The following is a 288,358-nucleotide window of genomic DNA, read 5'->3' on the forward strand; positions in this document are numbered from 1 at the left end:
AGAAAAATGGCATTGAAATAACTAGAGGGGGGGGGGGCTGATTTAGCCTTCCACCATGAATCTGTAAGGGTCAAAATGATGTGTGAAATTTTATATCCCCTATTACTGGGCAGTTGAAGACTGGGGTGTTTGATATCCCTCTCTTAGAAATATCTTTTTGTTTCATGGAAAATTATTGAAAATACTAAAAATATGCAACTTTGGGTGTAAGTTTTTATATGTTTATTTACCATAAAATCATTTAAAAAAAAGATTTTTATACTTTTCTCTCAATTTTAAAGTTTGATTCTGTTCAATTAACTTTTTTGAAAGGGATTTATGCAATGATTATCATATAAAATAATATTAGGTAGATATTAATTTTATTTCAAAGAAAGAAAATTTGGAAAATAAGAACTTCGACCTTTTTCACTTCAGAGGACAGATGCAAACCTCCAGTTTACAGAATGTAGTTTAATTCTTGTTAGAGATAATAATTAGCCAAAAAGTTTAATTTGGTTAAAAAATGATTATCAAAATCTTAATTTTTGGGATGATGATCTCAAAGACGCTCTTATTGGAGGTGATGATGACCCGGATGGTATCAAAATACATGAACATTATGACTTAAATTGTAAAACTATGGCCAACATTTTTTATTTGTAGCATTTGTAGCCAGGAAGCCTCGAAAAAATGTAGCACCCCCAGTTGAGTTTGAGGAAGAATTCACTTTGGAAAAAATTATCTGGTCTTTCCCTCAAGAATAAAAGGATTATCAAATATATTGGTTGAAAAGTTTTGACACTAATAGTTTATTAATGATATGATATTAATGACTGAACACTAGTTTTTAATTCTATTGTCCTATCCTCTATATCCCTGGTATAATTATATAATATGATATTCATGACTGAACATAGTTCTGAATTATATTGTCCTATCCCCTATATCCCTGGTATAATTATATAATATGATATTCATGACTGAACACTAGTTCTGAATTCTATTGTCCTATCCCCTATATCCCTGGTATAATTGTATAATATGATATTCATGACTGAACATAGTTCTGAATTCTATTGTCATATACTCTATATCCCTGGTATAATTATATAATATGATATTCATGACTGAACATAGTTCTGAATTCTATTGTCCTATCCCCTATATCCCTGGTATAATTATATAATATGATATTCATGACTGAACACTAGTTCTGAATTCTATTGTCCTATCCCCTATATCCCTGGTATAATTGTATAATATGATATTCATGACTGAACATAGTTCTGAATTCTATTGTCATATACTCTATATCCCTGGTATAATTGTATAATATGATATTCATGACTGAACATAGTTCTGAATTCTATTCTCCTATACCCTATATCCCTGGTATAATTGTATAATATGATATTCATGACTGAACATAGTTCTGAATTATATTGTCCTATCCCCTATATCCCTGGTATAATTATATAATATGATATTCATGACTGAACACTAGTTCTGAATTCTATTGTCCTATCCCCTATATCCCTGGTATAATTGTATAATATGATATTCATGACTGAACATAGTTCTGAATTCTATTGTCCTATCCCCTATATCCCTGGTATAATTATATAATATGATATTCATGACTGAACATAGTTCTGAATTCTATTGTCCTATCCCCTATATCCCTGGTATAATTATATAATATGATATTCATGACTGAACACTAGTTCTGAATTCTATTGTCATATACTCTATATCCCTGGTATAATTATATAATATGATATTCATGACTGAACATAGTTCTGAATTCTATTGTCCTATCCCCTATATCCCTGGTATAATTGTATAATATGATATTCATGACTGAACATAGTTCTGAATTCTATTGTCCTATACCCTATATCCCTGGTATAATTGTGTAATATATATGATATTCATGACTGAACACTAGTTCTGAATTCTATTGTCCTATCCCCTATATCCCTGGTATAATTGTATAATATGATATTCATGACTGAACATAGTTCTGAATTCTATTGTCATATACTCTATATCCCTGGTATAATTGTATAATATGATATTCATGACTGAACATAGTTCTGAATTCTATTGTCCTATCCCCTATATCCCTAATATAATTGTATAATATGATATTCATGACTGAACATAGTTCTGAATTCTATTGTCCTATACCCTATATCCCTGGTATAATTGTATAATATGATATTCATGACTGAACATTGTTCTGAATTCTATTGTCCTATACCCTATATCCCTGGTATAATTATATAATATGAAATTCATGACTGAACACTAGTTCTGAATTCTATTGTCCTATACCCTATATCCCTGGTATAATTATATAATATGATATTCATGACTGAACATAGTTCTGAATTATATTGTCCTATCCCCTATATCCCTGGTATAAATATATAATATGATATTCATGACTGAACATAGTTCTGAATTCTATTGTCCTATACCCTATATCCCTGGTATAATTATATAATATGAAATTCATGACTGAACACTAGTTCTGAATTCTATTGTCCTATCCCCTATATCCCTGGTATAATTATATAATATGATATTCATGACTGAACACTAGTTCTGAATTCTATTGTCATATACTCTATATCCCTGGTATAATTATATAATATGATATTCATGACTGAACACTAGTTCTGAATTCTATTGTCATATACTCTATATCCCTGGTATAATTATATAATATGATATTCATGACTGAACACTAGTTCTGAATTCTATTGTCCTATCCCCTATATCCCTGGTATAAATATATAATATGATATTCATGACTGAACATAGTTCTGAATTCTATTGTCCTATCCCCTATATCCCTGGTATAATTGTATAATATGATATTCATGACTGAACATAGTTCTGAATTCTATTGTCATATACTCTATATCCCTGGTATAATTATATAATATGATATTCATGACTGAACATAGTTCTGAATTCTATTGTCCTATACCCTATGTCCCTGGTATAATTGTATAATATGATATTCATGACTGAACACTAGTTCTGAATTCTATTGTCCTATCCCCTATATCCCTGGTATAATTGTATAATATGATATTCATGACTGAACATAGTTCTGAATTCTATTGTCATATACTCTATATCCCTGGTATAATTGTATAATATGATATTCATGACTGAACATAGTTCTGAATTCTATTGTCCTATACCCTATGTCCCTGGTATAATTGTATAATATGATATTCATGACTGAACACTAGTTCTGAATTCTATTGTCATATACTCTATATCCCTGGTATAATTATATAATATGATATTCATGACTGAACATAGTTCTGAATTATATTGTCCTATCCCCTATATCCCTGGTATAATTGTATAATATGATATTCATGACTGAACACTAGTTCTGAATTCTATTGTCATATACTCTATATCCCTGGTATAATTATATAATATGATATTCATGACTGAACATAGTTCTGAATTCTATTGTCCTATCCCCTATATCCCTGGTATAATTATATAATATGATATTCATGACTGAACACTAGTTCTGAATTCTATTGTCCTATACCCTATATCCCTGGTATAATTATATAATATGATATTCATGACTGAACATAGTTCTGAATTATATTGTCCTATCCCCTATATCCCTGGTATAATTGTATAATATGATATTCATGACTGAACACTAGTTCTGAATTCTATTGTCATATACTCTATATCCCTGGTATAATTATATAATATGATATTCATGACTGAACATAGTTCTGAATTCTATTGTCCTATCCCCTATATCCCTGGTATAATTATATAATATGATATTCATGACTGAACACTAGTTCTGAATTCTATTGTCCTATCCCCTATATCCCTGGTATAATTGTATAATATGATATTCATGACTGAACATAGTTCTGAATTCTATTGTCATATACTCTATATCCCTGGTATAATTGTATAATATGATATTCATGACTGAACATAGTTCTGAATTCTATTGTCCTATACCCTATGTCCCTGGTATAATTGTATAATATGATATTCATGACTGAACACTAGTTCTGAATTCTATTGTCATATACTCTATATCCCTGGTATAATTATATAATATGATATTCATGACTGAACATAGTTCTGAATTCTATTGTCCTATCCCCTATATCCCTGGTATAATTGTATAATATGATATTCATGACTGAACATAGTTCTGAATTCTATTGTCCTATACCCTATATCCCTGGTATAATTGTGTAATATATATGATATTCATGACTGAACACTAGTTCTGAATTCTATTGTCCTATCCCCTATATCCCTGGTATAATTGTATAATATGATATTCATGACTGAACATAGTTCTGAATTCTATTGTCCTATCCCCTATATCCCTGGTATAATTGTATAATATGATATTCATGACTGAACATAGTTCTGAATTCTATTGTCCTATACCCTATGTCCCTGGTATAATTGTATAATATGATATTCATGACTGAACATAGTTCTGAATTCTATTGTCCTATCCCCTATATCCCTGGTATAATTGTATAATATGATATTCATGACTGAACATAGTTCTGAATTCTATTGTCCTATACCCTATATCCCTGGTATAATTATATAATATGATATTCATGACTGAACATAGTTCTGAATTCTATTGTCCCATCCCCTATATCCCTGGTATAATTATATAATATGATATTCATGACTGAACATAGTTCTGAATTCTATTGTCCTATCCCCTATATCCCTGGTATAATTATATAATATGATATTCATGACTGAACATAGTTCTGAATTCTATTGTCCTATACTCTATATCCCTGGTATAATTATATAATATGATATTCATGACTGAACACTAGTTCTGAATTCTATTGTCCTATACCCTATATCCCTGGTATAATTGTATAATATGATATTCATGACTGAACATAGTTCTGAATTCTATTGTCCTATCCCCTATATCCCTGGTATAATTGTATAATATGATATTCATGACTGAACACTAGTTCTGAATTCTATTGTCCTATACCCTATATCCCTGGTATAATTGTATAATATGATATTCATGACTGAACACTAGTTCTGAATTCTATTGTCCTATACCCTATATCCCGGGTATAATTGTATAATATGATATATTTATGACTAAACATAGTTCTGAATTCTATTGTCCTATACCCTATATCCCTGGTATAATTATATAATATGAAATTCATGACTGAACACTAGTTCTGAATTCTATTGTCCTATACTCTATATCCCTGGTATAATTATATAATATGATATTCATGACTGAACACTAGTTCTGAATTCTATTGTCCTATCCCCTATATCCCTGGTATAATTGTATAATATGATATTCATGACTGAACGGGGCTAAATTCTTTTGAAATGTTCATGTTCTATTCATCGATTATATTTTGACTAGAGAGCTAAAACATTAGAGTATTAATAGAGTAACATTTCCTTCCTCTTCCTATAGATTATCGTGTTTGTCTGTTCATTAATTTATCACTAACCACTGAACCGATTGAGTTCTATTCTAGGGAACTCATACTAAGGTTACTTGGTGGTTTTAGTCTATTTTATTTTAGATTTATGTCTTTTGATAGTTGAGACTACTTTAGATTGAATTTATTTTTCAGTGTCCAATCTTTTATACTAATAATTTTAATCTTCAGATGGGATAATCCTTTCTGTGATCATTGGAAAGAGCATTAATTTATCGTCTATTGTCGTATCCCTTAAGATCCCTAAAATTTAGTGATTTTTGCTTTAAGAATGTGGTCATAGTCATTTTTGCTTATATAAATATCTGGTCCTACGACAAACGCAGGAGTCCCAAACGTCGGAGTGGACGAACGTCGGAGTGGACACTAAACCTAATCTAACCTATTTTAGACCAACTTAAGGTTTTTTAAATGCCTAACCCCTACGGGGGTTTTATTTGTTCATTCATACTTTAAAGTTTAACCTAACCTAATCTGTATAGAAATACTTAATAAAATTAATATTTTAACACTCCTGCGTTTGTCCACCCCGACGTTTGGGACTCCTGCGTTTGTCATGGAACCAAATATCTCATAAAGAGAGAAGACAATCGGCTGTTTGTTACACTAGTAAAACCCGCGACCGTGGCTCAACACGTAGCGCATTTGCTCGTCGTCGGGAAGGTGATAGGTTCGAATCTCGGTCCGACACCGCGTCATAACCAAAGACGTTAAAAATGGTTCCCACTGCTACTATGTCAAATGCGCGACGTAAATAGTGAGAGTGGGGGGAATGCCTTGGCCCAAAACAGGCGCAACTCGTTACCATGCACAGTTGGGACTTCTCAGACAAAGGTCGTGCATCTCAGAGAGTTGGTTGTCTGATGGGTGAATGGACGCTTTACACCGCAATCATAAGTATTGTATGTATGTTCCAAGGTGCGTGGAGAGAGGTCTAGTACCCGAAGCGACACCTAGCCCCCTAGAGTCTTTAACTCTTTTGTTACACTAGTCCCCAAAGTTTTATAATAACGTATTCTTACTCGTTGGTTTAACAATTTTGGGGACTTTTTTTTTATGAATTTTGACATTTAGATTCGTTTAGTTGAGTGTTCAAACGTTTCAACCAAAGAGGCTAACCTAAATAAAGGGTAATTTTTGTGTATCATCATTGGGGATATACATGAATTTATCAGCTGTTGTCTTATTCCTTTAGATCCCTGTAAATATCTACTTACTAGAGTTGGCTCGATATAATTATCTCCCTATTGGCTAGTTTTCTATATGCATATCTATTTCTCAATAAATCTATTTTCCTCACCCGGCATTACTATCTAAAAGAAAGTAAATATTTAATAATCTAAATGATTTTAAAAAGATTTTTTAAATTATATTTTTTTCTTTACATTACCATCACCAAAGGGTTAATGATGATGATTACAATTTTAGTTTAATATTTGAACACACAAAGTGTCGCCACAATCGAATTCTTTTAAAACAGAGTTTTCTTAAATTTATTATATTATAAATTTATATTTTCTTTTTTATGATTAGAAATTAAATACATTGATATAAGGTAAATAGCAACATGAAATTAAAAAAAGGAATTTATTTTTAATAAAGTAAAATAATGGGTCTTATCGTTCTGAGCAATGAGAGTTTATTATGGATTATTGGAGCACTATGAGTTTTAAACAAATATTCCTTGGAAAACTTGAGCTCGTTTATAGACATTTATTTCCTATATAGATCTGACATAGATCTTGAAGCAATTAAGCAGGCCGTTTTGTACATGTTAAAAGTTGGAAGATTTCATTAAATAAAAGTTATCGCAAATATACTTAGTAAATAGTTCCATTGGGCCTTTTTAATTTTTGACGTAATCTTACTTAGTATTTTGTCTAATGTTAAAAAATGAGTATAGAGAGGAAAAGAGAGATGAATTGAATACCCTTTCCTACTTGCACAGACTAAATATTTAATACATAGTTCAAAGGAATATCCCCAATGATGATAAACAAAAGCATCCCTTTTGTAGATTAAAAACATTGATTGAAAAGTTTGCACACTGTTAGTTTGAACTAACAAATCAATATTTCATGAAAGTTTTCAAAAATTTTATTCTAATGGATGAAAAAGTGTGATTATAAAACTTGGGGTACCAGTATAATTTACAGTCCTGTGTTCCATCCTTCCAATAGGAGGCTTAGTACCCTGGCCCAAAAACGGGCTTCTTCACCATCCAGAGTTAGGACTTGCAGACAAAGAAAGTTAAATTAAAGTGGTCAAGTTACTGTTTTTGAAGAATGCCGGGAAGGGAGGGGACAATGAACTGTAAATATGATATAATTCCGTCGTTATTTTTTAACTTTAATATGTTATTTTAGGTTAGTTAAATGTTAATGATTGCCCCTCAGGGTTTGGAAATTGACCCCACAAGGGCTAGAAATAGGAGAAAGCAACTATGAAAATATGACGAATCCCGCCACTTCGTTTTCTTTCCATGATCCAAAACTTTCACTCATTCATTATCTAAAAACAATTGGGGACTTCTATTAAATCTTGATTGGATCATACTAACTAGCAGAGTTTAATCTTTATGAGCTCGTTGCCTTAATTTAGTCGGCCTGAGATTGTGATTTTTTCCAGAGAGAGTGGACAATTGGTTGTTTATTACACTAGTCCCCAAAGTTTTGTAATAACATTTTCTTATTTGTTAGCTAAACTACATTAGGGACTTTTAATGGATTTTCATTTGTAGCTTTATTAAGTTGGGTGTCCGAACGTTTCAACCATTTATTGTAATCTACAGAAAGAGTAACTTTGTGTATTAACATTGAGTATTAACATCCATTTATCAATATCTTATCCCTTTATAACCCTGGATTATTTTTCTGATATATTAAATGACAGATCTATGTCTATATATATGATGATGTTGATGTAACTGTTTAAGGAAATTTTTACCTTATGTAATGTAAGGTGTAATGTACTCAAAGAGGTTTTTTTTGCGAGGACAGACATTAGTAAAAACGAACAATAATAATAAAAGAGTAGCAGCCAGGGCTTGGCAGCTGTGCGTCAGCCATGACCTAGCCTCAAATTAAAACCCATTTGGATGCTTTATAAAAATTTAAGAAGATGGATAGCCATATTTGGGTCAGGTATAGACTTACAGCTGACTTTTTAAAATTGTAAGAGGTTGATTTCTCTGAGGCTTATATGTGGCTTTCGCGAGCCCTGACGAGCCCTGGTATCAGCACAATAAATATAGAACTGATAAGTTCTCCCTCTTACAAGCTTTACAGGGGTACTACGATGGTTTTAGGTATATATGAGATTGAAGTAGCAAAAAAATTTCTGTATAACTGTTGTTTTATTAGGTACTAGCAACTCCATCCCTAGCCTCTAGGGGCTTTTTTTGGTGGGGGGCAATATTTTTTTTTTATGTAAAGTTTTTTTTGGGGGGAGTTAAATTTTCAATGGGGGGGGGGGTAATCGCCTAATTACCCCCCCCTCTTGGACTTCTATGATTGTCCCTGCATTCATCTGTGTTTCATCCTTGTTTGTTAATTGTTTTCAAGAACCCTTGTCCCTCCACATGGCATATGCATGGAAATGCTCTTTAAACCTATTACATACACTCTAACATACATACATACATACATACATGATTGTTTTATAATGTTCATATGGGTTCATACATATTTGTCATATGACATTTACTCCCGAGCACAGCAGTAAGAATAATAATGCACATAAAACAAGGATGACAACATCCAATTTTGCGAATCAATGTACACCCCAACAAAATAACCCTTTATGAAAATTAACATAATTTGTCGAAAAGGTTAAGGCTTATTTGTAACAAGCAATCAAGATTTGATAAAGTCAACGTTTGATAGAACTTATTTTTTATACCGTTGGGACCATTAGAAAAAGCTGGAGGTTACATTGCACTGTAAATTATTCTAGTACCCAAAGTTTTAAACTAGATCAACAAACTTAAAATGAGGGAGGAGCTTGTGAAATGTACTTTCTCCGCCCACTTTTAAAAAAATTCTGCTGTATACCAGAAACTTTGACAGGAAAACTATTTTTTTTCTCTTTCCCAGTATACATAAAGATTTATGTACTCAAATTGTGTATTTTCATAAATTCTGAAGTTTATTAAAAAACACAGGTTTAATTATATTCCTTATTTCTAAGGGATCGTAAGGAAAAAGACAATGAATTGCAAATTAATATACGTCCCCAATAAAGATAACCAAAATTTACTTTTCTTTAGATTAAAATTATCAGGGATAAGGGATGGGAAACGTAGAAAAAATATCATTTCAGGCCTCTTTCAAGCCTAGGCCTAAAAAACAGTTATGGGATGGTGCATTAGTTTGCATCAACGACAATGCGTCCGCCATTGACTTCATTTAATTAGGAATTGGTAAAAGTTGCAATATCCCTTTCAAATCTAGGCCGGGACCTATTAAATGGCCAGGTTTCCTATCCCTTATCCCTGAAAATTATTCGTCAATGATTTTTTGAAATAAACCAACAAAGATTGGATTAAGGTACCAAAAGATTTTACGACAATGAATATGATAACGAGATAATAAAACTTTGGGTACCAATGTTATTTTACTGTCCAATGTCCCCTCCCTCCCTTATGCAAGAGGTGTCCCATGGTGTAGTGGTTAACGCACTGCGCTGTGGTTGAGAAATTCTGAGTTCAATTCTCCTCACAGACTTTGAACTTGAATGACAAATTAATTCGCAATTTGTCATAAATACTATCACGCAACCTTCTCTGTGATGCTTTCTCTCATCCATGCTCATCATTCCTATGAGAGTGCCATTCATTAGGGTGGCTTAAAATGTAACACCTGCCATACTCAATTAGGCCAGAGTGATGTAATAATTGAGTAGCTTCCATGAGAATTGCGGGTCAGCTTGAAATGTACCATTCAATACATACAGCTGTGCGCGAAGCTTACCAATCTAGCGATTGGCCAAAGGATTCTCACAACCAATCTCCGTGTGCATCTGAATCCTAACTTCAGAGAATCAGGGCTACTACAACAACTCCCTCCCTTGTGCATAGAATCAAAAAAACCCGCCTACTTTTTGTTTAAAACTGAATATGGCAAGATTTGAAGATAGATTTGATAATAAATAGTCTGGTACCCAAAGTTTTATAATCACGCTCATATTAGCATCTGTTTATTAAAAACTTTAAATACTTGTATTAAGTCTTGATAGGTCAGTTCATGAACCTAGTAATAGTGTCGGACAAATTATCTTAGTGACGTAATAAAAATCGAGGGATGAGAGGGGAGGTGGGAACATAAATTTTCAATTGAAAGTTTAAATCTACAGAAGAAGATAATTTTGTTTATCGTCATTGTGAATATACATTGATTTATTGTACATTGTCTTATCTCTTAAGATCCCTGTTATTATTGATGTTCTTCTTTATAATTGAACTAGCGGCTTCGCCCCTAGCCTCTAGGGGCTTTGCCCCAAGAGGTTTGATCAAACCAATTTTTCGTATTTTAGATTTAAAAGAAAAATTAAAAAAATTTTTTTTTGGGTGGGGGGGATTTTTTTTGGCGGGGTCGATCCCACTATTTTAATTTTAGTTTTAAGAAGAATTTTTTTTTTTTGGGGGGGGGGGTTGGGGGTGTCCCACCCCCCAGGAAAATAGTTACAAACCTTCCCGGGACCTATCAGAGGCTACCCTGTAAAGGAGAACCCGATCGGTTCAGCGGTTAGCGAGATCCTTCGCTACAAACAAACAAACAGACAGACACACAGACATCGTTTTATATACTTTGTATTATAGATTGCAGTTTACATAAGTTAAATCTGCTTTTAAAAGGGGCGGAGATTTTTCAAACTAGTAAATTCTTGTTTACATTTCTTCGAAGTGGGCGGAGCCTGTTGTTTCTTTCAGTATATAAAGTTGGATCAGAGGTAATAATTTCAGTTTATTTTCAACCCCATCAAAGACATCAAGCAACACATAATAACTTGCTATCAAGGTATCCAAAATGTTGGTATATTTTACAATTATCCTTTACTTTTATCTCCTATATTTTTGCTTTTCCCTGGGATAAGTCAATGGTGGATAAATTGATATACAACCCCGTTGATGATTAACAAAAGTATTCCTTCTATAATATTATTGCTTGAAAAGTTTGAACACTACGTTTTTGGATCCAACCAAAATTTAATGAGAGTGGGTAAAGTTTTTGCGCAAACTAAGGGCAAGCCCTCATTGGAACCCCAGAGGGGTCCTGCACGCCTGCAGGACCTCTAAGAGCCGACCAGTTATTGGCTAAGGAGGAACCAGAAAGAATGGGTCAAGTGTAACTGTCCAGCAGCTGCAGCCTACATTGATTTATTATTATAATTTTAATAAACATATTTGTTGCTAACTCGCTGTACCGGCACCAGCAGCGAGTTGGCGCCCCTTGCTTAAAATTTTTGTAATTAATAAGGTTATTATTAAGGCCATTAATGTAATGTATGTTGGTGCAAATGGTCATGTAGGCCTGCAAGCTGCCGTGCAAGAGGCGCGCAGTTGCACAGGATTAAATATCATATCATATAATAAGATAACATGTTTATAAACACTTTGGGTACCAGATTAATTTTTAAAACAATGTCCCCTCCCTACCTTTCTTCTAATAATATTATGCCTATAGGAATGAAAATCAAGTTGATACTTTTGTTGATTATCCTGCTGCTGCTGGCTGCCCCAGTGTTACCAGCCACTGCTGGCTGCCCCAGTGTTACCAGCCACTGCTGGCTGCCTTACTGTTACCAGCCACTGCTGGCTGCCCCAGTGTTACCAGCCACTGCTGGCTGCCTTACTGTTACCAGCCACTGCTGGCTGCCCCAGTGTTACCAGCCACTGCTGGCTGCCTTACTGTTACCAGCCACTGCTGGCTGCCCCAGTGTTACCAGCCACTGCTGGCTGCCTTACTGTTACCAGCCACTGCTGGCTGCCCCAGTGTTACCAGCCACTGCTGGCTGCCTTACTGTTACCAGCCACTGCTGGCTGCCCCAGTGTTACCAGCCACTGCTGGCTGCCCCAGTGTTACCAGCCACTGCTGGCTGCCTCACTGTTACCAGCCACTGCTGGCTGCTCCAGTGTTACCAGCCACTGCTAGACCAAAAGATCGTTCTGGATCATTTTTTTTGAAAGGCATTGCATAGGCCACCGAAGCGGGCTGGATAGCTGCAAGAACTCTGCAATCAACGAGAGCCAGTTAAGATGGGAAGCTGCCCCTCCCAACTTGAAAATTTTATATTATACATATTAAGATAATTTATTATAATATAATATATTTTTTCTTCTTTTATTTTATATTTATTGTTTTTTTTTGTGCGCACTAATAAATGTATTTTTTTTTAAATTTTTAAAATGTCTTCTTTTTCTTTACATAAAGTAATAGTAAATAAACATAAAGACATGCCGACGTATTTCATTTTCTATTGTCAGTCTATGTGTGCCAGGCACTGCAGAACCTATATGGTTTTCGGATCTGGGTTCTAGGTTCTGGGAAGGTTTATAGCTATTTTGGGGGAGGGTACCACCACCCTCCCACGATAAATACCACTTCTCGGGTGGTTTCATGCTATTTTACACCCCTTTCATCCTTAGATGCTAAGGTCGAAGCATAAAACACTGTCACAACTAAACACCATTTAGGACATAAACATTATAAAGGACATTAAACATATTAGGATCAAGTATAAAATATGAAGAAACAACTTTAACAACTTCATAATATGTTTAGAGAAACTTGAGATTGTAAATCATAATGGTACCTAAAGTTAACTATACTCTTTCAAACGTTGGCTTAAAAACTTTGGGTACTTTTAATATATCTGATTGGTTGACCTTAACTAACACTATCTAGAATAAAATTTCTTTATTACATCACAAAGAAGGTTCATAAAATTATCATCCATTATCTTATCCCTAATGATCCCTATGTCTATTTTTTTTTTAAAAATAATAATTATCTCTCGCATAGTACTATAAATAGCTTTCCAGTTTATTAGCTCTAAGATGCCGAAGACACGGGCTAAAAAACTGGTTTTCATCTTATGATTGTACATTTTCATATTCGTAGAAAACTGGATATAATTCGCTGCTAAACATAGTTTTTTCGTATGGATGAGAACTGGTTCTAACCCACCGGATATTAATCGGTTAAATAAGTAATTTTTATCGTAATTTTTTCATATTCTCCGTATGTAACAAAGTGTAAATGATTAAGACTAAATACACAGAGGCTTGGTTCTAACTACACGGAATAGTACTTTTGCAAACTTAGCAGAACTACAAAATTTACAAAGATTTAATGCAATTGACGTACAGAATTTATTTAGTTGGCTTAACAACTTTGATTTTTTATTGAATTTTGGTTGGTTGGTTCATTAAGATGAGTAATCGTAATTTACAGAAAGGGTAATTTTGTGTTTCATCATTTGGGATGTACATGAATTTATCAGCCATTGTCTTATCTCTTTAGATCCCTAATAAAAAATAGTTTAAAATGTTTAGGAAAATTCAATTGCATAGCAAAATATGTGTTTTTTTGTGGCACCCACCAAACATACATTCGCAAAGTTATCATGACGTATTCAGTTAATCTTTTAACCTTTGATAAATAAATATGATTGTTTAAGAAATAGGTGGATGTGTAGTAAAAGAAATGGCAACAGTTGGGGACATAAATAGTTTTTATTGCATCGTATTATAGGAAGCGTTAGCGATATCCCTGAGGGACCAAAGTCTTGGTCTAACAAAACTGGTATCGATTTTGTTATTCTAAAAATATTCACAGAAAACTGCGATAATGTGATAAGATACATGATTTTTCAGTATGGTTGAGAACCAGATCTTAATCGGTTTTGAAGCCATATAACTGGAAGGATTTAAATTATATTTAGCCTTTAATGGAAGGGGAGGGGGGTTCGGGCATTCAATACCTACCTCTGTTTGATTCTATCCCATTTTCTGTGTGTAAATGATTGATGGCTATAACTGATTGACTTTTCAAATATAGGCATGACACATAACATAATAAATACAAGTATAGGTATCCAAGTCAATGTAAGGTACAATCCTATAGGCCCTTATGCTCCACGTGTCTAGCAAACATCAAACGGCTTCTGAAAATGCAATTTTTAACCCTTACAGATCCCTCTAGTTTTTTCAATGTCATTTTTTTGTAGGTAAGATAGAGAGCTGTGACTTCATGACTTTTTAAGTTTAGTAATTATATGTTGGCAAGAGTTGATTTTATAAGGATATCTGGTCTTTTTAAAAGGTTTCACAGCTCATACTTACAACTCAATAAGTATTAGAACAAACGGTGTGGGGTTTTAACATTAACACATAAGATTTGCAACCAATATTCATAATTTTCAAAAGACCCTATTTTGATTAGTTGCATAAATAAATGTATTAATATTAAAATATAATCCAGATAACTACCTGGAATCCAGTGTTGGGGACCTTTTTCATCTGCTAGCAAATTGCTTTCTGCTTTTATGTTTAGCTGTGTTAATATTCAAAGACCCAATTGAAAGTAGGCACAAGGTCCACAAGGTGGGGACATACAGTTATTTATCAACATCCTTTTACTTTAATTTTGCTTGCACATTGTTGCTCCCAACTGTTCAATGGTGTAATAATAACTGTTACTTTAATATCAACTTTGAAGTTTTCATATCAGAAACACTGCAGGGAGGTACAGGAACAGTAAATCATCAGGGAGTAAGGGAGGGGACAATGGATTGTATATTCATTTTTTAGGAGTCTCAGACTTTGGGTACTGGCTTAAAGGGAAGTTGCAAGAATTTAGCAGTTTCTGACTGACTTTGGGTACTAGCGCACAAAATGCCGCTAACTCTTTTGTTAGTTTTGAATATTGCAGACAAGTATCAATAAACTTAATTTGTTATGATGCAAGCTTTCTAAGGGAGAAATTTGATAAACTGAATTTTAATTTCCAAAAGTGTACACAGTTTCCTCTCGGTGTTCCTCATCCTATCTCCATATTTACTAATAGCTAAAAAAAATCAAACTTCCAAAAAAATCAAAATTTGAATGTATAAACGATTTAGGTATACATTATACATTAAAATTTTTTTAAAGTTGAATTTTTTTTGGGAAGTTTGAGGCTTTGTTAGCTAGTAGTAAATATTAAGATAGGATGAGGAAACACCGAGGAAACTGTGTACACATTCGGAAATTAAAATTCAGTTTATCCTATATCTTCAAACGAGGTTATAAAGTAATGGGAAAATTAAGCAAACTTTAATTTTAGATTATTATAATACTAGAGGCTTCGCCCATAGCCTCCAAGGGCTTTGCCCATAGAGGTTTGATCAACCTATTTTTGTATTATTTCGCTTTTTTCTGGGAGGGGGGGGGGGGCTTAGTCGACCCCCGTTTTTAAATTTTAGTTTTAAAAAGAAGTGTTTTTTTGGGTGGGAGGGGGCCGGGGGGTGGGGTGTCCCACCCCCAAGAAAATAGTTTAAAACCATCACAGGACCAGTAAGTATATTTCCTGAAGAGTTGAGCTCAATCAGTTTAGTGGTTACTGACATCTTAAGCTTCAGACAGACAGACGGACAGGCAGACAAACATCGTACTATTATAGATAAGTGCAGTTTTTTTTTTCAGGGAGGGCAGGGGCAGTGGGCTGTTTATTATACTAGTCCCCAAAGTTTTATGATAACGTTTTCTTATTTGTTGGCTCAAAAACTTTTCATTTTTTTGATTAGTTAGTTCATAAAGTTGATTTACAGGAGGGGTAATTTTGTGTATCATCATTAGGGATGTACATCAATTTATCGGCCATTGTCTTATCCCTTTAGATCCCTGAGTTTTTCTATAATTAGGGTGATCAGTCCGTCGGTTTGGTATGTTAAAACTGTCACAGAGATTTAAAACTTTCAAGATGAGTTGGGTACGATAAATTCTTTAACCGTAACCAGATATTCTGATTTTAGAGCTTTTATGGATGTTTTCATAATCATCATATGGCGGCCCCCAACCAAAATAGAGCTTGATAAGACAATGGCTTATAACTTGATGTAGATTCTTTATGATGATACACAAAGTTAACCCTTCTGTAGATTAAAATTAGTGGTTAAACGTTTAAACACTCAACTATATAAACCAATTAATCAAAATTCAATAATAGTCCCCAAGGTTGTTAGACAAATAAGAAAACGTTATTATAACTTTGGGGACTTGTTCATTAAACTGTCCAAAATCCCCTTCCTCCCTGCCTAGTATCATTTATTTTTTTTTCAGAATGGCTGTTCTGTCCCTGGCAAAAGAAATGGCCTGTGGGTCCTTTCCGGCCATTATTCGCAACAATTTCGCACATTTTCTTTGTAGAATGCAAAATTATTTCTTTTGTTTTCATCTAAAATTGTTTAATATTGTTAAAATCCATGCAGTTTTTATACATTTAAGATCTGTCCGTTTGTCCACAACGTTCAGATCTCTGATTGTTAATTAGAGCATGTTAGAATTGTCTTACCCACTTCAAACTTGATATGTGATTCCTATAACAGTACGGCATAATTAGATATTATATAGTTTTACAAACTCCAGGCAATTTATGTTTGTCAATGTTCATTTGACAGTCTTATAGGTTGAGCTCCGTCTTCATGGATGTTGTCATACTTACTCAATATTGTTTTCTGTGTAAAGGGGCAGTTTTCTAATTCTTTGTACAAGAAAGGGATGGCGTACAATTTCCCATTTCATTGCAAAAAACGCGATATTAGGTTTTTTCAAGAATTTCATGCGTGGTAAAATTTTTCTAACATGGGAACCATTTTTTCGATTTAAATGATGAGCTATCACTCGATCATTTAATACCTTGGGAATTAAATATCCATTTATGCTAAATTTTGTTTGCTTATATAACGCATTTAATTAAAATAAACCCAAAATATGATTGTAAATGATAGCGTGTCTGCTTGCTGTCAGGGAGGTGTAGGGTTAGGTTCTGAACCATACCGTGTCATACTAGAGACGATAAAAATGGTACTTACTGCTGATATGTCTACTAGTGAGGGTAGAGGGGAATGCCTTTGTAACTATAAACAGTTAGGACTGTTATATAAAAGTCGTGCCATCAAAGTTGTTTTATTTGTTGTTTTATAACTATTTTTCTACAGGATTCTGCAGGTCTCAAAGAAATTTTGGACAACTGCTGTGGCAACAACTTTAACCAAATAATTCAATTAAAACGATCTTTCAGGGGTAATTAAGACATCTTCAAAAGGCTTGTAGGGGCTCCAATGCACAGAGATAGGGTTGAAAAATAGACTAAAACCATCCTAATTTAAAAATAAATAGCACGGTGTAAAAGTAATAAAATAAAAGGATCCCTGTCTGTGTCTCTAGAAAAAAATAATCTCCCTGAAGAAGGTGTATCAACTTTTTCACTTTTTATTTAAGATAGCTAGCCGGTTCTTTTAGTAAGTTGTAGATGTAAAATTTTTCATAGAATTCAGATATGCAATCGTTTTTTTTGTAGACCTCTTATTTTTTAAGTAATTTAAGTTTTTTTAAAAAATAATTAAATCGGTTTTAAGGTACTAAAACGCAACAAAATAAAAGAAGAAAATGGCCAGTATGAACAAAAATAGTAAGATCTTTAATTTGACACCTTACTTTTAAAATTATGTTGAGTAATTATTGAAAAAATCAATTTTTTAACCTCGGTTTAATCAAAACTTTGAAGTAAAATATGATCTTCCACAGGCATAAAAAATATGGGTTCATATATAACTTTAGAATCAGAAAATATTATGAATCCATTGTAAGCTAAATTGAAAAAGTTTTATAAAACTATAATAAAAAATATAAGTTTATTTTAAGAATCATAATTTTCGGCTTTAAAGGGTTGAACAACTTGAAAACTTGAAATAAACCTAAATAAATATACATACAATGTAACAGATATTTTTTAAACACAAGAAACAATAAAGCATTTTTAACTGCATTGTTTTGAAGTTTATAAACAGATTGAAGCATATTTGTTCATAATTTTTCGTTCTTTACATGTTATGTAAGTATCACTATTTTCATTGTAGTATCTATTGTATATATTCTATGAACATTATCCTTTTTTTTTGTCAATTCTATTGGTTGAGGTTTTGAGGTTAAGCTTCCCGATTAGTCAATTTTTGAGACTTGTGATTGGCTAGTTTAATAGTTACAATTAAGTGTTACCTTTAAAAAATAATACGTTAGGCCATTTTTATTATTTTTATTTTTTTACTTTTTTCAATTTTGCTTACAATGGATTCGTAATATTTTTCTGATTCTAAAGGTATATATGAACCCATAATTTTTATGCCTGTGGGAGATTATATTTTACTTCAAAGTTTTGATTAAACCGAGGTTAAAAAAATTGATTTCTTCAATAATTACTCAACAGAATTTTAAAAGTAAGGTGTCAAATTAAAGATCTTACTATTTTTGTTCATACTGGCCATTTTCTTCTTTTATTTTGTTGCATTTTAGTACCTTAAAACCGACTTAATTATTTTTTTAAAAAACTTAAATTACTTTAAAAATAAGAGGTCTACAAAAAAACCGATTGCATATCTGAATTCTATCAAAAATTTTACATCTACTACTTACTAAAAGAACCGGCAAGCTATCTTAAATAAAAAGTGAAAAAGTTGATACGCCTTCTTTAAAAAAAAGAAACTTTTTTGTTTTTAAAACTAAATTGAAAATGGAGGGTCGACCTACCCCCCTTCTAAAGGGCCCCTATGGGCGTAGACGCTTGTCATACATATAGGAAAGGTGATGTTTAGGGGAGGGAGAAGCCCTTGGCGGATTTAATTCGACTTGGATATTACTAAAAGGATGCAATCTCTAGGAGACAAAACAATAACATAGGAGAAAATTTACAAGAAAAAGAGAAAGAGAGTAAGAGGGAGAGAGAAAGAGAGAGAGAGAGAGAGAGAGAGATAAAGAAACAATTAAAGGAGAAAATAGGAGGAGACCTTTTTTTCTTTCTGGTCACTGAAGATAATTACTTAAATTGATTATTATGGCTTTTTACAATCGATTAGGGATGTGCTGAAATCATTAATTTAGGCAAGAATTGTACTTTAATTTCAAACTTGGCATGGTGATACCTGTAACTGTTGGGTATAATTTGGACATAAACTCTAAATTCAGTAACAGAAAAGCCGTATTTTAATTTTTTTTTACTTTGTATTACAATTGTTATAAAAATGCAGACAATAAGCAGTCGGACTGTTTTAAATAGCATACATAGTAGCTGTCCTATTAAAAAAGTATAAAATTTTTATGTCTGTTGCAAATGATCTCGCTAAATGCTGATCCGATATGGTTCTACTTTACAGTGTAGCTTTCCATAGGTCCTAGGAGGGTCTATGGCTATTTTGGAGGAGATTACCTGAACACCCTTCATTTTTTAGGGGCTTAGTCGTAGATATGCCATAACAAACCAAGAATATATGATATTAAGTAGTAAGTAAGTTGTTATGCCTTGCGGTAAAGATCTCGAAAATTGATGGTCTAAATTTTTTGTACTTTTTGGTGAAACTTTATAATTGTCTAACGTTGGTTTAAGGCTACTTTCCTGACTTCCTCAGCCCCTATCTAAAGGCTAGGGGCGAAGCAACTTGAAGTTAACATTCAAAATTTAAAATTTTTAAAAATCCGTCACAATTATTCTTATATTATGTACTTAAGAAAATTGCAAAAACATTTAGATTCTAAATCTCCTGTTGAAAATCAATAAAAACACAGGGACGATCTCGTTTATTTATGGATAGGACGATAAATTGATATACATAACCAATGATGACATACAAAATTACCCCTTTTGAAGATTAAAATATTTGCTGATAAATGGACACTTTTAATTAGTTTCAACCGACCAATCAATAATTAATAAAAGTAAACAAAGTTTAATTTACAGCCCATGGAACCAATCAATTTTTCCATATTGTAAGAAAGCACGGTTTTAGATGTTTTATAATAGCGGAGAAGCCGCTAGTGATATAATTATAATTAGAGCCTTTCTAAAAAAAACGCAAATGGCTGAGGTGACATAAAATAAATATGAAATTTAAATCACAAATCATTTACAGAATAAAGAGAAATATATCTTGTCTGGCGTAACAACAAACATAAACAATGGATGTTCATCCCCAATTGATAGTAAACAAATTTACCCCTTCTGTAGATAGAAAATATAAGTTGATGAATGGACACATCTATATTGTTTCACTAACCATGCAATCCAAGTACCCAAATTTTTGAACTAACAAAAAAAAGAACACAATTATAAAATTTTGAATACCAGTATAGTTTATATTCCAATGTCCCCTCTCTACCCAATTTAAAATTTTAGATATTGATACATTTTTAAAACAAACTAGATCTCGCTAAACGCTGAACCGATCGGGTTCTCCTTAACAGGGTAGCTTCTCATAGGTCCTGGGAAGATTTATAATTATATTGGGGGAGGGTACCACCACCCTCCCAAGAGAAATCGCCCCTAGAAAAAAATTATCCCCCCCCAATTTTTTTTTCATTTTAAAGAAAACTAAAATAATAAAAGTGGTTGTGAGGGGGGGGGGGCAGCCCCCCCTACAAATTAAAAAAAAAATTTTCTCTTAAATTTAGATTTTAAAAATGGGTTTTGGGATTTAACTCCCCCCTCAAGTGCCACTAGAGACCTCTGGGGCCGAAGCCGCTAGTATTTTAGTAGCGAAGCTACTCTATAATTTGAAATGTCCGTCTGTCCGTATGTCCGTATGTCTTAGTTTGGGGGAAACGTGATTTTCTCGGCTCCTATAAAAGATAAAAGGCTGAAATTTTTTGACAACATTCCCATTATAAAGGAGCACAATTAACTATAAAACATCAATGGCGATAGGACCACTTTGTAGCAGGTTTTAGGCTATTTTTGTATTTTTCACATTTTTCTCCATATCTTTGCTGTTTATGGTCCGATTTCCAATTTTTTTTTTCAGTTATAGTATCAAAATTAAATTTCTTGTCGTTTAAAAAAACAACTTTGACGGTTAGACTGCCTTTAAGCAGTTTTTAGGCTATTTTTGTATTTTTCACATTTTTCTCCTTTGGTGTTTATGGTCCGATTTTTAAAATTTTTGTAGTTAAAAATATTAAAATTAAATTTCCCGTTGTTTTAAGCATCCAGTATGTAATTTGCTTTGACCGTCAGTCTGTTAGTCATAGTACTGAAATATAAATATTAAGAAATTAAAAACAAATGTTGAAAAGGTTTCGTGATTTTTTTCCTAATATACATGCTTTTGACAACTAATCTTTAAATTCTTGTACATATTTTTTGTGCTTTGCTACTTATGGATGTTGTCATCCTTGTTAAAACTATATTTTGATCTCTGCTTAATTATTACTATTTAATTGATTTGTTATATCCTAGCTAGACACAAAAACTCATCAAATATTTGTTTTTTGAATGATTAATTGTGGATACCTTCATACCCATTCATAATAGGAATCTTTATTATAGTTATTTGATGACAAATTTTAATTAGGAGCCGAGTTTATTAATATTTATAATAAAATATGATATTTTTATAAGCGAAGCTTTTCTATAATTAGGGTCAGTCCGTCCGTTCGAAGCGGTTAGCTTTTTTCGTTAATTATGCATGCTATAATTGTCCAATCGATTTTAAACTTTGCATTGTGATTCCTGTAGTAGTTGGGTACGATTTAGAAAACGTCGCAACTCTATAATCGTTACCAGAATGTCCGTATGTCCATTTTAAGCATATCGATTTTTAACTTTAACAACAAATTTTTTTTTGTGATACAATTTTCCGATTGATCTGAGTTTTTAAATACTCATTCCTAAGACAATGTTATCAGCAAAGCATCTCTATAATATAGTCCTAAAAATGTAAGTATGTCCTTAAACATTATCTTCTATTTAAGCAGTTTTTAATTTTGTTTCGACTTTCATAAATTTATGTTTTGATTATTCTGTTCTGACATTCTGACAGTGTTAGTGTTCGTTTGTCCTACCGTTTCATTCGTTTTTATGGATGTTGTCACTCTTGTTGACAACATCCATATAAGCGAAGCTTAACAAATCAAATTAACATTGATAACTATAGAGTATTCGACATTAAATTACATGAATACAGAACATACTTACATTTCAAGACTTGATTAAAAAGAAAAGTTTACTCAATCATTCTTCTAGCAAATTAAAAAATTAAGTGAATTGGACAATTATATTAAATATAAAAAGATAAAGTCAAAAATTATTAAAAGGTTTAGACTTTCCAGTAATAGTTATTAAGCTGTACCTAATTTTTAAAGAAATCATCATGTCAAATTTGAAGTAGATAAAATATTTCTTGTATTCATTCGAATCCGGTGGATAGGAACCGGTTCTCATCCATACGAAAAAACTATGTCTAGCCTTCGGCACCACGGGGCTAAAAAACTAGTTTTAATCTTATAATTGTACATTCTATATCCGCGGAAAGCCGTTTATAATACGATACGAGAAATAACTATTCTAACATGTCTTTATTAACAGACTAATGTTTGGACATGAAATATCAATTTAAGAATATCTTCTTGTTTTTTTTTTGTAAATAATGTTTGTCATTCTTGGTTTCAGATTGGAATTACTTATAAAAATACTCGAACAATAAATAAATATTGTTAGATGAAAAGTTTAATCAAAATTCAATGAAAATAGTACCCAATGTTTTTTTTTATATAACGTGGTTATAAAACTTTGGGTACGATTTTAATCTACATTTGAATACGCCCCCCCCCCCTTTCCTAATCGAAGTATACTTTTTTTAAAATTAAAAAAAAATACAATCTAATAAACTAGATTATAATTGTAATGATTATGTTTAAATCCCGTTGATTGATGGACAATTATTAGATTTAAATACTTTTCATTTTAAATATATCTGAACTAGAGTTGGCTCGATATAACTATCTCGCTATTGGCTAGGTTTATTCAATATTTTATTTACTTTTTTTGGTTTTACAATATAAGATACGCTCTATATTACTATAAAATCCTTTTGTGGCATTCTTTTTCTAAAAAGCCACCTCATATTGGCATGGTTTAATAACCAATTTAAAATTTATTTAATAACCTTTACAAACTGAAATTTTAATTCATACACTTTATTTCGACCTCTTTAGATTTTTTTGAAAAAGACGACAATGAATATGTTTTTGAAAACATGTTGTGTTCATCGCAACATGTTGTAACATAAACAGGGGTGGTTTTTTTTATAAATAATGCTGCGTTTTATTTTTTTATTTTTCCTTTGTCATGAAATCTATGTTTTTTATATGTACAATACTTTTTTCAATCTTTTATACTTTGGCATTTAAACTAAGACTGTAAAACATTAGTTGTGGTTTCATGCTGATTTGGCTCTTTTGGTTAAGGCGTCAGGTTTCAGATGTCAAGTTTCAAGGTGAGTGGTTTGAGATTGACCACTGAAACAAATTTTTTTCAATTTTATATACTTAGGCATGTTAACTTAGGCTGTAAAACAACAACCTTTGTCTTATGCATATTTAGCTCTTTTGGTTAAGGCGTCAGGTTTCAGATGTCAAGTTTCAAGGTGGGTGGTTCAAGACTGACCAATGAAACAATATTTTTTTTTCATCTTACATACTTTGGCATAAAAACTAAGGCTGTAAAACCATATCTGATGTCTTATGCTTAATTAGCTCTTTTGGTTAAGGCGTCTGGTTTCAGATGTCAAGTTTCAAGGTGGGTGGTTGAAGACTGACCACTGAAACATTATTTTTTTTTAATCTTATATACTTTAGCATGTAAAATAAGGCTGTAAAACAATGATCATTGTCTCATGCTAAATTAGCTCTTTTGGTTAAGGCGTCTGGTTTGGAATGTCAAGTTTCAAGGTAGGGGGTTCAAGACTGACCACTGAAACAATATTTTTTTCAATTTTATATACTTAGGCATGTTAACTAAGGCTGTAAAACAACAACCTTTGTCTCATGTTGATTTAGCTCTTTTGGTTAAGGCGTCAGATTTCAGATGCCAAGTTTCAAGGTGGGTGGTTCAAGACTGACCAGTGAAACAATATTTTTTTTTCATCTTACATACTTTGGCATGAAAACTAAGGCTGTAAAACCATGTTTGATGTCTTATGCTTATTTAGCTCTTTTGGTTAAGGCCTCTGGTTTCAGATGTCAAGTTTCAAGGTGGGTGGTTCAAGACTGACCACTGAAACATTATTTTTTTTTAATCTTATATACTTTGGCATGTAAAATAAGGCTGTAAAACAATTATCATTGTCCCATGCTAAATTAGCTCTTTTGGTTAAGGCGTCTGGTTTGGAATGTCAAGTTTCAAGGTGGGTGGTTCAAGACTGACCACTGAAACAATATTTTTTTTCAATCTTATATACTTTGACATGTAAGCTAAGGCTGTAAAACAGTAACTGTTACCTTATGCTGTTTTAGCTCTTTTGGTTAAGGCATCAGGTTTTGGGATGTCAAGTTTCAAGGTGGGTGGTTCCTGACAAACCACTGAAACAATACTTTTTTCAATCTTATATACTTAAGCATTTAAAATAACACTGTAAAACAATAGTTGTGGTCTCATGCTGATTTGGCTCTTTTGGTTAAGGCGTCAGGTTTCAGATGTCAAGTTTCAAGTTGAGTGATTCGTGACTGACCACTGAAACAATATTTTTTTTCAATTTTACATACTTAGGCATGTTAACTAAGGCTGTAAAACAATAATTATTGTGTCATGCTGAATTAGCTCTTTTGGTTAAGGCGTCAGGTTTCAGATGTCAAGTTTCAAGGTGGGTGGTTCAAGACTGACCACTGAAACAATATTTGTTTCAATCTTATATACTTTGGCAAGCAATCACTGATAATTGGTCTCCTTCATAGCTCATTTATAGAATGTTGGTTACCTTATCCGTATGTTGCGGGTTCGAGGCTCTCCGAGAGGGGCGGGGTTTTTGTAGTTGTTAAAAATTGGAAGAATTTATATAACAAAAGTTGTCGCAAATATAGGTATTAAATTAAATAACTGATATTGTGGTTTTGTAGTAAAGTTTTTATATAAAATTTCGGGTATACTCCCTATCGTGGCAACGCCTCTTAAGGGACGTTTCGTCGTATTTTCACAGTAGCTTTTCTCCTACTTCTAGCCCCTTTGGGGCCCATTGCCTAACCCTGCGAGGCAGTCACCTAACCTAACCTACCCTAAAATAAACTATAAAGGCAACTGTGAAAACCCGACGAAACGCCCCTTAAGAGGCGTTTTCAGGAAAGTGACTATACTAAAAATTTCCTTAGGATTAATATTAAGTGTTGATGTTAGTTTGTCCTACAGTCTTATTTTTTTGAGCTTCGCTTTTATGGAAGTTGTCGTCCTTGTTTCTTAAAGCCCTTGGAAATTAACCCTAGAACATAAAATTACAAAAACTATTTTAAAACTAAATGACAGATATTTGTAAACAAGGTTTTTAATGGCAAAACACATTCTACAATTCTTCACTTCCCGTATTTTTATTATGAATATTGACGAAGCCCAATTTGTCCCACTTTTGAGCAAGACGGTTCTCCTTTCTCCCATCTCTGTCGAAGAGATTTTCTTCCCCCCCTTCCCTTTTTCTTTTCCCTTTATATGACGTCATATAGGAATCGTCTTGCTCAAAAGTGGGACAGATTGGGCTTCGTCTGAATATTAGTTATCAGTGGCGTTTACAGTGGGGTGTGAAACTATAAGGGATGAAAAAAAAATTAAAGTGGAGTGTTGACACCTCCCAATACCGCGTGCAAGTATCTAAAATAAAGTAGTAATGTTTTTTTTCTTAAGCTAAAGATCTCTAAAATGGCAGGTTTAAATTGGTTGTATTTTTCAAGGAAGGTTTATAAATGTCTCTGTGCAGTTTTAAGATTTTTCCTCACCAAAACCCAGCTTTCCCCCAAAGGCGAGGGGCGACGAATTATTATTATTATCAACAAGAAGCAATCTAATTAAGTTTCGCCGCCATGAATATTTGTAAACTAACTTGCAGCCTGTTGTAATAAATGTTATTCTTGAATTTTACTAGTAAACCTTTAACCTAACTTGGTAACAGGGAGGGAGGGGACATTGGACTGTAAATCACATTATTTTATAACCCTGTACTTCGTTGATTAAAATTTTTTGGTACTTTTATTTAATTCTGCCTCAGAAATAGTGTATAAACTTTTTAACCAACAATTTTAATTTGCATATTAAATATTTTGTTTAGCATCATTGGGGGTGAATTTATTGTGGATTGTCTTATCCCTTAAGATCCCTGATAAGTATTAAAACAATGTTTAAACATAACTTAAAACAATTAAAGAAGTTTAAATTTCATGTTAAATTAATAAAAACTAGCGGCTACGCCCCTAATGGCCACTAATTTTCGATTTTTTTTGTCATTTCTCTTGGGAGGGTGGTTATACCCTCCCCCAAAATAGTTAGAGACCTTCCCAGAACCCATGAGAATCTACCCTGTTAAGGAGAACCCGATCGGTTCAGCGGTTAGCGAGATCCTTCGGTACAGTCACACAGACAAACAAACATCCTGTTACTTTAGTATAAGGATAAAATAAAAGGAAGGAGGTCTGTTTGTGTGTGTGTGTTTGTGCTGAAAGGTTTCGGTAACCGCTGGACTGATAGGATCTCCTCAACAGTGAAGCTTATTATAGGCAGAATTGTATTATATAAAGGGTAGCTGAACCTACAAAAGATCAAAAGCCAACAAAAAAGAAAACTTTAATATAAAACTTTAGGGACTAGAGTTATATTCAGACTAATAAAGTTTTCCAGGATTCTAAAGGGATAAGACAATGGCCAATAATTTGATGTACATTTCCAATATTGATACACAAAATTACCCCTGTAGATAACACATAGTGATTGAAACGTTTGGACACCTAACTTAATAAACCAACCAATAAAAATTCAATTAAAGTCCCTAAAGTTGTTAAGCCAACGAATAGGAAAATGTAGTTATATTAAACTTTGGGGACTAGTGTAATAAACAGCCCATTGTCTTCTCTCTTTCTGTGTATGTAATCTGGTGGTGATGATCCCATATGATAATTATTACTACTTCATATTATCTTGTAAGATCTAAAGTTTTCCAGGGATCTAAAGGGATAAGATAATGGCCGATAATATGATGTACATTTCCAACAATGTTACACAAAATTACCCCTGTAGATAACACATAGTGATTGAAACGTTTGGACACCTAACTTAATAAACCAACCAATAAAAATTCAATTAAAGTCCCTAAAGTTGATAAGCAAACAAAAAAGAAAACTTTAATATAAAACTTTGGGGACTAGAGTGATATTCAGACCAATGTCCCCTCCCTCCAGAAAGTTTTCACTTGCGGCTAAAAATTATACTAACCAAACTTTAAATCTATATACTGTGCTCATTGAAGTGGATTTTTATTCTTAAAAACAAGGATGACAACATCCATAAAAGCGGGCCTCTGAAATTGAGAGACAGACGAACATTGATACTTGTAAAGAGTCAGAACTGAATAAACTAAGTAGTAATATTAATCAGTCTATACAAAATTGTAAGTAAATTTGTTGCAAAACTGATTAAATATATGATACTGTTTAAGAACATACTGACGTTTTTAGGACTTGATTATAGAAATGCTTCGATTACACATTGTACCTTGTTGTAATAGGAATCAAAAAATTCAAAAAATCAGATGAATATGATAATTTTAACATACAAAAATTTGCTGTTAAAAAATAAAAAAAACTGCTTTTTTCAAATGGTGGACCTACGGACTTTCTGGTAACGAGTTGCTGCTATTCCATGTCGTACCTAACTGTTATAGGAATCAACATGCAAAGTTTGAAATCGAATTTCTAGCATGTTTTAATTAACAAAAAAAAATCTAACTGTTATTGACGTACGGACGGACATAACTAATTATAGAAAAGCTTCGCTTTAAAAAAAGTATTATAAGTTTTGATTATTTTTTTGTTAGTAGCAAAGCTACTTTATAATAAATTTTCCCCGTTTGTCTGTCTATCAGTCCATAATGCTATGGGGGGAGGGGGTATACCTTACCTTTTTTACTCTTTTTTATGACCACGGAACATTTGCTTAACAGCTAACTCTGTCCACGCTTTTCTATAATTAGGGTCGGTCCATCCGCCCGTCTGTCCGTCCGTAACGGTTAGCTCTTTTCGTTAATTTGGACAGGTTAGAATTGTCCTGTCGTTTTCAAACTTTGCATGGTGATTCCTATAACAATAAGGCATAATTTAGAAAGCGTAACAACTCTATGATCGTTACCAGAAAGTCAATATGTCCATATAAAACATGTTTATTTCTTTACATTTTTTTACTACATTTTTTGTATGCTACTATTATTTCAAACTTTGCATAATGATTCCTATATCAGATAGGTAAAATTTAGAAAGCGTAGCAACTCTTTAATCGTTGTCAGAATTTCCGGACGTTCATTTATAACATGATGATTTTAAATTTTTTTTAAAAAGCAGGAAACAATTTGTAATGTCTTAATAACTATGAAACTTAAAATTTGTTTGCGAGTTAACCTTATATATAATCCTTACATTTATATTTACAAAACTTTAATTTGTATAAATTTACAAAGTCGCATATCGATATCCATTTAGGTATCTTTAGGTTGAATTAGAATAAAAACTTTTAAGATATAATTGCTTTTTAAAAGCGAAGCTTTTCTATAATTAGGGTCGGTCCGTCCGTCCTTCCGTACGTCCGTCTGTAACGGATAGCTTTTTTCGTTAATTTAGCCATGTTAGAATTGTCCTATCGATTTCAAATTTTGCATGGTGATTCCTTTAGTAATTAGGTACGATTTAGAAAGCGTAGCAACTCTATAATCATTACCATAATGTCCGTACGTCCATTTTAAACATGTTGATTTTTTTACTTTTTTAACAACAAATTTTTATGTAATCTAATCATCCGATTGATCTGATTTTTGGTAAATTGATTCCTGGGACAACAAAGTATAATGTTATTAGCGAAGCAACTCTATAATCAAGTCCTAAAAATGTAAGTATGTCCATAAACATAATCCTGTATAAAGCAGTTTTTCAACAAATTTACTTACAACTTTCCTTCGACTCTTATACATTTATATTCTGATTATTCAGTTCTGACACTAAATATGTGTTAATGTCCGTTTGTCCTACCGTTTCAGTGCTTCGCTTTTATGGATGTTGTCATCCTTGTTTCATAAAATTGATATAATATCAGATAATAATCTTACGATCTCACAAAATAATTAACCGATTGAGTTCTCCATTTTACATAGGTACAGGGCTAATATGAAGAATATTTTAATAACATTCTTTTAGAATGTTTTTAGGCTACTTTTCCCCCCTCCTCGAATACTATTTTTTTCACGTTTTACCTCCTGTAAATGATAATTTCCATGATATTAGTCCCACTCCTAGAGCCTATATAGATAAAGCTCTTATAAGTGTGTGGTGATATTTAACATAACCCTCTCCCCCCCTCCCCCTCCCTCCCTCAACTTGTATGTTCGTGTTTTCCCCTAGCAAGTTGGAGCGCCGTTTTTCCCCCAACCCCCGGCTTATGAAACCCCCCACCTACTTCCAAAAGTTGGTTCTGGAAAACTTTAATAAGCAAAGTTACAGAGGGCATAAGCCTGAGATAGCTTGTTATAGTTCTATTATATTTCATATCAAATTGACCTTAGAAATGGCGCGAAATGTGACGTATACACTACAGCACAGCATATTGTAGTATAGTTGGTATAGAACTTACGCTCAGTTACAATTTCGACGCCGCGTAGGAAGTCAGCGTAAATATCAGATTCAATATTTACATTTCCAGCGCGTACTTTAACATTTTCACAAAAAGTGCTCTAAAAACTGAAATAAAACTTTTGTGATTTTTTTGTGTGAAATAAAATTGAAGAAAAACCCAAAAGTGTATTAGTGTGTTAGCAGAATTTTCTTTCGGTAAGTTTAAATTCTTAAAAAATAACATGATTTAAAAAGTATCAATTGATTTTTAATTCATCTATAATATATGATTATAGGATAATTAAGTCTGAAAATTATTGTTTAACTTTAATGACATTGAAAAAAGTTTTAAAAACTAAAATTGAATTTAGAATTTTAAAAATTAAAGATAAAAAATTATTATTGAGTTTTATTATATTAATGAAGGATAATGTTTGTTTTTTAAAATGTTTGTTATCCAAGGACAAACAAACAAACACATGCAAATGGATAGACAGACAAACAAACGCCTACAGACTGATATATTTTTGTGAGAAAAATCAACCATTATCTCATGAGAAAATTTACATTTTTTAAGGAAATAAATGTCATTCAGAATTTATCAAAATATTTTACTAAATTATTTGATTACTTTTTAAAAAAACATGATCCTTTGACATTTGTTTCTTTTTGGTAAAAAAGAATTAAGCAATTAAACAAATACTTGAGAAAAAACGTCAATTTTATCCTATCAAATAAAGTAGTAAGGTTTTTTTTTTTAAAAAGTTCATCATTATACAATTATGTCCCGTGATGGTTTTAGGCTATTTTATGGAAAAGTCTTGGGATGGTTTTAGGCCATTTTACTGCCCCCTCTCCCCTAGATGTTAGTATAAGGAATAATATAAAAACTAAAATTAATATGTTTTTTTACTGACTTATATAATTGTCTTAAATTTAGCAGAAATGAACCATTAAAAAACAGAAATTATTGTATTTAGTTTGTTATGTTTTCTTTTAAAATTGGTTCTGTCTGCTTCAGACACTTATCAGAACATGTTAAGTGGCAGATATATGTATATACAGGGTGGGTGGGAATTTTTGCTGCAACTTTGAGTATACAAAATATAAGGGAGGAAAGGGAAAATGGGCTGTTTAATACACTAGTCCCCAAAGTTTTATAATAACGTTTTCTTATTAGCTAGTGTATCAATTTTGGGGACTTTTATTGAGTTTTCATTTTTTGGTTGGTTCATTAAGTTTCAATCACTTATTTAAATCTACAGAAGGCATAATTTTGGGTATCATCATTGGGGATTTACATCAATTTATTGGCAATTGTCTTATCCCTTTAGACCCCTGAAAAAATTTGCATCAATTGTCAAAAAGCTATATTTTGATCAAATAACATTTATTAAATAACATAATCATAATCTTAAAATTTGACTATAAAAATTAGGTAAAATAAGTATTATACGTAAAATTGAAAAATAAATCATGATAATTTTCATTATCTACAGTAGGGTTAATTTTGTTTATAATCATTGTATATCTATTTATCATCTTTTGTCTTATCCCATAAGGCCACGGATGATTTTTAAGTTTAAAAATATATTTCATTTAAAATATTAAAGTTTAAAAAAAACTGAAACATTTTTTGTGGGACACCCTGTATTATACATATATATACACACACATCCAAATAGTGAAATCTTATCTTCTTGGTCATTTGAGTGGCTGCTGGTTTAACTTTGGTCAGCTTGCGTCGCTCCAAGCTCAATATACTAATCAAGTTCACTTTCCCTAGCAGAAAAAAATCATCAAAAAAAAAACCCAGTCATATTGATTTAGAAATAAAAAGAAATATTAAATCATCATAAATATACTAAACATAACGTTTTTTATATTAATTCATAAAATACGAGTTGCTGGGCCCCTAGCATCTAGCGCTCTATATACAAATAGTAGGGAAAGCAGAAAAATAGCCAAAAACCATCCCATGACATAAATCTAAAATTAAATAGCCTAAAACCATCCTGGAGCCTTTTTTAAAATCACCAAAATGTAGTTTTAATGGAGTTTTTTAAACAAAAAATCTTACTTCTTTATATAATAAGATATTTAGCAAATGGTTTAATAAAAAATAAATATTAAAACGAATTATGACTTTTTACTAAAAATTATTAAACATTTATATTTTCATTTTTTTGTATAGGGAAAAATTTGAATAGTGTACTTTTTTAACCAGTCTATAGGGTCTATGCTTATAGACATATGCTATAATTTCCCTTGGTATTTTCTAGCATTATATTATTTATCACTTCTGTCCTATTTCGGAATAAAAAAAAGGTTTGAGCTTTTTCAATGGATGTAAAATATACGTAGATATTATGACAGGAGAAAAATGTTGTCAATTTTGGTTGCTTTTCCTATGTAATTTATTGATCAGTTCGTTCATCCAGTTGGATTGGAGGGGATGTGGCATTAAGGGGTGACTCGTTTTTTTAGCCCACTGCGAGTTTCACTTTATTAGAGAACATGAAAATCTGGTGTAAGATCCAAGTAACTATATATCCATTGCATTTATACATTGGAATAGATTTTTAACAAGGATGAAAATATTTATAAACATTACTCCTGGAATAAAAAAATGTACAAACGATCTGTCGTACAAATGTACAAATGTACAAATTCGTATTGTTATTTTTATACCTTATTATCTTGGGAATCATAAACAAAACAAAGATTTTTTTTGAAATATCTAAATATCACGGTTTAATATGACATAGTTTTAAACAAAAAGTACAATTCTATCATTTGTACGTACATATAAACATTGAAATAGAAAAGCTTTGCTTTAGAAGATATTTTTTCTTGATATCTTTTGAATTTTAATAATATACCTAATTTATATCAACTTATTCAAGGAGGAAGGGGGCATTGGGCTGTTTATTACACTAGTCCCCAAATTTTTATAATAACGATTTCTTTTTCGTTGGCTTAAAAACTTTAGGGACTTTTAATTGAGTGCATAAACGTTTAAACCAATAATTGTAATCTACAGCATGAGTAATTGCGTGTATCATCATTGGACATCTACTTTAATTTATCGGCCATAGTCTTATCCCTTTAATCCCTGCTAAAGGAACCTTGAATTTTTCAAACCTTTTCTATATTTCAAATTATTTCTCTTTTTATCATAAAATATCTTAGAAATATATCAAGTCAAAGTTAACTTGATATTTCAAATGGGTGGGATTGGCAGGAATCTATAGGGATAAGACAATGGCCGATATATTGATGTTTATCCCCAATGATTAAACAAAAAATCATAATTTTGCCGATAACAATTAGCAGTTGAAACGTTTGGACACTCAATTTAATGAACCAACCAATCAAATTTCAATAAAAGTTCAAATAAGAAAACGTTATCATAAACTTTGGGGACTAGTATAATAAATAGCCCAAAATACCCTTCCTCCCTGGGGATAGGTCATCTTTAAAAGATATTTTAATTGGACCCTTAAAGAAGCTATTCGTGGTTTTTTAGTATTAAGTAATGTATCTAATTGTACTTAAATTTTTGACTAGCTGCGCCCATAAAATCTTGGGAATCCTATTATATAAAGTAGTAAGCGTTTTTTGTTTGTCCCGAAGGATCTCGCTAACCGCTGAACCGATATTGTTCTCCTTTACAGTGAAGCTTCTTATAGGTCCTGGGAAGGTTTTAAACTATTTTTGAGGAGCGTGTCTTCTCCCCCTCCCCCCCCCCCAAAACAAAAAAAATTTGTTTACTCTTTTGAAAATAAAATTTAAAATGGGATGAAGTCCACTTTTCCCCCTCCTACCTTAAGTGCCCCTAGAGCTCTAAGGCGTAGCCGCTATTCTGTATTTAAAGAGGCTACCTATAGCCTTGACAATCCCAAATTTTATGTGTATAGAACTGTTATTGATATTTAAACTAATCTTAAAATCAATTGTATCAATTCGCAATTATAAATTTGCACTTAAAAGTACAGGATATAAAATAAAAATTTAAACAATTAAAATCTCAAACACACACTATAAAACTTTAATTTATGAAAAGTGGTTTACTAAAACTGCAGAGAATTTAAATCAGCAGAAGTATACATGGATAAGACAATGGTCGATAAATTGATGTACATACCCAATGATGACACACAAAATTACCCCTTCTGTAGATTAAAATTAGTGGTTGAAACTTTTGTACACTAAACTAAATAATCAAACCAATTAAAATTCAGTAAAAGTCCCTAAAGATGTTAAGTAATAATAAAACGTTGTTGTAAAACTTTGGGGACTAGTGTAATAAACAGCCCTTTGTCCCCTCTGTCTCTCTGAGCAGTATGTCTGAGCCTATTTTAATTTGTTGTATCAATATGTTTATTTAAGTAAATTTAAAAAGTTTATTCGTTTTCTATACTCAAAATTAGTTCTTTGTAGGTACTTGAAATTTTTTTTTAATTATAAAAAAATATTTTATTAGTTGTTTAAGGTCTTAGCTGGTTTATTATAAAGCTACATCTATCACATAGATTAATATTTTTAAAAATATCTAAAAAATAAAGAACGAAAATTGATTATTTTTCATGAATTAAACTCAAATATTCAAGTTACTAAATAAATTTTTGCTGTGTTCCTAGCATCTTGGGAAGGAGAATTAGCAAAATAACCTAAAACCACCCAAAGACTTAATTTTAGTCCCCAAAGTTTTATATTAACATTTCTTTTTCGTTTTCTTAATGACTTTGGGGACTTTTATTGAACTTTGATTGGTTGATACATTAAGTTGAGTGTCCAAACGTTTTAATTACTAGTTTTTATCTACAAAAGGGATAATTTTGTGTATCATCAATGAGGATGCACATCAATATATCAATAAATCATTGTCTTATCCCTTTAGTTCCCTGAGGGATTAAAAATTTTATTCCGATTAACCTTCCCTGCCTGAGTGATTAACACGGAAACACACAACTAGCCTATTGTTTTTTGAAATTTGTGTATGATCGGTTTTTTTTCTGTTTTATTTTACAATACACATTCATTTCAAACAGAGTAACATGTTACACTTTTTATTAGGGATCATAAGGGATAAGACAATGGCCGATAAATTGATTTACATCCCCAATGATGATGCACAAAATTACCCTTTCTGTAGTTTTAAATTGGTGGTTAAAATGTTTGAACTTAATAAACCAACCATTTAAAATTCAGAAAAAGTCCCTAAAGTTGTTAAGCCATCGAATATGAAAACGTTATTAAAAAACTTTGGGGTCTAGTGTATTAAACAGCCCATAGTCCTCTCTCTCTGAAGTAACATGTTAGATTCTAATAGTAGCGAGACAATTTTATTCTTTTTTTGTTATAAATATTGCATAAGATAGAAGCAGCTTATAGTGACTAATAAAATTGGCGTCATACAATACAAACGACCAATGATAGGCCAGTATACATTGTAATTGACCAATGGTAAACTTTGTATTGGCCCATCATTGGTCATTTTTATTGTATTAGGCACTATAAGCTGATTCCTTAAGATTCACCAAAAATGTCATTGTTAATGATTTGTTGACAAAACTTGTAAAAAATTTAATCTGTATTATCATATCAACAATCTACATTAAGCTAAAGCTAATTAACATACGTTATTACATATCAGAATTCGTTCATATCATCATAGAAATGCTTTACAAATTTATTATTAAAACACAATAAAAATGCTAATGAGAACTGGTTTTTAACAATACTGAAAAATATCGTATCGTATTTTGTACGAAAAATATAGTAATTATAGAATTAATCTCTGTTTTCTGGGTGTCAGCCTTCGGCCCCTCGGGGCCAATACAACAGGTTGTTTTTATAATATTATTTTACTATCCTCAGATGACTCTCTAATACTAATTAATAAAGCAAAGTATTAAACTATTAAAATAAACTCAAAAGATTTGTATTAAAACTTTTATTTAAGGATATTTTTTAAGAGTGTAATATATTGCACTACCTATCAAGAATGCATAAAAAGTTCATTTTTAAGTAAACGGTATTTTCAATCATATAAAAATTAATAAACAATTTAGATTGATATAATATCATTCGCTCTATATTCGAAGGCTTAGGGTTGGCATTAGAATGGCCTAAAACCATGTCCAGGCTCATTTATAAAAATTTAATGGCCTAAAATCATCCCGGGACCTATGAGAAGCTTCATTTAAAGGAGAACCATATCGGTTCACTGGTTAGTGAGATCCATCGCTACAGATACAAAAGCTTACTACTTTGCATGCTAGATATGTAAATTAAAAATATTATAATGTTTGAATTTGAAAGAAAGATTCTATCATGCCTTAAAAAGGCCAAGCCAAAGCATAAAAAATATTCGACTAAATTACATAATAAGTAAAAATGACTCTATGGTTGAATAAATATTAACAAAAAACAAACGTTTTGTACTAACAAGTATAATGCGTTCATAAGTTACAAAGATTAAAAAAAACAACAAATAAAACATTTTTAAAAGTAAAACTTTTCTATAATTAGGGTCGGTCCGTCCGTCCATCCGTACGTAACGGATTTTTTTTTCTCGTTAATCTCGTTAGAATTGTCCGATCAATTACAAACCAGAATGTCCGTACGTCCATCTAAACATGTTGATTTTTAACTTTTTTAACAACAAGTTTTTCATCCGATTGATCTAAATTTTGGAATACTGATTTTTATTACAATAAGGTACAAGATTACAAGCAAAGCATCTCTATAATCAAGTCCTAAAATGTCAGTATGTCCCTAAACAGAATTCTGTATTTCAAGAAGTTTTGCAACAAATATACGTATCATTTTGTCAAAACTTTTATGTGTTCGTCTGTCATACCGTTTCAGAGCTTTGCTTTTATGAATGTTGTCATCCTTGTTTATAGACATATTTATAATCTTAAATAACTTAATTGGTTGGTTTAAACTAGCAGTGTCTAATCTTTTAAACCAATAATTTTAATCTACATAAAAAGTATTTGTTTACAGTCAATACATCAATCTGTCTTTCAATGTCTTATCCCTTAAGGCCCATGGTAGTGATTGACACACAAAAATCACATATTAGCTGCGCTGATCTAATCATTTATGGCATTTATTGTATAATTGCGGTGATGTAAATTTTTGTTTGTTAAAAAATGATTTATCAGAGCAAAATTTTTATAGAATTTTTAACTTTTAGTAGCGAAGCTACTCTATGGCTATTGTATGTCCAATTCTACTTCAGTGCGTTGCTTTCCTTTTCTAGCAAATCAATCAATATTTAAAACTAGTTCCCAAAGTTTTAAAGAAAAACTTTGGGTACCAGTAAGATGGGCCCTCCCTACCTCCCTGCATTGCATCGTATAAACATTGCATAGTTCCCTATTGTATGAGACAAACATGCTGTATATGATCACTGATTATGTCTTATGATTCATTTTTAAAAGCATAGATTTTCTATAATTAGAGTTGGTACGTCCGTCCGGAACAAATAGCTTTTTTCGTTAATTTAGGCATGTTAGAATCGTCCTATCGATTTCAAACTTTGCATTATGATTTCTGATTTTCTAGGTACGATTTAGAAAGCGTAGCAACTCTATAATCATTATCAGAATGTTCGTACGTCCATTTTAAACATGATGATTTCTTAATTTTTTAACAACAATTTTTTGTATGGTAAAATCATCCGATTGATCTGATTTTTGGATTGCTGATTCCTATTGCAATAAGGTACAATATTTTGAGCGAAGCATTTCTATAATCAAGTCTTAAAAATATCAGTATGTCCTTACACAGAATTCTGCATCTAAGAAGTTTTGTGACAAATTTACGTATAATTTTTGTATATTCAGTTCTGACACTCTACAAGCGATAATGTTCGTCTGTCATACCGTTTCAGAGCTTCGCATTTAGGGATGTTGTCATCCTTGTTTTAGTAGCGACGCTACTCTTCTATTTGTGCAATAAACGATACAATGATTTAAATTCTCAATGATAAGAAACTAAATATCCCTTTTTCTGTAAATTCAAATTATTGGTTGAAAAGTTTGAACACTACTAGTTTGAACTTACTAATTATAATTCTATTAAAGTACCCAAAGTTTTGAAGCTAACGAAATCTCTAATAAAATCTTTATAAATTGATATAATCCCCCAATGATAATTAAGAAAATTAACCTGTATGTGATTTGGAATCATCCGACCAAAATTTAAAAAGGTACCCAAAGTTTTGGAGCCATAAAACTTTGGGTACCCTTTCTCCCTGTGGGTTACAAGTCTAAGCATTACCAATTGTGAGTATTTTATAATTCGCTGGACGTAACAGAAACAGCCACGACATCCTATTTTTACCCACCTGGACACTACACGACAAAATAACATTCACTAGGGGCTCATTTCACCTATTGGATAAAATTTGAATTTGATTAAATAATTGTATTATATTTCATTTACTTTTCGTGGTTTAAAACACGTGTGTCTACACTATTCAACCAATTATTTTAATCTACAGAAGGCTTAATTTTAAGAAGATGATTAAAGTCCCTCCACAGCTTATGACGTCATACGATAAAATAACCAATGAGAGGCCAGCATAAATTTTACCATTGGTCAATTACAGTGTATACCGGCCTCTTGCTACATTGGCTATTCTATCGTAAGACGTCTTAATCTGTGGAGGGACTTTAATCATTTTCGGTATTTCTTACAAAAATAGTATTTTAATAAGTTTTGATTTTAATATCTATGTATATGAGCAAGGACGTAATTATAAGGGTCAAAGCAAAATTTTAAGTAAATTTGTTGAAAAAAACTGCTTGATTCAGGATAATGTTTATGGACATACTTACATTTTTAGGACTTGATTATAGAGTTGCCTCGCTTATTACATTATACTTTGTTGTCCTAGGAATCAATATTCCAAAAATCAGATCAATCAGATGATTAGTTCACATAAAAATTTGTTGTTAAAAAAGTAAAAAAAATCAACATATTTAAAATGGACGTACGGACATTTTGGTAATGATTATAGAGATGCTACGCTTTTTCAATCGTACCTAACTTCTAAAGGAATCACCATGTAAAATTTGAAATCGAAAGGACAATTCTAACATGCCTAAATTAATAAAAAATAGCTATCCGTTACGGACGGACGTACGGATGGACCGACCCTAATTATAGAAAAGCTTCGCTTTTATTAAGATGCGTTAAACCCAATACAACTTTTTGTTGCTATTATAACAACATAAACTCATAAATATATTATTTGAATAGATAGTTAGACTCTAAATTATATTGGTATCCGTACATAAATTCATCGCCCATTGTCTTATCCCTTAAGATCTCTGATATTAGTCTATAAAAACTATTGAAATTGTTTGTCAATAGAACGTCTCCAAGTTTAACATGGAAAATTAAACTGTATGTATGAAAATGACTTCACGATTCATGTTAAATAACAACAGATAATACAAGATTATTTACTCACTCACCATTATACCATCAGGGATGTTAAGGGATAAGACAATGGAGGATACATTTATACAGATATATTTAACAATAATTATCATCCCTTTATGTAGATTATTGGTTGGAATGTTTGGACACTGATAGATTGAACAACACAATCAAGATTAAAAATTTAACTATTTGGGGTGGGTTTTTAAAACTTTGGGCACCAGTATAATTTACAGTCCAATGTCCCCTCCCTCCCTGGCTTTGTTTGATATTATGTCAAATGTCAGATGACAAATTCACTAGAAACATGTTTCTGTTTCTCAAATTGATATGAAAAAAAAAGGATGACAACATCCATAAATGTGTAGATTAATAAGTCAGAGGGTAAGAAAAATGAACAGAAATGTAAATAAATCTATCTATAACCTAATTATTAGGACATACATACATATTAAGACTTGATTGTAGAGATGCTTTGATCCTCATGCCTAATTTTCCTAGGAATCAATGTTCCTAAAAAAGTATGTTGAAAATGATCATATGACTTTCTGGTAATGATTTTATATTTTCGATACACTTTCTACATTGTACCTAATTTTTACAAACATCACCATGCTAAGTTTGAAATCCATTTGACAATTCTAACATCATTAACTCATTAAACTAGGATGTACGGATTGACCCTAGAAAAGCTTCGCTTTTAAAAACAAATATGTATAAACTTTTGGCCTCTTCAACATTTTTGATGGATTTATATAATTTATTTATGTGTATCAAACAAGGATGACATTATTTATAAAAGTGAAGCTTAACAAATCTAAATTCGAATCTTTTTAAATGGCTTCATTTATATTCATTAAATCGTATAATGTAAAGTTGTAAAGTTTTTTTTTGTTTGTCCATTAGGATCTTGAATATCACTGAACCAATTCACTTCTATGTATTTAAGGAAGCTTCTTACAGATCCCGGGATGGTTCTTGGCTATTTTACTAGTCTCCCCCTCCCTAGATTATAGGCACGAAGCTGCCAGTAATATAAAGAATATATTTTAACCAACAAAGTGCCAACTTGTTGCGACCTGTGACTGAGGTCCCCTTGTTGAATCAGGAAGACACGATTGTATAAATGCAAAAAGGTTGCAAATATTTTTGTTTTCCCCCCATACCAGAAAAAGTTCTCACAATTCAACAAAAGTTGCGCCATTTCTTACCCTCCAAAATAACTTGAAAAATAATACTTAGGGAATGGTACAGGATATTTGATAAAAATAAATCAAATAATGTTAATCCATTATGTAGATTCAAATTATTAGTGGAGTAGTTTAAACACTACTAGCTACAACCCTATGAAAATTCAGTATTACACCCCCAAAGTTTTTAAGCCAACGAATATTCAAACATGTTTAAGCACCTTTGATGAAATTCATAGTTTTAGTTGTTTCACATGGAACATTTTATGGCAAGTTATAACATGGTTTAGAGAGGACTCTGTGTGTCCAAAGTCAAAACGAAATACACAAGATACATTAGAATTAGAGGCGTTTCAAGGGATCTGAAGGGATAAGACAATGAATGATAAATTAATGTACATACCCAATGATGATAAACTAAATTACGCGTTCTTTAGATTGAAATTATTGATTGGAAGGTTTGCATCGAAATTAAATAAAAAACCCAAAGGTTTTGAGCAAACGGTATTATAAATTTGGGTTCTAGTGTAATTTACAGTTCAATGTCCCCTCCCTCCCTGGACTTTTCAAATCTATCTAACCGCACCGCAGAACGGTTTGATTTCTTCTTTTTAGGGAAGCTTAACATTACCACACAACTTTTAACCTATTTTACTGCCTTGCCAAGAAGCTAGTCAATTCTAACAATTTTATCACAAAAGTGGGCATTGCTGACTTATAATCAAAAATAAATTAAGCTTATTATCGTCGACATAAATTGGAAGATGAATAAAATCCCTCCACAGATTATGACGTGATACGTGTATACTGACCTCTCATTGGCTATTCTATCGTATGACGTCATAATCTGTGGAGGGACTTTAATCATCTTCCATAAATGGACCTCTATGGGTTTAATATGTCATTTATTGCTCCATATGTCCAAACCAATTTTGGCGAATGATCATACAATTTTTTAAATTATTTTACATAACAAGGATTAGAGTCAGATATCTATAATACAAAGTAGAATGATGTCTGTCTGTCCGTTCGTCCGTCCTTTAAGATCTCGGTAACCACTGAACCGATCGGATTCTACTCTTCAGGGTATATACCTGCTGGTCCTGTGGTGGTTTTAGGCTCTTTTTTAGGTTTTAGGTTTAGGGGTGGGACATCCACAACCTCCCAAAAAACAAAAAATCCCCCCCATTTTTAAAAAATGTGATGGTTGTTGCACAATATGTATTTTCTTTGTTTTAATTTACCTCTTGGGGCAAAGCCTCTAGAGGCTAGAGGCGAAGTAATAAAAAAATGTAAACTATTTCAAACATGTTTGCATATTAAGATCTTAAGGTGCAAGACAAAATGATAATAAACAAAATAACCTTTTCTGTTAATGGTGTAAAAGTTTGGAAACTAAAGGTTTATACAAGATTTGATTGAAGTCCCCAAAGTTTTTATATTTTCTATAATTAGGGTCGGTCCGTCCGTACGTCCGTAACGGATAGCTTTTTTCGTTAATTTAGGCATGTTAGAATTGTCCTATCGATTTCAAATTTTGCATGGTGATTCCTTTAATAGTTAGGTACGATTAAGAAAGCGTAGGAACTCTATAATCATCACCAAAATGTCCTTACATCCATTTTAAACATGTTGATTTTTTTTACTCTTTTAACAACAAATTTTTATGTGATCTAATCATCCGATTGATCTAATTTTTGGTATATTGATTCCTGGGACAACAAAGTATAATGTAATAAACGAAGCAACTCTATAATAAAGTCCTTAAAATGTAAGTATGTCCATAAACATTATCCTGAATCAAGCAGTTTTTCAACAAATTTACTTACAATTTTACTTTGACTCTTATACATTTATATTCTGATTATTCAGTTCTGACACTATACAAGTGTTAATGTCCGTTTGTCCTACCGTTTCAGTGCTTCGCTTTTATGGATGTTGTCATCCTTGTTTCAATCAATAATAATCTACTAGCAGCTGCGCCACAAGCAACTAGGAGATTTGTATTCTAAGGGCTTAGGCAAAGTTTAAATATGGCCTAAATCCATCTAAAGGTTGATACTTTTACTTTTCAGAAAACTTGTATCTATTAACATTAAATATTTGAAAGCACGAGTTGAAATATTTTTTTGTTGGTTATGTAAAATTTTGTTGCTTTTATTGTTTAATGCTTAAATAGTAACTAAATATGTATTTTTGGTGCTTGCTTACATGTGAAGACCGGAGCACCGAAAACCCCCCCCCCCCGCTTAGTTTTGACAAAAATCAAAAATAAGGGGGGGGGGGGGGTAGTTTTTTAACCCCCCGCTTAGTTTTGACAAAAATCAAAAATAAGGGGGGGGGAGTTTTTAACCCCCCCCTTAATTTTGAAGAAAATCAAAAATAAGGGGGGGGGGTAGTTTTTTTCACTGTACAACACGCCAGAAAGTTGAGTGAGGTAAATCAAGTAAATCCAGTATACCAGAGGGGAAACCTTATTACAGGGATATTCATGTTTTGGGGCATAATTTCCTTATTTATTGACTTTGGCCAGTAAAAGGTTTTAATTTTGCGCAAAATTTGCCTTGCTGAGCTTTTTTCCTCCTTGCCGTTTTCCAGACATTAAAAAACTACCCTCCCCCCCCTTATTTTTTTATTTTTGTCAAAACTAAGCGGGGGGGGGGGGGTTTCGGTGCTCCAGTCTACCACATGTAAGCAAGTACCGTATTTTTGTCTCAAGAGCAAATGACATTTTTTTAAGCAAAGCTTCTCAATGACAAGAGTAGGTTCGTGACAAAGACCAAATTAGGTCGAAAATGATTCATGTGACGTCATAAAAATAAGGGAGATAAGAGGAGAAATGGAAAAGAAAATCCCTTTAAAAAGAGATGGATAATCCCTCATTTTTATGACGTTACATGGATCATTTTTTATACAATTTTATCTTTGTCTAAGTTTGCTCAGTGTTTCTTCCGGTCAGATAAACTTTTAAAATTATTGGTTGAAAAGTTTCAAACCAACCAATCAGAATTTACCTAGCAGTACCCAAAGTTTTAGGTTTTTGTATATAAAACTTTTGGTACCAGTGTAATTTACAGTCCAATGTCACCTCCCTCCCTCCCTGCATTTAACCAATAAACTGAATTGGATAGATTTTAACTTTTTAAATTGTTTGGTTTAAAAATGTTGAAGAATAAATCCTTATACTAAAGTAACATTATGTTTGTTTGTGTGTCTGTGTATCTGTGTGTCTGTACCGAAGGATCTCGCTAACCGCTGAACCGATCGGGTTCTACTTAACAGGGTAGATTCTCAGGGTAGGTCTTGGGAAGGTTTATAACTGTTTTGGGGGAGGGTACCACCAACCTCCCAAGAGAAATCACAATAAAATCGAAAAAAATTGAAATATTCCTGCCGCATAGTGTCGCTAGCGTATGAATGTCTCTACGTAGCGTAGTTGCGCTGCGTAGATACATGAATTTAACAGCTGATTGACAATAGACAAATTATTTCTCAAATTAGGTATTTAGAATATAAAAAAAACATTTAAATGCCACTAGAGGTCTCTAGGGGCGTAGCCGCTAGTTGTATATATTTGACTTACTGGATTGTTAGAGCTGCGCTACTTAATGACATATCAATAAACTTGCTTGGTTTTAGAATATGCAAAACGTTGTGTCTTAATGTTTTAATAATGCATTAAAAAAGACATTTAAGTCATTTTAGGCACCCTTCCTGGTTTTCTATGGAATATTTTACATAATAGTGATAAAATGTTCAGATGTTTAAAAGCAAAGATTTTCTATACTTAGGATGTGTCATTCCGTAAGCACATAACGGAAAGCTCTTATTGATGTTAATTCAGGCATGTTAGAATTGTCCATTCGATTTTAAATGTTTCCTGTAACAGATAGGCACATTTAGAAAGCGTAGCAACTCAATAATCATTACCAAAAAGTCCGTATGTCTATTTTTTTTTACCTTTTTTTAATCATCAATCTACCTTATTTTTGGTGTAATGTTTCCTATTATGATTAGGTACAATGTTATAAGAGAAGATATCTCTATTTCTGGTTTACTTTAAGATTGATCAAAATTTCATATTAAGTTAAGGCTACCATATGCAGGAAGGGAGGGGACAATGGGCTATTTATTACACTAGTCTCCAAAGTTTTAGAATGACGTTTTCTTATTTGTTGGCCCAACAACTTTGGGGACTTTCGTTCTTTCGTTTGAAACGTTTCAACCACAAATTGCAATCTACAGAGGGGGTAATTAAGGGTTTCATCATTGGGGATGTACATCAATTTATCGGCCATTGTCTTATCCCTTTAGATCCCTGTCCCATATGTCATACTTGTTGAGGTCTATATTAGCAAAAACTGGTTTAAAGAATGTCGATCTTAAGAGTATAACACCATGATAATAGGCTTTAAAACACTGGTATCTTATTGTGATTTTATAATTATCAGCTTTTATAGAACCTATAATAGGAAGAATTGTTATGGTAACTCCATACAAAGTTAACTAAAAATAATTTTTTTTATTACCAATAGTTTTTAAAGTTGGGATAAAAGAAGATTTTGTTGTCTGTGCATTAAGATCTCGCAAGACACTCAACAGATTGGATTTTTAGAGAAGCTTAACATATCTCCTGAGATGGTTTTAGGCGATTTTTATTTTTTATTTTATCTATATTTAAGTGATGTAGAGACAAATCACTATTAAGGATAAAATAATGAACCAAATCCTATAACATTTCCTATCACTAATATATGTACATCCCTAATGTTAATACACGAAACTATCCCTTTTGTAGATTACAATTAGTGGTAGAGACGTTTAGATACCAACTAATCAAAATTCATGAAAAGTTCCCAAAGTTGGTAAGCCAACGATTAATAAAACAGTATTATAAAACTTTGGGGACTTGTGTTTTGGTCTAAAAAAAAGGTTATCCTAAAGCTACCGTTTTACATAAGCTTTAAAAAGATTTTTTCTATGACACATTTATGTAAGCAGATTTAATACTGTGTTTCTTTTAAATGTAGCTGTCTTGCGGCTGTCACAAACGGATAGCTGTTGAAAATTTTACAGACAGCTGCTAATCTATTACACGGCTAAATTTTGGAATCAGTCGATTTGAAAGCAGCTATTATCTTAGAACAGCTTCTCTTAAAGCAATAAAATTTGATAAAACAAGATTTGTATTATAAATGTTCATTTATTAGGTTGTAATTTAGCTGTTAAACTTTTTACTAACAATTTTTACATCATATGTTATAGTTTGAATGATATAAAATGTTCTAAGTGGATTTTTATTGGCTACTATTTTATTTTTTTAAAGATTTAGTCCATAAATATATTGTATTGAATGAGATATCTAACATTATCCAGAGAGGGAGGGGACTTTGGGATGTATATTACACAAGTCCCTGACATTTAACAACAGCGTTTTCTTATTCGTTGGCTTAACAACTTTGGGGACTTAAGTGAATTTTGAATGGTTGATTAATTAAGTTGAGCGTTTAAACGTTTCAACCACGAATTTTAATCTACAGAAGGGATCATTTTGTGTATCATCTTTGGGGATGTACATTAATTTATCGGCCATTGTCTTATCCCTTTAGATCAATGAAAATAGATTGACTATTGTAAATAAACATTCTTATTCACGATATAGTTGTGTGTCAGGGTATCTTAGAGTAAAATAAACCAGGTTAAAATTGTCCTATTACTTTAAAACTTAGCGTGAAGATTTCTGTAACCATAAGGTATTTGTAATCTTCTAATGTGTTTCTTAAATTTAAATATTGCTATCTATCTAAAATTGTTATATTTTGTGTATTAGATTTGATTTAATTTCAACATTTTTAGGTAAGTCAGATATCATTGAAAATAGCTTAAAACCACCACAGGTCCAGTAGGTATATTTCCTGAAGAGTAAAGCCTAATCGGTTGAGCGGTAACTTAGATCTTACGCTTCAGGCAGACAAACAGAAAGACGTCGTTTTACTTTGTATTATAGACTAGCAGTTATGCCCCTAGCATCTAGGAGCTCTATATTTTAAAATCATTACAATACCTCAATCTATAAAGAAAATACACCAAAACTATCATAGAACCTATGTGAAACTTACCTGAAATAGAGATCCCAATCGGTTCATTGGTTATCGGGATCTTAAGCTTCAAACAAAAACAAAAACATCCTACTTTATATAACCGAAAATGCCCTATGCTACCCCTGTGTATATTGAAAATAGATCTATAAATAGATTCTCAAGGTGCATGTTGTTTTTCAATGCTGTTCATCCACTTCCACATATATTATGATTTTTTTGTGCGTGCTTTAAAATCGCAAAAAGTATGTCTGTGCATCTGTGTGTTCCAAAGATCTCGCTAACCGATCAAACGATATTTTTATCCTTAACTGTGTAGCTTCTCTTAGGTCCTGAAAAGGTTTATAACTATTTCGGGGGAGGGTACCAGCGCCCTGCCAAGAGAAATCACAAAAAAAATCAAAAAAAATTTCGCATATAAACTTCAACGCATCATAAAGAGGTATCGTAGAGACTTGATCGCAAAATAAATAGGTATCGTATAGACTTGAACCCCAAAAAAACATTTAAAGTGCCACTATTGGCCTCTAGGGGCGTTTCCGCTAGTATATGATAAAACATTAAAAGTAATACATATGCAGAAGTGATTGGACACACTATTTTCTATACCTATATACCTATATGCATATTTATGTCTAGTTGGAGTTCTTCAGGATATTAGGGAGTTTCTATCACAAAATAAAGTTTTAAAACCAAAGCTTTTCTTTTATCAGGATAGCTCAATCGTCGGTCAGTAACGGATAGCTCTAATAGTCAATTTAGGCATGTTAGAATTGTCCTATCGATTTTTAACCTTTTTTAACAATTTTTTTTATGTTATATAATTATCCTATTTTTGAAATACTGATTCCCATAATAACAAGGTACACTGTTGTAAGCGAAGCATACTTTTGTAGTTCTAAATTAAAATCTATATATGGTTTTATAATATTCTATTCATACATTAAAATTCTTTTAATGGTTTTAGGCTATTTTTCTTCCCCCTTTATCGCTTCTAATGCTCTGAATTAAAAGCATATGGGGATAAATTTTCTTTTTCATAGAACAAAAAAAAAGATATTTTTTTGGGGGTTATATTGATTTTAAGTGGCCCATTCCCTTGCTTGCCTGAAAGGTGTAGCCAAAGTCGTGCGGCAAGTTCATTTCTATTTTGGATTACATTTCTTTTCGTGGTAAAAATGGTTACAGAGAACGAATAGGAAAGAGAGTAAAGGTTGTTTTTTTTGTTGCACACAAATTGGGATAAAGATTGTAATAATTGTCTTCAGTAAGATTAAGAAATCGGTCAATATCCGCTGGATTAGAACCGGTTCTAAGCCATACTAAAAAATCAGTGTATTGTATAGTTGTATTCACAATTTTCCACGAATAATAATCGTAATATAAGTTTTGTTGACCTGGGCCTTTTCATTTTACTACCCGCGGAAAGCTGTCTATAATACGATGCGATAAATAACTGTTATCGCATTGTAGCATTTTTCCGCGGATAATGATATGGAAAATGGTTCTACATAACGATACGATAAATCCAAACTGTTTCTAATTCAGTGGTATTAGTTTCTAGTTAGAATTATTATAACATGCTTAAAATCCGTTAATAAACAAGACAAATTTGTAGATACTCAGCTGGTATTGAGCCAAACACTCTCCTTTAAGCCCTTTTAGGATGATCCATCCCTGCGGGGCTTTCATAACTATAAACCTAAACCAACTTAAAATCAACAATTGAAAAAGAATTTAACTAATCTAATAGTAGTTTTAGAGGAACTACCCAATATTTTTAAAAGCGAAGCTTTTCTATAATTAGGGTCGGTCCGTCCGTACGTCCATCCGTCCGTCCGTCCGTCCGTCACTCCGTACGTCCGTCCGTCCGTCCGTCCGTAACGGATAGCTTTTTTCGTTAATTTAGGCATGTTAGAATTGTCCTATCGATTTCAAACTTTGCATGATGATTCCTGTAGTAGTTAGGTACGATTTAGAAAGCGTAGCAACTCTATAATCATTACCAGAATGTCCGTATGTCCATTTTAATCATGTTGATTTTTCTACTTTTTTAACAACAAATTTTTATGTGATCTAATTATCCGTTTGATCTGATTTTTGGTATATTGATTCCTAGGACAACAAAGAACAATAGTATAAGCAAAGCAACTCTATAATCAAGTCCTAAAAATGTAAGTATGTCCAAAACATTATCCTGTATCAAGCAGTTTTTCAACAAATTCACTTACAATTTTGATTAGACTCTTTCGATACTTTTATATTCTGATTATTCAGTTCAGACTCTATACAAGTGTTAATGTCCGTTTGTCCTACCGTTTCAGTGCTTCGCTTTTATGGATGTTGTCATCCTTGTTTTTTTTTGTATATTGTTCCCTGTTCATTTTCAAACATATGTATGTCAATAGATGGATGGATTTAGAATAACATGGCAAGATACACACAAAAATACTAGAATCTAGGGATAAGACAATGGCAAATATATCAATATACTTCCCCAATGATGATAATACACCCTTCTATATATTAAGATCGTTGGAACAGTTTGAACAACTTGTTTGGGAACTAACCAATCAAAAAATAATTAAAGTACCCAAAGTTTTTAAGCCAACAAACAAGATACAACTTTAAATGTAAATTATAGTACAATATCCTCTCCCTTCCCAATAAAACAAGAATGACAGCATCTCTAGATGCGGGGCTCAACAAATCTATGCCTACGGACAACAAAGATTATGGAGTAGCTACGTCAAACTAAATCTATCCTCCCTCAAAGAACATAGCCTAGAACCTTGGTGAGACCATATAGTATACTTTCTGAAAAGCAGAGCCCAATCTGCACAGTAGTTACCGAGATCTTAAACTTAGACATAATTCTACTTTGTCTTATAGACTTCTAGAGGCTCTGTTTTCAAAGATATGTAAATATTCATATTTTCAAATTCAACAATATCAATTAATTCACGGATTTAAAAAAATTTTATATTTGTATTTTCATTAAAAAAATGTTCCAAAAGTAAATTTGGCTGTAATTTATATAGGTACCCAAAGTTTTACTTTATCTCATTCATCGGTTTAACGACTTTGAGAACTTATATGAATTCACTATTACTTGTTTTATTAAAGTGGTATCTACATTTTCTACCATCAAAAGTAATCAACAAAAGGGAAGATTTTGTTAATCAGCATTGGGGTTGCACACCAATGTGTCGTCCATTGTCTTATCCCGTAAGATCTCGGCTACATCAAATATATCTCTAATTCCAACTGTATGAAGTGTGACTTGAAATTCTTTGTGAAAATTTTCGCGCAATTGATGCGTGGTTAAATTATACTTCTAGCTTTCATACAGAAAATTATGCTGAAAAATTATTTGAAACAGGGATCTAAAGGGATAAGACAATGGCCGATAATTTGATGTACATTTCCAATGATGATAAATAAAATTACCCCTTCTGTAGATTAAAAATTAGTGGTTGAAACGACTGAACACTCAGCTTTATGAATCAACCAATTAAAATTCACTAAAGTTCCCGAAGGTGTTAAGCTGACGAATAAGAAAACTTTATTATAAAACTTTGGGGACTAGTGTAATAAAATGTATATTATCCCCTCTCTTTTCTGTATCTAGGATTATGTCTGTCCGTCCGTCTGTCTGACAGTCACTTTTTTCATTGATTAATGGTTCTCTTCCTCAAAGGAACTGCAAATAGACCATGTTCTCATATTCGTTTTAACTTTCTTAATTAAAAAAAAAAATCTTTAATGGATGGTTCAAACCAGCTACGTATGTTTAATATAATAAACCAAAGATTTTAGTCTACAGAAGGGATAATTTTGTGTATCATCATTAGGGATGTACATTTTTCTGTAGAATATTTGTCTCTAAGTAATTTATTATCTTATTATCACTTTTTTTCTCTTATTTTATTTTTCCCCTTTGTTGCAAAATTGTAAATTTTATACTTAATTTTTTATTGTATAAAGCTCCTATTTAATCCACTAGCGCCTTCACTCCTAGCCTCTAGGGGCTTTGCCCCAAGAGGTAATTTTAAAAAAACTGAAATATTTCTTGTCCTGCCATTTATTTTAAAATAACTGCCTCCAAAAAAATGGTGGAGGATTTGTTTGTTTTTGGGGGAAGTTGTGGGTGTCCCACTTCCAAGAAAATAGCCTAAGACCACCACAGGAACAGTAGGTATATTCCCTAAAGAGTAGAATTCGATCGGTTGAGTGGTTACCGAGATCTTAAGGGACGGACGGACGGACGGAGAGACATCATTCTACTTTGTATTATAGATGATAATAGTCCTATATTTGTAATTAATCAAACTAAAGACGTTAGAAATTGTTTCTACTGCTGCTATGTCTGTCACATGGCGAAGGTGAATGCCATGGCCTCACCTAATAAATAGACTGATAGACAAAGGTTGTGTAATCAAAGGGCTGTCTTTTTAAAATGTTTCTTATTTATCGCCGGTTGTTAATAAGTTACACTTTAGCTCAATGTCGAGAGGAAATGTCATATTCAGCGATTTATTGACAAAACTGTTATTTTCATATTTTATTTTATTGCTGTACTACCTATGGCCATATCTATACTTGTTAATCAGCGAGGCAGGGGACATTTGGCTGTTTTTTAGTCCCCAAAGTTTTTAATAACGTTCTTTATTCGTTGGCTCAACAACTTTGATTTGGTTGATTTATCAAGTTGAGTGTTCAAACGTTTCATCCACTAATTGTAATCTGCAGAAGAGGTAATTTGTGTATTGTACTAGAAGATGTACATTAATTTATCGGCAATTGTCTTATCCCTTAGATTTCTGCTTGTTCATATAATTTATGATTATTAGAATTTAATGAACTCTCACTGAAATATGAATTTACATTTATTAATAAAATTTTGGCAAAAACCTAACTGTTAATTATTACTAAAGACCATAAAATTAATTTAAATTGTATTTAAATTTTGTTTGCATATTGATAAATATTTAAATCTTTTTTAAACAGCTTTTCGCTGATAATAAAATGAGTTGCTGTATGCCCGGGCTGACAAAAATGGTATTAAATTTAATGTTTTTTATTTTAATAATTGTGGAAAATTGTATGTAATACGATGCAATACATGATTTTTTAGTTTGGCTGAGAACCGGTTATAATCCAGCGGACATTTTTCGGTTTTGAAGCCATACTGGAAAAATATTTAAACTTTTATCAATTTATCCTCTATTTATTAGTAGAATTTTTTTTCACTAACCATAAACCGATTGAGTTCTCCATTTAAGTGAAGCTTGACATAGTTTCTGGGATGGCTTTAGGCTATTTATTTATAAGTTTAGGTCTTGGGGATTGGTTTTAGACTATCTTTTCTTTCGAATATAGATAATAAAACTTTGGATAGCACTAAAATTTAAAGTCCAAAGTGCCCCTTCCTTCCTGTCCATTACCCTGATTATTAAGATATATAAGTTGGAAGGACTTTTAATGTTAGAAGGAGATTTGAAATCTGCATCAAATTTTAAGGATTTCTTATAAAATTCGTTTTTTTTGTGTATAATTCTTTATCTAAAAGCGGAAATGCAATTTAAGTTAATTAATTTTGACCAATAGGATACGTGGATTAGAAACTACCTGCGCTCTATTTGGTTGAATGATGTACGACACTTAAGCTTCTCCAATCAGAGCGCAAATAGTTTTCCATCCACCAATCACAGATATCAAAATTAATTATCTTAAATTGTATTTCCGCTTTTAGATAAAGAATTATTATAAAAAATCCTTAAAATTTGATGCAGATTTCAAATCTCCCTCTAACATTTAAATTCTTTCCAACTTATATATCTTACTGATTATACACTTTTTTTTATTCTGCACCGCCCAATGCGCTAAAATTATCTCTCGTAATTGCCTAATTGCCGGCCTGATAAACTTTTATAGCTGTCTGCAGTTTTTTTTACTTCCCTTTAAAATTAGGTAAACAAGGATGACAACATCGATGAAAGCGAAGCTCAATAAAGGATAAAAACTATAGAATATCAACATCTCCTACTCCATGTTATCTTTGGATTCTTTCTAAAATTCTTAAATTTTAATTAGTTGGTTTACAAATAAATTTAATGTACAGTACGGGTTATTTTGTTTATCATTATTGGGGATGTATAATGATTTATCGTCCATTGTCTTATCCCTTAAATCTCTGATTCTGTCTAAATGATTGTCTAAAGTGCATATAAAGCCCACCCACTTTAATTTCAAACATTTAAGATTATTTTTTTAGATAACATAATTGTTATTTATCTTAATTTTATGTTTATTTAGTCTAATTGAATCAATTTTGTTTATTATAATTGGGGATGTACATCAATTTGTAGTGCATTGTCTTATCCCTTAAGATCTTATTGTCTTATTTCAACCTAAAAGAGCCATTCTATTTATAATTGGGAATGTAAAGGTTTTATATTTCATTGTCTTATCCCTTAAGATCCCTGCAAAAAATATTAAACAAAGATGACAACATCCATAACAGCAAAGCTCTGAAACAGTAAGACAAACGAACATTAACACTTGTAGAGTGTCAGAACTGAATAATCAGAATATAAATGTAAAAAAATCGAAACAAATTGTAAGTAAATTTGTTGAAAAACTGCTAAAATACAGAATGTTGTTTAAAGACATACTTACATTTGTAGGACTTATTTATAGAGATGTTTCGCTTATAACATTGTACTTTGTTGTTCTAGGGTCAGTAATCCAAAAATTCAGAAGAATCGGATGATTTTAACATACAAAAATTGTTGTTAAAAAAGTTAAAAATCATCATGTTTAAATTGGACGTACGTACATTCTGGTAACGATTATAGGATTGCTACGCTTTATAAATCGTACCTAGCTACTACAGAAATCACCCTGCAAATTTTGGAATCGATAGGATAATTCTAACCTGTTTAAAAGAGCTAACTGTCTGTGAGGTACGGACGTACGGACGGACCAACCCTTATTATAGAAAAGCTTCGCCTTAAAAAAAATATGCAGGAAAGGTTTGAAACAAAAGGAAACCCGCTTCACACCCTTTTTTGGTTTAACATACACGTTCAGGGATACAGAGATATGCCAATTGACGATAAATTAATCTTCTCCCAGAAGATTATTAAAGTCCCTCCACAGATTATGACGTCATACGATAGAATAGCCAATGAGAGGCCAGCATACACTGTAATTGACAAATGGTAATATTTATGCTGGCCTCTCATTAGTTTTTATATCGCATGACGACGTCATAATATGTGGAGGGACTTTAATCATCTTTTACTCCCAAATTATAAGGTGCCACGTTCTGCCTTTGATAGAACCCAACTTAGAAGGTTGATTTTAACGCACTTTCCCCTTCCTCCCTGAAACACGACCTTGAAGAATTACACCCAGGAATCTAAAGGGATAAGCCAACTTAATAAACCAACCAATCAAAATTTAATTTTAAAGTCCCTAACGTTGTTAAGCCAACAAATAAGAAACGGTTATTATAAAACTTTGGTGACTAGTGTAATGAACAGCCCATTGTCCCCTTCCTCACTGAGAATTACACCTTTTTTTGGTGCGCATGTCTAATTAGTGCTGCACTTTTTTGATTAGCGAAGCTTTTCTATAATTAGGGTTGTACGTCCGTCTGTAATGGATAGCTCTAATTTAGTTAATTAAGACATGTTAGAATTGTCCTATCAATTTCAAACTTTGCATGATTTTTCGCGTAATAGTTAGGTACGATTTTGAAATCGTAACAACACAGTAATTGCTATCAGAAAGTCCGTACGTAAATTTAAATCATGCTGATTTTAAGCTTCGCTACTTATGGTTGTTGTCATCCTTATTATTTTTATCATTATACGAATTAAACCGCGTTTAGCATAGTAGCATATTAATTATTTTAAATGCACATTATTTTTTTTTTATATAAAATAGGGCAGCTACTAATCTGCGTTTGTGCGTCAGTATAGTCAGTTTAAGAAGGGATGCTAGCTAAGGGATAAGACAATGGATGATAAATAGGCGTACATCTTCAATTCTAATGAACAAATTAACCCTTTTGAGCATAGCTATTTAGTACAAGTCAAGGAATAAGAGAACATATTCAAAAAACTTTGGGGACTAGCAGAGTTTACATCCCAATGTCCCCTCCCTTCCTTGTTGTATGATTTTTGTCATTAGTAGAAACGGTCTTTATGCACTGGCACAATAAAAATAGTCACAAACCATCCTAGGACCGGTAGATATTATCCCTAATCGCCTTGGCCATCTCTAAAATCCTTCAGCAAGTCTTAATATTTGAGGTTGGGTTACAAATGTATTTTTTTGTAGTGCCACTTCCCCTTCTACCTTTAAAAGATAGCATAAAACCTTCAAAAGACCACTGCAAAGCTTATATGGTCAACTATTTTAGCAGTTTCCGAGATCTTAAAGAGTGTTTCTTGCATTAAGCATTCAATGAGGAAGTGAAAAGCATTAAGTTGATTTAAATTTGATTTTTAAACGTCAAGTAAGATATGCATAATTAGTAATTAAAATCAAATTTTCTCATCATGTATGAGAGAGTTTTATATTTACTTTTTCCTTCTTTTCCATGCAGGTCATACAGATTTTTAAAAGCTTAGCTTTTCTTCATTTAGAACTATCCGTCCGTCCGTAACGGATAGCTATCATCGTTAACTAATGTTAAAACTGTCATATCGATCTCAAACTTAGTGATTTCTGTAATATTTATATTTACTTTTTCCCTTTTGAACTTTTCAAGACAGATCATACAGATATTTAATTTAAAAGTAAAGTTTTTCTCACTTAGCATACGTCCGTCTGTCCGTTATGGATTTATATTATTGTTAATTTAGTCATGTTAGAATTGTCCTATCGATCTCAAGTGATTTCTGTAACAATTTAGAAAGCGTAGCAACTCCATAATCATTACCTTGATGTAATTCTTTAATAATGACCAATGCAATTTCCCCTTCTGTAGATTAAACTTTTATGAAATCTTTTAAGGTTGATTTTAATCTAAAGAAGGTGTAATTTAGTTTATCATAATTGGAAGTTTACATCAATATTCATCCATTGCATTGTCTTATCCCTTAAGGTCACTGATGATTAAATATGCAGCTTGTTTTTGTCTGCCATCAATTCAAAATTTCCCTTATTAGAAAATTTTATGGGCAGCTGAATTTGAGTTGCCGATTGTGTACACAGTTTCCTCGGTGTTTCCTCATCCTATCTCAATATTTACAACCAGCTGGAAAAGCTTCAAAATTCAAAAAAATCTAAATTTGAATGTATAAAAGATTTATACATTATACACTCAAAATTTTAATTTTTCAAATTTTGATTTTTTTTTGAAGTTTTAAGCTTTTTTTTAGCTAGTAGTGAATATTGAGGATAATAGTGCTATGTACGCAATCGGAAACTCAAATTCAGTTGACCAATATGCAGCTTTTTATGTCTGCCAACAATATAAAATTTCCCTGTTTATAGAATTTTATGGATACATGCAGAGGGGTGATGGATATGTATATGGAAAAAAAAAAACAAATCTTCCTCCCTTAAAATTTAACCATCAGAAGTTTTACCAGAGCTGGATCTTTAAATTATTTTAGTGTTGAGCCAGATCGGGGTGAGCCGAATTTCAGCCAATCACAGCGCGGCATTTCATATAATGCTGTGCTCTCATTGGTGGAAAGTTGGCTCACCCCGATCTGGCTCACCACTAAAATGATTTAAAGATCCAGCTCAGGAATCTTACGGGATAAACATTGATGAACAACTCTAATTATGATAAAACTAATTTTCCCTCTCTATTTCTTAACATATTTTGAACCAACCAATCAAAGTTAATTAAAGAGCACTAATACTTAGGAGCCAACGAATAAGAAAAAGTGTTTATACAAATTTTGAGGACCAAATATCATTTTTTAGTCCATTGCCCCCCTTCTTCGCTAATAATTGATTAATACCAAAACTTATCTTAGCTCGCCAAGTATCAGAGGCATATGAACAGTGGGGTTCAAACTTTTCAACAAACAATTTAATCTACAGGAGGGGAAATTTTGTTTATCGTCAATGGATGCGTCAATTTATCAAATTATATTATTACTACAGCACTAGATGCTCTTTCTCTTATATACACTAGCGGCAACGCCCCTAGAGGCTTTTAGGGGCACTTGAGGAGGGGAGAGTCGAATTTAATAACCCAATTTATTATTTTAGATTTTAAAAGAAAAATTTTATTCTTAATTTTATTTTTAAAAATTTTAAATTTAGTTTTTATTGGGGAGGAGGGGTAATTTTTTTCTAGTGGCGATTTATTTATCTTAGGAGGGTGGTGGTACCCTCCCCTAAAATAGTTATAAACCTTCCCGGGACCTATAAGAAGCTACCCTGTTAAGGAGAACCCGATCGGTTCAGCGGTTAGCGAATTCATTCGGTACAAACAAACAGACAGACAGACAGACAGACAGACAGACACTCAGACAGACAAACATACAGACAGACAGAAACACAGACAGACAATCACACATCCTATTATTTTATGAAAAGGATTCGCTATTAAGTCCAATGTGATAATATTTTGAAATGACTGAACACTTTTAATGATTTTATCTCCTTAATTTACACCATATATTCGAAGGTTATAATGAAAATTTAAATAACCCTTTATCGTGATTTATTATATTTCGATGTCGTCAATATGAGGGAGGGGACATTGGACTAAAAATTACACTGGTACCCAAAGTTTAAAACTACCTTATCAAAAACTTTGGGTACAATTATTGATTTTACTTTAAAACTAAAGTTGTCCAATCTTTTGAACCAATCATTGTACGCTACGGAAGGAGTAATTTTGTTTATCATCATCGTCCATTGTCTTATCCCTTCAGATCCCTGATATTTTAATAACACTTTAATACTGATTTATTATTTTGTGTCTATAATTAATTAATCCCCAATTTTGTTCAACAATATCACCCCTTCTGTAGATCGAAAATTTTGGGGTAAAAATTTAAACTTTGATTTTTTTTCTCAATCAAGTACGTAAAGTTTCGAAACAAAAGCAATAACAGCATTTATAAAAAAAACTTTGGGTACCAGTTCAGTATAAACCCAATGTCTCCATGTGGAATATGTTTTTGCTCCTAGAGGCTTGTAGCAAAGCCAATAGTACCCTAAATAGTAATGGCTTCTAATAGGCAGGTTTATTTAATAATGCTTTTACATGCGCAGACTTTGTCAGAGAGAGAGAGAGAGATAGGGGACAAAGGGCTGTTTTTTACACAAGTCCCCAAAGTTTTATAATTACGTTTTCTTATTCATTGGCTTAACAACTTTGGGGACTTTTGCTTAATATTGGTTAGTTTATTAGGTTGAGTGTTCAAACGCTTCAACCACTAATTTTAATCTACAGAAGAGGTAAATTAGTGTGACATCATTGGTGTTGTACACTAATTTATCGGCCATTGTCTTGTCCCTTTAGGGGATAATACAATGGACGATAAATTGATGTATTGCCTCAATGATAATAAACAAAATTAATCCTTGTGTAGATTTCAATGATTGGTTGATAACTTTCGACTCTGCTATTTTAAACAAACCAATCAATAATTTACCGAGCTAATAAATCAATTTGGTGCCAGTATAATTAACAGTCCAATTTCCTTTCCCTCCCTGTAATATATAGATTAATTGCTATTCTAAAAAAATGTTTGTTGTTTTACAAGAACAATTATTGAGCAAGGCAATAAATCACAATACGGAAGAGCGGAAGGATAAAAGCCACACACACACATACACACATTCACACACACATACTTACATACACACATTTACACACACACACACACACATGACACACTAAATTAGGCCACGTTTTTTATATCCACCTAGCAAATTGGGTGCTAATATTTGGCAAGAAATTTGCAAGGAAGCAAAATGAAGTGCTTGCAATGTTAAAAGAATTATTTTGGTGCTAGAAAAAATTGTATTATAAAAAAAATAAAAATAAGGGTGTTTTATAAGTTACAATAAACAAAAAATTATGTAAAATCCCAAGTATGAAAAACAAAATTAACCCCTTCTGAAGGAGGATATCTATATCAAAATATCTTTCATTGTCTTATCCCTTAAAATCCCTGCTGGTTTATAAAAAGAATTGCTACTATTTTGGCAACATAACTCACATAAATGGATGTTGAATATACAGGGAAATAATTGTTTTCAAGTTAGGGTGCAATTTTCCCTCGCATTTATTGATCTGACCATTTATCTAGTTGGAAAAGAGGGGATGGGGTTAAGGGGAAGATGTTTTTTTTAACACGCTTCAGAGTAAACTTTATAAAAGAACATGAAAATCTGGTGTAAGATCCAAGAAGTAATAAATCCATTCTGACAACAAATCTCTGGTGTGCGTTAACATCCGCAAATGCTCATATTATTTCAGCTTCGCGAAAAAAGCAGGAAGGAAGGGTACATTGGGCTGTTTATTCCACTTGCCCCAAAGTTTTATAATACCTTTTTTTTATTCGCTGTCTTAACAACTTTGGAGATTTATTAGATTTTGATTCGTTGGTTTACTAGTTGAGTGTCCAAACGTTTCAACCACTAATTGTATTTAATAGAAGGGGTAATTTTGTGTATTATTATTGGGGATAAACATCAATTGGCCATTGTATTATTGCTTTAGATCCCTAGCAAAAAAGACACAATCCTTTTACAAAAGTTTGTTTGTTTGTACCGAAAGATCTTGCTAACCGCTCGACCAATATGTTTCTTCTTTACAGTTAAACATATTTTCCAGGCAAGGTTTTTTTTAACTAATTTGTCTTAGCAAAAACAATAGCAAATAAATAAGAAAATGATTTTAATTATAAAGGTTTAAATATGAGAGATTATTTGTGCTGTTTTAATAATATAAAATACCAGGGAACTAAAGGGATAAGACAATGGGTGATAAGATAATGATGTATAAATTTACCCCTTAAGTAGATTACAATTAGTGGTTGAAACTTTAGGACACTTAATTTAATAAAACAACCAATCGAAATTCATTAAAAGACCATTCAAAGTTGCTAGGCCGACGAATAAGAGAACGTTATTATAAGACTTTGTGGACTAGAGTAATAAACCGCCCATTGTCCCCTCTATCTCTGGATGTGATGCATTGCGTAAATGAACGAACACTCAATTGCTTCAAATGCACTTTTTATGTATTCCAAATACCCGAAATACCTTGGTAATTTGTTGTCGGTGGTTCTAGGCTACATTTGTCTTTACACTTTATACCCAGGGATGTAAAGGGATAAGACAATGGCCTATCGACTTCAAATTTTGCATGGTGACTCCTGTAGTAGTTAGGTACAATTTAGAAAGCCTAGCAACTCTATAACCGTTACCAAAATGTCCGTACGTCCATTTTCAACATGTTGATTTTTTCACTTTTTTAACAACAAATGTTATATGATCTAATTATCTTATTGATCTGATTTTTGGTATACTGATTTCTGGGACAACAATATTATAAGCGAAGCAACTCTACAATCAAGTCCTAAAAATGTAAGTATGTCCTTAAACATTATCCCGCATCAAGCAATTTTTCAACAAATTTACTTACAATTTTGCTTCGACTGTTATACATTTATATTCTGATTATTTAGTTCTGACATCATACAAGTGTTAATGCCCTTTTGTCCTACCGTTTCAGTGCTTCACTTTTATGGATGTTGTCATCCTTTTTTTATTTGATTTCTGGCTGCTTTGGTCGTATGATATCTTGTTTGTAAACAAATGTTTATTGGATAAAATATCAGGGATTAAAGGGATAAGACAATGTTCAATAAATTGATTTACATCCCCAATGATGATAAACAAAATTACCCCCGTCAGTAGGTTTGAACTCACCAATCAAGATTTAACAAAATGACACAAAATTTATTAAGCCAACGAATAAGATAAACCCTCGGTTACCAGTATAAATTACATTCCAATTTCCCCTCCCTCCTTGGTTATATATATTTGCTAAACAAATATAAAATTTTCTGCAATTTATTTGACATTTAATTTGCTGTTATAAAATATTTTTGTAACTTATTTCTGGGAAATTTTAGCAGAGGCCTCTAGGTGAACTTGTTTGTTGCAAACTTGCAGTTTTTAAAATTTTAAACCAATAATTTTAATATAAATAAGGAACAATTTTGTTTATCATCATTTGGATTTGCATAAATTTTATTATTTATTGTCTTATCTCTTATGATCCCTAAATCAACGTTCGCTTTGCTAAATATTTTATATTACAATATCAAATTTAAAATATCTTATTATTTTTTTGTAGGTAAGTTTAACTTTTTCTTTAGTTACTGATTAACAAAATGCAGCGCTGTGATTGGCTGAAAGTTTGGCGCGCCCCGATCCAAATCACCCCTAAAATGATTTAAAGATCAAGCTCAGAACAACAAATTCCCTAAGAAGAGAAGCTTTTCAAATATTTAAATTTTCTAGGATAAAATTTTTCAACAAGCAAGAAATTAAATAAATATAATGATGCTGTGAGTATTGGTGCAAAATATATGACGTAACAAAAAAAATTAGCCAATGAGAGTCAACTATAAATTTTACCATTGGTCAATAACGGCCTCTCATTGGCTAATTTTTTTTGTTACGTCATATTTTTTGTACCAATACTCACAGCATCAAATATAATCTATAATAAAAAGTAGATTGATGTTTGTCTGTCCGAATCGTCTGTCCGTCCGTCCATCCGTATGTCCGTCCGTACCTTAAGATCTCGGTAACCACTGAACCGATTGGATTCTACTCTTCAGGGTTTATACCTATTGTTCCTGTGGTGGTTGGACACCCCCCCCCCCATTTTTTTTGTTTATGGGGAAGTTAGTTCACATAAAACTACTAGCAGCACCAGTAGTACTTAATTTTTATTTTTAATTTTCTTTTGGGGCAAAGCCCCTAGAGGCTAGGGGCGAAGCCGTTAGTAATAATAAAAAACATTGAATAATTCTTAAAGAACATGCTACCCTTCTTATAATGATTATAGAGTTGCTTTGCTTTCGAGTTAATACCTTTTTGTAACAGGAATCTTGACTGAAATTTTGATAAAACCAGAAAGACATACGAACCTTAAATTTTTAAAATTGCATTTTATAATTGAGGGTGTGTTATAGAAGGTGGGAATTCACAATCGCCTAGTATTGCATCGATATAGTGTTTCATAGTCTCAAAAAGGGATAAGAAAATGGCAAATAGTTCCATGTACATCCCCTATGATGATACACAAAATTACCCCTCTGTAGATTACAATCAGTGGTTGAAACGTTTGGATACTCAATAAACGACGAAGCCCAAAATACATAACTTTTGCACCACGTCGTCTTCCTGTGACGTCATAAAATGAGGGAGATGAGAGGAGAAGTGGGAAAGAAAATCCCTAAAAAAGAGATGGAGAATATGACGTCACAGGAAGACGACGTGATGCAAAAGTTATGTATTTTGGGCTTTCTCTTAACAAACCAATAAAAGTTGGTTATCCAACAAATAAGAAAACCTTATTATAAAACTTTGGGGACTAGTGTAATAAACAGCCTAATGTAATCTACCTCCATTATTAAGGAATTTGTATCAGAGGGTGTAGACACCTGTCAAGGGGGTAGTTACACCCTGTTTCTACACACCACTGGATGTGAGGAGGTGATTGCACACCCCTTGCGCGAGTAGCAGGAAACACTGAATATATCATAAATTCTCACTATTGTTGACATTGAGTTTCCTTTCCCCAACCCACCCCCCCCCCTGGACCCGAATCGCATGCTGCTGAGGGTTCCTGGCTCCCCTCCCCCCCCCACTTTTTTAAAAAAATCATTGGGTATATTCAGGGAGGAAAGGAACATTGGACAAAAAGTTACATTAGTACTCAATGTTTTATAACCAAGTTATTATATTCGTTGGCTCTAAATCTTTGGGTACTTTTGATTGTTGGAACCATTAATCCTAGAAATACTTTTGTTTAACATCATTGGGCTTGTAAATCAATTTATCGTCCATTGTCTTATCCCTGTAGACTCCTGAGTATCTTATTGGTTACGGAAGTGTTGCTAGTTTATGTCATAAAATTTTATCATATTAAATTATGTTTTTTTTTCAAAATAAAAACTTTTATACAATTTGGTTCACCCCCCCCCCCCCCCGTCGTAATTTGACAGGGATCTAAAGGGATAATACAATGGCGGATAAATTATTTTTTATCCCCAATGATGATACACAAAATTACCCCTTTTGTATATTGCAATCGACCCTCAACCTAATGGGGAAACCAATCAAATTTCAATAAAAGTCCCCAAAGTTGTTTAAATTGTCCCATTCATCTTACATGAGGATGCCTGTAACAAGAAGGTACAATTTACAGTTATATGATCATCAAGTATTACGTCCATTTTTCTTTATAATTAAATTTTTAAATGGTAACACCTAGGCTTATTTAGGCATTATGTTCTTAACGAGTCATCTTTTTTATTAAATGCTTCCAAAATAGTGTTAAAGTAGTTGGCAAAAAGAGTAAAAATAGATATTTTCTGAAGTTGAAATAGATTACATTGAAGTATGTTTATTATACTTAACATCTAACAAATAAAAGCCTACATTCTTACAAGACCAAAAACATGGTATGTAAGCTATGATTTAAGGGTTTGAAGAAAATAATTACCACACAGAAGAACAAGGATGACAACATTCATAAAAGCAAAGCAAACATTAACAAATATATTTAATATTCGATATGAAACAAAAGTGTGAATAAATTACTGTGTAAACCTATTATAAAATTTCTTAAAGTTGACTAATATTTTTTTTAATTGATTATAGAGATGCTTCGCCGTTGACATTATACCTTATCGGTAATGTAAAATTTAATGAACTTATCTAATAGTTTTGGACGAACAGACCGACCATAAATGTATGATAGCCTCGCTGTTATTTACAAAGAGGGCTAAGCCTAGGCGTATAAGCTATGGTTGTGGGGTGTGTTTTTGAACAACATCTTAAATAACTTCCTTCCTACTTCCGTGGAGAGAGAGAGAGAGAGAGAGAGAGAGAGAGAGAGAGAGAGAGAGAGAGAGAGAGAGAGAGAGAGAGAGAGAGAGAGAGAGAGAGAGGAGAGAGAGAGAGAGAGAGAGAGAGAGAGAGAGAGAGAGAGAGAGAGAGAGAGAGAGAGAGAGAGAGAGAGAGAGAGAGAGAGAGAGAGAGAGAGAGAGAGAGAGAGAGAGAGGAGAGAGAGAGAGAGAGAGAGAGAGAGAGAGAGAGAGAGAGAGAGAGAGAGAGAGAGAGAGAGAGAGAGAGAGAGAGAGAGAGAAATAAATAGACGGACAAACAGACAGTGAGACGCTAATTGTCGTGTTTTTGTCAGAGTGCTTTTCAATGTTAAACTATTATCTAAGCCTTTTTCTAATAAATATAAAAAGTCTAGATCCCCAATCAGATAAATGAACCAATAATAACACAAACATTGTGTAGGTATAATTCCACCATTTTATTGGTTAAAAAATGTACATTACTGTACGAAAGTGCTGAATTTTTATTTAATTTCAATAATTTCTTATTCGTTGGCAACACAACTTTGGGGTCTTTATTGGATATGATTGGTTAGTTCATTAAATTGAGTGTTCAAACGTTTCAACCACTAATTTTAATCAACAGTAAGGGTAATTTTGTGTATCATCAATGGGGATATACATCAATTTATCGGCCATTGTCTTATCCCTTTAGATCTCTGATCATTATATCTGCTTTCTTATCTAGGGTAATACATCTATTTTCTAAATGTTACAGTTGAAGATGATTAAAATCCCTCAACAGATTATGACGTCATACGATAGAATAACCAATGAGAGGCCAGTATAAACTGTAATTGGCCAATGGTAAAATTTATGATGGCCTCTCATTGGCTTTTCTATCGTATGACGTCATAATCTGTGGAGGGACTTTAATCATCTTCGTTACAGTTAAATGCTCTGTAATTGTATTGCAGATGTTGTAATCATGTTAAAAGCGTCTCACATGTGATATAAAAGTAACATGATGTCTGTCTGTATCTTCTTTACATTACAGCTTTTCAAATGTCCTGGGATGGTTTTTAACTATTTTAGGAGAGGGTAGATCAACCCTCCCGAGATAAATTGCGATATAAAAAGCCACTATTCCAAATTAAAAGTGGGAATCATATCAGGGGGAGGTTTAAAGATATAAAACACTAGATACATCTCCAATGATGATAAACAATATAAATAGATGACAACTATTTGTTGAAACCTTTTGACACTACTTGTTTCAAATAGGTTTTACAAATCCATAGACGTCCAAGGGGGGGGGGGGGTAATGGGGCGATTACCCCCAAATTTTTTTTCATTTTACCCCCCCCCCCCATTTAAAATTTAGGAGGGGGTATTTACCCCCAAAAAATAAAAAATCTCTAACAAAAAAAAATTTTTAATAATAAATTTTTAATAAAATTTAAATTACCCCCCCCAAAAAATTTTACCCCGAGGGTAAATTTTTGGGGGGGTAAAAAAATTCGCGGCGTGCTTCGCGCGCCATTTTACCCCCCCCCCCCAAAAAAAAAAAAACCGAATTACCCCCCCTTAAAAAAATTTTACCCCCCCCAAAAAAAAGCTTGGACGCCCCTGTAACAAATCCCTGGCCTATTTTAATTAACCTTGAAAATAATGTTTTCTTCCTAAATATAAATGAATTTTCGGGTATAGTCCCATTTTGTCGTATTTTCTCAGTAGCTTTTGATAGGTTAAGTTAGGTTAGGTGATTGCTCCGCATGGTTAGGCAATTGGCCCCGCTGGGTTAGAGCCCCTCGCAGGTGTTAAAAATAGGAGAAAAGCTACTGTGAAAAATAGTAAGAAACGCCCACTTAAGAGCCGTTGTCACGAAAGGGACTATACCCGAATTTTCTTTAAAAAGTAAACATTATGGAGGTATCTATTTAAAAAAGTGAATTTTTGGCTGCAAAACAAAGATATAAATCATCACTGAATCATTAGAAAATAAGCTGCAACAATAGATTAAAAAATATGTGGATATGATGACAGGGAAATCTAATCTATAGTACAAAGTAGAACGAGGTTTGTTTGTCTGTTTGTTTGTCTGTCTGTCTGTTTGTTTGTAGCGAAGGATCTCGCTAACTGCTGAACCGATCGGGTTCTCCTTTTGAGGGTAGCTTCTCATAGGTCCCGGGAAGGTTAATAACTATTTTCTTGGGTGGTGGGACACCCCCAACTCCCCCAAAAAATGACAAATTGCCCCCCCCAAATTTTCTTTTTTAAATTTGTCTTTTAATCTAAAATACGAAAAATTGGTTTGATTAAATCTCTTGGGGCAAAGCCCCTAGAGGCTATATAGTCCCTATAAATTGTTCAATACATTTCTCAATAGTCAGGGCATATGATAGGGTAAAGTCATAAGGGGTGGTGGGGGTATTGTTATAATAGCCAGCTGTGAGAAAGATTTCATCCATTGCTGTAATATTCAATAGTCGGCAATTACGAGAGATATTTTCATTTAGGACCCATGAAATTTCTATTTTCTAATAAAGGGAGGGAGGAGATATATGAATGTAAATTATAATAGTACTCAAAGTTTTATACACACTTTCTCTAATTAGGATTTAATTGGGTAAGAAAATAGTTAATACATTGATGTAAATTCCAAATGATAATAAACAAAATTACCCCTTCTATAGATTGATATTGTGACTCATTTATTCTTTAAAAAAAAATCCTGCAAAATCACATAAAAAATCTACAAAAATTAAACAAAATCATAAAAGGGTTATGAACATAAGATTTTATTTAATTTTTGTAGATTTTTTATGTGATTTTGGGGAATTTTTCACGAAGACAATTTTGCCCCACTAAGCGATTTTTTTAAGAATCCACCTCAGTATAATCATAAGGGAAAAAATATAATTCATGCATTTTTTATGTTCTCGCTATTAGACAGTACACTTCATACCATTTTCTGTACAGACGGGTTCTTTAAATTTTGATGTCATGGTTTTACAGTAGTTTTGAAGTCTGTTTAGCCTTTTATTCTAAAGTGACATGCGTTAATTATGCACCTATAAACCTAGCTTTTTGACAAACAGGAGACTGAATTATATTATTCTACATATGAATTTATGTAGACATGTTGTTTCTTAACCAGCTCTATAATTTACTTGCTCGTTCGTTTGTCCGTCATTTATATGTCTAACTTCCTTCCGTGTTCAATTATCAAAGAAGGTGTTGTAGAAATTATCCCCTTCCCCCTTGCTTCTTTTTTTTAGAATACACCATTTTAGGTATTGGGTTAGTTAGAAAAGACAGAAAAATATACTAAAACCATCCAAATAACTTAAATAAGTAACTCAATAGGTTCAGTGGTTACCAAGATTTAAACTATTAAACAATCAAATAGCTTAAAACCGTATAATGACTTAAATCTGGAAATGAAGCAGCCTAAAACCATCATGGGACCTAAAATAGCGAACCCAAGCAATTCAAGAATTATTGATTTCTTAAGCTTCTGACAAAAAAAACTTACTACTTTATATATTGGGATAATTATATTAGAAATTTAGAATTCATAATTATTTTTGAATTATATAATCTTTGTTTAATAATTTAAAAGGTTTAAGGAAATACAGTTAGAATTTAAATATATAATTCTTTAATTGGGTATTAAAATTTAATTTTATTTCTTTAATTTAGTAGCTATATAGTATTAAATTTATTTGATTATTCCTTAATTAGACTTTTTAAGCTAATCATTTTGGTTTTATATTTGATTTTTCACATTTTTGATAAATTAATATACAATAAAATTTTCTGTACAAAAAAATAACGTTGTGGATTTTTACCAAAAAGCATAAAACTTTGGGTGTTAGTATAATCTATAGCCTGAGAAAAGCTTTGATTTTAATGATAAAATATGTTTTAATTAGATAAATGTCTAAGATGTGAGACGTACGAATATGAGATGTTTATCAATTTCCCCCCTCGGGGTTATTAATCAAATTATATGGTGAAATATCAACTCCGCATAATGGGAAAAGACAATGGCCAATAAATTAATTTATATCCCCACTGATGATGCACAAAATTCCCCTCTATAACTTACAATTAGTGGTTGAAACGTTTAGGCACTTAACGTAATGAACCAACCAATCAAAATTTGATAAAGGTCTCCAAAGTCAAGTATTTTTTATCTATTCTTGCTATTAATTGTTTACCGACAGCAGAATAAAAAAGATCGGCTAATAAACAATTGTTTAATTATGTTTATTTTCTAAAGGAATCTGGACCAAAAACAATCAGATTTGAATCTTGTATAACAGCTAAGTAATTGCAATATTTGTTCAGCAAAAATTAGTAAGAATGTACGACATCTCCTGACACTTACCATACGTCCTACTTAGCCATAGCAGAGATTTTAAGGGAAAAGACTATGGACGATAAATTGATGTAGTACCCATTGGTGATTGAATTAACCCTTCCTGTTAATTAAAACAAATGGTTAAATTGTTATTTTGAATTGAATTGAAGATTCAACCAATGAGATTGTTTGAGCAAATATGAGTTATAAATCTTTGGGTACAAGTATAAAATACAGTCCAATGTCCCCTCCCTTCCTAAAACATAGCTATAAAGTTAACCAAATTTATTTGCCCTAGTTTCAAATAAATCTCAATGCTGAAATTTCATTAAACCTCACCGCACACAAACTCAAATAGAGACATATTTTCTCATAACAAGGATGACAACATCCATAAAAGCGAAGCCCTGAAACGGTAGGACAAACGGACATTAACACTTGTTTAGTGTTAAAACTGAAAAATCAGAATATAAATGAAGCAAAATTGTGAGTAAATTTGTTGAAAAACTTCTTGATACAGGATAATGTTTATGGACATACTTACATTTTTAGGACTTAATTATAGAGTTGCTTCGCTTAAATATTGTTCTTTGTTGTCCCAGGAATCAGTATACCAAAAACCAAACGGATAATTAGGTCACATAAAAATTAGTTGTTAAAAATGTAAAAAAATCAACATGTTTAAAATGGACGCACGGACATTCTGGTAATGATTATAGAGTTGCTACGCTTTCTAAATCGTACCTAACTACTACAGGAATCACCATGCAAAATTTGACGGACTGACCCTAATTATAGAAAAGCTTCGCTTTTAATAAATACAAGAAGAACCAAAGACTTTTAATTATTGCAGTACCCAAAACTATTACACAAGTTCTCTCATTAGTTGGCTTAAAAACTTTGAGTACTTTCATTGAAAATAAATGGATTGGTTTAAATGTATCAACCAATTATTATCGTCGTGAGAAGTGAAAACTTTGTTGATCATAAATGGGAATGTACATCAATTTATCGTTAATTGTCTTATCGCTTAAGATCAGTGAATTATTAAATGAATAAAGTAAATTACGTTTATGATATCAATTGCTAATTGTCATAGAAATCACCACTTCAAATAGCAATAGGATTTAACCAGGTCTAAAATCGATAGGACTATTCTTACATAAATAATCTTTCTAATATTTATCCAGAATTAAAGGCACAATCAGACCTCTTTATCTAAGATTAAAGTTGCAAAAGTTAAAAGTTGTGTGTTTGAGTGAGAGCCCGGGGTTAAGGGAGGGGACAATGGACTGTAATTTACTCTGGTCCCAAAAGTTTTATAAAAACGTTATCTTAATCGTTGACTCAAAACATTTGGGTATGAACTTTGGTTTTTGTTTAAAACTACTAGTATCCAAACGTTTCAACCTATGATTTTAATGTACAGAAGGGGTAATTTTGTTTATCATCATTGGGGTTGTATATCAATTTACTCTCCATTGACCTATCCCTGTAGATCCCTGGGTTTATGATAAAGCACGTCCTAGATTGTCTAGCAGGGAACGTTTTAAACTAGAACCCAAATCTGTCCCACTTTGAGAAAGACGATTCCAGTGACGTCATATACGTTTCGGGAAAGAAAAAGGGAAGGGGGGAAGAAATCTCTTCAAAAGAGATGGGAGAAAAGGGAAGAGATTTTCTTCCCCCCTTCCCTAAACATATATGACGTCACTGGAATCGTCTTTCTCAAAGTGGGACAAATTGGGGTTCGTCAGTTTTTTTATTGCGTGGATCTTAGGGGATAAGAAAATTGATGCACAACCCCCAATGATTATATATAAATTACCTACCCTGTTATATAAAGCAGTAATCTTTTATTGTCTGTAGCGAAGGAACTCGCTAACCGCTCAATCTATATGGTTGTCCATTACATTGAAGATTCTTATAGGTTCTTGGAAGGTTTATAACTATTTAAGGGTGGGTATCTCCACCTTCCCAAGTAAAATCACCCCTAGCAAAAAAACTCCCCTTAGTTTTATTTACTTTTTTATTTTATTTGAAGCTCAGATCAAATTTAAGTGCGCCTAGAGATTTCTAGGGTAGAAGCCGCTAGTGTATATTAAATTCATAGGTTGAAAATCTTGTTCATTATTAATTTGTAACTAACCATTTAAGTTTCAAATGTAGTGCTCAAAAATGTTAGCCATCAAATAAATAAGATTTTAACTTTAATATATGATTTTAAATATAAAAAGTAAAAAAAATATATATAATTAAAAAGTCTAGACTATAAAAGTAATTTGTTTCAGAAGCATTTTAAATTACAAGCTATTTCATATTATTATAGGGTCAAATAATATTAACCTTATGTTTGGCGGGATAACTTGACAGACTAATATTTATCTATCTATCTATCTTTTTCTAATAAGTCATTCTTGTAGTACTTCCAGTAGTACTTCATATTTTAGTTTTTAAGAGAAAAAGTAAAATTTTTGGGGATATTTTTTTTGGTAGAGGATATTTCTCCTGGGTGGGAAGAGGTAATCTACTTGAAAATAGATATAAACCTTCACTCTCCTATAAGAATCTTAGGAGAACCATATCGGTATTGTTATCTTATACTACAAACAGACAGACAGACAAACATCCTGTAACTTTTTTCTTATCTAACTATATATCCTGCTCTCTTTCCTTGTGTGTTTTTCTAGCCTATAATTTAGTGAGCCTAGTTCCTAGTTGTTTTTGGGGAAAAATGTAATTAAATAAATTATAATTTGGAATCACTTCCCAGTTGCTATATAGTGCAAGCAAGCCGGGAGGGAGGGGACAATGGGCTGTTTATTACACTAGTCCCCATAGTCTTATAATAACGTTTTCTTATTCATTGGCTTAACAACTTTAATTGTAATGTTTTTGTAATGTTTTTGTAATGTTTAGAAGGGGTAATTTTGAGTGTCATTATTGAGGATATACATCGATTTATCGGCCATTGTCTTATCCCTTTAGAACCCTGGCAAGCAAGACTAGCGTAGTGTCTAACACACGTCTTGAATAATGACAATTGAGTTAAGAAATAATTATGATATTTTTTATCATTAGATTTTTAAAGTTACTTGTTGCTTCGCCTCTAGATTTTTTTGGGGAAGGAGATTTAGGAAATTTAATCTTCCCCGAAAATTTTATACTCATATCTTAATTTATATCTGTCTGAGATCAGTCAAAAAGAATTAACTCTAATCACAATATATTTTGTTCTTAATTATATGTGTTTGTTGGTTTAATACAACACACAGACAGACACACAGACAGACATTCTGACAGACAAACATACTCACACAGACAGACAAACATACTCACACAACACAGACAAACATACTCACACAACACAGACAAACATACTCACACAGACAGACAAACATACTCACACAGACAGACAAACATACTCACACAGACAGACAAACATACTCACACAGACAGACAAACATACTCACACAGACAGACAAACATACTCACACAGACAGACAAACATACTCACACAGACAGACAAACATACTCACACAGACAGACAAACATACTCACACAGACAGAAAAACATACTCACACAGACAGACAAACATACTCACACAGACAGACAAACATACTCACACAGACAGACAAACATACTCACACAGACAGACAAACATACTCACACAGACAGACAAACATACTCACACAGACAGACAAACATACTCACACAGACAGACAAACATACTCACACAGACAGACAAACATACTCACACAGACAGACAAACATACTCACACAGACAGACAAACATACTCACACAGACAGACAAACATACTCACACAGACAGACAAACATACTCACACAGACAGACAAACATACTCACACAGACAGACAAACATACTCACACAGACAGACAAACATACTCACACAGACAGACAAACATACTCACACAAACAGACAAACATACTCACACAGACAGACAAACATACTCACACAGACAGACAAACATACTCACACAGACAGACAAACATACTCACACAGACAGACAAACATACTCACACAGACAGACAAACATACTCACACAGACAGACAAACATACTCACACAAATACTAACAATCTCAAAATTTTCAGGAAATACAGACTATGAATATTTTGTTAACAATATATCTAGGATTTTAAATATACTTTTAAAGTACACTTCTTTATCATTTATAAAAGTTACTAGGGATAAGGTACTAGAATTGTACATACAAATAAATCTATCAACCCCCTTTCTTTATTTGACCTCTTCACAAAGCTTAGCTTTGATTATATCCAAAAACAAACCTTATCCCAATTTGACATTGTTCCAAATAAAGTATAACAAATTTAAAAGGTGGCTGCTATTGGAACTAGCTTAAAAGGGCCTCTAAATTATTTATTTAGAATTTGTTCATAAATAAATATTAACTTTCATATTTATTCAAGTTTATGTAATAATAACATTTCCTTCTTTGTAGTAATTCTAGAAAATTTCCCATAAATTGCAAAAATAAAATATCTATGGAAAATGTGGACTTGAAGAATAAGTTGCAGGTTAAGATTGAAATGATTAAAAGTTTGATTTAATTTTAGGTAAGTTTTAACAGTCAACTGAAACTGTTAACAAAACATTTTACTGAAAATTGATTCATTCAGAAGAAAAAGTGGTATGAGCTTGTTTTAACATAATATTTGGCCTTGTTATAAAAAGATTCATACATTAAAGCACAACTTTACAGTTTATTGTGTTTTAAATAAATTTTCAACAAAAAATTAAAACATAATTAACTTGTTTAATCTCCTTTGAAAATTCTTTACAAAATTATTTTTAATCTGCCGAGGATGTTATTTAAACTTTTTGCAAAAATCAATCAATTCAATGTTTCTTGCAAACATTGTAGAACCCGGTATTAGTGTCGGACTGATTATGACGTAACAAAAAAAAATAGCCAATGAGAGGCTACTATGAATTTTACCATTGGTCAATAATGTCCTCTCATTGGCTAATTTTTTTTGTTACGTCATAATCAGTCCGACACTAATACCGGGTTCAACATTGTAACTTGAATTTCCATCACAATTTATCCAGAATTAATTATTGTAACTGACAGAAAACTGATTTAATCCCTGAAGTCTTTTCAATCAGGGAAAAGAAAAAAAAATAATTATCTTATCTATTTTTTCAATAGAAAATAATATCTATTTTATACTTAGCATCAATAATGCACAAAATTGTTTACGTCTTTTCACATTAAAAATGCTATTAATATAAACCATGATTAATCTATATGTATGAATTAAAGCAAGTATTCTTTGGTAGATTTATTCCTATATAATCCAGGATTACAAAATTGACAAAAATTCTCGCTAAAGCCTTTACCATGTGCTACAGACCTGAGGCAAAATTTACTAAGATAAAATAATTATTTGTACAAGGCGTGGCGGCTTTAGCATTATTTAGTAAATATTTTTATAATAACTTCATAACATATTCATAGCTTTTAATTGTTTTTTTTTCTGTTTAACTAAGGTTATTAGTTTATTTTAATATTCATAGGTTTTTTAGTAAATATGCAGAAAAATAATTGTTTTAAAACTAACTTTAAAACACCTGTAGATTTAAAAAAAAAATTTGGTGGATTTATGTTTTGTGCCAACGAAAAATCTACTAAAAATCTGTGACTACAATTGCCTGAATAAAAAATTACAATGATTAATAGTTGGCTGGGTTAGATAGAGATCTTTTATGAATACATGTATTTTATCATTCAAAATATGTTCTATAAATCACATGTTCCCTTTCGCGCATTAAAGTAAGTAAAAGAAGAAGGGATTGATGAAGAATAGTGCTCTGTCTTGACTTGACAATCAGGGAGGGAGGGGACAATGGGGTGTTTATTAATCTAGTCCCTAAAGTTTTATGATTACGTTTTCTTATTCGTTGGCTTAACAACTTTGGGGACTTTAGTGAATTTGGATAGGTTGATTTATTAAGTTGAGTGTTCAAACGTTCGAACCACTAAATTTAATCAACAGAAGGGGTAATTTTGTGTAACATCATTGGGGATTTAACCCTTACAGATCGGGGGGGCTGTTATTACACTAGTCCCCAAAGTTGATTGGTTAGTTCATTAAGTTGAGTGTTCTAAAGTTTCGACTAGGGTTGGGCCGGATATCTGGCTAACATTCGATATCCTGCAAATTACCGGATATCCGGCCGGATAACCGGATATTCAGCATTAAAAATCAACCGGATATCCGGTATCCGGATAGTTTCAATATCCATCCGGATATTGAAAATTGCTCAACCATAGTTTCAACCTATATTAATTTGGAGATGTACAGCAATTTATCGGCCATTGTCATATCCATTTAGATTCTTGCATAAATATACATTTTCCTTTTTTTCTGGAAATAATCATTCTAGTTTTAAATGTATGAACATACATATGTATGTAGACACCTTAGAGCATAATAATTTCAGGCCATTTCATGTGAATTTTAACACAGCTTTTATACAATTTAACTCGAAGGAAATAATAATAAAGTTATTATGTTAGATAGTCAATAAGATATTCGACGTTTTTTTTCCCTAGCAAAGCTTTATGCTAAGAAATTCAACTATTTATGTAATAGCAGATATGCCCCTAGCATCTAGGGGCCTTGTAATCGTAAAACTAAAATAGCTTAAAACCATCACAAAACCTATGTAAAACCGTTCAGTAGTTATTAAGTTATTAAGATATTAAGTGCTTTCGATAACCAATTATAACTCTTATAATAAAGATTATAAAGAATAGTTTTGTCTAGCATCGTATTATAAACAGGCTTTCCGCGGATTTAAAAAGTATAACTAAAAGATTAGAACTTAAGTTTTTTTAGCCCCGAGATGCCGAAGGCACGTTCTTTAGTCTTAAGATTGTACATTTTTATATTCGTAGAAAACTGGATATAATACGATGATAGACATTATTTGTATGGATGAGAACCGGTTCTAATCCACTGGATATTAATCGGTTTCGAATGAATACAAGAAAAACTTGTACAGAGTTTTATTTTGATAATCTAATCATGGAATTAATTTCTTTTAAATCAATTATATTTTTAGTTTTAAATATATCATTAATCATTACCTTTCATGAGAAATGTTTACAATTGAACAAGGATGACAACATTTTTAGAACTTTTATTGATATTTCATTGGTTCGTTCATTAAGTGTCCCAACTTTTAAACCAATAATTGTAATCTTGAAATTGGGTAATTTTGTGTATCATCATTGGGGATGTGCATCATTTTATGGCCTATTGTCTTATCCCTTTGTCGTAATAAATAGTTTCTAAGTGTTACTATTAACATACAATTAATCTATAATACAAAGTAGAACGATGTCTGTCTGTTTGTCTGTCTGTCTGTTTGTTTGTAGCGAAGGATCTCGCTAACCGCTGAACCGATCGGGTTCTCCTTTAAAGGGTAGCTTCTCATAGGTCCCGGTAAGGTTTCTTTTAAAAACTAAAATTAAAATAGTGGGGTCGACTTACCCCCCCCCCATTTTTTAAAAATTTTCCTTTAAATCTAAAATACTAAAAATTGGTTTGATCAAACCTCTTGGGGCAAAGCCCCTAGAGGCTAGGGGCGAAGCCGCTAGTTAAACATATACAAACAATAACAAAAAACATTTACGTATAAAAAATGACGATTTTCAATAATATTATATTAACAGGATTTCCAATTATAGATTTCTAATACCTACTTACAATTCTGAAAAATGGTTTTATGTCATCAAAAATGTATTTAGGTCATACGTAAAGGATGTTTTTTTGTATCTTTATATTTTCAGTAGTTCAAATAAAAAAAAGTTTTTACCTGCAGCTATCTAAAGGGATAAGACAATGGCTGATAAATTGAGATACATTCCCAATAATGATACACAATATTTTCCTTATGTAGATTTAAATTAGCGGTTAAAACGTTTCAACACTCAACTTAATAAACCAACCAAATTAAATTCAGAAAAAAACTCCTTAAGTTCCAACGAATATGAAAACGATTTAGTAAATCTTTGGGGACTAGTGTAATAACCTGTATAAAAGATATGGAAAAGTGCACTTTTTGAAAAGAAAAAAAAATTAAATTTTCGAACTGTAACTTTTACACAATTAAAATAAGTGACAAAAAAAACTTTTTAAAAAGTTTGGGAGGGAGGATTCAAGACCCACTCCCCGGAATATAGTTAAATGAAATTTGGAGCAGTTTTTGTTTAGTTCTGCGGGAATTTGTATTTTAGTTGGTTGGTACACAAGCAAGCAGTATTCAAACTTTTCGACCATTCAATAAATTTATTTTACTGGGATATTGTCTTATCCCATAAGATGATTGCATAACAGAAGAAGATGATTAAAGTCCCTCCACAGATTATGACGTCATACGATAGAAACCAATGAGAGGCCAGCATAAATCTTACCATTGGTAAATTACAGTGTATACTGGCCTCTTATTGGATATTCTATCGTGTTACGGCATAATCTGTCGAGGGAATTTAATCATCTTCTAACAGAAATGGTATTGTATTTAATTTCAGTTATTCAAATGGATTCTATTAAAGATAAGATTTTAATTGAGCTTAGCATCACGCTCTGGCAAGTTATAACAAGGATGACAACATCCATAAGTAGCGAAGCTCAAAAATTATGAATGGAAATCGGGAGAAAATTTACTATAGAGCAGTGTCATACAATAAACATTAAACTTGGTAAAATATCACGAAAACTTAAAAATCAAGGAATCGATCTAGCACCGCCCTGGGGGCACTTTGATTTAGGGGGGGCAAAATTTTGAAAATCTTCAATATGCCCCCCCACCCCACCTAGAAAAAGTGTTTCACACGCCACTGTAATAATCATATAATTTTTAAGCTTTTCACAACATGGTTTCAAACCGATAGGACGACTCTAAATATCTAAATTTACAATAAAAGCTTTCCGTTACTGACGTACGGACGTCAACACAAAAAAAACTATAAAATCTTCGCTTTTAATAATCCTATTGTTTTGTAACTTTTCATATCGCCCATTAAACTTATAAAGGTTGAAATATGCAGTTATCATATTATCAAATAAGTTAAATATTATTCTCGTATTCATTTCAATCCGATGGATAAGAACCGGTTCTCGTCCATACGAAAAAAAACTATGTCTAGCATCGTATTATATCCAGCTTTCAACGAATATAAAAAATGTACAATCATAAGATTAAAGCCAGTTTTTTTTTAGCCCGTGCCTTCGCGGAAAGCTGTTTATAATACGATGCGAGAAATAACTATCAAAACTATGTATATCAGCTTTTTGAACTATTATGTACATGTTTTAGAATTACGTTCTCTTGTTCGTTGGCTTTAAAACTTTGAGTCCCTATAAGTGTCGAAACTTTTCAACCAACAGTTTTAATTTACAGAAGAAGGCAAAAGTATTAAGCAATATATACTAATAGAGTAACAATGATGACAACATCCATAAAAAGTGAAGTTCTTGGATGTTAAAATAAAATCAGATAAAAATTTCAGCCTTGTTTCTTGAATAGTAGCCGAGAAACTCACCATACCGTATCTATCGGACAGAATCATAGATGCACAGACGGACCGACATTTCGAATCATACCTTGCTATGTTGCTAAAATAACAGCACATATACGTTCTGTATATTCAAGGGATCTTAAGGAATAAGACAATAAACAATAAATTTTTGTGCAACCCCCAATTATGGTAAACAAAATTACCCTTATTTAGATTGAAATTATTATTATTTGAACCTTAACAACTTTGGGCACTTTTTTGTATTGTAATTGGTTGGTTCATTGAGTTAAGTGTCCAAACGTTTCAACCACTAATTATAATATACAGAAGGCGGAATTTTGTGTATCATGATTAAGGATTTAAATCAATTTTTCGACCATTGTCTTATCCCTTTATATACCTGTTTATAACCCCCTAATCATAGACTAGCATTCTGTTCTTGAATAAATCAAAACACAGAAAACTTTATTTAGAGTTCATGTTAGGCAATGTAGAATTAAAATGATAATAAGTTTTCTTGTAAAATCTTCAAACCACAAATTAGACCCATAGGAAGCTTTAATAAAAAGCAAAACTTGCATATTTTTGTTGAAATCTTACGAACCAAAATTTAAAGTTTTAGCAAGCGGATCCTATTATTTAAAGTAGTAAGGTTTTTTTGTTGTTGTTTGTCTGTTAAGATCTCGCGAACCACTGAACCGTTTGTGTTCTCTATTTCAGGATGTTTTTATCCAAAAATTTGTTCTTTTTATAATTTTTCTATGTATAATAAAGTCATGTAAAATATAACCATTCTGGTAACCAAAACTACATGTTACTTTGTCGTTTTCAAAACGTACAGTTGGAATAATTATGAGGTATACAGTGATAGGGCAATACACGATAAAATAATCTTGATTTTTTTTATTAAAAGCTGGCATGGGGGTAAGACAGTAAACTTTTTTTTATAAATACGTTATCTTATTCGATGGCTTAAAAACAATGTTGACATTTAATAAATATACTTTTACCCCAATAATTTAATCTACAGAAGGAATAATTTTGTATATTATCATTAGGAATATACATCAATTAACCGTCCATTGTCTTATCCCAGAATATCAAAAGGGGGAACGGAAAGAAAAAAGGGCTATAAATTAATTTTATCGCCATTATACCTTTCCCCCCTGAATAATTATAGTTTGTTGCTAAGAAAAAACATATTTTTGTCAACTGTTACTTTTAATGTAACACTTAAGGTTAACCCCGAAAATAACGTCACCACTTCGCCAATTGCATCAAAGTAACGCAGTAAATTGTACATTTAGCTGTAAATTACAGCGGTCCCCAAAGTTGTATAAACTTGTTCTCTAAATCGATGTTTTAAAACTTTGGGGACTTAAATCAGTAATTGTTGGGTTGTATAAACTGTTAGTGGCAAAAGTTTTCCAGCATTAATTTTAATTTTGAAGCAGTAATTTTGTTTATTAGCCATTGTCTTATCCCTTAAGGTCCGTGCTTTAATGAGACTTAACCAAATATAAGTACATTCTTGAAACAGCTGATAGTAATAAAATGACGTCATACAATACAAATGACCAATGATAGGACAGTACACATTTTACCATTGGTCAATTACCATGTATACTGGCCTATCATTGGTGATTTTTATCGTATGATTACGTAATTTTTATTAGGCACTATAAGCTACTTCAACATTCTTTAAAATGTGTTATTTTTGGGCTAGGCATACTCTTTAAAAAGCTTTAATTTTGAATAGAAAAAATCAACAAATCCTTATAACTGAAAATGGCTCAATTTTGGTTATTCAAATCAGGGCTTGTCTATCCTTTTGTAAATTTGTAAATATTGTATAATTTTAGTATGGCTTTATATAGATTAAGGCCTTTTTAGAGCAGATTTAAAGCACATACAAGGAAAATTTGGTTAAAAAATAACGAAATTTTTTTTACGCCAATGATGAGGAACTAAATCACATAACTTATTGAATAACAAGGATGACAACACCTATAAAAGCGAAGCACTGAAACGGCAGGACAAACGGACATTAACACTTGTATAGTGTCTGAACTGAATATAATAATCAAAATATATAAATATAAGAGTCAAAAGAAAATTGTAAGTAAATTTGTTGAAAAACTGCTTGATACAGGATAATGTTTATGGACATACTTACATTTTTAGGAATTGATTATAGAGTTGCTTCGCTTAAATATTGTTCTTTGATGTCCCAGGAATCAGTATACCAAAAATCAGACCAAACGGATAATTAGATCACATAAAAATTTGTTTTTAAAAAAGTAGAAAAATCAACATGTTTAAAATGGACGTACGGACATTCTGGTAATGATTATAGAGTTGCTACGCTTTCTAAATCGTTCCTAATTACTACAAGAATAGCCATGCAAGGTTTGAAATCGATTAGACAATTCTAATATGCCTAAATTAACGAATAAAAGCTATCTACCTCGGACGGACGTACGAACGGACCGACCCAAATTATAGAAAAGCTTCGCTTTTAAAAAGTTTGGACACTGGTATTTGGAAACAAGTTTTAAGAGAGTGTACAACTTTGGGTAACATAATAATTTACAGTCCAATATCCCCTCCCTCCCTAAATTGTCATAGGATTTTGAGAAAGTTTTTTATAGTGCCTATAAAAAAATGACGTCATTATATGATATAAATGACCAATGAAAGACCAATGACAAATTAGTACACATTTTAATTGGCCAATGGTATTGGCAAGTATGGTGTCATTTTTTTAGACACTATACAAAGCTTCTTTTTTGGGTGTTTTTCATTTGAAACGGACGTCTGAATATACCCTAATCTTATAGTAGCTTTGCTACTAAAAAAACCCGACACACCTACATACCTTTTTGATAGAAGATTTTAGTATTCTATTTGTATTTTGATTAGATTATATGGTACTTATAAAAGTCAGGGAGGGAGGGGACATTGGACTGTGAATTATATTGGTTACCAAAGTTTTATGAACTCGTCCTCTGCCCTTGGTTTAAAAACTTTGGGGACTTTTATTAAATCTTGATTGGTTGGTTCAAGCTTGCAGTGTCCAAACGTTTCAACCAATCATTTTACCCTACATAAAAATAATTTTGAGAGGATTTTAAGAGGATGTATGTATATCAATTTATCGTCCATTGTCTTATCTCCTAAAATGTTTATTACATGAATCAATATATTATCACTTGGAAGTTGAACCAGATTTTTCATGTACTCTGAGAAACTGATGCTCGCAGCTGGATAAAATAACCTTAATCAAACCCCCCCCCCTCCCCCCTAACCCTATCTACTCCTCTCCTACTGAATGAACGAACTGAATAATAAATGAGGTTCATATTAGCAAGCTAAGCTGAATTGACGACAAATTTTCCCTCGTGAATATCCACGTACATTGTACATCCATTATTACATGTTCAAATGTCGGTATTGTACTTTTAAAGATAAATTAAGACAAGTTTATAAACATCAAATTAAATGGCAATAATAAACTTCTTATAATAAATACAAAAAGACTAGATGATAACTTTTGAATTGAAGAATTGTAAGAAAGTTATGTTTAAACCTACACACTTTGGTAGCTATTTATAGTAAGTTATAAATTAGGGATATAAAAGAGATAAGACAATTGCCGATAAAGATGATACACAAAATTACCCCTTCTAAAATTACAATTAGCTGTTGAAACTTTTGTACACTCAACTCAATGAACTAACCAATCAAAATTCAATTAAAGTCCCCAAAGTTGTTAAGCTAACGAATAAGAAAACATTATTATAGAACTTTGGGAACTTAATTAATAAACAGCCCAATGTCCCGTTCCTTGCTGGTGTTATTAAGAAGATAAAAACCCTTTTCTCCTTCGTGTTAATGGCATTGATAATTTTATTATTAGCAGATTGCACATCCTTTTCAATATAGCGATGACTTGAAAGTTTGGCTTTTCGTCAGGAATAAATAAATTGATAAAAGTGTTTCCTGTTGGGGACCTTTTCTTTATCTAGCTAATTGCATTCAGCTCTTTTGTAGTGAGTTGGCTGTGTTAAAATCCCCAAGGCTATTGGTTGATTTTCAAAGGCATAGGGTCTGAGAACATTTAGTTAACCCCTTCCCCCTCTGTTGTTTTACTCTAATGTTCTTTGAAACGGCTGTATATTTTTTTTTTTTTTTTTTTGGGGGGGGGGGGGTAATTGTTATTCTCCCTTAGATATAAATTCTATTATTTTAAGCGAAGCATTTTTATAATCAAGACCTAAAAATGTAAGTATGTTCTTTAAGTTATTTACGCGATGTTGCAAATATTTATATAAATATTGTTTCTATACTTATAAACAAATATTCTTTTAAAATTCTTTCAATCTTCAAGTGTCACTGTTTGTTTGTTCTACCATTTCATTTTACATCTTCGCTATTATGGATGTTGTCATCCTTGTTTTAATTAAATTTGCCTGTCTTTTTATTTTGTATATTTTATTAGACAGTGAATGGCTCTTATTTATCATATGTCCGGTATCAAAATCCATTTAAACAACGACTGGATGAACCCCGCCCCCTTTTTTATACCTGCTTCTCTAAACCTTACGTTCCCATGATGATAAAAATTAACCAGTCAAAATTCAGTGAAAGTGCCCAAAGTTTTTAAGCTACTCAATTGCGTAGTTAATGAGCAAACTTTGGGTACGCAGGGTAATTTACAGCCCAATGTCACCTCCCTTCCTGTTAAAAGTACAAGTCAATTTTCATTCTATTTTTTTGGGAACCTTAATGGTGGTCGGAGGAAAAAAAATGCTCTTCAGTGTGCTTTGAAGATGTCTATATATGGTAATTGAAAAGATATATTGTTTATAAAAAACTTCTTTTGCATTTTTGTAAAGGCGGGGTGAGACATTGGCATGTAAATTTTAATGATACCCAATGTTTTAATCTTCATTGTTCCATTCCTCTATCTCTTGTTATTTTATACAAAGAACGTGTCCTAACTTTTGTGATTTTTTTTAAAAAGCTAGTTGGTGTTTTTAGTAAGTAGTAGATGTAAAATGATCCATAGAATTTAGATATGCAATCAGTTTTTTTTGTAGACCACTTATTTTTGAAGTATTTTAAGTTTTAAAAAAATATAAGTTGGTTTTAAGGTACTAAAACGCAACAAAAAAAGAAGCAAATTGCCATTATGAACAAAAATAGCAAGATTTTTAATTTGCCACCTTACTTTTTAAATTCTGTTGAGTAATTATTGAAAAAATCTATTTTGTTTAATCCCGGTGAATCAAAACCTTGAGAACTCGTCACGAATGGGTTAAACAAAAATCATAAAAGTTTTAGGACACGTTCTTTTAAAAATTTATATTTAGCAATATTAATATAAAAAAGAAAGAATTTAAAGAATCCTCGCATCAGTTAGGATCAGGAATCTTAAGGAATACGACAATTGAAGATTAATTGTTGTACATCCCCAATTACGATAAACAAAATTAATCCTTCCGTAGATTAAAATTATTAGTAGAAAAGCTTTGACACATTCTAGTTAGAACGACCAAGTAAAGATTTGAGAATAGTATCCAAAGTTTTTAACCAATTAAGAATATTTGTTTATTAAACTTTGGGGACCATTATGATATACATTAGAATAGGAATGAATGGGATATTAGACTATAAAATGTTCTGGTACCCAAAGTTTTATAATCACATTCTCACATTCATTGGCTTTAATATTTTGGGTACTTACATTAAGTATTAATTGGTTGGTGCCCAAACTTTTCCACATAAAAATAATTGTTGTAATAGTTGTGATTTTGGTTGGTCAATTTATCTTTTACTAGCAGCTACGCCCCTAGAGGCCTCTAGTGGCACTTTAAATGTTTTTTTTTTTTGGTTCAAGTATCTTTAATACCTATCTATCTCTACTATACCTTTTTAAGTTGCGTCAAAGTCCCTAGGCGAAATTGTTTCGATTTTTTGTGATTTCTCCTGGGAGAGTTGTGGTACCCTTCCCCAAAATAGTTATAAACCTTCCCGGGACCTATGAGAAGCTACCCTGTTAAAGAGAACCCGATCGGTACAGCGGTTAGAGAGATCCTTCGGTATAGACAAACACACATCCTGTTACTTTATTAGGACTAGATTTGCCCCAAAAGTTATAATTACATGTTTTATTACCTGGAGAGCCCCAACTCCACTACTATTTTGAATAAAAAAAAAATTGGCGGAGAGATTTTTTTCTTTTGGGGGGGGTTGGGGGTGTCCCACTCACCAAGAAAATAGCCTAAAACCACCACAGGACCGGTAGGTATATTCCCTAAAGAGTAGAATCCGATCGGTTCAGTGGTTGCCGAGATCTTAAGGGACAGACGGACAGACAGACGGACAGACATCAAGTTACTTTGTATTATAGATTGTTTAATCCATATATCCCTGTATTGGTTGTGTAAAATTTATTAATCTGGGGGGTCATTCATATTTTTGGAATCACATTCTTCAAGTGTGCCCTCCCTTCCGCATATGTTACTCATTATCAATACATTAGAACCGCATATTAAAACAACACGATATAAAACCAGGAAGGGATGGGATATTGAGCCTTTTATTGCATTAGTCCCCAAAGTTTTAAAATAACGTTTTCTTATTCGTTTCCTTAACAACGTTGGGGAATTTTATTAAATTTTGATTGGTTAGTTCATAAAGGAGAGTGTTCAAACGTTTCAACCACTAATTTTAATCTACAGAATTATTTTTTTTGTGTATTATCATTGGGGATGGAATTCAATTTATCAGCCATTGTTTTATCTCTTTAGATCCCTGATATAAAACAGTAACACTGTGCTGGTGGACAAAGCCTAAAGTGTCATGTGTGACGTCATAAAAATCAATCTCTTTTTTGGAGGTTTTATTTCCCACTTCCCCTCTCATCCTTCCTTTTTTTGACGTATTTTTTGACGTCTCACATGACACTTTAAGCTTTCTCTGCTGATGTTATGATCAGCGGATATGATCGCACACTCACATTCCTAAATCAAAGATAATGTCAAATTTTCTGCTTCTCTAGGTTTCAGTAAAAAAGGGAGTGAGTGAGGGCGCATTAATTACACTAGTACCCACAGTTTTGTAATCACGATATGTAATTCGTTGGCTTAAAAATCTTGGTTACTTTTATTAAGTTTTGTTGATTAAACGTTGTTTAAACGTTTCTCCCGCTATTTTTGATCTACAGAAGGGTTAATTTTGATATCTATTATTTGTAATGTTATTTAATTTAGCGTCCATTGTCTTATCCCTTTTGATTCCTGAGTAGAACAGTTCCTATTTACATCTTGGCTATGTAAGAAAGTTTGGGTATAGTCCCTTTCGTGGCAACGCACCATAAGGGGCGATTGTTCGTATTTATCACAGTATCTTTTCTCCTACTTCTAGCCCCTACGGCGCGTTGCCAATATTCTAACCCTGTGGGGCAATCTCCTAACCCAATATAACCTAATCTAACTTAAAACAACCTATAAAAAGCCATTTTAAAAATACGACGAATCGCCCCTTAAGGGGCGTTGCCACGAAAGGGTTTATTTCCGAAAATTTAATAGTTATTTATGGCATTGTATTATAGACAGCTTGTTAATATTTATAAGAATTTATAAGGTTAAACCAGTTTTGTTAACCCAAGGGGGCCGAACGCCCTTGCTAATATATTAATTGTATGATTTCTAATATGTCGAAGCCATACAAGAAATGTTTTTAGTGATTTTGACATATTTTTTCTAAGAATCGACTTATTTTGAATAATTGTTTGTAAATGTTTGGTAAAAAACCATGCTTTAAGCGCTATAACAGTTTGATTCCATGAATACTGGGTGAGATAGGACCTTAAAATATAGTTTAGCCAAATCTTATTTGTTTTTATTTGTAAATTACACTGGTACCCAAAGTTTTAATCACGTTATCTTTCTTCTATGGATCTAAAATTTTGGATACTTTGATGAATTTTGATTGGTTGGTTCCAGACTGTTAGTGCCTGTTACAGATGGATATAAAATAATCTTCCATTGTCTTATCCCTTTAGATCCCTGCATTTTATATACTTCAAAAGATTAATGAGGCATAAGAAACAAAGGATTTATAAATAATCATTTATTGTTTCTAAAGCAACACTCTTGTATCAGAAAATTAAATATGAATAAAATTTTGCTTATAAAAGAGCCTTGCTATAGATTCATAAGTAAATTATAAAATAGACAAACATAACACCATGTGTGGGACAAACGAACATTAATACTTGTAGAGTGACAGAACTGAAAAAAAAGCATAATATAAATGTAGTAGTCTAAACAAAATTGTAAGTAAATTTGTTGCAAAACTGTTTAAATACAGGTTACTGTTTAAAGATATGATTACATTTTCAGGACTTGATTATAGAGATGCTTAGCATTTAACATTCTACCGTGTAGTCCTAGGTATCAGCATTTCGAGAATTGTGTAGGGGAGTGCAATTCAGTAATTCGCACAACGATAGGGGGTGCCAATTTTAAGGCCAAGAATCGAACCTTAAACTTAGCCTAAAACGAGAGAATACGTTTAAAATGAAAAATTTTAAAAATAAGAATACCGCATAAATATATGTACATATAACCTAAAGCTAGGACAGCTTTTTTTTTATCAAAACCAAAGAAGCATTGTTAACTATTAAACAAAAAAAGGATAAATCATACATTTTGAATAAAGATATGTTTTCAGCAGATTAAATCTTTAATTTGTGTAAGAGGTTTTCTAAGCCATACTGAAAAATCATGTATGGATCGTATTTTAGACAATTGTCTATGAAAGTTAAAATGGAAATATTAATAAGTTGAATACTGTCTATAATACGATACGAAATTATTTATTTTAGTATGGCTTCGAAACCGATTAATATCCGCTGGAATTTAGCCATTTCTGGGCCATACTGAAAAATCATGTTTTTAATAATATTACAGACACTTTTCCTCAAATATTAAAATAATGTCATAAAATCAAAACCAGTTTTGTTAGCCCGTGCCTTCGGTCTATCGTGGCTAACAAAACTAGTTTTATTTTTATTATTTTCATTTTAATATCCGCGGAAAGCTGTCTATAATACGTTACGATAACTATTACAGCAAACTAAGAACTATACATTCAAATATAGTTTAAAACTTTATTATTAGTTTTAAAGGAACTCTAAACATGTAAATATTTTGAAATTATTTTTAAAATATCTATCTCTGATCTTATACAGTTATTCATATGAATCATTGAATTTCAAAAGAGAATTCAATAAAAGGAAAAAGTACAGTTTTGTCATTTTTTATTTCCTTTAGAATGTATAAAAAATTTTGTTAATATTTTTTAGACAAATTTTCATCATACAAGAATGATAACGAAAAATTATTTTACTATTTTACACATATGAATTTTTAAAAAAAATTACAATAAACAAAATATATATTATATACTTAATTTTTTTTATTGATATTCGGTTGATATTGAAGTATCAACTTAAAGTCAGCTTTACAAATTTAAAATTCATCTATCTTTTAAAATTCAAAGCAATCTTAAAGGTTCGAAATCATGCAAATTTTGAAAGATTTTTAAAATTTTATTCTATTTTTAGGTATGTACTATAAAAATATTCTAACGCGCGGCTTTTTATTAACTATAGAGAATCTTTCATGGATCTAAAGGAATAAGACAATGACCGATAAATAAACATCCCCATTGATGATACACAACCTTATCCCTTCTACAGACTAAAATTAGTTGTTGAAACGTTTGGACACTCAATTAAATGAACCAACAAAACAAAATTCAATAAAGACGCCAAGGTTGTTAAGCCAACTTATAAGAAAAATGTTATCATAAGACTTTGGGGACTAGTGTAATAATCAGCCCAATGTCCCCTCCCTTCCTGAGAATCTTCGCAAAAAATGATAAACATTTTTCTCGTATTCATTCGAATCCGGTGGATAGGAACCGGTTCTCATCCATACGAAAAAACTATGTCTAGCATCGTATTATATTCAGCTTTCTACGAATATAAAAATGTACAATCATAAGATTAAAACCAGTTTGTTTTGCCCCGAGGTGCCGAAGGCACGGGCACCTCGGGGCTAAAAAACTGGTTTTAATCTTATGATTGTACATTCTATATCGGCGGAGAGCCGTTTATAATACGATGAAAGAAATAACTATTAATAAAATGTTGAAATGATTCTTCAAAAAATAAATTAATCACTGGAGATAACTGAATTAAAGGCGTTACAACCGAAAAACAGAGACATAAATTGTTCAAATGAAAGAATATAATAAATAGCGATCTTGGAGAAAAAGACAATTAATCTATGTACACCTCCGTTTATGATAGCCAAAGATACCCCTTTGGTAGATTGAAATTATTGGTTCAAAAGTCTTGAAACAGTAACATATTACCAATATTTGATTAAAGTCCCCAAGGAATAAACTTTGGGCACCCTTCCAGGCAAATATTTGAGCCATAATTTTTTGTAAATTTGTATTGCTATGCTACCTATGGACATAATTCCCTTGTTTTATTACACTTCAAATATTTGGATTATTTAGTCTTAATTATTGTCTGTCATGTTCTTTTTTAAATCAGAATTTTTGTCGCATTATAGAAGCAGGAATCATAAGGGATAAGAAAATGGACGATATATTTATAAACATACAACCTAAATGATGAAAATCAAGATAACTTTACTTGTAAATTAAAATTGTTGGTTGGAACATTTGGACACTTCAAGTTAGAAACCAACAAATCAAAATTCAAAGAGAGCTCCCAAAATTTTTGGGCCAATGAACAAGAAAACGTTGTTTGAAAACTTTGGTTACCAGTTAAATTTACAGCCCAATATCCCCTCCCTCCATGTAAAGGAGGGAACTTAATTTGTCGTTATTAAGTAAAGTCACTCACATACAGAGTAAGTAGAACATTATTAGGGGCGAAGTTACTCTACAATCAAGTGTATGTATATCCTATATTTACAGAAAAGAAGGGCACATTGGACTGTAAATTTATACTGGTACCCAAACATATTCTTACACTCAATAGCTAAAAAATATTTGGTGCTTTAATTAAGAATTGATTGTTGGTGCAATTAAACAGTTTCCAAACTAATTTCCAACTAGCGGCTACGCCCCTAGAGGCCTCTAGTGGCACTTTAAATGTTTGGTTATTTTTGTTCAAGTCTCTATGATACATATCTATGTTGCGCTCAAGTCTACGAATATTTAATTTTTTCAATTTTTTTGTGATTCCTATTGGGAGGGTGGCTGTACCCTCCCACAAAATAGTCATAACATTCCCGGGACCTATGAGAAGCTACCCTGTTAAAGAGAACCCGATCGGTTCAGCGGTTAGCGAGATCCTTTGGTACAAACAAACACACATACACACAAACACACAAACACACAAACATCCTGTTACTTTAGTATAAGGATTCATTGTTGGTGCAATTAAACAGTTTCCAAACTAATTTCCAACTAGCGGCTACGCCCCTAGAGGCCTGTAGTGGTACTTTAAATGTTTGGTTATTTTTGTTCAAGTCTCTACGATACCCATCTATATGGCGCTCAAGTCTACGAATATTTAATTTTTTTTCTCGATTTTTTTGTAATTCCTCTTGGGAGGGTGGCGGTACCCTCCTCCAAAATAGTTATAAACCTTCCCGGGACCTATGAGAACCTACCCTGTTAAGGAGAACCCTACCGGTTCAGCGGTTAGCGAGATCCTTTGGTACAAACAGGCAGACAGACAAACACACATCCTGTTACTTTATTATAAGGATTGTCTTATATCATAAAATCTGTCTTTTACTGATAAATTATACCTATTTCTTTATGATTAGCTTCGTTACCTTTGGCTGTAATCATCCTTTTTCCTTTGATTAGACTTGATATTTGAATGAGATGAACATTACAAGCATACTTACACAAAATCATGCATCTTAACGCATAATAAATTGATGTACAGAAGCAATAATGATACACAAAATAATTTCTTTAGAATGATAAAATTGTAGGTTGAAAAGTATAGACATGGGAGAACGTTTTTTGTATAATCTTAGGTACCATTTTCAGTTCAATGTCCCCTCCCGCCCTGCACATACTCGTCCAATTCATTTCAACAACTTCAGAGCGCATTTCCTTAGATCTTAAAGAACACTCAATTTGAATATAAGTTTAGCTAACTTACTGACGGACGTACTGACAATGAACACACTTAGCTACTAAAAAGGGTTATCTTTTTTAGAGGTTTTATGGTTTTATGATGCTTTTAGTCAATTTAAAAAAGTTTATCTTTTTAAGAAAAGCGACTAAAATCTTTTTTTTAACCTTGAATTAGTTTTGAAAAACTAAAACCTTTTTTGATTTCTTATACTTATGAATAACTTAGTAGTAGGATGTGTGTTTGTCTGTCTATTGAAAATTAAGCTTATCTTGGCCTTTTTTTCTTATGATTTTTACTTATTTTTCAGAAGACCTGGTTTGTTTGTTTTTCAACAAAAATACATTAATTTTTATTTTTGTTTTCAAAAAGGAATCTTGTGTAATTATTTTTGCGCTACTATAGGACATATTTCTCCTTGTTAATAGGCGTGGTTTACAGGGATCTAAAGTGATAAGACAATGGCCAATAAATTTAAGTAAATCCCCAATGATTATACACATAAATTCCTATTTTGTAAATTACAATCAAAATTCAATTAAAGCCCCCAAAGTTGTTAATCCAACGAAGAAGAAAATGTTATTAAAAAATATTGGGGGCTAGTGTAGTAAACAGCCTAATGTCCCCTCCCTCCTTGGTTTGCTTCAACATCAAAGTATTTAATTCTCCTGTTAAAATTAAAATATTTTGTGTGAAACATGCCAACAATAAGTAAATCATCGAAGGAAGTTTTTAAAAATCCGCAAAAAAAGCTATATTACCGCTGTCTTAAAAATGTTCTGAGCCATACTAAAAAAAACGTTTGGTATTATAGACATTTACCTACGAAAAATAAAATAAAATAAAACGTACCACAAAATGTTACATTATTTTTATTTTCATAACTGCGAAAATTATTAGAACTAAACATTTTATTTTTTTATTAAATTTGTCCGTTTGGTAATCATTGTTTTTTGTGTTTCTCTATTTACTGACTTATTATTTGTCAGAACACCGAAATCAACCTTCAAGTTATGACAAATCTTACAACTACTGATAGATAAGTGTTCTTAAGATACAACAGAGTATTTGATTATAGCCTAAAACAATCCCGGAAGGTATGTAGAGCTCAAGACGATCTCAAACGATTCATTGGTTATGAAGATCTAAATGACCAACGAAAACCTTACTACTTTCTAAGAAGTTCAGAATAAATTTGGCTAAAATATTATTTAAACAGTTTTGTATACATTTAAAAAAGATCAAATTATAAAAGGTTTTTAACATTTAAGAGCTCAAGGACTTAAGTTTTAATTTTATTCTAAATTTTTAAGACAAAACTATGACAGCTTTTTTTCATAAATGACGTAATCTTTAATACAATATAAAGAACTATTTAGGAAAGGGACAATGGGCTGTTAATTATACTAGTCCCCAAAGTTTTTAATAACGTTTTGGCTTTAAAACTTGGGGGCTTTAATTAAGTTTTTATTGGTTGGTTTATTAAGTATAGTGTCTAAACATTTCAACAACTAATTTTGTGTATCTTTATTGGGGATGAATATCAATTTATCGGCCATTGTCTTATCCCTTTAAATCTCTGATTCAGTTATCAATGTTTCTAAATATGAATACATTTGTTTACAAAATTGAGTATCGTATTCTTCTACTGCTAAAATCAATGATGCTTTAATACTTCAAACTTTTATATCCTATTGTCTTATCTCCGCATAAAACCTCCTCGATGATTAGGTATGATTTGTAATTAAAATTAAAACAAAATCCGTCAATAGATGTACTACCATAGATAGCCAATCAGATTATCAGACATGATATTTATTCCAAATTAAAAAGGATTTTCCCTAATTTTTGGACGATAAAATTTACATAAGAATTATCCAAAAAAATCCAATTTAAAGCTAAATTAGTATATGTTAAATAAAAAATAATTGATTGATTTTATTAAGAAGCGTATATCATCTAAAAAAAAACAGAGAGAGAGTAGACAATGGACTGTTTATTACACTAGTCCCCAAAGTTTTATAACAACGATTGTTATCCGTTGGCTTAACAACTTTGGGGACTTTTAAAATAATTTTAATTGGTTGGTTTATTAAGGTGAGTGTTCAAACGTTCCAACCACTAATTGTTATTTACAGAATGGGTAATTTTAGGGATGTACATAAATCTATCGGCCATTGTCTTATCCCTTTAGATCCTTAAACCGATAATGTAGACGTACTAAGTAATTAGGCATCTAGATTTTATACATTTATTAGTTCTTCTTAAAGTTTCTGAAATTGACCTTGTACAGAGCTGGATCTTTAAATCATTTCAATGGTGCGCCAAATCGGGGTGCGCCGAATTTCAGCCAATCACAGCGCGGCATTTCGTAAAATGCTGTGCTCTCATTGGTGGAAAGTTGGCTCACCCCGATTTGGCGCACCATTGAAATGATTTAAAGATCCAGCTCAGGTGTACACTCAAGTTCGCAAATATTTCACTTCATCAAATCTTCCAGAGAGGGATGGGACATTTGGATGTTTATTACTCTAGTCCCCAAAGTTTTTTTTTACCGTTGACCTATTCGTTTGCTTAAAAACTTTTTAGGACTTTTATGAAATTGGTTAGTTTATTAAGTTGAAAATCCAAACGTTTTAAACACTAATTTTAATCTAAGGAAGGGGTAATTATGTGTATCATCATTGACCTTGTACAGGTGTGCACTCACGTCCGCAAATGAATAACTTTATCAGATCAACTAAAAATTGATTGCCTATTTCTTCCCTAATTTTTAAAGTTGTACAGTAGATAACTTAAATATTGCAAAAGCTATTTTCAGCTACTCCGGTCAAAGGGAAAAGCGATATAAAGTAAAAACTATTTATACATGCATTATACATTCAATATTCAATTTTTTCAAATTTATATTTTTTGTGGAAGTTTGGAGCTTTTTAAGCTAGTATTAATTATTGAGATAAGATGAGGGTGCTATGTACACAATCGGAAACTAGAATTCAGCTGACCCTTTATCAAATATTCAGAAACGCATATTAGTTATTACAAAAGATCAAACTACACCTTCCTTACTTAGTAGCATATACAGGGATCTAAAGGGATAAAACAATGGCCAAAAAATTAATGTACAATCCTAATGATGATACACAAAATTTCCCATTCTTTACATTTAGATTACATTTAGTGGTTGAAACATTTGGACAATTAACCTAATGAAATAACCAAAAAAATTCAATAAAAGTCACCAAAGTTGTTAGGCCAACGAATATTAAACGTTGTTAAAAAACTTTGGGGACTTTTAGGGATCTTAAGTGATAAGAAAATAGATGAACTGATGTACTTCCCCGTTTATGATAAACAAAAATTATTTTGGTTGATACTAAAAATGAAATTCTACTTATATAATATCCTAATAAAGTACACTAAATCACAAATATTTCAATATTTGTAATCAAATTTATTTTCAAGAACAACTATCTTTAATAATAGCCATATAAATGGCATCATGCTGGTTAGTTGGCGAACATTTTGGGATTATGAGCTATTTCATTCTCATTTTTATGTCCTTTAAAATCACAAATATAGAGATTATTTTTCAACCAATCAAAAAAAATAATATTATTAGATAGATTTTTTGTCAATTCACAGTTTTTATATATAATTTTGTATATCACTTTCTGAATCTTCCCATGACTAGTATAAAGCTTCCGTGAAAACCAAAACCAATTTTGTTTTGAAGGTTTAATAAATCTTAGAAACAGAAGTTAAGATAAACAAATATATTAGAAAAAAATCCTACTTTTTAAAAACAATTTAGCATATAAAGGCTTTGTATTTTATGGGGGAAGGAATAAAAGATTATAGCCTAAAACCATCCTAGGACCACTGAGAAGCTTACCTAAAATAGAAAACTCAATCGGTTCAGTAGTTAATAAGGTACAGTAATCAGTAAAAGGAAGTTAGTCTGTCTGTGTGTCTGTACCGAAGGATCTCGCTAACCGCTGATCCGATCGGGTTCTCCTTAACAGGGTAGCTTCTCATAAGTCCCGGGAAGGTTTATAACCCCCAACCCTCCCAAAAATGAAAAATACCCCCCCCCCCCCCCAAAAAAAAAGGAATTTCCACCCCCAAAATATTTTACACTTTTTTTTTTAATCGACTCCCTCCTCATCAAGTGCCCCTAGAGGCCTCTAGGGGCGTAGCCGCTAGTTTATAATATAGGACTTAAGCATTAAAAAATTGGCGTATTTTGTTTCTTTAGCTATATTATCTTTTTAATTCCTGACTTAAAATACTTTTATTTTAGTTTAATTGATTTCCTTATCGGTTTTAGTCACATATTGAAAGTTTATACGTTTGTGTTTGAAACTTGTATGAAAGTAACTAGATGTTTATATGTCTGTAGCTTAGCTTAGGATCTAGAATTTATGGGCTGATAAGATTCTCCTCTAGAGTGAAGCTTCTTATAGGTCAAGAAAAGATTTATAACATTTTTAGGGGAGTGTACCTCCACCCTTCCGAGATAAGCCGCCCCTTGAAACACGCTCCTATGATTTTCTCACTTTTTCATTTAACAACTATAATCAAAAGATAATTATTTTTTCCCTTTTCTCAAGTGCCCCTAGAGGCCTCTATTACCTCATACGGGCGGGGACGCTATCTATAATACTCTAACGTCAGGTCCAACAACCCAGGATAACTCCTTTCCTGTCCAGACACCAAAGGTAACACCCATTGGACAACCAAATCTTTGATCGCACGACCTTTGTCTGAGAAGTCCTAACTTTGCATGGTGCAAGTGTTCAACTAAACTTTATTGAACACACATATAATACAGAGATTTAAAGGGATAAGACAATGACCGATAAATTGATATACATCCCCCTTGATAATACACAAAATTACCCCTTCTGTAGATTAAAATTAGTGGCTGAAACGTTTGAACATCAAGTTTAAGAACCAACCAATCAAAATTCACTATCGTACTTGCCAAGCCAATCAAATAAAAAAGGTTATTATAAAACTTGGGGACTAGTGTAATAAACAGCCCAATGAAAAAAAGATTATAATTTGTATTGCAAAAACACTGTCATATAACATTTCAAATTTTTATTATATATTCTACAGTTGTTGCAAAAATGCAAAAAAACATGTTTAGATCAATGAAAGAATAGTTATTTCTTGCATCGTATTATAAACAGCTTTTCGCGGATATAGAATGTACAATTATAAGATTAAAACCAGTTTTTTGAGCCCCGAGTTTGCTATTTGTGATAAAATGTTTAACCATTTTTTATGTTTTAGGTATGTTTAATATTTTCCATGGTTTTCCTTGTTTTTGTTTATAAAACTTTGGGTACCACTGTAATTTAAATTGAGATGTCCCCTCCCTCCCAGAATAATGATCCCTACTTCTGGTTTGCAAGGCCGTGTATGCCATTATTATTGAGAAAATAGTTATTTCTCGCATCGTATTATAAACAGCTTTACGCGGATATAAAATGTACAATTATAAGATTAAAACCATTTTTAGCCCCGAGATGCCGAAGGTACGGGCTAAAAAACTGGTTTCAATCTTATAATTGTACACTTTTATATTCATAGAAAGCTGGATATAAAACGATGCTAAACATAGTTTATGATCGTATGGATGAGAACTGGTTCTAACCCACTGGATATTAATCGGTTTTGAATAAATATGAGAAAATAATTGGTCTAATTATTAAAAGTAAGGACTTTTATTTTCTTCAGAATATCTTTCTCTTCCACTTTACAGGGATCTAAAGAGATAAGACAACGGCCAGTAAATGTATGTAAATCCCCAATAATAATACACAAAATTAACTCTTCTGTAGATTACAATTGAAACGTTTAGAGACTCAACTAAATCAAAATTCAATAATAGTCCCCGAAGTTGTTAAGTAAGCAAATAATGAAACATTATATACAACATTGGGAACTAGTGTAATGAATAGCCCAATGTCCCCTCCCTTCCTGAATACTTGAGTGTTCCAATTGAATTTAATTGGCACATCAATCAGGCCGGCAATGGCACACACACACATACACATATGTACATACATACACATACACATACACAGACACTCACACACACACATACATACACACACACAAACAGACATTCATTTGTTAGTTAGTATGCAGACATAATACCCAGGTGTACTAAGGGATAAGACAATGGATGATAAATTGTTTTACTTACCAAATAATTTAAACAAATTTATACTCATTATAGATTAAAATTATTGATTAAAAAGATGGAATACTAATCACGTTTCAATAAAAGTCTCCAAAGTTTTTATTAAGGTACCAGGAGGGAGGGGACATTGGACTTAATTTTACATAAAGTTTTAAAACATATTCTCTCATTCGTTGACTAGCTCAAAAACATTAGGTATTTACTTAAAACTCTATACTTTATATTTTAGTTTGAAAAACAATTTTGAAAAGAAATAATGGGTAATTTTTTTAGGGGTGATTTCTTTTCGAAATCCTCTAAATAAGTTGTACACCTTCCCTGGACCTATAAGAAACTAACTGTAAAGGAAAACCATATTGGTCGAGCTGTTAACGAGATCTTTAAACACATTGTCACACTTATAAAAGGATATGAATTATATTTCAAATAAAAGTTTAGAATCAATAATTTACAATATATAAATACAGGGCTCAGCAGCCACTATATGAAGCAAGCAATGAAACAATGGCTGCCTCAACCCAGGATGAATGATTGAATTGTAATGAGTTAGTGTAGTGATTTTTAATTGAAAGATCAGGCGCAGGGTTAAATGTCTCATACCAGTGGGCAAGGAGTTTATACCTTAGGATTGAAACTAAGGATAATCCTTATATAAAAGTAACTGGATGTCTGTCTGTATTTACATGAAAGCTTATGTTAAAGCAAGGAAAAAAAGAGATCGCCTCCAAAAAAATACCACACCTTACTGTTTTTAAAAAATACAATCGAAACTGAAGGGTTACCCTACCCCCCTTACCTTAGGTGCTCCTAGAGTATCGTATTATAGGCAGTTTCCCCTGAAATAGGATTATTCTTTGTTTTATTGGCAATTTTCTTTCATTTTACTTTCCGCGGAAAACTGTCTCCAATACAATGCAATAGGTAACTATTCTTCTTTTACAATGTTTAAGAAATTATCCCGTGATGAAAACTGATTATGTTAAACCGAATATTATGCCATTCTGTGTAGGTGCACCTTCCCTACCGCTTGTGTATCACAATATTCTGTGTAGGTGCACCTTCATTACCGCTTGTGTATCACAATATTCTGTGTAGGTGCACCTTCACTACCGCTTGTGTATCACAATATTCTGTGTAGGTGCACCTTCACTACCGCTTGTGTATCACAATATTCTGTGTAGGTGCATCTTCACTACCGCTTGTGTATCACAATATTCTGTGTAGGTGCACCTTCCCTACCGCTTGTGTATCACAATATTCTGTGTAGGTGCACCTTCATTACCGCTTGTGTATCACAATATTCTGTGTAGGTGCATCTTCACTACCGCTTGTGTATCACAATATTCTGTGTAGGTGCATCTTCACTACCGCTTGTGTATCACAATATTCTGTGTAGGTGCACCTTCATTACCGCTTGTGTATCACAATATTCTGTGTAGGTGCATCTTCACTACCGCTTGTGTATCACAATATTCTGTGTAGGTGCATCTTCACTACCGCTTGTGTATCACAATATTCTGTGTAGGTGCACCTTCCCTACCGCTTGTGTATCACAATATTCTATGTAGGTGCATCTTCACTACCGCTTGTGTATCACAATATTCTGTGTAGGTGCACCTTCACTACCGCTTGTGTATCACAATATTCTGTGTAGGTGCATCTTCACTACCGCTTGTGTATCACAATATTCTGTGTAGGTGCACCTTCACTACCGCTTGTGTATCACAATATTCTGTGTAGGTGCATCTTCACTACCGCTTGTGTATCACAATATTCTGTGTAGGTGCATCTTCACTACCGCTTGTGTATCACAATATTCTGTGTAGGTGCACCTTCACTACCGCTTGTGTATCACAATATTCTGTGTAGGTGCACCTTCACTACCGCTTGTGTATCACAATATAAAACTGCATATTATCATTACAGCACAAACTGCTAGGGATCTAAAGGGATAAAACAATGGCCGATAAATCAAGGTGTACATCCTAATTGATGATAAAATTACCCTTTCTGTAGCGTAAGATTAGTGGTTGAAACGTTTGAACAGTCAACTTAATAAAACAAGGAATCGAAATTCACTGAAGTCCCCAAAGTTTTTAAGCCGACGAATAGGAAAACGTTGTAAAAAAAACTTTGGGGACTAGCGTAATAAACAGCTTATTGTTCTTTTCTCTCTGACAAACTGCCGATTCTCAACTTCCTTTTATCAATCCCCTTTTCTAAGGGACCAAGGGGTCTAAAGGGATAAATGGTCCATAAATTGTTGTACATACACAAAATTACAAATAGATTACAATTAGTTGTTAGTTGTTGAAACGTTTGGACACTCAACTTATTAAACCAACCAATAAAAATTTAATAAAAGCTCCTAAAGTTGTTAAGCCATTAAATAAGAATTCTTTATAATAAAACTTTGGGGACTAGTGTATAAACGGCCCAATATCCCCTCCCTCCCAGCTTTTGACTGATATGAAACACTGTGGTGATGTGATAATATGGGGAAATGAATACACACCACTCCTTCGTTTTCAAGGAAATAAATTTTGTATATAATACAGCCTAAGCTGATGATTTAATTGTTTGATTATAGAATAATCAGGGATCTTAAGGGACAAGACAATTGGCTTGTAAATTGATGTTCAGCCCCAATGATGATTAACAAAATTATCTTTTCGGCAAATTTGAATTATTGGTTGAAAAGTTGTAACACCCAAAGTTTTAAAGCTAACAAATATAATCAGAGATGGTGCTTATAAAACTTTGGGTACTAGTCTAAATTACAGTCCTTCTATGAATATATATAAATATAAATCGAAATTTAAGTTTTATTATATTAAAAAAATAAACCTTTTGACATGTAATTAAAAAAATATTTGTTTAAAAAGCTGCACTGGCTATAGTTTGATTTTTATAATACAAAAATATAATTTTCATATATTTTTGTCTGAATTTTAATTAATTTAAACTTTTAGAACAAAGCATTTGGCAAGAGTATAATAACTCTTTATTTCATTACTTAATTTTCGGTAGTTTCCATTAAATCGAAAAATGACAATTTATAGACTCCCCCCTCTTTCAAAGATTAAATTTGTAAAGATTAATTAAGCCTCATCTCAGGGATCTAAAGGGATAAGACAATGGCCAATAAATTGATGTTGTCAAGCTAACGAATAAAAAACGTTTCTATAAAAACTTTGGGGACTAGTGTTATAAACAGCCCAATGCCCCCTTACTACCTGCTGATGAGGGCCTCAAGCTAGTGTAGCCCTATCCATGCAGGACTCTCCTATTATTTACTATTTGCTTGGTATCCAGTTTCGATTTAAGGAAACCTGACTAATTATCCGTTAAAGCTAGAATTATCTAATCAAAATTAATATTAAAATTATAAAAAAAATATGCTTTATTTTAAGTTAAATTGACATTTTCATTAGTAAAGCTTCTTTATAACTAGCTTTTCTCCTTATCGATAAATAATTAAATACTAAATGTTTTGTTTGCAACTATAAATTAACACTTAGGGCCATAAAGTTAGTCTGTATGCCCAATCCCAATGATACAGGAAATCTTCACCAAAAATTTTAGCTGTCTATCATTAAAAGCAGCCGAGAATTTATCATCGCCACATAGTGTTTAGGACTGACGTACGGACTGACAATGTTAATTGCCGAGTAGCTTCGCTACTAATTAAAAAAAAATATAAAAAATGAACTTCGTTACGATTGACGAGCAGACTGTTTTAAAAATGATTAAATGTCAGTTGTTCAGTTGTTTGCAGGGATATCAATGGATAAGACAATGGGAGATTAATTACTATACATCCCCAATGATGATAAACAAGACTACGGGGGATAAGACTTTAAATTATACAGGCCCTAAAGATTTATAAACACGTTCTAACATTCAATAGCCTAAAAACTATGGGTACTTTTTTCTTAAATATCGAAAGGTTGGTTCAAGCTTTTATTCCAATAAGAAGGGGATTATTTAGTTTATCATAATTGAGGGTGTCCTTCATCTCAATGCCCATTGTCTTATCCCTTTATATCCCTGGTTTAAGAGAGAAAAGTGTCATACAGTGAGGAGAAACACAGAATAAAGGAAAACTAACTCAAGCCAAATATTAGGATTTTTAGAAACAATCTGATTGTATTTATCAACTGGATAGTAGCTCTACCAGGGATAAGACAATGGCCGATAAATCCTCAATGATGATACACAAAATTACGTTTAAACATTTAATTAATGAATCAATCAATCATTATTCACAAATATCCACAGAGTTGTAAAGCAAACGAATAAGAAAACATTATTATAAAACTTTGGGGAATTTTAACTAGATTGACCAAGCAATTTTATATATCTTCGTAAAACACAATCAAATAGTCGCAAGGATCTTAAGGGACCAGACAATGAACGATAAATGAATATGCACATTCCATTTCTAAAAGAAAATTATAGGTTGAAAAGTTTGGAAACTTCTAGTTTGAAAATGGACAATCGCAGTTCAATACCCAAACTTTTTTAGACAACAAATATGAAAGACAAACATACATCATACTACTTTAGAATAACTTGATCTAATAATCTTGATACTTACATCCCTGAAAATGTGAAAATAAAGAAACATTGAGAAATTAAAGAAAACCCAGGTTTAGGGTTGCTTATCATAGATCAGGGATGGAGGGGACATTGGGCTGTTTATTACACTAGTACCCAAAGTTTTATACTCATGTTTTCTTATTCGTTGGCTTAACAATCTTGGTGGCTTTTATTGATTTTTTATTGGTTAGTTCAATAAAGCAGTGTCCTAACATTTACACCAGTAACTATTATCTAAAATAGAGTAATTTTATCTATCAAAATTAAGGGTGAACATTAATTTTCACCAATTGTCTTACCCCTAAAGATTAATAGATAAAATAAAATAGATTATATAATTAAAAGATCAAGGCCTTATCATCTTTTTGATTAGCAATGTCTGATCCTTAATCATCTAATTTACGTATAGCGTCGTCGCAATTATTATTTCTTATAGCAATTAATGAGGTTAATAAAAGGGATCTAAAGGGATAAGACAATGGCTGATAAATTAATGTTCATCCTCAATGGTGATGCACAAAATTACCCCCTTCTGTAGTTTGTAATAATTGGTTGAAACGTTTAAACACTAGACTTAATGAATCAACCAATCAAAATCAACCAAAATCTCCAAAATTGTTAAGCTAACGAAAAAGAAAAGAAAAAACATTTTTTTTTTATAAAACTTTAGAACTAGTGTAATAAATAGCCCATTATCCCCTCTCTCTCTCTCTGGCTTAATAATATAATCAAAACCTAGACAACAATTTGGTGTAAATAGCTCAAATATAAGACGTACTTTCGTTTCTACACTTGATTATTGAGACTCTTTGCTTATTACATGATGCCTAATCCTTCCAGAAATCACCATTTGAAAAATCATTGTAATAGGAAAACTATATCACTTAAAAATATCAATTAGTACTGATCAGGGATCTTAAGGGATAAGACAATAAGGATAAGGCAATAAGTTTATGCAACCCCAATTAAGGATAAACAAAATAGCCAAATCCAAATTATTGGTCTTTAAAGATTTTTTCAAAGTCTCCAAAGTTTTTAACACAACCAAGCGTGTCCATAAAACTTTGGGTGCCAGTATAATTTAAAGTTCACTAACGCCTCCCTCCGTGATAATCCTATGATATAAAGTAGTAAGCGTTTTTGTCTGTCCTGAAGGATCTCGCTAAACGCTGAACCGATATTGTTCTCCTTTACACTGAAGCTTCTTATAGGTGCTGGGAAGGTTTTGAACATTTTTGTGGATGGTGTCTTTACCCCTCTCCCCCAAAAAATATTTTTTTACTCTTTTGAAACTCAAATTTAAAATAAGATGAGGTAGACTTTTCCCCCTCCTACCTTAAGTGTCCCTAGAGGTTTCTAGGGGCGTAGCCGCTAGTACAAAAATATAACATGACGAAAGATTGTCTTAATGATTCTTGGACAATTTGTTATATAAAATGCCATGTTTATTAGCAGGTGATGTTCTAGTACATTTTTAAAACTCAAATCTACTCTAAAACTGGAACTAGAATTCGTTCACATGTTTGGGGAAATTGGACTGTATATGTTATACTGGTTCCCAAAGTTTTATTAAAAAAATCTTTTTGTTGGCATAAAAATTAGGGACTTGGTTGTTTCAATTTAGGAGTGTCCAAACATTTCAACCAATAATTTCTATATTTGAAGATGATGAAAGTCCCTCCACAGATTATGACGTCATACGATAGAATAACCAATGAGAGGACAGCATAAATTTTACCATTAGTGTAGTATACAGTGTAGTATACTGGCCTCTCATTGGCTTTTCTATCGTATGACGTCATAATCTGTGGAGGGACTTTAATCATCTTCTTATATTTTCTTAAAAAGGATGTACATCGTCGATTGTCATTTCCCCTAATAAAATTTTAATTATTTACTTTTTATTCTACAAAAAAAGTCGCCAATTTTAGAAGATAGCTTTCTTGTGTATATAAAAACATATTAAATATATCCTACGAATCAATTAAAGTTAATAATTTCTTATTGTTAAGCTTTGCTTCATGCTCAATTAACTAATTACTCTTTACTGTGAAGCTTCTCGTAGGTCCAAAGAAGGTTTTTAACCCACTCCCCCAGGTGCCCTTGTAGATGCCTCTAGGCGCAATTGTTTGGTAAAATCTTGCAAAATATTAAACCTATATGGTTCTTCGCAGCTAGTAAAAGTGACTCAGATTATGACGTCAATAAAATTAACCAATGAGAGGCCACTATAAATTTAATCAAATAAACTCTCTTTATACTTTTTTTATTTGTTAGGAAAAAATAAAAATTTTCCAAAAATCATCTCTTTAATTCTCATTTTAATTAATTATTTGTTCGCAGTGCAACTACTCTATATGTTTGTGTGTTAGTTAGTTCTTAAGGTTCTGGGGAAATGGCATGCAGGTATCTAAAGGGATAAGTCAATGGCCGTTAAATGGATGTGGTTCCCCAATTATGATACACAAAATTATTCTGTAGATTAAAACGTTAAAAATGATGGAGTGGGGTGCCTAAACAATAGCATAAAACCATCCCATGACCTAAATTTTTAGATAAAATATTCCTCCGATCCGAGGACCTATCTAAAGGTTCTTTCATTTAAAAACTTGGATCTACTGCAGTTCACGGAAAATATTGCTGGTAAGCAATATTTCCAAAAATCTATGAACTTTAAAGGCTGCTAGCTGCCAAACGGCTGAACGTACAGATCATACCCGCACACCATTTTAAGCGGCAAAAGAAGGCTACAAATAATCTGGAATAGCCAAGATCCAATTAAGCACAGGGAAAGCTTCACTGAATAAAAAACGCGTAAAATATGTATTTTTCGCGCATTTCTCTGCACTGCGAGATAATTATGCATTATTTATTTATGGCTATTCCAGATTATTTGTGGGATTGAGATAGAGCTATCAAGAACTAGCAGATGTACAGACGGACAACTTCAAATTCTATGAATGCTTCGCTTGTTAAAAACCGCCGCCCAATGAAGAGAAACCTTGACTTATAAGATACGTACACCAATGTATATAGGTGTGTCTACACTTACGCATATTTGCACTAGTCCCCAAAGTTATTATCTTATTCCGGGGCTTAACAACTTTGGGGACTTTAGTGAATTTTGATTGTTTGGTTCATTGAGTTAAGTGTTCAAACGTTTCCAACAACTTATTTTAATCTGCAAAAGGGGTAATTTTGTGTATCATCATTAGGAATGTACGTCAATTTATCGGCTATTGTCTTGTCCCTTTAGATCACTGGTTTCATATTCGCAATACGTTCCTTTAGCAAATTTCTAATTTGAGTGGTTGTTTAATGATAGTAGGGGTTAAGTAAAAGGGGAAGGGACAGTTTTACGCTGTAGTAATAATATCTGTTTCTTTTTTTATGTGATACATTTTCGGCAGTGATAAAACACAACACTAATGTAAATTAAGGCATACAACATAACACATGACACAGACACACACACACACACACACACACACACACACAACCACATACATATCAGGTATCTAAAGGGATAAGATAATAGCTGTTAAATTGTTGTATTTGCCTAATTATGATACACACAATTACGCATTCTGTAGATAACAATTATTGATTGAAACATTTGTACACTCAAAATTCAAGAAAAGTCACCAAAGTTGTTAAGCCAACGAATAAGAAAATGATATTATAAAATTTTTGGGACTACATACTCATAGTGATAAACAGCTCAATGTCCCCTCCCTCCCGGCTTATACATATATAAAGGCCTAGTTAGTTATGCAGGGGGCCTATGTAGACATATTTACCCCCCCCCCCCCCCGTCAAACAGCAGTAATTAATGCAGAGAAAACCAGAGGGGGGGGGGGAATCATAGGCATACACTAATATAGATGTTCTTATATTCAAAAGCGAGGAAATACACCAGCTGTAGGGTTAGGTCGAAATATTTCAATTTCACCCCAGCGGGATGCCTAAAATTTATATTAAATATAATCATACTTATTTACCTTAACCTAGCCTAACTTTTTATAGGTAAGTGAACATTCTTGAGAAAAGATTTCAAAAGAGGGGGACATTGGACTGAAATTAATACTGTTACCAAAAGATATGAAGACGTTTATCATTCGCTTCCAGAAATTGATTGGTTGGTTCAGATTAGTTTAAACTTTACCTTTAATAATTTTATCTACAAAAGGATTAATTTTGTTTATCATGATTGAAGATATTATCCCATGCTTATTTCAAATCAACCCTAAGATTGGAACCTTAATGCCATGGGTTTGAAAACTACATACATATGTACATGGATTTAGTAATAAGTATTCATAAAAAAACATTATGATGATAAACAAACTAACCCTTTTTTAGATTAAAATCTTGGATTGAAAAAAAAACATTGGCGATTTAATAAAAGTACCCAAAGTTTTTCAGTGTTAATAAATCTTTGGGTACCAGAATAATTTACAGCTTAATTTCTCTAAAGTTGGAGGTATAATGTTTAATAGAATAGCTACCCCTCCTCCACCCCTGGAATATTCGTCATGGGACTTAGATCAGTAGGACACCGTTTAAATGGTCCCCCATAGTGACGTATTACATGCTAAGCTGTCACATAGATTACTATAGTTTAAAATCCAGGTAGCCTCTTTGTTCAAAAAGTTCGCCGTATTACATGCTAAGTAGTCACATAGCTTAATATAGTTAAAAATTATCTTAGCTTAAAATTAGTTAAAATAGTGACGTATTACATGAATGGATCTTTAATCTTACACCAGATTATCATGTACTCTAATAAAGTGAAACGTGTAGCTGGCTAAAATAACGATTTATCCCATCGACGACCTTTACTCCATTCCATCAACTCCTAATGGATGAAGGATCTGACCAATAAGTGATGTCCATGTTATCAACCTAAATTGACGGCAATTTTTCCCCTGTCATAATACTCATGTGCATTCTATATTCATTCTAACATGTCACATAGATTACTACAGTTGAAAAGTCTCTTTATAAAGTCCCCGTTTTTTTGTGGGGATAGTACCCCCTTATCCCCCTCCTATTTGACGTCCATGTAATGGATAGTGCCATGGTCGTAGCGGTCATGCGTCTTGTGTCATTTTGGAAGGGTGACGCAAATTTCAGATCTCAGTTTTCGCTATTTGATTTACTATTTTCTCTATAAAAAAATGCTTGCTAGATTATCTAATTAGCTATAATATAAAGATAATTTTTTTTTCAAATCTGGGGTCTGAAGATTGCGTTACCCTGCCAACCTGACGCAAGACGCATAACCGCTACGACCGTGGCATTATTTTGTCCACTATCCATGTAATGCACCCCCCCCCCCCCATAATAAAAAGTGTCAATATTAATGGATTGTCACATTTATCTCTGTGGTAAATTTTATTTGACTTAATCAGATTCGGTCAATTTATATCTGGGAGGGAGGGGACATTGGACTGTAAATTATACTGGTCCCCAAAGTTTTTTAATAACTTTTTTTAAAAATCTTAAAATAATAGTGCCCAAACTTTCCCCCCAGTAATCTAAAGGGGTAATATATTTTTTCTCTATTTGGGGTGGTCATATAATTACTGCCCATTGTCTTGTCCCTATATTACTCTGGTACCAAAAAATCTAGATTGGTTGCTTAAAATTTTCAACCAATAACTTTTAATCAAAGAAAGGGATATTTGTTTATCATCATTGGAGATGTGTGCATCAAATTATCGTCCATTGTCCTACCCTTCTTGTTTTGTACGAAGATGATTAAAGTCCCTCCTCAGATTATGACGTCATACGATAGAATAACCAATGAGAGGCCAGCATAAATTTTACCAATGGTCAATTACAGATTATACTGGCCTCTCATTGGCTATTGTATCGTATGACGTCATAATCTATGGAGGGACTTTAATCATCTTCGTTTTTTACATACTTTAACATCACATAAGGATATGATATGGATAAAATGCTGTAATAAAATTTATCTTTCATGACAGATAATTTAGATAATTGGTGCAGCCACAATATCACATGCGTAGCATCTATATAAGCTTTTTAATTTCTTAATTTTGTGATACATCGATAGATAGATCTAATTCCCCAATGATAGTAAACAAAATTGTACCAACTGTAAATTGTTATTGAACCTACCAATCAAGAATTAATAAAAGTATCAACATTTTTGGGTATGGTCTCTTTCGTGGCAATGCACCTTAAAGGGTGATTCTTCGTATTTTTCGCAGTAGCATTTCTCCTATTTCTAGCCCCTGCGGGGCCAATTGTCTAACCCTGTGGGGCAATCACCTAACCCAATAAAGCTTTTCTCCTATTTCTAGCCCCTGCGGGACCAATTGCCTAACCTGTGGGGCAATCACCTAACCCAATATAACCTAACCTAACCTAAAATAACCTATCAAAAGCCATTTTGAAAATACAACGAATCGCCCTTTAAGGGGCGTTGCCATGAAAAGGGCGATTCCAAATTTTTTTAACCAATTAATGAGAGACGTGTTCAGCAAACATTGGGTACTGACATGATTGTACCCAATGTCCCAACCGACGCTGGTTATATGTTTCTTTGTCCTATGTCTGGGATCTTAAGGGATAAGACAATGGACTGTCAAATATGCTATACTTCATATGAGGATTAATGCGTTTGGTTGTACCAACCAACCAAGGTTTAAAACCATCCCAAACCAAAATTTTAAAATCAAAATAGCCTAAAACCTTTTATAAAAAAAACTACAGAATTGTGATGACGAAGCCCAATTTCGATTCCACTTTTGATTCCTGCGACTTTAAAAATGAGGGAGATGAGAGGAGAAGTGGGAAAGAAAAGTCCTAAAAAAGAGATGGAGAATCCCTCATTTTTATTACGTCACAGGAATCAAAAGTGGTACAGATTGGGCTTTATCAATTGTGATATGCTGTTAATTTTTCCTTACTTTTTTCTTTTTAAAATCAAACTTCGCTTTCATGGAAAATATGATGATAGTTTGCAATATATTCCTTGTAAATTGCAATGTCGCACCATGAGTGTGCAAATTTTATTTAAAAATAAAGAAATATATGATAATATGTCATTTAGCAAAAAAAATTGCCAAAAAATGATTATTTCATTCAACCGTTTTACGTAATTTTAATGGTGGTTTATGGAAGTTAGTAATATTTTAATCATTTCATTAATAGGGCAAAATTATAATTTACTGATCTCAGTATCTCAGTTGTCCTAAATTTTTTATAAAACCATAAATAAATGTACTATAAAGTACATATTTTTATCACGAATGATTTTAATCTACAACAGTGAATATTGTTTATCAATAAGAATATTAATTATATTTTTTTTCTATAGGTAAGTTCTTAATAAATCAAACCAGTTCCGTCAAAACCTGCGGTTTGGACGTTCTGACAAGCTCAAATTTTGAAGAAGCTGCGCTTCTTATGAAATGAAAGAAAATCAAAGTGCAACGTTTTTCCGTTACTAATTCTGAAGACTGAAAAAGCAACACAAAAAATTTGCAAAAAAAATCGCATCAAATTCATGCAAACACACACACACACACACACACACACAGAAACATATCAGGGAGGGAGGGGACAATGGTCCTCAAAGTTTTCTTATTCGATGACTTATCAACTTTAGTTTTTTATAATGAAAGTTGATTGGTTAGTTCAATCAGTTGAGTATCGATATAAACGTTTCAACTGCAAATTGTAATCTAAAGGGTAATTTTGTGTATAATCATTGGGGATGCAATGTACATTAATTAATCGGTCATTGTCTTATCCCTTTAGATCCCTAATTTATAATATTTATATGGAATTTAAGTTAGGCCATGGTTGTCTTTTTTTTTGCTGTAATTTCATCAACATAACAATGTGGTAATATTGTCGTTAGAATAATGTAATGTCGATAATATATGAGCTATGACTACTTTTCATATCGACATTCTTATTTTAGAATAAAGCTTAGTCAATAATTTGTTACAAGGTATCTTAAGATAAGACAATGGACGATAATTTGATGTACATCTCAAATGAGGATCTACAAATTACCCCTTTAGTAAAAAAAAAATTATTGTTGAAAAGATTCGTCACTCACTGCTTCAATAAATCAACAAATCATTATTTTATAAAAGTACACCAATACAAAAAACGTTTGATTCTAAAACTTTGGGTACCAGTATAATTTACTTATCCTTTAAACCATCTTAAATTTGTGTGTGCGATGAACTTTGAAAGTTAGAGGTTTATTTTCTGGAACAGAGATTTGTTTTCATTTATCCTAAAAACAAAAATTTATAATATTAAAATGGACTTTAACTAATTTTACACCCCCTCCCCCCAAGAAAAAGGTATTAACCTGTTTAGCAATTAGCATGGAGAAAGGGCATTGGACTGTGAATTATACCAAAGTTCTATAATTACGACATCTTATTTGTTGGCTAAAAAACTTTGGGAACTTTTAACGAACTTCCCTCACAGTATCATTTTCAAAACTTTTCCTTAAATAATTTTAATATACCTAATTTGATTGATCATAATTGGAAATTTTAGGAGATTCATTTATTTTATGCTTTTGGTAGCTGGTAAATATTTGAGGGAAGATAGTGCCTTATTTTGTATCGTGTTCTTTACAGCTTCCTGCGGTTGGAAAAATTAATAATTTTAGGATTAATTCCAGTTTTGTTAACCATTAGGGACACAATACAATCTGTCCCGATTTTGAATTACTTTTGAGGGACATGATTGCAGTTACGTCATATTTTTCTTTCCCGAAAAAGGGAAGGGGGAAAGAAAAAAAAGGGAAGGGGGGAAGAAAAAAGAGATGGGAGAAAAGGGGGTTTTCCCCATCTCTTTTGAAGAGATTTTCTTCCCCCCTTCCCTTTTTCAGGAAAGAAAAATATGACGTAACTGCAATCATGTTCCTCAAAAGTAATACAAAATCGGGACAGATTGTATTGTGTCACCATTAGTGATCGAACAAAACTGATATTAATCTTACATATGTATTTTATTACTCGTGAAAAATTGATTATAAGATACTTTCTCGTATTCATTCGAATCCGGTGGATAGGAACCGGTTCTCATCCATACGAAAAAACTATGTCTAGCATCTTATTATATCCAGCTTTCTACGAATATAGAAATGTACAATCATAAGATTAAAACCAGTTTTTCAGCCAGTGACTTCGGCACCTCGGGGCTAAAAAACTGGTTTTAATCTTATTATTGTACATTGCATATCCGCGGAAAGCTGTTTATAATACTATAACTAAGAAATAACTATTATATGATTTTTAGTATGGCTCAGAATCTGTTCGAATCCAGCGGTTTCAATGCCGTACTGTGGAAGATATATCCCTTTCCTGGGGGACGAAGCGTGAAATATTAAAAAGGTTTTACATGTGTTCAATTTCTATTCCCGTAACAATGGGGAGCTATTCTTGTGATATTTTTATGTAAACAGTTAAATTGATGTATAGAGGCTTCTAGAGGCGCTTGAGAGAGATGGGGAAATGGACGGGTGAGACGACCCTATACACTTTTAATTTTAGTTTGAAAATGAAAAAGTAAAAACATTTTTTTTGGGGGGTGAGGGGAGGGGCGATTTCTCTTAGATATTAGAGGTATCCTATAATATTCACACCAATTTACATCTGAATTTTATGAGAGCTCTACATAGGTCTTATTATATTTGGGGCATTTAAGTTTAAGGTTTTCAATGGTTTTAGGCTATTTTGCTAACTCCGTTTGCAAAACCCTAAAGTAAATGGCCATACCATGTTTTTGTATTTCATATTGTATTTTTTTTTCTTATACTTTTTCTTAAACCCTTTGAAGTAAAATAGCAACAAAAAATAACATATAATTTTTACAATTCATACATGAAGCTAAATTTCTTTATTTTTGCAAAAATGCCTTTGGTGCATTTTTAGATTTTTGGTTGGGTTACAATCTGCCATTAATAGTCTTGAGTTTAGCGCATTTTAACAAATCACTTAGAGGAGTGCTATGATTGTAGTATCATGCCTATAGCTGTTATTTTTCATTTTTTAGCTCTGATTTGGCTGAAATTTGGTGGGAAAGATTTTAAAAGGTGCCCAAAGCTTTAACCAACATGCGCTCTCATTCGCTGGCTCAAAAACGTTAGTTTGAATTTTGATTTATTTGTAATTTAGTAATGCATCATAATTGGGGATGTTTATTAATATATTGTCCATTGTATTATAACTTATAGAATTAGAGCTTTATTAAAATATCACAATCTAAATATCTTAAAAGTGCTATATTTTAGGAATAAATATTTGTCCTATGTAGACTATTGGATTTTAAAGTTATTGAAAAACCAATTTTGCAGCTTAAAACTTATTTAGAAATATCGGTTTTTCAAATACATTCCATCAGGGTTCTAAAGGGATAAGACAATGGTCGATGAATTAATGTACCTCCCCAATGATGATACATAAAACTACCCCTTTTTTAGATTACAATTAGTGGTTTTAAACGTATGGACAATCAACTTTATGAACCACCCAATCAAATTAGTAATTGTTAAGCCAACAAATAAGAAATCTTTATTATAAAACTTTGGGGACTAGTGTGATAAACAGTCCAATGTCCCCTCCCGCCCTGATATTAATACATTATTTACATACATTTTGGATTGGTCGGACAATAATGTTAGTCCAAAGATCGAATTCAAATTTTGAAATAGTTATTTCTAAGAGAATAGGCAATAATATTTAAGCGCTTGTCCAATTTTCTGATTGTTTAGCTTCGCCTGTATGGTGTTGTCAATATTTGATATAAATAAAACTTAAACTTACACTTACACTTTCAATTGACTTTACAAAAATCTTTGGTGATAAACTAACACCACCCCTTTTGCAGATGGTGTTGGGGGAGGGGTAAGGGATGGGTCGGTGGGAGTGGTTTGACCCCGTTTTGCTAAAAAAAATTATATAATGCTCTCATAGATAGCTGTAAAAATGGCATAAACCGGCAACGTTATCCTATAAAAAAAGTAAAAAATAAAAAAGCCACATTTGACAAGGCAATTATTTATTGTTAAGTATTGATAGGGAGTGAGGAGGGGTTGCACTGTTACGTGAGTTTTGGTCTAGTGCATGTTTTGGGCTATTTTTCATGAAGTAAGGTCCCTAACATATGAAGAGAGGGGGGGGGGATTTCTTACTTTAACAGTTTTGCTAAACTTTTTTCTCGTATTCATTCGAATCCGGTGGATAGGAACCGGTTCTCATTCATACAAAAAAACTATGTCTAGCATCGTATTATATTCAGCTTTCTACAAATATAAAAATGTACAATTATAAGATTAAAACCAGTTTTTTAGCCCGTATCTTCGGCACATCGGGGCTGAATAAGCTGATTTTAATTGCACATTCTATATCCGCGGAAAGCTGTTTATAATACGAGCGAGAAATAACTTTTATCAATTCTGAATAAACATCCTGGCATGTATGGTTACATGCAAAATAAAGAAACAAACATGTGAACATAAATAAGTACACACCTTGTCCTTATCATATCAGGAATTACAGGGGTATTGGCCTTTGAAAATAAACTATTTTGCCTCTAACTTTTCCACTGTTTATGTTAATAATTTTCATTTGAAAACTCTCAAAATTGTTTCCAATGTTTTTTTATAGCATGAAAAAAATAGTTGTCATTTCTGACATATTATTGACATAGACATATCAAACAATTTGTCTATCTTTTGTCATTTACAATTTGAATTTTTGGATCTACTGCAGTTCACGGTAAAATATTGCTGGTAACGAATATTGCCAAAAATCTATGAATTTTAAAGGCCGCTAGCTGCCAAACGGCTAAACGTACAGATCATATGCGCACACCATTTTAAGCGGTATAATAAGGCCTACAAATAATCTTGAATAGCCAAGATCCAATGATGCACAGGGAAAGCTTCACTGAAGAAAAAACGCGTAAAATAGGCCTTTTTCGCGCATTTCTCTGCACTGCGAGATAATTATGCATTATTATTTTCTGCCTATTCCAGATTATTTGTAGGCCTTCCTATGCCGCTTAAAACAGTGTGCGGGCATTATCTGTACGTTCAGCCGTTTGGCAGCTAGCAGCCTTTTAAATTCATAGATTTTTGGCAATATTCGTTACCAGCAATATTTTACCGTGAACTGCAGTAGATCCGAATTTTTTTTTATCCTCCAATGCAACATCCCTCTCAATTATCTTTAACCTCAAAAGTAAACATAGAAAATATTACTGTTTCTCAGGAGGGGAAGAGATACCACCGGTCGATTAATTGATGTACATCCCCAATGATTATACACAAAATTACCCCTTCTGTAGATTTTAATAAGTGGTTGAAATGTTTGGACACTAAATTTAATAAATCAACCATTCAAAATTCAATAAAAGTCCCAAAAGTTGTTAAGCTTAATAAGAAGGCGTTGTTATTAAACTTTGGGGACCAGTGTAATAAAAAGTCCAAAATATTGCTGTTCCTTTGGAGAGGAGGAGATACCGGACTGTTAATTATGCTGGTACCCATAGTTTCGTTTGCTCAAAAACATTGTTTATTCTATAGAATTATAATGGGATGGATCCAAACAAAAAATGTTTGAACTTTTCAACTAATAATTGTATTCCAAAAGTACCCACGTTTTTCGATCCCACAACTTGATTTTAAACTTTGGGTACCAGTATAAGTTCAATTAAAACTAATATTATAGGACAAAATTTAAAGAATTGTTTATATTGATAAAATTGCAGTAAACGCGAAGAAGCAGTTTGTGTTGTTGTAGTTATAACAATTTGCGAAGCAGCTTATAGAGCCTGAGAAAAAATGACTTCATACAATACAAATGACCAATGATAGGCCAGTATACATTTTACCATTGGCCATTCACAATGTATACTTCACAATTTGCAGTTCTGATAATTTGATAACATGAATTATTTTGCGTCAATAATGGCACATCAAAGTGCAAACAAATTGTGGAAAAGCATGAAAATTGCCATAAATGGGATTGCCAATTTTTTTTCCTCAACTTTTATATGTCATATTACAGTTCTGGTGGTTCAAAATATTTTCATTAACTTTTATATGTTTTATCAGTAATGATTTTTTCTGTAATTTAAGATTTTCAAAATACAGAACTGTTTTTTTTTCTATTTTAAAAAAGCTTCACATCGGTCTTGGGTAGGTTTTAGGATATTTCATTTTTTAGATTAAAGACTTAGGGTTATTTTAGGCTATTTTCTGCTCTCTCCTACCCCTACAAAGCCTCTAGATTTTACCATTGATCAATAAAAATGTATATTGGCCTATCATTGGCCATTTGTATTGTATGACGTCATTTTTTATTGGGCACTATAAGCTGCTTTACTAGAACTATTTTAATTAGCAAGTTTTATTATTTTATCTCTATCTATTGAACTAATTGATATATCCATTTTATAATAGCTTTACAAGGGCTTTAAGTAAATAAAAATCCACACATTTTCCCAACTGTTATGAGAAGAAATCTTAGTGATGTTCTTAAAAATGCAATCCATCATTTCATTCATCATTGCAACCCAAACAACATTACGGTTACACAATGTTATTTCTGAAAAGTATGTTAATCCAGAGAGTGATGGGACATTGGGCTGTTTATTACACTAGTCCCCAAAGTTTTTTAATTACGTTTTCTTATTCGTTGGCTTATCAACTTTGGGGACGTTCAGTGAATTTTGATTAGTTGGTTCATAAAGTTGAGTGTCTAAATACTAATTGTAATCTACACAAAAAAAGTAATTATGTGTTTCGTCAATTAAGATATTGTCTTATCCCTGTAGATCCCTGAAAACTGCCTCTTTTAATATCAAAGTCTATTTAAAATTAAAATCGGATGTGGAAGGGGGGTTGGGGGGATGGAATCTCTAACACTTTACCAAAGCGAATTCAATTGAGGCTTGAGACCTAACATACTTGTAATAACAAAATACAAATGTAATTATTATAGAGATTTTAAGAGACAAGGCAATACACGATAAATTGAAATAAACTTCCAATTTGAACACAGTAATAGTGTCTGACTGATTATGACGTAACAAAAAAAATTAGCCAATGAGAGGCCGTTATTGACCAATGGTAAAATTTATGGTGGCCTCTCATTGGCTAATTTTTTTTGTTACGTCACAATCAGTCAGACACTATTACTGTGTTCTCCAATTTGGCAATTATTAAAATATAGTCCCCTTCTGTAGATTTAATTATTATACCAACGAATCAAACGAAAACGTGATTATAAAACTATTGGTAACAAGATAATTTATAGTCCAATGCCCTAACCCCCAGGGAGTAAGGGAGGGGACAATGGGCAATTAATTCAATATATATAAGAGTTATCAAAGAAAGGGCATGAAATCCAGTTTAATTCAATAAATTTGTAGGAAATTATAAAGGGATTGTTAATTGAATAATAGATTTCCATAGCGTCATGTAAAGTAAAATCACAACTTGTTTTTGATGAAATATATTGAGGTTTTATGGTGTGATTTTTATATTACAAGATTATTGGACCCGGCCAGCTGCTAGCAAGAATATGACCGCCCCTTTTTATTCTGTTTATTTTCCTTGCCCCCATCTCCCTTCTCCCGCCTCCCCGTCTACTACATTCCAAACTAACACAACGAGTAGTTATTTCCCTTGCCCCCACTTTCCTTATCCCTTCTCCCCGTCTGCAATATTCAAAACATACACAACGAGTAGCAGCATTTCATGCGCAAGTACCCAAACTCAGTCAGAACATGCTAAATTCTTGCACATTCCCTTTATTCAGTACCCAAAGTCTGAGACTCCTAAAAATTGAATATTCGATCCATTGTCCCCTCCCTTACTCCCTGCCTAACCCCCCCCCCTTTCTGAATTATTAACATTGTGATAATAAGACTAATAAGTACCATTGTATAGTAATTTTGTAAGTGTGTATTCACTATCGCGCAAATGTATCACATTACAAGAACTAAAGGGATAAAACAATGGCCGATAAATTGATGTATATCTAAATTGATGATACACAAAACTATCCCTTCTGTAAATCACAATTCGTGTTTGAACCGTTTGAACACTCAACTTAATGAATCAACCAATCAAACTGAAGTATTTAAAGTTATTATCCAACGAAGAAGAAACTGAGAGTATAAAACTTTGGGGACTAGTGTAATAAACAGCCCAATGTTCCTTCCCTTCCGGCACGTAAGGGCAAAGACAAAGGCCGAAAAAATCATGTACATAACCAATAATAATAAACAAAGTCACCCCTTCTATAGATTATAATTGTAAGACCAACTAATCAAGATTTAATAAGTGTACCCAATGAGTTTTTTTTTAAAAACTTTGGGTACTTTTTGAATAAGAAACACTTTGTGGAAGTGAGGATTAGCGGTAGGGAAAGGCCACCTTTATTTATATTGTGAAAAGGTCTAATGAGAGATGGGTATAGAGATAGTATGTAGACAGGTACATACATTATTAGAATTGCGTTATATGGTACAAAATTGGAAGGCTGTTGGAGTTGTATGTACACGGGACTACAAATCAAACTGGACCTAAAGTTTTATATATAAGTGTGTCAAAACTTTTTAACAAACCATTTTAATGTACATAATTTATCATGGGGAACTGCATCAGTTTATTGTCAATTTTCCTATCTCTTCTATCTGTCAAGTTTCACAAGGTTGTTTGAATTTTAAGCTTTCTTTATAAAATGTCATATTCTTGGATTTATTGACAAGAACAAATAATGGATTAATAGTTATTTCTTTCATCGTATTATAAACGGCTTTCCACGGATGTAGAATGTACAATTATAAGATTAAAATCAGTTTTTTAAGCACCGAGGTGCCGAAGGCACGGGCTAAAAAACTGGTTTTAATCTTATGATTGTACATTTTTATATTCGTAGAAAGCTGGATATAATACGATGCTAGACATAGTTTTTTCGTATGGATGAGAACCGGTACCTATCCAACGGATTCGATTAAATACGAGAAATAAATTTACCATTTTGATGTACTATATAAATATATTTGTTATTACAATTACTAGCGGAATCGCCCCTAGCATCTCGGGGTCCTATAAAAATAGTCTAAAACCAACCCCAGGCTTAATTAAAAAATAATAAATATCCTAAAACCATTCCAGAACCTACGTGAAGCATCCCTTAAAAGGAGAAATCAATCAGTTCAGTAGTTATTTTATCCTAAGCTTCAAACAAAAAAAACCTTACTACTTTATGAAATAGGACTAGCGGCTTCGCCCCTAGCCTCTAGGGGCTTTGCCCCAAGAGGTAAAAAAATGTAGTACATGTGGTGGATCTTCATTTTCATCATATGCATTATCAAAAAAAAAATTGAGGATCCTCATCTTCATCATATTATAAGTATACATCATCAAAAAAAAAGAAAAAAAAAAAAAAAAAATGAGGGGGAAATTTAATTTTTTTGGGGGGGGTTGGGGGTGTCCCACCCTTCAAGAAAATAGCTTAAAACCACCACAGGACCAATAGATATATACCCTGAAGAGTAGAATCCGATCGGTTCAGTGGTTACAGTTAAGTACGGACAGACAGACGGACATACATCATTCTACTTTGTATTATAGATTATCAATGATTTTTTAGATTATTATTTGTGTCTTTTGATATCTACAATTTTTTTTGCTTCAGGGAGGGAGTGGACATTCGATTGTTGATTACACTAGTACCCAAAGTTTTACAATAACGTTTTCTTGTTAGTTGGCTGACCAACTTTGGGGACTTTAATTGAATTTGATTGTATGGTTTATTAAGTTGAGTGTCCAAACGTTACAACTACTAATCACAATCTACAGAAGGGCTAATTTTGTATATCATCATTGAGGATGTACATTAATTTATCGACCATTGTCTTATCTCTTTAGATCCCTGGCTTTGAGGTAGTAGGAAGCACTTTTAAACAAGCCATTGTTATTTCTTGTCAAAGACCGGGCCTAAAAAAAAACAACACTATTTAATAACAGTAGAATGTCTATTAGGACTAGGCTGTTATTCAGCTGTAACACATTGACTAAGGGAATATGTTAGAATTTTAATACTCATGGTTCCCACCTTAAAATATTTACGACAGGGCTGTCAAATCAAAAATTTAATTGTCTCTTTCACATTGATTTTTATTTTTCTATTGATACATAAGTTTTATTGGAAATCAATATATAATTACTTGGATATTGCAAAAGATTTTCACATACTCTAATAATTTGATTCTTCTAGCTGGCTAATATGACGATATTCCTTTTTGCACTATCTCCCCTCCTACTGGAGGAACGTACAGACCAATAAATAAGGACTATAGTAGCAACCTAAATTGCGGACAAATTTACCCTGTCATAATATCCACGTTTATTATATTAATTTCTGAAGGCGGCAGGATAAACAACGAGCTTTAAATTTGAACCAATCGTAATGATTCCCATGAAATTTGATAGCACGACCTATGTCTGAAAGTGTTAGCTGTTCATGGTGATAAATTTTTGCCAAGACATTCCCCATACTCTTACTATTAATATTGCGCTATGACTGTTACTGGACAAACCAGCATTAGGAACTAGGCACCCCCAAGGTAGGGGGTAAATTTTAAAGGAAAGGGGTAAAATGAAAATGATTTTGGGGGCACCTCTAAATTCGTTTGGGGGGGAGGTAATCACCACTTTACCCCCCCCCCCCTTGGACGTATTTGCATCTCACCTCCAAAAAAAACTTGACAACTCTGTTTTATTGCACTCACACACACAAACACATAATTAATCCTAATGAACCAACTAATTGGTATAAAAATTATCCTTCCCTCCTAGGTAATTGAATATCAAAATCAGAGAGAGCGATCTGCAATCTTACAAACAAAAAGTAGAACAAACTCAGATATAAGACAATTGGTGTACATTCCTAATGATGTTACACAAAATACCCCGTCTGTAGATTATGATTAGTATTAGAAATGTTTTGACACTCAACTGAATGGATCAACAAATCTTATTTGGCACTTAAAGATTGCTTAATTGGTTTAAACAAGCTGTGTGCAATAGTTTGCACAAAAACTTTTATCTAAGAACGGGTAATTTTGTTTATCATCATTGAATCTTTTTAAAACTTTGGATTCTTTGTTGTTTTTTGATAATCTTTATTCCTTTATATTGGCTCAACAACTTCCCAACAACAATGACAACATCTTGAATTCAACAGTATTTGCAACACAACAATAGACATAATATATCTAGATGGTTCATCTTGAATTCAACAGTATTTGCAACACAACAATAGACATAATATATCTAGATAGTTCATCTTGAATTCAACAGTATTTGCAACACAACAATAGACATAATAAATCTAGATGGTTCATCTTGAATTCAATAGTATTTACAACACAACAATAGATATAATATATCTAGATGGTCCATCTTGAATTTAACAGTAGATATAATATATCTAGATGCGCCATCTGACCACTAAACCCTACATCCTTTACAAGGATTCTATGGCAGACCAACACCTTTTCGAAATTTTTCGAGGATATAATTTCTAGAAAGCTAAAGGAATTTAACTATTCATGGCTAAATTGTTATAGGTTTTGTCATGTGCTTTACATTTTTTTACACGGTATAAATTACCATAATATCATAACCTATGCTACTATATATGACTGACTCATTATGCGGAAAAAAAAGAAAACTTTATGCTTTTTCCTGCCAATATCGGTACATAATTTCAACCAATGACATGTCTAGATGCCCCTATTGGCTGATTTCAAGAGTAGGTCTCTAGATTATCTCTATTGAACACAACAACAATTCAATAGATAGATAATTAACTGACAACCATCATTGAATAGGTAGATAGCAAACAGTAATTTATATGGATAGACAATACTATTTGAAAGGAAGGATAGCCAACATAAATATCATTTGAATAGATGTAAACAACAATAAAAAACAAGGATTAAAACATCCATAAGTATAGAAGCATATTTTAAAAAAAAAGTTAGATAGTAGATGCTTATTTGTCAGAGAAGTCGTCACAAGAAATTATTATACTAGTCCCCAAAGTCTTATAATAACGTTTTCTTATTCGTTGCCTTAACAATTTTTATTGGTTGATTCATCAAGATGAGTGTTCAAATGTTTCAACCACTAATTTCAATATACAGAAGGGGTAATTTTATGTAGCATCATTGAGGATGTACATCAATTTATCGGCCATTGTCTTATCCCTTTAGATCCCTTCAAAACTGTACATCCTATTGAAGAAGTGTAAATGAATATAATGAAACATGCTGTCTCATTCTAATTTGCAATATTTTCTATTCAAGTTGTGGCAATTAATAATTTGATCGTCGTCATTGCTCTTTCCTTACCTTAGAAATATTTTTACCGTCTTTAATTCGAAAAAAAACGATAGGCAGCTAGGAGCTAATATTAGTTTTATCAAGCAGGGTTGGATACTTAAAAACTTGTTGAAAGATGGATTTCACTTTTTGGCTTAGTTTTAGACTCCCAGCTTCCCTGAAGCCTACAAGCGGCAAAAGTACTGCTGCTGGCTGCAGGAAAGTTAATTTATCAGTCATTGTAAACCTTTAAATTTTGTTTTAAACAATTTGACGAATTGTCAATACCTCCCAATACCATTGTAAAAAAAGACTAAATCTTTATAATAAAAAAATAGTCCTATTGTATGTATCAAAACTAAATATATATTATAAGAAAATACATTTTAAATTTTCTCAAAGATAAAATATCAGAGTCAGACATTTTTCCTTCGATTACTCATGTTAACAAATTTGTTTGTGTTTCTTTTCTATACAAAGTTGTTTAGTACTTTTCACAGTGTTTTCAAATCACGTAGGTATTCACAGTTTTGGATAAGTATAAAGCCTTTAGAAATAGCATTTCAGCCGGATAGCTAACATTGGGGATTCCTGGATTATTGGGTACGGTAAGCTCTAAAATTAAATGGTAGGACAAACGAACATTAACACTTGTCATAAAATAAAAGGCAGATTAAAAATATGTAGATCTAAATGAAATTGTACATGTTTCTGATTGCTTTGAGATGCCAAACTTTATTAATTATACCTAATTAATTACAAAAATCGGCATGCAAAGATTGAAATAGATAGGACAATTCTAACATACCTAAATTAACTATAAAAGCTATCCTTTGCGTCCGGACGGACGTACGGACATTTTAAGGGTTCAGGTTTTTAGCAATATTTTAGATGAGCAAATTTTTTGACCAATATACATTTTCCTTCCTTATTGCTTATCAACTAAGATTTTAAGATAACCTTGTCACTTGGTTATCTTTGAAAGAAACTCGGATCAAATGCAGTTTACGGTAAAATATTCCTTGTAACGAATATTTCCAAAAATCTATAAATTTTAAAGGCTACTAGCTGCCAAACGGCTGAACGTACAGATCATGCCCACACACGGTTTTAAGCGTCATAAGAAGGCCTACAAATAATCTGGAATAGCCATAAATAAACAATGCATAATTATCTCCAGTGCAGAGAAATGCGCGAAAAAGACCTATTTTACGCGTTTTTCTTCAGTGAAGCTTTCCCTGTGCATCATTGGATCTTGGCTATTCCAGATTATTTGTAGGCCTTCTTATGCCGCTTAACATAATGTGCGGATATGATCTGTACGCTCAGCCGTTTGGCAGCTAGCAGCCTTTAAAATTCATAGATTTTTGGAAATATTCGTTACCAGGAATATTTTACCGTGAACTGCAGTTGATCCAGAAAATCTCTTTAGGACTATTCATTAGTAGAGGTAAATTAGAACCTCTCGTATACGTTAGCTTAAAACTTTGGGGACTTTAAATTATTTGAATTGAAAAAAATAAGGATAATAACAATAATGTCCATTAACATATCTCTGTATTAATGCAAACTGTTTGGGAGGGAAAGGACATTGGGGGTTTAATTACACTGGTAACCAAAGTTTTTTAAAAACCCCAATATCTTATTCGTTGGCCTTGAAACTGAGGTGACTTTTACTGAATTTTAATTGGTTAGTAGTGACAAATAATTTTAACCTAAATAAGGGGTAAGCTTGTTATTTTATCATTGGGAATGTACATCAATTTATTGTCCATTGTCTTATCCCTTTTATATATGTAAACTTTTAATCCTAGTACAAAGATCCAACGCCTGATATGTCTTTACAAATTTGGAACTTTTACTGAATTTTGATTGGTTGGTATATTAAGTTGAGTGTTCAAACGTTTCAACCACTAATTTTGATCTACAGATGGGTTATTTTTGTGTGTCATCATTGGGGATGTACATCGATTTATCAGCCATTGTCTTATCCCTTTAGATTCCTGAGAAAACCCCCATTTATACAGGTCTTTACAAAATGGGACATTGAATTTTCCTGTCATTTTATGAGTTTGAGTCAACTATCTTATCTAAAGGTGAAAAGAAAAACTTTCATTTTTATCTATTGAAACAATTGGCTCGCTGTACTTTTAAAGAACAGCTAATAATAGTAGCGCAGCTACTCTAAAAGGATGGTTTGGCTATCCTTTACTCCGTCTGTCTGTCCATACAGTCTATTATTTAGTGCATTTTTCTTTCAAAAGCGGCTGTGCCTCTAGTATCTAGAGAAAGAAGGGAAGTAAAATAGTCTAAACCCATCCTAGGGGCCCATGTAAAGAATCCCAAAAGATTTCAATCATTTCAGTGGTTGACGAGATATTAACTGATATATAAAAATCCAAATAAATAGTTTCCAACGGATAATTTCATTACACAGAAGGGTTTCTTTGTTTATTAACAATGGGGGAATGTGCAACAATTTATCATTCACTGTCTTATCCCTTTAGATCCCTGAGATTTGCAAAATTCAAAGACACCACAAAAAGCTGTGGGTTATAAGGATCACATGAAAAATGAGTTGCACACAAAAAAATGTCTGAACTTCCGAAATCTTCCAGGGTTCTTAAGGGATAAGACAATGGTGATAGATTTATTTATACATTCCCTATGATGATAAACTAAATCATCCCCTCTGCAGATTGAAATTATAGTTCTAAGATGAGGCACAAACTCATCAATAAGTCATAAAAGTAACCAAAGTTTTTTTTTATATAAAACTTTGGGTACCTGTTCAATAATTTACAGTCTAATGGCCCCTCCCTGCCTGCTCTGGAAACACAAAAAGAAGGGTAACCCATCTTGAAAACTTTTTAGGATGATTACATGGACAATAGGGATTGGGAATTGTCAGTTATAACATCATTAGAATAACGCCTTGTCGATAATATGTTAGCAATGGGCACTTTTTTTCGACACTTACTTTTAAAGAACAAAAAAAAGTAGGGGGAGAAAGTAATTAAAAAATCAGCCACGTGACGTCATAAAAATGAGGGATTATCCATCTCTTTTTGGGGGGTTTTCTTTCCCACTTATCTCCTCATCTTCCTCATTTTTATGTCGTCACATAACTAATTTTTGAGTGACTTTCTGTCCCTAAAGAAAAAATTAAATTCTTAATACCTTTGGCTTTAAGCCCTGTGGAAACTCTTTTTTTTTGCTTCCGTAAGTTTAACTTTGAATTGACCACTGACAGGATGAAGGAAGCAGGGAGCTTAATAGATAAGACAATTCATAATAAACTTATATACATTGATTATAAACAAAATTACCCCATATTGAGATTTTAAAAAGTTTAGAAATTACAAGTTTGGAACCAACCAATCAAAATTCAATAAAAGTACCCAAAGTTTTTTAGTTAACGAATAAGATTATCTGGTTATACAATTTTGGTTACAGTCCAACAAGCATGATAACATCCATAAAGCGAAGCTTTACACATTTGAAAGTTAGACAAACTAACATTAACAAAAAAAAAGCCATCAAATCATTATGATTTAAATGATTATAGAGTTTCTACGGTTTGTAAATTCTACTTAATTGTTACTATCTATTATTGACGTACGGACGGAGAGGCCGACCCTAAATATATAAAAGCTTCGCTTTTTAGCAAGACAAAAGAGGCAAATTTAAAAAGGCTGAGAAAATTTAGGAAGCCGGTTAAAGATTTGCAGTCGCACATGTTTCACATGATCTAACCATCAGAACTAGAAGAAGAAGAAAGTCCTTTAAAAATCAGCATGTTACGTCATAAAAACGAGGGATTATCCATCTCTTTTTTAAGGGTTTTCTTTGCAACTACTTCTCTCCTCATCCCTCATTTTTATGACGTCATTGAGGGACTTTCTTTTATTCTACTTCGAATACAGATAACCTATAGATACTAATGGCAAAAGGATAAATTTTCTTTTTTTATAACTTTTAAACACCCTAATTTATTTATTTGCCATTGTTTTTTTGCGATTTTGAAAGACTATGCGAATGTGAAAATATGCGGAAATGAAACTTTGGCATAAATCCAATGGTGGTGAAAAGATTTTTAATAGATTTATTATGTTAGATGGTCAATGACAATGAACATCTTTAGACAATATAATTTTAATAAACAAAGCTAATCAATTGAATAGGAAAATGGGTAACATTCTCTCTCTCTCTCTCTCTCTCTCTCTCTCTCTCTCTCTCTCTCTCTCTCTCTCTCTCTCTCTCTCTCTTTCTCTCTCTCTATCTCTCTCTCTCTCTCTCTCTCTCTCTCTCTTTGTCCATTAAAATTTAAAACCAATGCATTTTATTGTTAGAAACTGAGAAAAAACAACAAGTTGTAAATAGCTACAAGTTCTAAGATCTTAGAGAACAAGGATAATGATGTACTTTGATAGTAAAGCAATATAAATAGGTTTATTCACTATATTTGTAAATTGAATTAGACTATTAGGTAACTTTAAAAAAATAGTAGAATGAAAAATATAAACATCTTAAAAGACAAAACAATTGAGAGACAAATTGATTTAAAATCCCAGTGCAATACCAAAATTACCCTTATTAAAGATTCCAATTATTGCTAGCAAATGAGAGAATGATATTATAATACTTAAAGTACAATAAAGTTTTCAGTCCAATATTACCTCCCTTCCTGCTTTTTATATCCGGTATAGTTATACTAGCGGCTACGCCCCTAGAGGCCTCTAGGGGCACTTGAGGAGGGGGGAGTCGAATTTAATAACCCAATTTCTTATTTTAGAGATTTTTTTTAAAAAGTAGAAATTTTTTTTTTGGGGGGGGGTATTTTTCATATTTTGGGGGGGTTGGGGGTGTCCCACCCCACAAGAAAAAAATTATAAACCTTCCCGGGACCTATGAGAAGCTACCCTGTTAAGAAGAACCCGATCGGTTTAGCGGTTAGCGAGATCCTTCGGTACACACAGACACACAAACATCCTGTTACTTTAGTATAAGGATATAGCAGCTACGCTACGGAAATTACATTAAATTTAAAATGGCCGATGATTTTATCTTGCAAGCAAACAATGTCCTAAGTATCATCCCAGCATTTTTGTGCTTTAAACGTATCCTAACTTCATGGTGTGCTTGTTCTGTAGCATATTATTACTACAGCACAAAATGATCTACAGGGAGAAAGGGGACATTGGGCTGTTTATTACGCTAGTCCCCAAAGTTTTATACTAACTTTTTTTTTATTCAATGGCTAAACAACTTTTGGGACTGTTATTGAATTTAAATTAAATGTTATCTACAGAAAGGGTAATTTTGTGTATCATCATTGGGAATGTACATTGATTTATAGACCATTGTCTTATCCCTGGAATCCCTGATATCTACGCTGTTTCTCTATGCGGAACTAAAGTCTATTTTTCTGTTATTATATTTTTGTCTTAAGTTTAAGTTTTCTATAACTGCGAAAACAATTGAGTTGTAATTTTAGAGAAGCTTCACATATGTCCCTGGGTCATAAGGAAAAAGGATAAGAGGATGAATACTCACCCCAATTTCATTGTAAAATATTACTTCCCCCCTAGTAAAATAATTTGTCTGCTATTTATCTAAACCGTCCGCGGCTTTTTGCATCTTAATCATAACCTATTCTATATATGTAAAAAAAAATAAAAAAAATTTTTATCTTATTAATTATTATTATTATTCTGTAATTTATTATGTTTTAAAAAAAATTTAAAGAAAATATTTAAAATACAATTTGATTTAGAATCTTAAAAAAGCAAACAGCCGTGGGCGGTCTTAGTGCAGCAGAAAAGTATGTTTCACCTAGTTTAAAAATAGGAGGGTTCACCTTTTATGATCAAAAATTTATTTTTTTTCAAATTAGCCTAAATGTAATATTTTAATCTAATTAACATGATAAAACTTTAAAATGTTTACTAATAAAAAATTAATAGTTTAGCTCTCAGCCACCAGGTTCGCTAGTTGTCTACTTCAAAGACATACATTAAAACTAAGGCTAAATATTAAATAAAAAATTTCATAACTGAATAATCTAAATAAGTGAATAATCTGTAATGCTATCTATGTTCTTTCTAAGACAATACTCGTTTTTACAATATTTTTAACATTTTCAAGTGATGTTATTTACCCCTCAGGGTTTGGCCCTTTAGTGACAAAAATCCAAAACTAGAAAAATACAGGCAAAATAAAAATTGTTGAACGCTTTGATATTCTAGTTCTATATTCAAAGCTAGATGGCACTGAAAAACTGATTATTATAATTTACAATGAAATGTTCATATTAAATTTGTAAAAACGTTTATTTATTAAGAAATAAAAGTTAGATAGACTGCAATATAAATCTTTTAAGCTAATAATGAGTGTTATGATTAAAGTCAGTAGCAAAGTCATGAAAAATTAATAATGATAATTTTATATTCTTTTATTAGGTTTCATCAGAATGGATGATAATTCAAAATATTTCTATATCATCCTATAAAAAACAGATGTATGCTTCAAACAGCAACTATAATTGTCTTGAAATTACATTTGATTTTAAGATATTCTCATTTTGAAAAGTGGTGGAATAACATTAAAAATTCAGCACGGCAATTGCTCAATATAGGCCTCTAGGCCCACTGCCTATTTTAGTCCTTCAAATACCTCGATTCCTCTCTTTTATTATTTTCTCTATGCCCTGGGTAGATTTAGACTATTTGATTTTTTTATTAGAGTCTTGGTATAAGTTTAGGCTATGTTTTTATCTTTTCTAAAAAGCTTCACAAGAGATATTGTTAATTGTTAAATTCTTTAATTAATTGAGGTATTTGAAGAATTCACTGATGTTTATTTGTGTAGGTATAAAAATTAATTTTAATTTTGATTATTTTTTACAGGTATGTTCATAAAAAGATATTATCTGAAAGCTAAAACGATGTATAATATTTATTGATTACTGTTTGTAATTTAAAATGGAAGCAATGTCTACTCTTAAATATTAATCTTTATATGGAACTAGTACAATAGCTTTAAATAGAAAGTAGAAACAATATCTACTCTTTAAAATATTTATCTATGGCACTGTTAAAATAGCTTTTAATGGATAGTGGAAGCAATATCTACTCTTAAGATATTTCTCTATGGCACTAGTACAATAGCTCGTATTGAAAGTGGAAGCAATGTCTACTCATTAACATATTATTCTATGGCACTAGTAAAATAGCTTGTCTACAATGTCTACTCTTAAAATATCACTCTATGTTACTAGGGCAATATCGTATATAGGAAAACGGAAGTTTCTACTCTTTAAAAATATTACTCCATGTTACTAGGGCAACACTGTATATAGGAAAACGGAAGTGTCTACTCTTTAAAAATATTACTCTATGTTACTAGGGCAACATCGTATATAGGAAAACGGAAGTTTCTACTCTTTTAAAATATTACTCTATGTTACTAGGGCAACATTGTACATAGGAAAACTGAAGTGTCTACTCTTAAAAAATATTACTCTATGTTACGAGGGCAACATTGTATATAGGAAAACTGAAGTGTCTACTCTTTAAAGAAATTACTCCATGTTACTAGGGCAACATCGTATATTGGAAAACGGAAGTGTCTACTCTCTCAATATTTATTCCATGGATTAGAGGGATATTTCTTCATTCAAGACGATGTAAATTTTATTCTGTCAAGTTTTTTGGTAACTTGAAAATGAGGGAGTGGGTTGATCAACCATTTTATTTTAGTTTTAAAAAGAAACAAACTGTTTTTTTCTAGGAGCGATTTCTCTAGGTATTGTAAACGTTTCCTCCAAAAAAATTGTCCATTGAGTGGGTTGATCAACCATTTTATTTTAGTTTTAAAAAGAAAGAAACAAACAAACTGGTTTTTTTTCTAGGAGCGATTTCTCTAGATATTGTAAAAGCTTCGCTCCTAGCCTCAAGGGTCTTTGCCCCAAGAGGTAATTTATAGAAGAAAAAAATTTATTACCTCTGGTGCTGCAACCACCTATTTCTAATTAGCTGTTTTAAAACCACCACAGGGCCAGTAGATATATTCCTTGAAGAGTAAAACCCAATCGGTTCAGTGGTTACCGAGATCTTAAGGGACGGACAGAAAACCATCAGTCTACTTTGTATTATAGATGGACTAATGTAATTTTCACCTTACACTTTTTTTATAGATATTTACTTTTTTAAACCGTTTAAAGTCATATACTTAATATCCGTGAATGTGTTATATGGGTAAACCATCTCAAAATAGCATTTTCACAGTACATTTTAGGGCACTTCAGGGTGCGGAATGTACTGTTATTTTAATATTTGCATAGTCCTTAGAACCAGCTGGTTGAAAGGAAAGTATGAAGTGCTCTAGTTGTTAAAATTGTCAGGCATTGTCAAAACTATTTGGTGGGCCAAACTACAATATATTCGACCACTATGCTCCCCCCCCCTCTCAACAATATATTCGACCCAAAAAATACACGGATTGTTTGTCTGTAAAACAATTCATATGTATATATAAAAAAACACGATCTCTGTCTTTCTGTCTGTTCCGAAGGATCTCGCCAACCGCTTAACCGATATGGTTCCCCCCCCCCATGTGAGGCCTAGAGGCCTCTAGAGACTAGCCGCTAGTATTATGATCTAAAGTAACAGGTCATTCATTGTTTGTGTGTATGTCCGCCAAGATATCGTAAACGGCTGGACAATATTTTCATCAAAGTTTTCCATTCATATTATAATTAAATTCATATTTTTTTGTTCAACTTTAAAGAATCAATTCCCCTATAAATGCTTGAATACGGAAGGATAATATAAACAAGAAATTGAATTATCCATAAGCAACGCAGCAATAAAATGCTTAAAAATGTCCTAGGTTAATAATAACAGCATATTATAATACAGTAATATCTTGGAAAAATTAGATGGAATACTTATGAGTCTAAACTTATTCTAGGCTGTAAAGTCTAGACTGTTTAGAGGCATTAAAGTCTAGACTGTTTAGAGGCTGTAAAGTCTAGACTGTTTAGAGGCTGTAAAGTCTAGACTGTTTAGAGGCTGTAAAGTCTAGACTGTTTAGAGGCTGTAAAGTCTAGACTGTTTAGAGGCTGTGAAGTCTAGACTGTTTAGAGGCTGTAAAGTCTAGACTGTTTAGAGGCTGTAAAGTCTAGACTGCTTAGAAAAAAACTCGAATTTAGACTTCTTTTAGATTTCGATTCTAGACTAGAATATTACTACTAAAGAGTTAAGCTAGACCATAAAATAATCTTTACTTTTATTAAGTAACAAACGAACGTACTGGCATGCCTCAGTTATATAGTAGCTAGGCCAAAGGTCTAAATAATAAATTAGACAATCACAAAAAAGCTTCCTTCAGATTAGTTCCTATGAGGAAATATATCATTTTCTGAATGTCACAAAATAGAATTTTATGTATTCCAATCAAAGATAAGCTGGAGCAATGACAATGATGTACATTTGCATTGGTAAGGAACTTATGTTTACTTTTTAAAAACAATTTTTGACATGGTTCTGAAGGAAGACAATAGACGACAAATAAAAATGCTTCCCCTAAATGATATTGAAACAAGGATGACAACATCCATAAAAGCGAAGCTCTGAAACGGTATAACAGACGAACATTAACTCTTGTAGAGTGTCAGAACTGAATAATCAGAATATAAATGAATAAGAGACAGATGCTGTGAGTATTGGTGCAAAAAATATGACGTAACAAAAAAAATTAGCCAATGAGAGGCCGTTATTGACCAATGGTAAAATTTTTAGTGGCGTCTTATTGGCTAATTTTTTTTGTTACGTCATATTTTTTGCACCAATACTCACAGCATCTAAGAGACAAAGCAAAACTGTGAGTAAATTTGTTGAAAAGAGAATTGCTTTGCTTATAATATTGTACTTTGTTGTCCCAGGAATCAGTACACCAAAAATCAACTTTTATTAAAAGTCCCCAAAGTGAGACATCAAAAACTTTGGGTACCAGTATAATTTATAGTCCAATGTCCCCTCCCTCCCTGAATTGTTGATGAATCTAAAATGATGTTTTGACAGCGCGGCTTTGTTGAATGTTGATGTTATGATGTGATGATGTTTTATGTCTACTGGCGATTTTATTAAAAGTCTGGGTTATCAGAGAATATGATATATATATGTATATTTTGTTTCCAGGATGGCTTTGAAACCGATTAATATCCGTTGGATTAGAACCGTTTCTTAGCCATACTGGAAAACCATGTACATCATCGTATTAAAGACAGTTTTCCTTGAATAGTAAAAGAAATACCATAAAATGAATACTAGTTTTGTTAACCGGAGCCTTTTCAATTTTATATCCGCGAAAAGCTGTATATAATATGATGTAATACAAATAACTATTACTAATAGTATTTTTCTCCAAAATCTTTGTTATTAATGTTTTTACCCAAAATCTGGGAAAATTGTAAGGAAATTGTCAAAACTCTTTAATCTAAACCACCATGAAACCACTATCGTATTACAGACAATTTTCCACGAATGTCAAAAGAAATACCATAGAATTAATACTAGTTTTGTCAACCGGAGCCTTATCCATTTTGATATCAGCGGAAATCTGTCTATAATACGATGTAATACAAATAACTATTACTAATAGTATTTTTCTCCGTAATTTTTGCATTTAACACGTATAACAGTTAGGGAGTTGAATCCATTTTTATAGAAGCAGAAATATAATCTATGATTATGGTTTGGACCCTCTAAAACTGTAATCTACCTTTCCACTTTCCCCTCTCTTGGTGAAGATATCTTCAACGCCGATACGATTTTTGAAATGTAAGATTCTACTTTCCCCTCTCTTGGTGAAGATATCTTCAACGCCGATACGATTTTTGAAATGTAAGATTCCACTTTCCCCTCTCTTGGTGAAGATATCTTCAACGCCGATATGATTTTTGAAATTTAAGATTCCACTTTTGTCTCTCTTGGTGAAGATATCTTTAACAAGAGAGACAAAAGTGGAATCTTATATTTCTAAAATCGTATCGGCGTTAAAGATATCTTCACCAAGAGAGGGGAAAGTGGAAGGGTAGATTACAGTTTTAGAGGGTCCAAACCATAATCATAGATTATATTTCTGCTTTTATAAAAATAGATTCAACTCCCTAACTGTATAACTATTTCTTGGGTAAATAGTCAACTCTGTAATTCAAACCACAATAAAAAACAGGGATCTTAAGGAATGAGACAAAGTACAAATATTTGATGTACATTTTAAATGATATTAAACAAAATTACCCCTTCTATAGATTAAATTATTGGTTGAAATGTTAGGACACTTCTAGTTTAAACATACAATCAAGATTAAATGAAAGTACCCAAACTTTGAAATCCTAAGAATGTTTATAAAACATTGGATACCAGAATAATTGACACTCCATTATCCCCAGCCTCCCTTATCTATTAAACACCATACCCATTACAAATAGGAAATTATTTTAGGAAGCACAATGTCAAACTTTAGTCCTCATTTTTTTATAATAATGTTTTCTTATTTGTTGACTTAACGAAACTTGGATTTGATGATTTTAAGAAATGCTCTTTAAATCTCCTTATAGGTATTTTTCAACCTCCCCAAAAATAGTTTAAAACCTTCCTAGAACCTATAGGAAGTTTCACTGAAAAAGGAGAACAATATCAGTTCAGCGATTAGCAAGATACTTCGGGACAGACAAAAAATGCTTACTACTTTATAGGATAGCCATGATTCTCGGAAGTTAAGATTCAGATGCACACGGAGATTGGAGGTGAGAACCCTTTGGACAATCATAAGTTGGTAAGCTTTGCCATTCTCCTGGAAGCTTCTCAATTATTGCATCACCCTGGCCTAGAGTTTTGGGAGATTATCTCTATTGAAACACTAAGCAAAAGTACTGCGGATGTGAATGTACACCACAGATTTCTTACTAAAAATTTGGGGTATAGTCCCTTTCGTGGCAACGCACCTTAAGAGGCGATTCTTCGTATTTTTCACAGTAGCTTTTCTCCTATTTCTAGCCCCTGCGGGGGGCTCTAATCTTGCTGGGCCAATTGCCTAACCCTGATGGGCAATCCAATATAACCTAACCTAACCAAAAATACCCTATAAAAAGCCATTTTAAAAATACGACGAATCGCCCCCTAAGTGGCGTTGCCACGAAAGGACCAATTCCCAAAATTTGTAGTAACCGAACTTTTAATGAAAACAGTTTATGACAGGGAGGGAGGGGACATTGGACTGTAAATTACAGTGGTACCCAAAGTTTTTTAGCCACATCATCTTATTTCTTGACTCTACTACTTTTGATACTTTTCTTGAATTGCGATTTCAACAAATATTTTGATATACAGAAGGGGTAATTTTGTTTATAACCATTGAGGATGTACATTAATTTATCGTCCATTGTCTAATCCCTTTAAATCTCTGGTTTATGAAGAAAACTTTTTCAATCTCAACTCTAAATTGTAAAGAATTATATAAATACAAAAGCAGGGCTCGGCAGCTGCGTTTACGGCGAGTTTGCCGTAAAGTGTCGGCCTTATCGCTGGAATCAGCGGCTACAATTACGAGAGAAAGGGGACAATATGCTGTTTATTACAGTAGTCCCCAAAGTATTAAGATAATGTTTTCTTATTCGTTGGCTTAACAACTATGGAGACTTTAGTGCATTTTGATGATTAAGTTGAGTGTTCAAACATTTCAACCACTAATTGTAATCTACAGAATTTTAAGTTTGTGAATCATCATTGTACACGATGTACATCAATTTATTGGCCATTGTCTTATCCCTTTAGATCCTTGGCTACAATTGAAGATTGTTTAAATAAGTGCGGCTGCGGATTGTAGAATTTTTGTTGCGCGGCATTTGTACATTGTACACAAGTTTAAAAGTTAGTTTCACATTAATTCAATTTAGAGTTTTTTTTCGTAGATTGGAGAACTTTTTTTAGATAGATAGATTACAGTTTTCTTTAGTAAATAGATACTACAGTACTTTTCTCTGTGAGAAGGAGAAGGATATTAATTTTGTTTCTTATTCGTTGGCCTAAAAACTTTTGGTACTTTAATAAATTCTCGATTAGTTGGTTCTAGCATTGTCTAAAGTTTAAACTAATGATAAATCTACAAAAGGGGTAAATTTGTTTATCATCATTGGGATTATGTATCAATTTACTTCCTCAAATGTCCTATCCCTTAAGATCCCTTATGCAGTACATAGCAGAGAGAGCGAGAGGACAATGGGCTGTTTATTACACTGGTCCCCAAAGTCTTATAATGTCATTTTCTTATCTATTGCATTGGCTCAACAACTTTGAGGATTTTTATTAAATTTTGATTGGTTAGGGTTTATTAAGTTGAGTGTTCAATCGTTTCAACCACTAATTGTAAATTACAGAAGGGATAATTGTGTGTATAATCTTTGGGGATGTACATCAATTTATCGGCCATTGTCCTATCCCTTTAGCTCCCTGAATAGATAGATAGATAGAAATAGGTAGATGGGAGGGTGGTCTCTGTGACCTTATTGACTTCCCGAGTTTAGTTCCTACTTCCCAAATATTATTACAAGGGAAACTACACAAGTTAGGTATTTACAAATGATGATAAACAAAATTACCCCTGTGTAGATTAAGATTAGCACTAGAAAAGTTGAAACCAACCAATAAAAATTTTAAAAGTACAAAAAGTTAATTAACCAGCAAATGAGAGACTGTGTTGTTACGACTTTGGGTACCAGTATGATTTACAGTCCAATGTCCCCTCCCTTCCTTGGACTGTAAATTTTACTGGTACCCAAGGTTTTGCTTTGGCTTAAAAACTTTGGGTACAATGATAATTGGTTAGTTCAAATTAGTGGTGTCCAATTAATAATTTAAATGTATATAAGGGGTAAATTTGTTTATCATCATTGGAGATTTTTATCAATTTATAGCCCATTGTCTTATCCCCTATTATCTCTGCTAATACCAGAGGATCCTTTGATAACAAGCAAAAACACACAAACACACACACACACGCACACCTAAACACACCTCCTTTAAAATTATGATTTGAAATTATGCTTGTGTTGCTTCTTCTTATTTTCCTCAGGAAAGGAGGGACATAGTCCCCAAAATTTTTTGATAACTTTTACTTAACCTTTGGTTATACAACCTTGGGGACTTTTATTAGATTTTGATTGGTTGGTTCATCTAAATAATATATATATAAGGGTTAATTTTGTGTATCATCATTGGGGATATACATCAATTTATCAGCCATTGTCATATCCCTTTAGTTATCCCCACAGAGGTTCCTAAGATGATTTTAGTCCCTCCACAGATTATGACGTCATACGATAGAATAACCAATGAGAGGCCAGCATAAATTTTACCATTGGTCAATTACAGTGTATACTGAGCTGGATCTTTAAATCATTTTAATGGTGATTTAGATCGGGATGCGCCGAATTTGGCGCACCCTGATCTGGTTCACCACTAAAATGATTTAAAGATCCAGCTCTGGCCTCTCATTGGCTATTCTATCGTATAACGTCATAATCTGTGGAGGGACTTTAATCATCTTCAATTTTTCAAATAGTTATATCAAATTATTACAGTAGGTTTGTGCTTTGTAAGGCTTTATCTCTTTGAGTTATTCAGTGATCTCAAGGGATAAGACAATGGCTGATAAATTGATGTACATCCCTAATGATGATATAAAAAGTACCTCTGCTGTAAATTACAATTAGTGTTTGTACATTTGATTTAATGGACAAACCAATCAAAAGTCCCAAAAAGTTGTTAAGCGAACGAACACGAAATTAAACTTTGGGGACTATTTTTATAAACAGCCCATTATACCCTCTCTGAGTGTTAGTGATACTTATTTTTGACTTGTCTATGAACCTGGCTTATTCAGAATGATTGATTATATGTTGCCCTTGTAATTTTAGGGGTTATAGTTTTTATAGTTTATATCAATATTTCGTTTGTGTATTAGGGAAGACAATCAACTGTAAATGATACTATTACTGCCCTTAAAATAAAGTTTTCTTATTCCTTAGCTCATAAACTTTTTATTGAATTTTGATTGGTTGGTTCCTAACTGCTAGTTTCTAAACTTTTCAACCATTATTTTTATCTACAGAAGGAGTAGTTTTGTTAATCAACATTGGGGATGTAAATAAATTTATCGTCCATTGTCTTAGATCCTTGTAATTTGCTCTATCCGCGAAGAAGAAAATTTTATTATCATGGTTAGATTAAGAAATTACCTTATATGATTATTTCTATTAAATATATAACCTTGCCTTAAAAATCGATTAGAACTTAAGCTTAATATATTTTAATAATTTTAAAAAAATATATATTTATCTATCTATCTATCTAGCTATCTACCCAGCATATACTTTTATCGCATTATTTTAAGAAACATGTCGTATTAATACGTCCTTAATGACGTAACTTTTTTATTACTATACAAATGACGTTTCATATTTTTTTAAAGGACGTTTTGTGTACCAAAAATACGTCGTTATCTTTAAAAAACGTCACAAAAAAAATATAAATAATAACAATATTTTGAATTTAATGACATGTTATCTTAAATAACGGCGCATTAAAACGTCAATTTTTCCTTTAAAACGTCCAGAAAAACAAGATGGCCGCCAAACTAACAATATAATTTAAATATTAATAAAAAAAATGATAATATTTTATTAAATCCTAAAAATGCGGCCTTAACTCTGAAAAAACGTCACTAAAAAATATAAATAACAAAAATATTAAATGACATATTATTTTAAATAAAGACATATCAAAACGTCATTTTTTTACTGTAAAACGTCAAAAAAAAACAATATGGCCGCCAAAATTGGTATTTAATGTGTATCTATAAAATATTAGATTTAATATTAAACAATTATTATATTGAATTAAATAAATATTTTTTTAATTAAATCATTGAATTAATTAATAATTAGAAATTGATTCGAGTTAAATAAAAATGGATTATTTTAATAACAAGGATGACAACATCCATAAAAGCGAAGCACTGAAATGTTAGGACAAACGGACATTAACACTTGTATAGTGTCTAAACTGAATTATCAGAATATAAAAGTATAAGAGTCGAAGCAAAATTGTAAGTAAATTTGTTGAAAAACTTCTTGATACAGGATAATGTTTATTGAGTTTATGGACATACTTACATTTTTAGGATTTGATTATAGAGTTGCTTCGCTTAAAATATTGTTCTTTGTTGTCCCAGGAATCAATATACCAAAAATCAGATCAAACGGATAATTAGATCACATAAAAATTTGCTGTTAAAAAATTAGAAAAATCAACATGTTTAAAATGGACGTACGGACATTCTGGTAATGATTATAGAGTTGCTACGCTTTCTAAATCGTACCTAACTACTACAGGAATAATCATGCAAAGTTTGAAATCGATAGGACAATTCTAACATGCCTAAATTAACGAATAAAAGCTATCTATCTCGGACGGACGGACGGACCGACCCTAATTATAGAAAAGCTTCGCTTTTAATAATTATAGAAAAGCTTCGCTTTTAAAAATTGCAATTAATCTAGATGCTTGAATATGAGAAATGTACACAGGAAAAAAAAAAGACCTCACTCTTAATCAGGAAATGAGAAAATCTTTTTTTTTTATATATTTCTAAATTTCTGCCTTTTATTGCCTAACCAACCGACCAACATACAAAATATCATGGAACAGATTGGTTAGAAGCCTCTAGGGGCACTGGTAGGAGGGGGAAAAGTTGACCTTATCCCATTATAAATTTGAGTTTCAAAAGAGTTTTAAAAAATATTTTTTTGGGGGAGAGGGGGGTGTAGAATCCTCCCAAAAGATAGTTAAAAATCTTCCCAGGACCTATAAGAAGCTTCACTGTAAAAGAGAACAATATCGGTTCAGCGGTTAGCGAGATCCTTTGGGACAGACAAAAAACGTTTACTAATTAATATAATAGGATTGATATAAAATAGAACTCTTACCTTTAAAATTATAAAACCAATTGAAATTCACTAAAGTCCCCAAAGTTGTTTAAGCTAACTTCTTACCTCAACATTGTAAAACTTATATTCATGATTTGTCGTCGATTATGATCTCCTTTCGAAATTATGCAACAAGAGAAGGAAAAATGTTTTTAAAATTCATTTAACTCATTCTCTCATCACATTTACGAACGAAGTTCTATTATTAAGTAAATCTTATTCTTCACACAAATTAAATTACTTATAAATTGTAATGTTTGTTTGTAGGGTTTAACCATTACTAAACAGTAAACACTCATAATATTTATATGGGGATCATAGTTCAGAAATTTTTTTTGTCTTTTAACAAGAAAAATTTAACTTCAAAAATAAAAATAATAGATTTCTTGATTTTATTTTTATGTTACAAACTTTTAGTTTTTAAGAAGAAAAAAAAATTTAAAAATAATTATGTCAGAAGTGTCTTGAAAATTATTTAATTAATCAAGATGACACATTACACAATAAGGACGTTTTGGTTCCCCATTATTTATTTTATTTACTGCGGAATTAATATGTAATATGTAAGTAATATATTAATAAATTATTTAATTAATAAAGATGACTTATTACAAATTAAGGACATTTTAATTCAACATTATTTATTTTATTTACTGTCACATTAATATGTAATTCTACACATATATATTAATATGTGGAAAAAATACAAAATGACGCATTGAAACAACCATAATTTTTATATTTAATCAGGCATTAATTTGTAATTTCTTTTTTTAAGAAAAATAATGGCAAATAAAAAACAATTAAGGACATATTAATGAGTCATTTTCTTTAAATACGTCACAAAAAAGACGTATTGAAAATTAACGACATGTCAATGCAACATTTCTAAAGAAACAAAACCACTTTAGTAGATGCTGGGTATCTATCTATCTATCTATCTGTCTATCTGTCTATCTGTCTATCTGTCTATCTGTCTATCTGTCTATCTGTCTATCTGTCTATCTGTCTATCTGTCTATCTGTCTATCTGTCTATCTGTCTATCTGTCTATCTGTCTATCTGTCTATCTGTCTATCTGTCTATCTGTCTATCTGTATATCTGTCTATCTGTCTATCTGTCTATCTGTCTATCTGTCTATCTGTCTATCTGTCTATCTGTCTATCTGTCTATCTGTCTATCTGTCTATCTGTCTATCTGTCTATCTGTCTATCTGTCTATCTGTCTATCTGTCTATCTTTTTATCTTTCTATCTATCTACATATCTATCTATCTATCTATCTATCTATCTATCTATCTATCTATCTATCTATCTATCTATCTATTTAATTGCATGACAATAATTCCTAGAAATAGTAATGATATGCCCCTATTATTTACTTTATAATTACAATGCCATAATAAACCCATTATTTGGTTCTGAGTTAGTAGCGAAGCTACTCTATAACTAAAGGTCTGTCTAATCACTGAAGCGATATGGTTCTCCTGGACAGTGTTGTTTCTCAAAGGTCCTGGTAAGAGCTATAACAATTTTAGGGAAGGGTAACTACTCCCCACTAAGAATAATCGCCACTAGAAAAAATCTTTTCATAGCGTTACGGACTGACTGACTGACTGGACAGACAAAGTAATTTATAGTGTAGCTTCGCTACTAAAAATAAAAATTAGGCAACATATATTCAATTTTATGAAAATATACTCTAATTAGCCAATACTAGATTAGGTAGTCTATAACTTTTTATTTTATTTAAATTAATACTTCCTATTAATTAAGTTAAGATAAATATAGAAATTATATCTGATAAAAAAAACTAATTTGTCCCCAACTTTTTTGCTAAAACTCAACAAGTAAAACAAATGAGATATTGTTTTTTTTATTATATAAAACTTTGGGTACCAGCAAGGACGCCTAAGCTTATTTTTTGCTTATAGGAGGCAAAAACTTAATTAACCAAACAATCAAAATCCAAAACAGTCCCCAAAGTTGTTAAGCCAACGTATGAGAAAACGTTATTATAAAACTTTGGGGACTAGTGTAATAAACAGCCAGGGATAAGGGATGGGAAACCTGACCGAAAATTAGGTCTCAGCCTCCTTTTTAAAGTGATGGGGCAACTTTTCTTTTTTGCCTATAAAATCAACTCATTTTCGCCAGTTCATTATTGGCTGTAGGCTAATATCCAATAGCCTGAAACTTGCTTTTAGCATTAACCAATTAATTAATAACCAACGCTTCCCCCAGTTCCTAATTGGCTAAATTAATTCAAGCAAACATAAATTTCTGCTATTAGAATGAAAACAATGGAAATTTTCTGCTATCAGAATGACTACAATATATATGATGTTCAATCACATCAACTTATTATTAAATCTACACATTAATAAATGTCCATATAGCAAAACATAAACAGAGAGATCGTTTTTTGAAGACTGCGTAGGATTCAACATTTTATACTTCAGAACAATGTGAAAAACTCATGTCTTTAGACAATTTAAAAGTTATATTTCATGTGGAATTGATAACCCACCTAAATGATTACAAATACAAAACTAGTTCAATATGTAAATAAAAAGTGTACTGTGTTTTGTTAAAAAAAAATTTCATTAATTTTGGTAAAAATTATTGCACACTTAAATAAACTTTTCTGTTAATTTTTAACGTAAAATTATTTTTTTTTTAATTCTTAATTTATATGTATGCTATGGAACAATTAGTTGATAGAATGTTACCCATGTACTTATTCAATTCTACTTAATTTATTTATTATAGCTGGGGGGTTAAAGCGGTGTTTATTTCTATATACAAATTTTGGGGTGAAGTAGATCCCCCCTTAAAATGTTTGAAAATAAATCAGATTTAACCATCTCAAAAAAAAACTTTTTTTTAAATGGGGGGGGGGGGGGGGGGCGAAGTAATGACCATCTTAACGAAATTCTACTTAAACCCACTAACATATTGGTTCTTTGAAAAGTTTTTATTATATTTTATGCTAGGTGGACTCAACTACCTGAATTCTATTCTATACTTTTTTTCTTTGCATTCATATAATAGCTATTTCATCATTGTTCATAGTTTTCAAATCTAACTACTGCGTCATCCCGAAACTAGTTTTTTAGGCCTAGTTGGAAAATAGGCCTGGAATAATTTTTTCTTACGTTTCCCATCCCTTATCCCTGTAAACAGCCCCTTCCTTCCTGTAGAATGTAGATAACAACTTATTATATTATACGCATGTGACTTGACTCTAAACCAGGTGGATTAGGGTGGTCCTTTATTTCCGCATTTTTTTTGCAAGGAAACCCTCCAAATTTGAAAATATAGTTAAATGTATAAATCTTTTATCCTATTCTCTATAATACAAAGTAGAACGATGTCTGTCTGTCCGTCTGTCCGTCTGTCTGTCTGTCCCTTAAGATCTCAGTAACCACTGAACCGATCGGATTCTACTCTTCAGGGTATCTACCTATTGGTCCTGTGGTGGTTTTAAGCTATTTTCTTGGGGGGTGGGACACCCCCGACCCCCCCAAAAACCAAAAAATCCCCCCCCATTTTTTTTTTTTGAAGGAGATTTCCATGGTCCTTTACGATTTTCGCCATTATTTTTTTTTATCGCCTCTTGGGGCAAAGCCCCTAGAGGCTAGGGGCGAAGCCGCTAGTATTCTATAAAGTAGTAAACGTTTTTTGTCTGTCCCGAAGGATCTCGCTAACCGCTGAACATATATTGTTCTCCTTTACAGTGAAGCTTCTTATAGGTCCTGGTAAGGTTTTAAACTATTTTTTGTACCCTTAAGTGCCCCTAGAGGCTTCTAGGGGCGTAGCCGCTAGTTATATGTATAAAGTAGTAAGGTTTTTTGTTGCTTAACATTTTAATGCTGAACCGATTGAGCTCTCCATTTTTGGGAAACCTCACATAGGTCCCATGATTGTTTTAAATTATCTAACTTTTAGATTAAGTCTTGAGTTGGTTTTATACTATTTTCATGGTTTTCGTTTCCTTTTGAATACTAAGCTCCTGAATGCTAAGGGCGCAGTTTGATTGGTTGGTAACAACTAGTAGTATCTAAAGTTTAAAAACCAATACCCTTCATCTATAGAAGCGGTAATTTTGTCTCTCATCATTTTGGATGCACATGCACGGAAATGAAGAAACACTGTAGATTATGTTTATGCGCAGAGGTCTTAAGGATAAGGCAATAACCCTTTCTGTAACTATGGGTTGAAAAGTTTGGACACTGCCATTTTTTAACTAATTTTTAAAAAATACCCAAAGTTTTTGAATAAATGTATAAGATTACGTGACTTTGGGTACCATTATATTGGGAACTCCCTTCCTCCATGGTATGTACGTGTAAATAGCCCAATTCAAGTAATCTGCAACCATTGTTGCTAATCCTCTGAGGCTTTAATTTGACAACAGGAGACCAGGGATCTAAAGGGATAAGACAATAGCCGATAAATTTATGTACATCCCTAATATCTATACACAAAAACACCCTTTCCGTAGATTACAATTAGTGGTTGAAACGTTTAGACACTCAATATAATATACTAACCAATCAAAATAAATAAATTCCCCAAAGTTGTTAAGCTAACAAATAAGAAAACGTTATTATAAAACTTTGGGAATAAAACATTGTCCCCTCTCTCTGATTTTTACACCCAGTGCATGCTCTTTTTCAGAAAGCTACACAATAAATTATTTACATAGTTCTATGAATTTTGTTTATTTTTGAAAATTACATCGATTGTATTCAATGAAAGAATGATGGATAGAAAATAGCCTAAACCATCCTGCTCGTTCCATCCATTTTTAAATTTTTTTTGAGAATAATCCCTTTCGTGGCAATGCCCCTTAAGTTAAGGGGCGATTCGTCGTATTTTTAGAATGGCTTTTGATAGGTTAGTTTAGGTTAGGTTAGGTTATATTGGGTTTGGTGATTGACCCTCAGGGTTAGGCAATTGGCCCCGCAGGGTTAGAGCCCCCCGCAGGTGCTAGAAATAGTAGAAAAGCTTATGTGAAAAAAACGAAGAATCGCCCCTTAAGGAGCGTTGCCACGAAAGAGACTATACCCTTTTTTATATAAAGGGCACATTATGGTTTTTTGGTAATGCTTTTCCCTTGCCTAATGAAAAATTTATCCTTGTCAATAATGACTGCCTTAAAATTGTAAACAATAGAATGATATAAGAATTGTGGCTTACCGCCTTAAATTCAATATTTATAAACGTGTTCATTAACGCTTAAAATCCTTCAAAATTACTTTGTACCTAATTTAGTAAAGTTGGGTGAAAGTAAAATAGCCTAAAACCAACCCTAAACATGAATCTGGAAGTTTAATGGCCTAAAACCATCCCTAAAAGTATGTGAATCTTTTTGGGGAGGGTATCTCCATCCTCAAAAGATGAAAAAAATTATATCTTTTCTCTTAAATTGAAATTAGGGAGAGGTCTACTTCACCCTCCCCCCCCCCCCCCGTCTTAAGAGTCTCTAGAGTCACTTAGCCACAAGTTACCTAATATACTAACATCAAGAGACTTTGCTCCATATTGAGATTAGTTTAAAAATTTCAAGCTTTGTTAATAAATCCCAGTTTATGACATAGTAGAACAGTCAAGCCATAAAGTCAGACTTAGAGCATACAAACCGATGCTGACCTAACTTAAAGGAACTTAAAATTGAATATATGGGCGGACAATTAAAGCCAACTCTTATTGATAGGTTTTCATCAATACACATAGGGAGGGAGGGGACATTGGACTATTTGTTACACTGGTACCCAAAGTTTTATAACTACGTTGTCATATTTGTTAGCTCAAAAGCTTTGGGATCTTTTATGGAGATTCTAATTGGTTGATTCCAAACTTATAGAGCCCGAAATTTTCAACCGATGATTTTAGAGAAGGGATAATTTTGTTTTTAATTATTGGGGATGTACATCAATTTATCGCTAATTTAGAATAATACAGGAGAAAAGTCTTTGTAATCATCAATTGAACAATAAATCTCAACGAAAAAATGACAATTTTCCTACTTTTTCATTTTGAGACTAAAATTGTAAATGGGGCTGTGGTTCTACTACCCCTGCCCTCCACCTCAAGTGGCCCTGAAGGCCTCTAGGGGCGTAGCTGCTAACCATTTCTTACTTAATACGATGATTTAAATTATAATGAATTTTATTTCATGTTCGCAAGCTATAAAAACTGTCATTATTTATTGAATGAACACGAATGACAACATTCATAAAAACGAAGCTCTGAAACAGTAGGAAAAACGAACATTAACACTTGTAGAATCTCAAAATCTGAATCAGAATATTTAAGTATAAGTATAAACAAAATTGTATATAAATTTGTTGCAAAACTGTTTAAATACATGGTACTATTTAAGGGCATACTTACATTTTTAAGACTTGATTATAAAGATGCTTTGCATATAACATTGTACCTTGTTGTAATATGAATAAGTATACTAATATTTGGATGAATCGTATAATTGTAACATACAAATTTTTGTCAAAAAAGTAAAAAAACCAGCCTGTTTTAAATGGACGTACGGACTTTCTGGTAGTTATTATAGAGTTTCTGCGCTAAATCGTACCTAACTGATAAAGAAATCATTATTTAAAGTTTGAATTCGAAAGTACAATTTTAACCTGTTTAAATTAACTAAAAGAGCTAACAGCTTCAGACGGACGAATGTACGGACCGACCATAATTATGGAAAAACTTCGCTTCATTAAAAAAATCCATAATTGTTGTGTATGACTTATCACTTATAACATGCATATATATAAACTGGTATTTGATGATAGGACAATGTTAGATAATCGTATTTTTCTCCAAAACTATCATGTGTTAAATTACAATCATTAATACTAGCGGCTACGCCCCTAGAAGCCTGTAGGAGATATTGGATTGTATATTATACTGGTAACCAAAGTTTTATACTGGTAACCAAAGTTTTATACTGGTAACCAAAGTTTTATACTGGTAACCAAAGTTTTATACTGGTAACCAAAGTTTTATACTGGTAACCAAAGTTTTATTCTGGTAACCAAAGTTTTAAAAATGCTTCTCTCATTAGTTGGCCTAAAATCTTTGGGTTCTTTTACAAAAATGTTCACCAAAATTTAATTGAACACAATTTAATTTATCATCATTGGGGAAGTACATCAATTTATCGTCCATTGTCTTATTCCTCAAAAAAAGTATGAAGTGTACAATGAGAATGAAAGCTTTAATTTGGTTCTCCAACCAAAATTATTTTGATTAATTCATTTCATTTCAATAAACAAATATGTTCGGCAAAATGCCAAAAAAGTCTACAATTGCTAATTTGAATTAGACATGCCTGTTGACAAGTTATAGGATACTTTCATAGTTTTTTTTATCCTGTGGAATAGAACCGGTTATTTGACATACTGAAAAATTAAGTATTACATCGTTTAAAGACTATTTTCCACGAAAAATAAAATTGAAAATCTTAAGATTCATTAACATTTTTCTTGGCTCGGACCAATAAAACAGACATTGATCATAAAGTATATCATTTTATTATCCGCGGAAAGCTGTCTATAATACAAAATGTCTTCATGAAAGATAGTAGAAAATTTGATTTATATTGATTTTGAACAATTTTTTAGGTGAGTTTTATGAAAACCTACAACATTCTGGAAGGGAAAAGGTGGGACATACACTCCCTTTGCCTCCAAGGGTGGGGGGGGGGGGGGAAGGGTTAGGTTATATTATATTCTAAAACGACCAAGTTTATGTTGCTTTATTCAGTTTTATACGAGACGCGATTGATAATGAGTTTTTTTTTACTTGAAATATATTTCGGAATGACAAAGTAGACTTTTTCCTTTTAAATTGGTTGAAAAAGATATCTAACAGAATGATTTTTTTTATATTGGGTTCCTGGAGCTCGCGAAGAGTTAAAGGCCCCAAATGGGTTAGCCATAGAAAAAACTATCCTTCTTATTTTCTATTTATTATAAATTTAAATTATATAGACTTTTGAAAGCAATTTTTATCGGAGCCTAAATGTCTAAATCTTAATTAGTTAGTGTGTCGTTAAAAAGAAAATAGCATCATTAGAAAATCGTGAACGATAAAGCAGAGCCTTATCAAGCTGCCGTTGGATGGGACTACTTTTTAAGGGTAAATATTGCAAGATAATCAGGGGGGAAAAGACAGTTGACTGTAAATTATACTTGTACATTCATTATCTTTAAACTTTGAGTACTTTTATTATAACCTGCATGGTATACAATTGAGCAGTGTTCAAACTTTTCTACCAACAATTTAATCTACAAAGGAGGTAATTTTGTGTATTGTTATTGGGGATGTACATAAATTTGGTTGCGAATTGTCTTATATCGTCTAATTTCCACGGAAAAAAATATTTAAAGTTTTTTGTTATTTAGTCATTAAAGCAATTTCCTTATTGGAATTCTAAAAAAAATACATATCCTGTAGATTCTTGGGGTATAACGTACAGGGAACGTCAGCTTTGGCCTTAATTTTGGCCAGTTGAATTTGAATTGCCGAATGTGTACACAGTTTCCTTTAGTGTTTCCTCATCCTATCTCAAAATTTGAATGTATAAACGATTTATATATTATACATTCAAAATTTTAATTTGTTAAATTTGATTTTTTTTTGGAAATTTGAAGCTTTTTTAGCTAGTAGTAAATATTGAAATAAGATGAGAAAACACCGGGGAAACTGTGTACACATTCGGAAATTCAAATTCAACTGACCTTAATTTCCATATATATATATATATACGAAATGATCGGGAATTGTTGATAATTAGCAGGCCTACTAAGTATCCTATGTGTCTTATTAATGGCAAATTGTCAGAAATCTTAAGGGATAAGACAATGAATGATAAATTAACGTGCATCCCAAACATTGATTAACAAAATTACCCTTTCAGTAGATTAACATTATATTGGTTGAACAGTTTTAACACTTCTAGTTTTGAATTCATAATAGTACAACAAGTTTTTATGTCAATGAATAAGATAATGTGGTTATAAAACTTTGAGTACCAGTGTAATTTACAGTCCAATGTCCCCTCCCTGCAAATGAGGAAGTTTAATACCAATCACCCCAGAAAACATTTAATATTATGTATTGTTTTGGTACTTTTGGTAAGTAATGGGACAAAGTGTATAAAAAATCAGCCATGCGACGTCATGAAAATGAGGGAATTGAGAGGAGAAGTGGGAAAGAAAACCCCTAAAAAAGAGATGAATAATCATTTTTACGACTTCACATGGCTCATTTTTGAGACACTTTGTCCCACTCCCTTTTGTAAACATTTAGTTTCTTTAAAAAAACACTAGCGGCTACGCCCCTAAAGGCCTCTAGGGGCACTTGAGGCGGAGAGAGTCGAATTTAATAACCCAATTTCTTATTTTAGATTTTAAAAGAAAAAGTAAAAAAATTTTAGGGGGGGGGCGAAATTTTTTTTTTTTTTTTTGGGGGGGGTTGCCTCCCCCCTCATTTTTAATTTTAGTTAAAAAAAATTTAAAACAAAATTTAGGGGGGGGGGTATCTTTCATTTTTTTTTTGGAGGGGGTTGGGGGTGTCCCACCCCCCAAGAAAATGGTTATAAACCTTCCCGGGACCTATGAGAAGCTACCCTGTTAAGGAGAACCCGATCGGTTCATCGGTTAGCGAGATCCTTCGGTACAAACAATCACACAGACAGACACACAAACATCCTGTTACTTTAGTATAAGGATAAAGAAAAAAATGCAATGCAAAGTAATAAGAGGATGATTGTATGGACTGCAAAAGTTCTCCTTTATAGTGAAGCTTCTTATAGACCCAAGGAAGTATATTTTTTTTTTTGGGGGGGGGGGGTGAAAATTCCTTTTTCCTAATTGCCAGAATAGGTCTCTAGGGGCGAAGCCATTAGTAAAAAATGAATGATATGGATTTATAATGCTTAAATAAAGAAAAAATACAATAATATACAATTCTGATAACTTGATGATGTGATATGCGGAAGTGAAGTAACACTTCAAACAGCATATGATTAGAATAATAAAAGAATGATGTATTGATAATAAATGTCTTGCTTATAAATTTAGGTAGCATAACTACTTTATAATATGCCCCTAGAGGCCTCTAGGCACCCTTGAGGTGGGGGTAGAGAAGAGGTAAAACTACCACCTACACTTAAATTTAAAATCTTAGTTTAAAAAAGAAAAAGTTACGGCATCATTTTAAAGGAAGTCCTGTAAGTCCCTCAGTGGCGCCGCATTTTTCAAAAAAGTAATAAACCTTCACAGAACATATGAGAAGTTTCACTGTAAAGGAGAACCATATCGGTTGAAAGGTTAACAAGATCTTTCGGTACAACAGACAGAGACACCCAAACAAAGAGATCCTATACAGATAATCATCCTTATATAAATACAGGATGAATACCTATGTATACCATAGGATTTCATTTTGCTAACCACTGAACCGAATTTGCTTTATATTGGTCCTGGGATTGGTTTGTAGCTATTTCTCCTAAATTATTTAATATATTTTGCACTGAAAAAAAAGGAAAAATAGTCTTTTACGTTCAAAGTAAGAAATGTAGATTTTTAGAACTTTACTGAATTTGTCCATTGTGATTAGGGTTTAACCATGAACAATAGCCTAAAATCACAATGTAAATTGCCACCCTTCCTTGAAACATATTTTTACTATTTAATAATTAAAGATATTGTTATCAATTTAAAATTTATATACAGTCAACACAATCTAATGAAAATATTTTGATTATTTAGAAGTTTAAGCACTTTAGTTCGAGTGTGTTTATCATGGAGAGAAGGGACATTGGACTGTAAATTACTCTGGTACCCAAAGTTTTATATTATCTTATTTTTCGGCTCCAAAGCTTTATTATTAAATCCAAAATTATTAGTTCCAAGCTAATCAACCAACGATTTCAATCTACATAAGGGGTCATTTTGCTTATCATCATTGGGATTTTATATGAATTTATCGTGCATTGTCTTATCCCTTTAGATCCCTGATATTTATGAACTTTATCAAATTGAATAGATTTTTAATCCTTCTTTATTGATTACTAGCAGCTACGCCCCTAGAGGCCTCCAGTGGCACTTTGAATGTTTTTTTTATGTATAATATCTAATTAGAGAAATAATTGGTTTATGTTTCGTTCAAGTCTCTTTTTCAGGAGAGGTAATTTTTTTCTAGGGGCGATTTCTCTTGGGAGGGTTGTGGTACCCTCCCCCAAAATAGTTATAAACCTTCCCGGGACCTATGAGAAGCTACCCTGTTAGGGAGAACCCGATCGGTTCAGGGGTTAGCGAGATCCTTTGGTACATACATACAAACACACAAACATCCTGTTACTTTATTATAAGGATAGAAAATTAAATATATGAGATTGTACACACTTTTTGCTAGTTTGAACCTACCAATCAAGATTTTATTTAAGTACCCAAAGTTTTAAAGCCTAAAAATAAGACAGTATTTTTTTTATAAAACTTTGGGGACCAGTATGGTATACAGTCCATTAGAGTAAAACACTAGAGGGGGTTGTTTAAATAATTGATAAACTTCATCCCAAGGACCTTGTGCCGACTTGGTCTTTCAAAATCAACTAATAGTGTCTAGAATATTAACACAGCCAGGTAGCAGAAAACTATTTGCTAGCAGACGATAAAGGTTCTTAACAGGGGGATCCAGGTAGTTATACTTTTATACTATAAATTTATATAAAGTTTAATGTTTTTTCCCCTGAAAAAGAATTAAATAAATATTGACTTATTCCTTTACCCCTGCCATACTTAGTGACCTTTTCTTAGTCAATTAAAAGGCCTAATTACTCTGTAAAGTGCAGGAGGCATGGGTATGTCATCAATTCCGTACACACATATATCAATCCAGGAATCTTAAGGGATAAGACGATGGATGATTGATTGGGGAATATATTTTATAAATTCTTAGTTTTTGTATTTTTTTTATGGTGGTTTTTCTCTTGGGAGGGTACCCTACCCGCATTTTAAAAAGATCATACAAAACTTTCTATGACTGATACGAAGCTACATTGAAAAGGAGAACCATATCGGTCCAGATCCTTCGGTTAAAACATGGACAGAGATATTCAGTTTTTTTTATATAAGGATGATATCATATGTTGCTATAGTGAATCAATTGCTATACAAATAGCATGTGAAATTGAATGCCCATTAAAACTTTCAGTGCTTGCAAAGGTGGTCAAATAACAAGAATCTGGATCAAAATATATTGGAACTATACAGAAAGACAGACAGACAGACAGACAGAAAGACAGATATACGGACAAACATCGTTTTAAATAAGCGAAATTGAAGACCCACCAATAGTTTCTGTGCTTGCCGAGGTGGTCAAATAACAGGAAGCTGTATTAAAACAATGGTCCTACAAAATAACAATTCTTATGACGTTTTAGAAATTATCGGCATACTTCTTCCAAGTACCTCGTTGAGCATTTAACCCCCCCCCCCCCCCCCCCCGTTATAACAATAATCTTTTAATTTTTATAAAAAAATATCTCAAGAAATAGTGTTATATCTGAATAAAAAAATTGAGCCTTTTAACTTTAAAGGGAAGATTATTAGAAAAGAAAAAAAATAATCAATCCTTAGGCATGTATTGTTAATCAATCACAAAATATCTTAATCTTAAAATACATGTAACCAAAAGAATATGAACTAATTGAAATTATTTTGTAAAATTTGCAGCACTTAAAAAATTGTTTGTCGTCCATTGTGTAATAATTATGTATGGTCGTGACTAGTTGAGCCAATAAAAGGTAAAGGTGGCTACTTTTTAAATGCGTAGCACCTCTATAACTAGCAGGTTGTCAGAAAACATTGGCAGTGATCAAAAGGGTTAAGACAATGGCCGTTAAATTGATTTAAATCCCCAATGATGTTACACAAAATTACACTATCTGTAGATTAAATTAATTGGTTGAAACGTTTGAACACTCAACTTAATAAATCAACAAATTAAAATTCACTAAAGTTCCCAAAGTTGTTAAGCCTATCTCTCTGGGGAATTGGACTTTATAATTGTTATTATATTGGTTGGTTTTAAGCAGTGTCTACAGTTTTCCGCCAATAATATTCATAGTTAATTAATTGGTTGGTTAAAACTAGCAGTGTCGACACTTTTTGACCAATAGTTTTAATATGCATAAGGGTTAATTTAGCTTATCTTTAATGGGATTATAAACTAACCAAGAAATATTGTTCGTTTCAATAATACAATTTTTCGCTTTCTGTCTCTTTCTTTCTCATAAAGTATCTATCTCTCTCTCTCTCTCTCTCTCTCTCTCTCTCTCTCTCTCTCTCTCTCTCTCTCTCTCTCTCTCTCTCTCTCTCTCTCTCTCTCTCTCTCTCTCTCTCTCTCTCTGTGCTACTAATTTACATTATTGTTCTTGTTATAAGTATAAACAAATAAAATGCCTTAATATACAATAAACATAAAAATAAGGTGAAGTGTTCTTTCAACTCCGCTTATTATAATATACTCACTTTCCTTATATAAAAGATCTATAGTATAGATGTATATACAGACAACTACCTCCCTTCATTTTTTCAAAGACCTCTTTCGTCTGCTTCTAAATTATTTTCTGCTACTTGGCTGTGTTAATATAAGCGACACCTTTAGTTGATTTTAAATGATCCAATAGAAAGGTTGCGATTAGGAGATACAGTTATTTAACCCTTTCTCCCTCTAGTGTTTTACTCAAATCCTTTTATAAAAGAAACTGGATGTATGTTTTAGTGTGTGTGTGTAGCTTATTATCTCGTTAACCGCTGGGCCGATATGGTTCTCCTATTCAGTAAAGCTTTTCATAAGCCCAGGAAAGGTTTATAACTATTTAAAGGAGATTACCTCAAAAAAATACTTTATATAAAACTAATATATAAATTAAAGGGACGAGACACTTCCCTCAAATGCTTCTAGAGGCCTCTAGGGGCATAGCCGCTAGTTCACAAAGATAAAGGCATAAAATAGGAGGTGATTATATGATATTTGATGATATGATATACGTGCCAGAGAGAAAGGGTACAATGGGCTGTTTATTACACTTGTCCCCAAAGTTTTATAGTAACGTTTTCTTATTCCCTGGCTTAACAACTTTTGGGACTTTATTTTAATTGGTTGTTTCATTAGTTTGTGTGTTCAAACGTTTCAACCACTTATTTTAATCTACAGAATAGGTTATTTTGTGTATAATCATGGGGTATGTATAGTACATCAATGTATTGGCTATTGTCTTATCCCTTTAGATCACTGTGGTATGATACATTTACGGAATTAAAGCTACACCTCGACGTTGATCATGTAAGGTCAGGGCCATGGGTGTTACAAACATCTCAACTGTAAAAAGTAATAAAAGGCTAGCAGGAAGGGTGGGGACAATGGACTGTTAATTACACTGGTACCCAAAGTTTTGTAACCACGAAATCAAGGTTTTAAATGGAACTATGATAAAAAAGTTGCTACACTTTTTTATTGTACATTACTGATACAGGAATGATCAATGATCATATCAAGTTTTGATTTGAATTCTAACATGCCTAAATTAGCAATAGGAGCCACATGCTATGGACGGACGAACCGCCTAATTATAGAAAAGCTGGATGACAACATCCATTAAAGCGAAGCACTTGAAATTGAACAAAAAAACACTAAAAAATTGTAAAAAAACTTTGCTTTCAAAAATTAAAATTATCAAATCATAAGGTTATAATCCGTAGCAATTGATATTTTAAATCTGTATTATAAAAGCGAAGCTAAAGGCATGTAGGCGACGTCCGACCGTCCGTTCGTCCGTCCTTAAGCTATTTGCCTTAATGGATAGCTTTGATTGTAAACTTAGGCATGTTAGAATCGTCCGAGCGATTTAAATACATATAAGATTACCCCATTTCTAATTATTTAAATCTAAAATTATAATTATTGTTATCCAGTATTTATCTATGAATTTGTCTAGCCCTGTTTTTTTTTAAAATATTGACAAAATCAATATTTTGACTGATATCATCCAAAAATGAGTTTTAAAGTGCAGCCACGGATGAAGAATAACATTTAAAACTCTATAATTATCTTGTATAACATTATTTTAATTTAATCAGGGCTCGGCATCCGCGACTAAGCCTCAAATTTAAACCCGTTTGGATGCTTTTAATTTTTTTTTGAAAAAGAGGGATTGCCATAGTTGGGTCAGGTTAAGACTTACAGCTGATTTTTAAAAACTGTATAAGGTGGATTTCCCTACGGCTTACAGGCGGCTGCAAAGCCCTGAATTTAATCATTTAAAATTATAAACCAGAAGCGTGATGAGGTGGGGTGTATATCCCCCCTCTGAAAATATTAAGGGTGGGGCATAACACCCCTGGAAAAATAGTATGGGCTATACACACCCCTAAATTAGTAATTGGGGGTGTCAAGATAAAAAGTTACAACCCCCGGCCCCTTTAAAAAAATTAATGGGGGTGTGAAAAAAAATTACCGATTCATCCCATGACAAAACACTGTGCATGCCATGCAACATTATCGGTTTTAGAACAGGTTCTCAGTCATACTAAAAAATCATGTACATATAGCATCTTATTACAGACTATTTTCCATGAATGTTAAAATAGAAATCTGAAATTAATACTTCAGCCTCTGGGGGCTATCAAAGTTGGTTTCAATTTCATTATTTTAATTTTAATATCCGTGGAAAGCTGTATGTAATATATGCAAAAACATAAAATAAACTTTTTCAAATATGACTAATGAACAAAGAATTATGGAGTTGCCACGCTTCTAAAGAATATTAAACTATAAATAAAGAAACAAATTAGAATAACTAAAACCAACAATAGAAATACATTTGTTGTTCATCAAAGCTGCAAGCTATCTGTGTAGTTAATCTACATGAAAAATACACCTACACTTTACTTTACTGGAGGGATAGGACGCTGGAAGATTGGTTATTCTTTCACCATTTCTTATGTGATTGCATGGTGATTCCTAAAACAGTTAGGTACAATTTTAAAGTTTAGCAACTTCTTACCAAAGAGTATAATTGTCCATTATAAACAAATTTATGTTTTTAGACATTTTGACATAATTATTAACTTGATTTTGAATTTTGATGCCTATGTCGATTAATATTAGGTACCATGTATAAATAAGAGAATAGTCTAAAAGCTTTAGAGTATTCAGATATCAAATAAAATGATATCATTTTTACTTCTAATTTGTTGTTTTCCTGTTTCTCTAGTATTAATAGTTATTTCTCGCATCGTATTATAAACGACTTTCCGCGGATATAGAATGTACGATGCTAGACATAGTTTTTTTGAATGGATGAGAACCGGTTCCTATCCACCGGATTCGAATAAATACGAGAAAGGTTATTCTATGTATCAATGTTAGTTTGTTCAGTTTGTCTCATTTGTTAAGATTCACTTTTTGGGAAATGTCATTCTTGTTTTTACAAATCTAAATCAAAACAATCTACATAGTTTTTTTTTCAGAATAATCAATGACATGTTCCTTTCTTATTTTATACTGCTAATGGCTGATTCCTATCACATTAAGGTACAAGATTATAAGCGAAGCATCTCTAAAATCAAGTCCTAAAAATGTCAGTATGTCCTTAAACAGAATTCGGTATTTAAGAAGTTTTGCAACAAATTTACGTATAATTTTGTCAAAACATATGTCTTAATTTTTTTTTCTCACACTTTACAAGAGTTATTGTTCGTCTTTCGCTTTTATGGATGTTGTCATCCTTGTTTTCTATTGGAGAGCTAATCGGTTCAGTGGTTAGTAAAATCTTAACGGACAAACAAAAAACATACTAATTATATAATTACTAGCGGCGGTTCCATTAGCACCGAGGGGCTCCATAATTGAAGAAAATGATAATAATAGCAGGAAAATAGCCTAAAGCTATACCGAGACTAAAGTGAAGCTTCCTTAAATGTGCTCTATCGGTACCTTAGTTATCGATATCTTAAACTTCACACAAAAAAACCTTACTACTTTATGTAATTAAATTTTATTGCTAAGAATAATCTGTCAATAACTAGCTTTTCTCGTATTCATTCGAATCCGGTGGATAGGAACCGGTTCTCATCCATACGAAAAAACTGGGGGGGGGGGGGTGGGGGTTGGTACAAAATTGAAAAAAAAATATCCGCGGAAAGCTGTTTATAATGTGAGAAATAACTATTATCATTCATTGTCTTATAATTATCTCTGTTAAAACCATTTAATTTTCAATTAGCAACTGCCTCTTACTCATCCTATAACAATTAAAATATCTGGAACAGTGATAAATATTTTAGACAGAGTTAACATTTTAAATTAGACTAGCAGCTAAGCCCCAGCCCTTAGAGGCCTCTAAGGGTCCGTTAGAACGGGGGGGGGGGGGGGAGATGGAAGTCGACCCCCCTTATTTGCAATTGTAGTTTTATAAAGAAAAAGGAAAAAATATTTTAGGGGCGATTTATCTAGGGAGGGTGGTGGTACATTCCCCAAAATAGTTATAAACCTTCCCAGGACCTATTAGAAGCTACCTTGTAAAGGAGAACCATATCGGTTAAGTGATTAGCGAGATCCTTTGTTACACACACACACACACACACACACACACACACACACACACACACACAGATAGATAGAGATCCTTTTACTTTAATAGAAGGATTGAAATAAGGGAGTAGATAAGTTTTTTTCTTATGCTTAACCACTGCGGGGGGCCTTAAACATCTAGGGCCTATACATTCGGTTCCCTAACCCTGCAAGGGTTTCCAATACCTAAACCAACATGCTTTTAAGTAACAATTAATTTTTTTTTAAAGAATACACATCCCTGTTAAGAAATAACCTTTTCTAAAGCCAATACATACATACTAAGATAATCAACAGAAAATTAATTACCCCATTTTTTCACCAATTTCCAAAGTTGTACGACAGATAACCCAACTATTGTAAAAGCTATTTCAACTACTCCGGTCAAAGGGGATAGCGATATAATGTAGAAACAATTTATACATTATACATTCAAAATTTTAAAGTTTGAAGCTTTTTTTAGCTAGTAGTAAATATTGAGATAGGATGAGGGTGATACGTACGGATTCTAGAGTTCAGCTGACCATTAAGATATACAAGTTACAACCGATTATAGTTTATTTCTATGAAAAGCCAATTTTATAAATGGTTGTCTGTAACCATAGTATAATTTTAGGCTCTTTATTTTCTATATATCAGATTAGGGTGTTTTTAGACTATTTTATACTCACCCCTTTGAATACAAAAACTTTTATATGCTAAGGAAAGTTTTAGAACGATAGGACAATTCTATCACGTTGATTTATTTCACTGAATTCAGATGTTTTGGGTGCACATATAAAATTGAGAAATGTCCTTGATTTCGTTGATTAGGTTTAGGCATGGTGGTGGAATACACAGGGAAATGTAAATGGAAGAAAATTAAGGATTTAATAAAATATTCATTCTTACACATAGGTTAGATCACATCATGTTAGGTAAAGTAATGTTTCTTATAATTAAGTTAGCCAAAGATTTATTAAGATTATTTTATTCTCACTCACAGCCCTAGAAAAATGGAGATATATGTCACATCTTTTGGCCTACCCATTCTATTGACGTCACAGTATAGGGAAAGAGAAAAGGGAAGGAACCCCTCTAGAAAAGAGATGGGGTATTTCTTGACTTCAATATAAAAGGTAGTCCAAATGCAATGACATCTATCCCCATCTTGCTAGGGCACTATACAAAGCTACGTCGTAAACTTATCTCAAAATTCCTGATGTTAGGATATAGGAAGCATCAGAACTCTCTCATAATGTACACCACAGTTTAGCGGATTTCTTAGACATATTATTTAATTATATAATAGTATTTACGTACATCATTATAAGCAGAAAAAAAAACCCACATTTGAATAGAATAGGAATTGAAGAACTTTGGGGACCTAAATTTCGATTGGTTCGTTTATTAGGTTGAATGTCTAAACGTTTAACCACTAATTTTAATTTACAGAAGGAGTAATTTGTGTATCATCGTTCTAAATGTAAATCAATTTATCGGGCATTGTCTTATCCCTTTATATCCCTGCGGAAGTTGATGCACACCCATATAAGTATTATATATCAGGGAGTAAGGGAGGGGACAATGGGCAATTAATTCAATATAAGAGTTATCAAAGAAAGGGCATGAAATCCAGTTTAATCCAATAAATTGGTAGGAAATTATAAAGGGATTATTAATTGAATAATAGATTTCCATAGCGTCATGTAAAGTGAAATCACAACTTGTTTTTGATGAAATATATTGAGGTTTTTTGGTGTGATTTTTATATTAAAAGATTATTGGACCCGGCCAGCTGCTAGCAAGAATATGACTGCCCCTTTTTATTCTGTTTATTTCCCTTGCCCCTTGCCCCCCCCCTCCCTTCTCCCCGTCTGCTACATTCCAAACTAACACAACGAGTGTTTATTTCCCTTCCCCCTTCTTCCCTTATCCCTTCTCCCCGTCTGCAATATTCAAAACATACATAACGAGTAGCGGCATTCTATGCGCAAGTCCCCAAACTCAGTCAGAAACTGCTAAATTCTTGCACATTCCCTTTAAGCCAGTCCCCAAAGTCTGAGACTCATAAAAATTTAATATTCAATCCATTGTCCCCTCCCTTACTCCCTGATTATATATGCATGACACACCCTCTGATTGGCTTTTTCCTTTTTTAGGCCCAAAGTCATTTGATCATAAAATTTTTAAATCTGAATTCATAATTAAAAGCTAAGCTTTCAAATCAAATATATAGCAAATATTTTTGGTTTGTAACTCTTTAGATCACGATAACCGCTGAATAGATTAAGTTATCTAAGTTAAGAAAGCTTCACATAGCCAGCGATCTAAAGGGATAAGACAACGGCCGATAAATTGATGATGTTACACAAAATTACCCCTTCTGTAAATGAAAAATTGGTGGTTGTAACGTTTAGACACTCAAATTAATGAACCGACCAATCAAAATTCAAAATAAGTTCCATTAAGTTGTTTAGAGAATGAATAAAAAACGTTATCATAAAACTTTGGGGACTAGTGTAATAAACGGCCCAATGTCCCCTCCCTCAATGTCATAAAGCTCCAGGGTTAGTTTTATGCTTCTTAACTAAAGCCATGAAATGGTTGATTGGTTAGTTCAAACTAGCAGTGTACATTGATTTATATCGTTTATTGTCTTATCCCTTAAAATCCCTGATAAAACTATAATTTTATTTCTCGTATTCATTTGAATCCGTTGGATAGGAACGGGTTCTCATCCATACGAAAAAACTATGTCTAGCATCGAATTATGTCCAGCTTTCTACGAATATAAAAATGTACAATCATAAGATTAAAACCAGTTTTTTTAGCCGGTGCCTTCGGCACCTCGGGGCTAAAAAAAATGAAACTTGAAAACTTTATGAATGTATAGAATTATAAAAATTAATTATATAATTATAAATTCCTTTTATCAAATGCGCATTTTGAAATTATTTTCAATATAATTTACGTATGTTTTTTTTAACAAACAAATCATTTTCATTAGAATAAACAAGGATGACAACAATCATAAGTAGCGAAGCACAAAGAAAATTAGGATGGGAATACGGACATGGGGATTTTAAAAACCAAGAACTACGAAAAAATAACTATATTTTATACCATGAATTATAAACCAACGGGACGGATAAAGAAAAGAACAGACGGGTGGCTCATTAATATATGGATTTTTTTAAAAGTCAGCCTATTATCTTCAGAAAACAGCTTAAAATCTCCTTAGCGTTATGGACTGACTGACGGACTGACAAAGTGATTTATGGAATAGCTTCACTGCTAAATATATTTTGTAGTATGGAACCTGCTCTATAAGTGTTAATGTCTGTCTGTCTGTACCTCTAGTTGTGTGTCAGTAACACCTAAATTAAACAGAAAAAAAACCTGGGTATAGTCCCTTTCGTGGCAACGACACTTGGGGTGCGATTCGTCGAATTTTTAAATTGGATTTTAATAGGTTATTTTAGGCTAGGGTAGGTTATATTGGGTTAGGTGATTGCCCCACAGGGTTAGGCAATTGGCCCCGCAGTGTTAGAGCCCCCAGCAGGGGCTAGAAATTGGAGAAAAGCTACTGTGAAAGAATTGCCCCTTAAGGAGCGTTGCCACGAAAGGGACTATACCCAAAAACCTTCCATTTTGATCAAAGAACTTGGATTACCTGTTGGATTGTCAAATCATTCTTGAATTTTCAATTCAATTTCATTTTTAATAATTTTTAATGTATTTTAATTTATTGTTGTTTTTTTTCAGGTGTGTTGAATAACATGAATCTTTAGGTTTTAGTCAAATCTTTTTGGATTTATATCAGCTATTATTTAAGCCATTCAAATTTTATTAACTAAAAGCCTAAAAACAAATTCAAATATATTTGAAATATTTTAACTTATTTAAGAAACATTTAAAAGCGCTGTTGCTTATTAACTAAAGTATATCTGTAAGTCTAAATCCTTAGTTAATAATGTTTTAAATACTCAAAATTTATAATTAATTACAACTTAGTTTCTTTTCTGGAAACTGTTTTTTTTTCATCATAAAATTTTGTCATTGCTGCGCTTTTGCAAAAATAACCTAGAAAAAAAATAAAATCCAAATTGACTCAGAAAAAGACGAGAAACCATGGGAAGGGTCTAATCTCCCCCCTCCCCTAAATCCTCCTTCCTTTCTCCTTCCTAATATCTCCTTCCACAAGCCCACACTAATCCTTCACCGCCTCCTTTCTTGGAGGGGGACAACAAAAAATCTCCTAAAAAACTTTCCTAAAAGTGTAATTAAAAAACAATTTTAAAAAAAAATCTACGAAAATGTTGAGAATGAAGGGAAGACGACTTTTTGTGACGCTCATCACTATTTCATTAGCAATTCAAGGTAGGTTTTTATTTCTCAATTCTTATATGTACCATACTATATTTAATTATTAAAAATACCCTTTTATGGCATAGATTTTCATCAATTTTAATCATATATTATTATGCTTTTCCATAAAAATAGCAAAAAAGCAGGCTTTTAAAGTTAAACTGGAAATAAACAACGATATTAAATGATTAAAATCAATGAAAATCTCTTTTTGATAGTAATGAAATAAAGATACTAAAAGATAAAAAGGGAAAAAAATGTATATTATAAAGTCTTAACTAATTATATGACTGTTTTGATTAACTTTTTATCTTTAAGTATATTTACATGTATATAATATATTATAAATCTATTTGTTAAATACGTATTAATACCTATCATTATATAGTATGTGAAAAATACATCATTTCCTTAAGAAAAGTGAAGGATTTTTACACAATTGACATCCCAAGAATTTGAACTTTTGAATCTAGTGCAGTTCACGGTCAAATGTTCCTGGTAACGATTATCTCAGAAATCTATAAACTTTAAATGCTGCTAACGGCCAAACGGTGGATCGCTCTAAATTTTAACCAACAAAAGAAGGCTTACAAATAATCTGGAGTAGTCATTACTCAATAATACTTAGTTATTTCGCAGTTGACATAAATGCGCGAAAAATACTTATTTTATGCGCTTTGTCTTAAGTGAAGCTTTCCCTGTGCATCATTGGATCTTGGCTATTCCAGATTATTTATAGGCCTTGTTATGTCGCTTAAAACGACATGTACGTACAGCCGTTTGACAGTTAGCAGTCTTTTAAGTTTCTAGATTTTGAAGATAATCGTTACCAGAAAAGTTTTACCTTCAATTGCACTAGATCCAAACTCTTAATCAGGTCAAAATTGAATATTGATAACAATTATTGAATGCAATATGACAAAAAATTGCAAAAAAATTACCAATTTTAATTCGTGGAAAAGTTAACTGCAAGTTATTTAAAGAGTAGCTGCGCTATTTTAAAAAAACTAACTCTTTTTTATCTTATTGACATAATGATGTATCGTATGAGAAAAAGTTGCTTTAATGGTTTTAAAATGATAGGATTAAAAATGTAATTAAGATTCTTTATTATTAGACAGAAAGGGGTAGGAGAATGGCGCTGAAATGAATACACAACCCTGTTATCCCCCTATAAACACTTTGGATTTCTTTACCCTAATTTCATCTTATGTAACCCATAAACATGGAACAAAATAGAGAAAAAACAGGAGAATAGCCATGGAACCTAAAAGACAATTCCAGATTAAAGATTAAAACCTGTTAATCGCGTATAGGAAAATTTTTAAAATTTGTCTAGATTTACCCTTAAATAAAAGTAAGAGGATATCTGCCTGTCTGTCTATATATAATCGCTAACCGCTAAACCGATATAGATATCTCTATAAAGTGAGACTTCTTATAGTCTTGATGATATGTATGTATACCTATTTTGAATAAGGCCTCTAGGGGCGTAGTTTGAATTTTTGACTGCCATGTTCTGTCATTTGTTTTCTGGAATGTGTAACCCTGTCAAACGTTTTGCAATTTGTAATTGTTTCAAAATTATAAGAAAATTTTCTAGTGAAAGCTTAACAGCTTTTAAAATGACCAAAAATATGCTTTAATAGTTATTTATTGCATCGTATTAAAAACAGCTTTCCGCGGATATAGAATGCACATTTTTATATTCGTAGTATAATACGATGCTAGATATAGTTCTTTTTTGTATGGATGAGAACCGGTTCCTAACCACCGGGTTCGAATGAATGCGAGAAAAACATTAAAAATTTTTTTTGAGGGTTCGAATTTCTTTAGGACGGTTGGTGGTAATATCTATTAAAATAGTCACGAACCTTCTCTGGACCTATAATAAGCTTCATTGTAAAGGAGAACGAAAACGGTTCAGCAGTTTACGAGATCTTTTTCTACGAGACAAAGACATACAGACATCGTGTTACTTTTATAAAAAATCTTTGGTTTATAAAAACACCGAAAAAGTTTATAAGGGTGGGACTATTTGCTAAATTTCTTTTTCTCCAACATAGCTAAAACAAAGGATAATTCTCACACACAGACAAAGTCAACTTCGATTTTTTTTCTGGTAAAATTTCATTGAAAATTTGCCAAAAAATTGCAATTTTATTGTTTTTGTTAACAGAATGGTTTAGTGTCAAGGGCCGCCAACCGCTAAAAGCATTTTTGCGTCAGTAAATTTGCGGATTTTAGTGACTTTCTTTAAAAGGTATTATTAAAAAGGTTATACATACAGATATATAATATTTAGTTTTAAAGTCCAATAGCTTTTGTTAAAATTTAAAATACCTTAATCTGAAGGGAAAAGATAATGGCCGATAAATTGATGTACATTCCCAATGATGATAGTCAATAATACCCACTCTGTAGATTACAGTAAATTATTCAACTAAAGTCCCCAAGGTTGTTAAGCCAACGAATAAGACAATATTATTATAGGACTTTGGGGACTAGTGTAAATGTAATAGACAGCCCAATGTACCCTCCCTCCCTAAAAAAACCTAATTATCTTACTTATCAATTTGATGGAAGCTATTGACATATCATTGTATTGTTTTAGTTATAAAATATTATAGGTGCTTTCCATTTTAATACATTAAGGAATTACAATAGATTTGGCATAACTTAGATTGATTGAAATATATTAAAATATAGTATCCATATACAACATTGCAGATTGAATTATACCTTTTGAAAGAAAAGTATTATATGTTTATGGCCTGTCCTTACAGGATAGCTTTAACCTGATATATATTTGTTTGAATAGTCTTATTAGTTCTAAACTTTGTTTGAGGGTTTCAGAAGCAATTAGGTTTATTTTGGAAAGCTTATAAACTCTATAATCATTACCAGAAATTCATATGTCTATTGACTGCTGTTTTAAAAATAAAGATTCCTGAAAAGATTGTGAATAACCAATATTTAAAGGTTTTTGCCTCTCTTAAGAAGCTCTAACAAGGTAGTAACCACGAAACCAAGGCCAATAATAGGAAATTGGGGCGAAGCAATTCCCATGAAATCTAAATATTCTAAGCATCACAGTTCAGTAGCTGGCTTGTAAATGTCACAAAATACTGGTATTGTTTTAAATTAACGACTAAGGAATTTTATATATGACTTAGCTCATTTATCGCTTTATATTAAACCATATAGTTAAATGGTACATTATTAATCAAAAAAAAAAATATATATAGGATACAAATATGTATATAGTATATATTTTCTGTATTTTTTCAAGTATGGCTTCGAAACCTATTAATATCCGCTGTATTAGAACCGGTTTTCATCCATACTGAAAAATTATGATTAATTCTTCATTTTAACATCCGCGGAAAACTGTTTAAAATATTATGCGATAAATAACTATTCTGTCCTTTAAGACCTTGATAGCGAATCAACTTGTTAATTTCTTCATTTTAGGAAAGCTTCATAAAGGTCCTTAGATGGTTTTATGCTATTTGTTTCTAAACATTGTTTTACTTGTTATCTTTAAAGCCACCTGAAGAAATTCATAAAAGTGCTTTAATAGAACTTATTATATTGCTTAAAGCAATTCAGTTTTGCAAAAACAAGTATAAAGCTTCTCAAAAAAGCGTTTTAAACTTTATTTAAATGTTATGCTGGTACCCAAAGTTTTATAAACACGTTTTTTTTTATCAACTAGCAGTGTCCAAACTTTTTATTTTTTCCACATAAAGGGTCACATCTTGAATAAGAATGTATAGTACATCAATTTATCGTCCATTGTCTTATTGATGAAGAAGATGATTAAAGTTCCTCAACAGATTATGACGTCATACGATAGAATGGCCAATGAGAGGCCAGTATACACTGTAATTGACCAATGGTAAAATTTATGCTAGCCTCTCATTGGTTATTTTATCGTATGACGTCATAAACTGTCGAGGGACTTTAATCATCTTCCTTATTGAAGACTAGCTTTGCTTCAATATGATAATATATTCAGCGGAAGTTTGTTATGCTGACAGTTCGTCAGTCAGTCAGTAAGCTATGCACTCAAGATTTTATTTTAAACCCATTTATAGTGGATACACATCTACATTTACTAATATATACAATAAAAAGTGAAATTATGTATGTATGTCTGTCTGTATGCCCGTCTGTCAGTCTGTATATCCGTCTGTCTATCCGTCTGTCTGTAAGTCAATCTGTTCCTCTGTGTTACCGTGTTTCTGTCCTCTCACGATTTTTTCAAAAATTCAATAAAACCCTTACTAGTTGAGCGCTTTAAGGCATTATTTACAAGGTCTTGCCCCGATGTTTGTAGCATTAAACCTGCCCGCAACCAACACTAATCTTGAATATTGTGAACTATTTGGTTCCGCCGTCTTTGAGATCTTATTGAACATACGAATCATTTTATATTTTCAATTTTTTAAAAGTTTATGTATGGTTATAATGTGTGTGTGTGTATCAAAAATTCGTGCGCCTTTTGTGTTAAATATAGCGCTTATAGGTAGGCAATAAGCGCATAATTATTTAACAGAAAACGAAGGGAGGGAGGGGACATTAGAAGGTACCAAAAGTTTTATAAACATGTTATCCTATTTGTTGGCTTAACAACTTTTTTTTTATTTACATTTGATTAGTTGGTTTATCAAGTTGAGTGTCCAAAAGTTTCAACCACTAATTGTAATCTACAGAAAAGGTAATTTTGTGGAGATACACAATAATTTATCAGCCATTGTCTTATCCCTTTAGATCCTTGTAATCAAACCCTTTCTTAATTTTCCATATTTGATGAATAATTCTGGAAAATATTGGCCATGCATTTCAGCAGGGATCTTAGGGGATAAGAGAATGGGCGATAAGTTTATGTACCTTTCCAATAAGTAAAAACAAAATTACCCTATCCTTAGATTGGTATTATTGGTTGAAAAGTTTGAACACTTTTAGTTTGGAAGCTGCTGATCACAATGCAATAAATGTACCCAAATTTTTTTTTTATAAAACCTTGGGTACCAGTGAAATTTACAGTCCAATGTCCCCATCCCCAATGAATTTTAAGAACTTCATTTTTCAGCATTCATAGAATTCTTCCTTTCAGCAGTAATGTAGAAAATGTATCCAGAAAAGTCGAATTTAATTCACTTTTTGTTTTTACTTTATTAAATACTGGCGGCTGAACACCTAGCATCAAGGGGTTTTGTACTAGAATAAAGGTGAGGAGAATGCAGACAAATAGCTTAAATCTATCTATAGGCTTGAATCTTAAAATAAAAAAGCTGAAAACCATCCAGGGACCTATGTAAAGCTTTCCTTAAAAGGAGAACTCTACCAATTTAGGAGTTATTGAAATCTTAATCTTCATGAAAAAAACCTTACTACTTTATATAGTAGGATTTAAGCATATTGTCAGCTTTTAATTTTCATTTGATATTAACAGCATTAAATTAGTTTTTTTCCTCCCATATTACCTTCATATTTTCTTCAGAAGAACATTCCCGTCCCAACTTTCAGTGCAATTGCCATTTTTGACTAGTTGGCCGAAAGTGGCAAAATTTGCAATTGCAATTCCGCTTAAAAAGTGCAGCTACTCATAACTTATTAATACTTAGAGGTAGTTTGCAGATAGAGAAGGGCTGTTTATTACACTAGTCCCCAAAGTTTTATCATAACATTTTCTTATTCTTTGCCTCAACATCTTTGGGAACCTTTATTATATTTTGATCGTTTGGGTAATTAAGTTAAGAGTCCAAACGTTTCACCCACTAATTGTAATCTACAGAAGGGGTAACTTTAAGTATCATCATTGGTGATGTACATCAATTTATCGGCTATTGTCTTATCCCTTTTGATTTCTGACCTTAACCATAAAACATTTAGCTCTCTTTCCCTGAAAGTTGTCATCCTTGTTTACAATTTTTCTTCAACAAACTTTCAATCAAATATTTGAAAAACTAATAATCATTTTTGCGAATTATTCTCATAATTTTCACAATGATTAATTGGGAGTTGCAAAAAAATAATTATATACAGAAAAAATGTAGATTGATTTTTTATTATTATTTAAAATTATCTTTTGTTCATTAAAGACTTATTTTCACAGAAATTAACAATATAAATTGAATTACATCCCGAATGATAATAATCAAAATTACCCCTTTTCTGAAGATTTAAATTATCAATTAGACAGGTTGTTAGTTTTGGGGTTTTAAAGGAATTATATTGGTTGGTTATTAAGTGCAGTGTTCAAATGTTTCAACCAATATTTTACTATACAGAAGGGGTAATTTTTCATTGGAGATGTACATAAATTTTTTTATCCTTATTGTCTTATCCCTCTAGATCTCCGAGTATAAGCCACATTTTTCTTTATAATATATGCCCCTTACCCCTAGCTTTCTCACGCCCTTTAAGCTTGAGAAACTTAAAAGAAATAAGATAAACATAAAAATTTTAATTGTTTTGCAGAAAAATAAAAGTTCCTTTTAATGTCAAAGTTCATAAAATCTTAAGGATCTTAAGGGATAAGACAATGGCCGATTAATTGTTGTATACTCCCAATGATAATTTAAAAGATTATTCCTTCTGTTTGAACCAATAATTCAAGATTTATATTAAAAGTATCCAAAGTTTTTTCACGCGACCGACGTAGCAGCAATAGGAAGTCGCAATTCAGCAATAGTTTGATTTAACATTGATAAACATCTAAAAACCTTCGGATGCAAATCAGCTTAAATTTTCGACGTTGCGACAAAACCAACAAATTTTCAAAGTTTTTTCTGGGAGTATGATTTTCCCTTTGACTTTTAATTACACTGGTACCCAAAGTTTCATAACCACGTTGGGTATTTCTATTATGATTGATTCCAAACTTTTTAACCAATAATTACATTTATTGGGGATGTACATCAATATATCGTAGATTTGCATTCTATACTCTAAAGAGGCATAATTGTTTTTTTTCCTAGATGATTTTTTTTGCAACTTTGAGTGATCCTACTCAAGAAATTTTAAGGTCTATTTTTTGCACACTACAGGCATTGATGTGCAATCACTTTCGCATATTATTAAAACTGCATCAGGGACCTAAAGGGATAAATTGATGTACAATCCCAATGATGATACACAACAGTACCCCTTTTTATGATAACAATTTGTGGTTGAAACGTTTGGACACTCAACTTAATGAATTAACCAATTAAAGTTCCAAGAGTTTTAAGCCAACGAATAAGAAAACATTATTATAATACTTTGGGGACTAGTGTAATCAACAGCCCAATGTCCCCTTCTCCCTGTGTTTATTACACTAGTTTCTTAAGTTTAATAATAAACTTTTCTTATTCGTTGGCTGAATACCTTTGGGGACTTCAGAGAATTTTGATTGGTTTGTTTATAAAATTGATTGTTCAAACGTTTCAACCACTAATTCTAATCTACATGTGGTTTAATTTTTTTATTAATATTTAGGATGTACATAAATTTATCGGTCATTATCTTATCCCTTTATAAACTTGGTTTTTGTGCTGTTGTGTTAATAGTGTGATTCATATGCGAAATTGAATGCACAGTATAAGCAATCAAATCTGTACATGAATCCTTTCTTCATTTCTTTTCAAGCATACAAGAACATTTCAATGGGAAATAAATTTTCTCGTATTCATTCGAATCCGGTGGATAGGAACCGGTTCTCATGCATACGAAAAAACTATGTCTAGCATCGTATTATATCCAGCTTTCTACGAATATAAAATTGTACAATCATAAGATTAAAACTAGTTTTTTTAGCCGGTGCCTCTGGCACCTCGGGGCTAAAAAAACTAGTTTTAATCTCATAATTGTACATTCTATATCCGCGGAAAGCCGTTTATAATACGATGAAAGAAATAACTATTCCAGTATGACTTCTACACCGATTAATATCCGCTGGATTAGAACAGGTTCTCAGCAATACTGAAAAATTATGTATAGCAACGTATTATATCCAGTTTTCTACGAATATAAAAAAAATGTACAGTCATAAGATTAAAATCAGTTTGTTTTCTTCAGAATCTTGGAGCTAAAAAAATTTATTTTAATCTTATAATTGTACATTTATTTCCGTGGAAAGCTGTTTATGATACGAAATAACTATTCTTGTATTCATTCGAATTCGGTGGATAGGAACCGGTTCTCAGCAATACTGAAAAATTATGTATAGCAACGTATTATATCCAGTTTTCTACGAATATAAAAAAAATGTACAGTCATAAGATTAAAATCAGTTTGTTTTCTTCAGAATCTTGGGGCTAAAAAAATTTATTTTAATCTTATAATTGTACATTCTATATCCGTGGAATGCTGTTTATGATAGGATGCGAGAAATAACTATTATCATTGAAAATTATTTCAACAGCTAGTTTACTTTCCCCAGATCCCTGAATTATAATTTCACACATGCAGAAATATATTTTCAAGGCAACGAAAGCAATTGACCATGAATATAGAGATAGGTCAATCTGAGGATTATTTTTTCTTTTTGCCCAGAGAGCTTAAGGGTTAAGGCAATGAATGATAGTTTGATATTCATCCCAAATAATGATAAACAAAATTACTCCTTCAGTAGAATTTGTAAAATTTATTAAAAGTAACCGATTTCTTGAATCAACAAATAAGAAACTTTGTGTATGAGTGTATTTTACAGTCCAATGTCCCCCCCCCCCCCTATTTTAATAAGTCATAATACATAATAGATAATATAAAAAAAAATCTTTATCATTTAAATCAACCCCCCAAAAGCAAATTTTATAGGCCATTGTCCAATGCCTATACTCCCCCCCCCCCGGAATAGTTGAATTCACGCATCAAAATTAATCTCCCCCTTTCATCTACCAGATAATACCTTCGACTGGTTTCAAAGCCAGAAAATTTTCTAAAATCACATCAAAGTGAAGAGATATTCTACGCACTATCCTTATGTAATATTGAGGGTTTTATGTAACTATAGAAACAACTTGTGCTATTCTGATCGTTGATTGAATTTTCTCATAAGAAAGGATGTAAATAATAAATGTTTTTCTTTTCAAATTCATGCATTTAATAAAATAGAATGCTTTAAAACCTTCAGGGATAAGACACCAGCATTAACTGTGCAAGGAAGGGAAAAGCCAATGGCAACTAAATTAAGCTACAGTCTTTTTAAAGACCTTTCCTTAGTCTATTTATTATTTGTGAGGGATAAGACAATGAACGATAAAATTATGTACTGTATAATGAAATACAAAATAAAACCTCATTTGTTAAAATGTTTGAACACTGCTATGTTGGAACCAACAAATTTAAATTCAATAAAAGTACCCAAAGTTTAAAAGCCATCCATAAAGATTAAAAAACTTTGGATACCGGTATAATTTACAGTCCAATGTCACCTCCCTCCTTGATAAAAAGTCATTATTCTTTCATTATCTATCCATATAGGCAAAATTGCGACCCTTTTGTGGTAAATCATTGAACCGCATTTTTATTACAACAACCTCACGGTACAACAAATCAACAGCACAACAGCAGCCATGCCACGACTGTTGTGTTGTTGATTTAAAGATCAAGGGTGCAACTTAAAGAAATTATCCAGGGATAAATGGATGGGCCAGTGGAGGATATATAAATCTACCCCCATATTTTTTTAGTTCTGAAACTTAACCATTGGCGGTTCTTTAATATTTTTTGGGGAAAGATATTGTTGAATATTTCATTGTCATTGTCATTTCCCTCCCAGAATCATTAGTTGTAGATTCATCCTTTAAAACAGTAAAAATGTAAAAAAGCACAACAAATTTTTAGGTTTTTAATTTTGAAAGGAAACCTTTAAAGAAAACTTTAACTTGAAATTTATTAGAATATTTACCTTGATTTTGAATGGGCCATGGCGTTATTACTACTTGGATCTTATAGCTGATTATCATTTTCTCTAATAAAGTGAAACTTGTAGCTTGCTAAAATAACGATTTTTCCCATCCACCCAATTTAATATATCCCCTCCCATCCGATTGGATGAACGAAACTGACCAAGAAATAATGTCAATGCTTACAACCTACATTATTTATATTTTTCCCTGGTAAAATAGCCGAGTATATTTTATATCTATTACTTTTTAAACCTTCCCTTTAAATTCAAAAATGGCAAAAAATAACTTATATTTTTTTTTGCAGTTTTACAGGTTTTTTTTCCTAAAAAGTTATTAACCCCTGTACTAGCATTTTTAATCAGAAGAAAAGATTCTATCATTTAAAAAATCAAGGCTATTTTTCAAGATTATCTTATTTCCTCTATGTTTAACTCTAACTAAAGTATCTTTTTTTTTTTAATCAAAAGCATTCTTTACCTTGTTCCTTTTAGTTTTAAAGTAAATGATTTTAAAACTATTTGCATTTTCTATGTTATTGGCCGATTTTAAATATTAAACACAATAATTATTTTTGTCTAATTATAAATTTTATTTTATTTTAGCTTGAATGGTCATTACAAGTCTTGCAGGGATTTAAGAGTAGAGCAATCCTTATAATAAAGTAACAGGATGTCTATTTGTCTGTCTGTTTGTGTGTACAAAAAGGATCTCGCTAACCTCTAAACCGATCGGGCTCTCCTTAACATGGTAGCTTCTCATAGGTCCCGGGAAGGTTTATAACTATTTCAGGAAACCACCCTTCAAAGAGAAATCACAAAAAAATCAAATTTTTGTTACCTATAGAGACTCGAAGGCAACATAGCAAGGTATCGTACAGACGTAAAAGCAACATAGATAGGTTTCGTATTAATAAAAAAAAATATCTAAAGTGCCACTAGAGTCCTCTAGGGAAAATAAAGTGATCTTCCTCCAAAGCCTGTAATTGTGATAGCTTTTATAGTATTGGGACGTGGGGGGGGGGGGGAGGGAGAGTGTACAGCATAAATTTAAATCCATTGTCCTCTCCCTCCCTGGTGTTTTGTAACTAATTTTCACACCATAAATAACCACAATCTCTCATTAGTAGTATCACGGGAGGGAGGGAGGGAGGGGACATTGGACTGAAAAAAAGAACAGTACCCAAAGTTTAATAACCACGTTATCTTATTCGTTGGCTTACAAAAAATGCTGAACTTTCATTGAATTGATTCCAACCTATTAATGTACTAAGCTATCAACCAAAAAGGAAAAATTGTTGTGACTTTTAAGTTAAAAATAGTAGTAGAACGAAAAAAATTTATGTTAACTTTTTAAAAAATTGTCTATAGTTTTTTCAATAAGAAATACACATATTTAGTGAATATTATCGTTCTACTACTATTTTTAAGCCTTAAAACTCACACCTTTACGGATTTTTTGCGCAACCTACTCCTTCCTTTGAATCCAATTGCACATAAGGGGTAATTTTGTTTATCATCATTTGGGTTAGGGTGTATTCAAATTTACCCTTTCATTCCTCAATAACTTAGTAAGACTAAGTAATAAATGAATGTACGCTTTAAATTATTATAAACAAAATTATCCCTTCTATAAATTGAAACTATTATTAAAAGAAATTTAGATTCTGCGAGTTTTTATTACCAACGAATGAACAACATATTTGTAAAACTTTGGGGACCATAATTAATGACAGTCCAATGTCCCCTCCCTCCTTGGGATGAAAGTGATCAATATTACTGACAAAGGCAACTAAAATTAGATTTTCCCTGTGACCAGTCCTGGGAAAAAATACTTTTTGTTTTCCATAAGAAAAAAAAAACAATACTAATTAAATCCATAAGTAGCGCAGAAAAAAAAGATGGAGGGGTCATTGGACTGTAAATTATACTAGTCCCCAAGGTTTTAAAAAAATTTTCTTTCCTTTGTTGGCTTAAAATTGTTCTTGATTGAGTTGTAGAAACAAGCAGTGTCCAAACTTTTCAACCATTAATTTTAATCTAAAGAACGCATAATTATGTTTATCATAGCTGGGGTTGTATATCAATTCATCATCCAATGTATTATCTCTTATGTTGGTACCCAAAGTGTAACAACCTCGTCATCTTACTCGTTGGCTCAAAAATTTTGGGTACTTTTAATGGAATTTTCTTAGTTGATTTCTTACTACTTGTGTCTCAACAGTTTAACTCATAATTTTATCAATAAATGGGTCATTAATCTTTGGGGATGCCTATCAATTAATCGTCTATTGTCTTATCCCTGAGTTGAAATCATGGATGTGTGACAGAAAATAAGAAAATATGATTAAATCACAACTGTTTCTAGTTTATTAAACCGCACTGCATATCATAATAAAGCAAGGACTAGTATGCTCTTAAGAAGTACAACAATACTAAGAATAAGATGGATCTCTGTACCGATATGGTTCTCCTCCAAACTGTTTCTAGTTTATCAAACCGCTGTTTATCATGAAAAAAACAAGGACTATCATGTTCATAAAAAGACGAATCGCTGGACCTTTAGGGGTTTTCTTTAAAACTGAACCTAAAAATAGATGGTGATTTTAATAATAAATATATTAATATAAATAATATTATATCATATCATATTCAAAAATTAAAGTTTTACTATTTCTGAATGACATACAGACGAATATATCCTAGTTATAGAGCAGCTACGCTACGTGTACCATGTTTGAACGGATTAATGAATCAAATACTTTTATTAGTATATGATTATTAACTAAATATGTTTATCAAAAACAACATTATGAAAAGTAGTAAGGTTTTTTAATTTGTCTCTTAAAATCGCATAACTTTATAAACTGATATGGCTCTACATTTTAAAATTTAATCTTTGGGGTTGTTTTAGGCGGATTTTGTTCTGTTCCTTCCCCTTTGAATTTGGTTGACAAACTAAAAGTGTCCTAACTTTTATGCCAATAATTTCAATCTTCAGAACATGTGACTTTATTCATCATCCAATGTCCTAACCCTGCAGTGATTGGGATTTTCAAAGCGTGAAATATCATCACTTAGACATTAAACTTTCCCGTTAACTTATCATCAGGGATCTTAGGGGATAAGACAATGGACAATACATCCTTCTTTAGATTGGTGGAAAAGTTTGGGGACTGCTAGTTTGTACTATCTAATCAAGTTCCTTACGTTTTAAACCAACAAATAAAAGATGCTGTAAGTATTGGTGCAAAAAATGGGGACTAATTTCAAATTGATTTGACGGGGCTGATTTTTTTACATCACAAGTGAAGGGAAAGAAAAGGGAAAGAAACCCTCTAGAAAAGAGATGGGGTTTCCCTTCACATGTGACGTAAAAAAAACAGCCCCGTCAAATCAATTTGAAATTCGTCCCCCTTTTTTGCACCAATACTTACAGCATCAAATAAAAAAGCATGTTTATAAAACTTTGGGTACCAGTATAATTTTTAGTCTAATGTCTCCTCCTTCCCTGCTTACAATACATGAGTAAAGTTTTATGGCAGGGATAATTACTCTGAATAAAATTTGTTGTCATCAATTTAAGGGAGGGAGAGGACATTGGTCTGTTTATAACACTAGTCCCCATTGTTCTATAATTCGTTGGCTTAACATCTTTTGGAGACATTTATTGAGTTTTGATTGGTTGGTAAAAGTTGAGTGTCCAAACGTTTCAACCACTGATAATGATTTACTAAAAGAGGGCAATTTATCGCCTATTATCTTATCCCTTATATATATATTAGCATTATCTAGTTTAATAGCAGCTGCGCCCATAGCATCTACGAGCTCCGTAAGGGGAGGGTAGTGGCATAAAAAATAGCCTAAAAGTATCCCAAACCTTAAGTTAAGATATTAAATAGCATAAAACCTTTTCAGGCATATCTAAACCTCCATCAAAATGTGAAAAAAAAACCTTACTACTTTGATATGTATTTGATATAAACACATTGCTTAAAATGATTTTATGCTGCTGTAATAATAATTTTGAACCTCTATCTCTGTTACTTCATGATAGTTAAGCTTTGGAATATTATTTATTGATAACGGGTGATTTGAGGGATCTAAAGGGATAAGACAATGGCCGAGAAATTGATGTACATCCCCAATGATGATACACAAATTACACCGTAGGTATATAACAATTGGTGGTTGAAACGTTTGGACACTCAACTTAAGAACCATGTATTCAAAATTCAATTAAAGTCCCCTAAGTTGTTAAGGCAACGAATAAGAAAACAATGTTAGAAAACATTGGGGACTAGACTATAGAGCCCAATATCCCCTTCTGTGAGGTAACACTCATAAGCAAAAATTTATAGTTTTTATCATAAAAACTTCATTTTATGTAATATTTAAAATTATCACCATATAAACTTTACTTTAAAATCTTTAACTTTTAAAATTCCAAGAGATTATGGAAACATTGAGCACTAAATTATACTGGTACCCAATACAATCTACATTTGTCAAAGTACCCAAAGTTTTACGTCAAACAAGTTTGTAAAACTTTGGGCATCAATGTCTCCTCTCTCTATATATAGGTTGTACTTTATTTCAAACTAAAAACCTCACAAAATTGAATTTTTATTTCTCAGGAATTTCTCAATTGTCGAGAAAAAACGAAATAAATGGTCAAAAAATATATTAAATATACAAGTACAATCATAAATTGAACAAGGATGACAACATCTTGGATAGCAAATCTTTATGATTAAACTGTAGGATAAACGAACATCAACACTTGTATAGTGTCATTAATAAGCAGAATGTCAATTAAAGATATGAACAAATTTACACAAATAAATCATTCTGTTTAAAGACATACTTACATTTTATATACTTATAAAATTGTACATTTTTCTGAAAATAAAATTTAATACTTAAAATGAAAGCAAACTTTAAAGTACTAAAATATAATTATTTTAACCAAATAATAAAATTTCTGTATTAATGATTTAAAAGTCTTTATGCTATAACCACAGAAAAAAATCTTGATAGATATTTTTTAGATTTATTGTATTTGAAAAAAATCTAAAATCATGGATTAAATTTTTTAGTATGGCTTCAAAATCGATTAAAATCCGCTGAATTAAAACCAGTATTCAGCCATACCGATAAATTATGTATAGCACCGTATTATATTTAGTTTTCTACGAATTTTAAATGTACAATCATAACATTATATCCAGTCGGGGCTAACAAAACTGGTTATAATGTCATAAATCAATTATACATTTTTATACCGTCGGAAAGCTGTTTATAATACGATGCGATAAATAACTATTATTAAAGGCTAAATATTTTATGCATACATACTATCTGGTACACGAATGAGTAATAACTATCATTCAACGTTCTATCACCGATTAATACCATCTCGAGGGTTCCCAAAGTTTTATAAACATTTTCTCGTATTCATTCGAATCCGGTGGATAGGAACCGGTTCTCATCCATACAAAAAAACTATGTCTAGCATCGTAACTATTATTTTATTCAATAGTTTGAAAACTTTTGGAACTTTTATAGAATCTTGATTGGGTTATACAAACTAGCAGTGTCCAAACTTGTTATCCAATAATTTGAATCTACAAATAATTTTGTTTGTCATAATTAGGGTTGTGCATCAATTTATCGTCCATTGTCTTATCCCTTATGATCCCTGTTTCACTCCGTTGCTAATTTGTCACGATTCACTAATTAGTTTTTAAAACTGTTCATAAAAATATTTAAAATACTGATTATGACAGTAAAGTTTTAGCCCGTTTAAGCCAGATAATTTTATGTTATCCCATTTAAAAAAAAGTCTTTTAAACCTATATTTACAGTTTCTCGTCATATAACATACATATATGAATCAATATATAAAATAAAAGGACTTTCAAATACTTGTTTTTATATAGAATACATTATCATAAGAACTTTTAAAAGAAAATATGCTAAAATCTTGTTCAGCATAATGTGAATTTCAAATAGTCGAACCGCTTCTCATCGTTCCCAGGAAGGTTTATAACTATTTTTGGGGAGGGTACCACCACCCTCCCAAGAGAAATCACAAAAAATCGATTTTTTTACGTAGAGACTTGAACGCAACATAGAAAGGTTTTCAAAATATTGAAAGTGCCACTAGAGGCCTCTAGGGGCGTAGCCGCTAGTTTTATATAAATAGTATGGTTTTAAGCTAATTTTATGCCCCACCTTATTCGCAACCGTTAGTATGCAAAAAAAAATCAGAATGTCTTTTTAAACATGATCCTGTGTATGTGGTTTTTAACACAGAAAAACTGATCATGCTCGTTGTTTTTTTTTGGGCGGATATTTAGGTTGTTAAAAATTGAAACCGTTTTCTTGTACTAACGATTACACACACTAAAATGTTACCGTTTTACCCTTTTTTTGGAACAGAGACTTGCTTATTAAAAACAATTATCTATAATACAAAGTAGAACGATGTCTGTCTGTTTGTTTGTCTGTGTGTCTGTTTGTTTGTAGCGAAGGATCTCGCTAACCGCTGAACCGATCGGGTTCTCCTTTACAGGGTAGCTTCTTATAGGTCCCGGGAAGGTTTATAACTATTTTCTTGGGGGGGTGGGACACCCCCAACCCCCCCAAAAATGAAAAATACCCCCCCAAAAAAATTTTTTTCTTTTAAAACTAAAATTAAACTAGTGGGATCGACTAACCCCCCCCCCCCCAAAAAAAAAAAAAAAATCCCCCCCTAAAAAATTTTTTTTTTCTTTTTTATTTTAAATATAAAATACGAAAAATTAGTTTGTTCAAACCTCTTGGGGCAAAGCCCCTAGAGGCTAGGGGCGAAGCCGCTAGTTAAAATTATAAAGTAAAGGGAGGGGAATTTGAATTAAGGTCGTCTTTCACCTACGAAATGGCCTAGAACCTGTCCTTGATTAATCTTCCCGATTATTCATTAACATTCAGATACTTTATTATTAGACTAGCGGCTACACCCCTAGCATCTTGAGATTCTGTCGTAGACATTGTAGTATTTTGGTTATTAAGGCTTCATAACTATAGCCTAAAACCATCACAGTACCTATGTCAAGTTTCCTTTAAAAGAGAATTCAATCAGTTCAGGACCATTTAAAATCTTCAGCTTCAGACAAATAAACTCTAGGTACTACTTTATAAAATTTGATTCCCAATTCCTATTCTTGAAAAAAGCCCATCTTTGTTTAATGATTTAACAAGGATGGCAACATCCATAAAAGCGAAGCACTGAAACGGTAGGACAAACGGACATTAACACTTGTATAGTGTCTAAACTGAATCATCAGAATATAAAAGTATAAGAGTCGAAGCAAAATTGTAAGTAAATTTGTTGAAAAACTGCTTGATACAGGATAATGTTTATAGACATACTTACGTTTTAAGGGCTTGATTATAGAGTTGCTTCGCTTATAATATTGATCTTTGTTGTCCCAGGAATCAATATACAAAAAATTAGATCAAACGGATAATTAGATCACATAAAAATTTGTTGTTAAAAAAGTAGAAAAATCAACATGTTTAAAATGGACATACGGACATTCTGCTTATGATTATAGAGTTTCTTTCTAAATCGTACCTAACTACAACAGGAATCATCATGCAAAGTTTGAAATCGTTAGGACAATTCTAACATGCCTAAATTAACGAATAAAAGCTATCTATCTCGGACGGACGGACGGACGGACGTACGGACGGACGTACGGACGGACGGACCGACCCTAATTATAGAAAAGCTTCGCTTTTAAAAATGCTGAAGACAATTAATGTTTGAATTTTAGGGCATCATAAACTATTTCATGAACAAGAATGACAACACATTTAGATAACGGGGCTTAATAAATAACTTTTTTATAGGACTATATTTGATTTTAATTAAAAAAAATACGGAGGGGTGATTTCTTTTAGCAGGGTGGTGGTACCCCACCCTAAAATAGATGTAAACCTTCCCAGGACCTATGAGAAGCTAAATTGTAAAGGGAAACCATATCAGTTTGGCAGTTAGCGAGATCCTTAAGTACAAAAAGACATCCTGTTCCTTTTTTATTGGAAGCTGATTTAAAACCTTTTAAAAGCAGAACAAAAAATTTAAGAAAATATTAAATAAAGACATAAAAAGCAAAATGCCCTAAGTAATTTTAGTTTAAATGGTTATGACTTTTATCTGCTATTGTGGTATAATTAATGTCAAGGCATGAAAGCTATTTTTAAAAGCGAAGCTTTTCTATAATTAGGGTCGGTCCGTCCGTACGTCCGTCCGTAACGGATAGATTTTTTCGTTAATTTAGGCATGTTAGAATTGTCCCATCGATTTCAAATTTTGAATTGTGATTCCCTTAGTAGTTAGGTACGATTTAGAAAGCATAGCAACTCTATAATCATCACCAAAATGTCCGTACGTCCATTTTAAACATATTGATTTTTACTTTTTTAACAACAAATTTTTATGTGATCTAATCATCCGATTGATCTGATTTTTGGTATATCGATTCCTGGGACAACAAAGTATAATGTAATAAGCGAAGCAACTCTATAATCAAGTCCTAAAAATGTAAGTATGTCCATAAACATTATCCTGAATCAAGCAGTTTTTCAACAACTTACTAACAATTTTGCTTTGACTCTTACACATTTATATTATGATTATTCAGTTCTGACACTATACAAGTGTTAGTGTCTGTTTGTCCTACCGTTTCAACGCTTCGCTTTTATGGATTTTGTCATCCTTGTTTACAAATGCTTATGTGAATTTCTTTGTTGCTAACAAAAGTGTAATACATCAATTATTGACTCATAAGTCAGCCATTGTTAACATATTTAATTTCTAACTCGGGATAAAGAGCTACATAAGTAGCGAAGCAAAAATAAAATAATTATAAAAGACTGTATAAATTATTGAATACACTAGTACCCAAAGTTTTATAATCACGTTATCTTATTTGTTGGCTTAAAACCTTTGGTTGAATTTCAAACAATTATTTTAATCTACACAAAGGAGTAATTTGTTTATTATAATTAGGGATGTATATTAGTTTATCGTTCATTGTCTTATCCCTATATGTATACTTTGTAAACAATTTATAAATACATAATTTAATTTCTCGTATTTATTCGAATCCGGTGGATAGCAACCGGTTCTCATCCATACGAAAAAACTATGTCTAGCATCGTATTATATTCAGCTTTCTACGAATATAAAAATATACAATCATAAGATTAAAACCAGTTATTTTTAACCCGTGCCTTTGGCACCACGGTGCTAAAAAAATGATTTTAATCTTATAATCGTACATTCTAAATCCGCGGAAATCCGTTTTTAATACGATGCGAGAAATAACTATTAGAATCATAACGAACTGACGGACAAATCCTACTAAAAGATTAGCTTTACAGCTAAAAAATATAGAAATATCTAATTTCGTTGTGTTTATAAATAGCTTTAGGACATGTCTTTACTTAAATATTGTTTTCTTTATAAATATTTTTATATTCAATTGTTTCTTTGTATAAATTAGACTGATGGAAAACGTGCAGGAACTTGGGAATAAGACAATGGTCAATAAATAGTATCCTCTTGAAGTCATATAAAATTGGGTATCTGTTTCATTATGGGGGAAAGCAGGGTTGTAAATTAGTTAGTAGTGTCCCCTCCCTGCCTGCATAATGACTTGGTGGTAATAATCAGACCAAATCTAGAAATTTATTGATATTTAAATGAACAAAATGCTGACAGCTGTAAATGCACTTTTTTTAAAAGCGAAGCTTTTCTATAATTAGGGTTGGTCCGTCCGTCCGTCCGTCCGTACGTCTGAGACAGATAGCTTTTTTTGTTAATTTAGGCATGTTAGAATTGTCCTATCGATTTCAAACTTTGGTCATGGTCATGGTCATGGTCATGGTCATTCCTGAAGTAGTTAGGTATGATTTAGAAAGCGTAGCAACTCTATAATCATTACCAGAATGTGCGTACGTCCATTGTAAACATGTTGATTTTTCTACTTATTTAACAACAAATTTTTATGAGATCTAATTATCCGATTGGTCTGATTTTTGGTATATTGATTCCTGGGACAACAAAGTACAATATTATAAGCAAAGCAACTCTAAAATCAAGTCCTAAAAATGTAAGTATGTCCATAAACATTATCCTATATCAAGAAGTTTTTCAACAAATTTACTCACAATTTTGCTTTGACTCTTATTCATTTAAATTCTGACTATTCAGTTCTGACACTATACAAGTGTTAATGTTCGTGTGTCCTATCGTTTCAGAGCTTCGCTTTTATGGATGTTGTCATCCTTGTTTGTATAGAAAGGGAGGTGACATTGGACTGAAAATGATATTGGTCCCCAAAGTATTTTTTATCATTCATTGTACTAAAAACTTCGGGTAATTTTATTAAATTTTCGTTGTCAAACTTTTCTTTTAATTTGAATCTACAAAAGAGGTAAGTTTGTCAATTATCATTGAGGATGCATATTAGTTTATCGGCCATCGTCTTACCCCTTTAGATCTATTAATTTAGTCAAAATTTAAAATGTAAATTTTAAGCCAACAAATTTATCTATACATTTTCAAAATATAAAAGTCAAGAAAATTTTCACATTATACTACAAATAAAGAAAAATTTACTGGCAACAAACCGTTACAATTTTTATAATTGACTCGACTTACTAACCGTGTCAATGATCTAAAAAGATAAGACAATGGCCGATAAATTGATGTGAATCCCCGATGATAATACACAAAATTACACCGTCTGTAGATTTTTTTGCACACCCTTTAGTTGAAACAAAATAAACACACCAATCAAAATTCATTAAAAGTCTCCAAAGTTGCTAATTCATCGAATAAGAAAACGTTATTATAACACTTTGGGGACTGATGTAATAAACAGTCCAATGTCTCCTCCCTCCATGTTTAAGGACACATTAAAGGGAAAACTATTATTTATGAAGAGTTGAACGATACGCTCTAGAATGTCCGTTTGTTACTTAGAAGCTTTAAAACAGCTGGGTATACAGACTTTATTATTATTTATAAACAAATTAAACTTTTAAAAGACTTTCTCCATATAAAAATACAATTTGCTGCGCCCCAAGTCTCTGGAGGAAGGCGGATAAGTTAGAGAAAATAGCCTAAAACAACTAAAAGACAAATATATAAATCACTTCTGAAAAGTTTCACTAGTAATTTCCGAGATCTTTAGCCTCAGACATAAAAAGAACTTACTACTTTATATTATAGGATGGAGTTTACTTTAAAAATGTCATATTTGATTAGCCCTTTAGTGTCTAAGGTTTCATTGGGTCAATATTACAGTGTAATTTTTTGCAACATAACTTTTGTAGGGCATTTTTATGCACCTTTTTTGCATAGATTTATTTATAATTTCGGATATTTGACTGTTTATAACACAAGTCTCCAGAGTTTTATAACAACGTTTTCTTATTTTTTGGCTTAACAACTTTGGGGAGTTTTTGCGAATTAGTTTATGCATTAAGTTCAGTGTTTAAACGTTTTATCCACTAATTTTAATGTAAAGAAGGGTAATGTTGTGTATCATCATTGGGGATGTACATCGATTTATCGACCATTGTCTTATTCCTTTAGATCCTTAGGTTGTTTATCTAAAAGTGCACTAATGCTAATGTGTCCTAAATTACCCTTAAAAATCCGCAAATTACCCGCATTTTACAGCCTTATTGATATTCAACATTAGAAACTGACCTTTTTGATCATACTTCCATGCCACATAAGCACACTTAGAATATTGCCGCATTCAGTCACACTTACAAAGGAAGCTTTACTACTAGAAATCTATATCTACCTTTTATTTACTTTCTAGCACTAAAATAATGATAGTTAATAAGCATGTTACGTCACATTCGTACTAGCGGCTCCACCACTAGCTTCTAGAAGATCTTTTATTACAATAGACGATCAATTGATATACAACCCCAACGATGGTAAACAAAATTAACCCTTTACAGATTAAATGTTTTGACACTACAATTTTATTACCAACAAATCAAATATTAAACGAAAGTACCCAAAGTTTTAAGCAAAAAAAGAGACTAGTTTTGGGTACCAGTTGTAATTTACAGTCCAATGTCCCCTCCCTTCCTGCTTAAATTAGACTAAAAAAAGCATCAGCTGAGCATTACTTTGAAATTTTACAACTATTTAACAACCTGAAGTTTCACAATAATCATTAAAATACAATTACACAACCAAGAAAAAGAGTATCAATTTAAGATTTTTATTTTTTTATTCGTGGAAATTTGTCTATAATACAATACTTTTTTGGTATCTATTTCGTTGCTATACTGGAAATGATTTTGAAATTAAATGAAGCTAATCTTATCCTTTTTAAAAGCAAAGTTTTCTATAATTAGGGGCGGTCTGTCCGTCCGTAACGGTTAGCTCTTTTCGTTAGTTCAGGCATGTTTGAATTGTCCAATTAAACTTTGCATGGTGTTTATTGTTTTTATGTTTGTTTGTCCTACGTTTTCAGAGCTTCGCTTTCATGGATGTCGTCATCCTTGTTATATATAGAACAGCCTTGGCATTTCTGAGTCTATTTTTATGCCATTATTGTTGCTTTAATGGATTTTTTTTTACCAGGGAGGGAAGGGATATTAGGCTGTTTATTACACTAGTACTCAAAGTTTTATAATAACATTTTCTTATACTTTGACTTAACAACTTTGGTGACTTTTATTGAATTTTGGTTCAAACGTTTCAACCACTTACTGTAATCTACAGTAACTTTGTGAATCATCATTTGGGATATACATCAATTTATTGGTCATTGCCTTATCCCTTTAAATTGCTGATTTGTTGCACAGCCATGGGCTTATATATACCCTCCAAAACGCCATGAAATCAATTACCTTGTTTATTTTTATAATTGGATTCGCAATCTACTTTATATGCACTCTTCAAAATCGCACACATTCGCAACATCACACAGGGGTAAGACAATGGACAATAAATTGATGCACATCTCCATTGATAATACAAAAAAAGCGGATTCTGTAGATTACAGTTAGTGGTTGAAAAGTTTGGACATTCAACTTAATAAACTAACTAAAAAATTTTATGAAAGTCCCCAAAGTTTTTAAGCCAACGAATAGGAAAACTTTATAATAAAACTTTGGGGACTAGTGTAATTAACAATACAATTTCTTCATTAATTGTAAATTAAATGCTGTAATAATTATTAATTCCATAGTTTTATAGACAGCTTTCCATGGATATTATAAAGAAAACTTACAAATTTAAAACTAGTTTTATTAGCCCCGAGGGGCCAAAGTCTAGGGCTAACAAAACTGGTATTAATTTTTTAACTTTTATTTTATTATTCGTCGTATGTAATACAATGCTATACATGAATTTTCAGTATGGTTGTTAAATTGAAAATTTTTCCTTGACACTGGGCTTAATGTTATAAACAAGTCATTGATTAATATTAGTTGAGCTTCGCTTTTATAGATGTTGCCATTCTTGTTATAAATATTTCCCATTAACGGCGTGAAAAATTAAACAATTTTCTTGTGCTCTAAGCTTCCTCAAAATCTGAGCAAAATTTCGCAAAAATTTGAAATTGAATTCAGCAACAATTTTGTGTATTTGTGGAATTGTGCTCAAGTTAAATTGTTTGGAAATTAAGGTAGTCGGAAGTATGATTAGACATGCACAATAATTTTAGAATTAAAATAAATTAAAAGAAAATAATTCCTTTTTTAAACTTTCAGTATTAGTATATGTCTTTATCATATGATTTAAAAGAATCTTCCAAAGCGCTGGACCGACAAGTTTAATTAGTTTTAGGTTGAGGGTACCTCTATAATATATCTTAAAAGTAAATCACAACTATATAAAAAAAATATCTTCATAAATTTCGTAAAGTTATAGACGTTTAGGAGTGGACCGAAACCTCCACCCATCTGAAATTGTAAACTTTCGACAAGTCAGATGCACATCTAAAAGGGCTAAAAAATCTTCTAAAATTCGGGTTTTGTTTCACCACCGCCGTGAGAAAAAGACCACCTCTATAGAAACGAGGACAAAAAGCGACACTAAAACTTTGAGGAAGAGTGACAAAAGATGGGTTTTATATTCTGTTTTCAAAACATGTAAGGTCTTTAAAAAGCAGAGATAAATGGATGTATTATTACTTGGATCAAACACCATATTTTCCAGTTCTCTAACAAAGTAAAACACACAGCGGGCTTAAAGCAAGATACCCCTACATCCAACATAACTTTACACTATCCCCATTTTCCTACTGGATGAGCGAACTGACCAATAAGTGATGTCCATGTTAGCAACCTAAATTGGCGACAATTTTTCTCCTGTCTTAATATTATATAATAGGGAGGGGAGAACGAACATAGGCTGTATATGAAACACTTTTTTTGTAATATTTTTTTCTATTGACCTATCCATTAATCCATGATAAAAAATGTTAGTAAATAATGTTGTAAATACTGCCTCTATTCAACTGAACAATGAAGTAAGGAAGGTTTTAATTCTATTTTAAGTTCCTGAAAAGTAGCGCTGCTACTCTTCAATTACTCGCGAGATCTTTGGGGATTAGACAACGGATGATAAATTAATAAAGATAAGAATAAAATAACGTTGTTATAAAACTTTGAATAACAATTAAATTTACAGTCCAATGTCCCCTTCCATCCTGTAAAGAATAAGTTTGCATTTTGAAAGCCTTCTTTTCTTAAACAATAGAACTGAACATCTCTTGACACCATTAATTAGGAAATATATTAAAGTTTTGAAAATATTGATAAGTTTTTAAAATCTACTAATATTTTAAGAAAATCCGCTAAGTAAATTTTAGAAAAATAGACCTATCCTTCCCTTCCAAATTAAAAAAAACTTATTTATAGAGGGGTCAAGCATAATGAATTGTAAATTTTTATAAAGGATCTTTAGATTATGGTAGATAAGAATAAAATGTGTATAGACGATCGGGTATCTATAAAACAAAGTAGCTTGATGTCTGTCCGACTGTCTGTCTGTCTGTCTGTCCGTCCGTCCGTCTGAAGCTTATGATCTCGGTAACCACTGAACCGACCGGATTCTACTCTTTAGGCTTATTGTCCCCTCTCTTCCTGCAAATAGTACAATTATAAATCATTAAAAAATTTTGTCAATAAGAAGCACAATATTAATAAATTCTTTTATAAATCTTATATCTAAAAATTATATTTTTAAGTTTAAATTTTTTTTTAAGTAACTTGTAAGCCCAACCTATAACTTTGTTTGGTGATAATGCGTGTAACAAATCACAAACTGTTGTTTAGCCATTACTTAGACAGGGGGTGCTACAAATATTGTAAAAAAACTTGGACCTATTTTTATATATGAGTACACCAGTAGTATGAACAATAAGGAAACATAATCTTACTATTTTATGCTGCTATTGTCATTTAATCTTTCAATAGGTCTTCCTTAAAAATTGTAATATACCATATATACCTATTAAAAGGTGTAAGTTACATCAATTAGATAATCCATTTAGAGTGACCGTTCTTGGACTGTCATATTAACCAACTCATTGCTGTTTGGTTACACATTTAAATTTTATCAATACAAATTTTACTATTTTGTATCACTTATTGTCATTATATTGTTTTCCTTTGCAATAAATTGTTGATGACACAGGTCCCACAATATTTTAGTTCCGTAGGTCACGTGCAAACACTATTTTATCCTGGATGGGTTCAGTTTTTTTGACCACTCCCTTTAAACAGTTAGGACAGTATTTTTAGGGTTTGTTAATAGATGTCCTATGTGAACTTTATGTACTGCTATTGCCAGTTTAAGTTTAAAATAAATATCAAATAGTAATTCAATTTATAAGTTTCAATTTGAATTTCTAACAAATTGCAAACTTTTTATCAATGAAATATGAAAAGAAGAATCTTTAAAATACTTAACCATTTGAAAATGCTTAGGCTAAATTATTTTTTTATAGAATTAATATCAAAAATAATGTTTGATATATTATATGAATAAAGATATATAATATCTAAATATATCTTGTAATTAAATGAAACCAATATTGAAGATGCACAATTTTGTGCTAAGCTTACAGTTATACATTTTCAGCAACCAAATTCATTAACAGTTTAATTTATTTTAAAGATTTTTATGGCTGTAAAGTAGGAAGTGAAAAGTTATTCACCTTTTTCTGTGCGTATTACGCATATGCATAGTTTGTTGAAAATGCTAATTCATTTTCCCACAACTGATAAAGGGATGTAATTAAATCATTAATAGGCCAAGATGTGATCAAATATTATATTCTAAAATAGTCAAGTTTAAATATTTTCAAATACTCTACAAGTCAAGTCTGTTAAGGGTAAAAAAAGCTAATTATGTAAATTCTATTTTTACACTGAAGAATGTTGAAAAACAAAACAAAAAACTTCCGTTTTCTTGCCTAAAAAAAAAATATTAAATTTCGAATTGTTCTAAATTGTTTTCTTGTCACTTATTTCATGGAAATAATTTTGAGAAAAAAGTTAATTGTGCACAGAGGGAGATTTGTCATGCAACTAGTGCATATTCATATATATGTATACCTAGCAAAAGGGTTTGAAATTCTAAATATTCTGAAACAAATAACTTCTGAGATTTTTTTTCTGTAGAAAATGATGTATTAATCACATTCTATTGTTATAAAATATTATATCTGTAGAAATGTAACATGCTAATATGCTAACATTAACAATGTATTTACAAGTAATTGTATTATATTTGTACTATATTACATATCAGATAGTTTTTGGACAAAAATGTATATAGTTAAATATTATGAATTCATTCATATTTTGTCCTAAATTATCTAATTTAAATATGTAAATTATACTAAATATTGTTCATTTCCTAGACAAGAGTACAAATCCTTGGTGTATATAATTCATAAACATCTAAACAGCTTTCCTAAAAATAAATTCTAATCTGGCCGCATGCATGTAAATAAACAATGTATCATATTTCTAAATACTTTAATATTGCAACATTTAAACCAATTCATCATTGAAGTATAAGATGTGAAGGGTAGTTTTAACAAAAGGCAAATATCAAATTACTTGCTGTAGAAGGTTTGTAGAGGCCAAAAGTTATTTCTGCCTTTCATATCTTATTCAATGATAAATACAAAGGTTCCATATTTAAGAAAAGATTCATATGTTTTAAAATGTAAATATAATACTAATCTGCTACTGACCAAAGGCACAGCAACACAACAAGAAACCACAGACAGTAGGCTGAGTAGTAGCCAAACAACAGTACCTGATAACACACTACCCACAGCTAGTCCAACAGAATCAACTAGCAATGACCATACAGATGATAATGTGGCCGTTGTATATCCTGTTAACACACCCCTAAATGTGGCACCTGTATTTGTGCCCTCAACACCATTTAGCAACAGTATTGAGGATGTAGATGGTGGTAGTACCAGTAGTAGTAGAAATATTTACAATAATGTCTATGATGAGGCATTAGATGAAGACATTGAAATTGTTCGGCCGACCTATTCGTCAGCTGTGCCAACGGTGAGTCCTGCGGCATTGCAACGATTAGCCCAGCTGAAAGCCTGGCCCAGCAGGTCAGCACTAAATGAGCTTTCACAGTCAAGAATAAGCAATACTTTAAATAATAGAGCAGTAACCACAACTGTATCTACTACCAATGCTGGTGTGTTAACAACAAAGCCGGCTCACATTAGCCCGGTGTACCGTTCCTCCTCAACCAAATCCTCCTCTAACCTTCCTGTATCCCAATCCTCCTCCTTGCAAAAGTCTTCTCAACTAGCCTTTCTTAAGGGTAAGAGATCTTGAGAGTCGGGGGCTTGCTAGCATTGATAGCATTTTTCATATATTTTGTGGCACCCCCTGTACTCAAATATGCACACACACACACATGAACAGCTTGACCGGAAGTAACCTGTTTTGGTTTATTAATTCTTCTTTCTTTTATGTTTTATGGTATCGGCTTCTATTTCTATTTCTTTTCTTCTATTTTGTTTTATTGTTTTTAATTGGTGCTTTTCTTACTCTAAAAACTATCTTTTTGCCAGTTTTTTTTTAATATTTGATTTTTTTCTTTCTTTTTCTAACAATTCTAAAAATGTTTTTATTTTTCACTGCATGCTTTTATTTATCTTAAACTTGTATACTAACCATATTTCTTACTTTCAAACCTAACCAAATCTTTTTAAACAGGTTACTTCAACTAGTAAATAGTTGTGCCATGTGAGTTGTGTGTGTGTCAGTTAGCCTTTTGCCTGCCCCCTATCAGTCATTTTTATTAGAGAATGCCTTTTTTATATTTTGTTTTTTTGCATATGTTATTGTCCTTGTTATCTAATTCACCAGCAAAACTATTCCTATTTCCTTTTTATATTCACTAAAATTGATATCTGAAAATTAATTGCACGTTTGATTATTACCTTTTATTCAAAAATCACCTTTTTTGATAATTTATGAAATATTTTTTTTCCCTAATGATTTATAACCCTCGTCCTTTTAGATTCAGCTAGTTAGTTAGATAGATAGTATTCCGATTTCTAGCAAATTTTAGTCATTATATAGCTAGATAATACATAGAAGAAGAAAACAATAAATTATTTGGTTTTTCCATAAACAAATCTTGGCTGATGTTACTTGCAAAAATTAGAAGATTTTCTAAAAGTTTTAAGAACATATGTTAGTTAAAAGCCATAAAAGGATGACAACATCCATAAGTAGCAAAATGGCAAAGAAAGTTATATTGCAGATGTTCAGCTGTCATTACAGATAAATAAAAAGTAATAGTGTGTAGGTCATAGAAATATTCAATGAAATTTCAGCTGACTATCTTAAATAACAACCCAGATAATCATATCCCCCCACTGTATTGCTGACGTTCATACAGACATGATTAATTATAGAGTAGTTTCGCTACTAATAAGTGAGAGGAGAAAGTGTTTTTTTTTAAGATGTTGTTAGCATAATAGATTATTATGTAGAATGTTAATTTTCACCGCTTTTATGTTTTTTTTCACAATATGTTAAGAAAATTAACATAAACATATATTTAGAACTACTAAAAAGAAAGTTTATTTATTTCACACTTTTCAAACACATTCTCTCATTTGTTAGCTATAAAACTTTGGGAACTTTCTATCAGAGTCCAAACTTAACTACCAATAATGTGATATACAATAGGGGTAACTTTGTTTTTTATAATTGTCCATTGTCTTATCCAAATTGTCTGTGACCAAATATAGATGTTTTATACCAGTTAAACTTGGAGACATTAAGTTGACTATATATATTGCTATGGCTTGTGTCACTTATAAAGATGAAAGTTGTCATTTCTGTCCTATTATGAATATGTTTTACAAACCAAGGAGGGAGGGTACATTGGGCTGCTTATTACACTAGCCCCCCATAGTTTTATATGACGTTTTCTTATTCGATTTTTTAAAACAACTTTGGGGACTTTTATTGAATTTTGATTGGTTGGTTCATTAAGTTGAGTGCCTTAACGTTTCAACCACTAAATGTAATCTACAGAAGGGGTAATTCTGGGTATCATCATTTGGGATGTGCACAACGATCTGAAGTAGATTCTTAGTTATTATCATAACAGCACAAAAGATTAACAGAGTATGACCTTTTTATATACTTAACTTTAAGAAATGACTGTACGCAAAGCCAGGTATCTAGAGGGATAATACAATGGACGATAAATTGATATACATCCCTAATGATGATACAAAAAATTACCCCTTCTGTAGATTACAATTGGTGGTTGAAATGTGTGGACACTCATTTGAAATAACAAATAAAAATTTAATAAAAGTCCGCAAAGTTGTTTAGCCATCAAATAAGAAAACGTTAATAGAAAACTTTGGGGACTAGTGACATAACCATCCTGTTGTCCCCTTCCTTCCTGGCGTGTCAAGCAAAATAGTCCTTGCGGTCCATATTCATAACCAGCCTGTTGTCCCCTTCCTTCCTGGCGCGTGAAGCAAAATAGTCCTTGCGGTCCATATTCATAACCAGCCTGTTGTCCCCTTCCTTCCTGGCGTGTGAAGCAAAATAGTCCTTGCGGTCCATATTCAGAAACAACAGGACGTCATGGCTTTATAAAAATAAGTAGCGCAGCTACTTTTTACTTTGTTCTTATGGACGTATGTCATTGTCCACAGAAATTATGATGCCTTTTTCTAAATTATCATATAGGATATCTTGAAATAATTGTTCTTAATTTAAAAATGTTTTCTCGTATTCATTCGAATCCGTTGGATAGGAACCGGTTCTCATCCATAAGATAAAACTATGTCTAGCATCGTATTATATCCAGCTTTCTACGAATATAAAAATGTACAATCATGAGATTAAATCCAGTTTTTTTAGTCGGTGCCTTCGGCACCTCGGGGCTTAAAAAACTGGTTTTAATCTTATGATTGTACATTCTATATCCGCGGAAAGTTGTTTATAATACGATGCGAGGAATAACTATTCTTTTCTTCAAATCTTAGTTTTTTTCCACTACTTTGGTACATATTCAACAAAAATGATAACTCACAATTCCAAAGTAAAATTTTTTTAGTTTAATCACACTTAAAAAACAGGCTCTCAAAGCAAATAATTTACTGTGATAATTTGATATTAAGGACTTTAAGCACCTTCCAAGGAGACGCTTTTTCCTCTTCGGCTTTTCTTTTTTTGGTCGTCATGAAACTTGACAGATACATTTTTTTACACTAAACTTTTTTAGCACGCAATTGTCTTCCGTTGGAAATAAGATTCTAAAAAATAATTTGGAGATCAATCAGTTGGTCATTCTTCCAAAGAGAGAGGGGACAATGGGCTGTGCATTACACTAGTCCCAAAAGTTTTGTGATAACGTTTTCTTACTCGTTGCCTTAACAACTTTAGAAAATTTTGAATTTTGCTTGGTTGATTGTTCAACTTTTCAACCATTAATTTTAATCTACAGAAAGGGTAATTTTGTGTATCATCATTGGGGATGTACATCAACTTATCAGCCATTGGTTTATCACTTTAGATCCCAGTCTTTCTTCATATTTTTATATTTCTTATATTTTTGTGTGATGTATAATACTACAAGCGGCTGCGCCCCTATCATATAAAGGCATGTATTCGAAAGAGGAAAGAGAGGACATATAAATAGCCTAAAGCTATCCAACGACTTATAAGAAGATACTAAAATAGTCTTAAACCATAAATATCACTAAGTGAAGCCGCTCTAAAATAAATAATATAGTTTAGGTTTAAATACTACTAAATCTTCTTATCTGTATACTTATTCATTTTTTAGGAAAATTGTAATTTTATCACATTTTTTATGTATATCAAGATAAGGACAAAACACCTAAATTTTAGTAGGGGGGGGGGGGCGGGGGAGGGTGCGTAAGCCATTTTTAAGTGAAAAATGGAGAGTGTAGGGGTTTGTTTCCTGACACCTTTCTGTCTTTCTATCTTATTACAGCTTATGAAAATTTAGAGCAGCTAGAAAAAAATAAAAAAAACAATGAACTTACAAACTATTATGAAAAGTTTCTGTTCCTCTTAAAATTATGCTTTAGTATGTATATTTTATAATTTTGGTGCCAAGTGGTATAGAAAAATATCAAATAAGAAACCTCATTATTGCGATACTATATTTACACAAAAAAGGAAGAAAAAGGGTTCTTAGAGGTGGAAATATTTTTTTTTTAAAAATCTTTACATTTTGTATTTTGATTATCACGTTTTCTTATTCATTGGCTTGGTAATTTTATAAAATTTTAATTGGTTGGTTGGTTTAGTTGAATATCAAAACGTATAAACCAATAATTTTCATCTACAGAAGAGGTAATTTAGTTTATCATCATTTGAAATAAAAATACTTTTGTCAATTGTCTTATCCCTTAAGATCCCTGGGACATAAAACTCTTTTTGTTGTCATTTTGCACGGAGCGGTCCAAGCCATTTTTTCTGTTGAGATATTTGAAACTAGGAAATCTTAGATATACATCAACCCACCCCAACCTATATATCTATATAACAAGGATGACAACATCTATAAAAGCCAAACGAATCTTACAAAACAAACCGAATAGAGAGCCATATTATTTTGAACAACACCTAAAAGTGTCGTTAAAATATACTTACATATTAAGATTTGATGAGGCAGCTTTTAGTGCCTAAAAAAAGGACGTTAAACAATACAAATGACCAATGATAGGCCAGTATACAATTTACCATAGGTCAATTACAATGTATACTGGCATATAAATGGTCATTTGTATTGTTTGACGTCATTTTTATTAGGCACTATTAACTGCTTCAGATTTGAATCGTCAAAGTCAATAACATTTAAAAGATCATTTAACAATTGAAATGGCCTACTGGATTAAATATTGTTAAGGGGACGTACAGACAACACACCCTAAAAGTAGAAAAGCTTCGCTTCTAATATATGTCTTGTTGATATTTTGTTATCCTGACCTGCCAAAATTCTAAATAATGCCTCTCACACATTTGAATAGCCCTTCTTTATTTGTTACTGCGCCCCTAGCCTCTAGAGGAGGGCGAATGAGGTCAGAAAAAACGACTAAAACCAGCCCAAGACATTTGTATGACTTTCCTGAATAGTACAAAATAGGATGGTAGCTGCGATCCTAGCATCTAGGGCCTCTGAAAGATGGAAAAGGGGGGGACAAAAATAGCCTAAAACTAACACAAAACTTTCATAAAGAAATCGGTTTAGAGGTTATTTAGATCTTAATGAACATACAAAAAAAACTGATTAATTATTAAATATGATAGTGGTTTCGTCCTTAGCCTTTTTATTTGTCTGATAAGTTTTCTTAAAATTTGAAAGCAGTGCAAATAAAATAGTGAATATGAAAGCGACATGCGAACATAAATTTGCAAATATTTAAATCAAACCACAACACATATATATACACACACACACACACACATATATTCAACAGCACAGAGATGTGTTAGCTGTCAGGGATCTGAAGGGATAAGGCAATGACAAACAAATTGATGTCTATACCCAATGATAATACATAAAATTAACCCTTCTATAGATTTAAATTAGAGTAAAGGTTTTAGCACTCGACTTAATGAATAAGCCATTCAAAATTCACTCAAGTCCCCAAAGTTGTTTAACGAATAAGAAAACATTATGATAAAACTTTGGGGACTGGTATACTAAACAGCCCATTGTCCCCTCCCTCCCTGGATGGCTGTTGTGTGTGTGTGTGTGCGTGTGTGTCACGTCTACGCTGTTGTATATATTTGTGTTGTTGAGTTTAGATGTTGTTGGAGTGTTTTAATAATCCCACCAATATTTTGCCAATAAATATAGCAACACTAGATTCTCAATCTAATAATTCAACCAATTTTGTCATGGATCTAAAGGGATAAGACAATGGCCGATTAATTAATGTACTTCCCAAATGATAATACACAAAATACTCCTTCTTTTGTACACCTAACTTAATGAACCAAAGAATCAAAATCCATTAAAAAGTCCCCAAACTTGCCAAGCCAACTAATAAAAAAAACATCATTATAATAAAGCTTTGAAGACTAGTATAAAAATAAACAGCCCAATGTCCCCTCCCTCCCTGGTATTTTGTTGTTTTATCTGGACACCTCCTGTATGTGTATTTTGTGCCCAAGGTTAGAAACACCCATTATTCACAACCAGAGCAAGGTGAAACGTGTCAGGGATATAAAGGGATAAGACAATGGATGATAATTTTATGAACATTCCCAATGATGATAAACAAAATTACTTGTTTCTACTATTTGTTGAAAACCAACCAATAAAGGATGAAAATACCCAATTTCTACGCCAAATTTGAATACCAGTGTAATTTACAGTCCAATGTTCTCTTTTACCCTGTAGGCAACGGGATAAGATGAGAATATTGTAAACGTAAATTTATCATGCATTGTCTTATCCCTGAAATGTTGCCTTTTTCCCCTGTTGTTTTCTTTCCTTTTCCCTTTCTAATTCCCCCACTAACCTACATTTCCGTGAAATAAGCAAAATTAATTAATTCTATAATATCATTTTTAATGCAATTTAACTTTTTTTTCAATTTTCAATATATATATGATAGAGCTATATATAACAAATTCAAATATACTCATTAAATGAGAATTTAGAAAAATGTCTTGTGCTAAATTTTCGCGGTTTCTTTAAATAATAAAGTATAGAAATGACAATATAATGTCAGCTTCATATACCTTAATTCTGTATTGTGATTATATTGTTCTAAATCGCCCCAGGAATCCCTATTTAAATACCTGTCAAGAAAAAGTATTTTAGCAACTTTTTACAGTCAACACACACATACAAACATTTTTGCAAAAATCAGAGATCTTAAAGAATAAGACAATGGAATGCGAATTTAAATACATAATTATGAACAAAACCAGCGCATCTGTAGTTTAAAGTTATTGAGTGAAAAGTGTAGACATTATTAAACACAATTCAATAAAAGTACCCAAAGTTTTTAAACCAACGAATAAGATAACATGGTTATAAAACATTGGGTACCATTGCAATTTATAGTTCTGATGTCCTCTCCCTCCCTGCCTCCTAAGAGAATGATGATAAACTTAATTTTATGTTGAAAGCATGTTTGTAAACAATAATTTAGAGCATTGTTATTTTAAATGGCATTAACTGTTTTATTTTCTCTTTCATAGAGGTTGGCTTAGCTTCATAGATAGGTTTTCTTATTCGCTGGCCTGGCAACTTTGAATTTAGTAATTTTGATTGATTGATTCATTAACCCATTAGTGCCGAGCGCCACTTTTATGGACCGATCGAGCTGAAAATCTCAGGGAAGCTTTATAATGGTAAAAACGGAATTCCAATTTTTTTGTTTTGCTCTAGTGGCATGCACAGGAAAGTTGCAAAAAAAACCGGTTCGGCGCGAGTAAAGAAACCTTTCGGCATTAATAACCGTTTTTGGCGTTTTTTTGTGCTTTCCCCCGGCATTAAAGCCCGTTTTCGACCTAAATACCCGGTTTTTTGGCCCAAAAGTTAAAAATGTAATTTTTGAACGCCCAAAGTGAGATGAACACTTTTTAAAACTACGATACGATCCGTAATTGAAAACTACATAATCTCATGTAATTGATAGAGCTACAACTAACATACAAAACAATTTATATCACATTTAAGATTTTGGCTATAGGTACCGCCCTTTTCGATTAAAAAAGCCCATTTCGAGGAAGTTTTAAAACTTTTGCTAATATTTGTATTGATAATAATGGGAGGGATATTGATAATGTAATTTTTGAACGTCCAAAGTGAATTATAGAATAGCAACTATTCTAGTAGTATCAGTAATTGACAAATATATAAAAAAATATAATTTCTATTGATAAAGGAAAGACTAGAAAAGACTTATCACATATCTTTGGCCTAAAGTATTTAAAAAATATCACAAACAAAAGAATATAATAATAGAGTAATATCAAGATAACAAAAATGGCCTAAAACCATCAAATTTACATATCCCCCCCCCCCTCCCCTTAAAAATATTTATGTAATAAAGTCTAAACCAAGATATATCTATCTATCTGTCCATCCATCCTTTTATTTATCTATCTAACAATTGTTGATTATCATTGGGAATCTACATAAATTTATCGGCCATTGTCTTATCCCTATATATCAGTCTATCTATCTATCTATCTATCGATCCTTTTATTTATCTATCTATCAATTATATTTATCATTGGGAAATAAAGAAATTTTTACATTTGAAGAGAATAATAAATGATAAAAAATATCTAATATATCTAATGGTTGAAAAGTTAAAACCGGGTATCTTTACTCGCGCCGAGCAGGGCAATAAAACTAGCGAGTATTTTTACTCACGCCGAACCGGAGTTATATAGAACATAATTAAACGATAAAAAAATCATATAAAAAATAATAATTTGAATAAAACGATTTCACAAATGAATGTAGTTGCCAATAAACTTTAAATTTCACGAAAAAAATCACTAACTTTACTTCATAAACAAAAAAGTTAGAAGGGGTATTTTAAATCACCTTGTTTTTCTTGGTTCACCCATTTTCGATGAAAGATTGTGGCCGAACGAATAGATAGAAACGCTTCTCTCTGGGGGGAATTGAAAAACAGCGCAGTAAAGGGTATGCTCATGCGAGCATGATGCAATCCTGAAACTGAAAACCGTTTTTTTCGGCATTTTCTGGAACCGGGCGTTAAAAGCCGGTTCGTCACTAATGGGTTAAGTTGGGTGTTCAAACGTTTCAACTACTAAATTTAATCTAAAAAAGGGATAATTTTGTGTTTCATCATTGGGGATGTACATCAATTTATCAGCAATTTTCTATATCCCTCATTTTAAATATCATGATTTTTAATTGTCTTATATACAATTTTTTAATTTTGAAAATGTTTTGCATATACTTAAAGTTTAAATATTTAAATAACCACTTATCTAATTTAATTCTTTATTTACATAAATGTAATTTCAATTTTCACCTTTTAAATAAATAAAATAAAGTTCTAAAATTTGACAAGAATGATTGCTGTCAAATGAGACATGTTAAAACTGTTCTTTCGACTTGAAACTCTGCATGCTGATTCCTGTAATAGTTATGTACAATTTAGAAAACATTACATTTTTATGATCATTTATAGGAAGACAGTTTTATCATTTAATTGATTAAATCTGATCACGCCAGGCTACAATTAAATCAAGACAAAAGTTAAAGCAAAGATTATTTATTTAAAAATTTGAACAACTTTGCTTTTATGAAGTCTTTCATAAAACCTCTCTATATATGATTTATTTAGGGCTGAATTTCCGTGACCTTAGCAAAGCAACTGATAAAAATGGCCATTAATTAGCTCCCTTCAGGAGTGGTTTTATGAAGAACTATATAAAAACAAACATGTTCAAAATTTAAAATAAATAATCTTTGCTTTTCTTGTCATGATTATGCGGCAACTCCTAGGGGGTTAAAATGGAACTTGAAATTTTCAAATCTAATTTTCTCAAAAAGATCCCGCTGAAATATTTTGGTTTTACCTGGAATCATTATGGTTTTATGTCTAACTTCACCATACATAGGTCCCAGAGCTCGGCACTTACTTTTATCTTGATTCAATTGTAGCCTGGCCTGTGATAATATAATCCTTGCATTTTTTAACAAAGATTCCTAGGATAATTAAGCATAATCTTCTGAGCATATCATCTCTATATTTAAAGTCTTTAAATGGAAGTAAAGAAAATAATGAAAGTAAACTCTAGAGAAGACGTGCTACCAAAAGTGGGTGGGGGGGGGGGGGATGAACTATTTGAACTTTGAAAACTAAAATATTTATGTTTGAATAAAAAATGAGAGAAAATTTTTATTTTGATATTTGCTTCAATTCATAGAGAAAACAGAAAGTTCTTTGATGCAGGGGAATCTTACTTGGTAAGACAATGGACGATAAATTGGCATACACTCCATATGATGATAAACAAGATTACCCCTTATATGGATTAAAATTAATAGACACTGCTAGTTTGAACCAATGTGTTTCCAAAACTTTGGTTACCAGTGTAATTTATCTTTGATTGTCCCCTCCCTCCCTGTATTGTTTGACATTTTGCTGATACAAAAACAGCAAAAAAAATGCTCTATAAAATACTACTCCAAGTTGAGAGAGAGTGTTAGATGTGCGATATCAAAAATTCAAGAATCACATTTCTGTCGAGCTTCAGGGAGTGGATAATGGACTAAAAATTTATATACTTCCCCAGTTCTTCATGTAGAATAACGCAAGGATGGAAGGGACATTGTAGTCAAATTTATAGTTTTACCCAAAGTTCTATCAACCGCTTTCTCTTATTTATTGGGTAAATATTTTTACTTCACTTAAATGTTGTTTAAAAGGTATAATTTTGTTTATCATCATTGAGGACGTGCATCAATTCTATATCCGTGTCTTATCCCTGAAAATATGAAAAAAAGATATCTTCTCTTTTCCAAATATTTTTATTTCAATTTTTTTTGCATTTTCTTTCGATTTCGTATAGATAATTATGAAATTTGTTTTAAAATGTTTAATGTTAAAAAAAAAACAAAGATTAAACAAGGAAAACAACATTAGAAAAGCTCAGAAATGGTAGGACAAACGCACATTAGCATTTGTAGAGTGTCAGTACTGAAAAAAAAAACAGAATATAAAGTATAAGTTTGAACAAAAAATGTAAGTAAATTTGATGCAAAACAAAAAAGAACATACTTACATTTTTAGGGCTTGTTTAAGGAGAAATTTATCTTATAACTATTGTACTATGTTGTCGTAGGAATCAGAATGCTAAAATGTAGATAAATCGGATAATTTTATCACATGAAAAATCGTTGTCAAAAAAGTTTTAAAATCAACGATTATAGAGTTGGTATGCTTCCTGATTATAGAGTTGGTATGCTTCCTAAATCGTATCTAACAAAAAATAGCTAACAGTTATGAACGAACGGACGAACATAAGGAGGCACCGCACCTAATTTATAGAAAAGCTTCGCTTTTAAAAATAGGGGCTTATTTTATTGCATTAGGATTAAAAATCAATTAAAAAGTTTGTATATAGATTTAATACGATTTGATGGATGATTTTTCAAGATGTCTATTGCTTTTGCTTGTATAGATAAGTTTCAGACAAAAAAGATAGACAAATATGCTTAAAAACATTTTATACGTTGTCATACAGGTTTTTTTGAGGATAGTTTTAATAAAACCATGTTGACTAACATATTCTAGTAATAGAATAAGCAGAACTAAAAATATATTAAAGGGATCTAAATGGGTAAGACAATGGCTGATAAATTGATGTACATCCCCAATCATGATACAAAAAATTACCCCTACTAAAGACAGAGAAACTGGGAGACTATTTGATCAGTGTCGGTTACTAAAACCATCCCCCCCACATTTCTTAAGAGTCTGGTACTAACACCCAACGCCAAGTGACACCCCAACAACCAGCGGCAAGCAACACACCCAAACATAACCTACTTTGTCTGTCTGCCTGCCTGCCCGCGCGAGATCTGGAAATTCATTTTCAGTTTTTTTTTACAATTTTTATGTAAAACTTTCCTAGGATTTAGTTATTTTTGTACGTTTCAGTGCGTTTTTTCCATTCTTTTTATTAACATTTATATTTGAAATAATATTAATAATAAAAAAACGATAATAAAATAATTTTCTTCCTCTTTTTATACTTAAATGAAATTATGAACTAATTGTCTTATAACTGAGGCTACTCCTGAGATGATTAGTTTTCAGTGTATTTATAAGTATTTATAATAAAATTAATCCGTCAAAATAAACTTTTATGTCGGAAAAAAAAAAAAAAAAAAAAAAAAAAAAAAAAAGTAAAAAAATTTAGTTTGGACACTCAACTAAATAAACCAACCAATCAAGATTCAGTCAAAGTCCCCAAAGTTGTTAAGCCAACAAATAATAAAAGTTTTTGTAAAACTTTGGGGACTAGTGTATGAAAAAGCCCATAGTCCCTGTTCTCTCTGAAAAGTTTGCATATTTTCAATAGGTACATTTGTCTGTCAAAGTCTATTTATACTTCCTTGATATGATAGATGGACATACACACATTTATTCACAGAGATTTTAAGGGATAAGGCCTTTTCCATAGAATCAATTTAATGGAAGAATATTGGAACTTTGCGGTACCCAATCAAGTATTTGAGACAGTAAATTAAATATTGTGTACATAATACTTTGGGTACCAGTATGATTTATAGTTCAGTCTCTCCTACTTTTTGCTTTTGTATTATGAGATTAGGGATGCATACTTTTTAAAAGCGAAGCTTTTCTATAATTAGGATCGGTCCGTACGTCCTAGACGGCTAGCTTTTTTCGTTAATTTAGGCATGTTAGAATTTTCCTATTGATTTCAAACTTTGCATGGGTATTCCTGACAACAAAGTACAATATTATAAGCAAAGCAACTCTATAATCAAGTCATATAAATGTAAGTATGTCCGTAAACGTTATCCTGTATCAAGAAGTTTTTCAACAAATTTACTCACAATTTTGCTTTGACTCTTATTCAACTGATTATTCAGTTCTGACACTATACAAGTGTTAATGTCCGTTTGTCCTACCGTTATAGAGCTTCGCTTTTATGGGTGTTGTCAACCTTGTTTTTTAAGAAAGGGGGGGGGAGACTTACTAAAGAATAGAATTGAATGATTAGTTACAACTTTCAATAGATCCTAGATTTCAATAGAAAAGGGAGAACATGAAAAAAGAAATAATTTTGGCATGTTAAAATCACCCTATAGATTCCAAACTTTTCTTGAGGATTTCTTACAAAAACTGAACTTATTTTCTATGACTCACTTTGTCTGTTGTCATCCTTGTTCATTATTTTAAGCTCTGTTGTTAATGTTGGTTTGCAGTATCTTTGGATTTGATTAGTTTTTTCCATTAGTATCATCCTTGTCCTAAGACAATAGCCGATAAATTGATGTACATCCCCATAATGATACATAAATTACCTTTCTCGTAGATTAGAATTAGTGGTCAAATAGTTTGAACACTCAATTTTATATACCAATCAACTAAAATTCAGTAAATTCCCCAATGTTTTGTAATCCAACGTAAAAGAAAACGTTATTTTAAACTTTGGGGACTAGTGTAACAGCCCAATGTCCCCTCTCTCTTCTCTCTCTCTGGTAGAAAATACCTATTCTTTATCTTTATATTTGATGATACTTATTCTAAGGAAGTAAGGGAAGGCCTAAAGAGGGGCCTTGAACCAGTTAATTAACCATGACTACTAGAAACCAGGAATCTAAAGGGATAAGACAACGGCTGATAAATTGATGTACATCCCCAATGATTACAAACAAAATTACCCTTTAAATTAGTGGTTGAAACCTTTTAATCTTTGATAAACAAAATAATCATAATTCTCCAAAGTCTCCAAAGTTGTTAAGCTAACGAATAAAACTTTGGGGACTAGTGTAATAAACAGACCATTGTTCCCTCTCTCTCTCTCTGACTAGACTTAGATAGGAAATGTAAATTATCCCCCTTAACCCCAAAGGGTTTAATTCTGCCTTTAGAAGCTGGTAAATATTTTGTTGAAGAAATAGGTGTAAATTTATAATCATCTATGATTACATGAGCAATCTGGAAGTAGTATAAAGGGGTGTTAAATTGAAGTTGGGAAGGCCTACCTTCCACAGTCTTATATCCCTTTGATTTCAAAATCCCCCTGGTAAAACCCTGTACATGCCACTAGTTAAAATACATTTTCTGCTCATCTAAGATCTTACAAATTATAATTCAATGTTTAGAAAAGGTATAAATAATTATAAAGTTGGTGTCCATTAAAACATAAGTTATTCTTAACAGCTTTTTAAAAAAGAAATAATAATATATACGTGACAAAATACAAAATTTCGATCTGCTTACGTATAAAAGAAACATTAACTCTATTCAATGTTTCCACTAAAACAGGGATCTAAAGGGATAAGACAATGGCAAATAAATTGATGAACACGTTGATATAATATTACTCAAACAATAACGTTTGCACACTGAACTTAATGAACCAACCAACCAAATATTTAATAAAAGTAACCAAAGTTGTTAAGCCAACATATAAGAAAAAGATATTATAAAACTTTGGGGACTATTGTTATAAATAGCTCAATGTCCCCTCTCTCCCTGCCTTAAAATACATGTAAATACAAATATGTTTTTATTTATAAAGAATAAATATAATTTCTAAGAATTTGTGACGACAGTTCTGAATAACTTTATAAAAAGTATATTTTATTTTTCATTGAAAATATCTTTGAAGTGGGTTCTACAAAAAAAAGTTAAGATGTTATAAAGAGAGAGAAAAAATTGTCAAATATGCAAATTTTTACGTCATTTTATATTGTAACTTTCCACTCATCAATTTTGTTGATTCATTTTGTTGTTGTCCAAGTAAAATTTAAATAGGTTATAGCTCTTCCAAAATATTTTTTCTGTGTTGAATGCCATGATTTTAAAGAAGGGTTTTAGTTTTAGTATGTTTTGATGTGTTATCAAATAATCGAAAATGCAGCTTTACCAGATTTTTTGAAAAATAAACCGATATAGTATTATCAAATTAACTGTTTCAAAAATCATCTATTGGGCTAAAATACATTGACGCCATGACTGAAGTGATTGACGGGAGGATAGACAGATTGATATATCTAATTCATAGAAAAGCTTTGCTGCTAAAAATAGTGGTTATAAGTAAAATGTATTGCTCTGGAAAAATATTCTTTCTTGTGTTTTTTTAACGGATCTTGCACAATAGTGCAGGGTGCAATAATCACCCCTGCGTAAAGAGAACTCATCTTTCAGGGATAGATTATGTAGCGTCACAATTATTAATCTTTTTTCTATCATATGAAGTTTTGTTTTTATACTTATAATAAAGCATTCAGAAGATTTAAGGAAAATAGATTAATAAAACTGTAAGGGTTTACTGATTAAAATATTTTAATAAATTGCTATCCTGTCAAGTTTTCCTTCATAGCTGAGAAAACATAGAAAACCATGAGTTTTAAATATAATTTTTTTTCATTTTTACACATCAATAGACATCAAGATCTAAAAGATAAAGAAAAAGTGCTAATCTTCACAAATTATAAATTCTCTATGATAATTGAATTGGAAAACCAAATTTAGGCCAATTTGCATAAGTTTGTCGGCAATCCCTCATGCTAAAAATGTTTCCAACAACAATTAAAACTTTTACTTTTGTCTTTGTTATCCATATGTGTTTGTTTATATATGAATATTCTTAAGGATATTCATATTTCTAACTAAATTGATATTAGCCTAAATAATAATACAAATGTGACCAGGAAATAATGAAAGTGAAATCAAACTGATTCTAATCTGCTGTAGGTACTCAGTTGATGTCTATTTTTAGAACAGCATTTCAATTAATTTACAGAAAAAAATATATGATTCATGATTAGATGCATATAATGCATATGTAGCGCAAGATTATGAATTAATGTATGAATCTGTGTACGTACAAAGTGCACACACTGCTGCATGCTTGAAAAGTGAAACAGTCGAGAGAGAAAGAAATATAAAAAAAAATACTAACATAACTGCATGCTCATCAACTGTATACACCACAAATCTTTGTCTGATTACCAATATAAAACCCTTACCCTCAACTCTCCCATATATTCCCTTTGTTGCAGCAAAAGAGTAAATTATATATTGTTACCTAGTTATTAATTATTTATTATATGCAATTTGAAAGCATGAAAATGGACACAATAAATTACAACTTAACAACATTGTTTTTTTCATCACATAAATGAAATCCATTTTTTTGCTTTCCTAATAACTACACCAATGAATTCACTGTTATGTTATATGCTATTACGGATCATGGAAAGAAAACTAAGTTGTGGATTTTGTCATATTTTCAAAGTAGCTTTTCTCCTATTTGCACTGTGGGGCCTAGCCTTGCAGGACAATCATTAGCATTTACCTAACCTATTAAAAGCTAGTGTGATAATACAACAAAACCTGTTACTTTGTTTTCTTTCCATGATCCATTATCACTTATGCAATGCACACAAATGCACAAACATGAAAATATTATGAATAGTGACTGAGATTATGATCATCCATTGCACAGTGGGGTAAATAAAGACACATTAGGATTTCATTATTTAAGAAGCTCCTTGTGGTGCCTACAAATAGAAGCAAATACAAAGACTGAATGATTCCAAATGATGTCATATTAGAATAATTGACTATTTTAATATAATGTCATTTTGGGTACTTAGGCAATAAGTTTTTTTTATTTTCCCCCTTTTTTACAGGCACCATAGGTAGCTTCATTATTTAAAGATTATAGAACAATTTCATTAAATACGGCAAACCATAAGTTCTTAGCCAGGAGAACAGACAAGATAATTTTCAGTAGTCTTTGCCCCAATGTGCATTTTAAAGAAAAAATCTTGTCAACTTTTCATATTTATTTCCATGAGCACCACACAGTGATGTTGAGGAAATTTTAGTTTTAAGCATGATTTATTTTTCAGGATTATATCACTGCTATATTTTGTTAAATTTTTGCGCATTTCTTAAAACTAAACCTTCCTCAACAACCATGCATCCCACTTTTCAGTGCTTCGTGGCGAACCGACAGCGTTTAAAGTTGATGGGGGCGAGCATACAGCCGCCGTTCATGGCCGCCAAAGCAAAGTACAGCAGCACAATCGGCAGCACATCAGCATGACCTACACCACGGCGGCGGCGTCAGGTGACTCGTAAAGTCCATTTTTTTTAGAAATTATTATTTTCAGCAAAAACTAAGAATTGGTTGTACATTTAATTACAAAAATTAATTTATTATTACTAGGATCTTACAACAGAATATATTGTTCTCTATTAAAGTGAAACTTGTGACGGGGTAAAATACCCCATCCCCTTCCCCTCCCACACTAGATGAATGCACTGGCCAATAAATGGCAGGGGAAATAGCAACCTAAATTGACGACAATTTTCCCCCTGCTATAATATCCACGTACATTCTACATCCATACAGCTTTTCCAGCTTATCAAACTCTCAAAATATGGAAATATTTTTTTCTTGTATTCATTCGAAACCGATTAATATCCGTTGGATTAGAACATGTTCTCATCCATACAAAATTGATGTCTAGCATCGTATTATATCCAGTTTTCTACGAATTTAAAAATGTACAATCATAAGATAAAAATCAGTTTTTTAGCCCGTGCCTTCGGCATCTTCAGCATAATTGTACATTTTTATATCTGTGGAAAACTGTTTATAATACGATGCAAGAAAAAACTATTAATGATAGAATAAGGGGCATTTGATGCTGTTGTAATGATTCATTGATGTGAGACATGTGGGGAAATGAATGTACACCTTTAGGGTAATTGGTAGTATTTCTTCTGTTTGTACCTTGATATTTTTAAGCACTGTATTATGCACTGAACAGATAGTATAGACGTATATACAGATAACTACCTGCCCCCTTTTCCAAGGACCTTTTTCGTCTGCTAGCAAATTTGGCTGTTCTAATATTCCCGAAACTATTGGTTTATTTTCAATAATGAGTCGGCACAAGGTCCTTGGGATAGGGACATACAGTTATTTAACCCCCTTCCCCCTCTAGTGCAGTAAGGTTGGGCCGGATATTTGGATGGCCGGATATTCGGATATATAATGAAACTATCCGGATACCGGTAATTTGCCGGATATCGAACGTTGACCAGATATCCGGCCGGAATCGGATATCCGGCATTTTAAATCAGCCGGATATCCGGTATCCGGCCAAAAAAGTATCCAGCCCAACTCTACTCTAATGTCTAGTGTTTTACTCTAATATGCACTCTATATGTTTTTGCACTGATTAAAAAAAACATCATTCATTAAGATTTTTACCTTATTTTTTTTAATTTAGGTAAAATTTAAAATGTTTAATGTTTCACATGAATTAAAATTTTAAAATTAAAAGGAAACCTTTAGAAATGAATAAAAGTTTGAAAACTTTATAATTTTTTATCTACTTTTTTGTTTTTCACTCTAAATTGTTAATTACATTAGAAAATGATTTCCATAATATAATATTTAGTAGGAAAATACATTTTTATTTTATTTTCCATAAAGGTTTTCTTATTAACTTTAATGATAAGAGACTTTTAGGAAAAATATAAAAAAGAATTAAGTCATTACATTATTAAGTTGTTTAATTGACCATTCAAAAAAGTCTCTTTATAGTAAAATAATTAGTTTCAAATTAAACTTGATTTTTATATTTTTCATTGCTCTTACTACATAGTAGAAAGTGAAGTTTTTAATTTTTATTTTCATATTTGTAGGAAATTCTGGTTTTGATACAACTGCAGAGTCAACCATTGAAACAGATGAACCATCAACTATCATCCAGGTAAAATGTTTCCCAGTATTGCGTCGAAACTGATTTATATCCGCTGGATTTTTAACCGGTTCTCTGTCATACTGAAAAATCATGTATAGCATCGTATTACGAACAAATAACGAAACCAGTTTTGTTAGCCTATGCTCTTTCCCCTTGGGGCTAAGACAATGGACGATAACATGATGTTCACCCCCAATCATATCCCCCCTCTGTAGAAAATTATTGATGGAAAACTTTGGACACTGCTTCACTATTTTTAAAGAATCTTGTTTGGTATAGGGCAAGTTTTAGGCTATATTCCAGGAAGCAGTGGTAAGTCAATCCTTTAAAAATGTCTTTTTATAAGCTAACCCCTGCATGTAGTAAGGTTGCATGTTTTATTTTTTTTTATATTTTCTTCAAAGTTGAATTAAAACAAAATTAATAAAGAAATGCTCTTAATAAATATGTTAATTGGAGCATAGTTTTCTTTATTAAAATTCTACTGAGCCATATATGTTGTTGTTTATTTATTTTGAAGTTCATAATCCTTTAAAATTGATAATACATGACTAATTAAATTTTCTTTTGAATTTAATTTTCAAGATTTCTCCTGGGTTTATAAATATATTAACCCTTACAGATCGGGCCCTAATTCCCACCTTGATAGATGGGGGGGGGGGGGGGCTTATTTGACCCCACCCTCTATCTCGGCTCCTGTTACAGTTAGAGACATAATTTTTTTTCTGGTGGTTCATGTACATATTTAGAGAAAATTACTTTTTACAAGTCATAGTGGTCAGGCCGCTTTTACATTGAAAAAACCCCGATCTGAAAGGGTTAAGAATTGTTTATTATTAGCAGGGTTCCTAAAGGATAAGACAATGAACAATAAATTCAAATAAATCCCAATAAAATTTATCTTTTCTGTAGATTTAAATTAATGGTTGAAAAGTTTGGGCACTTTTATTTTATCGTAAACAAATTAATAAAAGTACCCAAAGCCAACTAATAAGATATTATGGATATAAATTTTGGGTACCCGTATGTTTTTACTACAGTCCAATGTCCTCTCCCTTTCTGAGATTTAGACATTTTTATTTTCTAATTTTAGTTTGTTTTGTTGGAAAATTAATTTGTATTATCCTTTTTTCAAAATAAAGATAGCAAATAAACAAGGAGGACAACATCCCAGAGTGAGTTATATTTAGTGTACTAGCGGCTGCGCTTCTGGCATCTGTATTCAAAGTTAGAGGAAAAACAGTCAAAAACCATCCCTAAAAGATAAATAGCCTAAAATCATCCAGGGACCTATGTGAAGCTTCCCTTGAATAAAGAACTCAATCGGTTCATCTTAAGTTACTGACAAAAAACTTCCTACTTTATATATAATAGGATATACTCATGTGAATCTTCACAAAAAATGTATTGATATTTGTTTCTAGATTGCTGGTACACCACCCTCGGATATCTCAGAAATTAAACCAACTTCTGTTTTGAAGGTAACACTTTTTCTATAAATTGTTCAAAAAGCGAAACTTTCATTTAATCCCTTAGGATTGATAGAGTTATATGATGGAAATAATGTAAATGTTTACTAGCGGCTACGCCCCCTAAAGTCCTCTAGGAGCATTTGAGGAAGGGAGAGTTGAATTTGATAATCCAATTTTTATTTTAGATATAAATAGAAAAAGGTTTTAAAAATTGGGAGGTTTTTTAACGGTTCAGCGGTTAGTGATATCATTCGTTAAAAAAGATTCTTGTCGATCTGTATGCATTTAAAGAGTGAGGTGCTAGAAAAAATAGCCTAAAGCTATCCAAGGAGTTCAGCTTGAATGTTCAAACAAAATACAATGGACTATAAATTTATACAATTTATTGCACTTTGATTTGTTGTTTCCAAGCTAGTAATGTCTTAACTTATCTACCAATGATATTTAGAGTGGGTAAATATGTTTATCATTATTGGGGATGTACATCAATTTATCTTTATTGTCTGATCCATTAAAATTTCTGTCTACATACATGTCCAGGATGGCCAGGAAGCTACCGAGACTGCTGGAGAGCTGCTCAATGATGCCACAGCCGAGTCGGAGGTATTTGAGAATGAAATTAACGAACTGGAAGCTGCTGAACAGGATTGAAATATGTTTTATTTTTAATAATTATTTAAAAGGTAACAGAATATCGTTGTCTGTCTGTCTGTCTAAACAGAGGATCTCACAAACCACTGAACCGATAAGGTTCTTCTTTACAGTGAAGATTTCATAAGATCAGGAAAAGTAGTTAACTTTTTTGGACGAGGATAGCACCATCTTCCAAAGAGAAATAGTACCCTGTAAAAATGCCCATCACTCATTTTTAAAAATTCTTTTTAAAAACTGAAATTGAAAGTAGGTGGTCGACTTTATCCCCTCTTCCTACCAACTGAAGTGCCTCTAGTGGCTTTCAGGGGCCGTTAGTAATGAATAAGCCCCTTTCCAAAATATTTTTTTTTTGTTACAATATCACAATAATGTCATAAAGGCCAAAAATATATGAAGCTTGAATATTTCTTTTCCAGTATGGTTTCAAAACCGATTAAAATACTGAAAAATCAAGTCCAGCATCGTTTTGGAGACAATTATCCTCAATTATACCAGTTTTAATCAATTTTTAATATCTACGGAAAGCTGTCTACAATACGATGCGATAAATAACTACTATTCATATTCTGCAAAATTATCAAAAACAAAACGTTGATCATAACAGGAATCGAATATTCTGAAAAATCGAGTGAAAGCTAATGAAAGAAAATCTGCTATTGATTCTTTGAAGGTAACATAATATTACAAGCGCAGCATTTAAACATGGATTTAAAGACTCTTTAATTATAAATGTGTGTCTGTCCTTCTGTCCGTCCGTCCCTTTTTTTTTGTTCTGCGCTATAAATTGATGTTGTCATCCCTGTTTTTTTTTTATAGAAAAAAGTGTTTCTTTTGGCGTTAATATTAAAATTATGTATCAGCATTTTCAAAAGTGAAGCTTTTTTATAATTATTATAATGTTAGAATTGTCCTATCGATTTCAAACTTTGCATGGTGGTTCCTGTAGTAGTTAGGTACAATTTAGAAAGCGTATTAACTCTATAATTATTACCAGAATGGCCGTACGTCCATTGTAAACTTTTTGATTTTTCACTTTTTTAAAAACACATTTTATGTGATCTAATTATCCGATTTTTCTGATTTTTGGTATACTGATTACTGGGACAATAAAGTACTATATAATCAATTCCATAAAATGTAAGTATGTCCATAAACATTATCATTTTTTAAAGAAGTTTTTCAACAAATTCACCAACAATTTTGCTTTGACTCTTATTCATTTTTACTCTGATTATAAAGTTCTGACAATATACAAGTGTTAATGTCCGTTTGTCCTATCGTTTCAGAGCTTCGCTTTTATGGATGTTGTCATCCTTGTTTATAAATGAATCCAACAATCAGAAAAATTGAAGAAATATTTTATTGCTGAACAAGCTAGATTTAAAAAGAAAACATGACACCAATGAATAAAGATAAAATTTCATAAATTTCATACTAATAGTAACACACTGTAGGATCAATTTGACCACATTATGATGGCACTATAGGACATTTTTTCATTTTATCCCATATTATAAGTTATAAAACTTTGCCTAAGGAAATTCTAATGTCCAAAAATTTTGTATTTTGGGATGGAATCATTAATGGATTTATTATTACATGTATCTTATACCAGATTATCATGTATTATGATAAAGTGAAACTTGTAGCGGGCTATTATAACGACCCCCCTTCTCTCCTACTGGATGAGCGAACTGAGCATTTAATGACAGGAAAAATAGCAACCTGCCGTAATATCCACGTATATTCTACATCCATTAAATAATTATTTTTTAAAGGAGAGATTGAAGAAAAGATACGAGAAATCTAGAGCCCAGGAGGATGCACCAGTTGCCAGTAAGTAATTGTCAATTAAAATATCAATAACAGCTTTTCAAAGAAGGTATATCATTATGTATGTTAAAAAAAAACCTTTTAATGAATAATTAAAAATCTATGAAAAAAAATTGCAATATTTTATTTTAACAAGTGTTGTATAGATGGGCAATAGACTGTTTATTAAACTAGTCCCCAAAGTTTTATATTAATATTAATTATTCGTTGGCTTAGGAACTTTGGGGACTTTTTATTATAGGAGGAAAGTTTGATTTATAAGAATTTAAATTTTAGCATAATCACGCAACCTTTTAATAAAAATAGCAAATAATCTAAAAGGCGGTTAAATACAAAGGGTAAAAGGGGCAATTAGTGCTGTAGCAATAATTTGCGGTTCTGTTGAATTGATTAAATCTTCTAGGCCGCAGATCCTTTACAGTGAAGAACTCGCGGAACGAGATAACAACCTCCAGAGAAGATTCAGCCGAACTGACCACAAGGTCCAGTGGTTTCAGGTATGGAAATATCCAGGGAGGTAGGGAACATTAGACTGTAAATTAAACTTGTACCCAAAGTTTATTTGTTGGCTCAAAAACTTTGGGTATTTGTATTTTGGTTGGTTGGTTTCAAACTATTATTGTCTATGCCTTTTGACCTACTAGCGGCTAAGCTCCTAGTATCTAGGGGCTCTATATAGGCAGAAAAATGGACTAAAACTTTACCAAGACTCAACACTGAAAACAAAATGGCCTTAAACCATCTCAAGACCTATAAAAACTTCACTGTAAAAGAAAACTATTTCGGTTTCACAGTTACCAAGTTCCTTCGCTACAAAGACAAAAAAGCTAACTACTTTATAATTCTGTGGAGGGGCTTATTTTGTTTGTCATTATTGGGAATAAACCTCAATTTATCGTCCATTGTCTTATCCCTTAAGATACCTTAAGAGTTTTATTGAAATGTAGAACACTGCTAGTTTGATCCTACCAATTAAGTTTTCAAACTTTGGGTACCAGTATAATTTACAGTCCAATGTCCCCTCCCTCCCTAATTTTTATATACAGTAATGTATCTTTTTAGATATTAGCTTTTCAGCTACGCAATATATTTATTTAAAGTTTGATAACCTACAAAGTAAAATTTATTTATACGAGAAAATATAAAATCTTAGACGTAAATACCATAAATCTTTATTTAAAATAATATTTACGTCTTTTTATTTTGCTTCATCCAGTTAAGAGGTTGAAACCAGTTTTATATTTGTAGAAATACGTTTACGGTTATATTTTCCCATCTCTTACTGGGCTAGCCTTCAAGTTTTAGCTTTTCATCGACATATATGAAAATATGAGAATTAAAAAACCTAAAAGTAGTAGGCCAATATGATCAATTATAAAGAGGAAAAATTTAAACGTGCAATACCTTTTCTAGGGGGTATAATAGTTCCCTCTTTATCTCATTCCCTCCAGAGAAGAAAGGGACAATGGGCTGTTTATTACAAAAGTCCCCAAAGTTTGTTTTAAATATTTTCTTATTCATTGGCTTTTCAACTTTGGGGACTTGAATTAATTTTGATTGGTTGATTCATTAAGTGTTCAAACATTTTAACCACCATTTTAATTTAGGGAAAGGGTAATTTTGTGTACCATTTTCTTGGATGCACAACAATTTATCGACTATTGCCTTATCCCTTTAGATTCCTACGTCACCTCACCAAGTTGATTATCTAACCTATGTATTTATCTCTTTCATGTATGCCCGTATGTTATTGTTTCAAATAAAACATCGCTAAATTGTACCTAATCGATCCAGGTCTCGAGTTGGAAGGCCCCGCAGCCGTGGCAGGTCTCTGTCCGTTGCTAGCAGCAGGTCGCTGGATGTTCAGGAACAGGACGAGGATGCTGAAAATATCCAGGTATAGATAGATAGATAGAAGTATATATAGATTGATTAGATAGACAGACAGACAGACAGACAGACAAACAGACAGACAGACAAACAGACAGACAGACAAACAGACAGACAGACAGACAGACAGACAGATAGCTAACAATATACAGGTATAGATAGATAGATAGAGGGATGGATAGATGGACCAAATGATGGATGAATGAATGGATAAATAAATAGATGGATGACTGACACATAGAAACAATGACAAACAAACAAACGGACATCATTGATTCCAATTTGTTAAGGTTGACGCAACCCCTGAGAATAGCAGAGAAGGATTTGGCCGGTCAGCCTCAGATTTTGGACGTAGACGTTCAACTTTCCGCACTAAGAATAGGTTAGTTAAATTTTGTAATGTGATTTTTAATGTTATTAATTTATATAGTTTGCCTTATTTCTTTATCACTTTTAACTCTTTTATTTTTATTTTTACTTTTTATCATGGTGCTTTAGCTCAAATTATCTGGCGAGCACACAATTCCCCTTTCTTGTTTTGTAAATAAATCTAAATAAGTAGGGGGGGTGCTCTTTTTCTTTATGCCATTACCGAATTTAACCATACCTAACTTCTAAAGTAAAAGAAGATAAAATACTCCTGAAATCCCCCTATTTTCAGTTTATTTAAAAATATTGCGGGAGGGGGGTGTTAAATAGCAAACTGTGTTAGGTACATCATAGTAAATCACAATACTTAAAAGGTACTATTTTTATCTATCAATCTTTACATATGATTGAGAAAATAAATTTTACTAGGGATTCTGACAACAGATCCAGTCCTGTTACCACCAGCAAAAGCTCCAGGCTTACAGCCCCCAAGCTCTCATTCAAGAATAGAGGATCTTCCAGGTAGAATATAAAATAATTGACAGATGGACAAAAAAAACATACAGACAGACAGACATAAGGACAGACTATAGCTCCCAAGCTCACATTTAAGAATAGAGGATCTTCTAGGTATATTATAAAATAACAGACAGACATACATAAGAACATACTGATAGATGGAAGGACAGACAAATTTTTAGAATGAAAAATATACAGAAGGACAGACAAACAGAAGGAAGGACAGACAGAAGGAAGTATAGACAGAGAGAAGAAAAGACAGACAGACATACAGAAGGTCAGACAGACTAAAAGAATGACCAAAGTTCAAACAGAGTAATGAAAGGAAAAAAGACAGACAGAAGGAAGGACAGACAGACAGACAGAAAGACAAATAGACTGACAGAGAGAAGGACATATAGAAGGACAGATAGACAGACATAAGGACAGACGGACGCAAGGAAGGACAAACAAACTAAAAGAAGGGCAGAAAGACATACAGACAGAAAAACAGACATATAGACTCAGTAATTGCCTTTTGTTAATTTTTATAAATAATTCAGATTTGATTTGAGGCGCCCATCAGATAGAAACCAGCAAAGCAGCAGTAGTAGCGAGGATACCGAGGACATCCAAAGAGACATCCAGACATCCAGAGTATCCGGGGCCAGCTCTTATAACGAGGATGAGGATATTTCTCCACCCCCAGTCACTTTTAAAAAGGTAATAGTGTTTTCAGGGATTTTAGGGATAAGGCGTTGATGATGAAGAAACCAGGGAGGGTTGGTACATTGGGATATTTATAACACTAGCCCCCAACGTTTTCTAATAATGTTTTCTCAAATTTTGGTTTAGCAACTTTGGGGCATTTATTAGATTTTGATTGGTTGATTCATGAAGTTAAGTGTCCAAATGTTTCAACCACTAATCGCAATCTCCAAAGGGGTAGTTTGTGTATCATCATTGGGGATGTACATCAATTTATCAGCCATTGTCCTTATCCTTTTAGATCCCTGTAAAGATTTAATATAACCCATTAAGTTTTAAGTTTTTCATTTTCGTAATTATACAATTAGCATCGCATTTAAAACACTATTTTAATATCTTTTCCTAAAATAAATCTTAGTTTTTCTAACATAATAATATTTATACAACGAAAAGTCTTATGTAGATATAAACATATATTTTTGGTATCCAAGCCACTCTATGGATAGGAATGTCCGTACGCACACGTCTATTAATTAGGGATCTAAAGGGACAAGACAATGGCCGATAAATTAATGTACTTCCCCAACGTCAATACACACAAAATTACCCTTTCTGTAGATTACAATGATAAGTTTAAGCGTTTGAACACTCAACTTAATAAACCAACCAATCAAAATCCACCTCAATTTGTTCCAAAGTTGCTAAGCCATTGAATAAGAAGATGTTATCATAAAACTTTGGTGACTAGTGTAATATTAATCCTTTAATATAAAGTATGGACCAACTCTTCCTTGTTTCACTTTCTTCAAAAGAATCTAAATCCATCTATATAATCCGAAATATCCAAATGAAAAAAACATAAATATTAACATTATGTGTTTGTATTTTCAATATACAAATAAAGAAAAAATCCATAAGAGTAAGCCTAAAAGTTTTAACTAAACTTTGAAATAAATTTACATTCCCAAAGATAATAACAAAATTACCCTTTTTTGATAAAAGTTTGAACCAAAATTATAGATTTAATGAAAGTACCCAAAACAGAGAATGTGCCTTTAATTTGAGTAACATTTCAATTTACATTCCAAGGTCCCCTCCCTCCCAGAAAATACTAATACTTAGATATTTTTTAGAACATACTTAATCGTTTAGGAATCTTTTTCAAGATATTTACGACGTTGTTATATCGAACGGACAGAATATAACTTAAAAATATGCTTCGCTTTGCAAAATATTATAAAAACATAGTTTTACTAATTAAAAATCAAAATCCTTTTTTAATCAAACTATCTTACAAAAGAAAATACACAAAATAAAAAGTTTATATTCTACAAAAACAAGTCAATAAATCTCCCAAAAGCTATTGTAACTTTGGCGTCACAGGTTTTTACAGAAAGAGAGAGAGAGGGGACACTGGGCTGTTTATTAAACTAGTCCTCAAAGTTTTTATTAACGTTTTCTTATTCGTTGGCCTAAAAACTTTAGAGACTTTAGTGAATTTGATTGGTTGTTTTATTAAGTTGAGTGCTCAAACGTTTTAACCACTAATATTAATCTAGGGAAGTGATAATTTTTTGTTTCATCATTAGAGATGTACATCAATGTATCGACCTTTGTCTTATCCCTTTAGATACCTGGGTTTTTAAAAGCAATTAGCACTGTTTTTCTGTTCATCAGGTGTGTTTAATAAGCATCTAACCCTCCTTGTCTGTCCGTCGTGTTGCTTTTCTTGTACTTTTTTATTATAAGCTTCGCTACTTGTGAATGTTGTCATCCATGCTTTATACAACAAGAATTTATCTATTCCGAGTATAAAGTGAAATAAATCTCAATTTCGAATATCTATAAAACCCTGGCAGGGAGTGGACATCGAGGGCTGTACATTACACTGGTACCCAAAGTTTTATAACCATGCATGTTATCTCATTCTTTGACCCAAAAACTTATATTAATTTAGATTGGTTGATTTCCAAAGAAGTGTCCAAACCAATGATTTTCATCTAAAAAAGGGGAAATTAAGTTTATCTTCATTAGTAATGTATACAAATTTATCGTTCGTTTCAAGGTACTAAAATCCCAACTATTGCTGACAACCAGCCGTTTAATTGCAGGACCTTTTCTTGTAAGTTCTAACATTTCATTGAAATTTGGTGTGTCTGTTTTTGACCAAGTCACTTTCTCGCACTTGATAATCAGCAGTAGGTAGCATTTTAACGTCTTTAGTTATGATGATGTGTTGGGTCTAGATTCAAACCTTTCCGGCAAGTCTTGCCCAAGTCGCGGGTTATGGTCTGTTTATAAGTAATGCTTCACTATCTGTTTAGTTCAACCGATTTGACCGCCCGGACCTGAGAAAGTCTCTATTCAACAAGTTCCTGCGCAACCGTCCCGGCCTCAAGAAACCTGGAGACCAGGAGGATGAGGACTCAGCTGACAAGGATGGCCATGATCAGGATGAGGAACAGGACTATGACAATGAGAATACAGGTAAAACCATCGAAACTGGTTATTATCCGTTGGAGTTAAACCGGTTCTAAAAATCTGAAAAAGCATGTGCCGTATCATATAATACTACATTTTTTACGAATATGAATATATACACTCATATTAGAGTGTAGAGGAATTTCTTCACTAAAGGGTTAAATAAAATTAAAAATTATTTTTTTTAAAATCAGCTAGATGTCAGTATTAAATTATTGTATGTAACAAAACGATTAGTTAATTTGGAATTTATTGATATTTTAAAATCTATATACTTTTGGTACTTTTGAAAATTTGAAATTAATCTCACTTTTTTGTTTTTTGTTGCAATAAACTGAATCCCTATCTTATATTTTACAATATCAATACTTATAATGATATTTGTGTAATTTAAGTATTGATAAATTCTCAATAATTTTTCATGATCTGGTAATAATTTTGTGTTGGCTTTTGAGATATTTCTCGTACAGCTTTTGATCCAATAAAATACTTGCGGATGAGGGTTAATCCCTTCCTCCTTATATAGATTGAAAATCAGGGGGAAGGGAGATATTATGTCAATGATGTAGAAACTTTTTAAGTAAAAGGGGTAGTTTCACGAAATGCATTTGAACTTAATTTAGTGAATCGCATATTTTTTGCTAGTTAATGGGTTAAACTATTTTTATATGGCATATATTTGAAAGAATTTCAATTTTCTACCACGTAGTCTTGATATTTTAAAAACTACGTGGTAGAAAATTGAAATTCTTTCAAATATACGCCATATAAATGTAGTTTAACCAATTAACCAGGAAAAAATATGCGGTTCACTAAATTAAGTTCAAACTACACCTTTTAATTGGTGGGGCAGAATAACCACCTTTCTCATGAAATCATTCGGTAGTTTCTATAGGGACTAGGTAAAATCTATTATTTTCAAATATTTGTAGATTACATACAGACAAAATACTAATAACACCATGTAGAACAAAGAAAAAAATCTATTATGAAAATTCTGCTTAAATAGAAGAATGGTTAGATCTGTAACTATTAATTTTCTATCCCCATATTTATCTATCCTAGGACCTGAAGAGGAGACATCTATTGACAACCTCGAGGAAGAGTTGGAGATTCCTGCAACAATTGACGGAGAAGAAGATCCGTATGAGGATCATGAATCCAGCCCCTCAGCTCTTGTATCCAGTGTTATCAGGTATTTTGGGTCATCTGAAGGAGACGAAGTGGCGGGTTTCGTCATATTTCTCCTATTTCTTGCCCCTGCGGGGGGCTCTAACCATGCGGGTCAATCATCTAACCTAACCTAAAATAACCTTTCAAAGGCTACTGTTTCTTTCACATGACCCAGTATTACTATTTTTTATTATACTGTACCACAGGTTGACAAGTTGACTGTTTAGTCCAGGTTCAACTCACCCATACGACATATTTGCATTTTATATTAGGGAAACAAGGATGGCAACATCTTTAAGTATCGAAGCACTAAATGGATGGACGACTATCGGATAAAGTAATTTTTAGAATGTATTTTCAGTGATCATAAGAAGTGAAAATATAGAGAAACCTTTTTTGAAAAATATTTATATCTTTTGTAAGTTTTTGGTAAAGAGTATCTTATCCAACAAAAATATCAACAGTATATATCAAATAGCAGCCAAGAAAAGCCCCACAGCTTCAGGGACAGACTGACGGTTTGACAGACTAAGTTAGGTAAAGAGTAGCTTCGCTACTAAAACCTTTAATTATTAGTGAAGTTTGCCGAAATCTTTTTTTGGTTAATTCTTCGTGTATTTTTTTACTTTGTTAGGCTATTTTGGGGGATTTCTTTAAAATTTTATCATAAATTTATAGTAACGTCATTATTTAAACAAAATGTTTTATTTTTCAGTGACGAAGATCTTCTACAGCAGATCGACAATGAAGAAATTCAATTAGGCAAAAATTTAATATTTTCACATACTTTTCAATAAAGTTTAATTAATTAGATATTTAATATACTTCTCATTTTTAAAAGTTTTAAAATTAAAAAAAAATGAAATAAAATTCGTATTTAAAATTATCCCCACTGAAAGTAATAGGCTGTTTGTAAGTCTGTCTTTACCGAATGATCTTGCTAACCGCTGAACCGATATGGTTCTCATTTATAATAAAGCGTGCCTTAGAACCTGGGATGGTTGATGACTATTTTGGGGACGTAACGCCCCTTATGAGGCGATGTCACGAAAGGGACTATACTCGAATAAAGTGCTTAAAATATGTGAAATATTAAAATTTTGTTCTACAGAACGTCTGCAAACGACCCTTGAAGTTTCTACCGTGTTCCCAGACAAGGAAAATTTCATGTTTAATACATTTTATAGCAGCGAAGCCTCTATGAAATAATAGTTATTTCTTGCATCGTATTAAAAACAGCTTTCCGTGGATATTAAATGTACAAGTATAAGATTAAAACCAGTTTTTTTTAGCCCCGTGGTGCCAAAGGTTCGGACTAAAAAAAACTGGTTTTAATCTTATGATTGTACCTTTTTATAATTTTAGAAAGCTGGATATAATGAATACGAGAAATTAAAGATAAGGGTTGGTAGTTTTTCGTTTTTGTATAGTACTTTAGGTCAGTTAGTTTCATCTCCCATTGACACAATATTTGGATTTCATGGTGATTTGTATAACTATAACATACATACATAATACATATGCTGTAAACAATCGGACACTAGCTACAGGGGCGTCCAAGTTTTTTTATTTGGGGGGGGGGGGGTAGAATTTTTTGAAGGCGATGGGGTAATTTGCTTTTGGAAAAAATGTTGGGATACCCCCAAATTCGTTTGGGGGAGGGGGGGGGGGGTAATCACCACTTTACCCCCCCCCCCTGGACGTCCTTGACTAGCTACTACTAGCAAATTGCTTTCTGCTGCTTTGGCTGTGTGGATATTTCCGTCGCTATTTGCTGATATTCAAAGACCCATTTTAAGGTTAGAACAGGGTCTCCAACCCGTTAACTTAAAGTCATTAAATTCCTGCCCTCTCTTCTTTTACATTAAACTAAGGACGAAATGTCTTTTTGTTGTTGAAATTAATATTTAATAAAAATTAATCATGATTTTGTGAAACTAGCCGAAGGATGATATTTTGGAGGTGGTCACCATTAGATCCCCTTACACTTTTGATTTGGAGGATAACAAGGTAAAATATATTTTTAAACTTCGGGCATTAGTATAATTAACAGTAAATATTAATTGAAATATTTTGGATTGCAAAATAGTTTTTCGTCGGACTAATATTGTATTTTTTGATCCAGTAATTATATAAAAAATTAATAATAAAACACTTATGTAAGTAGATTTTTAACTAAAGATAATTGGTATTAATATTATTATTTGCAACCGGAGATATACAGGGACTAGGGATCTGGATTCTGAGAATTCGACGTATTTTTGGGTTAGGTTAGGTTAGGTTATATGGGGTTAGATAATTGCCCCCACAGGGTTAGGCAATTAACCACGCAGGGTTAGAGCCCCCCAGAGGGGCTAGAAATAGGAGAAAAGCTACTGTGAAAAAAAACGAAGAATCGCCCCTTAAGGAGCGTTGCCACGAAAGGGACTATACCCAAAATTACTTATCCCCCACTCCTTCTTAGCCACTTACCTTTAGTTACAACACAAAACAATATTAAAGCCAATATTACACAAAACAAGGATGACAACATCCATAAAAGTGAAGCACTGAAACGGACATTAACACTTGTATAGTGACTAAACTGAATTATCAGAATATAAAAGTATAAGAGTCGAAGCAAAATTGAAAGTAAATTTGTTGAAAAACTTCTTGATACAGGATAATGTTTATTGAGTTTATGGACATACTTACATTTTTAGGATTTGATTATAGAGTCGCTTCGCTTAAAATATTGTTCTTTGTTGTCCCAGGAATCAATATACCAAAAATCAGATCAAACGGATAATTAGATCACATAAAAATTTGCTGTTAAAAAATTAGAAAAATCAACATGTTTAAAATGGACGTACGGACATTCTGGTATTGATTATAGAGTTGCTATACGCTTTCTAAATCGTACCTAACTACTACAGGAATCATCATGCAAAGTTTGAAATCGATAAGACAATTCTAACATGCCTAAATTAACGAATAACGATTTTTGGTATATTGATTCCTGGGACAACAAAGAACAATATTTTAAGCGAAGCAACTCTATAATCAAGTCCAAAAATGTAAGTATGTCCATAAACATTATCCTGTTTTTAAACAGTTTTTCAACAAATTTACCTACAATTTTGATTCTACATTTATGTTCTGATTTTTCAGTTCAGATACTATACAAGTGTTAATGTCCGTTTGTCCTACCGTTTCAGTGCTTCGCTTTTATGGATGTTGTCATCCTTGTTTTATAGGCACTATAGGCTGCTTCAAATAATACCAACTAATTACTTAGCCAGGGAAGAAGATGATTGAAGTTCCTCCACGGTTTATGACGTCATAAGTTAGAATAACCAATGAGAGGCCAGCATAAAGTTTACCATTGGTAAATTACAGTGTATACCGGCCTCTCATTGGCTATTATATCGTATGACGTCATAATCTGTTTAGGGTACTTCGCCAGGGACACGTTTATGGGGAGAGGGAGTATTAAATGGTTCCCCCCTCCAATCATAGAAATAAAAATTAAATTGTATTTTCTTTTACGGTCAAGAACGACATATCTTTTATACATTGTGAACTTTTTAAATGTACCTTTTTTGTCTAGGGTAAGAGTACCAGATTCATTACAGTGACCCGCACCTTCACCCAGTCAGATGAACAGACCCTGGAAATTTCCAGCATTTCCAAGACAATCAAGCCAACCAGATCGTTTTCCCCAGGTACATAAAATTCTCCATAAGGGCTGGGTCTCGAGCTCTTGTGCTCTGTGGAGAGAGGTGTAGATTCAAAGTTCTTGTTTTCTTGATTTAATTTTAATATTTTTTCAACACCCTTTATTTGTGGCAACTTAACTATAACAAAATAAATGACATGTCCTTAAACATTTAGATGATTTCTACACCCCCCTAAAACAAATATTTTCTTCATGGCTTTACGCTCTTTTTACATGCCTTTTTTTAGTGTTTTTTTGTACTAAAAAAAAACAGTTTTAAAATCGTAGCTCATAAAAAAATATTCGTTTTCTGTAAATTAAAAAAAAGTTTTCTTGATATCCTTTATTATGATGCTGCGCAAAATGGTAAAAAAAAATTGACGTCATATGATAAAATAACCAATGAGAGGCGAGTATATATTTTACGGTCAATTACAATGTATACTGGCCTCTCATTGGACAACTTTATAGTATGACGTCATTTTTTTGGTACCATTTTGCGCAGCATCCTTTATTATTATACATTTTAATTTCCCAATTGATATATTGGGTTTGCAGCTAGCTTGATAAATCAAAGGGTCGTATATAAACTAACTTTTTATCGTAGGCAAGAAAACACCCCTATTTGATACCAAGTCCATACCTGCCCCAGAGAACATTCTCACCTCCACTTCCAGCTACCAGAATGATTTCAAACTTACAGGTATTAAAAATATACGCTTGCAGCAGCGCTGTTACTCTATAAATATTGTTAGTTTGTGCGTCCGAAATAATATTCTAATTATCAATTCCAGCTACCAGAATGATTTCAAACTTACAGGTATTAAAAAAATACGCTTGCAGTAGCGCTGTTACTCTATAAATATTGTTAGTTTGTGCGTCCGAAATAATATTCTAATTATCACTTCCAGCTACCAGAATGATTTCAAACTTACAGGTATTAAAAAAATACGCTTGCAGCAGCGTTGTTATTTTATAAATATTGTTATTTTGTGCGTCCGAAATAATATTCTAATTATCACTTCCAGTTACCAGAATGATTTCAAACTTACAGGTACTAAAAAATACGCTTGCAGCAGCGCTGTTACTCTATAAATAGTTTGTCCTGTCCAAAACACAAAAACTTTGGGTACTTTAATAAATATATAATTGGTTGGTTCAAGCTAGCAGTACCCAAACGTATCAACCATTGAATTCGATGAAAAGTTGAGGTAATTTGTTTATTATAATCTGAATTTATTGTTCATTGTCTTATCCTTTATTTATATCTGTAACAAGGGTAATTTTGTTTATCATTATTGGGGTTGTGTATCAATTTAACATTCATTGTCTAATCCCTCCAGATCCTTCGCTTTTATTAAACATATAATTTTGTCTTTCTTGAATTAAAGTAAGAAAAAATATTTCTTATTGTTTTATAATGTTTCAAACTATTGTACTCAGAAAAGCAATCTCAAGATTGTTATTTTCAACAATTTGGGATATTATTTTTCTTTTATTGTCAATTCATTTTTTTATTGTTAAAAAGAATTTTTAAAAAAGTAATTGTATTAATTAATGGAAAAAATGTGTAAATAAGATCTAAAGGGATAAGACAATGGCCGAGGTTAATCAATGTACATCTCCAATGATGCTTGACTAGATTACATCTATTGGTTGAAACATGTGGCCACTACCAATAAGAATTCAAAAAATGTCCCCAAAGTTGTTAAGCCAACGAATAAGAAAACTTTATTATAAAACTTCAGGAACTAGTGCAATAAAAACAGCCCAATGTACCCTCCCTCACTGGTTTGTTTGTCTGTCTGTCTGTCTTTATGTCGTTCTGCAGTGACTCTATAATATAACTAGCGGATTCGCCCCTTAAGTTAAGAGGGAGAACAGGCGATTCTAAATTTGAGTTTTATTAGTAAATATTTTGAGGAAGGGGGAAGGAAGATCATCTTTTATTGGGAGGGCGGTGATATTTATCCCCCCTCAAAATAGTTAAAAACCTTCCCTGGACCTATAAGAAGCTATGGTTCAGCGATTAGCGAGATTCTTCGCTATGGAAAAAAAATCTACTTAATATAATAGGATATTCCTCTATATTCAGGTTCCTTTACAGTGGAGACCCTGCCTGCAGTAACCCTGCAGTCAGCCCTGGAGACCACCCCGCCATTCAAAACAGTTACAGAAACCTTCAGCACCCAAGAATATATGGTCAAAGAAAGTGTGCTGCCAGTTATCCAAGGTAGGATTTATTAATAATAAAACTGCTTGATACAGGATAATGTTTATGGACATACTTACATTTTTTGGACTTGAATATAGAGATGCTTCGCTTATAACAATGTATTTTGTTGTCCTAGGAATCAGTATTACAAAAATCAGACCAATCGGATAATTTTATCATATAATTATTATAATAAGATAACGAAGTAGCGGGTTTTGTCGTATTTCACAGTAGCTTTTCTAGTCTAGCCCTTGCGGAGGGACTCTAACCCTGCGGGGCAATCATCAAAATTGACCTAACTTAAAATAATCCATCAAAAGCCACTGTGAAAATACGACGAACCCTGCTACTTCGGTTTAATAAAACCATTTTGAAGATTCCTGTAACAATGTGGTATAATCCTAAAAGGAGAATTTTAGCTATTATCAAAAAAAAGAATTATAGAATAATCCTATAATTTGATTTTTTTTAAATACTGATTCCATGGACAATTAGGTTCTCAGTAGCTTTTGTTAAGAATTGAGTATTACCTTTTTTAAGTTTGCTTATATTATTAAATATTAATACTATAGTTCTAAGAATTCTCTTTAAACTCGTATCCTGAAATTATATAGAATTCCTTTATATATTTTAACAGAAATATATCTTAAAGGGATATTAGAACTGAAAAAGATCATATGATTAAATGGTTTAATACTATTTTTCCAACCCCCCTTCCCCACTGCCTACAAATCACAAGACGCTATAACTTATAATAAATGTTCTAATATAGGTGTATTTATCTTTAAAGTTTAATTTAGAAATATGATAACATTTACATCAAGTTTGCTTTATATTAAAAACTAAACCAGTCTAGATTTAAATATATAATACAATTATTGGATATTTTGTGATAAAGTTAATAAAATACAAATAGCTTTATTATCAAATTAGAAATATAACATTTTAAGGTAAAATTTCTTTAAACGTTAATTGAACTCCTTATAAACTTTTTCTTCACCCTCTCTAACACAACCCTCTTCCTAATTACTTTAAAAATTTTATATTTCAAAATAATAAGTGGGGGGGGGGGGGGGTGATAGAAATTTTCCAAACACATTAAAAAGGAAATTGAATATTATATTTATATGGATAATACAAATGTTTTATATTTAGTAGAATTTACGTATTTTATTTGTTAAATTGATGTCATAGTTTATTATTAAAATAATAATTAGAGGATTAGGCTTATATACAAACCATGGATGACAACATCCTTAAAAACAGCTTGAGAAACAGATAGTTATAACAAGAATTATTTATAAAGAAGTTGATATTTTACCTTAAAGTTACAGGAATCTTCACACGTAGTTTTAAATCTATAAAGAGTAACCTGCAACAAAGATACGCACAACCGGCCATAATAGTGAATACTGAATTAAAATTTGTTATGGCCTTTTCGAAAATGGCATATAGTCTTCACTTTTTCACCAGTTCATTTTTTTTTGGAGTTTGTTTGTCTACAGGATATGACAGTATTCTTTTTTTCTAGTATGGCTTCGAAACCTCTTCTCAGACATATTGAAAAATCGTGTATAGAATCATATTACAGACAATTTTCCACATATATTAAAATAAAAAACATACCAGTTTTGATAGCCCGGAACTTCGGACCCTGAAGGATAACAAAATTAGTTTTAGTATTATAATTTTTCATTTCAATATCCCCGGAAAGCTGTCTATAATATGATGGCATAAATAACTATTTATTCAAAAAGTTTTAATGAAAACTAATTTTTTTTCTATTTAGGAAGTGAAACATCCCACTACACCCTGTCTCAAACATACACAATCACCAGGTAAGCCTTCAAAATAACCGCTGGATTGGAACCGGTTCTCATCCATACGAAAAAAACTATGTCTAGCATCGTATTATATCCAGTTTTCTATGAATATAAAAATGTACAATCATAAGATTAAACAAGTTTTTTTAGTATCTTGGGGCTAAAAAACTGGTTTTAATCTTATATTATGTACATTTTATATCCGCGGAAAGCTGTCTATAATACAATGCGATAAATAACTATTTAATTTTACAACAACAAGGATGATTACTTTCTTTTGTAGGGACATTGGGCTGCTTATTACACTAGTCCCCAAAGTTGTATATTAACGTTTTCTCGTTCGTTAGGTAATCAACTTTGGCAACTTTTCTTTAAATTTGATTGGTTTGTTTATTAAGTTGAGTGTCCAAACGTTTCAACCACTAAATGTAATCTAAATAAGGAACAAGTTTGTGTATTATCAATGGTGATGTACATCAATTTATCCTACATTGTCTTATCCCTTTAGATCACTGGTAGATTATACTGTTACTCAAAGTTTTAAACACACGTTCTTTCATTAGTTGTCTGAGGAACTTTAAGTATTTTTTATTTAGTCTTAATTGGTTGGTTCTAGCTAACAGTTTCCAAACTTTTTGACCAATAAACATACAATAGGGATAATTCCGGAATAGTCCCTTTCGTGGCAACGCCCCTTAAGGGGCGATTCGTAGTATTTTTAAAATGGCTTTTGATAGGTTATGTTAGGTTAGGTTATATTGGGTTAGGTTATTGCCCCACATGGTTATAGCCCCCTGCATGTTTAGTACTTGATTATAGAAATGCTTCGCTTATAACATTGTACTTTGTTGTTCTAGGAATCAGTATTTAAAAATCCAGATCAATCGGATTATTATATCATATAAAAATTTTTTGTTAAAAAAAGTTAAAAATCAACGCGTTTAAATGGACGTACGGACATTTTGGTTACGATTATAGAGTTGCTATGCTTTCTAAACCGTACCATACTACTACAGGAATCAACATGCAAAGTTTGAAATCGATAGGATAATTCTAACATACTTAAATTAACGTAAAAAGCTATCCGTTCCAGACGTACGGACCGACCCTAATTATAGAAAAGCTACGCTTTTAAAAATTGTTATAAAAGAGCTAATGTATAATCTCAAATTGATTAGAGAACTTTTATGTAAGTGAACATAATAGCTTTGTTGATTAAACTATTAACTTAAATATATTTTGATATATAAGTTTCAAAATATAAGATTTATGTAATATTATTATGTTATTTTGGCTGTTCAGTAATGGACGTCCAAGATTTTTGTTTTTGAAGGGGGGGGGGGGGTTAAATCTTAATATGGAATATATATTAGTTGGGGGTTTAATAGCGCAAAATTTAATCCTCGAAATATTTCGGGGGGGGGGGGGGGGGGATTAAAACACACATTTTGAAAAAAATAGGTAACTAATTTTTAAAAAAAGATTTTAACGGTCGGGGGTTGGGGAGGGGTTGGACTCCCCCCTTCCCCCTCCGGAATTTCTATCTCATTTTCTGTGTTTGAAAGATATAGGGCTATAACTAAGTGAATTTTTAAATTTGGGTATGACACATAACTGAGTGTTGGACTTATTTGAATATCTCCATCATGCCCCCCCCCTCCCCCCCCCCCCACTGATTGAGGTCCAGAAAGGGGGCCGACCGTTAAGGTTTATAAGTGATACTGGGATAAGACAATGGTCGATAAATTATTATTCTTCCAAATTATTTTGTGTTAAATTCTACTTACAATAAATAAATAGACATGAAAGGAATGTAGATTAATCTAGCTGCAATCGTCCTCTCCCTTAATGAAAATTTATCTTTCAGAGAATTAAATATTTCAAAAGAGGTTAATTGAGTAAATTAACTTTTTTTATGGATATTTGTAAAACTCGAGAAACCTATTATGTATTTTTACAGAATATTTATCCTATTATATAAATTAGTAAGCTTTGTCTGTAGCAAAGACTCTCGCTAACCGCTGAACTGATATGGTTCTCCTTTGCAGTAAAGCAAAGCTCCTTGTAGGTCCAGGGAAGGTTTTTCTTTTTTGGGGGGGAAGGAAATCTCCATTTTTCTAAAACTCAATTGAAAATGGAGTGGGGCCGACCTTACCCTTACCCCTCTTACTCTATTAGCCCCTAGAGGCTTTTAGGGGCGTAACAGCTAGTAACTGTATAAAATTGGAACCTGCAATTGTCTGTCATCATAAATGTATTTAGAAGTACTCTTCAAATATTTATATTAAATGCAAATAGTTGTAATCCGATACATTTAAATTGTATTTTCTCCTTTTTAAGTTTTTACTGTTGAAAAGTATTATTAAGTATTTTTATTCTTTTAAAAATCAAGATTTATCTTGTTTTAATAAATTTAAATTAACTAGAATATTATCAATATAAAAGTAAGAGGAAATCTATGTGTCTCCACTGAAGAACCTCGCTAACCCCTGGACAGATATGGTTCTCCTTTGCAGTAAAGCTTCTTATATTGGGCCCATGAAAGGTTTAAAAATTAGAGTAAAACACTAGAGGGAGAAAGGGTTAAATAACTGTATCTCTCCATCTCAACTGCCTTGTGCACCCTTTCTATTAGGTCATTGTAAATCAACCAATGTTGTCGCTTATATAAACACAGCCAAGTAGCAGAAAATAATTTAGAAGCAGACAAAATAGGTATTTGAAAAAGGAAGGGTGGAAGCTGTTTGTATATACATTTATACTATAGATCTGTAATTTTTTGATAGGCACTATAAACAGCTCCAATAAATATATAAGTCAGCCATAAATAATAAAACTTCTTAGGATGAAGCTTTCTGTTGTAAAATTATATCACTCACTAATTATATCGCTTTTATATGCAATTGATAAAATCATATGACTATTTTTTGGTTAAAATTTCTTTATAAATTTACAAATACAAAAAAACTCTATATTTGACTAAAATTTTTATAAATTCCATCAAAAAGTTCAAGAAAAACAAAATGTTTCCTAAAAAGAAAAATAACTAGTGTGTTATTTTAGTGTGAGACATACCCAGGGAGGAAGGGGACATTGGGTTGTTTATTACACTAGTCCCCAAAGCCTTTATTAACGTTTTTTTAATCATTAGCCTATCAGCAATGGGGAATTTTATTAATTCATTTAGTTGAGTGTCCAAATATTTCAAACACCAATTGTAATCTACAGAAGGGGTAGTTTTGTATATCATCATTGGGGATATACATCAATTTATAAATCATAGTCTTATCCCTTTAGATCCCTGGACATAAACATATGTTTTATCTTCATAAATTCCCATAGCATTAATTTTCTCGTATTCATTCGAATCCGGTGGATAGGAACCGGTTCTCATCCATACGAAAAAACTATGTCTAGCATCGTATTATATCCAGCATTCTACGAATATAGAAATGTACAATCATAAGATTAAAACCAGTTTTTTTAGCCGGTGCCTTCGGCGGAAAGCCGTTTATAATACGATGCGAGAAATAACTATTCTTTAATTTCTCTTGACATAAATTAAGCTTTTTAGCGCAGTACATTTACTCTAAAATTAGCGTATTTCTAATCGTCTCTCGTTCACCGAAAGTTTATTAATGTTTTTTTTTATCTCATTAATTTTTCTATTGGATTTAAAGGATAGTCTAAAAGTTAAATTATCAAAAAATATTAAAATGTAATTCTTTGGTTTATCTAATTCATGAACTTTTTTTAAAGAATAAGGTTTAAAACTCGAGAAAAAAACACAAATATACAAAATATGTGCTGTACAAAATTAGACTGTTTAATTTTTCATTTTCTGTAATATATAATCAGTTTGAATTTAGCAAAGTGTTTGAAAGGATTTTCTGTACCACATGAATAAGACAATATGGACGAAAAGTTTACGTACATTCCCAATAATGATAAACAAAATATCTCTATGTATATTAAAACCATTGGTTGAAAAATTTTGACTCTACTACTTTGGAACTTGTTAATAAAAGTACAGAAAATTTTTTAGCTTTTGAATAAGATAACGTGGTTATAAAACTTTGGAGGCCAGTGGAATTTTCAGTCTAATGTCTCGTACTTTTCTTGCAGATACTACTTTTCTGGACCTATGTATGAGAAGCATCAACCATCATCCATATCCGTTTAGCAGTTAGCAAGATCTTTATTTACAAAAAAAACAGACAAACACCCTACTATTACTATTATCAATTTATTTTATATTTTTAAGGCATGTAACCGCAGTGAAAACGATCCCACCTATGGATTTCTACGACTTCGTCCCCGCTAAGAACTTTGCTGATTGGGACGCGCTGTTTGAGGGGGCTGGCTCAGAAAATAGGGAGACACTACTTCCCGGAGAGTTGGAGTTTAGCGATCAGGTATGTACATTTACAGGTCCTAGGACAAACACATTAGTGACAAACGTTGGAGTGGACACTTAACCTAACCTAACCTTTTTTTAATAATCTTATAGGTTTTTAAATGTCTACTCCCTGCGGGGGGCTTTTTTTGTATATTCATAACTTAACCTAACCTGTATAGAAATACTTAATTATCTTGATATAAACTTAATATATCCTGCGTTTGTCCACTAAGACGTTTGTCACTCCTGCGTTTGCACTGGAACCCATTTGTTTACTTAGGGGATAAGACAATTGAGAATAAATTGATTTACTTTCTTCATACTGATAAACAAAATTACCCTTGTCTTGAACAGAAATATTGGTGGAAAAATTGGATGCAGCTAGACATAAAGGTACCCAAAGGTTTTTGAGCCAACAAACCAGAACTTATGTTTATAAAAACTTTGGGTACCTGTGTAATTTACAGTTCAATATCCGTCTCTCACTCTCTCTCTCTCTCTCTTTCTCTCTCTCTCTCTCTCTTTCTCTCTCTCTCTCTCTCTTTCTCTCTCTCTCTTTCTCTCTCTCTCTCTCTCTCTATCTCTCTCTTTCTCTCTCTCTCTCTCTCTCTCTCTCTCTCTCTCTCTCTTTCTCTCTCTCCCTCTCTCTCCAGATTTATCACTATTTTGGGGCAGGGTACCATCAGGATAGGTTTTGGGATTTAACTCACCCCTCCTCAAGTGCCCCTAGAGGCCTCTAGGGGGCGTAGCCTCTAGTTTCATATAAAACTTTTCATCATAAATGGGTCTTTTCAAACAAAAAATATCGTAAAAGATAATTCTTCAATAAATATGTTGAATGAAGGTTTAAATTGAATAAAAATCAATTTAATTCAAAATTTATTCATTGTTACACAATTTACAAATATCTTTGAATTAAGAAATTTGAGAAATAATTTTGTTTAATTTTAACCTTGAATTAATTTCGTAAATTTACATTTTCTTATGATTCTTAATTTTAAGTAAAACTCTTTATTAACCAGGGGATAAGACAATGGACGATAAATTGATATGCATTTCCAATGATTATAAACAAAATATCAAAATTACTAAATGTATTTGATTAATTCGTGATATTTTCCATATTTGCATTTGAAAATCATTCTCTTGGATTTTGCAAATAATCAAAAATAACAAACTACATTATTAATTTTTATATAAATTTGTATTATAAAAGAATTTACATTGCATTTTTTTGTGATTTCTCTCAAAGTTCCCCTTGGGCACAGTCCCCCCACCCTCCTTCCAATCAATATAAAAATAAGGGGGATAGTTTATTTTTTTATTGTTTATCACTTGAGGTCAGATTGATTTAGGTTAAATTAGGTTTTTAAACGGCATGCTAGGTTAGAGACTGCAGAAATAAGCTCACAGGGTTTAGGACCTTCCACATAGGAAAAAATTACCTTTCCATATTTCAGTTTATTTTAAAAATAAAAGGGTAAAAGCTTCAGTGCTGCATAGACACTTTAAGAAATAGCACCTTTTAAGGATTTTGTTAATTTGTATTTGGTGCAAACTGTTATAGAAAATTCAAATCCCTTAACAACTATTTATACCCCATAATATAAGAGAAGTAAGGGTTTTTCTCTTTGAAGCTTCAGATCACGGATTCTGCTGGAAAGAATGGGTTGTGCTCTTCAGGGAAGCTTAAAAGCTTTATTAATGAAGGGGTTTTTAGGCTATTTTTCTGGCCTACACCGCATTCCCCTAGAGGCTTTGGGCGAAGTTACTATTTATAAATTTAAATCTGATATTCAGGACAATTTTGGACTCGAGGGCCCGTCACCTGTGCGTGTGACCCCGCCACCCGGATTCCTGGAGGATCTGGACCTGCTGGGCGGCAAACTGGACTTTGTCGAGTCTATGGAGAAACACAATAACCCCGAGATATTTGAGCTCAAACAAGAACAACCCAGTCTGCAGGGAAGCTTCACACCAGTAAGTTCTAGTTTTTATATTCTTCCAATTTTTTTTTTTTAAAGTACCAAGTCGAACACAGGAATAAGGTATAGCCAACAAGCTAAATAAATCTAAAATAATATTTTTTTTTTTTTGGGGGGGGGGGGCATCTAAAAGGTTAAAGTAAAACAAAATTTGTTTGCAATTCAATGAACCACAAATAAATTATCACTTATAGTTTATTGAAAATTATTGTTTATGCCCCTACCCTTTAGGGGATCGGTAGTCCAGGGGAGTGAAAGGGGAAAAATATCTTATTACCACCCCAAGACTAAAATATGAATTTAATAGCCCAAAACCATACTAATTGCAGCCTCCTCTTGATGAAAAGCTCTTTAGGATTAGTGGTTAGCGAGATCTAAACGTACAAACAAACAAAAAATATATTTTGCATATTAGGAATAATTTATAGCAAAGTTTTATTTTTTCTAGTTTGAGAATATCAACCCTAGCACAGTGTCCCCCACCCCCGCCTTCCAGCTGCCCTCCATCTCACCTGAACAGCTCTTGTACCTCCAGCTACTGCAGAACCCATTGGCCGCCCTAGGCCTTGGCAACCCCATTGCTGGACCTAAGGTTTGTTTAATGATATTTGAAGAAAAAAAAACAATTTTTTAAAATACAATCTTTTTTATCTTATAATTCTCCAAAATGTCGATTGAATCACAGTTTTCTATGATAATGTTTTAAATTGGAATCATGTGGTAAAGATTGGTATACTAATGACCCAGGGACTACAGGATTAAGACAATGGCTGATAAATTGATATACATCCCCATTGATGATACACAAAATTACCCCTTTTATAGATTAACGTAATTGGTTGAAAATTTTGGGACTTCTAGTTTGACACTAATTAAAAAATCTTTGAATTCTTGAGCCAACAATTAAAATAATGTGGTTATAAAACTTTGGGTACCAGTGTAATTTACAGAACAATAAATATATTGTATATGTTTAGGTTGTAACTGAAAGCACCCCCGTCCTGAAGACCTCCACTGTCTACTCGACCAGCACTCTTCGCTTGTGGCAGGTAATACACCTAACACAAACCATGGATCTAAAGGGATAAGATAATAGCCGATAAATTGTACATCCTCAATGATGATACACAAGATTACCCTTTCTGTAGATTGCAATTAGTGGTTAAAACGTTTGGATACTCGACTTAATGAATCAACCAATCAAAATCATTAAAGTCCCTAAGGTTGTTAAGCCAACGAATAAAAAAACGTTATTAAGCCTTTGGGGACTAATGTAATAAACATTAGTCTCCAGCCTTTATTATCCGCGGAAAGCTGTCTATAATACGATGCGAAAAATATCTATTCTTGTATTTTCTTTAGATCTTTGGATTTATAACAACTTTTCAGGGAGATAGTGATATGAAAATGAGAAAAATTGGTTATAGGGATCTAGTTATGTGATAATTTGTCCCTATAATTATATACTAGCGGCTACGCCCCTAGAGGCCTCTAGTGGCACTTTATATGTTTTTGTTTGTTAAAGACTCTACGATAATTCTTTACGTACGATACCTCTTTATTTTACGTTAAAGTCTCCCGTATATTACAAAATTTTTGATTTTTTTGTGATTTCTCTTGGGAGGTTGGTGGTACTCTCCCTCAAAATAGTTATAAACCTTCCCGGGACCCATGAGAATCTACCCTGTTAAGGAGAACCCGATCGGTACAGCGGTTAGCGAGATCCTTCGGTACAGACACACAGACAAACAAACATCATGTTACTTTAGTATAGATGACATAACTACATATATTATTATTTATAATATCTTGTGTTTCCAGGGATCCAAGGAATTCACCACTGAAATAATTCAGCCTCTGGGAATCACCACTCTCACTGAGTTCACATACAACACCAAGACTGTCAGCCCTGGTAACATTTTTTAATATAAAAATAAGTTTAAAAAGTATAAAATATTAAATCTATTTTGTTTCATGAGTTTCATAAAAATCAGAAGTAGCTTATAGTGCCTTATGAAAAATGACGTCATACAATACAAACGACAAATGATAAACCAGTATATATTTTACCATTGGTCAATTACAATGTATACTGGCCTATCATTGGTCATTTGTATTGTATGACGTCATTGTTTATTAGGCACCATTTGCTGCTTCCTAAAAAAATCAAATTCAGTAATTAAAAGACGTATTTTTTGGTATTATTATACCTATATCCTGATAAAATAGAAATACTACTAAACTGAAAAATTGTGTTAGAAGATCGTCTTACATTATGACAATACCGTTTTACATTATGACAATACCGTCTTGCATTATGATGTATGTCGTTTTATATTTCAAATTTAGTGTACACAATATAAAAGTCGTCTTACACTAAGTAAATAATATCTAGAATATCGTCTTACATTTTATATTTAAAAGTCGTCTTACTTTCAGGAAGTGGATTCGGTGGACTAGGAGATCTGAACCCCTTGGCTAACCTAGGACTCTCTAGCTCTTCAAACCCCCTCGCCAACCTTGGAGGTAAATATCCTAGGGGGTTGGGCACATGTCAGGGATCCCAGGGGATAAGACAATGAATCAAAAATTTTAATAAATCTCCAATGAAAACTATCAAAATTCTAGATTAAGATTCGGTCACCACTAGTTTGAAACAAACCTACTAAATTTCTATTTCTATTAGATATAATATTACTTTTGAAAAGAATGGTCGGGTATAGTTTTTTCCACGACATCCCTCCATAAGGAGCGATTCTTCGTATTTTTCACAGTAGCTTTTCTCCTATTTCTAGCCCCTGCGGGGGGCTCTAACCCTGCGGGGCCAATTACCTAACCCTGTGGGGCAATCACCTAACACAATATAACCTAACCTAACCTAAAATAACCTATAAAAGCCATTTTAAAAATACGAAGAATCGCTCCTTATGGAGGGATGTCGTGGAAAGGACTATACCCGAATGGTCAATTTATCTACAATTTAAAACGAATGTACTTTTTACTCTTAAATTTTTTTTAAATATACCTTGAATACTCTATTAAAATAAACCTATATTTTTTGAGTTCCAACTTAGGAATAATGTATAGCCAACAAGCGAAATAAATCTAAAATAATATTTGGGGGGGGGGGGGCAGATATAAAGGTCGTGAATTCCTATGTGTTGTCCCCCCTCCAACGACAGCCGTAAATCACAAATAGGTTTCATGATTTTTTTCCATTTTTGTTTGTGAACATAGGGAATAAACATCAATTTATCTTCCAATGTCTTATCCCTTAAGATCCCTGAGTTGTGTCTCCATTGCATTATTTCTATCTCTAAGGAAAGTATAAAAATTAGAAATGTTTTTGGGATCCTGTAAGAAATGAAAAATATCTGTCATAGTTGGGCTCTTAAGAGAACAGACTATGAAGAAAAAAATAATATACATCCCCAATGATGATAATAAAAATTACTTCTTCCGTAGAACAAGAAGCAGCTTATAGTGCCTAATAAAAAATGACGACATAAAATACAAATGACCAATGATAGGCCAGTATACATTGTAGTTGGCCAATGGTAAAATGAATACTTGCCTATAGTTGGTCAAAAATTATGTTTGAAAGTACCCAAAAAAACAACGAGGTTCTTTTATATTTTTATTTGTCCAGTGACACCACCCTCCCATTGGTTTACGTGGATACTTCTAGGGTTGGGCCGGATATTTCAATATTCGGCCGGATACCGGATATTCGGCTAGTTTTTGATGCCGGATATCCGGTTATCCTGACGGATACCCTGTAATTTGCCGGATATCAAACGTTGACCAGATATCAACTCTAGATACTTCGTGTGTCAGACCTGATTCTATTTTCCCATCTCGATATATATTTCCTGGAAAGTACAAATAGATCAAAGTGCACTTCATTAACAACCAGGGAGTGAGGGGAGGGTACATTAGACTTTAGATTATACCCAAAGTTTTATGCATACTTTCTCTCATTTGTTGGCCTTAAAACTTTGGGTACTTTTTAATAATCTTGATTAGTTGGTTTGAACTATCAATGTCTAAACTTTTAGGGGTAGTAATTTTGTTTATCATCATTGGGGATGTACATCAATTTATCGTCCATTGTCTTATCCCTTGATATCCCTGACACTGTGCAGACTTAAGTACAGACTTAATGACCAATGGTAGGCCAGTATAACGTCATTTTGTACAGGCACTCTAATGGCTTCTGTTATTGCATGCATCAAAAAGTTTAACTAAAATAAATCTTCATACAATATGTATGCCATACAACTAATTGCCATCAAATGCATTGTAAAATTAAACTTGATTCTTTTTATAATACTTGTTTTTAAAATACTTTATATATACATTTTTTGGCTTTTCGTCTTTGTTTTAAAGACTAGATAGTTTTAATATTTTTATATTCTATATAAATAGTTTTTTAAAAATTTTATTTTAGGACTTCTTCAACCATCATACACTGTCGTTTCAAGCCCAGTTATCAGGTAAAATATTATTTCCAGTTTGACTTTTGACAAAACCCATTCATATCTGCTGGATTGGAACCGGTTCTCAGCCATACTAAAAAAACATGTATCGTATCGTATAGAGTTTTCTAAGAAAATAAAAATGTAAAATCATAACATTTTTTAGCCCGTGCCTTTGGCATCTCGTACATTGAACATTTTGATATCCGCGAAAAGCTGTCTATAATACGATGCGATATAATTATAAAAAAAGTTACAGGATGTTTGTGTCTGTAGCTTAAAATCATTAATGGAGAAACCTACCAAGTATATTCCCAGTGATGAAACACAAAATTTCCCTCTGTAGTTTACAATTAGTGGTTGACACGTTTGAACACTCAACTTAATAAACAAACCAATCAAAATTCAGTAAAAGTCTAAAAAAGTTGTTAAGCATACGTTATTATAAAACTTTGGGGACTAGCGTAATAAACAGCCCAATTAAGATTAATAAAAGTATATTTATCTGCGCACTTTATTTTACTTATTTTTATTTTTTTATTTTTGCAGAGATACTGTTCAGACTCTGACTGAGACACAGGAACTCAAGATTTTCTTCGGGTAAGTTTCACAAGATTTTTAAAAGCGAAGCTTTTCTATAATTAGGGTCGGTCCGTACGTCCGTCCGTCCGTCCGAGATAGATAGCTTTTATTCGTTAATTTAGGCATGTTAGAATTGTCCTATCGATTTCAAACTTTGCATGATGATTCCTGGAGGAGTTAGGTACGATTTAGAAAGCATAGCAACTCTATAATCATTACCAGAATGTCCGTATGTCCATTTTAAACATGTTGATTTTTTTACTTTTTTAACAACAAATTTTTATGTGATCTAATTATCCGTTTGATCTGATTTTTGGTATATTGATTCCTGGAACAACAAAGAACAATATTTTAAGCGAAGCAACTCTATAATCAAGTCCTAAAAATGTAAGTATGTCCATAAACATTATCCTGTATCAAGTAGTTTTTCAAAAAATTTACTTACAATTTTGCTTCGAATCTTATACTTTTATATTCTGATTATTCAGTTTAGACACTATACAAGTGTTGATGTCCGTTTGTACTATCGTTTCAGTGCTTCGCTTTTATGGATGTTGTCATCCTTGTTTTATCTTTGTCTATCTGTCTCAAATAAATGATTTTCTCAGATCCTAAGTGGGATATACAGCTAATATTTTTACTATACCCATAAGCATATAAGGTATAACTTTCATGGTCCGTTGGCCAGTTAGTTATTCTAATATAACATGATTTTCAAAATATTTTTTTTTGTGACAAATGGACCATAAATTAATATGTACTCACTTTTAACGTATTAATCATTTGGTCTACAATCAGGGTAATATCTTTTATCATTAATATGTAATTGTATACACAATAATTAATTTTCCATTGTCTCATCCATACTTAAGTCCGATAGACGCAAAGAAAAACATTCTACTACTTTACTATTATTATTTCATGACTGTTTCTTTTTTTAGAAATGTACCCAGCCTTACGACTTTGACTACAACTTCTCTAGTTTCTACCCAGGTCAGTTTTCATCACAGAGTATACCAACAACCAAATTAATTCGGGGGAAAAATCACGAACCCTATACGGGTTTTTCAGCTGTCTTTTGGGGGGCAATACATAGTCAATTGACGAACTTTCCATCTGCCCCCCCCAAATATTATTTTAGATTTATTTTAAATGTTGGTTATACTTTATTCCTGGTTTTACCAGGGCTTGGCCTCTGGGAATCAACCTTTTACAATTTCAAGAGTTAGTTAAATCAAAATTCTTGTATCTTTATGAGGATAATATTTAAGTCTTATTAGCTTATGGAATAAACATTTATAAAAATTACCCCTCCCCAAAATAAAGCAACCTTGTTTTTATGTATATAACAATACAAATGGAAAAATATATTGTTGGATCAAGGATAGAAAACAAAGCAGCGGGTTTCCTCGTATTTTACAATAGCTTTTCTCATATATTTAGTCCCTGCAGGGGGCTCTAACCCTGCAGGGCAAACATTTACATTTACCCAACCTAACCTAAAGTAACCTATTAAAAGCAACTATGAAAATACGACGAAACCCACTAATTAATTTTCTATCCATGATCCAAATTTTGTTGTTTTAAATCAAATTTTCAATTATTTTTATTTTCTAGGTCACATCCTACATCACCAAGACCCAGCGAGTACAGCCGACCATCAATCCTTTGGCCGGGCTTTTGGGTTAAAAATCTGGGAGGGAGGGGACAATGTACTGCAGATTATGCTAGTACCCAAAGTTTTAAACCACTTTATCTTATTCTTGGCAAACGTTCAACTAATAATTGTAATATTCATAGGGTGTAATTTTGTATATCATAATTGGGAATATACATCAATTTCATGTCCATTGTCTTATCCCTTAAGATTCCTAACATAAAATAAATTAATATGATGTTATTTTAAACGACATAAGCTACTGCGTTTTGACAATGAAATTTGCTTTATCCTTTTACTCGGCTAATTGTATTTTATTATATATAAATAATTTGTATTTTAAGATAAAAAACTGTATAGAAATACTTAAAAATACTTTCATTTAAAGAATTTAACCTAACCTTAAATCTAATTTTTCAATTTTATATAAAAAATGTAATTTCCAAGTAGATTTAATTTTTAAACTGCCATATTTGATATAAACCTTCACAATTGTGAACAAGTATTTAAGTATTGACCTAGTAAATTACCAAGTATAATTTTTAAGTATCAGACTAGTCAAATTTCTAGTTTATGTATATATAAAACCACCAAATTTTCATCTAGTCGTAATTTTAACTATTTATTCTACATAAATTTCTTCAAATGGTCGTTTCTCATCCATGTAAATGAGAACATAAAAACCCAAATCCTCTTTTTAAGTCCTTAAATATTCATATCCTTTTTCAATCTCTCCTCCTGTGATTTCAAAATTAAATTTGAAGCTTTAAATTGTTATTCTATAATGTATTTCATTAACAAAAAACGCCGTTTTTGCAGCGTTTGTTCTTTTTAAAAGTCTTAATCCATTTTTTTATAATCCTTTATTACACTAACCCTTGTTATTGTATTATAGTATAAGTTTAGTTTTAGAAATCCCCCCTTTTAAGAGCTAAATATCCTGTATGTGAAAAAAATCCTTATTTTTTAGTTAAATTTTGTATTATCAGCGATAATTTTTTTATATAATGTAAAACGATATATATATGAACTTTCAATATATTGAAATTATTATAAAAATATTTCTTTATCTGATGGAAATATTAAAAATGTCTACTGTCTATAAATACAGGGAGGGAGGGGACAATGGGCTAGTTATTAAAAGTCCCCAAAGTTTTTTAGTAATGTTTTATTATTCGTTGGCAACACAACTTTGGGGGCTTTTTCCTAAATTTTAATTGGTTGGTTCAGTAAGTTTGGTGTTCAAGCGTTTCAACCACTAATTGTAATCTACAGAAGGGGTAATTATAATTGTGTATTATCAATGGAGATGTGGATCAATTTAGCTGCCATTGTCCTATCCCTTTACAGCCCTGCTATAAAAATTACTGGTTCTTAGAGTTGTTTTCTAATATAAATAACATCACTATAAACAGCCTAGCAAAGGCCATATTGACATAGTGAGTTTATTGAGCAAAGCAACTCTAAAAGACCCATACATATTATCTATCTCTGTGTACCTTGAATAATGAAAGTAATTATAGAATTAGTTTTGTCTACAATGTTCCTTCGAAAAATATATAAATATACTTTTATAGTAGAAATGTGTTATTTTATTTTTTATTGTTGTTTCTTTTTAAAGCAAAGCTTTTCCATAATTAGATTCGTCAGTCCGTAACGGTTAGCTCTTTTCTTTAATTTAAGCAGGTTACGATTATCCTATCGATTTCAAACTTTTAATGATGATTCTGCTTGTTTAGTTCTGACACTATAAAAATTAATTTGTCCTACAGTTACAGACTTTCGCTTTATGGATGTTGTCATTCTTGTTTAAATTTAACTTCCCTAGGAAATGTATCCTTTAAATACTCTAGTAGCAAAGCTACTCTATATATGTATTTGTGACCGTAGTATGTCCTTCCAGAGAGAGGGGACAATAAGCTGTTTACAGGCCCCAAAATAACGTTTTCTTATTCGTTGGCTTACAAACTTTAAGGACTTTAGTAAAATTTTATTGGTTCTTTCATTAGGTTGAGTGCTCAAACGTTTTAACCACTAATTTTAATCTACAGAAGGGGTAATTTTGTGAATCATCATTGGGGATGTACACTAATTTATTGACCATTTTCATATCCCTGGGAGGAAAAATGGTTAGAAGATTTACATATTTTGGTAAGAAAAGTCTGTCAAATTTCTAAGGATAAAGCTAGCTTTCGGGAAATTATAATGTCCAAAAATTTCGTTGCTCGTATTATTGGAATAAATATTATGTCACTTAACATAAAAAATGTTTGTATGCTGTAAATAGTCTTTTCGTTTTACGGATCATAATGTCTGATTGGCAATCTAGGATTATCAATTTATTAATACAAAGATGGTATTTATATTTTTAAAACAATAACTAAGTGGGGTTCTAACGATATACGTGGTATTTTTTTACCATTAACAAAAGCCGCACAATTCGTGTTTTTATAAAGGATGCATTTTTTTTACACATACTTTGTCTATTTTATGTGATTTAAACACTTTGCTAAAGTCAAAGTAACAATTATATAGTTTTGTTAATTCTTAAATTCGTGGACGTTTACCTTTTGTTTAACCCCTTACAGTCGGGCCCCTTGCCGCACCTTAATCGGTCGGGGGGGGGGGGGCGTTCAACGCCCCCCCTTATTATTTCAGTTCCTATTAGAGCTAGAGGGCTAATTTTTTTGTGCAAGTCCATGGTTTGATAATGAATTTCCGACCTTTTATAAGTCTAAGTCAATTTTCGCTTCCTTCACCCTTTTATTTAACAACCTTTGTTTTTAGGTCTTTTTTTACTTAAAAATTTCAAACGGCTGTAACTTTCTTATTTTTGAAGCTAGAAGAAAATTTTTTTTCCAGAAAATGTTTATTTTTATGTAAATTTTACATTAGAAATATCAAATATAAGTTTCAGCGGCCGCAGCTGTACTTGTCAGCTGCCAGCCGCCGCAGTCGGCGGTCGGCGGGAATACGGCGGCGGATCTTCATGAAATTTTAATACGTTATGTAGACATGTAAGAAAAGCTTAAGTTTAAAATTTGAAGTCTCTAAGTCAAAATTACGGCCACAAGAGCCTTTTAAAGATTTCTGGAGACCTGGAGGATCAGGACCTGCAGGATCATACCTGGAACCTGAAAGTGACTTGAACACCTGTATTTTATATAAGGATGTACTACTAGAGGATTTTTTAGTATTTTGGTATGATAAAATGCTTTGTTTTAGTTAAAAAAATATTTTTGCTCTTTACCTGGATGACCCTGCCAGGTTTGATGGCATCCTGTGCCCGCCAGGATGGAGATATTCAAAAAATTCCAACTCTCAGTTATGTGTCATACCCATACTTAAAAAGTCAAGCAGTTTGGGCTCTTTATCTTTCACACACAGAAAATGAGATAGAAAAAACCGGATAGGGGGGCGTTCAACGCCCCCCCCCCCCCCCCCCGACCGTTAAGGGTTAAACTAGCTGTGTACAAACGTCTCAACCAATAATTTTAATTTACAGATGGGGTAATTGTATGTTCATTATTATGTTGAGTATGTCTTCAATTGATTGTCCATTGTCTTATCCCTTAAGATCCCTGATGCATAATTGGTTCAGTGGTTAGCGAGATCTTACTGTACAAACAAACAAAACATCTAACTTTATTAATAACCAGCGGTTTCGAACCTAGCCTCTAGATGCTTTTCCCCAAGAAGTATAATTACATCTCCTTTTACCTACCCAGCCGAAACAAATGCGAATGGGTCGCAAATGGCGAATTCGCAAAAATTCTTTTGAAAAAAAATAGAGGGGGGGGATTTTTTGTTCTTAAGGGAATTGGGGGTATCGCACTCCCTAAGAAAAAAAGCCTAAAACCACAACAGGACCAGTAGGTATATTCCCTGAAGAGTAGAATACAATCGGTTTAGTGGTTACCGAGATCTTAAGGGACGGACGGACTGACATCATTCTACTTTGTATTATAGATAGGATAGACGACATTTTTTTATGGGATTCAATGTGTATTAATCTAGGGTGGGAGTGGACAATAGAATGTACCCAAAGTTTGGTAAACATGCTTTTATGTCTTCAACTTTGGATACTTTTATTAAATCTTAGTTAGTTGGGTCAAACTGTAAATTTTAAAACTTTTAACTAATAGCTATAATCCCAATTAGGGTTAGTTATATTTAACCCTTAACAGTCGGGCCCCTTGCCGCACCTTAATCGGTTGGGGGGGGGGGGGTTGCCGCCCCCCCCCCTTTTCTATTATCTCAGTCCTCATTAGAGCTAGAGGGCTAAACATTTTTGTGCATGTCCCCTGTTTGGTAATGAATTTCCGACCTTAAGTGAGTCAAAGTCAATTTTCTCTTCCTTCCCCCTTTTATTTAACAACCTTTGTTTTTAGGTCCTTTTTTACTTAAAAATTTCCCCCGACCGTTAAGGGTTAACATAATTTGGTATCTACACCCTTTTATCGTCCATTGTCTTATCCCTTATGGTCTTGATTGTATTAACCCAATTTTCCAGTAGAGCAAGGAAGATTTATTGATATTAAACAATCGGTGTGCATATAAAATCCTATAAAATATTTTGTCCGAAAAAAAGCGAAATTTAAAAAACTTATAGCATAGATTTTATCGTTAATTTAGGCATGTTAGAATGGTCCTATCGATTAAAAAATTTGCTTCATGATTCCGTTAACACTTAGGTACGATTTACAAATCGGAGCAACTCTGAAATGATTATTTTGATTATTAAGTTCCGCTACTCTACAAGGGTTAATGTTCGTCAGAGCTTTAGAGCTTTCGTATTGGTGTATCCTAATATATAAAGTAGTATTAAACGTTACGTAATATTTTTCTTTCCCGAAAAAGGGAAGGGGGGAAGAAAAAAAGAGATGGGAGAAAAGGGGGTTTTCCCCATCTCTTTTGAAGAGATTTTCTTCCCCCCTTCCCTTTTTCGGGAAAGAAAAATATGACGTAACTGGAATCATGTTCCGCAAAATTAATACAAAATCGGGAAAGATTGTATTGAGTTCTTCTCCTCCCCAAAAAATATTTTTAATACTCTTTTAAAACTCAAATTTAAAATGGAATGAGATCCACTTTTCACCCTTCTACCTTAAGTGCCCCTAGAGGCTTCTAGGTGCGTATCCACTAGTACCCAAAATAGTAGTGAACAACATTTCCCCTTCTGTAGATTAATATAAAAAGTAAAAAGTTTGGACACAGAAGATTGGTACAACCCAATCAAAACCAAAAGAAATATTACGGTTTGAAGCCAATCAATGAGAGATTCGGGGTATTAAACTTCCCTCTTTAGATTCAGGACACATTTTAATTCTAAGAAAGTTATGCTGTTTAACGCATTTTTTTGTTTTGAATTCAAGTATTTTGATAGTTTTAGGATGCTACCAAAATCTCTTTTTAAAGCTTTTCTATAATTAGGGTAGGTCCGTACGTACGTCACAAACAGTTAGATCCTTTCGTTAATTCATTCATGTTAGAATTGTCCTATTGATGATAAACTTTGCATGGTGATTCCTGTAATAGTTAAGTACGATTTAGAAAGCGTAGCAACTCTTACAAGAATGTCCGTACGTACACTTTATACATGTTGATTTTTGTATGATAAAATTATCTGATTGATTTTTTTTGGAATACTGATTCCTTGGACAACAAAGTACAATGTTATAATCGAGACTTCTCTATGATCAATTCCTGGAAATGTAACATTACCCTGCATTAAACAAATTTACTTACAATTTAGTTTTTACTTTTTGTATTTATATTCTGATTATTCCGTTCTGACACCATACAAGTGTTAATGCTCTTTTGTTCTACCGTTTTAGAGCTTTGCTTTTATGGATGTTGTCATCCTTATTAATAATAGGTTTGAGATTTGCTAAATAAAAAATTATGTTGGATTTGTAGGACAGTTATACATAGACAGAAATACGGGGTTCTCGTTTTCCAATTTGGCAGTTGAAACTAGTATATATAGTTAGTGTTCATTCACTTTCACATTCAGTTTCATAATAGCATAATAACACCAAATCTGAAGGCATTCTCAGTGAAAAAAGGATGACAACATCCATAAAAGCGAAGCTAAGAAAAGGTAGGACAAACGAACATTAATGATTGTAGAGTGTCAGAAATGAATAAGCAGAATATGTAAAAGTCTAAAAAAATTATAAGTAAATTTGTTCCAGAACTTTTTAAATACTGTTTCTGGACATACCCACATATCGAGGACTTAAAAAAAGAGATGCCTTCTTATAATATTGTACTTTGTTGTTCTAGGAATCATTATTCCAAATATCAGATAAATTGGATAATTACATCATACAAAAACGTGTATTTAAAAAAAGTTAAAAATGAGCATGTTTAAAAAAAAACATACTGACATTCTAAAGATCATAAAGTTTTTACGCTTCCTACATCTTACCTAACTTTTAAAGGAATCATTAATAATTATACAAAGTTTGAAATCAATAGGACAGTTCTAATATATCTAAATTAAGCAACAAACAGACGGACAAATCCTAATTAGAGAAAAGCTTCCCTTTTATAAAGATACAAATTTGATATAAAGGGATAAGATAATGGATGATAAAATAAATTACCCCTTGAATAGAAAATAATTTTTAGTTGAAAAGATTAGACACTGCTAGTTTCAACCAACTAATCAAGATTTGACAAAAGTACCCATAGTTTTTATTTCAACCAATAAAAGAATGTATTTAATTCACAGTCCAATGTCTCCTCCCCCCTTGAAGAAACTTTAAATTTGTTTAACCAGAGCTGGATCTTTAAATCATTTTAGTGGTGAGCCAGATCGGGGTGCGCCGAATTTCAGCCAATCACAGCGCGGCATTTCATAAAATGCTGTGCTCTCATTGGTGGAAAGTTGGCTCACCCCGATCTGGCTCACCACTAAAATGATTTAAAGATCCAGCTCTGCTAATTTTCAAAGACCCAACACAAAATCAAGAAAGGGTCTTTGTCTTGTGGGCAAAGTTTAATATAGCCGATGCTTCCTCTTTTATTTTAATTTTGGATGTGACAAGATAGCCTGATATCTAGTTGCCGAATGTGTACGCAGTTTCCTGGGTGTTTCCTCATCCTCGCTCAATATTTACTACTAGCTACAAATCTTCAAACTTCCCTTAAAAAAATCAAAATTTGAATGTGTAAACGATTTATACAATATACATTATAAATTTGAATTTTTTAAATTTTGATTTTTTTTTTTTGAAGTTTGAAGCTTTTTTAGCTAGTAGTAAATATTGAGCTAGGATGAGGAAACACTCAGGAAACTGCGTACACATTCGGCAACTAGATATCAGGCTATCTGTGACAAACTACGAGTGTTTAAACTTTTCAACCAATAAATATGTACATCAATTTATAACTCAATGTCTTATCCCTTAAAACCCCTGAGTTAAATATATTCATTATTGGTGGACTTGAAAGACACACCATGAAAGAAAAGAAAGTAGTTAATCCAAATTTATAACAGTTACTACTTTATAACTTTAGGTTATATTGGGTACTGGGTAGTCCCATAGGGTTAAACACTGCCGCAGGGGTTTAGCAGAGAGAAATATGAGGGTGTCCCATATAGTAATGGTTAGCACACTACGCAATGGAAAAATCCGAGTTCAAGTCCCCTTATAGACTTTGCACTTGGTTGACAAATGCAGTCGCAATTTGTCAGAATATATTCACGCAACCTTCCCTGAGATGCCCTTTAGTTGTACGGAAGGAGATTTGTAGAAAGTTAGGATTCTACCTATCGAGTAATTAAATCATGCTTTCCCTCATCCATGCTCATTATTCACATGAGAGTGCTTTTAATTAAGGTGGCTTAATATGGAAGTGGTAACGCACTGAGTTACGGTGATGAGGGTTCGAGTTCAAGTCCCCATGTGGCAACACGAATTTCTCAGTCCCAATTCATTCACGCAACTTCCCCTTGGTTGTGTAAGAAGGGTGATAATTGGGTAGTTTGGATACTCAATGGTCAAGTACATAATATCAGTGCAACCCTAACCCAATCTCCTCTGTGGAGAGCGTCATTCATTACGGTGACTTAATATAAGACACCTGCTATACTCAGCGTAATAAAGAGTAGGTCCCTTGAGACAGCGGGTCAAATACTTGTACTTGAGCGAGGACCTTGAGCTGGCCCTTGTGCTAGCATACAAAAATGTCTCGTCCTACTCCATGACTACTTAGGTCCAAACACTAAGAAACTATGGCTACACACACATACACATATGGAACACCTGCCAACACTCTAGACCAGGGTTATGTAATATTCGAGTAGCTTCCATGAAAATTGCGGGTCAGCTTGTAATGTAACATAGATTAAACATAGCTGTGCGCGAAGCTTATCAATTTAAGATTGGCCAAAGGAATCTCACTTCCAGTCTCCGTGTGCATCTGAATCCTAACTTTAGAGAATCAGGGCTACAAACAACAACAGCAACAACAGAGAGAAAAATAAATAATTTTCCATTTATTAAAAAACACGATTAGGGGTTTTCAGTGCTTGACCGGCATTTTGTAGAAAAGTACCATTTTTACATTATACACTTTTATACATATACATTATACATATTTATATACTAAATTAATAATTGAATAAAAAATTATTATAAACTAGTGCAACTAAAATTTAAAAAAAATAAAAAAAAACTCTCTACAAAGATAGGAAGAGGGCTTTAATTTTTAATTTTCGTTGACTTGGTTATAGAAAATCTTTATTGGGATGTGCAAACTAGTAATGTTTATACTTTTTCACCAATTACAATCTACATAAGGGTTAATTTTGTTTATCATAATTTGAATATGTACATCAATTTACCGTACAAAACATCTGATATTTAGGGAATTTCGGATATGCCTTGATAGTAGCAAGACTGATCCACCGAATAACGTCGTTGATTGCAGGTTTGATCTACTGAAAGTCGCCGACAATTTTTTGTTTTTGGTCAACAACAGTCAATCGATTATAAATCGAGTGATCAACGGAAAATCTTCTTTTGTAGTTTGGCGTTTTGTTGGCCAAATAAATTCGACGGTTGATAGTATCGATAGAAACTCGACGGCTGTATATCGACATACAATCATTGAGTTTTCCCCGACTTTTTTTATATGATTGTCGACTAACATTTGACTGATCGACAGATGTACGTCGGCTATAGAAATGCCAGGATTGTTCTACTGACGTAAGTCTGCCACAAATAGTTTGGTCCACAGAAAATCGTCGACAACTAAATATGGACATGTCGACAGATGTCAGTCCGCAGCTTTGATTTGTCGATGGTTGTTTGTTTGTCGAGTTTCCTAGGGAATATTGGCGTTTGGCTTTCTTCTTGATGCTGTCTTCTTTGGTGAAGGCTGGTAAGGATATCCTATAAATATAAATTCAAAATATTATATAAAAGTAACAGGATGTCTGTGTTTTTGTATGTAACTTAAGATCTCGATTACCTACTTGACCTAAATGGTTCCTCTTTACAGTGAAGCTTATTATTGAAAACTTTATCCCACCCCTCCCAGATAAAATAGGGTTTGGTTTCTTATTTTCGTTACTTCTGACCTCGTGGACTATGATTAACACTTTTCGTGTGTCTGTCCGTCTGTCTGTCTGTCTGTCCGTCTGTCTGTCCGTCTGTCTCTCTGTCTGTCTGTCCGTCAGTCTGTCTGTCCGTCAGTCTGTCTGTCTGTCTGCATTTTTGTCTGTCTGACTGTCCGTCTGCCTGTCCGTCTGTCTGTCCGTCTGTCTGTTTGTCTGTCTGTTTGTCTGTCTGTCCGTCTGTCTGTCTGTCTGTCTGTCTATCTGTCTGTCTGTCTGTCTGTCTGTCTGTCTGTCTGTCTGTCTGTCTGTCTGTCTGTCTGTCTGTCTGTCTGTCTGTCTGTCTGTCTGTCTGTCTGTCTGTCTGTCTGTCTGTCTGTCTGTCTGTCTGTCTGTCTGTCTGTCTGTCTGTCTGTCCGTCTGTCTGTCCGTCTGTCTGTCCGTCTGTCTGTCCGTCTGTCTGTCCGTCTGTCTGTCCGTCTGTTTGTCTGTCTGTTTGTCTGTCTGTCTGTCTATATGTCCGTCTCTCTTTATGTTTGTCTGCCTTTTTGTCTATCTGTCTGTCTGACTTTCCGTCTGTCTGTCTGTCTGTCTGTCCGTCTGTCTGTATATCTGTTTGTTTGTCTGTATTACCTTCTTTCAAGATCCTTCTTGTTGGAATTGTTCCTCCTGACCTCGTGGACTATGGTTAACACTGAATCTTTCCTACTAATTAAATAACAAAATATTATAGACTTTCCAGGCAGGCTGCAATGGACCTCGCAACAACCCATGGATCTAAAAAGGTAAGACAATGGCCGACCAATTGAAGTACATCCAAAATTTTAATCCACAAAATTACCCTTTCTGTAAATTACAATTAGATGTTATAACGAATGGACACTCAATTTAATAAACCTACCAATTAAAATTCATTAAAAGTTCCCAAAGTTGTCAAGCCAACAAATAAGAAGATGTTATTATAAAACTTTGAGGACTTTTGTAAAAAAAAAACAAACAGGTTATTGCCCCCTCTCTCTCTCGCTCTGTAACAATCCCATAAAGTAGTAATTTTTTTGGTCTGTAACTTAAGATTTAATAACTACAACTACAACTAAAATTTTTAAACTCTAGTAGTTATGGTTAAATAAAGATAAACAGCAACTATATTTGAAGTCTGTCTTAGGGATACGCAAAATATTTTTTTTAAATGCAAGAGGGGGTGATGAGGTATTCAAGAGGCATCTGTAGAAGGAAAGCAACGATTATCAATAAAAACACTTACTTTGTGCCTTCAAAAAACCCAGCCTTCTCAAAAATGACAACACTACATCTAAAAAAGAAATAAAAGTGAGATTCAGAGGTTTTAGGGGGTCACCATTTTTGTAAAAGGCTACTTACTAAAATAATAAAGATTTCCTGAGTCGCAAGACTTAGAGTTGACCCCACCCCCCACTCTACCGACCCCCGTCCAAAATATTTTTTTTTTACTAAAAAGAAATAAACGGACAGAAGGTAAAATCCCTGAAAAGCAGAAGCAGATCTAGTGGCTAGCAAGATCTTTAGCTTCATACCCACTTTGAAGATTTTTCTTGTGCCTATATAAAATGACGTCATACTGGCCTACTATTGGTCAATTAAACTAAATACTGGCCTGCCTGGTAATTTAGTCTGTGTATTGGCCTATTATTGGTCATTTGTATTGTATACGTCATTTTTTATAGGCACTTTAAAGAGCTTCACTGAATTTCTACCTCTTCTTTAAAAGCTACGAACATAGAAATAATTATAAACGTTCACTCCCCTCAAATCAATAAACCAGAACCTATGAGAAGCTTCATTGCAGAGGAGAACCATATCGGTTTAGTGATTAGCGAGATCGCTACAGACAGGCACACATCCTATTACTTTTATATAAGGATTAAAAAGAAAAAAACATACCTTTTATAAGCCATAAGAACAGTTATGACTAAGGAAATAACAACTATTCCGTAAAGAATAAATCCTTGGCGGATTTTTTCAGAAGTCCGATCCCTCTCTCTATTCTCAAATTCCTAAATTGAAGAATCTCTTTGAGTTATTTTTTTTAATCTATTTTAAAATTAGCTATTTACCAAAAATATTTTTATTTTCGCCGGTAGATGATGTTAGTTATGTTTTTAGCTATAGCAAAAATTCCACATTTCTTGTTTTTTTTTTTTTATTTTTGTCGATATCTCTGGGGAGGGTGGTGGTACTTACCCCCAAAATAGTTATAAACCTTTCCAGGACATATGAGAAGCTACCCTGTTAAGAAGGACCCGATCTGTTCAGCAGTTAGCGAGATCCTTCGGTACAGACAAACAAACAGACACACAGACAAACAAACAAACATCCTGTTACTTTATTATAATGATTGAAGAGTGGGCATTTGTGGTGGCTTGTTACTTAGAGGAAAAGTACCGTTATCTGAAAAGCTAGTTTTCACACCAAACACTTTGATAAAGTCAAATTAGTTGTTATCCTTATACTAAAGTAACAGGATGTTTGTGTGTCTGTGTGTTTGTGTGTCTGTGTGTTTGTGTGTTTGTACCGAAGGATCTCGCTAACCACTGAACCGATCGGGTTCTCCTTAACAGGGTAGATTCTCATATGTCCCGGGAAGGTTTATAACTATTTTGGGGGAGGGTACCACCACCCTCCCTAGAGAAATTAATTTTTTTTTTAATTTTTCGATTTTAGAAAGAGAGTTCAACGAAAAATAAACGTCAAACGTAAAATAGCCATATTTTGAATTTTTAATATGAAAAAGCATTTAAAGTGCCACTAGAGGCCTCTAGGGGCGTAGCCGCTAGTTATACATATATTGTATCATATAAATAGTTTGTGCTTTCCCTTAAATAGACTATAGAGCATTGGAGTTCTAAAATTTTGGGGGCCTAGAACCAAATCTAATAATAACCTAATCTAGCCTAACATAATATAAGAAGGAATAGTTATTTCTCGCATCGTATTATAAACATCTTTCCGCGGATATAGAATTACAGGTGCCGAAGGCACGGGCTAAAAAAATGGTTTTTATCTTATGATTGTACATTTTTATATTCGTAGAAAGATGGATATATAATACGATGCTAGACATATAGTTTTTTTCGTATGGATGAGAACCGGTTCCTATCCACCGGATTCGAATGAATATGAGAAACATTAATCTTCCACTTTACTTTTTTTATTTTGTTTCAAAATAAGTGGGGAGAATCGAAAATCTCAGCTATATTGATCATTTTAATAAAGGCACACTTTTGTCATACAATAAAATCGACAAAATACTCACAAACGACAAGTTTATAAGTAGATTGAAGCTCTTTAAAGTGTCTATAAAAAAAGATAATAAATTTACTTTTGGCCAAAGTATCCTGAATGACGTCATATTAGAGTAGTTCATTACCCCCTTTTTCATAAACACTATAAAGACCTTCAAGTAGAAATTCTTTCGAGAATTAAAAATTATTTTGGTCTCTGAAACCACTTAAATGCAAGATTTAAAAAAAATAGGTTTTTACGACTGTAAAGAAAAAAAATCCCAAATTTCTAAAGCTTCAATTTATATATAAACTCAACATGTATAACATAATTTTTAACAAGGATGACAACATCCATAAAAGCGAAGCACTTAAACGGTAGGACAAACGGACATTAACTCTTGTATAGTGTCAGAACTGAATAATCAGGATATAATGTTAAAGAGTCAAAGCAAATTGTAAGTAAATTTGTTTAAAAACTCCTTGATACAGGATATGTTTATGGACATACTTACATTTTTAGGACTTGATTATAGAGTTGCTTCGCTTAAAACATTATACTTTGTTGTCCCAGAAATCAATATACCAAAAATCAGATCAATCGGATAATTAGATCACAAAGAAATTTGTTGTTAAAAAAGTAAAAGTCAACATATTTGAAATGGACGTACGGACATTCTGGTAATGATTATAGAGTTGCTTTATGAATCGTACTTAACTACTACAGGAATCGCCATGCAAAGGCTGAAATCGATAGGACAATTCTAAAAAGCCTAAATTTACAAAAAGGCTATCCGTTCCGAAAGGAAAGACCGACCCTAATCATCGAAAAGCTTCGCTTTTATATATTAGGTTTTTTACGACTGAAAAAATATAGTTAAAGAAAAAATTCCCAAATTTCTAAAGCTTCAACTTATATATAAACTCAACAAGAATAACATGATTTATTAAAAGCGAAGCCTAACAAATCCCTTCCTTCCTTACTTTAGTATAGTTGAAATGAATTAGGGGGAGAGGGGATATTAAATTGTGTATTACAAATTTACTCGAAGTAGGATATTTTTGTCAAATCATGATCGGTTGGTTTTAACTACCAGTGTCGAAAGATTTTTTATTCAACAAAGGTTAATTAACTTTTATCATTAGCCCATAAGTGACGAACCGGCTTTTATCGCCCGGTTACAAAAAATCCCCCAAAAAACCGGTTCCCAGTTTCTTAATTGCATCATTCTCAGTATGAATCCCCCCTCTACTACTGGTTTTTCATTTCCCCCTGGAGCAGGCAGTTTTGCTTACTTCCGTTTGCCGGTATAGCTCAACAAAATTTAAAAACCAAGAAAAACGAGGTGATTTCAAAATACCCCTCCTAACTTTTTTGTTTATGTAGTAAAGTCCATTTGTGAATTGTTTTATTTAAATTATTATTTTTATATGATTTTTTTATCGTTTTTTTTACGTTCTATATAGCTACATTTAATAAAAGTACCCAAAGTTTTTAAACCCGCGAATAGGGAAATTAATTTTTAGAACTTTGGGTACCAGTGTAATTTACAGTCCAATATACCTTCCTCCTCCAGATTATGTTAGTAGTAGCAATAAGATGAAAAATTAACAATAAAAGAATTGAGTACCCAAAAGTTTTAATACCACGAATAAGAAAATGAGTTTTGAAAACTTTGGGTACCAACCTAATTGACATAGATTGAAAAGTAAACTTTTTAAATGCAACTAGAATAGTTTATATTCCTTTCCTACTTTATAATCGGTTTTGCAGCCCTCTAACTGTAAAATATACGAGAGAAAGAAAATACATATTTTCATATTTTTTTAAAATGTTCATTATTATTCAAATTATGCACCGTTGAATTTGAATTCGTTTATTAAACTTACATTAAAACTCAGCATTCGATTTTTTTAGTTCTAAGTTGCCAAATTTACGTACATCAAAACTTACCATTTGATTTTTTTTCAAGTTGCCAAATGTACATTAAAACTTTATACCATTCAAAAAATGTTTTTTTTTTGTCAAAGTTGCAAATTTTTAAATCAAAACTTACCAAAGAGACATTGTTATTTTTAATCCAGGTTGCCAAATCTGCAGTAGAGTTCCAGGTTGCCAAATCTGCTGTAGAGTTCCAGGTTGCCAAATCTGCTGTAGAGTTCCAGGTTATATTTATGCTCATTCCTATAAAAACATTAAAATCATTTAAAAGTATAGTAATTTTTTCTAGTATGGCTTCGAAAACGATTAATATCCGCAGGATTAGAACTGCTGTTCTCAGCCATACTGAAGAATTATGTCAAACATCATATTAAAGTCAATTTTCCATGAATACTTAAATAAAAATAATATTAATACCAAGTTTTATTCTTATAAATTTTGATTTTTATAAATTATATATAACTATTAAAATTTCAAATTGTAAAATGATATTTTCTTGTTTATTGGCAAATTTAAGAAATTTAAGCATTTAGATTTAATTAATGTAGAAAATATTTTTTACAATAAAATTAAATTTACTTATCAAGCAGAGAAAAGTTTTAAATATTAGAATTAAAACTTACCTCTTTGGTGTAGCTTTTTATGAAGACTGATAAAGTATTAAATCAGCTATTAATAATAACAAATTTTGCTCCTAAAGAGACACTCTTCTCTATGATTTATTTTAGTGTTAGCTAATATAAAGGTAGGTTTTAAAAATGAATCAGAAAAATTTCAATTCTAGGGGAAGGGGGGTGGATTAATTTGTTGCAAACCCCCGTCCTTTTCCGAGCATTGCCTGATTCTCTAGGTGCAAGTTAAAATAACAAGGGTAATGTCATTGACCTTTGTTTGATTGGTTTCAAACAAGCAGTTTCCAAACTTTACTATGAAAAATCTACAGATTTTGTTTATCATCATTGGAGTTGTATTTGAATTTATCGCCTATTGTCATATATCTTAAGATCCCTGACTATCTCAAAATAAAAAAAAAGTTTAATTTATAAACTCCTTAACATGCTAAACTTCAATAGACTGAAAAGGGTGCTATGTTCACAAAAATATATATTTCTAAATAAGTTTTATAAAGAAAAAGAGTTTTGTTTAACTCTAGTTGATTTGTTTTAATACTAATGATAGAAAACTAAGGGAGCCAAATCTTTTTGGTTAGATAACACCCATCAGACAACCACTCTTTGATTTGATGACCATTAGAGTGAAACTCTAGAGAGGGAAAGGTTTAAATAATTGTATCTCCCCCATCGCACTGTCCTTGTGCCATCTCTTAATTGGGTCATTCAAAATCAACCAATGGTCTGTTGTGTATTAACACAGCCAAGTAGCAGAAAACAATTTGGTAGCAGACAAATAAGTTCATTGAAAACTGAAGGGAGGTGGTTATCTGTATATACATCTATTTCAAAGATATGTTGGACGACTTGTTTCACTAGAATCCCCAACTGTGCACGAATATAAGTTGCGCCTGTTTTAGTCCAAGGCATCCCCCCTACTCTTAATGTTGCGCACCTAACACAGCAACAGTAGGAACCATTTATAACATCTTTAGATATTAAGCAGGGATTCGAACCTATCACCTCCAAGGCGTCAAGCGGATGCCTTACGTGTTGAGTCAAAGTCACTTACGGGTTAAAAAATAAAACTAAAGCTAGGAGAGTCCTGTTATAATTTATAAGAAAATGTAATGACGGTTGTTATGCTTCATTTTCAAGTCTTCTCTTTCAAATCTTTACTTTTCATATTAACCCTTAACGGTCGGGGGGGGGGGGCGTTGAACGCCCCCCCCCCATCAGGTTTTTTCTATCTCATTTTCTGTGTGTGAAAGATAAAGAGCCCAAACTGCTTGACTTTTTAAGTATGGGTATGACACATAACTGAGCGTTGGAATTTTTTAAATATCTCCATCCTGGCGGGCACAGGGTGCCAGCAAACCTGGCAGGGTCATCCAGGTAAAGAGCAAAAATATTTTTTTTGACTAAAACAAAGCATTTTTTCATACCAAAATACTAAAAAATCCTCTAGTAGTACATCCTTATATGAAATACAGGTGTTCAAGTCACTTTCAGGTTCCAGGTATGATCCTGCAGGTCCTGATCCTCCAGGTCTCCAGAAATCTTTAAAAGGCTACTGTGGCCGCAATTTTTGACTTAGAGACTTCAAATTTTAAACTTAAGCTTTTCTTACATGTCTAAATGGCGTATTAAAATTTCATGAAGATCCGCCGCCGTTTTCCCGCCGACCGCCGACTGCGGCGGCTGGCAGCTGCAAAGTACAGCTGCGGCCGCTGAAATTTATATTTTGATATTTCTAATGTAAAATTTACATAAAGATAAACATTTTCTTGGAAAAAAATTTCTTCTAGCTTCAAAAATAAGAAAATTACAGCCGTTTGAAATTTTTAAGTAAAAAAAGACCTAAAAACAAAGGTTGTTAAATAAAAGGGTGAAGGAAGCGAAAATTGACTTAGACTTATAAAAGGTCGGAAATTTATTATCAAACAGGGGACTTGCACAAAAAAATTTAGCTCTCTAGCTCTAATTGGAACTGAGATAATATGGGGGGGGGGGGGTTGAACGCCCCCCCCCCCCGACCGATTTAGGTGCGGCAAGGGGCCCGACTGTAAGGGGTTAACATCTATTAGACTATTACTATACTTGGAATTTTATTTTTTTATTTCTGGATTTGTAGTGCGAACTTAGAACTTGTATACTAACAAGGATGACAACATCTATAAGTAGAAAATCACAAAAATCATAGAAAAGGATACGAACATGGAGATATAAAAGCATTTGTTGAAATCAAGTGAGAAATCATAAAACCTTTCTTACACTTTTTTTTATTTTATAATTTCTTTTCGTCTATCACGGACAGACGGACATTTTTAGTTTTAAAGTAGCTTCGCTACTAAAAACGTTTGGGTTGAAATGTACTGCATTCAAATTATGAATACTCAGACTAGAAGCAACTACAGGAGCTTTTTATTATATGTCTAGCCTAGGTTAGGTTAAGTAGGGTACATGTTAGCCCCTTTGATTGAATGGGTATTAGGGTGGGTTCATATCAGAATTAGACAAAGAGAGGATGTGCAACAGATAAAACTTAAATAAAATTTCTGATCGAAAAAGAATTTTTAAAATTGAGTTTTCGAACACGACCACTTAAAAATGTATTTCATTAATAAAAAATATGCAAAGACGACAATCAAGTCCTTTCCACTTATTATCTCAGTTCCTATTAGTGCTAGAGGGCTAAATATTTTTGTGTATTTCCCAAATTTAATAATAAATTTCCGACTATAAGTCAGTGAAAGTCATATTTCGCTTCCTTACCCTTTATTTTCAAACCTTTTACCAACGACCAGAAATACAATTGTATAGCTATTTGTAAATAAGAGTAAAAAATTTATTGAATCAGATTTTTATTGAACAGTCAAAAGATCCTGATTCTACTCCTCAATGCCTTTCCTGGGAGCACAATGAAGCCATAGTTCTGATTCAATAAATTTTTTACACCCATTTACTAATTGTTATATAATTGAATGTCTGGTCGTCAGCGGTTTTAAGACTTAGGATAAATTTTAAATCACCCATAGGTGTATTATAATAATAAAAATCATTTGCAGATCCCCGCTTTGGTCTCAGAAAAAATATGTCCAAAATCGACCCACCCTAATGGGTATGGAAGGCCCAAACTAAGATTTGTATATAACACCAAAATAGCCTAAAATTATCCTGGGACACGTGTGAAGCTTCCATAAAATGAAGGAATCTTTAATTAAACTTACTACTATTTATATATGATTCTAGTTTAATTCACCCCTAGCCTTCAGGGGAGGACAAAAGAAGCCAGGAAAATAGCCTAAAACCACCCAAAGACCTTTACAAATCTTCCCTGAAAAAATACACTCAATTTGGACAAGTAGTTTCCAAGATCTTTAGCTTCAGACAAAAAAAACATACTACTTTATATAATAGGATTATATATATACACAACTTATTTTTTATTTACTAATAAATAGATCATCGGTTGCAATTAAGATGTCAAAAAAAAATGTATGTCTTTTTTAATCTTTTGAATGTAATAGGATATGTTAGTGCACGGTATTGATCATCTTAGTATTACTTATTATTCTACTGCTTCACATCCGTCAATTAAAAGAGATTATACGTCAATGGATTAATTATTACTTGGATCTTACACCAGATTATCAATAAATTGGACTTGTAGCCGACTAAAAAATATACCGATCCCCATCCCATATCCCTCTACTTGACGAATGAAATGGCCAAAAAATGATGTCTCTGTCAGCAAGCCAAATTGACGACAATTTTTCCCCTGTCATAACATCCACGTATATTCTACATCAATTATAATATATTTCTCAATAGCATGTTTTTAAAAAAAATTCTAGCTTTGGAGAGATTTTAGACCTTTTTGCTGTCCCAAATACATAATTGATCATAAAACAGGATATCTGAAATTTGGCATAATATAAAAGCAGTCGCAGTCTGTTTTTCTGTTAAGATCTTGCCAACCACTGAACTGATTAAGTTTTCCATTTTAAGCGGGTCCCAACAGTATTTTTAGGCTTTTTTATATTTGAATTGTGTCTTTGGAAAGGTTTTAGGCTACTTTAGATTTAAAGTAGCGGCTTTGCCCCTAACATCTAGGGGCTTGTAATTAGAAGGGGTGAGTTGGGGAAGAAAAATAGCCTAAATCCATCCCAAGACTTAAATCTAAAAGCTTTAAACCATCCCAGGCCTATATAAAGCCTCTACGACATAGAGAACTCAATCAGTTCTGCGGACATTCTGGTAACGATTATAGAGCTGCTTCCTAAATTGAAATTGAGATGACAATTCTAACATATCTAAATCGACGAAAATAGCTAAACTATTAAAAACAACCGTTGTTAATATTTACGCTCACCCAAAAGAGTGATATACCTTCTCTTTACATATGAGAAGCTTTCCTGATATCTGATCACAGATAGGCACATAGTCATCATATTACTTTATATAAGGACTAGAGGCTTCGCCCCTAGAGGCCTCTAGGAGGGGAGAGTCGAATTTGATAATCCAATTTATTATTTTAGATTTTAAAAGAAAAAATTTTAGTTTTAAAAAATGAAAATAATTTTTTTCTAGGGGCGATTTCTCTTGGGAGGGTGGTGGTACCCTCCCCTAAGATAGTTATAAACCTTCCCGGGACCTATGATAAGCTACCCTGTTAAGGAGAACCGGATAGGTTCAACGGTTACCGAGATCCTTCGGTGCAAACAAACAGACAAAGATCCTTTTATTTTTTTATAAGGATATAAAATATCTTTTTGACAATAAAAAAGAAAATATACACGATATTAATAAAATTTATTAATAACCAACGATTAAAATATATTTATTTATATACAACAATTAAATTCAAATACAATAAAATTTTCCTAATATAGAAATTATCAGATTAATTTGAATTACAAAAATAGAATTGAATAACATTATTAATTGTATAGTTACAATAAATTTTGTTGAAAATAAAATATCAAGGATGACAACATCCATATGTAGCAAAGCACAAAAACTCATAGAATGAACGAACAATGGTCAAAGTGAGTTATAGAGCAAATGTTCAGTTGGAAGAATTGGGAAAAGGGAATGTGATACTGAAAAACAATTCTAAAGGAAAATTTACCCACAACACCCTTCCCCTTTTCCTCCCCCTTCTTACCCACCTCTCTTCAGTTACAGGTTTCGTGATTTTTTGTAGAGTTGATTGTTAGAATAGCTAGGCCTGAGTTGAATGAAAGGAAAGAGAGAGAGAGAATATGCATTTTTGAAGCCTGACCGACAGACAGACAGACAGACAGACAGACAGACAGACAGACAGACGGACAAAACAATGTATAGACTTGATGTGCATATGTTATAGGAATCTTCTATGAAAATGTCAGCAGTCTTTCTTCAATAGCAGCCAAGAAAATAACTGACTGACGGACAGACAAAGTATTATGTAGAAGCTACAAAGATGTATTTGAATCTATCAGCCATTGTCTTATCCCTTTAGATCCCTAAAGATTTTTTCAAAACACTAAACAGTAGAGAAAATGCAATTTTAACATCATATCTTAATTTATCCGATTAATATCCGTTGGGTTAGAATCGGTTCTTAGCCATACTATAAATATGTAGCATCGTATTAAAAAAAATTTCCAAGAGTATTAAAATAAATCATAAATTTTAAATCAGTATTTTCAGTTCGAGCCTTCGGCCCCTTTGGGTTTTCAAAACTGGTTTCAATCTGGAAAACTGTCTATAATACGATGCGATCAATAACTATTACAATCAAAAATATAAATATTTGATACTAAAATACATTATCTTGTACAACATATAAAGTTTAGAAAAATATTTATGTGTTTCATAATCGCAAAAATATGCAATAACATGGATGACAACATCCATAAAAGCGAAGCTCTGAAACGGTAGGACAAACAAACATTAACACTTGTATAGTGTCAGAACTGAATAATCATAATATAAAGTTATTAAAGTCGAACGAAACAAAATTGTAAGTAAATCTGCTAAAAAAATTGCTTAAATACAGGATATTGTATAAGGATATACTTGCATTTTAGGACTTGATTTTAGAGATGCTTCGCCTATAACAATGTACTTTGTTGTCCTAGGAATCAGTATTTTAAATATCAGACCAATCAGATAATTTTACCCCAAAAAAATTTGATACGTTAAACAAGTTAAAAAGCAACATGTTTCAAATGGACGTACGGATTTTTTAGTAACGATTATAGAGTTGCTTCGCTTTCTAACTCGTACCTAACTTTTATAGAAATTATCATGCAAAGTTGAAATCGATAAGGCCAATTCTAACTTGCTTAAATTAACGAAAAGAGCTATCCGTTACGTACGGACAGACGGACGTACGGACCGACCCTAATTATATAAAGGCTTCGCTTTTAAAAAGTGAAAGGAGCAGGTTTTGCTGTAGTTTAAATTTGTGGTTCTGACAGGGATCTTAAGTGATAAGACAATGGACGATAAATTAATATATCCCCAATGATTATAAACAAAATAACCCTTCTGTTGATTAAAATAATTGCTTGAATAGTTTTTGAACTTATAGTTTGCAAAAAATTAATCAAAATTCAATTAAAGTACCCAAAGTTTTTAAGACAACTTGGCTACACAACTTTGGGTACATGTAAAATTTAGTGTCAAATGTCTCCTTCCTCCTTGAGTTCTGATAACTCCGTCCATACATATCAAATATTTATAAGCAGGGAGGAGGGGTACATACATTGGACTGAAAATTATAATTGGTCTTCAAAGTTTTATCAACATGTTGAATGTTCCCTCATTCAGAACTTTGGGGACTTTTACTTAATCTTGATTATGTTGGTACAATTTTAAAATTTCCAAACTTTTCCACCTTTAGTTTTATCTATAATCCAATTTACATTTTTTGGGAATAGTCCCTTTCGTGAGAACGCCCCTTAATTAAGGGGAGATTCGTCGTATTTTTTAAATGGCTTTTGATAGGTTAGGTTAGGTTATATGGAGTTAGGTGATTGCCCCACAGGGTTAAGCAATTGGCCCCGCAGGGTTAGAGCCCCCCCCCCCCCCGCAGGGATTAGAAATAGGAGAAAAGCTACTGTGAATAAAAAATCGCTCCTTAAGGAGCATTGCCACGAAAGGGACTACACACCCGATTTTTGAAATAAAGTTCAAAATACAACAAATCCAAGATATCGTTAAAATAAAATAAATTAGGTTGCAGTATAGTTTACAGTCCAATGTCCCCTCCCCTCCTGAGTAAAAATCAAAATATAGGTCAACTGAATTTGAGTTGCTGATTGTGTACATAATTTCCTCGTCCTATCTCAATATTTACTACTAGCTAAAAAAGCTTCAAACTTCAAAATTTTTTTTTTCAAATTTAGATTCTACAAGGTAACAAGGTACATGACATATTTAAATGTATACTTCGCTTTCTTTTTCTATAGTTTTACTGTGATGTTCTGTAGAATCTGTTTTAGCTCGAATAATTGAACCTAAAAATATAAAATAAAATTATTAAAATTAAGAATATAACACATATAGATTTTATCAGGGATCTAAAGGAATAAGACAATGGCTGATAGATTGATCTATATCCCTAATGATGATACACAAAATTACCCCTTCTGTAGATAATAATTAGTGTTTGAAATGTTTGGACACTCAATTTATTCAACAAACCAATCAAACTTCAATAGAAGTCCTTAAAGCTGGTAAGGTAACAAATAAGAAAACGTTATTATAAAACATTGGGGACTAGAGTTTTAAATAGCCAAATGTCCCCTCCCTCCGTGGATTTTACAAACAAACAGATTATAAATATACAAGGTCTAGATGAACAATTCCCTTATTTTTTATTATATCTTTTTATATGAAATAGTTATCACATTCTTTTGATTTTTTCAAATATGTGTAATTTTGTGTATCATCATTGGGATTTACATCAATTTATTGGCTATTATCTTAACTCTTTAGATCCCTGAAATGTTCATTTGTCAGACCTATTAAATTTATAAGCTTCACTTTTATGGATGTTGTCATCATTGATTAACCCTTTTCTGAAAAAAATGTTTCTTTTAACTTCAATAATAAGAAAACTACAGCCGTTTGAAAAGTTTAAGTAAAAAGGGACCTAAAAACAAAGGTTGTTAAATAAAAGGGTAAAGGCAGCGAAAATTGACTTTGACTTACTTGAGGTCGGAAATTCAGTATCAAACAAGGGACTTGCAGAAAAATGTTTAGTCCTCTTGCTCTAATAGGAACTGAGATTAAGGTGCGGCAAGGGGCCCGACTGTTAAGGGTTAAGAAAAGTTTAAGGAAAATATAATGTAATATAAGTTTACAAAAGAATCTATTTATTAAAAAGTTTCGATTATCTTTCATTTTGGAAAAGTGATAAAAATACTTCAAAACTCATAGAAGACTCTAGGAGCAGTTTTGGGACAAGGGAGTAGGGTTTAAGTCGAATCTCCACGTATAAAGATACCTTTCTATAAAATAGTTATAGTTATAGGAAACTGAACTGCAAAGGAGAACCAAATCGGTTCAGCTATTAGAGAGATCTTCCTGTACAGACAGACAGACAAGTAGAATTAAAGAGTAGATAGACATCATGTTACTTCTGCAAAATCATTAGCAAAGCTATTCTAATGCCCGTAAGGCATAGGCCAGTGTAAGTTATATAGAATGACTTCAAGCTTTACTTATGTGTTTATGACCGATTGTAATACCATAAAAATAACATTTTGCGAATTTCTTTGCGAAATATTTGGCTTTTCGTCCTGATTTGATTAAATAAATGCAAAAAATACTACGCAATATTATCTAAAAATGCGTCATTTATCAAAAAGATGTTTGTATAATTCCTTAACTATCAATTGGAACACTAAAAACCCTCCTCCTATTTCTTTATTTTTAAATACACGATCTCTCATTCTTTGGTATAAAAACTATGGAAACTATGGCTGAAAAGGGAGACAGATAAATGCTCCAAAGTCCTTATAATTTTATATAAAGTCAGAATCTTAAGTGATAATACAATGAAAGATAAATTGATTTACATACAAATTATGATAAACAAAATTACCCCTTCTGTATATAAAAATTATTGATTGAAAACTTTGGACACTACTATTTAAAAACCTATTATTCATAATTGAATAAAAGTACCCAAAGTATTTGAGCCAACAAATAAGATAACGAGTTTATAAAACTTTGGGTACCAGTGTAATTTACAGTCTAATGTCTCCGTCTTTAAAATTGTTACCTGCTTTATGAAGACTTCCATTCCTGACTGGTTTGATATTGACTGCCATCCTAGCTGGGAACTGTGACCTCCAGCTGGAGGATCCAAGGCTCCAGCAACCAGAGGATTTTGTCACCAGTTGGGAGTATAGCTTTTGAACTGAAGACTGAAAGAAAAAAGAGACTGTCGTCAATATTTTGATGATTTTCAATTGCTACCTGAAGAAGTATCAGTAAAATTATTTTTGCTATACCATCTACGTTGATTATGACTTTTATGATAGGATTGATAACAAAAGATCATTCACTAACTAGGGGCTCTATGACGCTTTGGGTACAAGTCCACTCCACGCCACCTTCAACATGCGTTTTAATTGCAGTGTAACGCGCTCAATCACCCAGGGTATTGGATGGGGTAACAACAGATATACAACCAACTCTTTGATTGCATGACCTTTGTCTAGAAGTCCTTACTTTGCATGGTAATAAGTTACGCCTGTTTTGAGCTAACTATTAATTTATGTTAGCAGCAGTATGAACCATTTTTAACGTAATTAGTTATGACGCGGTGTCGGGTAAAGGACCGAACTAGAGCTGTTTCTCTAACCTGGCAATGCGGTATGCTCTGGCGTCTTTTCTTGGAATACTGGGGGATTTGTTCAATATCAAAGAACGCTGGCAGGGGACTGGATTTTCTATATAAAAAAATTTAGTTAGTAAAAGTTAGAATTAAAGCTTTTTTTAGTGTGCCTTTAAAAATGACGTCATTGGTCAATTAGAATTTACACTGGCATGCCATTGTTAGTTTAGTCTGTGTATTGGCCTATCATTGGTCATTTGTATTGTATTTTTTTAATAGACAGTATTAACAGCTTTTATAAAGGGATTTAAAAAAGGAAGGTAAAATAGCTTAAAACCACCCTGGTAACCGGGTAAAGCTTACATAAAATGGAGATCTTAAACCTTGAGATTTCAAAAGACAAACAAACCAAAAATTTATTAGATAGGATAAAATTTTTTTTCTTTTGTAAGCTTACACTGCTTTTAGATAAAGTTATTGTTTTTGGTTTCAATTTTATGATTCTATAATTGTAATCTACAAAAGGGGTAATCTTGTGTATCATCATTGGTTATATACATTAATTTATTGGCTATTGTCTTATCTCTATAGATCCCAGTGGTTAAATACCTTCTTGTGTTAAGATCTAGAGTTGTAGGTCTACTTGGTCCAGCTTCAGGCAGGCTAACTTGTTTAGTCACGTGACCATTGTCGCCATTTTGAACAATACTACCGTTGATAATGTCGTCTTTGCGCTTGCCGCCATTTTGGACAGGACAACTGTTGATAATGTCGTCTTTGTGCTTGGCGCCATTTTGAATTAAGGTCACGTGTTTACCACCACCATTTTGTTGGATTGTTGTAAATTCTGTAGTTGTTGTTGTAGTTGTAGTTGTATGGTTGGTTGTCTGCTCCATGAGGGTCATGTCTATGTCTATGGAGACTCCTCGGCTGCTGGTGCTACCCCCCAGGGGTGGACAACCACCACCTCCTTCCCCACCTCCTGAGCCAGAATTGTGATTGCTGTCTGCTTTCCTAAAAAAATAATATAAAATTATAAACAAAGACATCATATCCATTAAAGCAACAAACAAATAAGCATTTTTTTGGTAATTGTTAGAAATTGCTTAAATTACAATATATATTAATAATAACTGTGAAAAATGACATTAAATTGGCCCTCCATTGGTCAATTAAAATCTGATTGAAATGTAGAGTGGCCTGCCAATGGTAATTTAGTATTTAGTATTGGCCTATCCTTGGTAATTTATATTTATAATTTCTTTATAGGCACTATAAAGTATAAACATCTTTAAAGAATCTACACAGATAACTCTTTTTGTGTTATCTAATATGTTTCAACTCAAAATGTGTGCATATTAACTTAAGCATTATTAAAAAAGCAAAAATTTTGTCTACCATTATTGGAACTGTAATTTTTTACAACAGCACAAACTGCCTATTTACCCCTTTGCTTCTCTTTAATCATTAATAACCCCTCTGAAAATTTGCAAATCTAAAAAACCTATGTGGATACGTGCCCTAACTACAGCCAACCCTTTGATTGCACGACCTTTGTTTAAGAATATCTAACTGTGCATGGTAATGAGTTACGCCTGTTTTGGGCCAAAACATTCCCCATACGCGCGCCCCTGACATAGCAGCAGTAGGAACCATTATTAACGTCTTTTGTCATGATGCAGTGTTAAGCCTAGATTCGAACCTATTACCTCCACGACGACTATCGGATGTGCTACGTGATAATATGCGAAATTGAATGAACACCCTTTCAATTGAATAGCTCTAATTAAATTCTTTGTTTCTCTTTAGAAAAAAAAGTTGAAAAACTTTTCTCATAAGGAAGTGGAATTTGTAGAGAGAAGGGGGGGGGGGGGTAAAAACATTATCATAAAACTTTGGGGTCTACTCTATTGTAATAAACAGCCCATTGTCTCCTTCCTTCCTGGTTCTATTACAGCTCACATTCCAGTGTCAGATCCCCTCGCCTTGCTTTTATGGACGTTGTCATTCTTGTTAAAAGCGAAGCTCTTCTATAATTAGGATCGGTCCGTACGTCCTTCGGGACTTTTGTAACAGTTAGCTCTTCTCGTTGATTTAGACATGCTAGAGTTGTCCTATCGTTATCAAACTTTGCATGCTGGTTTCTATATCAGTTAGATACGATTTATGAAGCGTAGCAACTGTATAGCTGTTACCAGAAAGTCCGTACGTTCATTTAAAACATGGTGATTTTTTTTGGATGCTGTCATTCTTGTCACATTGCAAACGAGGAAAAATGCAGTTGTTGTAATTTATAGGAAATAAACAATTGTTAAAAGAAGTAATAGGAACATAGATAAAGGATCTTTTAAACAAAATTTTTTTCACTTTTTAAAAGCGAAGGTTTTTCATTAATAGGGTTGGTCCGTCCGTCCGTACTTCCGTCCGTACGTCACTGACAGATATCTCTTTTCGTTAATTTAAATGGGTTAGAATTTTCCTATCGATTTAAAACTTTGCATGAAGATTCCTGTAGTAGTTAGGTACGATTTAGAAAGAGTAGCAACTCTATAACTGTTACCAAAATGTCCGTACGTCCATTTTAAACAAGTTGAATTTTAACTTTTTAACAACAAATAATTATAAAATTATCCGATTGATCTGATTTTTGTAATACTGATTCCTAGGACAACAAAGTATAATGTTATAAGCCAATCATCTCTATAATCAGGTCCTCGAAATGTAAGTATGTCCTTAAACAATATCCTGTATTTACGTAGTTTTTCAACAAATTTACTTACAATTTTGTTTCTACTTTTATACAATACATTTACATATATTCAGTTCTGATACTCTTAAAGTATTAATGTTCGTTTGTCTTGCCGTTTCAGAGCTTTGCTTTTATGGATGTTGTCATCCTTGTTCTTCGGATTGTTCAGTACAGATGTGCTAATATGTGGATGTGATTATATGCGGATTTAACAATAAGCGGTTGTGTTAATATACAGATGTGACAATATGTTTTATGACAATAGGCAGATGTGACAATATGTGGTTGTGATAAAATGCGGTTGTGACAATATGTGGTTGTAACAATTTGCAGTTGTGATAATATGTGGTTGAGATAATATGCGGTTGTGACAATATGTGGTTGGGATAAAAGCAGTTGTGATAATATGCAGTTGTGATAAAATGCGGTTGTGACAATATGCAGATGTAACAATATGCAGGTGTGATAAAATGCGGTTGTGACAATATGCAGTTGTGATAATATGTGGTTGTGACAATATGTGGTTGTAACAATATGCAGGTGTGATAAAATGCGGTTGTGACAATATGTGGTTGTGACAATTTGCAGTTGTGATAATATGCCAATGTGACAATATGTGGTTGTAACAATATGCAGGTGTGACAATATGCGGTTGTGACAGTATGTGGTTGTGACAATATGTGGTTGTGACAATATGTGAATGTTATTAAATGCGGATTTAACAATGTGACAATATGTGGTTGTGATAATATGCAATTGTGACAACTTGCAGAAATAAATGCACAAAAATAAATGTACCTTGAGAGTCTTCGGTCAGGAAATCTTGTAGTTTCTTTATCTACGGCGAATCTAAAAAAGAATAATTAATTAGTTATCTAAAGGGATATGACAATAGACGATGAATTAATTTTTAACCTCAATTACTTCTTCTGTAGATTGAAACTATTGGTTGAACCGTTTGCACACTCAATGAACCAAAATTTAATAAAAGTACCCACAATTTTTAAATTTTTAATTCGGTACGAAGATGATTAAAGTTCCTCCACAGATTATGACGTCATGCGATAGAATAGCCAATGAGAGGCCAGTATACACTGTAATTGACCAATATGGTAAAATTTATGCTGGCCTCACATTGGTTATTTTATCATATGACGTCATAATCTGTGGAGGGACTTAAATCATCTTCTTGTAATTTTCACAATTCGTGTTATTGGATATTATCTAACAAACATAAAACGGTTCATTTTAGCGGCAGATTTAGATATAAAGAAATTCCAACTTGTATCATCCTATAATGGTTAATCACAAAAGTAAATATTTTTGTGTTGGATTTATTTATATAATCTTTACTAATGTTAGGAGTGAAGCAAATCTATAACTTTGTATCTTTCTTTGTATGTATGTCAATTATTATAAGGATTGATTTACATAATAGTTATTTCTCGCATCGTATTATAAACAGCTTTCCGCGGATATAGAAAGTACAATCATAAGATTAAAACCAGTTTTTTTAGCCCCGAGGTGCCGATGATTGTACATTTTTATATTTGTAGAAAGCTGGATATAATACGATGCTAGACATAGTTTTTTCGTGTGGATGAGAACCGGTTCCTATCCACCGGATTCGAATGAATACGAGAAATAATATTTATCTAATCTCCGAAAATAGAATTGTAATGTATTGTATATACACATAAGTCAGGAAAATAGAATAATAATGAATATTGGTAATCAAAATTATTTATATACATATATCCTATTATATAAAGTAGTAAGCGTTTTGTGTCTGTCCCGAAGGATCTCACTAACCGCTGAACCGATAATGTTCTCCTTTAGAGTGAAGCTTCTTATAGGTCCTGGGAAGGTTTTAAACTATTTTTGGGGAGGGTGTCTTCACCCCCCTCCCTCCCAAAATTATTTTTTTACTCTTTTGAACTCAAATTCAAAATGGGATGATGTCGACTTTTCCCCTCCAACCTTTAGTGCCCCCAGAGGCTCCTAGGGGCGTAGCCGCTAGTATCCTATAATATAAAGTAGTAAGGATTTTTGAAATTGTAGCTTACGATATCGATAAATACTTAACTTATTAAGTTCTATTTTTAAAGAAACTATCCTATAGATCCAAGGATGGTTTTAAGCATTTTTTTGTCGAATTCGGCACACACCCCCTAAAATGCCCTTAGAGGCATTCTAGGGGCGTAACCGCTAGTTGTACATATATATAGTAACTACGTCAATAAAAGTGATTTAATAGAATGAATATGTTTAATTAAATTCTTTCAAGCTAATTATTTTAACACCCTTGTGCATAAACATCCACTTCTTTTATTAAACAGTAGAAACAAGTATGTTTGAAAGCTTTTGTCAATAAATCACAAAATATGACTTTGCAAAAACATGTCTCTTTGAAAAATTAGACCATGGACAAAATTATATTAACCTTCTCTGAAAATTAAAATAATTGGTTGAAAAAGCTACAGCATTTTTAGTTTTAACCAACCATTGAAGATTTAATCTTAAAACCAAAGTTTTTAAACACACGAATGAGAGAACGCAATCATTAAACTTTGATATTTCAAAACTTGTATTAGTTTTATGGTTTTTGTTTTGATATTCGTGGAAAATTATCTATGATATGATGCTAAACATGGTTTTTCAGTATGACTGAAAACCGGTTCTAATCCAGCGGATATTGATCAGTTTCGAAGCCGTAAAGGAAAGGATTTGTACCTGACTTCTTTGCCACTGGATACCAGGCTGTTTCTGGAGGACGCCAGGTAGGGTAAGCACGGCTCCATGTGGCTTAATTTTCTCCACCTGAAATGAAGCAGCTTATAGTGCCTATGAAAAAATAACGTCATATAATACAAATGACCAATGATAGGCCAGTTTACATTAGTCAATTACCATAAATACTGGCCTATCATTGGTCATTTGTATTGTATGACGTTTTGTATAAGCTGCTTCACCTTAAATTATTTTGAAAATTTATTGAAATAATTACAATACATTATTATGCCTTCTCAGGAATCATAAGAGATAAGACAATAGTCAATAGAAGATGAAGAAAGTCGCTCAAAAAATCAGCATGTGACGTCATAAAAATGAGGGATTCTCCATTTTTTTAGGGGTTTTCTTTCCCACTCCTCCTCTCCTCATCCCTCATTTTTATGAAGTCAGAATTTTTTTTGATGGACTTTCTTCGTCTTCTACTAATAAACTAATAATAAAACTATCCTTATTTTAAATCTAAATAACTGGTTAAAAAATTTAGACACTTAAATTCACAAATTTCAAGATTTTATAGATTTGAATATTATAATTGAAAGGTGTAAACTAATTTATCATAGATAGTCTTATCCCTTAAGATCTCTGAGTTAATAATGCTTTCCCCCCTTTCCCTGTGAAAAAAAAGGAAAACGGCTAAAATCTCTTTGCACGTACAATATCCTATGTATAATGTAACATATATTTCTAATAATGTTATACATACTGTTTTATTATCTAATGGCGGTTTTCATTCACTTATTTAAATTAAGTATAACATAACGATTTTTTTTGTTTCATTTTATATGGTGAAATATATCCTGATATAAAAGTAACATGATAACTATCTGTCTGTAACTTAATATATCGCTAACCGCCCCACCGATATGGTTCTCCTTGCAGTGAAGCTTCTTGTAGGTCTTGGAAAGGTTTAAATCTATTTTGGTGGAGGGTAAGTTTATGCTTCAAAGTGCAATCGCCTCAATACTAAACTATGAAGTCTTATCTCTAGTGCCCCTAGAGGCCTTTAGTGTATTATAAAGCGATAAATGTATCTAGGCCCAAATGTAAAGCGTGTAAAAGTTTAATAGAAAAGATAAAATTTTGGTGTGTATTCGCAGCCGCTTGTGTATCTAATTATCAAATTATTAGCGGCTGCGTTACTAGTGTCTAGAGAAGTTCTGAATTAAAGGGGGTCGGAAAACCCAGAACATAAAATAACATACTGTTTTAAATAGCAGGAAGAGTGGCTACGCCCTAGAGGCACCAAGGGGAAATTAAGTTAAGAGGGGGGGGGGGGGAATTGACCATCAAATTGATTTTCTTCTTGGGGCAATATATCTTGGGAGGGTGTAGGTACCCTCCCACCCTTTTTGCGCAGGAATCTGGAGGGATATGACATTTGCCGATAAATTGATGTACATCCCAAATGATGATACACAAATTAATCTCTTCTGTAGATTGTAATTAGTGGTTGAAACATTTGGACACTTAACTAAATTAACCAACCAATCAAAATTCAATGAAAGTCCTCAAGGTTGCTAAAGCAGATAATAAGAAAAAGTTAATATAATACTTTGGGACTAGTGTAATAATGTCCCCTTCCTCCTTGCTTTTTAATTTTTGCGAATATGAAACTCCAAGCGAAAGAGATATTATGGGGAAGCGAAAAAACATCCAAAATTTTTGTGCATAAAGTTTTGCTCAATTCTACTTTTGTTCAGGGATCTACAGGGATAGGACAATTCTTAAAATAAAGTAACAGGATGTGTGTTTGTCTGTCTGTTTGTTTGTGCCGAAGGATCTCGCTTACCGCTGAACCGATCGGGTTCTCCTTAACAGGGTAGCTTATCATAGGTCCCGGGAAGCTTTATAACTATATTGGGGGAGGTACCACCACCCTCCAAAGAGATATCACAAAAAAATCAAATTTTTTTTTTCGTAGAGACTTAAACGTAACATAGAAAGGTTACATATTATTTTTAAAAAAAAACATTTAAAGTGCCACTAGAGGCCCCTAGCCGCTAATGGATGATAAATTAAAACACATTCCCAACGATTAAGTTATTGGTTGATATATAAAGAACCAACCTATCAAAATTCATTAACAGTACTCAAAGTTTTTGAGCCTAATGTATAAGATAGCAAAACTTTGGGACCAATGTAATTTCCAATCTAATGTCCCCTCCCTCCCTGACTTACTGCCTATTTCTAAAGTTACAAAACTTGCTCCATGAAATTAAAGTAGATGTAGGGGCGAGTAGCTAATTTTAAAATCTTAAGCTTTTCTCTATTTAAGGTTCGTCCGTAACGGATAGCTCTTATTGTTAATTTAGACATGCAATTTTCCTTTTAATTCAATTTTTGGGTAACGTCCCTTTCGTGGGAATATGAAGTCAGTTGAATTTGAATTGCCGAATGTGTACACAGTTTTTTTAATGTTTCCTCATCCTATATCAATATTTACTACTAGCTAAAAAACTTCAAACTTCAAAAAAAATCTAAATTTGAATGTATAAACGATTTATACATTATTTAATTTCTCAAATTTTGATTTTTTTTTGGAAGTTTGAAGCTTTTTTAGCTTGTAGTACATATTGAGATAGGATGAGGAAACTGTGTACACATTCGGCAATTCAAATTCAACTGACCGAATATAAGGTTTAAACTTAATATATTGTATATAAAGTGCATAATCTTATACGCGAGTTTTATTATTAACTTTTATGAAAGCGAGAGAAATTTTAATATAATTTTCTCATGAAGTATATTTATATACCTTTTTTTACATTTTACACACAAAAAATAGATAGGTATTTAGAAAAAAACTACTTGCGAAGGATAATGTAATTTTGTTGCATTTTTAATTAATTTAAACCAATCTATGTCATAAATATTTATCCTATTTTATAATGTAGTAAGCTTTTTTGTCTGCAGAAAAGAATCTCGCAAACCGAATACCCAATATTTTCTTCATTTCAGCAAAGCTTTGTTTAGGTTCTGGAAAGGTTTATTGCTATTTTGGGGGTGGGTACCACCACCCTCTCAAGAGAAATCCCCAAAAATCAAAAAAATATATTTAAATTAACAACTTATCTTAACATAAATTGAAAAGGAAATATTTTACATGCCCCATGAGGCCTCTAGGGGGCGTAGCCGCTAGTTAATATAATACAGCATTGCGCTTTTTGTATAAAAACCAAATCTCTATAGTATTAAATAATATATGGGAAAAGAGATTTTTTGATATGTTGCAAAATGCATAATTTATGTTAGTTTGATATCAACAAAGCATTTGATGCCACAGAGAGAGGGGACAATGGGCTTTTTTATATAATAATTCCCAAAATTTTTGAATAACACTTTCTTATTCGTTGGCTTAACAAGTTTGTGGATGGTTCATTAAAATGAGTGTTAGAACGTCTCAACCACTAAATTTAATCTAAAAATTTGATAATTTTGCGTATAATAATTGTGAAAGTACCTCAATTTATCTGCCATTGTCTTATCCCTTTAAATCCCTGCTTTGCTGTTGTTTTCTAGGAGCAGTATAGAGCAGAAAGGTAAAAGAAAATAGATTGAAATTTCAACAAAAGCTGTTTAGACTTGCTCTCTCATATTCGTTGGCTTTAAAAATTTGAGCGCTTTCATTTAATAAGGATTGGTTGATGCAAACTATCAGTGTTTAATCTGTTCAACCATTTATTTTAATGTACAGAAAGAGTGATTTTGTAAATATCCTAATTTAGTTATTCATCCTTATATAAAAGTAATACGATGTGTGTCTAATACACATTACAGAGGAAAGAGAAACTGTCCCAATTTTGTATATCTTTTGCGGAACAAGTTCCAATTACGTCATATTTTTCTTTCCCGAAAAAGAGAAGGGGGAAAGAAAAAAAGGGAAGGGGGGAAGAAAAAAGAGATGGGAGAAAAGGGGGTTTTCCCCATCTCTTTTGAAGAGATTTTCTTCCCCCCCTCCCTTTTTCGGGAAAGAAAAATATGACGTAATTGGAACTTGTTCCGCAAAAGATATACAAAATTGGGACAGTTTCTCTTTCCTCCACATTACACATACATACGTTGCATCATTTGCCGTTGGAAGATTCAAGATGCTGTGAGTATTGGTGCAAAAAATATGACGTAACAAAAAAAATTAGCCAATGAGAGGCCGTTATTGACCACTGGCGGCAATAATAGTGGACCCTCATTGGCTAATTTTTTTTGTTACGTCATATTTTTTGCACCAATACTCACAGCATCAGATTCAAGTTTTAGAGTCCCTGGATGTCTAGATATCTATGAAGGTAGGTAAGAAAAACAAAAAAAAACATTTTTTACAATTTTAAAAATTAAATTTTTCATCATTCTTTCATCAGACCTATACATATTATAAACCAAAATGATCGTTTATTTATGTAAAAAGCGCACATAATGCTATTTTGGCGAAAACTCTAGTTTTACAGGGTGTCCAACAAAAAGTAAATTTTGGATACCCAGGGACTCTGAAAGTTTCCCATAAATTTATCTATGATCACAAAGCTATTTTTTTTTCTCTTTTATTTGTCAAATTTTAAGTAATACTTAAAATTATTGTTTTACTGTTTCTTTCTAAACTATATTTTCAACTATATTTTTTTATAACTACACAATACAAAACTGTACAAAAGTAATAAGAAATTAAGAACGAAAAAACACAAACCATATTAACCACTACCAAAAAAATATAATAAAGTCATACAACAAAAATGACCAATGATAGTCAGAGACTAAATTACTAATTATTATTACATTTTAATTGGCCAATGGTAGGCCAGTATAACGTCATTTTTACCTCCTATAGAAAAGAACCACTGACGCAGTCCATAGAAGAAGAATTATGACAAGAATTCCAATTTCCTCGGGGCGTACCAATGCTTCTCTGGTTCGCAATAACTAAAAAAATGAAATGTTTTAATGAAAATCTATTAATTTTGAAAACTATAGCTTTTCTATAATTTGGATTTGTATGTCCTTATGTTTGTCCGTACTTAACAGATAGCTTTGATCGTCTGTAAGACATATTAAAATTGTCAATTTAAAACACGTTGAGTTTTCTGTTATTTTGACATTAATTTTTGGAAATGTTGAAGTTTCCCTATAATAACGTGTGAAAACGTTATTATTCGATTTTCAATATCCTTTAATTAATCTAGTTAATGATGTCTAAATAGATTTATTAGTCAAAGTCTAGGGTTAGCACTTACAGGTGTTGTAATACTTGATTTTTTTATTGTTTTTGTGGAATATAACAAGGATGTGGATATAACAAGGCTCTGGAACGGTAGAAAAAACGAACATTAACACTTGTAGAGTGTCAGAACAGAATGCCTAACTGTTATAGGAGTCATCATTCAAAGTTTGAAATTGATAGGATAATTCTAACATGTCAAAATTAACGAAAACAGTTACGAACGAACCTATCCTAATTTTAGAAAACCTTTGCTTTTAAATATTGATATTAGTTATAAAAGCATGCAGACACAATTTTTTTGTTTGCCACTAATTGTTATACTTTTCTTCAGAATATCCAGGGACTGAGGGATAAAACAATGGATATGTAACAAACTATAAACCCTGGCAAGCTAAGACAGAAACTTAACTGTGATAATTCTGTAATGAATTGTGACCTGAATGGATAAGACAATGGAACCAACCATCAAATTCAATAAAATTAACCAAGGTGTTTTAGCCAACGAATACGAAAACGTGGTTATAAAACTTTGGGTACCAGTGTAGATTACAATCAAATATCCCCCTTCTCCTTGATAACTATCAAATCTAACAAAACCTACGGTCCAAACTTTGATAATTGATAGTTTAGTAAAACTTTGATAGCGAAGCTTTTCTAAAATTATGGCAGGTTCGTACGTACGTCCGTTCGTAAGTAACGTATAGCGTCACTATAATAAAGTCCTAAAAATGTAAGTATGACCTTAAACATCATCGTGTATTTAAGCAATTTTTAAACATATATAAATATACAATTTAGTTTAAACTTGTTTAATTTTGGAGATTCACTTTTATGGATGTTGTCATCTTTGCTTTATTCTAATTTTTCAGATGGATCAAAATTAAATGTCCCTTAAATGTACCCTTGAAATAACTATACCTTGTTGGGGTTTAAAAAACTTCAAACTTTCAAAAAAAGATCAAAGAATGTATTAACGATTTATACATTATGCATTCAAAATTTTATTTAAAGTTTGAAGCTTTTTTAGCTAGTAGTAAATATTGAGATAGGATGAGTAAACACCGAGGAAACTGTGTACACAATCGAAAACTCAAATTCAACTTACCTACCTTGTTGAATTTAGATAATATACAGGAAGAAAGGGGACATTGGGCTGTTTATTACACTAGTCCCCAAAGTTTTATAATAACAGGTTTTTTTTCGTTGGCCTAACAACTTTGGGTGACTTGCATTGGTTTGTTTATTAAGCTGATTGTTTAAACGTTTCAACTACTAATAGTAATCTACAGAAGGGGTAATCATGTGTATCATCATTGGCAGTGTACATCCATTTATCGACCATTGTCTTATCCCTTTAGATCCCTGAATAATACACTTTCCAGGAATAGTAATTAATAAAGATTAATAAAGATAATTATGTTTGATAATTATAATTATCATTCCTCTCAAAACAGAAGCACTTACAAATATTAAAAAAAAAATAGTTTGTGCAAGAATAGTTATTAGTTATATTACAGACAGCTTTCTGTTGATATTAAAATGAAAAATTATATATTTTAAAAACCAATTTTGCTAGCCCCTGGTATCAATTTTATGATTTTTACTTTATTTTTCATGGAAAATTGTTGATAATACTATACAATAAATGATTTTTCAGTATGGCTGAGAACCAGCTCTAATCCAGCGGATAGTAATCGGCTTGGAAGCCATATTAGAAAAATACTAAAATTAAAAGGTATATTCAATAAATCACAAAAATTATACTTTTATGTTGGGTATCTTCAGAAATTAAACGAATTTTGGACTTTGAACTGTAATGGTACCCAAAAGTATTATGAACACTCTCACTCATTTATTAGCTTAAAAACTTTGGGTACTTTTGATAAGCTTAATAAGTTAATTAAAACAAGAAGTATTCAAATTTTTCAACCAATAAAATTATGGGGGATGTACATCAATTTATCGTTTATTGTCTTATCCCTTAGATTTATGATTAATCTTGATTGGTAAGCTCAAACCAGAAATGTCAAAAAATTTAATCTACAGAAGGGTAATTTTGTTTATTATCATTATCCCTCTCCTGCAATTATGATTCTATAGAAAAATCGATGAAAAGATTCTTAATTTAGCATTTGGTAATTTCTAGGAATTTATCTCTGTAACTCACTTCAGTTAGTACATTAGAGAGAAACAATATTGGGTGGGGGGGAGACCCTGTGCCGACTTTCAATTGGGTCTTTGAAAATCAACCAATAGCGTCGGGAAGCTACAAAAGAGCAGAAACCAATTTGCTAGCAAACGAAAAAGATCCCCAACAGGGGGATCCAGGTAGTTGTCTTGTTATACATCTATATTTATACATTTATTGTCAGTACATTCCTCTCTAATCCTAAATACAAACTTAACAGGATGTCCACCTGTATGTCTGTATGCCCTGTAAGATCTCTAAAATGGCTGAATATTCTATTTATTGGCTGCTTTTTAAACTTTTATTTCTGTGTCAACATACAATTACAATGGCTCCTATTGACTATGGGGTTTTAGAATCAGACATCAACAAAAGTGGTTTTGGTCAAACGTTTAATGTTGTTGATCAATAAAATAACAGTACATAAGTTTGGCAGGGTTAATTTGATTTCACTGAGCCATATCGCTTGTAGAGTAGATGCGCTTCTATAAGGACGGGTATAGTCCCTTTCGTGGCAACGCACCTGAAGGGGCGATTCTTTGTATTTTTCACAGTAACTTATCTCCTATTTCTAGCCCCTGCGGGGGGCTCTAACCCTGCAGGGCCAAGTGCGTGGGGGCAACCACCTATCCCAATATAACCTAACCTAACCTAAAATAACCTATAAAAAGCCATTTAAGGGGCGTTGCCACGAAAGGTAGTATTCCTAAAAGTACTATATATCCAGAGGATCGAAAGGTATAAGACAATGGACGATAAATTAATTAACACACCCAATGATGGTTAACAAAAAAATAGTGGACACAATTAGTTTAGAAATAATTTAACCAACCAATATTAATTAAAACTACACTAAATAAAAGTATTTTAGCCTCCAAATAAGATAATGAGTTGTAAAACTTTGGATACTAGTACATTTTACAATCCAATGTTCTCTCCCTCCCAGATCCAACCGAACTGCATTACTAAACAACCAATCAACTAGAGAGAGAGAGGACATAAGGGTGTTTATTACGCTAGTCTTATAATAACGTTTCTTATTCGTTGGCTGCTTAACAACCTTGGAAACTTTTATTGAATTTTGATTTATTTAGTTCAGTGTTCAAATGTTTCAACCACTGATTGTGATCTAGAGAAGGGGTGATTTTGTGAATTATCATTGGGGGTGTACATCAATTTATCGGCCATTGTCTTATGACTATATTTTTGATGCAATATTTATCTATCTATCTATCTATCTATCTATCTATCTATCTATCTATCTATCTATCTATCTATCTATCTATCTATCTATCTATCTATCTATCTATCTATCTATCTATCTATCTATCTATCTATCTATCTATCTATCTATCTATCTATCTATCTATCTATCTATCTATCTATCTATCTATCTATCTATCTATCTATCTATCTATCTATCTATCTATCTATCTATCTATCTATCTATCTATCTATCTATCTATCTATCTATCTATCTATCTATCTATCTATCTATCTATCTATCTATCTATCTATCTATCTATCTATCTATCTATCTATCTATCTATCTATCTATCTATCTATCTATCTATCTATCTATCTATCTATCTATCTATCTATCTATCTATCTATCTATATATCTATCTATCTATCTATCTATCTATCTATCTATCTATATATATATCTATCTATCTATCTATCTATCTATCTATCTATCTATCTATCTATCTATCTATCTATCTATATATATATCTATCTATCTATCTATCTATCTATCAAGGCTACTGACCTGTGAAAGATTGACTGTCATATTTTTTGATGCAATAAACAGACGAACATCTGTGGCAGACATTTTTTTTCTTGTTGTGAAATCTGTAAAAAAATAATGCGATTAACTAAATATATTTTCGAGTATATCTTCGAAAATTTCATTTCAATATCCGCGGAAAGCTGTCTAATTATGCGTTAAATAACTAATTGAAAATGGCCCTATATCCGGCCAAACCAGATATCCGGCCCAACCCTAGAGTCAATATATAATTTTCTTCATTGACATGGGACATTTTGTATCCGAAAAAAATATTGGATGGTTTTCAACAAGGTATTTTTTAAAGGACCAGTGAATTAATTAAGATTAATGGACCATGACCAATTTAAAGGGTTTGAAAAATGCTTACATTTTAAAATTCAAATTGCACGGCTTGTGTTAATAATAGAAAAATGTTATGCATACCGTTAAAATCGTCATAAGCTATAGTTTTTGTGTTTCGTATAGTAGTTTAGGAGCTACGTTGTAAAATGTCCCAACTGACTTAAAACTTTTTTTTATCTTTCTCACGTTTTTCAACTTTGTCTTATCCCTCAAGATTTATGCACGTTCTATTCCGGTTTCTAAAGTTGTTAATAATGCAAGTTTGACATTAGAATAACTGACTGTAAAAACCAGTTATTGTAGTGTAATTGTTTAAGATATAAAATGCTTAATTTCGCAGGGATCTAAAGGGGTAAGACAATAGCTGATTAATTGATGTACATCCCCAATGATGATACACAAAATTACCCCTTCGGTAGCGTTAAATTAATGATTTAACCTTTTAAACACTCAACTTAATAAACCAACCAATCAAATTTCACTAAAGTCCCCAATGGACAAACAAATCAAAAAAAACGTTATCATAAACCTTTTGGGGACTAGTGTAATAAACAGTTCATTGTCCCCTCTCTCCCTGTTTAATTTAACGCCAATATTGGCAGAATGAGATTAAGATATTCATTCTTTTCTTTCTCTCTCTCTGTCTCATTCTCTCTCTCTCTGTCTCATTCTCTCTCTCTCTCTCTCTCTCTCTCTCTCTCTCTCTCTCTCTCTCTCTCTCTCTCTCTCTCTCTCGCTCTCTCTCTCTCTCTCTCTCTCTTTCTCTCTCCCTCCCTCTCTCTCTTTTTTTTCTGTCTTTCTCTTCCTATCAATTGGGTATCTACTTGCCTATATATCTTTCTATCTAATATTTTAGTTGATTTTCCTATAAAATTATTGGACAGCAATCATAAATTCTTTTTTTTTTTCTTTGATTGGTTTACTTTGATGAAAGAATATTTCATGAATCTATAATATTCAGGGTTCTTCACAGGTATGACAATCCTTACTTTAAAGTAAGGTTGGGCCGGATATCCGGTTTGGCCGGTTATCCGGCCATTTTCAATATCCGACCAGATACCGGATACTGAAACTATCCAAATACCAGATATCCGGCTGACTTATAATTCCGGAAATCGTTCCATTTTCAATATCCGGCCCAAAAAGTATCCGGCCCAACCTTACTATACAGTAACAAGATGTTTGTGTGTGAGTGTGTGTTAAGGTGGGCCGATTATGGAAAAATTTTTAACCAAGCGGGAAACTGCACTTGATATCCGGGCAAATCAATAATGATTATACGTACTTACCTCTCTGATAGATATTTAATCTAAATACAATTATTTGTGTTGTGGAATATGATCAAAGTCCCTCAACAGATTATGACGTCGTACGATACAATAACCAATGAGAGGCCAGCATAAATTTTATCATTGATCAATTATAGTGTATACTAACCTCTCATTGGCCATTCTATTGTATGACCTCATAATCTGTGGATGGACTTTAATCATCTTCCAAATAGAATTATTTGTGTTGATAATTAAGCTATTTCCGTACTTGGCAATACTATACACTCCTGGGGGATAAGACAATGGACGATAAATTGATGGACATACCCAATAATGATGTACAAAATTACCCTTTCCGTAGATTAAAATTAGTAGTTGAAACATTTAAACACTCAACTCCATAAATTAACCAATTAAAATTCAAAATTCCCGAAAGTTATTAACGCAACGAATAAGAAAACGTTATTATGGGACTTTGGGGACTAAACACTAAACATCCCATTGCTCCCTCTCTCTGATACTATGCACTACATAGGATCTTGGGAGATAAGACAATGAACGATAAAGGGAAAGGTAGGTTGCGGGTAAAATCAGTAAAGGTTGTGTGTTTCAAGTTAAAAATAGGAGTAAAACGAAAAAAAATCTTTTGAAATATTGATTACCAGCAATATTTTACCGTGAACTGCAGTAGATCCTAACTTAAAAAAAAAAAAATTGTCTATAGTTCTTTTCAATAAGAAATACACTTAACTCCATGAATTAAACAATTAAAATTCAAAAGTCCCGAAAGTTATTAAGCCAACGAATAAGAAAACGTTATTATGGGACTTTGGGGACTAGTGGAATTCTTTTTTTCTGAATCAACCAGGAGGAATACTGAAAAAAGTGCCCTTTTTCTCTGTAAAAAAATACATCAAATTTTTAAAAAGTATTTTTTATCTCTAAAAATGTGAACAAAATAATGATCTAGATTAAAAAGTAGTGCACGAAAAATTAAGATAACTCTTGAATTTCTATGAAATAAAAATCTTAAGATATCAATATTAATTTAGAAAAAGGTCTAAGAAAAATACTTAAAGAGTTTTAAAGATGAACTGCTCTCCATAAATGCATTTTTTAAAAACCTTAATTTGTCATATTTTCATATTTCTCTATGGTAAAATCATTTTAAAACTGTTTGATTGATAAATAAAACAAGTTACTTTTATTTTATTTGAATTTATAAAGAAATTTCTAAATCTAGTTAAGAAACATTATAAGGTCCCTTCCATTGAAAATATAGTGCGTTTGTTTTATTTTCTCTGTAACTTTCTTTTTAACAAGGATGACAACATCCATAAAAGCAAAGCACTGAAACGATAAGACAAACGGACATTAACACGTATATAGTGTCAGAACTTAATAATCAAAATATAAATGATTAAGAGTCATAGCAAAATTGTGAGTAAATCTGTTGAAAAACGTCTTGATACTGAATAATTTTTATGGACATACTTACATTTTTAGGACTTGATTATAAAGATGCTTCGCTTTTCACATTGTACCTTGTTGTAATAGGAATCAGTAATCCAAAAATGAGATCAATTGGATAATTTTATCACATAAAAAAAATTTGTTAAAAAAGTAAAAAAATCAACATTTTTAAAATGGACGTACGGACATTCTAGTAACGATTATAGAGTTGCTACGCTTTTTAAATCGTACCTAACTACTAAAGAAATCACCATACAATGTTTAAAATCGATAGGACAATTCTAACATGCCTAAATTAACGAAAAAAGCTATCCGTTACGGACTGACGGGCGGAAGGACTGACCGACCCTAATTATAGAAAAGCTTTTATTTTAAAAAGTACAGTATATATTTTTCTAGTTCTATAAAAATTGTAAACGTCAGACTAAATTTAAAAAAAAATAATCTTCATTTAGAAAACCTTACTAATAAAGTTTTTCACATGCAGTGATCTAAAGGGATAAGACAATGCCCGATAAATTGACAAAGTAAAACATCAATGATGATACACAAAATTACCAGGTTACATTTAGTGCTTTAAACCTGTGGAAACTCAGCTTAATTCACCAACCAGACAAAATGTAAAAAAAGTCCACAAAGTTGTTGAGCTAATGAAAAAGAAAACGTTATAAAAACGACTTTGGGGACTACTGCAATAAACAGTTCTCCTCCCTCCTCCCTTAGTTTTTCAAAATAGCTAAAAAAACTGTTTTTGAGCCAAGACTGATAAATCCTAAATCCTAATTGTAATGAGTCTATAACATTTACACTATTATTATTCAGGAAGAGAGAGGACATTGGGCTGGTTATTACACTAGTCCCAAAAGTTTTATGATAACGTTTTCTTACTTGTTGGCTTAACAACTTTTATTGAATTTTAATTGATTAGTTTATTGAGTTGAGTGTCCAAACGTTTCAACCAAAAATTATAATCTACAGAAAAGGAATTTTGTATACCATCAATGGGGATGTACATTAATTTATCTGCCATTGTCTTATCCCTTTAGATCCCTGACATTTACCACTATTGTTATTGCAATTTGCAATATTTATATTTATTTACATTCTTGTTATGTAGTATTTCAGTTAGGTAGTTGAGTACATTTTTAGTCATTCAATAATGGAATAGCAGCACTTAAAGGGAAGGGGGGGGGGGGTAAGGCTTGGGAAAGTCAACCCTGAACATTAAATTTTAGTTTTTAAAAGTATTTTTTGGGGGGGAGAGGAAAATATTTTTTTATGGCGATTTCTCTTGGAAGGGTAATGGTATGCTCCCCAAAATAGATATAAAAATTCCCTGGACCCAATAAAAGCTTCATTGTTAAGGAGAACCACATCGGTCCAGCGGTTGCCCATATCCTGCGGTACAGGCAGACAGACACACAAAACACCCTAATACTTTTTTGTTGAGTATTCATCTGCCCAACTGTATATTTGTTGTTATATTCTAATGCATTTAAGTTTACATAATATTATATTCCTGCTGGTAAGAGAGGGAACATTGGACTATAATTCATACTGGTACCCAAAGTTTTATAGATACGTTGGCGTATAAAGATTGGATATTATTATTATTGGAGTGAATACAAAACAGAGAAAAACAAAACAGCGAATGTTACAAAACAGCGAAATTACAAAATAGCAAATGTTACAAAACAGCGAATGTAACAAAACAGCGAAAAAATAGCGAAAAAACAGCGAAAAATAATATACTTTATATATAATATAAAAAAATCTACAATAAAAAAAAATGTTTAAAATTTTAAATGAAAATCTTCCAATTTTTATAATTTTATATATAAAGAATATCGAACCACTCTATCTACTCAGTTTCTACTGGGCATGCCACCAATCCTAACCCATTGAGGAAGGGCATGAGGACAGAGAGGCTGGATATGTTGAAGTTGTCCCTCAAGAGTTATAAGAGAGCAAACATGAAAGAGTTCCTAAAGTCATAAATTGTTCAAAGTCAAAGATTCAATGTATAAATTGTTTTCTTTTTGTTTGAATAATAAATTGAAAAAATTCCTACATAGTTCTATTTTTGTAACAGTCGCTGTTTTGTTACATTCGCTGTTTTGTAATTTCGCTGTTTTGTAACATTCGCTGTTTTGTAACTTTCGCTGTTTTGTAATTTCGCTTTTTTGGAACATTCGCTGTTTTGTTTTACGCTGTTTTGTATCCACTCCATTCCTTTTTAATCTTGATTGGTTGGTTCAAAGTAACAGTGTCCAAACGTTATATGTGCGTCCATTCGGAACGAGTAGCTCTTATCGTAATTTTGGCATGTTAAAATTGTCCCATTGATTTCAAGCTTTTTAGGATTCATCTAAATTTTAGAAGAATTATTGTTACAATAACAAGGTAAATTATTTTAAGCGAAGTCTTCTTAATCATTTCTAAAAATGTAATTATGTCATTAAACAGTAACATGTATCAACAAATTTCCAAAAGTGATAAAACTCATTTGTCACACTAACTGATTTTAGAGCTTCGCTTTTATGGATGTTGTCATCCTTGTTACAACACAAAATTATGATGGATTTTATTTTTTAGAAGCAGTCAAAACTGCAGGGAGTAAGGGAGGGGACAATGGATCGAATATTCAATTTTTAAGAGTCTCAGACTTTGGGTATTGGCTTAAGGAATGTGCACGAATTCAGCAGGTTCTGACTGACTTTGGGTACTAGCGCATCAATGCCCCGCTAACTAGCTGAGTTAGTTTTGAATATAACAGACAGAAAAGATGGCTGGTTTTAACAAATATTTTTTCCCAAGAAAATGTCATTTCATATATAGAAACTCTACTGTGATATTTATGTATTAAACAACCTAGGAAACCCTTGAATTTAGGTTGCATTAAAAAATATATGAGAAGGGTTGACGAAGTTCTAAACACGATTTTTCTAGTGATTAATTACAGAATGTTTACTACATTGTGATGTATTGGTAATTTAATTTTCAAGTGAATGGTTTTTTTCTTAGAACTAATTTTGTCCTAAATTATATTACCATGATCTCCTTACAATTTTAGTCAAATTTTCTAGATAAGTCTGGTTTTCATTGCTTTTCAGCGAAAACTCTTAAATTGAATTAATTGCCCATTGTCACCTCCCTTACTCCCTGCGAAACTGGCGCATATTCTGGGGACTACGGGATGTTGTCTATACATAAAAACAGACCAACTCAATATAAGATAAGATGCTTGACCGAAATTGCCTCAAAGTTTTACAAGGAATTTTAAGGGATAATACAATGGAAAACAAATAATCTTATGTGAGCAAGTCGGGATTGATATACATCCCTAATGATGATATACAAAATTACACCTTCTTTATCAATCTTATTGGTTAAAAATATTTAGAAACATACTACTGGTTTGAATCCAAGCAATTAAAGTGCAATATAAGTACTCATAGTTTTTAAGCCAACGGAAAAGAAAATATTGTTTAAAATCTTTGGATTCTAGTGTAATTTACAGTCCAATGTCCCCTCCCTCCCTGAGTATTACACAAATATCTTGGCATTCAAGGATAGGACAATGATTACAAATAACCTTAAGTGCGTAGGTATCTTAAGAGGTAAGACAATTTAATATTTATATACATCTCCAATAATAAAAAAAGAAATTAATCCTTCTATAGATAAAACAATTGGTTAAAAATCTTTAAACACTATTGGTTTAAAATCAACCAATTAAAATTCAATATAAGTACTCAAAAATATGAAGTCAACAAAAAAAAAAAACATTGTTTAAAACTTTGGGTTTAGAAATATTCCTATACGAGAAAAAAATAAGCTGGTAAAATGTAGAGGAAAGAAGATTTGTAAATTTAGTACTATTTACTACTAAAATAAATTTGCTCGTATTAATTCGAATCCGGTGGATAGGAACCGGTTCTCATGCATACGAAAAAACTATGTCTAGCATCGTATTTTATCCAGCTTTCTGCGAATATAAAAATGTACAATCATAAGATTAAAACCAGTTTTTCTAGCCCGTGCCTTCGGCACCTCGGGGCTAATGAAACTGGTTTTAATATTATAATTGTACATTTATATCCGCGGAAAGCCGTTTATAATACGATGCGAGAAATAACTATTATCATTTATTAAAACTACAAATTTTTATTAATAATTACAATGCAATGTATTGAAATTGATCTTAAATTGATTGTAAATTATTGCAGCTCCAAAATAATAAAAGCAGGATTGTTTTATTTTTCATTGGCTTTCCCTCCTATCTTCGTTTTATCTATTCCACCAATCAATGCTGGTTTGTTTATTTTTAAATGACAAAATCAAATCAATTTTTATTGGAAATAGCCAATTAGCTTTCTTTCCAGTCCATAGCCATACTGAAATCATATCGTACTACAGACAATTTTCTACGAATATCAAAATAAAAATCATAATGTTAATACCAGTTTTGTTGGCCCGGGACTTCGACCTCTTAGGCCTTACAAAACTGGAATTAATCACATAATTTTTACTTTTACTATCCACGGAGAGCTGTCTAATATAGTACGATGCGATAAATAACTATTCTTGATAATTTTTTATTTTTGGTGCAGATAATAGGGTTAATTCAGTCTCAATGATCACGTGATAAAATACAAAATATAAAGATTATGTATACTTTTTTGGTAGGTTTGGGTACATTATTATGGTACCCAAAGTTTTATTAGTTATATTAATTTTATGACACACATAACAAGTAAAAATAATAACAGTATTATAATACAGGTATTAAATATTCATATACAAACAAAAAAAATTGAATATGAATAAAAAATTAAGGACAGATCAATCAAATAATAATTATGTACAGTGTCAAAGGACTAAACAATCTCGTGAGAGGTAATATAGTTGTTTCTCGCATCGTATTATAAACGGCTTTCCGCGGATATAGCACCACGGGGTTAAAAAAAACTAGTTTTAATCTTATAATTGTATATTTTTATATGCTAGACATAGTTTTTTAGTATGGATGAGAACCGGTTCCTATCCACCGGATTCGAATGAATACGAGAAATTAACATTCTCTCATTTGCTGGCAATATTTATACTAAATGAATTTAATCTACAAAAGGGATAATTTTGTTTATTATCATTGGGAAGTATAGCATCAATGAGGGAGGGGGAGAGAAAAAAATTAGCCTTAAACCCAACACTAAAACAAAAAAAAACTAAAATAGCTTAAAACCATTCCAGAAACTACATAAAGCTTTTCTAAACTAGATATAACAGAAATTTTTATTACTAAAAATGTTTGAGTACCTCTCTTCAGAAAGATAGGTAGTAAACTAAAGTTAAAACTACTATACAGTAATAACAGAGAATATACGTGTACATATAATGTGTTTCTTTTCTACAGTCGAAGCCATTTCCAAAATCAATTGGTGACAAGATAGCCATAGGGCAAATGGGGGTTTGATTTTATCTGTAAATCCACCAAATGGTCGTCTCTAGAAACGGGAATTAACCTAGAGAATCCTCTAAGATGCACATGTATTACATCCCTTTTACGAGCAGTTTTCTACGGGTTCTCTATTAATCGCTTTTCGGTCTCTTTCTCTCTTCTTCCGCCTTTCTCCCTCCTCTCTCTCTCTCTCTCTTCCTCTGCCTTTCTCCATCCTCTCTCTCTCTAACTTTCTCTCTCTCCCTTCTCTCTCTCTCTCTCTCTCTCTCTCTCTCTCTCTCTCTCTCTCTCTCTCTCTCTCTCTCTCTCCCTCTCTCTTTCTCTCTCTCTCTCTCTCTCTCTCTCTCTCTCTCTCTCTTTCTCTTTCTCTCTCTCTTTCTCTCTCTATCTATCTATCTATCTATTTCTCTCTCTAGCTAAGAGGATTAAATTAATAGTAGAATCTTATAGCAAACCAATATTTTTAAAAGGCGAAATATTTTAATTTTTTCCGGACTGACGGACGGACGTACGAACGGACCGACCCTAATTAAACAAAAGCTTTGCTTTAAAAAATATTAATATTCGTTTATCGTCATATATTAGAGCTTCACTTTGAGGATGTTGTCATTTTCTTTAAATGTTTACCCAATGACAATGACAACAACAAATACATTTATAAAAGCAAAGCTTTTCCATAATTAGGGTCGGTCCGTCCGTACGTACGTCCGTAACAGATAGATTTTTTTTGTTAATTTAAGCATGTTAGAATTGTCCTATCGATTACAAATTTTGCACGGTAATTCCTGTGGTAGTTAAGTACGATTTAAAAAGCGTAACAACTATATAATCGTTACCAGAATGTCCGTATGTCCATTTCAAACATGTTAAATTTTTAACTTTTTTTAACAAATTTGTATGTGATTAAATTATCCGTTTGATTTGATTTTTAGAATACTGATTCCTAGGACAACAAAGTACAATATTAAAAGGGAAGCATCTCTATAATCAAGTCCTAAAAACGTAAGTACGTCCTTAACAAAATTATCCTGTATTTAAGCAGTTTTTCAACATTTAATTAAAATGTTGATTCGACATTTATGTTCTGGTTTTTCAGTTCTAACACACTACATGACTTAACCCTTAACAGTCGGGCCCCTTGCCGCACCTTAATCAGTTCAACGCCCCCCCCCCCTATTATCTCAGTTCCTATTGGAGCTAGAGGGCTATAAAAAGTCCCCTGCAGTTGGCGGTCGGCGAGAAAACGGCGGCAGATCGTTATGAAATTTTAATACGTTATGTAGACATGAGAAAAGCTTAAGTTTAAAATCTGAAGTCCAAAATTGCGGCCACAGGAGCTTTTTAAAGATTTCTGGAGACCTGGAGGATCAGGACCTGCAGGACCATATCTGGAACCTGAAATTGACTTGAACACCTGTATTTCATATGAGGATGTACTACTAGAGGATATTTTAGTATTTTTGTAAGATAAAATGCTTTGTTTTAGTCAAAAATTATTTTTGCTTTTTACCTGTGCCCGCCAGGATGGAGATATTCAAAAAATTCCAACTCTCAATTATGTGTCATACCAATACTTAAAAAGTCACGCAGTTTGGGCTCTTTATCTTTCACATACAGAAAATGAGATAGAAAAAAAAGGAGGGGGTTGCATTCAACGTCCCCCCCCCCCCGACCGTTAAGGGTTAATGTTTGTTTGTCCTACCGTTTCAGAGCTTCGCTTTTATGGATGTTGTCATCCTTATTTCATTGAAAATAACAAAAGCTTTCTTTCCAGTATGGCTTCGAAATCAATTAATATCCGCTGGATTAGAACCGGTTCTTATCGTGTATTGCATCGTCTTACAAACAAATTATCATGTTTTGTTGTGATTATAATTTTTCATTTTAATATCCACGGAAAGCTGTCTATTTTTGTGTGTTGTTTATTTATTGAAGATAATTAAATAGACAAAATATTCAGGGAGGGAGGGGACATTGGGCTGTTTATTACACTAGACTACAAAGTTTTATAATAATAATAGTTTTTAATCGTTAGCTCAACAACTTTGGTTTTGATTGGTAAATTTATAAAATTAAGTGTCCAACCGTTTCAATAACTAATTGTAATCTAGCTAGAGAAAGGGTAATTTTGTATATTATCATTTGGGATGTACAATGTACATCAATTGATCGGTCATTGTCTTATCCCTTTAGATCCTTGCATAACATTAGTCTGCAAAAGTTTATACTTAAAGGAATATTTATGTGCATAGCTAATTAAGGCAATAA

The 288,358-nt window shown here is 32.3% G+C and overlaps 3 protein-coding genes across 6 annotated transcripts; 1 reads left to right on the forward strand and 2 right to left on the reverse strand.

The window, feature by feature from the left end:
* Positions 1–30,400: 30,400 nt before the first annotated feature.
* LOC145319632 (uncharacterized) lies at positions 30,401–239,170 on the forward strand. 4 transcript variants are annotated; one of them, XM_080161903.1, is made up of 34 exons: positions 30,401–30,606; positions 159,079–159,104; positions 159,429–159,693; positions 186,888–187,484; positions 203,891–204,025; positions 205,615–205,682; positions 207,098–207,154; positions 207,686–207,785; positions 208,399–208,469; positions 209,578–209,635; positions 210,036–210,129; positions 211,427–211,529; positions 211,813–211,904; positions 212,321–212,413; positions 212,953–213,112; positions 215,422–215,584; positions 216,644–216,773; positions 217,467–217,513; positions 217,863–217,907; positions 218,691–218,761; positions 220,341–220,455; positions 221,056–221,151; positions 222,544–222,681; positions 224,453–224,501; positions 228,751–228,901; positions 230,686–230,865; positions 231,319–231,462; positions 231,848–231,919; positions 232,692–232,782; positions 233,310–233,396; positions 235,321–235,366; positions 235,898–235,948; positions 236,872–236,923; positions 237,548–239,170. In XM_080161903.1, the coding sequence occupies exons 3-34, from the start codon at positions 159,630–159,632 to the stop codon at positions 237,617–237,619; spliced, it is 3,492 nt and encodes a 1,163-aa protein (XP_080018029.1). In that variant the 5' UTR covers positions 30,401–30,606; positions 159,079–159,104; positions 159,429–159,629; the 3' UTR covers positions 237,620–239,170. The 4 variants fall into 4 exon arrangements, with proteins under 4 accessions (XP_080018029.1, XP_080018030.1, XP_080018031.1 ...); XM_080161904.1 differs by lacking the exon at positions 203,891–204,025; XM_080161905.1 differs by lacking the exon at positions 186,888–187,484.
* A 7,186-nt stretch (positions 239,171–246,356) lies between these two features.
* Positions 246,357–249,189, reverse strand: LOC145320358 (uncharacterized). Its single transcript, XM_080162774.1, has 4 exons — positions 249,079–249,189; positions 248,423–248,470; positions 247,792–247,866; positions 246,357–246,994 (listed from the first exon to the last, which is right to left on the reverse strand). Exons 1-4 carry the CDS (start codon positions 249,090–249,092, stop codon positions 246,538–246,540), a joined length of 594 nt encoding a protein of 197 aa, XP_080018900.1. The 5' UTR covers positions 249,093–249,189; the 3' UTR covers positions 246,357–246,537.
* Positions 249,190–258,725: 9,536 nt separating this feature from the next.
* LOC145320359 (uncharacterized) lies at positions 258,726–277,601 on the reverse strand. Its single transcript, XM_080162775.1, has 8 exons — positions 277,523–277,601; positions 273,165–273,265; positions 268,295–268,381; positions 266,360–266,410; positions 263,422–263,826; positions 262,840–262,927; positions 262,255–262,399; positions 258,726–260,482 (listed from the first exon to the last, which is right to left on the reverse strand). The coding sequence occupies exons 1-8, from the start codon at positions 277,583–277,585 to the stop codon at positions 260,403–260,405; spliced, it is 1,020 nt and encodes a 339-aa protein (XP_080018901.1). The 5' UTR covers positions 277,586–277,601; the 3' UTR covers positions 258,726–260,402.
* Between the last annotated feature and the right edge of the window lie 10,757 nt (positions 277,602–288,358).

This window comes from Acartia tonsa, chromosome 5, assembly GCF_053477335.1.
Source record: "Acartia tonsa isolate MP-2025a chromosome 5, ASM5347733v1, whole genome shotgun sequence".
NCBI lineage: Eukaryota > Metazoa > Arthropoda > Copepoda > Calanoida > Acartiidae > Acartia > Acartia tonsa.

What these genes read in the sequence shown, in the direction of transcription:
- LOC145319632 (XM_080161903.1), top strand. Translation starts at nt 159,630, where the DNA reads ATGTTGAGAATGAAGGGAAGACGACTTTTTGTGACGCTCATCACTATT. An exon ending in CAAACATACACAATCACCAG is followed by an intron (nt 224,502 to 228,750) that starts GTAAGCCTTCAA and finishes TATATTTTTAAG; the next exon opens with GCATGTAACCGCAGTGAAAA. An exon ending in ACCCCATTGCTGGACCTAAG is followed by an intron (nt 231,463 to 231,847) that starts GTTTGTTTAATG and finishes GTATATGTTTAG; the next exon opens with GTTGTAACTGAAAGCACCCC.
- LOC145320358 (XM_080162774.1), bottom strand. An exon ending in GGGTTTTTTGAAGGCACAAA is followed by an intron (nt 247,867 to 248,422) that starts GTAAGTGTTTTT and finishes TTATTTAATTAG; the next exon opens with TAGGAAAGATTCAGTGTTAA. An exon ending in AAGAAGGATCTTGAAAGAAG is followed by an intron (nt 246,995 to 247,791) that starts GTAATACAGACA and finishes TTATATTTATAG; the next exon opens with GATATCCTTACCAGCCTTCA.
- LOC145320359 (XM_080162775.1), bottom strand. Translation starts at nt 277,585, where the DNA reads ATGTCTGCCACAGATGTTCGTCTGTTTATTGCATCAAAAAATATGACA. An exon ending in TGACAGTCAATCTTTCACAG is followed by an intron (nt 273,266 to 277,522) that starts GTCAGTAGCCTT and finishes TCATTTTTTTAG; the next exon opens with TTATTGCGAACCAGAGAAGC. An exon ending in TCCAGTGGCAAAGAAGTCAG is followed by an intron (nt 266,411 to 268,294) that starts GTACAAATCCTT and finishes ATTCTTTTTTAG; the next exon opens with ATTCGCCGTAGATAAAGAAA.